Source organism: Vipera ursinii, assembly GCF_947247035.1.
Source record: "Vipera ursinii genome assembly, chromosome: 2".
NCBI lineage: Eukaryota > Metazoa > Chordata > Lepidosauria > Squamata > Viperidae > Vipera > Vipera ursinii.
The window spans coordinates 28,516,736-28,782,528 of record NC_139513.1 but is presented as its reverse complement, the minus strand read 5'-3'; the positions used below and the strand labels follow the sequence as shown (position 1 = coordinate 28,782,528).

The 265,793-nt window shown below is 44.0% G+C and overlaps 9 protein-coding genes across 12 annotated transcripts; all 9 read left to right on the top strand.

The window, feature by feature from the left end:
- Positions 1 to 9,735: 9,735 nt before the first annotated feature.
- On the top strand, positions 9,736 to 23,817 carry LOC310636292 (uncharacterized protein). Of its 4 annotated transcripts, none has more exons than XM_083355998.1 (4): positions 9,736 to 9,933; positions 11,715 to 12,306; positions 12,909 to 13,038; positions 22,382 to 23,817. In XM_083355998.1, the coding sequence occupies exons 2-4, from the start codon at positions 11,890 to 11,892 to the stop codon at positions 23,782 to 23,784; spliced, it is 1,950 nt and encodes a 649-aa protein (XP_083212124.1). In that variant the 5' UTR covers positions 9,736 to 9,933; positions 11,715 to 11,889; the 3' UTR covers positions 23,785 to 23,817. The 4 variants fall into 4 exon arrangements, with proteins under 4 accessions (XP_083212124.1, XP_083212125.1, XP_083212126.1 ...); XM_083355999.1 differs by lacking the exon at positions 22,382 to 23,817 and adding an exon at positions 13,257 to 15,230; XM_083356000.1 differs by lacking the exon at positions 9,736 to 9,933 and adding an exon at positions 12,581 to 12,672 and having other exon boundaries at positions 12,076 to 12,306; positions 12,800 to 13,038.
- An 11,021-nt stretch (positions 23,818 to 34,838) lies between these two features.
- On the top strand, positions 34,839 to 40,378 carry LOC310634802 (uncharacterized protein; the record flags this gene model as incomplete). The annotated part of the gene is made up of 6 exons (XM_083353338.1): positions 34,839 to 34,858; positions 36,003 to 36,114; positions 36,242 to 36,309; positions 37,493 to 37,622; positions 37,838 to 39,442; positions 40,305 to 40,378. The coding sequence occupies exons 2-6, from the start codon at positions 36,009 to 36,011 to the stop codon at positions 40,376 to 40,378; spliced, it is 1,983 nt and encodes a 660-aa protein (XP_083209464.1). The 5' UTR covers positions 34,839 to 34,858; positions 36,003 to 36,008.
- A 25,557-nt stretch (positions 40,379 to 65,935) lies between these two features.
- On the top strand, positions 65,936 to 72,244 carry LOC310636291 (uncharacterized protein). The gene is made up of 6 exons (XM_083355997.1): positions 65,936 to 65,942; positions 66,991 to 67,192; positions 67,475 to 67,586; positions 67,667 to 67,734; positions 68,891 to 69,020; positions 69,236 to 72,244. Exons 2-6 carry the CDS (start codon positions 67,028 to 67,030, stop codon positions 70,756 to 70,758), a joined length of 1,998 nt encoding a protein of 665 aa, XP_083212123.1. The 5' UTR covers positions 65,936 to 65,942; positions 66,991 to 67,027; the 3' UTR covers positions 70,759 to 72,244.
- A 6,252-nt stretch (positions 72,245 to 78,496) lies between these two features.
- On the top strand, positions 78,497 to 85,364 carry LOC310634137 (uncharacterized protein). Its single transcript, XM_083352218.1, has 6 exons — positions 78,497 to 78,518; positions 79,916 to 80,029; positions 80,304 to 80,418; positions 80,542 to 80,609; positions 82,547 to 82,676; positions 83,535 to 85,364. The coding sequence occupies exons 2-6, from the start codon at positions 79,916 to 79,918 to the stop codon at positions 84,770 to 84,772; spliced, it is 1,665 nt and encodes a 554-aa protein (XP_083208344.1). The 5' UTR covers positions 78,497 to 78,518; the 3' UTR covers positions 84,773 to 85,364.
- A 10,765-nt stretch (positions 85,365 to 96,129) lies between these two features.
- On the top strand, positions 96,130 to 104,825 carry LOC310634001 (uncharacterized protein). The gene is made up of 5 exons (XM_083352039.1): positions 96,130 to 96,248; positions 97,935 to 98,002; positions 99,570 to 99,699; positions 101,989 to 104,146; positions 104,363 to 104,825. The coding sequence occupies exons 1-4, from the start codon at positions 96,143 to 96,145 to the stop codon at positions 104,112 to 104,114; spliced, it is 2,430 nt and encodes an 809-aa protein (XP_083208165.1). The 5' UTR covers positions 96,130 to 96,142; the 3' UTR covers positions 104,115 to 104,146; positions 104,363 to 104,825.
- A 28,299-nt stretch (positions 104,826 to 133,124) lies between these two features.
- LOC310636285 (uncharacterized protein) lies at positions 133,125 to 141,326 on the top strand. The gene is made up of 6 exons (XM_083355982.1): positions 133,125 to 133,143; positions 133,607 to 134,035; positions 135,133 to 135,247; positions 135,362 to 135,429; positions 137,012 to 137,141; positions 139,084 to 141,326. The coding sequence occupies exons 2-6, from the start codon at positions 133,619 to 133,621 to the stop codon at positions 140,706 to 140,708; spliced, it is 2,355 nt and encodes a 784-aa protein (XP_083212108.1). The 5' UTR covers positions 133,125 to 133,143; positions 133,607 to 133,618; the 3' UTR covers positions 140,709 to 141,326.
- An 8,571-nt stretch (positions 141,327 to 149,897) lies between these two features.
- Positions 149,898 to 194,793, top strand: LOC310634801 (uncharacterized protein; the record flags this gene model as incomplete). The annotated part of the gene is made up of 10 exons (XM_083353337.1): positions 149,898 to 149,944; positions 153,758 to 154,186; positions 155,290 to 155,404; positions 155,519 to 155,586; positions 182,393 to 182,821; positions 183,904 to 184,018; positions 184,128 to 184,195; positions 185,757 to 185,886; positions 188,739 to 189,853; positions 194,776 to 194,793. Exons 2-10 carry the CDS (start codon positions 153,770 to 153,772, stop codon positions 194,791 to 194,793), a joined length of 2,475 nt encoding a protein of 824 aa, XP_083209463.1. The 5' UTR covers positions 149,898 to 149,944; positions 153,758 to 153,769.
- Positions 194,794 to 202,141: 7,348 nt separating this feature from the next.
- LOC310634800 (uncharacterized protein) lies at positions 202,142 to 207,511 on the top strand (the record flags this gene model as incomplete). The annotated part of the gene is made up of 4 exons (XM_083353336.1): positions 202,142 to 202,247; positions 202,362 to 202,429; positions 203,761 to 203,890; positions 205,830 to 207,511. 4 exons carry the CDS (start codon positions 202,142 to 202,144, stop codon positions 207,509 to 207,511), a joined length of 1,986 nt encoding a protein of 661 aa, XP_083209462.1.
- A 17,883-nt stretch (positions 207,512 to 225,394) lies between these two features.
- LOC310634799 (uncharacterized protein) lies at positions 225,395 to 264,431 on the top strand (the record flags this gene model as incomplete). The annotated part of the gene is made up of 6 exons (XM_083353335.1): positions 225,395 to 225,465; positions 228,492 to 228,920; positions 230,024 to 230,138; positions 230,253 to 230,320; positions 262,715 to 263,143; positions 264,408 to 264,431. The coding sequence occupies exons 1-6, from the start codon at positions 225,433 to 225,435 to the stop codon at positions 264,429 to 264,431; spliced, it is 1,098 nt and encodes a 365-aa protein (XP_083209461.1). The 5' UTR covers positions 225,395 to 225,432.
- Between the last annotated feature and the right edge of the window lie 1,362 nt (positions 264,432 to 265,793).

Genomic DNA, 265,793 nt, shown 5'->3' with positions numbered 1-265,793 from the left:
TTCGTAGCTGCGCGGATGGAGGCAGCGACGGACTTCTTTATGGCTGGTTGTTCTGTTTCCGGCCTTTGCTACGAGACTAGTAGCATCTGAATCCTGTGACTTCATACCAGTGTTTTCTTCGGGAATAAATCTCCCCAAATCTCAAAAGGATTTGTGAGTCCCAGTGAAAATGTACACTACATGCTACAACTCTGGGTCTTCGCTGAAATCGTTACTACCGTAATTGGATTCACGCTTTGTACCGAATTATTAACAAGCTCGTCACCTTTTTGTCCTGTGTGGTTGTGTGAAGTAAGCTCCTTTGGTTAGTTTGTGGTTTACTGTGTCATTGGAACCTAATGGATTGCAGTGGGGTGGGGTAGCATAAACTGATTTTGGCAGTGTGTTAATTTAGACACTCAACAGTGCAAAATATAAATTATTTTCCAGATATTTAAAACAATTGCAAAAAATTAGTCATTTTTTATTTAAAAAGGGTCAATTTTCAAGCTTCAAATATAAAACGATTTGTTTTGTATTACAATCTAAGCACATTGATTTGTGCTTAGATTGTAAGCCGCCCTGAGTCTTTGGAGAAGGGCGGGATATAAATGGGATTTTTTAAAAAAATAGTTCAAATGTCCTGAAGGGAGGGCAGGACTCAACTCATATCAATTATATGTGGAGGCCCCTATTCTCCCCCTATCATTCATCTTCCTCCACCATTGATCCTGACCTCCAACCATGTAACTAGGCAAGAGGCAGTCATGGTTAGAGCACGCCATGCCAAAGCTGAGTTAATGGGAGAAGCAACAGGAAAAGGCTGGACATTGGATGGGGCAAAGTGCCTCAATTTGGAGTTAGGGCAATGTTATGCGCTCCTGGCCACTTTCCTTCATGACCAGAGACAAGCTGGCCTGACCAATAACCTCCCAAGACAGAGTGAAGGCCTTTTGTTTCGTTTATTGCAATAAGCAGGGATAGAAGCTATCAAAACTTGGTTCTCTCCAAAGTTTCAACCCAAAATATTCCCATTTTTATAGATCCCTGGCCCCAGACACACATCCCTCCTCTTTCCCCATTGGCTGAGGTACTATGAGGTTACACTCTTTCTGACTGCCTCCTACATATTTCCTGCTACACACTAAATCATACATCCCATGTACATTAAAATTAAGAGATAATTTATGCAAGGTGTGTCAGTTAATATTAATCAACTAATTGCACATGTGCAGTTGCTTGAGTTCTAGCCCCCTTTTTATGATCTTTTAGAAGAAAAATAGGTTCTTTCCTGTTTTGCTAGTTATCTTCTCTTACAGATGTTTTTATAGTTTGTCTTCTTCCTTTCCCACTCTTAAGACCTAGCTAATTTTTGCCTACGTGTTTCACTTACATCCTTTCTTTGTGCTCTCCTTTTCTGGTTCTCATCTTCTCCATTCACCTAGTAAATTTCCACTGCAGCATATTCAGTTTTAAATTTCTCTTTCAGGCAAGAAAACGAGCACAAAGCTAGATGCCATCAACAATTTCCTGAGTGCTGAACAACTTAACAGAGCACAAGACCTCCCACATTTTTTGAGCTTGTAACTAATGCCTTCCTAAACACCACACAAATGTTCTTCATGACATTAGTTTCATCACAGTTGAACCTTTTGAGTTTGCGCCACGATTTCACCAAGTGCTTCTGCCTGTGAAGAGGACAACTCTTGTGAGAGAGATTCATTGATACCAGAGCTGCTGCTTCTTCACTGGCTGTGCACCCTGGAGAAACCAATTTTAATAATAATAATAACTGGGGAGGGGGGAAATGATTGGATTTTAAACCTGTTCATTAACAGGATCGGTCCATTGTCTTTATTTGCCTAATGACATTGTAAACATAAGAATTACCCCTTCCAAGCAAATAAAATAATTCTGACGGGTAGAAGGATGCACAGGAAAGAACAGTTACAAATGTCTAAATCTGTCTTTCTTAAAACTTTTTGCTTTCAGGACCCATTCCCTTTTTTAAAAAGCCCCAAATAATTTTTATTTTGTATATTTATCAAAGTTTACCATTTAAAAATTAAACCTGATGCATTTGTAGATTTACTCGTGTGAAAACAGTACAAGAATCTGCTTCATGTTAAATAATCTCTTCTCCTGCCTAATATTTTATTTCAAGACCTTCATGGTAGAGATCAGGAGGAAGGAAGGAATCCATCACATCTCCCCCAGGAGTTGTTTTTCAGGAGGATCTTTCAGCAAGATCCAAATCAGGACACCTCAGGAGGTAATACAAGGTCTTCCCATTTCCCATAATGTTTCATCTTCCACAGAATGGTTCCTTCTATTTTATTAATTATGCATTTTAAAATTCCGTCTCACAGGGAAGAATAGAAGGAAGGTGATTCCTCCTAATGGTGGAGCTGAAACAGTTCTTGAACCTCGAATTCAAAAATAAGTAAACACAGTGGCACAGTGTCATTTACCAACCATATTACTTGATTACTGACCGGTGATAAGCACATCAAATTAAAAGATAATGCAAAGTCCAATGAAAATAGCCAGGTAGAAAAGTGTCTCAGTTAAAAAAATGTTCTGAAAGAGCATATGATCAAGGCATTTATGTCTTACACAATTATTTCTAATCTGATTGTTCCTGGATTTGAAAACCAAACAATCCAATGTTGCAAAAGCTGAGAAATGTCCTTGCCAGGAAAGCGTCTCCATATTTTATCTCCAGTGAATGGTTTGGACTAAGAGCAGCTTCTTTGAACTTTGAGGAGAAGCAGAAACTGAGTTACATGTCTCTTGAGTATTGATGGCACCTCATACAAATCCCCGGTTGAGCTTTCCCAGCACTTTCATGAAGATGTTGACAACACTGGTCATTCTGGGGACACCACAAACTTATTTCCTGAAATGCTAGAAAGAATTTCCCCCTTCTCCTTCTGCAAAAATAGGATGGATTGGAATCACTGATAGGTGGGGTTTCCAAGGCCCATCTGCCAGTTACTTTTCTCAAGATGCTGAGTCTTTTTATATTGACTGGAATTACCTTCCCTGAATGGCACGGAAAGTCCTGCTGAATCAACCGACTTAGTAAAACCTGCCTGAAATATTTCTGCAGTCAAAACTTTTTGTCTCTTTCCACTTTCTCATCTAAACTTTGAAATCATACTAAGCATAGCCTGTTAAATCAGTCCATAATTTTCCTTTGGGAATTTGTAAATAATATGATAGATCTTACAAATCCTACTAGATTTGTTATGGATAATTTTTTATTATTGTTTTCAGGAGGGTCTTGTGTCGTTTGAAGAAGTGGCTGTATATTTCTCAGAGGAGGAGTGGTTTTAGGCATATGGTGATAGCCTACATAGTTGGGTTGGAAATATATAAACCGTGATGTGACTTTAAGATGTTAATTGGCCAATGGGTGTGTAAGTGTTCTCATGGCCATAAGAGGGAGCTAGGAACGTAGTTTCTCTCTGAATTCTCTGCTCTCTCTACTATTGCTGTTTTGTTAGCAATAAATGGTTTGTTTGTTCTCACTGGTAACTCAGTATGGCTAATGCTAACTCTATATGTGAGAACAAGAAGCCGCATGATGAGTGCATAAATTTACTGCATAGGCGGTTAGGGCATGTGAATTTTAACTCACTATGTAGAACAGTTGAGTTAGTACAAGGCATAAAACTGAAGCCATGTAAGAAATACCTGAATTGCAATGCATGTAATCAGGAAAAGAGTAAGGCAACTCCTGCAAACAGGTTAAACAGTTTCAAGACCACTGTCCCTTTGGAAGTTATATTTGCAGATCTAATTGGACCCATGAAGCCTAGTTTAGGAGGATCATGTTATATTTTAAGTATCCTTGACCATTACTCTTGTTATGGTTTTTGTTATCTGCTTAAGTCAAAGACAGACACTTTCCAACAATTCTCAAACTGGCTTAAGTTTGTTGAAAGGAAAACAAAGCAAAAAATTCAGTGCATAATAACTGATAATGGCACTGAATTCACAAACAAGCGGTTTGTAGATATGCTAGAATCAGCAGGCATTGAGCATAAACGTTCAGCCCCTTATAGGCCTCAACATGGGCAAACGTTACAAGCCATGATGAGAACCATGTTAAAAGATTCTGGTTTAACAGATAGACTGTGGGGGGGGGAGGCAGCAAAATGTGCAAACCATGTTCTAAATGTAGTGGTGAATTCTTCTACTGGTAAAATACCATATACGCTATGGCATGGTAGAAAACCAAACCTTGATTACCTGCACACGTTTGGCACCCTAGCATGGGTCCACATTCCTGCACAACTCAGGAGTAAAGGCCAACATAGGGCAAGGCAATTATACTTTGTGGGTTATGAAGCTAATCATAGATCCTATCGTTTCTGGGAACAAGGCACCACCAATGTACATTGTAGAGCAGGTGCCAAATTCCTTGAGCACGTTGGTTGGGATAGATTAGAACAAGAAACTGTTAATACTGATCCTCTTGTATTTGAGGACTCCTCTGATAACATAACCAGAAGTGATAAGACATCTTCTGTACCTGTAAAAGATGAAGATGCAATAGGGGAGATAAACAGAGGAAATAACAATACAAAGCCCTGTACTACCTAGGTGTTCAATGCGCAAAAGACGGCCACCAGATCGCTATGAAGCCAGTGTAATATGCCAAGTTGGCTTAGAGCCTTCTAACTATGATGAAATCAGGATGTATCCTGAAAAAAAACAGCATGGAAAGCTGCAATGAATAGGGAGTTAAAGTCTTTGCAGGATCTTAAGGTCTACGAAAAAGCAAAACTGCTACCTGGTGAGCAAGCTATAGGTTGCAAGTGGGTATACAAAATAAAGAAGGGTGTAGATGGGACTGTAACCTATAAGGCACGTTTGGTTACACAAGGTTTTGTCCAAACTACCAAGGATTATGATGAGGTGTTTGCACCCAGTCTGAGGGCAACTACTTTTAAGAGCAGCTTTAGTGTGGGCAGCTAAAAACCAATATATAGTAAACCATGTGGATGTGGAAACTGCATAACTACATGCTCCATTGCAACACACTTTATTTAAGAATACCAACAGGAGTGACCATTGATAGAGACCATGATTGTTGGAAATTAAGGAAAAGCCTTTATGGATTAAAACAATCTGGTTATGAGTGAAATAAATGTATAGTCAACGAGTTGAGTGTGATAGGTTTTGTAGCCAGTGATGCTGATCCATGTTTGTTTAGGAGAGAACACAATGGAGTTTTATCTTTACTTCTACTTTTTACAGATGATATTGCAATCATAACAAAAACTGAGCTAGAAGCACAGAACATTATTTCAAGGTTGCAAAACAAATTTACAATTAGGAACCTTGGGGAAATAAGCCACTATCTGGGGTTAGATATTGTAAAAACAAATGGAAGTTTTAAGGTTTCGCAAGCCAGTAAAATATCTCAGTTATTAAAGAGATATAACATGGAGCTTTGTAAACCAGCAAAAACTCCGATGGCTGTGGATTTTAAGGACACTAATGTTGAGAGTCCTGTATTTGATAAGACTACCAATCTTTAATAGGTAGTCTTATGTATCTGAGTAATTAGACTAGACCTGACATTTCTTATAGTGTCAACCAATTAGCCAGATACAATAATGAACCAACTGTTAGACACTGGCAAGTGGCTAAAAGGGTATTGAGATATTTGAAGCAGTCTATTCACTACTCATTATATTTAGAGCCAAATCATGAGTTAATTCTTACAGCATATGCAGATGCAAGTTTTGCCTCTGAGACAAGCACTCGTAAATCAACTTCAGGGTTGGCTATAATGTTGGATGATTCTTTAATTGGATGGAAGTCCATCAGACAAAAGCACATAAGCCTGTCTACAATGGAGGCTGAATTTTCATGTCTATCAGTGTTATGTACAGAACTGCTAGTGTACAAACAGTTATTGTTGGATATGGGTTTAACTGTAAAGGATCCATTTATTGTATATGAGGACAATCAAGCTGCGATAAAGATGGCAAACAATGCTGCAGTCAGAACAAGATCCAAACATACAGATCTTTGTTACTTGAATGTAAGACAATGTGTCAAAGACAAATTAATACAACTGGAATATTGTTCATCTGATGTGAATATCGCAGACCATTTCACTAAAGTCCAAAGTGCTGTGAAACACAAGGCTAGTTGTGAAAAGATTGGACTAAGATTATAAGAGGTTATATATTATCCTACCCAAAGGGGAGAATGTTAGGCATATGGTGATAGCCTACATAGTTGGGTTGGAAATATATAAACCATGATGTTGTGACTTTAAGATGTTAATTGGCCAATGGGTGTGTAAGTGTTCTCATGGCCATAAGAGGGAGCTAGGAACGTAGCTTCTCTCTCTCTGAATTCTCTGCTCTCTCTACTATTGCTGTTTTGCTGTACTGTTGGTTTACTACTGTGATAAACCTGAACAACTGTGTTTTTGACCTCTGGACCAGTAAGAAGACTTTGTATTTGGAATAGTCCTTGGACTGTTACTATAGTGTATGACCTGGACTGTTTATTTTTGACCGTGCATTTTTTTGTTTTTTACACCACCTCAAAAGTAAAATACTTTCTGTTTTCACAACTCAGTGTACTCTTGTGGTTACTGTGTGACTCTTACTGCCCTCAGTACCCTTCCTTGTCTGTGCAACTCCTTGGTAGCACAAGGAGACCTCTGCACAACAATTCCTAACAGTGGTTTCAGCGGGATCCTCCCCGAAAAGCTCTGCATTAGGAAGTCATGGAAGAAAATTATAGGAACGTGGCCTTTCTGGGTAAAGTTTTCCTATTCTCCAATCTGAGAGTTTAGGGTGGTATTTTGTAGTTACATGTGATCAGATAATTTTAATTATAATTTTATTAAATACATTTTATCAGAGTAAAAATAATGCAACTTAAAGAGGGAAATAAAGAAGAGAGTAAAAGAGTAACTGAATAAGGAAAAAAATATAAAGAAAGAAGTAAAGAATGAGGAGAAAATGAGAAAAAGTAATAAAGTAGCTTCCAATTCATAACAGCAGTTATGAATGCAATTTTAGCCATTTTTGTCTAAGGTTAGAGCATAGTTTACTTCTTTTCCTTAATTTATGTAATTATGGAAGATTAATTTTCTAATCTAGACACCCATAGATTGCAAATTATTTTCTTTTTTCAGCAAAAATAAATGATAAAGGATTTCCAGTCGATAATAAATGTAGACCTTTATTGGTTTATTAAACCAATTTGTACAGATGCATATCTCCCAAACAAGCAAATTTGGGCACCTTATAGCAGAGTTAAAACAATCAATAAATACATTTAAAAGTATAAAACCAAACTAAAATAAAGAATACTAGATGTTAAAAATAACAGAGCCACCTCATTCACCCCATCCCCTGTTGTTACAACAGAAATAATCTACCATGGTTTTTTTTTTTTAGCTTTCTATCCATTAGTACAAACGTCTCTAGCCCAAGAAGGATGAAAAGAGCACTGGAAACCTCCTTTGATGATAGAATATCATGTATGTATGTATGTATGTATATGTATGTGTATGTATGTATGTATGTATATGTATGTGTATATGTATATGTGTGTGTATATATATATATATATATATATATATATGTGTGTGTGTGTGTGTGTGTGTGTGTGTGTGTGTGTGTATGTATTCCATTGGAGTTCCTAGGGGAGTGCCAGATGAATACAAAGCAAGAAACCAGATGCTAGCTGGTTTTGAGTCATTTTTGTTTTGGTGGGTAACTATAAATAAGAATGTGGATTGCATTAATTACATTTATTATAACCAACAAAGATTCATAAGCTATACTAGAGAGGCAGTTAAGGGCATAGCTGAACAACTGGATGCCACAAGTTGAATGGCCTGGGAGAACCGATTAGCATTAGACATGCTGTTGGCAGAAAAAGGAAGGGTGTGTGTAATGTTGGCAGAAAAAGGATGCTGTACTTTCATTCCCAATAACACAGCTCCTGATGGAACCATAACTAGGGCTTTACAAGGGTTAACTACTTTATCAGAAGAATTGGCTACCAGTTCTGGAGTGGACACTTCAATAACAGGAATATTGGAATTATGGTTTGGGAAATGGAAGAATATACTGGTGCCACTTATCACTTCTTTTATTGCAGTTTTTGGAGTTTTAGTAGCTTTGGGCTGCTGCATAATCCCTTGTATCAGAGTGGTGCAGAGATTAATAGAAACTGCCATTACTAAAAGAATGCCTTTAAGAGAACCCCCACCATATGAGGAAATGATGTGTTTGAAGGATAACGAGGAGAAAGAACAACATTCCAGAGAAGTAGAACAAGAACTACCAGAATGGATGTGAATTTTTTTAATAACCAGGATCATTATAGCTTAAACTTGCTTGCTAACATATAAGTATATAACGTAGCTCATATATGCAAAGTGTATTTTTGTTTGTTTATAAATTTCTGAAAGGATAAAGGAAAGAAAGGGTGGATTGAAAGGAATAAAAGTATTATTCAGAAATTTCTAATGTCTAAAGGTTGAAGCAGAAGCCAACTGAAGAGCAGAAATAATATTTTATCTAAGTATTGACAAGTACAAATACAAAAAGCAGAAGTTACAAATTGTAAGGGGCAGCCTGTGGTAACAGAAAATCAGATGGTGAAAGATAGGCTATGGACAAAGGGGCTTCCTGGAACATGGGAGGGACAGCGGTTTTAGGCGGTCTTGAAAGTTTATCGGATGATTAGGGAAGGGGTGTTGAGTGCGATAGGGGAGGTGGAATAGGGGATAGGATACAAAAATGTGTTAAACAGCTCTGTAAGGTGTGGCTGAACTCGTGTGTGTGTGTGTTTCAGTCCACCAACCCTTTGCAAACACTTCTTTTGAAATAAAACTTTGTTGCTGGAATTCCAAGTGAGTTTATTTGTTTTGGATCTTGAGCCACGTTCCAAACAACTTAGGGGCTCATCCTGAGATATCCAAACAGTCCTTGGATCACCGGGAGTGGCCACCCCTAAGGGGACAGGCGCCACGTCTATTTTGACAGTTTCCTGAAAGGTGACCACCCCCAGCCCAGTACCCGTGAAGAACCGGACGCTAAATAGTGGATCCCAAGAACAAAGGAAGTTAGGTCAAAAAAATTTTTGGATGTCCTGACGGTCTGAAGGACTGACAAGGCAAGGAGGTGGGTTAAGTACCAACTGCCGGGAAACTCTGTGCGCAGACCCAGGTAAGAAAATCAGGGCATTACCTGGGTGGCTGGGTGGGTAGGATCTTGAGCCACGTTCCAAACAGGTGCACATGAGAGTAATTTTTATTTTATTTATTTTAATTCCATTTATATCCCGCCCTTCTCCAAAGACTCAGGGTGGCTTTACAAACTTAGCAGTAGCCTTCATTCTATGTATATGCCTGCTTATTAGGGCTTTCACACACCCCAAGAGGCATTATTACAAAGTCAGCTTATTGCCCCCAACAATCTGGGTCCTCATTTTACCTACCTCGGAAGGATGGAAGGCTGAGTCAACCTTGAGCCTGGTGGGATGCGAACCTGCACTAATTGCAGGCAGCTGGTGTTACTTAAGGAGGCATTAGCCCACTGCTCCACCAAGGCTCTAAGAAGCGATTGGATAAAGAAGGATTATTGACCAGGGAGGAAACAACAGCCTCCTTCCTCTTGGGCCCTAATGGAAAATGCACCGTTTCACCTTTTACATGAGGACCTTCCTTGCACACCAGAATCCACCACGTGACTCCCTAAAAAAAAAGAGAACACGAAACCTTGAGATTCACCATTCGGCCACTGGAGGGCGAACGCCAGAGGTAAGAGAATGGGAAGGAAGTGACATTACTAGGTACTGGCCGTGTAGGACGCAGCACTCTGTCTTCTTCTTGCCCTTTTAGCTTCGCAGGAGGTTTAAGTGCGTGCAGAAAGAACTTGAAGAGATCCAGAGGTGGGCGGGGTAAGTGGCAAGTGTGTGTGGGGTTCTTCGCATGCAGGGGGTGGGGCAGAGAAGGAAGGGACCGATGCCAGGTCCCCACGCAGGTTCAATCTTCTGAGTCCTGGGAGAGCCCGGATCCCATGTTCCCCTGCCGCCCATCTGCACGCAGGCGGCAGGAAGAGGGAAACGGGGCTCAGGACCAGCCACGTTGCCCCAGGGACAAATCCCCAGAAAGGAGGAAGCGTCCTGGGGGGATCCTTCCCGCCCCGCATCCTGGAGAAAGCCCCGAAGTCATAGATGGGGAGAGCTTGGATGGCAAATCTCATGCAGGAAATAAGCAAATAGCTGCAAGGGAGGAACTGCAGAAGGTTGTGCCAGATTCTCCTTATGTGCTGGACGACGGTAAAACGGGGTTGGATCCTCAGCAGTTCAATTTGTCTTAGGCGGTTAAGTGAACCAGGACATCGCCACCCCTTGCGTTCTGTGTGAATTCAGCCCCTGCAGCTGCGTAACCTGTTTGTGTTTAGGGTATGTTTTGGGAACTCACCTGTGTGTAATTATGTGATTTAGCTTTTTAAAAGGAAATCCTGAAGAAAGGGAAGTAGAATTTCCAAAGCAGGTCATTTTAGGCTTTTCATTTTTTAAAAAAACAAACACCTGAACTTTCATTGTTTGTTAACCTGTTAGAGTTTGGAAAGTTGTGTAAACCCTGCTTGTAGGTAAATGCAAATCTAGGATATATATGTGTGTGTGTGTGTGTGTGTGTGTGTGTGTGTTTAAGTATTTGTCAAGGTTTTTTGAATGGACCTTGCTAATTAACTCTTTCATTCCTGTTTTGGCCCGGCTCAGGGCTTATCCACAGGAACTAGTCAACTTATGACAGCTCATTATTTGTGCAAATTATTCAAATTGCTAATAAAGAATTTGGGAGGCTAAGATGATCATTTCGAACTATTTATGTTCTCATCAGTTAGTCATACCCTTTATCTGAGATTCGAACCCGGGCTGATTATATATATCAGGCAGTGTTTTAACCTCCTGAGCCACGGGTTCCTTCTCTCTTATATTAGCTGGAAGGCAAGGCAAATGTATGTTTAAGTATTTGTCAAGGTTTTTTGAATGGACCTTGCTAATTAACTCTTTCATTCCTGTTTTGGCCCGGCTCAGGGCTTATCCACAGGAACTAGTCAACTTATGACAGCTCATTATTTGTGCAAATTATTCAAATTGCTAATAAAGAATTTGGGAGGCTAAGATGATCATTTCGAACTATTTATGTTCTCATCAGTTAGTCATACCCTTTATCTGAGATTCGAACCCGGGCTGATTATATATATCAGGCAGTGTTTTAACCTCCTGAGCCACGGGTTCCTTCTCTCTTATATTAGCTGGAAGGCAAGGCAAATGTATGTTTAAGTATTTGTCAAGGTTTTTTGAATGGACCTTGCTAATTAACTCTTTCATTCCTGTTTTGGCCCGGCTCAAATATATATATATATATAATTTTATTTTAATTCCATTTATATCCCGCCCTTCTCCGAAGATTCAGGGCAGCTTACAAGCTTAGCAGTAGCCTTCATTCTATGTATATGCCTGCTTATTAGGGCTTTCATACACCCCCCCAAGCGGCATTATTACAAAGTCAGCTTAATTGCCCCCAACAATATATATATATATATATTTATATATATATATATATATATATATATATATATATATATATATATATATATATATATATAAAGCAAGCCCGACTCTATGAGAAGAAGAAATTGAAATTGATCCAAAATGCATTTTTTCAGTGTTTCAAGTGTTCCATTTGTACACCCTCTTCTGGAGGCAAAAAAATTGGACAAAGATGGTTGAAAGACTTGCCTGACCTGTTGCTACCAGAATGGTACTATGAATAGAAAGGTGGTTGGAGATCCACAAGATTCCCTGGACCCATTAGGAGTTGCGATACAAGACTGAGAAAGTATGAAAAGCCAATGTTTAGCAAGTGAGGAAATTGGAAAAGGCCCTTCTGGTGTTCGGTTTGGGAGCTGTGGAGAGATCTGTGCAAGAACTGGGCAGAAGATCCTGGAGGAGAAAACCATCCTTTCAGAAACTGAGCCCTCACACTTCAGGAACTTCCAATACAAAGAGGATGAAGGTCCCCGAGGCCTTTGCAGCCGACTCTATTACTTTTGTAGTAGATGGTTGAGACCAGAAAAGCACACAAAAGCTCAGATGATGGACCTGGTTGTTCTGGAGCAGTTCCTGGCGTTTCTGCCCTTGAAGATGGAGAGCTGGGTGCGGGAGTGTGGAGTAGAGACCAGCTCCCAGGCCGTGGCCCTGGTGGAAGGCTTCCTCCTGAGCCAGGCAGAGGAGCAGAAGGAGAGGACTGGCTGGCAGGTGAGAGATTTTCATTTCGGAACTCTGAAGTGGTTAGATCTGATCAACAGTGTGTTTGAATTCTTAACCCTTGCCTACCAGAGTCTTTGGCATTTATTATATGTGGAGATACTCTGATAATTCTTATAGGACTTTGTTTTGTTATTTGTGATAGTTGTTTCTTTCCTGCTTTCCAACCTCACTGATGGATTTCTGGGGCTTTGAGGTTCTTGATGTGTATTGTCCATTCATTCTTCTTCTTGTTTCCTGTCTATTTTTTCATGATGGAGATCAGAGATCCTGGGAGGAGGCATCCATCAAATTCACCTCCAGAAATGTTTTTCAGGAGGATCTCTCAGGATGATCCAAATCAAGACATGACCAGAGGTAATATAAGGCTCTCCCATTCTCCAGAGTGATCTCAACTATCTCATCTTCTGTACATCTTCTCTTCTACAGAATACCACCTCCTAGATTACTAATTATGCAGTTTAAAATTCTCTCTCCCTCACAGGAAAGAATAGAAGGAAATTGGCACGGCTTTGTTTTGGAAATTTATAAACAATAGGACTGTTTTTTTACAATTTCTCCTGGGCCTTTTGTGTACTTTTTTCCTCTGTCAGGAGGGCCTTGTCTCCTTCGAGGAGGTGGCTGTGTATTTCTCCGAGGAGGAATGGTCTCTGCTGGATCCTCACCAAAAAGTGCTGCATTGGGAAGTCATGCTGGAAAATTACAGCCACGTGGCCTCTCTTGGTAAGGGTTTCCTATTCTCCAGTCAATTCAGGAAGACATTTTGTAGTTATCGGCTGTTCATGCATATAGAAATTGTTATTTATGCCATGCCGTTGTAAGCATGTAAAGGTTTAATATATTGGAATCTGGCAAATATCAGAAATCAATTATTATGACTTCCAATTGTTTGATCTTTTTCTTTAACCTTGCTATCATATTTATTTTCTTTCCCCTTGAAGGTGATAATGGGCAGGACGATAAAGAGTCTAAGGAATCATTCCAGGTGTTCAGAAATGGATATGCAATGAAGAAGAATGTAATTCAAATGAAATTCCAAAGGCAGGAGAGAAATCAGTCAAATAATTGGAATAAGGAAAGCTCATCTTCCATTGATGCTCACATGAAGGAGTTTCTGGACCAACAAGGAAAAATCCAGAAAAGATATATGTGGAAAGGTATAAGACTATCCAAAGGCACACTAGATATACATGGACACTATCCAACCCAAGCAAAAGGACAAAGTTATATACATAAAGACAATGGGAAAAAATCCACACTTTCTCAAGAAAATAGGTCTCTTACATCACATAAAAGTCTTCACATGGGAGAGAAGCCAAATAAATCCCTCGAGCATGGAAAGAGCTTCTGTGAAAACAAGACTCTTACTGTTGATCAAAGGAACCACACAGAGGAAAAGCCATTTCAATGCATGGAATGTGGAAAGGGCTTCAATAAACCAAGTAGTCTTACTTCCCATAACAGGATCCACACTGGGGAGAAGCCATTTAAATGCATGGAGTGTGGAAAGACTTTTAGTTGCAGCAGTAATCTTAGTTCCCATAAAAGGATCCACACAGGGGAGAAGCCATTTAAATGCGTGGAGTGTGGAAAGGGCTTCAGTGTACTCAGTAATCTTACATCCCACAAAAGGGTCCACACAGGGGAGAAGCCATTTAAATGTGTGGAATGTGGAAAGGGCTTCAGTGTACTCAGTAATCTTACATCCCACAAAAGGGTCCACACAGGGGAGAAGCCCTATAAATGCACAGTGTGTGGAAAGGGCTTCAGCCAACACAGTAATCTTACTTCCCATAAAAGGATCCACACAGGGGAAAAGCCATATAAATGCATGGAGTGTGGAAAGGGCTTCAGCCAACCCTGTAATCTTACTTCCCATAAAAGGATCCACAAAGGGGAGAAGCCATATAAATGCATGGAGTGTGGAAAGGGCTTCAGCCGACACAGTCATCTTACATTCCATAAAAGGGTCCACACCAGGGAGAAACCATACAAATGCATGGAGTGTGGAAAGGGCTTCCTCATAAACAGTAAACTTACTACTCATAAAATGATCCACACAGGGGAGAAGCCATACAAATGCATGTAGTGTGGAAAGGGCTTCAAGAAACTTAGTGGTCTTACTTCCTATGGAAGGATCCACACAGGAGAGAAGCTACATAAATGCACAGTGTGTGGAAAGTCTTTTAGTAGGAGCCATCACCTTACTTGCCATGAAAGGATCCACACAAGGGAGAAGCCAATATAAATGTATGGATTTTGGAGAGAGTTTTAGGAGGAGCAATGACCTAATTTCCCATACGGAGATACACTTTGGTGGGAACGTATATAAATTCTAGAAAGTTAAATTTCTGTGCTTCTAGGAATATTAACGCCATCTGTTTTCTTGGTTGAAGTTCATAATATTCCAAAATGTCTAAATTCATTCTTAAGTTATTTTTTATTTGCCTCTTAGGTAGAAATCCATTTTGATCTGTATGTATACTGTAAATTCAATCAAAAATTTCTTTAGTTTTTCTGCTATTGAAGCAAAAATTTTATAGTCCACATTTAATAAAGATATTGGTCTATAATTTATTTGCGTCAAGTCTGAGTCTTTAAGTATTAAAGTAATATTAGCTTCTGTCTATGTATTTGGTATTTTAGCCTCTAAAAGTATTTCATTGCATAGTTCTTTCTTTATAGGACTTAAAATATCTTGTAGAGATTAGTAAAAATCTGCAGGTAGTCCATCTGGGCCTGGAGTCTTATCATTTTTTTGTCTTGATAGCTTCTGTCAGCTCCATCATTGATATTTTTTCATTTAAAATATTTTATATATTCTCTTGAATTTTTGGTAAATCCGCTTTTTTAACATAGTGCTTTATTTTTTCTTGTGAAGTTTCCTCTGTATTATAAAGTATCCTGTAAAAGTCTTTGATTATTTTTTTAATTGTATCGTTTTGAAACTAAGTCTCTTTTTGATTTATCACTTTTTTCTCTTTCTTTTTTCAATTTATATGTTCGCAATCTCCCTGGTTTATTAGCATTTTCAAAATTCTGTTTGGCTCTTTTACTTTGTTGTGCCATTTTTTCAGCCTCTGCTAAATTTATTTTATGTTTTATTAGTTCCATTTGTTTTTTAAGTATTTTCTTTTGTGGGTCTGCTTGTAGTTCTGATTCTAATTTTTTAAGTTCTTCCTGTAGTTTTAACTGCAGTTTTTTTTCTTTATATTAAACCAATGGCAGACATGACCTTCTAATTCTAACACTTGAGGGTGGGGGTCACCAAAATGAAAAGATTATTTTGCCATATGTCCACCAATCCAGCTTCACTACCATTTACTTTAACTTTATCATACCATAAATAACCATGGCCTCCAAACCTTAATTTATGGCCTTCCAGCCTCTTGTTCTGGAGGTTCACCAACTCTTTTAGCCAAACCAAACAACATGCATCAAAATACAATTTCAAATATGGGAAACCCAAACCCCCTCTTTCCTTAGCATCTTGCAATAACTTATATCTAATGATTGGTTTCTTTCCTTGCAATATAAACTTGGAAATACCCCTCTGCTATTGTTTAAATGGAGTATCTGTTGCAAATATTGGTGTTGTCTGAAACAGAAAGAGCATCTTTGGTAAAACATTCATCTTAATTACAGAAATTCTACCCAGTAATGATAAATGTAATTTGTCCCATCTTTGTAGATCCTTTTTAATATCATTCCAAAGAGGTACATAATTATTATAAAACAATTTTGTCAACATACCCCCAAATATTGCACCTTTTTCTCAACCTTAAAACCAGACTTTTTAATCAATATATCACAATCCTGATATTGTTGTTATTGTTTTCTGTTTGTTTATTTTAAAACCTGCTAGAGCTCCAAACTCATTTAATTTCCTCATCAAATATTATATCTTATTTATTGGGGAATATAAGCAACTCATCAGCAAATGCCCTCAATTTATAAACTTTTTTCTTATACTTATACGCATTAATCTTTCATCTTGCCTAATATCTCTGTTCAAAACTTCCAGCTCCAAAATAAACAACAGAGGAGACAAGGGGCATCCTTATCTTGTACCTTTTTGAATTTCACATGAATTAGTTAATTCATTAATAAGAACCTTTGCTTGCTGTGTCATATAAATAGCTACATGCCTCTACATTTCAACTTGCCTTTAGAGTCAAGGTGTGGAGGTGTTATTTTCAAGTGGGTTAGATGGAGAAATGGAATTTCTACGATTCCACTGAAGACCTTGAGAGCCTGAAACATTTTCAAGGACACCATAACAGGTGTGGATTTGAAACAGACAGTTCCCAGAACAAAATGAACTGCGTATATAAACTACGCAAGACATTGGGGGTTTGGCTGGGAAAATTATTGCTTTAAGCCTATGAATTTGTGTAGGAACTTCAGAGTTAGTTTTGCTCCAACATTACCATGCAGTAAGGGAACGGTGCCGTCATTGTGTACAGGCTTCTTAAAAACCAATCCTTTTCCTCCACCTTAATTATCCTTTTAATTTTAGTCCTTGTAATTTAATGAGTTTACCTGCATGCAAAGCCAGTGAAGAAGAAAAGGCTCCATTGTTAATGAATCTTAATCTCATAAGAATACATCTACATGGAGGGAAGCATATACATATATCTACATGTATATTACATCTAAGTGTATATATATTAACAATTTAGATTTTTGCTTTCTGTGCGTGCTCCAATGTAATCTAAATTCTGCTGACCAAAGAAAAAGAAAAAAAGTTTCTGCTACTTTAAAAATGTTACTGCTATAGCTTGCAGTATATAGTAGCGTTCTTCCACCTCCCCTTTTTCTCCCCTTTGCTTCTCCCTTCTCTGCCTAGTTGCCTGCAGAGTAGCAAGTGAAAGTTTCTAGGCTAGTTGACAGCTATTGAACTATTGTGCATTCAGAAGTTTAAGATACAGGATTGCAAGAAACTTGATAGATAAGGAAATTCAAACAAAAGAAGAAATCTTTAGATGCGCAGAAACCTTGCAATGTTAAGGAAAAATGTGTTAGTTATAAAAGGAAGAACCTTTTTGATTAAGGTGCACCTTCTCTCCTCTGTCTCACATTGTGTGTTTGTGTGTGCGTGTGAGTGTGTGTGTGTATGTGTGTGTGACGAGTTTGGGACACACAGCTATTTCTTTGATCAAAGGAATAAAACTTGTGTTCTTTAGTAGCCTCGTCTTCAGAATCTTTTTGGATTTATTGAATTTCTGAGCTGAAAAACCTTACAATAAATAATATATGAAATCTTATCAAAGAGAGATCCAGCCTAGAACTAAGGAGATGTTTCCTGACAGAGCAATTCCTGGGTGTCCAGTTAACAAGTAAGCTGCCTTGGTCGCTCAACAGCGAGACATTGGTGAAGCAGGCACAACAGTGCCTGCATTTTTTGCATCGCATGAGAAAAGCACATCTTCCTTCCTCTGTCCTTACCACTTTCTACAGAGGGACGATCGAGAGCATCCTGTCATACAGCATCACAGTCTGGTTTAGAAGCATCACTGCTTCAGACAGGAAGGCAGTGCAGAGAGTGGTGAGGAGGGCTGAAAAGATTATTGGCAGTTCCCTACCTTCCATCCAGGACATAGCACAGAAGTGTTGCTTGAGCAGAGTCCGCAAGATTGTCTTGGACACTACACACCCTCTTCAAGACCTGTTTTCCTTGTTACTGCGGGGCGGAGGCTCTGTGGTATCGGAAGTACAACATCCAGATTCAGTCAGAGCTTTGTTCTATACAGTATTAACCTTGTGAACTCTGAAGCTTCCTCCTTCCGTTATGTATTCAAGATGGACAGTGAACTTATATGTAGGGGTGTAGATCTATACATATGTTGTATATAGTATGTTTTAAATGGGTGTTATGTATGTGTACACTTTGAGAGGGAGCAACAAAATTTCATTTTTAATGAGTGCCATTGAGCCCACAGGAAAAAATGACAATAAAGGTTATCTGATTGTAATTCTAACTAGAGGAACAGAAGTTGTGTGTGCTCCATCACTGCAGCTTTTCAGGAAGACATTGGACAGGCATTTGTTTGGGATAGTACAGGCTTTCCTCCTTGAGCAGGGGATTGAACGACACAACCTACAAGGACCCTTCCAACTATGTTACTCTGTGTTCTGCTTTTGAATCTCCTTGCGGAAGAAAACAGCATGCCATGAGATTCATCATTTGGCCATTGGTGGGCGAATGCCAGAGGTGATTTATCATAGGGCACGGATAGGCAACCTTGGCTCTTTTATGAATCGTGGACTGCAAATCCCAGAATTCCTGAGCCAGGCAGGAGTCATAAAAGAGCCAAGGTTGCCTACTCCTGTCATAGGGGAGTGGGAAGGAAGTGACATCATTAGAGGGCTTTTCGTCTAGGACACAGCACTCTGTCTCTCGGTCTTTGAGCTTCGCAGGATTTTTAAATGGGTGCAGAAAAGTCTTGAAGAGATCCAGAGCTGGGCGGGGTAAGCGGCAGTTTGGGGGGGTACTTCGCGTGCGGGGGGGCGCAAAGAGGGTGCTCGTGCTAGAGAAGGAAGGTCCCCATGTAGGTTCAGTCTTCTGAGTCCTGGGAGAGCCCTGATAACCATGTTCCCCTGCCGCCCTTCTCCACGCAGGCAACAGGCAGAAGGAAACAGGGCTCAGGACCGGCCACGTTGCCCCAGGGACAAATCCCCAGAGAGGAGGAAGCGTCCTGGGGGGATCCTTCCCGCCCCGCATCCTGGAGAAAGCCCCGAAGTCATAGATGGGGAAAGCTTGGAGGGCAAATCTCATGCAGGAAATAAGCAAATAGCTGCAAGGGAGGAACTGCAGAAGGTTGTGCCTGATTCTCCTTATGTGCTGGAGGACGCTAAAACGGGGTTGGATCCTCAGCAGTTCAATTGGTCTTAGGTGGTTAAGTGAACCAGCACATCACCATCCCCTGTGTTTAGTGTGAATTCAGCCCCTACAGTTGCGTAGCCTGTTTGTGTTTAGGGTATGTTTTGGGAACCTACCTGTGTGTAATTGTGTGATTTAGCTCTTAAAAAGGAAATCCTGAAGAAAGGGAAGTAGAATATCCAAAGCAGGTCATTTTAGGCTTTTCATTTTTTAAAAAAAAAAAAGCCCTGAACTTTCATTGTTTGTTAACCTGTTAGAGTTTGGAAAGTTGTGTAAACCCTGCTTGTAGGTAAATGCAAATCTAGGGGTTTTTATATATATATATATATAAACCAAGCCCTAATCTGTGAAAAAAATGAAATTGAAATTGATCCAAAATGCATTTTTTTCAGTGTTCCAAATCCTTGGTGGAAGTCAGTCCCAAGGTTTCTACAAACACACGTTCATGCACAGGGACTACCTTCTCAGTGCCACTGTAATCCTGTACTAGCTCAGAAAAATACTTCTTTCCATTTTCTAATTAATCTCAGATACAGAAATTGGAAGCCATTTGTACACCCTCTTCTGGAGGCAAAAAAATTGGACAAAGATGGTTGAAAGACTTGCCTGACCTGTTGCTACCAGAATGGTACTATGAATAGAAAGGTGGTTGGAGATCCACAAGATTCCCTGGACCCATTAGGAGTTGCGATACAGGACTGAGAAAGTATGAAAAGCCAATGTTTAGCAAGTGAGGAAATTGGAAAAGGCCCTTCTGGTGTTCGGTTTGGGAGCTGTGGAGAGATCTGGGCAAGAACTGGGCAGAAGATCCTGGAGGAGAAAACCATCCTTTCAGAAACTGAGCCCTCAAACTTCAGGAACTTCCAATACAAAGAGGATGAAGGTCCCCGAGGCCTTTGCAGCCGACTCTATTACTTTTGTAGTAGATGGTTGAGACCAGAAAAGCACACAAAAGCTCAGATGATGGACCTGGTTGTTCTGGAGCAGTTCCTGGCGTTTCTGCCCCTGCAGATAGAGACCTGGGTGCGGGAGTGTGGAGTAGAGAGCAGCTCCCAGGCGGTGGCCCTGGTGGAAGGCTTCCTCCTGAGCCAGGCGGAGGAGCAGAAGGAGAGGACTGGCTGGCAGGTGAGAGATTTTCATTTGGGAACTCTGAAGTGGTTAGATCTGATCAACAGTGTGTTTGAATTCTTAACCCTTGCCTACCAGAGTCTGTGGCATTTATCATATCTGGAGATACTCTGATAATTCTTACAGGACTTTGTTCTGTTATTTGTGATAGTTGTTTCTTTCCTGCTTTCCAACCTCACTGATGGATTTCTGGGGCTTTGAGGTTCTTGATGTGTATTGTCCATTCATTCTTCTTGTTTCCTGTCTATTTTTTCATGATGGAGATCAGAGATCCTGGGAAGAGGCATCCATCAAATTCACCTCCAGAAATGTTTTTCAGGAGGATCTCTCAGGATGATCCAAATCAAGACATGACCAGAGGTAATACAAGGCTCTGCCATTCCCCAGAGTGATCTCAACTATCTCATCTTCTGTACGTCTTCTCTTCTACAGAATACCACCTCCTACATTACTAATTACGGTATGCAGTTTAAAATTCTCTCTCCCTCACAGGAAAGAATAGAAGGAAATTGGCCCTTCCTGATGGCGGAGCTGAAACAGTGGTTGATACTCCAGTTCAAGTAAGAAGAGGAAATTTATTTATTAAGAGTTGTATTCTCCTTTTCCTTCAGAAATTCAAGCTGGTTTATACATAGTACTGCCTCCTTCCATTTTCCCCTGTTGTTTGTGTTGGCATATTTTTGTGTTCCTAAGCAAGACGAAAATTTCAAGTGAAATTTTTATTAGGAGAATCTTTTTTAAGACCAGTGTTTTAAATAAGTGCTAATTGTTGCCAATTATTATAATAATTTTAATTATCAAATAATCCTTCATGATGCCCATTTTTTTTTAATTCTTTGAGTTGGATTTGTGCAACGATGCTAAAAAATAACTATCCACACTGGCAAATTATCAGTCTTTTAAAAGCTTTGTTGACAATCAATGATAAGAAAACTAAGTGGATCAGATTAAATGATAAGCCTATTCAGTTAATAAAAAATTGCCAAAGTAAAACCTGTTCTGAAAGACACACAATCAAGGCACTTTTGGCTTGCAAATTAAATTCTAATACCTTGATTTGTGCCTGAATTTGGACGCCAAACAATTCAGCTTTGCTAGGGCTAAGAAATGTCCTTCTTGGGAAATTTCCTCCTCTTATCTTCCATTCAGCTGATGTCTCAGACTACAAGCAGCTTCCTTACAATTTGAGAAGCAGAAGCAAATTCCTGGCTGAGCATTCCCAGCACTTTCATGAAGGTGTGGAGGATAGACAGGATTGCTGCTTCTTGGTATACAATGAGCCTTTTACTAAATGCTGCAAAATAATCCACACCCACAGAGATTCCCACATTTCCATCTGTGAAAATAAGAAGGATTGGGAGTCATTGATATGTGGGGTTTCAAAGCCCCAACTGCCAGTTGATTCTCCAGAAGTCTTTTAATGGTGGACAGATAAATGGTAGGTCAATCGATCCAAAGGATATTTGGGTTATTTTCACTGAAAGGCTCCGATAGTCCTGGAGAATCAATACAATTGATAAAACCTACCCAAAACATTTCTTCAATGAAAAGGTTTTACTCTGTCCATTTTCTCACATAAATGCTGGAATACAAGCAAGCTCAGCCGTTTACCTTAGTGCACGGCTTTGTTTTCAAAATTTATAAACAATAGGACTGTTTTTTTACAATTTCTCCTGGGCCTTTTGTGTACTTTTTTCCCCTGTCAGGAGGGCCTTGTCTCCTTCGAGGATGTGGCTGTGTATTTCGCCGAGGAGGAATGGTCTCTGCTGGATCCTCACCAAAAAGTGCTGCATTGGGAAGTCATGCTGGAAAATTACAGCCACGTGGCCTCACTTGGTAAGGGTTTCCTATTCTCCAGTCAATTCAGGAAGACATTTTGTAGTTGTGGGCTGTTCATGCATATAGAAATTCTTATTTATGCCATGGCATTGTAAGCATGTAAAGGTTTAATATATTGGAATCTGGCAAATATCAGAAAGCAATTATTATTACTTCCAATTGTTTGATCTTTTTCTTTAACCGTGCTATCATATTTATTTTTCTTTCCTCTTGAAGGTGATAATGGGCAGGACGATAAAGAATCTAAGGAATCATTCCAGGTGTTCAGAAATGGAGATGCAATGAAGAGGAATGTAATTCAAATGAAATTCCAAAGGCAGGAGAGAAATCAGTCGCATAATTGGAATAAGGAAAGCTCCTCTTCCATTGATGCTCACATGCAGGAGTTTATTGACCAACGAGGAAAAATACAGAAAAGATATATGTGGAAAGGTATAAGACTATCCAAAGACACACTAGATATACATGGACAATATCCAACCCAAGCCAACGGACAAGGTTATATATGTAAAGGCAATAGAAAAAATTATAATTGGAGTTCCACACTTTCTCAAGAAAATAGGTCTCTTACATCACATAAAAGTCTTCACATGGGAGAGAAGCCAAATAAATCCCTCGAGCATGGAAAGAGCTTCTGTGAAAACAAGACTCTTACTGTTCATCAAAGGAGCCACACAGGGGAGAAGCCATTTAAATGCATGGAATGTGGAAAGGGCTTCAGTAAACCAAGTAGTCTTACTTCCCATAAAAGGATCCACACTGGGGAGAAGTCATTTAAATGCATGGAGTGTGGAAAGACCTTTAGACGCAGCAGTGATCTTACTTCCCATAAAAGGATCCACACAGGGGAGAAGCCATATAAATGCATGGAGTGTGGAAAGACCTTTAGATACAGCACTAATCTTACTTCCCATAAAAGGATCCACACTGGGGAGAAGCCATATAATTGCATGGAGTGTGGAAAAGGCTTCAGTGAACTCAGTCTTCTTAAATCACATAAAAGGATCCACACAGGGGAGAAGCCATTTAAATGCATGGAGTGTGGAAAGGGCTTCAGTGTACTCAGTAATCTTACATCCCACAAAAGGGTCCACACAGGGGAGAAGCCATTTAAATGCGTGGAGTGTGGAAAGGGCTTCAGTGTACTCAGTAATCTTACATCCCACAAAAGGGTCCACACAGGGGAAAAGCCATATAAATGCATGGAGTGTGGAAAGGGCTTCAGCCAACCCTGTAATCTTACTTCCCATAAAAGGATCCACACAGGGGAGAAGCCATATAAATGCATGGAGTGTGGAAAGGGCTTCAGCCGACACAGTCATCTTACATTCCATAAAAGGGTCCACACCAGGGAGAAACCATACAAATGCATGGAGTGTGGAAAGGGCTTCCTCATAAACAGTAAACTTACTACTCATAAAATGATCCACACAGGGGAGAAGCCATACAAATGCATGGAGTGTGGAAAGGGCTTCAAGAAACTTAGTGGTCTTACTTCCCATGGAAGGATCCACACAGGAGAGAAGCTACATAAATGCACAGTGTGTGGAAAGTCTTTTAGTAGGAGCCATCACCTTACTTGCCATGAAAGGATCCACACAAGGGAGAAGCCAATATAAATGTATGGATTTTGGAGAGAGTTTTAGGAGGAGCAATGAGTCTAAAAGTCTTTAGATTTGTGTCTATTTGAATAAAAAGTATATTGTAGTTTTTTTAAATTTTTCTCTCTCCATATATCCTGAATACAAATTTCTTCTGCCATTTTAAAAAACATTTTAGGGAGTATATTTTTCCCTTTTCCCCCTATTTTTGCTATAGTCCAGTGTTCCATCTGGCCTCCTCAGGGTGCCACCGATCAGAGAATGTCGATTGGTGGCCCCCAGGGGGAGGTCCTTCTCTGTGGGCGCCCCGGAGCTATGGAACTGGTTGCCGGTTGAGCTCCGGATGGCACCCGATCTCCGCTCCTTCCGTCGCGATCTGAAGACATTCTTATTTGAACAAGCCGGCCTGGCCTGATGGGGGATGGTTTGGGTTTTTTATTCTGATTTTATTATATGTATTTATTGTTTTTAACTGGGCACTTGTTTAATTCTTTTTTTAACTTTTGTATTTTTGTATTTTTATCTATCTGCTCTGTTCACCGCCCTGAGTCCTTCGGGAGAAGGGCGGTATATAAATAAAATTATTATTATTATTATTATTATATTATTATTGCATTAACATCTCCCATTAAACAGATATTTTGGTACTCCAGTTCTACTATTTTGTATGCAAGAACTCTTCTTGTTTTTTATTAGGTGCATATATTGCTACTATCAATATCTGTTTTTGGTTTATCATTATTTCCACCATCAATATTCTTCCCTCTTCATCTACGTAGATTTTTTAGGATTCATTATTTCTTTAATATATAGAGCTATTCCTCTTTTCTTTTGTTGAGCTAATGCGTAATGTAGTTTCCCAATTTTTGGTTGCTCCAACAGTTTGTAGTGTCGTTTCTTAATATGTGTTTCTTGGAGACAAATTATATCCGTTTTTAATCTTTGTAGTAAAAAAATGTCCTTTTTATAGGGGAGTTCAATCCATTTACATTTATTGTAAGAATCCCATTTTCCTTCTCCATCTCTTTCAATTATATATAGGTCTTTTGAACTTCTAGTTATTCTTATCTGTCTCTGTTCTGTTGGTCTTACCACTTCTTCTGTCTTTGTATTCTCAGTTTCTTCTTCTTCCCTTGGCTTGACGGCTCCTTCGTATTGTCATTTCTTTCTGTCTCTTTGTTTCTTTCTCTGGACGGGATTCTGAACTTTTCCCTTCCATGAAAGCTCTGTGATTGTCATAGAACTAACTCCATCGTCTTATGTGGTGTGTCTATAACCTGTATCTTTTCCCATTCCCAATTAATTAAAATCCCTTCTGGAATCAGCCATATGAAATTCACTCCTTTTTCAGTTATTTTTCTAGTCAGGAATTGATATTCTCTTCGTATCTCTCTTATTCTCCTTGGGATCTGTTTCAGGACTACGATTTCCTTTATATCACAACGGGCCATCTCTCACTTCTCAAAATCTTATCCCTTATGGATCTCTTGACAAATCTAACATGTACACCTCTAGGGACTTTATTTCTTCTCGCATAGTTTGAATTGACTCGGAATATTTGATCTAACTCTTCTTTCATTTCTTGTTTCCCGATTTCCAGTGCTTCAGCCAATAGCTCTGTTATCAAGTCCGCAAGAACCTCTTCTTTGTCCTCTTTTATATTTTGAAATCTTAGGAAGTAAGATGCCCTTTCCATTTCCATAATTGCAATTGACTCTTCCATTTCTCTATTTATCTGCATCAGCTTTTGATTCCCATCTATCAGTTCTGCCAACTTTTGGTCAGTCTCTAATGGAAACATGTCAAACTCGCGACATCACGGGATGTCATGCAACGTATCAGAGCTTTTTTTTCCCATTGCCGGCAATGGGGTGGGCACAGTTTCCTGATGACGCATCCGGCCTGCAGGCTGGCAGTTTGACACCCCTACTCTAGTGACTTATCTTCTACTCTTTGGATTCTTTGTTCATTTTTTGTAACCATCTGTTTGAAGATTTCTAGTTGAGAGTCTATGTTTTTAATTTTTGGGTTCATTTTGTCAAGATTGTCTTTTGTCTCCTCATGGTTTTTTCTTGTATCTTCCTTATGTGAGGAAATTATTTCTTGAATAGCTTGTACTGTCGCTTGCATCTTCTGGACACTACTAGCTTTTTCTTGTTGGAGCATTGTTTTAATTGATCTCTGGTACGGCTTGCTGAGGCAGAGGATGGGGCTAAAGGTGCTTTCTTACCAGTTTTATTTAGATTCGGAACACTCAATTTGTTTCTATCCCCCAAACTCCTTTTTCAAGCTCTAAGGCAGACATGTCAAACTTGCGACGTCACATGACGTCGCACGATGTATCGGAGCTTTTTCCCCATTGCTGGAAATGAGGTGGGCGCGGTTTTGTTGTGGCGCATCTGGCCTGCGGGCCGGCAGTTTGACACCCCTGCTCTAAGGCTTTTCCCCCACACCTGCTTTCAACCAAGCCATTAACATATTCAACACAGTATATCTTACAAGATTACTTAAACAATTCTTATAACCCTTATCTATAGTCTCAAAATCTATAAGTCCTCTCAGAAAAAAAGGTGAGAAAAAACAAAAGAGAGAGAGAGAGAGGAAAAAAAATTATAGTTCACTTCTGAAGAGTCCATTTCCAAAAACCATTAGGGCAGATTAAGTTGATAGTCGATAAACATTCTCCAAACTGTTTCTCCATTATTTCAATTTCCACTGTCCATAGGTACTTCGCGTCCGCAGATAATTGCCCGGCCGCCCTGTTTAGGGTGACCCGTTCCCTCCTTAATCAGGAGGTGAGGGAGGAGCCCTTACAGGGGCGGGCCGAGGAGTTTAGTCAGCATCTGGCGGACAAAATTGCTCAGATTTGGACCGGGTTGGACTCTGACTGGGCAGAGTCTGATGAGGAATCGAGTGGACTTGAGAGTAGTATTATCTGGGCTGTGTTCGATCCTGTGACTCCTGATGAGGTGGACAGGATTATGGGGAGGGTGAGCTCTACCACCTGTTTATTGGACCCATGCCCCTCCTGGCTGGTTTAGTCAGCTCGGGAAGAGACACGAGGCTGGTTCCAGGCAGTGATATCTGCTTCTTTGAGTGAGGGTGTTTTCCCTGCTGCCTTGAGGCGGTGGTGAGACCCCTTCTCAAGAAGCCTGCCCTGGATCCGGCTATTCTGAATAACTATCGTCTGGTCTCCAAACTTTGCTTTTTGGCAAAGGTTGTTGAGAGTGTGGTAGCACATCAGCTCCCTCTGTTCCTGGAGGAAACTGATTATCTTGACCCATACCAATCGGGTTTCAGGCCCGGGTACAGCATGGAGACGGCATTGGTCGTGCTGAAGAATGATTTCTGGCAGGCTCGGGACAGGGGTTGCTCATCTGTCCTAGTCCTATTAGACCTCTCAGTGGCTTTTGATACCATCGACCATGGTATCCTACTGCGACGTCTCAGGGGGTTAGGAGTGGGGGGCACTCTTTTACGGTGGTTCTCCTACCTCCTGGGCCGTTCACAGTCAGTGTTGACGAGAGGGCAGAGTTCCGCCCCGAGGCCTCTCGTTTGTGGAGTGCCTCAGGTCGGTCCTCTCTCCCCTCCTGTTCAACATCTATATGAAGCCACTGGGTGAAATCATTCGTGGTTTTGGGGTGGGGTATCATCAGTACGCTGATGATACCCAACTTTTTCTTTCCACCCCGAACCAACTCAGTGATGCCCTCGACGTGATGTCCCATTGCCTGGAGGCGGTTCGGGTTTGGATGGGGAGAAACAGGCTCCGATTCAATCCTGCTAAGACTGAGTGGCTGTGCATACTGACATCTCGAGTGAACCATTTTTCTCCATCATAAACAATGGGGGGTGAGGTGTTACCCCCCCGTCGATAGGGCTCGTAACTTGGACGTCCTCCTGGATTCACGGCTCACTTTGGAAGATTACATAGGAGCCGTGACCAGGGGGGCTTTCGCCCAGGTTCGCCTGGTGCACCAGTTGAGGCCCTATCTGGACCGAGATGCCCTACGCACAGTCACTCATGCGCTTGTAACCTCCCGGTTAGACTACTGCAACGCTCTCTACATGGGGCTGCCCTTGAGGACCACTCGGAGGCTTCAGCTGGTGCAGAATGCAGCCGCGCAAGTAGTAATGGGAGTTTCCTGATACTCTCATGTAACACCTCTTCTCCGCGAGCTGCATTGGCTTCCAGTTGCCCTCTGGGTGAGATTCAAGGTGCTGGTGATGACCTATAAAGCCCTAAATGGCATGGGTCCGGATTACCTTAGGGAGCACCTGCTGCCAGCATCAGCTTCCCATCGTCCTGTGCGTGCCCACAGGGAGGGCCTCCTTAGGGTTCCGCCGGTTAGGGATTGCCGGCGGGTGATTCCCAGGAGGAGGGCGTTCTCTGTGGGTGCGCCTGCCCTTTGGAACGAACTGCCGATGGAACTTCGGACTGCCCCCGACCTTCGCTCGTTTCGCTGGGACTTAAAAACCTGGTTGTTTGAACTGTCTGGCCTGGACTGAGGGATTTTAAATTAAATTAATTTTAAATTTAAATTTTAACTTTATCTTAATCTTGTGGGCTTGTATTAATTTAATTCTATTTTATTCTTCCTTTTTGTATTGTTTTAACTCGCCCTGTGAACTGCCCTGAGTCCTTCGGGAATAGGGCGGTATATAAATTCAACTAATAAATAAATAAATAAATAAATAAATAAATAAATAAATAAATAAATAAATAAAATACAAACCAATGTTTATAATCCACTGGACTTTCCCAAACCAACAGGAGAGATGGAAAATGAAGAGGGAAGTGAAAAAGAAAAGAAAAAAACATCCCAAGGTCCAACTTTGCTCCTGTGCCAAAAATTAGTCCAAAGTATCTTGATAGCAGAAAGTTCTTTGCTCAGTCTATCCTTAAGTAGCTGTAATAATCACAATTCAAACAATATTTATAATCCAAAGTGAGGGGACTCACTTCCAAAGACAATTGTTCTATATCCAAAGTTGACCCTCAGTCAAAATTTATAATCCAACAAGACCTACTATTCGAATTAGTGATGAATTAGGCCTTCTTCAAGAGGTTTTTCACTATTTCAGTATCCACTGTCCATAAATAGTTCTCCAGTCCAACATTAAAAATTTATAATCCACACTTGCTCTGTCTTTAAGAAGATGTACAGATGCAGTTCTAGCAGTACTTATAATCCAAAGAAAAGACCAGATGGTTTTAAGGTAGTTCATATCTTTTAGTTATAATCTGTCCTTCAAAACCAAAGAGAGAGAGAGAGAGAGAGAAACAGCCCAAAGAAAGCCTTCTCTTTTCAGTTGTAATCCACAGTACTATGAAAGTCAGGAACATCAAACATCAAAGGGTTTAAACTTCAAATTATGTCCTGGCAACTAGCCAACTTTTACTTTTCTAGACAAAATATAGGTAAGTTCAGTAAATATTTTAATGTAGTTCTTTGCTCTTGCCACTAGATGCCCTCCAATGCCCACTTTGTAATTTTCCAGTTTAAACCAAATTTAGTCCAATAATCTCCAAAAATGATACAAAATAATATTAAAAGAGGGAAAAAGTTAAAAAATCCCAAAGTTTTCTTTTTTCTGTTTCTCTTTCTTATATTGACAATGACGTTGTAGACTTCTCTGTTTCCTCCAGACGGTTAAACCACCGCCTTTTCTGGAGAGATGATAAACCCCCCCCTCAACTCTGGGAAATTGCTTCGGATGTTTCCCCCCCCCCCCATAAACAGGTTTCAAATTGTAGGGGGAAAAGGAAAATAGTCTCACTCCAGTCCAAAATGTTGCTTACGCTTGTAGTAAATCGTTTTTCCTCCCGGCAGTCAGCAGCTTCTGACTGGCTATGTGGATGGAGCCAGTCTTTCTCCTGCTGTTCCAGAGGGCTCCTTGGATCAAGTGGGTTGGCTACCACCTTTCCATGATCTACAAGGGTCGCTCTTGGTCAGTCACCGCTACGGGGTGACTTTCGGTCCTTTATGGACCCACAGCAGGCCGAAATCAAGTGTGGGAACTGGAGCTTTGGTTCCCTCTGCCCACCTCGCCACCTAAAACCGGTTTATTGCATCTGGCAATTGTACTTTTTAAAAAAAATCTCATTGTCAACCAATATAATTCATTTAATTTGAAATCAAAATTGATTTAAATTGTTTTATTAATACAAATTAATGGCAATTCTTTTATAAGAAGTTGCCTCAAACAAAATGAGTTTGACATGCCTGCTCTAGATAGCTGAATGCTCCAAAATAAATTCTAGACCAGGCCTGTACGTGCAGCCTACCAAGCACCCTTGGACAGAGCACAGACTTTTTTAAAAAAAAAATCACCACCACTGCCCCGAAAGTCATGTTGCCTAGTGCCTCCATGGCTTACCATGACCATGAGCTCCAACACTGCAGATGCTCCTCTAGTCACCAAATCATTGATTAGCCCACCACCATTCTTTTGCAGACCACAAAGATTTTTAATTTATCAGTGTGGGCCTTTCCCTTCTACAAGTTGCACAGATCTCTTCTAGATTTTCCTCTTGCCTTTCCGAGTTAACTCCTTGGTCTGTCATTGAGCAAGAATTGACTTTGTAGGGAAGCATATTATCATTTGATGTATATTTAACATATGTTCTACCTTTATTTACCGATTATATAATATTTGTATGTAATCCACCTGGTGAGGTTTGGGACAACTTACAATAGAAAAAAATATATTTTTAAAATCAGAAGATTAAAACATAAAAGCAGGGCTTTTTTTCTCATAGAACGCTCAGGAATTGCTGCTGAGCACGCCAAAAGACCTGGCCGGCAAACGTTGCACCGGCAAGTTGTCTGCAGCGAAGGCGAGTTGGCAGGAACTTTGCATCCCTCCCTGCTGCCCAACTACACCATCTCAACTAGGTAAGTAAGAGAGGACGAGTGGGAGGTGGATTCTGTGGAGTCCATGTGCACTCCTTCCTTGTGCTCACCCAAGTCAGCTAGGCTGGTGGCCTACCCGGTGCTGGACCTGTGCAACCATCGCCTCACCCTGCATGCCTAAGTGGCCGCCCTGCATTGTCTGGCCTGCACCGCCTCTGCCGCACGCCCCGTGCAACCCCACCATATAGAGCGGGCCCTGCTGCTCCCACAGCACCAGCCGCGCCGGCTCCGGCCCCGGGGGAAAGCCCGCCACCAACACCCCTTGCACCCATGACTGCAGCAGCGCCACCCCCCCGCCCCCCTGCCTCCTGCACCAGCCAAGATGAGAGTTCCGGCACCTTTTTTTTTTAGAAAAAAAGTCCTGATTATACCTAGAGCAGACATGTCAAACACAAGGCCCGGGGGCCGGATCCGGCCCGTGAAGTGGGTTCATGCGGCCCGCGAAGCCATCCTGGAAACAGTGAGGGAACGGCTCCCACTGCCTTGGCCCTGGCCCAGAGACCCTCCTCCTGCCAGAGACCCTCAGATCTGTCACACTCCTGCCCAGGCCCCCATAGGCACCCTTGATGCGAACGATGTAGAGCTGGCCACGCCCACCCAGTAGGCCATATGCACTCTAGCCACGCCCACCCGGTAGGCCACGCCCACCCTGGCCACACCCACCTGGCCCCCTGAGGGTAACTGCAATGCTGATGCGGCCCTCAATGAAATTGAGTTTGACACCCCTGACCTAGAGGGATATGACCTACTACTTGGATGGCATGCCTTTTTATGGTAGGGAAAAATAAAATTCACAGATACCTTCAACAACACTACATAAGAAACGGACTTCTGCAAGAATGGGAGATAATAAAACCGAAAATCTATATGAAAATACCTGGATGGCTTTCAATAATTGAAGCGTTTGCACACCCAAATTTAATAAACTATGACAAAATTGTGACTTATCAAGACATTTTGGATAAAGAAGGAAAATTAAAACATAGACAAGAACTAGAAGAACAGGGTATTGACTTATCATGGTGGCCATATTTGCAAATTAAAATACCTGGGTTCTATAAAGAACAGACAGAATTTGATAAGATATTACTGACATCGGAATAAAAATTGATTAAGAAACTTTATAAATATATGCTAAGCTTAAAGATGGAAGAGGAACAAGTTAAAGAAAATGATAATACGGGGAAAGAACTTTGGACATAACATAGAACAAGAAAAATGGCAAAATGTTTGGGAAAGAAATTTGAAAATAACATGCAGTATCATACAAAGGAAATAATATATAAAATGTTTTATAGATGGCATTTAACACCTGTGAGATTGTCAAAAATGTTTAAAGATGTATTGAACAATTGTTGGAAATGTAAACAAAAATCAGGTACTTATTACCACCTTTGGTGGACATGCTCTAAAGTGAAAAGATTTTGGTTAAGAATACATACATGCTTAGAGAAAATGATGAAAAAACAGAGTTTAAGTCAGAATTATTTTTGTTAGGTATAATTGTAGGTGATTATGAGCACCTACATAATCAGGATTTCAGAGGCTCATGTTGGCTTGAATTTGTTTATTTAAGGTTTTGCTCATTTTTGAGGCCTCCTTGAATCTCTGGAGATCCTTCAAAGTAGCAGTTTTGAGGAAAGTGAGTTTTGATCCTCTACAGAAACATTCTTAATATTCACAAGATCAAAAATGATTCCTACACATTAGTAAGTGGAATATCTAGAAACTTCAATTGTCAGGGATAAAAGCTTGGCAGCTGTGTGCCTCTGCGTTTCAACTTGCCTGTAGAAGTAAGCAGGGGAGGTGTTATTTTCAAGTGGGTTAAATGGAGAAACGAAACGTCTATGATTCTGCTGAAGACTATGACAGCCTGAAACCTTATTTTTACTATGATTTTTATTTAGTTATAGCATAAAATACAAAGGTACAAAAGTAAATAATAGGGAACAAAAGAAGGGGAAGGGGTGTGCTGGTCCAGTATATAGCCAGCTTAGGATTTAGGAAACTGTGTGTAGAACAAGTAGCATTTTAAGGGTTAAAGTGCTGCCCCCTTAAGGGTAGCCTTCTGGGAAATGTAGTTTAGTTGTTACATGGTTATATCTGTGTTGTAATTGGCCACTGGGAGCGTCTTTGTGTCTTTTATTATGGGACATCCTGTGTACGTGCCCAGTTTATTTTCTCTCTCCATGCATCCTAGACACCAGGCTGGGAACTCCATTGAATGGGAAAATGTTCTTTGTCTAAGTTCAACCAGCAGCATGTAGGTTTTCTGAAGATGGAAGAAAATTATTCTCTTTTTACCTGTGTGAGTGGAAAGAATATAAATCATGTGACAGATATATCTACATAACTGTGTGTTAATGCTTAGGATTCCTGATCAATAAATATTCTGCATGTTACCATTTCGTGGAGTTACTCTATCTGGATAGTGGCTAGAGCAACCACCTACATTCCAGAATAGTAAAAAAAGAATATAATTTCTCTTCCAAGAAAAGAACCAGCATTCCTGCTTGCCAGTTTCATCTGTCTGCCTTAGTAAAAGGATACTGTGTGTTTCTTCGTTTAAAGTAAAAAAGAATCAATCCTCTTCTGCCTGCCTAAAAGAAAAAGGATTGAAATATTTTCTTGCGTTTATCTATCTCTGGTCTATGCCTGCATGCCTTTCTCTGCCTGCCAGAGAGTTAGGGTTATTCTATCTGGATAGTGGCTAGAGCTGTGGTGGCGAACCTATGGCACATGTTCCACAGGTGGCATGCAGAGCCCTCAACGTGGGGATGCGCGCTGTCGCCCCAGTCCTAGGCCTTCAGCTAGGTTTTATAAAATCTTTTTGCTTTAGGCCTCCGCCGCCATGTGCAAAAAAAAAAAAGTTCAATAGATTAATTTCAACTTCTCGTGGGGAAAAAAAAGATCTCGCAACATTGGAATTGATTGATTGGACTTTTTAGTCCCACCCAGTCTGCCATTACCACCGCAGCCATGCCCACCCAGTGGGCCACGCCCACCCGGCACCCAATGATACATAAGTGGGTTTTGGGTTGCATTTTGGGCACTGGGTCTCTAAAAGGTTCGCCATCACTGGGCTAGAGCAACCGCCTACATTCCAGAATAAGGGTAAAAGAGAAGTGTGGAAGAGAGGGGAGAAAGAAAACGTTGACTTCTGACTTCCTATGTTGCATTAAATTGAGGCATTAACATTGAACCTCAACTTTTTGCATTTCTATAGTAGTATGAACTGGCCATTTCTATGTCAACAAATCAATCTAATGAGTAAAACCCAAAATCATAGTACTTTTATAATTTTTTTCCACCTCAAGGACAAAGTCCAGAAGCAATTTCAAAGTACAAACAAAAGTTCTTATATTCTTTTCTTTTATCAATCCGGTCAATTTAGCCATCTCTGCTAATTCCTAATAGTAGCCATTTGTCCATGATGGGAATCGAAACATCCTTCAATTTTTTTGTGTAGAGCAGTCTTGCTGCCGTCAACACATATAAAATCAGAGTTCCAAATTTTTTTCCAAGTCTTTTTCTGTTAGACCCAGAAGGAAAGTTTCTGCTTTAATCTTTATATTCATGTTAAGAATTTTCTGCATTAAAATATGAAGACTGCTCCAATATATCTTTGCTTTATCACGTGTCCACCATAAATGATAAAAAGTCCCTTCTTTACATTTACATTTCCAACATTCATTTGAAATACCTTTATGCATTCTAGATAACTTATCTGGAGTTAAATAACAGTGATACATCATCATCTTATAATAGTTTTCTTTTAAGTTATAATTTAATGTGAATTTTAAGCCTTTTGTCCACATATTCTCCGATTGTTCAACCATCATATTATACCCAAAGTTCTTTGCCCACTGAATCATACAGTATTTTACATGTTCATTTTCCAAATTCAATTTTAATAAAGTTTTGTAGACCTTGGCAACCTACAAAGTCCCTTCCAACTATGTTACTCTGTGTTCTTTGGAATCTCCTTGAGGAAGAAAACAGCATACCATGAAATTCATCATTTGGCCACTGGAGGGCGAATGCCAGAGGTGATTTATTATAGGAGAAGGGGAAGGAAATGACATCACTAGAGGGGGCTTTCTCTCACTCTTTGAGCTTCGCAGGATTTTTAAAAGGGTGCAGAAAAGTCTTGAAGAGATCCAGAGGTGGGCGGGGTAAGCGGCAGTGGGGGGGGGGGGTACTTCGCGTGCGGGGGGACGGAAAGAGGGTGCTCGTGCTAGAGAAGGAAGGTCCCCATGTAGGTTCAATCTTCTGAGTCCTGGGAGAGCCCTGATCCCATGTTCCCCTGCCGCCCTTCTCCACGCAGGCAACAGGCAGAGGGAAACAGGGCTCAGGACCAGCCACGTTGCCCCAGGGACAAATCCCCAGAGAGGAGGAAGCGTCCTGGGGGGATCCTTCCCGCCCCGCATCCTGGAGAAAGCCCCGAAGTCGGAGATGGGGAGAGCTTGGATGGCAAATCTCAAGCAGGAAATAAGCAAATAGCGGCAAGGGAGGAACTGCAGAAGGTTGTGCCTGATTCTCCTTATGTGCTGGATGACGCTAAAATGGGGCTGGATCCTCAGCAGTTCAATTGGTCTTAGGAGGTTAAGTGAACCAGCACATCACCATCCCCTGTGTTTTAGTGTGAATTCAGCCCCTGAAATTGCGTAGCCTGTTTGTGTTTGGGGTATGTTTTGGGAACCTACCTGTGTGTAATAGTGTGATTTAGCTCTTAAATAGGAAATCCTGAAGAAAGGGAAGTAGAACATCCAAAGCAGGTCATTTTAGGCTTTTCATTATTATTATTTTTTTAAAAAGCCCTGAACTTTCATTGTTTGTTAACCCGTTAGAGTTTGGAAAGTTGTGTAAACCCTGCTTGTAGGTAAATGCAGACCTGGGCTTTTTTATATATATAAAGCAAGCCCTAATCTATGAGAAAAAGAAATTGAAATTGATCCAAAATGCATTTTTTCAGTGTTCCAAGTCCTTGGTGGAAGTCAGTCCCAGGGTTTGTACAAACACATATTTCATGGTTGAAAGACTTGCCTGTCTTGTTGCTAACAGAATGGTACTATGAATAGAAAGGTGGTTGGAGATCCACAAGATTCCCTGGACCCATTAGGAATTGCAATATAGGACTGAGAAAGAATGAAAAGCCAATGTTTAGCAAGTGAGGAAATTGGAAAAGGCCCTTCTGGTGTTCAATTTGGGAGCTGTGGAGAGATCTGGGCAAGAACTGGGAGTTATGTTCACAGAACAATCCACTTCTTGATGTGTATTGTCCATTCATTCTTCTTGTTTCTTGTCTACTTTATCAAGTCCTTCATGATGGAGATCAGAGATCCTGGGAGGAGGCATCCATCAAATTCACCTCCAGAAATGTTTTTCAGGAGGATCTCTCAGGATGATCCCAATCAAGACACGACCAGAGGTATTACAAGGCTCTGCCATTCCCCAGAGTGATCTCAACTATCTCATCTTCTGTATGTCTTCTCTTCTGCAGAATACCACCTCCTACATTACTAATTATGCAGTTTAAAAATCTCTCTCCCTCACAGGAAAGAATAGAAGGAAATTGACCCTTCCTGATGGCGGAGCTGAAACAGTGGTTGAAACTCCAGTTCAAGTAAGAAGAGGAAATTTATTTATTAATAGTTGTATTCTCCTTTTCCTTCAGAAATTCAAGCTGGTATACATAGTACTGCCTCCTTCCATTTTCCCCTCTTGTTTGAGTTGGCTTATTTTTGTGTTCCTAAGCAAGATGAAAAGTTCAAGTGAAATTCTTATTGGGAGAATCTTTTTTAAGACCAGTGTTTTAAATAAGTGCTAATTGTTGCCAATTATTATAATAATTTTAATTATGCCAATTACTGCCCAGTTTTCAAATAATCCTTCATGATGCCCATTCTTTTTTTAATTCTTTGATTTGGATTTGTGCAAGGATGCTCAAAAATAACTATCCACACTGGCAAATTATCATTCTTTTAAAAGCTTTATTTACAATCAATGATAAGAAAACTAAGTGGATCAGATTAAATGATAAGCCTATTAAAATAGAATGCAAGTTAATAAAAAATTGCCAAAGTAAAACTTGTTCTGAAAGAGCATATAATCAAGGCACTTTTGGCTTGCAAATTAAATTCTAATACCTTAATTTGTGCCAGAATTTGGACACCAAACAATCTAGGTTTGCAAGAGCTAAAAAATGTCTTTCTTGGGAAATTTCCTCCTCTTATCTTCCATTCAGCTGATGTCTCAGATTACAAGCAGCTTCCTTAAAATTTGAGAAGCAGAAGCAAATTCCTGGCTGAGCATTCCCAGCACTTTCATGAAGGTGTGGAGGATAGACAGGATTGCTGCTTCTTGGTATACAATGAGCCTTTTACTAAATGCTGCAAAATAATACACACCCACAGAGATTCCCACATTACCATCTAAGAAAATAAGAAGGATTGGAAGTCATTGATATGTGGGGTTTCTAAGCCCCATCTGCCAGTTGATTCTCCAGAAGTCTTTTAATGGTGGACAGATGAATGGTAGGTCAATCGATCCAAAGGAAATTGGGATTATTTTCACTGAAAGGCTCCGATAGTCCTGGAGAATCAATACAATTGATAAAAGCTACTCAAAACATTTCTTCAATGAAAAGCTTTTACTCTGTCCATTTTCTCACATAAATCCTGGAATACAAACAAGGATAGCCGTTTACCTTAGTGCACGGCTTTGTTTTGGGAATTTATAAACAATAGGACTGTTGTTTTTTTTAACAATTTCTCCTGGGCCTTTTGTGCACTTTTTCCCCCTGTCAGGAGGGCCTTGTCTCCTTCGAGGAGGTGGCTGTGTATTTCTCCGAGGAGGAATGGTCTCTGCTGGATCCTCACCAAAAAGTGCTGCATTGGGAAGTCATGCTGGAAAATTACAGCAATGTGGCCTCTCTTGGTAAGGGTTTCCTATTCTCCAGTCAATTCAGGAATACATTTTGTAGTTGTGGGCTGTTCATGCATATAGAAGTTCTTATTTATGCCATGCCATTGTAAGCATGTAAAGGTTTAATATATTGGAATTTGGCAAATATCAGAAAGCAATTATGACTTCCAATTGTTTGATCTTTTTCTTTAACCTTGCTATCATATTTATTTTCTTTCCCCTTGAAGGTGATAATGGGCAGGACCATAAAGAATCTAAGGAATCATTCCAGGTGTTCAGACATGGAGATGCAATGGAGAAGCCTGCAATTCAAATGAAATTCCAAAGGCGGGAGAGAAATCAGCCGCATAATTGGAATAAGGAAAGCTCCTCTTCCATTGATGCTCACATGCAGGAGTTTCTTGACCAACAAGGAAACATACAGAAAAGATATATTGTCAAAGGTATAAGACTATCCAAAGGCACACTAGATATACATGGACACTATCCAACCCAAGCCAAAGGACAAGGTTATATATGTAAAGACAATAGAAAAAATTATAATTGGAGTTCCACACTTTCTCAAGAAAATAGGTCTCTTACATCACATAAAAGTCTTCACATGGAAGAGAAGCCAAATAAATCCCTCGAGAATTTAAAGAGCTTCTGTGAAAACAAGACCCTTATTGTTCATCAAAGGAGCCACACAGAGGAAAAGCCATTTAAATGCATGGAATGTGGAAAGGGCTTCAGTAAACCAAGTAGTCTTACTTCCCATAAAAGGATCCACACTGGGGAGAAGTCATTTAAATGCATGGAGTGTGGAAAGACCTTTAGACGCAGCAGTGATCTTACTTCCCATAAAAGGATCCACACAGGGGAGAAGCCATATAAATGCATGGAGTGTGGAAAGACCTTTAGATACAGCACTAATCTTACTTCCCATAAAAGGATCCATACGGGGGAAAAGCCATATAAATGCATGGAGTGTGGAAACACATTTAGACGCAGCAGTCATCTTACTTCCCATAAAACGATCCACACTGCGGAGAAGCCATATAAATGCATAGAGTGTGGAAAGTGCTTCAGAAGACATAGTGATCTTATAAGCCATAAAAGGATCCACACAGGGGAGAAACCTTACAAATGCATTGCATGTGGAAACTCTTTTAATTATAGCAGTCAACTTGCTTCCCATAAATGGATCCATAGAGGGGAGAAGCCATATAAATGCATGGAGTGTGGAAAGGGCTTCAGCCAACACAGTAATCTTACATCCCATAAAAAGATCCACACAGGGGAGAAGCCATATAAATGCATGGAGTGTGGAAAGGGCTTCAGCCAACAAAGTAGTCTTATTTCCCATAAAAGGATCCACAAAGCAGGGAAGCCACATGAATGCATGGAGAGTGGAAAGGGGTTCCTTATCAGTTCCTCTCTTTTGAAACATAAGAAGATTCATAAAGGGGATAAACCATATAAATGCATGGAGTGTGGAAAGGGCTTCAGTAAACACGGTAATCTTATATCCCATAAAAGGGTCCACACAGGGGAGAAGCCATATAAATGCGTGGAGTGTGGAAAAGTCTTCACTGGACTCAGTGTTCTTAAATCCCATAAAAGAATCCACACTGGAGAGAAACCATTTAAATGCATGGAGTGTGGAAAGAGCTTCAGAATACATAGTGATCTTATAAAACATAAAAGGATCCACACAGGAGAGAGGCCTTACAAATGCTTGGAATGTGGAAAGACCTTTAGTTGCAACAATACTCTTAATTCCCATAAAAGGATCCATACGGGGGAAAAGCCATATAAATGCATAGAGTGTGGGAACACATTTAGACGCAGCAGTCATCTTACTTCCCATAAAAGGATCCACACAGGGGAGAAGCCATATAAATGCATGGAGTGTGGAAAGACCTTTAGATACAGCACTAATCTTACTTCCCATAAAAGGATCCATATGGGGGAAAAGCCATATAAATGCATGGAGTGTGGAAACACATTTAGACGCAGCAGTCATCTTACTTCCCATAAAAGGATCCACACAGGGGAGAAGCCATATAAATGCATAGAGTGTGGAAAGTGCTTCAGAAGACATAGTGATCTTATAAGCCATAAAAGGATCCACACAGGGGAGAAGCCTTACAAATGCTTGGAATGTGGAAACTCTTTTAATTATAGCAGTCAACTTGCTTCCCATAAATGGATCCATAGAGGGGAAAAGGCATATAAATGCATGGAGTGTGGAAAGGGCTTCAGCCAACACAGTAATCTTATATCCCATAAAAGGATCCACACAGGAGAGAAGCCATATAGATGCATGGAGTGTGGAAAGGGTTTCACCCAACAGAGTCATCTTACAACCCATAAAAGGATCCACACAGGGGAGAAGCCATATAAATGCATGGAATGTGGAAAGTGCTTCAGCCAACAGAGTAGTCTTACTTCCCATAAAAGGATCCACACAGGAGGGAAGCCACATAAATGCATGGAGTGTGGAAAGGGCTTCAGCCAACCGAGTAGTCTTATTTCCCATAAAAGGATCCACACAGCAGGGAAGCCACATGAATGCATGGAGAGTGGAAAGGGGTTCCTTATCAGTTCCTCCCTTTTGAAACATAAGAAGATTCATACAGGGGATAAACCATATAAATGCATGGAGTGTGGAAAGGGCTTCAGTAAACACGGTAATCTTATTTCCCATAAAAGGATCCACACAGGAGGGAAGCCACATAAATGCATGGAGTGTGGAAAGGGATTCCATATCAGTTCATCCCTTCTGAAACATAAGAAGATTCATACAGGGGATAAACCATATAAATGCATGGAGTGTGGAAAGGGCTTCAGTAAACACGATAATCTTATATCCCATAAAAGGGTCCACACAGGGGAGAAGCCATATAAATGCGTGGAGTGTGGAAAAGTCTTCACTGGACTCAGTGTTCTTAAATCCCATAAAAGAATCCACACTGGAGAGAAACCATTTAAATGCATGGAGTGTGGAAAAAGCTTCAGAATACATAGTGATCTTATAAAACATAAAAGGATCCACACAGGGGAGAGGCCTTACAAATGCTTGGAATGTGGAAAGGCCTTTAGTTGCAACAATACTCTTAATTCCCATAAAAGGATCCATACGGGGGAAAAGCCATATAAATGCATAGAGTGTGGAAAGACCTTTAGACGCAGCAGTCATCTTACTTCCCATAAAACAATCCACACTGCGGAGAAGCCATATAAATGCATAGAGTGTGGAAAGTGCTTCAGAAGACATAGTGATCTTATAAGCCATAAAAGGATCCACACAGGGGAGAAGCCTTACAAATGCTTGGAATGTGGAAACTCTTTTAATTATAGCAGTCAACTTGCTTCCCATAAATGGATCCATAGAGGGGAAAAGGCATATAAATGCATGGAGTGTGGAAAGGGCTTCAGCCAACACAGTAATCTTATATCCCATAAAAGGATCCACACAGGAGAGAAGCCATATAGATGCATGGAGTGTGGAAAGGGTTTCACCCAACAGAGTCATCTTACAACCCATAAAAGGATCCACACAGGGGAGAAGCCATATAAATGCATGGAATGTGGAAAGGGCTTCAGCCAACAGAGTAGTCTTACTTCCCATAAAAGGATCCACACAGGAGGGAAGCCATATAAATGCATGGAGAGTGGAAAGGGGTTCCTTATCAGTTCCTCCCTTCTGAAACATAAGAAGATTCATACAGGGAATAAACCATATAAATGAATGGAGTGTGGAAAGTGCTTCAGCCAACACAGTAATCTTATATCCCATAAAAGGGTCCACACAGGGGAGAAGCCATATAAATGCATGGTGTGTGGAAAAGTCTTCAGTGGGCTCAGTGTTCTTAAATCCCATAAAAGAATCCACACTGGAGAGAAACCATACAAATGCATGGAGTGTGGAAAAGGCGTTAGCCAACATAGTAATCTTACTTCCCATAAAAGAATCCACACAGGAGAGAAGCCATTTAAATGCATGGAATGTGGGAAACAGTTCAGCCAACATGGTACTCTTATTTACCATAAAAGAATCCACACATGGGAGAAGCCATTTAAATGTATGAAATGTGGAAAGGGCTTTTGAATTAATTCATCCCTTATGAGACATAAAAGGATCCACACCAGGGAGAAACCATACAAATGCATGGAGTGTGGAAAAGGCTTAAGCCAACATGGTACTCTTGCTTCCCATAAAAAAATCCACACGGGAGAAGCCCTATAAATGCATGGAGTGTGGAAAGGGCTTCAGCAAACTCAGTGGTCTTACTTCCCATAAAAGGATCCACACAGGAGAGAAGCCATATAAATGCACAGAGTGTGGAAAGGGCTTCAGGCAACAGAGTCATCTTACATCCCATAAAAGAATCCACACAGGGGAGAAGCCCTATAAATGCATGCAGTGTGGAAAGGGCTTCAGTCAACACAGTCATGTTACATCCCATAAAAGGATCCACACGGGAGAAGCTATATAAATACATGGAGTGTGGAGAAGGTTTCAGTGGACTCAATGTTCTTTAATCCCATAAAAGAATCCACACGAGAGAAACCATATAAGTGCATAGAGTGTGGAAAAGACTTCAGCCAACATAGTAATCTTTCTTCCCATAAAAGAATCCACACATGGTAGAAGCTATTTAAATGCATGGAATGTGGAAAGGGCTTTTGTGATAATGCATCTCTTATGAGACATAAAAGTATCCACACCAGCAACAAACCATACAAATGCATGGAGTGTGAAAAGGGTTTCCTCATAAACAGTAAACTTACTATTCAGAAAATGATCCACACAGGAGAGAAGCCACATAAATGCACAGAGTGTGGAAAGTCTTTTAGTAGGAGCCATCACCTTACTTGCCATGAAAGGATCCATGCAAGGAAGAAGCCAATATAAATGTATGGATTTTGGAGAGAGTTTTAGGAGGAGCAATGACCTAATTTCCCATACAGAGATACACTTGGGTGGGAACATAGTAAATTCTAGAAAGTTAGTTAAATTTTTGTGCTTCTACAAATATTAACACTGTCTGTTTTCTTGGCTGAAGTTCATAATATTCCAAAATTTCTAAATTCATTCTTAAGTTATTTCTACAAATATTAACACTGTCTGTTTTCTTGGCTGAAGTTCATAATATTCCAAAATTTCTAAATTCATTCTTAAGTTATTTTTTATTTGCCTTTTAGATAGAAATCCATTTTGATCTGTATGTATAAATTCAATCAAAAATTTCTTTAGTCTTTCTGCTATTATTGAAGCAAAAAATTACATTTAATAAAGATGTTAGTCTATAATTCTTTATTGGCGTCAAGTCTGGGTCTTCTTTAGGTATTAAAGTAATATTAGCTTCTGTCTATGTATTTGGTATTTTAGCCTCAAAGTATTTCATTGCATAGTTCTTTCATTATAGGACTTAAAATATCTTGTAGAGATTTGTAAAACTGCAGTTAGTCCATCTGGGCCTGGAGTCTTATCATTTTTTTTTTTGTCTTTTGATAGCTTCTGTCAGCTCCATCATTGATATTTTTTCATTTAAAATATTTTGTATATATATAGTGCTTTATTTTTTCTTGTGAAGTTTCCTCTGTACTATAAAGTATCTCGTACTATAAAGTATCTCTGGAAGATCATATAGTGGCCGTGACTAGGGGGGCTTTCGCCCAGGTTCGCCTGGTGCGCCAGTTGCGGCCCTATCTGAACCGGGATGCCCTGTGTACGGTCACTCATGCGCTCGTGACCTCTCGCCTTGACTACTGTAATGCTCTCTACATGGGGCTTCCCTTGAAGACCACTCGGAGGCTCCAACTGGTACAGAATGCGGCCGCGAGAGTTGTCTTGGGAGTTTCCCGGTACTCCCATGTTACACCTTTACTCCGCGAGCTGCATTGGTTACCAGTTGTCTTTTGGGTGAGGTTCAAGGTTTTGGTTACGATCTTTAAGTCCTTACATGGCATGGGTCCGGGATACCTCAGGGACCACCTGCTGCCGGCATCAATTCCCCTCCGCCCTGTGCGTTCCCACAGAGAGGGCCTCCTCAGGGTGCCGCCAGTCAAGGAATGCCGACTGGCCCCCAGGGGGAGGGCCTTCTCTGTGGGCGCTCCGGCATTATGGAACCAACTGCCGGTGGAGCTCCGGACGGCATCAGACCTCCGAACTTTCCGTCATGGCCTGAAGACCCACCTATTTGAAATGGCTGGTCTGGCTTGACGGGGGATTATGGGTTTTAATTTGTCATTTTAGATTTGTATTACGGTTTTTAACTGGGCATGGGTTTAATCTTTTTTAATTTTTGTATTGTCTTTTTTATATATGCCCTGTGAACCGCCCTGAGTCCCTACAAAGGAGAAGGGCGGTATACAAATTAAATAAAACTTGAAACTTGAAACTTGAAAAGTCTTTGGTTATTTTTTAAATTGCATTGTTTTGAAACTGTAAGTCTCCTTACAGAATGACTTCCAGAGCTTGGGGCAGGAACTTAGCAGAATAGGCTTTAAACTTACTTTTTCAGAGGTTTTACCAGTGTATAAGGAGCAAATTGGAAAAGGCCAGCGTATAGCAGAATTTAATATGTGGCTAAATGAGTGGTATAAAGGAGAAGGCTTTGGTTATATTAGTCACGATGTCTGTAGCTGGTTCAATGAAAAAATGTATAAAAGAGATGGTCTGCATACATCCAAGAAAGGGACTGAGTTACTTAGCAATAAAATCACAGCTTTTTTGGAGGAACATTTAAACTAAATAATGGGGATAGTGAGTTAATTGATACAGAACATCACTGTCCCCGGCAATCTAAGAAAATAGGGGAAGCGAGGCACCACACAAGTTATGCAGCAAGTAAACACAGGGTCAGTCATAAAGGACTCAAATGTCTATACACTAATGCACAGAGTATGAACAGTAAGCAGGGTGAACTAGAAATTCAGGTAAATGAGGGCAGATATATTGTTGCTATTACGGAAACATGGTGGGACGAAACCTACAAATGGAACACACAGCTAGAGGGATTTAAACTATTTAAAAGAAACAGACTAAACAAAAGAGGAGGTGGAGTTGCTCTCTATATAAGAAATAACTTTATCTCTACAGAAATAGAGCACAACAATGACGAAAACTGTAAACTTGAATGCATTTAGCTCAATATAAAAGGGCGGGGGAAATGACATTGCCATAGGTGTATACTATAGGCCGCCCAACCAAGCAGAGGAAATAGATGAACTTTTTGCTAGTCAGCTAACTAAGGTATGTAAGAAGCACATCACAATAGTAATGGGGGACTTTAATTACCCTGATATCAACTGGGAGACAAACTCTGCACCAAGTGGAAGATCAAACAGATTCCTGTCAAACCTAGCAGACAACTTTCTCTCCCAAAAAGTAGAGAAGGGAACTAGGGGATTAGCCATATTGGATTTAATTCTCACTAACAGAGATGAAATGATAGAAGGTGTCGAAGCCACAGGAACCTTGGGGGGAAGTGATCATGCAATATTGGAATTCAACATTCTGGAGGCAGAAGCAATAGAACACAGCCAAACTAGAGTCTTGGACTCTAAAAGAGCTAATTTCAATAAACTTAGAGAGACCATGGGAAGAATTCCATGGATGAGAATCCTAAAGGGGAAAACAACTCAAGAAGCTTGGGAAATTTTGAAAAGTGAGATAATAAAGGCCCAGTCTAGCACAATACCAACAAAGAAGAAAAATAACAGCTTTCAAAAGAAACCAGCATGGCTGCATAAAGAACTCTCTGATAAATTGAAAGATAAAAAGGACAAGTATAAGAATTGGAAAGAGGGGCACATAACTAAGTCAGAATATCAGCAAATAGCCCGTGCCTGCAAAGATGAAGTGAGGAAAGCTAAGGCTCAAAATGAACTAAGGCTTGCGACCAAAGTCAAAAATAACAAAAAATGCTTCCTTCAACTTATAAAAAACAAGAAAAAAATTAAGGAAATGATTGGTCCATTAGTGGGGGAAAGTGGCAAGAAGGTGACAAGCAACAGGGAGAAAGCAGAACTATTTAACTCGTTTTTTGCATGTGTCTTTACACAAAGGGAAAAAAACAGTCCAACCTACCAAAACTAGTGCCATAAAAAACAGAATAGAAATGCAAGTTAACATAGGAAAAAAAATGGTAAGTGAACACCTGTCCAGCCTAGACGAGTTCAAATCACCAGGACCAGATGGATTACACCCCAAAGTTCTCAAGGAACTGGCAGACATGATCTAGGAACCACTGAGCTATATTTTTCATAGATCCTGGAGCACTGGGGAACTACCAGAGGACTGGAAGAGAGCTGATGTAGTTCTCATATTCAAAAAAGGGAAAAAAATAGATCCAGGAAACTACAGACCTATCGGCCTGACCTCAATACCTGGGAAGATTCTGGAAAAGATAATCAAACAACAAATCAGCGAACACCTTGATGCAAACAAAGTCATCACTAAAAGTCAACATGGGTTTGTCAAAAACAGATCATGCCAGACAAATCTTATTACATTCTTTGACCAAGTGACAAAATTAGTGGACCAGAGGAATGCTGTAGATATAATTTACTTGGACTTCAGTAAGGCATTTGATAAAGTAGATCACAACCTACTATTTATTTATTATTATTTATTAATTTTATTTGTATACCGCCCTTCTCCCGAAGGACTCAGGGCGGTGAACAGGGCAATACATATTAAAAAACAAGATACAAAAATTAAAAACGATTAAACAAATGCCCATGAATAAGTTAACACACATTAAAAATAGATTAAAACAGATTAATAAAACCCAACCCCATCCCATCAGGCCAGGCCAACTTGTTCGAAAAGGTAGGTTTTGAGATCGCGCTGGAAGGAGCGAAGGTCAGGCGCCATCCGGAGCTTGACTGGAAGATGGTTCCATAAATCCGGTGCGCCCACAGAGAACGCCCTCCCCCTGGGGGCCACCAGTCGACATTCTTTGACCAGTGGCACCCTTAGGAGGCCCTCTCTGTGGGAGCGTACTGGGGGGAGGGAAGTTGACGCCGGCCGCAGGTGCTCCCCAAGGTATTCCGGACCCATGCCATGTAGGGCTTTGTAGGTCATTACCAACACCTTGAATCTCACCCGGAAGACAACTGGAAGCCAATGCAGCTCGCGGAGCAGAGGTGTAACATGGGAGTGTCGGGAAACTCCCAACACAACTCTCGCGGCTGCATTCTGTACCAGCTGGAGCCTCCGAGTGGTCTTCAAGGGTAGCCCCATGTAGAGAGCGTTGCAGTAGTCCAGACAAGAGGTCACAAGGGTGTGAGTGACTGTATGTAAGGCATCCCGGTCTAGATAGGGCCGCAACTGGCGCACCAGGCGAACCTGGGCGAAGGCCCCCCTAGTCACAGCTACTATATGTTCTTCTAGCGAAAGCTGTGAATCTAGGAGGACTCCCAAGTTGCGAGCCCTATCTACGGGGGGTAATAACTCACCCCCCATAGAGAGAGATGGGATATCCTGAATATCCCGAGATGCCGGTATGCACAGCCACTCGGTCTTGTCAGGGTTGAGTTGAAGCCTGTTCCTCCCCATCCAGACCCGAACCGCCTCCAGGCAGCAGGACATCACGTCGAGGGCATCACTGGGGTGGTTTGGGGTCAAAATGAAAAGCTGGGTATCATCAGCATACTGATGATACCCAACTCCAAACCCACGAATGATCTCACCCAGTGGTTTCATGTAGATGTTGAACAGGAGAGGCGAGAGGACCGACCCCTGAGGGACTCCACAAGCGAGAGGCCTCGAGGTCGACCTCTGCCCCCCTGCCAACACCGACTGCGAGCGTCCCAGGAGATAGGAGGAGAACCACTGAAGGACCGTGCCTCCCACTTCCAATCCCCTGAGACGCCGCAGCAAGATACCATGGTCGATGGTATCGAAAGCCGCTGAGAGGTCTAATAGGACTAGGACAGAGGAATATCTCCTGTCCTGAGCCCTCCAGAGATCATTCACCAGAGCGACCAATGCCGTCTCCGTGCTGTACCCGGGCCTGAAGCCTGATTGGTACGGGTCTAGATAATCCGCTTCATCCAGAACCAGAGGGAGCTGATGCGCCACCACACTCTCAACAACCTTCGCAAGAAAGCGAAGGTTGGAGACCGGATGAAAGTTATTTAACACAGCTGGGTCCAGGACAGGCTTCTTGAGGAGAGGTCTCACCACCTCCTCCTTCAAGGCGGCAGGAAAACTACCCTCACTCATAAGAGGCGGATATAACCGCCTGGAACCAGCCTCGTGTCCCCTCCCGGGCTGCATAAACCAGCCAGGAAGGGCACGGGTCCAATAAACATGTGGTGGAGCTCAGCCTCCCCATAATCCTGTCCACTTCCTCCGGAGTTACAGGATCGAACTCCTCCCAGATCACATTGACAAGATCACCCGTGTCCTGATCATCTGACTCTGCCCAGTCGGAGTCCAAATCGGACCGAATCCGAGCGATTTTATCCAACAGATGTTGACTAAACTCCTCGGCACGCCCCTGCAAGGGTTCCTCACTCACCTCCTGATTGAGGAGGGAGCGGGTCACCCTAAGCAGGGCGACCAGGCGATTATCTGCGGACGCGATAAGGGTAGCGAAGTAATTAGACCTCGCCACCCTTATCGCTGCGAGATAAGACCTAATATGGGTTCTTAGTCGCAATCGGTCGGATTCAGATTGGCTAGACCTCCAACCGCTCTCTAGGCCCCGTCTCCGATGCTTCATCTCCGGGAGCTCTGCGGAGAACCATGGAGCCCACTGGGATCTGCGCCGGGTCAGGGGCCGCAAGGGTACAACTTGGTCAAGTGCCTCCGTGGCCGCCCTTTCCCAGGCTTCCACTAAGGCATCTGCCGAGCTGTGAGCAGAGGAGGCAGGTGGGGACCCCAGCGCTGCCTGGAATCTCTCAGGGTCCATTAAGCACCTGGGGCGGAACCATCTAATTGGTTCAACACACCCACGGCGAGGAGCAGCAAAGCGGAAGACCAACCGCAGGAGATGATGATCGGTCCATGACAGGGGCATAACAATTGGAGAGCCCCCACCAAGATCATCTAACCACCGTCCGGATAGAAAAACCAAATCAAGGGTGTGGCCTCCCACATGAGTCGGTCCATGAATTACTTGCATCAGGTCCATGGCCGTCATGGAAGCCATGAACTCCTGAGCTAACTCAGAAGATCCTCCCAGGGATGGTAGATTGAAGTCTCCCAAGACCATGAGTTTGGGAAACTCAACCACCAGTCCCGAGAGGATATCGAGAAGCTCAGGCAGGGCTGCCGCTGTGCGACTAGGCGAAAGGTACACCAGCAGCAAGCCCAACTGAGCCCTAGGGCCGCATCTCAGGAGGAGAGACTCACACCCGACTATCTGAAGAACGGTGGCCTCCTACGGACATAAGGTCTCCCTCATAACTACCACCACTCCCCCGCCCCTACCCTGAGCCCGAGGCTGGTGCAGCACCCGGAAACCTGGTGGGCAAAGATCAACCAGGGGGATACCACCCTCTGGGCCCAACCAAGTCTCCGTGATGCAAGCCAGGTCCGCATGCTCCCCCTCAACCAAATCCCGGATGAGAGGAGCCTTGTTAGCAACGGACCTGGCGTTCAAGTACACCAGCCGGAGCTCAGGTGGCTGCACATCCCCGCTCCTGGGACCTCGGGTCGAAAACAGAGGGTCGAAGCGCCTCACCGCTTGTAAATAGCGGAGATGCCCTCCCGAAGGTCGGTACGGCCTCTGATCTTACACCTGCTGCCATTCCCTACCGTCGTGGGAATAGGCAATCCCACGACCCGCTCCGGAGCTCCGGAGGTGGCCAACCCTGGCTCCCCCCTTACGCGATCTATCCTGGACCTGGCCTGAACAAAAGTTGGTGGATTACCCCCCATCTCCAACCAACCACAACCCTCCCCCTCCCTAACCCCACAAAAAAATTGGCTAAAAAAGTAACCAGTGGCCTCTTATTAAATTTATACCTGAGGCCCCTGTTCCTGCCCAGCCATCTCTCAGGGTCCCGCCAATCGGGCCCTTCAAGAGGCAGAGTAGAAGATAAGGCGGGTCGCACTCAGGATGGGGGGGCACCCCTGAGGGCGAACAAAACTGTGCTGGGGTAACTAAGGCCCATGATAATAATTAGATAATCCAGCAAAAAAGCAGACCCAGATCAAAATCAAAATGGGAGGATCTTAAAGTGGAAGGAGAGTATCCAGACTGCAAACCCAGCTCCGCTGCCACTAGAGCTGGGTAACCCCGGAACAATCCCCATCCTCTCACGACGGTCAGGACCGGGGAGCAGCCTGGAATATACAGCCGGGGAAAGAGATACCGCCTAGAGCTCTCACCTCTAGGACGGTAACAGGTGGAAACTCTTAACTCTTAACCACTCTCCCACAGTGGTTATACACCCGGAACCTTCCAGAACCCTAGGGGAAAGGAAAAAAGGGGGGGACGATAGGGCAAACAAGTCAGCGAGATGAATTAGGGCTAAAAAACCCATGGAGTCACAGAATGGTAAGAGAAGCTCCGGTTCCAAGTTCCTTTTCGCGTCATGGAAAGGACCAGATGATAATCGGCCGATAGGAAGGAAACCAGGGCCCCATAGTACTTCAGTAGGGCCCAAAAGACATGGTCCAGTCGATTAAAGTAATTTATGCCTCCAAATGTCCAGGCATAAACGTCCACACTCCACCACCCGGCCATGGTCACCATACCAAAGCGGCCATGGTACTCCAACTCCCCTCACCGCCAGCCGTCCCAGATGCCAACCAGGACCATCTCCACCACTCCAGCACTTCAAACGCTGACGCTGCTCCAAGCCGTGGTTCATAATAACAATCATAAATCGACCAGCATCCAGCTCCTCAAGCAGCTGGAAGGCTCTCCCCAGAGCCGCCAAGCTCCGTTGAGTTGTCCCGGGCTCCGCAAGACTCCACCAGACTCCCGCAACAGCATAGCAGCAACCACGGTCAGCTGTTTGGCGGGGCGCAGGGTGAGGGTCTCCCAAGTTCTTCCAGGACCTCCAGCAAACTCCTCCAGACTTCGCTGGGCTCCCGCCTGCATTTTCTGCGTCGCATGAGAAAAGCACATCTTCCTTCCCCTGTCCTTACCATTTTCTACAGAGGGACGATCGAGAGCATCCTGTCATACAGCATCACAGTCTGGTATGGAAGCATCACTGCTTCAGACAGGAAGCCAGTGCAGAGAGATGTGAGGATGGCTGAAAACATCATTGGCATTTCTCTCCCTTCCATCCAGGATATAGCACATAACTGTTGCTTCAACAGAGTCCGCAAGATTGTCTGGGACACTACACACCCTCTTCACGACCTGTTTTCCTTGTTACTGAGGGGCGGAGTCTCTGTGGTATCGGAAGCACAACATCCAGATTCAATCACAGCTTTGTTCCATACAATATTAACATTGTGAAAGTTTCCTACTTCCGTTATGTATTCAAGATGGACAGTGAATAATATTTATATGTTACTTATATGTAAGGGTGTAGGTCTATCATATGTTGTATATAGTATGTCTTAAATGTGAGCTATGTATGTGTACACTTTGAAAGGAAGCAACTAAATTTCATTTTTAATGTTTGCCATTGTGCCCACAGGAAAAAAAATGACAATAAAGGTTATCTAATTCTATTTCTAACTAATGGAACAGCTGGTCTCCAGAACTTGTGTGTGCTCTGTTATGAATTAAAGTCCTAACCTGGTTTGGGTGAAATACATATAATATGGTTGTGTACCTTTAAGAAGAGAAATGGCCTAAGGGTGTGACTAATTCTATTCAGCATAAATGAATTTCAGATGTTAGCCTTATGGTCGCTCTCTCTAGTGTTTTTTCTCTGACTAACTTGTTACTGTGTATATTGATATTTGACTTTTAACTGGTAAGGATTTTTGACTTTGACTTTGTTTACTCCTAAACTGTCAACGGTGATTCTTCTTTACTGACCTTGGATTGAAAACTGGACTATATGTAATTGTGTTTTTTGTTTTTTTGTGTGTGTTATATTGTCTGAGTAAAAATATTGTTATGATACAACTCAAGCTAGTTTGCCATATATATATATATATATATATATATATATATATATATATATATATATATATATATGTAGATCTAGAGTCTCGGGTTTCTTCCCGCGTTCCCTTCATCTTCAGAAAGTTGTGGCGACGTTTCGACGAAATCCCATCCGTCATCATCAGGCCGGAGTGTTCCTCCTGCTGCTTCCAGGAGCAATGCGTCTGGCTGTTCCTTTCCTTCCAACTGCCGGTGGGGCTGTGTTCTGACTGGGTAGAGGCGTGGCTGCTTTCTGATTGGGTGGGGGTGTCCTCCGACTGGGTGGAGGCGTGGTTGTCTTCTGATTGAGTGGAGGCGTGGCTATCTTCTTTTTTTTTTATTGAAAAGTTTTAACATACAATTTTTCTTTAAAACCCCCCTCCCTCTCCCTTCTCCCCCCCACCTCTCCCCCCTCCCCCCCTCCCCCCCGACTTCCCAGAGCTAAATACAAGGTATATATATAAAAAGCAATCATAAACAATCATATACTAACAACTATAAACTCTAAAATCCATCACTCTCTAGCTTATATAGAATAAAACAAGCCTTAGTAATATTAAATATATATAAAGAAACTAAAATAAAAAAAGAATAAAAAGAAAGAAGACTTATTCAAATGCTACATAAAACTTCTTAACCCTATACTTGTTCTGGATAAACTCAATCCATTTTCTCCATTCCATAATATAGCGTTCTTGCGAGTGATCTTTCAAATAGGCCGAAATCTTTGCCATCTCTGCCAGGTCGGAAACCTTTAAAGTCCATTCTTCTATGGTCGGCAGTTCCTCTTTCTTCCAATACTGACCTATTAAGAGTCTTGCTGCCGTAATTAAATTCAACATCAACTTAGTGTCCACAACCGTAGCATCTGTAATTATTCCCAACAAAAAAAGTTGCGGACAAAACTTTATCCTTTGCTTGAAAATCTTCTGCATATTCCACCAAATTTTTATCCAGAAGGCCTTAACCTTTTTGCAAGTCCACCATACGTGAAAATATGTTGCATCTTCATCACCACACCTCCAACATTTTGGCTGATAATTCGGATACATACTTGCAAGCTTTTTAGGATCTAGATGCCATCTATAAAACATTTTATAAAAGTTCTCTCTTAAATTTTGAGCTTGTGTAAATTTTACGTTCCTCACCCAAATCTTTTCCTACGTATCCATTGTAATAACTTCTTGAATGTTTTGGGCCCATTTTATCATACAGTCCTTAACAAGTTCTGTTTCTGAGTCAATTTCTATCAATGCAAGATATATCCGTTTAATATGTGCTGGTCCCTGATTTCTAATTTGCTTTATCAGATTTTCATCAGTCATTGTAAAACCAATTTTCTGGTCTTCTTTCCACCTGGCCCGTAGCTGAATATATTGAAACCAAGTTTGAACAATCTTCTCATCTCGCAAGAGGCTATATGGTTTCAGACACCAGACATTTCTTTCCAAGCTTAAAATCTCTTTATACGTAGTCACATCATGTTTAAAACCAACATTTATATTTTCTATTGCGTGTTTTGGAATTGCCCACAATGGTATCTTGCAATCTAACTTATGTCTATACTTCTTCCAAACTCTCAGCAATGCCTGTCTTAAAATATGCACTCTAAACACATTGTCTACCTTCTTGTCATACAACAAATATGCATGCCAGCCAAACAACAAATCATGGCCCTCAAGATTTAATAATCTCTCTTGTGTCAAATTAATCCAATCACTTATTCCTACTAATGCAGCAGCTTCATAATATAGTTTAAAATTGGGCATTTTAAGGCCACCTCTCTCACGAGTATCCTGCATAATCTTAAATTTAACTCGTGGCTTTTTCCCTGCCCACACAAATTTATTGATACCTCGCTGCCATTCCTCCAAATTAGAATCTTTCTTAAGAATAGGTATCATTTGAAATAAAAATAAAAATTTAGGCAGGACATTCATTTTCACTGCTGCAATCCGTCCCAACAAAGACAATTGCAATTTTTCCCAACTCTCCAATTCTTTTTGAATTTTCCCCCATAGTTTTTCATAATTATTTTTATATAACTTTGTATTAGAGGGCGACAAAAGCACCCCCAAATATTTAACCCTTTTAACAATCTCAAATCCAGTTAATCCTTCTAAGAGAGCCTTTTGCGAAACTGTCATATTTCTGGCCAAAATTTTGGTTTTCTGTATATTAACTTTAAATCCAGAAACCTTCCCATATTGTGTTATTATCTCCATCAGGTCCACAACAGAGTTCTCTGGCTGGGTCACTGTAACAACCAGATCATCTGCGAATGCTCTCAATCTATAATCCTGATCTCTAATTTGTATCCCCTTAATTTTTTCCGAATTCCGTATTTTAACCAATAATATCTCTAATGTTAACACAAATAACAAGGGCGATAACGGACACCCTTGCCTTGTGCCCTTCTCAATATTACATGCCTCTGTCAGGCTATTATTAACTATAATTCGGGCAGTTTGTTTTTGATATAATGCCCTAATCGGTTGCAAAAATTTTTCCCCAAAATCCATTTTGTCTAAAACTTTCAACAAAAATTGCCAATTCAATTGATCAAAATCTTTTTCAGCATCTAAAAAAATTAGCGCCGCAGAGATCTGGTTGTTCCTTTCCAAAAACTCTAACACATCAACTATATGCCTCACATTATTTTTCATTTGCCTACCACTAATAAACCCCGTTTGGTCCCCATGAATCACCTGTTGCAAAACCCTCATCAATCTATTAGCCAAAACCTTAGCAAATATCTTGTAATCTGTATTTAAAAGCGATATCGGTCTGTAATTTTTAACTTGAGTAGCATCTTGGTCTTCCTTCGGAATCAAGGAAATAAAAGCTGTTCTCCAAGACGGTGGCACCTTTTCCCCCCCTCTGGATTGTCTGGAACAGTTCCTTTAACGGTTTTATCATCTCTAATTGCAAATTTTTGTAATAGGCCGCAGTCAAACCATCCGTACCTGGTGCTTTATCCACCTTCAGTTCCTTAATTGCTGTAAAAATTTCTTCTTCTGTAATCAATTGATTAATCCCCTCTTTTTGTACTTGCGTAAGAACCGGGATGCTAGCATTCTCCAAATATATATCAATGTCTTTTTCATTAATTTTCTCCTTAGCATATAGTTTAGAATAAAAATCCACAAATGCGTCCTTGATAAGGTCCTGTTGAAACACAACCCTTCCTTTATGCTCAATCTTATCAATATTAGAAGCCCTTTGTTTTTTCCTCAATCTATAAGCTAACCATCTACCTGGTTTATTAGCGTTGCAAAAAGTATTATGCCTGGCAAACCGCAGATTGGTTGCCACTTGGTCAGCCATTAATTTATCAAATTGTCCTCTTAACAATTTAATAGCCTCCTTAATCTTCACATCCTCTGAGTTCAAAATCAAAGCCTTTTCTTTTTCCTTTATTTCATTCTCCAGTTCTTTCCTTCTAGCTTCCACAGCACGTCTATGTTTATTATTCATATATATCAACACCCCTCTCATGTAGGCCTTGCTAGCATCCCAAACCATATCCATAGAGGTACCCTTGTTCATATTAATTTCAAAAAAATCCTTCATCCGCTGTTTGCATTCTTCCACATTTCTCTGAATTCTAAACAAGTTCTCATTTACGCGCCACGAGCGCCTGTCCCTTTTCTCCTTATCAATCTCTAACCAAACTGGACTATGATCAGAGATAGTTCTTGCGCAAATCTTCACCTTTTTAGTCCTCAAAAAAAAATCATTAGTCAACAAAATAAAATCAATCCTCGAAAAAGATTGATGTCTATCAGAATAAAAAGTGTAATCCTTTTCCTGCAGATGTCTCTCACGCCAAATATCTCGCAGTTCCAAGTCATCCTTCATTTCAAAAAAAGATTTAGGCAGTCTAGCATGACTTGGAATGCGCTTAAAAGCTCCAGCCTTGTCCATCTGTACATCCAAAACACCATTCCAATCCCCTATAAAAATAAAAGATTTATAATCCAACTGGGTAAGCTTTGTGTGAAGTAAACTAAAAAAGTCAGCTTGTTGTTGATTAGGTGCATATAATCCAACTAAAAGCGTCTTTTTACCTTCTAGCAGCAGCTCTATCATAACGTATCTTCCATGCTTATCTGCTTCAATTAAGTCTGCTGTTAAGGCACTTTTAACATAAACAACCACTCCATTTTTCTTATTCATTGCAGAAGCAACAAATTGCGTACCCAACCTTGAGTTCAATAAATACTTTTGATCCAAGACTCTAATATGCGTTTCTTGCAAGCATATAACATCTATCTTAAATTGTTTTAAATATTGAAAAACTTTCTTCCTCTTCTGTGGTGAGTTTAGTCCATTAACGTTCCAAGTTAAAAATTTAGTTGCCATGCATATCCTCCCAAAGCTCTTGGAGCACTGCTTTGATAGGACTATCTTCTTTAGGCCGTGCTCCTCCCACTGCTTGGCTGTAACTACGTTGTGGAGATTCCAAAGACTTTTGCTGGTCTTGTTCTTTTATTTTCTTTGCTTGTTTTAAAGCAGCACACGTTACCCTCTGCTCTCTAGGATCATCCAAAGAAGTTATAGCTTGATCTCCTCCAGCACCATTTTCCTCTACTTCAACCTCTTGATGTTCCCCTTCTCCAGATCCCTTTGCAGCTTCCAGAAGTGTTAATGGGGTTGCTTTTAAAACGTTATTGTAGAAATCACGCGCTTGCTTCACAGTAATCAGCCGGTATCTTTTACCTTCATGCATCACCATCAACCCATCTGGAATCTCCCATCTGAACCTTATATCTCGTTGCTTGAGCTCTTGCACAAGAAATGTAAAGTCTTTCCTTCTCCTTAAAATCTTTGGAGGAATTTCTTTTAAAACCAAGACTTCTTGATCGGCAATCATAACTTTAGCATCATAGGCAGCTTGTATAACTTCATCTCTAATTTCTCTTTTTGCAAAGTAGACCACCACATCTCTAGGCAACTTTCTCTGTCTAGCAATCCATGAATTCACACGGAACACTTTATCCATAGCTTCTCTTATTTCAGATGCAGGCTGGCTATCTTCTGATTGGGTGGATGCGTGGTTGTCTTCTGATTGGTTGGAGGCGTGGCTGTCTTCTGATTGGGAGGGGTGTGTTCTGAATGGGTGGGGTTTTTTGTTGTGTTGTGATATCCTGAGTGTTGTGATTTGGTGTCCTGAGGAGTGGGCTGTGTAGTGGCCTCCAGAGCTTTGGTTTGGCTCCGAGGAAAGGAACAGCCAGACCACGCATTGCTCCTGGAAGCAGCAGGAGGAACACTCTGGTCTGATGATGAAGGATGGGATTTCGTCGAAACGTCGCCACAACTTTCTGAAGATGAAGGGAACGCGGGAAGAAACCCGAGACTCTAGATCTACACATACAGACACCCGCGAGAATCTACGAAACATATATATATATATGGGTGTCCTCCTAGACTCGCAGCTCTCCCTGGAAGACCACATAGGAGCTGTGACCAAGGGGGCCTTCTCCCGGGTTCGACTAGTTCGCCAACTACGGCCTTATCTGGACCTGGATTCCTTACGTACAGTCACCCATGCCCTTGTGACCTCTCGCCTAGACTATTGTAACGCTCTCTACATGGGGCTGCCCTTGAGATCCACTCGGAAGCTTCAACTGGTGCAAAGTGCGGCGGCACGGACACTCTTGGGAGCCTCCCGATACTCCCATATCACACCTCTCCTCCGTGCGCTGCACTGGCTTCCGGTTGCCTTCCGTGTGAAGTTCAAGGTGCTAACAATGGCATACAAAGCCCTACATGGCATGGGTCCGGACTACCTACGGGAGCACCTTCTGCCAATGTCAGCACCCCACCGTCCTGTGCGCTCCCACAGAGAGGGCCTCCTCAGGGTGCCACCGCTCAAGGAATGTCGGCTGGTGGCCCCCAGGGGGAGGGCATTCTCAGTGGGTGCGCCAGCCCTCTGGAACAGCTTACCAACCGAAATCCGGATGGCCCCTGACCTCCGTACCTTCCGTCGCGACTTAAAAACTTTCCTGTTCCAGCAGTCCGGCCTGGCATGATAGCGTTAATTGGGGTCCCAGTTTGTTTTCATTAGTGTTTCTTATTATTTTTATTGTTCAATCTGTATACATTCCTTCCTCTGTACACCGCCCCGAGTCCCTCGGGAGAAGGGCGGTTTATAAAAACTAATAAATAAATAAATATATATATATATATATATATATATATATATATATATATATATATATATATATATATATATATATATATATATATATATATATATATATATTACTAACTGAGTTTACCAGACAATGGCACAAGGGATATTTAATCTGTTTTGTATAACTCGGCTTAATGGGTCAAACTACGTATCCTGGTCTACACAATGTAGTTTGCTGTTGCAAAGAGAAGGTCTATTGGGCGTAGTTAACAATCCACCTGATGTGACTGCCTTGAATCCAGATGACGAGGATGACGAGAAGAAAATTGCAGCTTTTAATAGAGACAATGAAAAAGCTTTGTGCTTAATTGGGCTAACGCTAGGTGACCAACAGCTTGTCCATTTACGTGGAGAAGAGTCTGCTGCTCGTTGTTGGACCACATTGCAGAAGCTGTATGTTTGTGACAGTGTGGGTGCACACATACATCTCACAAGGAAGCTGTTTAGGGCTCGTCTGGAAAAGAATGGAGACATGCTAGCTCACCTAGACTTTATGAAGTCAACCCTTTTGGAGCTACATGAGAAGGAGCTCATTTTTTCTGAGTTACATCAGGTCTACATCATTTTGTTGTCTTTGGATGACAGTTACAACGCGTTTGTTTCGTCGCTTGAAGTTCTGTCTAAAGATGAACTAACTTTATCTTCAATAATTGGAAGACTACTGGAGGAGTACAGAAGACATATTGAAAGAGATCAGCTGAGAGACCCGCTACCACAGGAAAAGGAGCATACTACAGCTGCTTACATGGCAAAGAAGTGCTATAACTGTGGGGCGAAAGGACATATAGCAAAGTTCTGTAAGAAAGGAAACAAGCAGAGGAACAAAAGCCATAGGAAGGGAAAGAAAGTGGTTAATGTAGCTGTGTCTGATGCAGCAACAACCAGTAATCACAATTTATGGGTAATTGATAGTGGGGCTACCCCAGCAACCTGAAACAGCAAAAGAGCCACTCGGAACCGGTTCCGTCATACACACAAAAAAATGGGAGCCGCGAAATGTGCGCGCGCATGTGGGCACACATGTGCTTGCACAGAACAAGCAAAAACATACACCACCCCGATGCCCATGCCGCATCCTGAGCCACACGCACCTGTTGCTGCCCAGTGCCACCAGCTTACGGGGGGGAGGGGGAGGGACGGACTCGTAGGCCGAGACGACCGCGGAGGGCCGTGCGAAGACGAGGAAGGAAATGCCAGAGCCACCCGAGCGCCCTGCCCCTCTACCACGACCTCCAAACCTCTGCGTTTGATGAACGCAGCAGTTCTGCAAACGGGGAGGCGGAGGTTTGGAGAGCTGAGCAGCATTTGAAAGAAACACGGACAAATGCGGCAGACCTCCAAATGGGACGGTGGAGGTTTGGAGAGTTGCGCACGCACCTCTCCAAACCTCTACTGTCCTGTTTGTACAGCTGCCACATTCGTTCATGTTTGACGAACACGGCAGATCTCCAAAAGGGCGGCGGCTGTTTGGAGAGGTGCGCTCACACTCTCCAAACCGCCACCGTCCCGTTTGCACAGCTTCCGCGTTCTTCCGCGTTTGACGAACTTGGCAGATCTCCAAACGGGACGGTGGAGGTTTGGAGAGGTGCGCACGCACCTCTCCAAACCTCCACCATCCCGTTTGTACTGCTGCCGCATTCATTCATGTTTGACGAACGCAGCAGACCTCCAAACGGGCGGCAGCAGTTTGGAGAGCTGCGCAGCTCTCCAAACCGCCGCTGCCCCATTTGCAGAGCTGCTGCATTCCTCCGCGTTTGAAAGAAACATGGATGAACGCAGCAGCTGTGCAAACGGGACGGTGATGGTTTGGAGAGTGCGCACGCACATCTCCAAATCTCCACCGTCCCGTTTGGAGGTCTGTCGCGTTCGTCAAACATGGACGAATGCGGCAGCTGTGCGAACGGGACAGCGGCGGTTTGGAGAGTGCACGCGCACCTCTCCAAACCACCAGCCCGTTTGGAGGTTTGCCGCATTCATCAAACATGGACGAACGCGGCAGCTGTGCGAACGGGACGGCGGCAGTTTGGAGAGTGCGCGCGCACCTCTCCAAACCTCCACCGTCACGTTTGGAGGTCTGCCGCATTTGTCAAACATGGATGAACACGGCAGATGTGCAAACAGGACGGTGAAGGTTTGGAGAGGTGCGTGCGCACCTCTCCAAACCGCCCCCACCTGTTTGGAGAGCTGCTGCCTTCGTCAAACATGGACGAAGGCAGCATCTCTGCAAACGGGGCAGTGGAGGTTTGGAGAGCTGCGTGCGCAGCTCCCCAAACCTCCGCCGGCAGAGGAGGACTGGGAGCCGCTGGGGACGGCTTAAAGAGCATTGGGCTACCCAATGCATCCCTAATTCAAAAGAACGTTTTGAAAAGATAGCTTATAGTAACAGGTACGTAACTATGGCTAATGGATGGAAAATAAAAGCCTCTGGTGAGGGTAAGGTTTATTGTTCTTTTATTAAGCAAAATTTAGATATGTTTTTTGTTCCAAAAATTAATGATAATTTGCTATCTGTTAAAGCTTTAGTTAAAGCAGGGTTCAAAGTGACTTTCCTAGGAATGTCTTATTGAAAAGAATGATGTGAAGGCTGTAGCTAAGTTGAAAGATGGTTTGTTCGTTCTACACTGCAATCCTATAATGATGGCCAATACATGTGTTAACCAAAAAGCACATGATAACTGCATTCATTTATTGCATCGAAGGTTGGATCATATAAACTATAATGCTCTTAGGAAAACAATAGAATTATCTACAGGAATAAAAGTGAAAGCTTGTCAAAAATATCTACGATGCAACGTTTGCAGTAGAGAAAAGAGCAAGGCAACACCAGCCAATAGGCTAGGTGGCTTTAAGACTAATGCTCCATTAGAATTGGTTTTTGCTGATATAATTGGTCCAATGAAACCGAGTTTAGGGGGGGCTTGTTACATATTAAGCATACTAGATCATTATAGCAGATATGGTTTTTGTTACCTCCTAAAATCTAAAGCAGAAACTGTACAAAAATTTTCTAATTGGCTTAGGTTCGCTGAAAGAAAGACACAATTAAAAGTGAAATGTATTATCACAGATAATGGAACTGAGTTTACTAACAAAGAATTCACTCATTTGTTAGTGTCTGTAGGGATAGAGCAGGGGTGTCAAACTCAATTTCATTGAGGGCTGCATCAGCATTGAGGTTGCCCTCAGGGGGCCAGGTGGGTATGGCCAGGGTGGCCGTGGCCTACTGGGTGGGTGTGGCTAGAGTGCATATGGCCTACTGGGTGGGCGTGGCCAGCTCTACATTGTTCGCATCAAGGGTGCCTATGGGGGCCTGGGCAGGAGTGTGACAGATCTGAGGGTCTCTGGCAGGAGGAGGGTCTCTGGGCCAGGGCCAAGGCAGTGGGGGCCGTTCCCTCACTGTTTCCAGGATGGCTTCGCAGTCCGCATGAAACCACTTCGCGGGCCGGATCTGGCCCCCGGGCCTTGTGTTTGACATGTCTGGCCTAGTGGGTGGGTGTAGCCAGCTCTACATAGTTTGTATCAAGAGTGCCTATGGGGGCCTGGGCAGGACTGGGACAGATCTGAGGGTCTCTGGCAGAAGGAGGGTCTCTGGGCCAGGGCCAAGGCAGTGGGGGCCATACCCTCACTGTTTCCAGGATGGCTTCGCGGGCCACATGAAACCACTTTGCGGGCCGGATCTGGTCCCTGGGCCTTGTGTTTGACATGTCTGTCCTAGCAGCTCACTAAGAATCAACCAAGAAAAAGATCACTATCCATTTTAGAGAAAAGAGAACTATGTAGAATCAAAGGAAATGAATTACAAAGTAAATCAATAAATGCAGTATCAAGAGACGGGATTTCCATTTCAAACGCAAGACCATCTAAAAGCTGCTGCAGCAGCAAAGCCCCCGGGCCACCTTCCCGGAGGCACAGGTCTCTTTAGCCAATAGGTTTGCCTTGCTGGCAGAGGGCAGATGAGAGGAGCAGGGCCGAATCTTTGGGGGCAGGGGGGTCCAAAGCAGGGGTTGCCTTCGGGCAGAGTCCGGCATGGAGATGGGGCGCAAAGCTGACAAGGAGGTCCTTCTAAGACAGTTTCCCAGACACATGGACTTCAAGTCCCAGAATTCCCACTAGCCACATGCTGGCTGAGGAATTCCAGGAGCTGAAGTGTGCTCTTAAAGTTGCCACGGTTGGGAACTGCTGAGAGCGACCAGTTGTAGCTGTGCTGGGATCTCTTTGGCCCCACCAGGAGGGCGAGTGGCATCCAGTGGGTGGAGATGCGCTTTCACCTTCACGCATTTGACAACGTTTAGACAAGGGGTGTCAAACTCAATTTCATTGAGGGCTGCATCAGCATTGCAGTTGCCCTCAAGGGTCGGGTGGGCGTGGCCTACTGGGTGGGCGTGGCTAGAGTGTGTATGGCCTACTGGGTGGGCATGGCCAGCTCTACATTGTTCGCATGAAGGGTGCCTATGGGGGCCTTGGCAGGAGTGGGACAGATCTGAGGGTCTCTGGCAGGAGGAGGGTCTCTGGGCCAGGGCCAAGGCAGTGGCGGCCGCTCCTTCACTGTTTCCAGGATGGCTTCGCGGGCCACATGAAACCACTTCGCGGGCCGGATCCGGCCCCAGGGCCTTGTGTTTGACATGGCTGGGATAGAGCACAGACGTTCAGCTCCCTACAGGCCACAACATAATTCTTTTGTAGAGAGGCGTGGCCAAACACTGCAAGCTATGGTTACAGCTATGCTAGAAGATTCTGGTTTACCGAATGGTTTGTGGGGGGAAGCAGCTATTTGTGCTAATCATGTATTAAATAATGTGGTTAGTTCAGCTACTGGTAAAATTCGTTTTGCATTATGGCATGGTTGGAAACCTGACCTCAGTTATTTGCATACATTTGGTACTCTTGCATGGGTACATATTACTGCCCCATTAAGAAAGAAGGGAGAACATAGAGCGAGACAGTTAATCTTTGTTGGCTATGAATCAAATCATAAATCTTTCCGTTTCTGGGAAAAAGGAACCAAGAATGTATATTGTAGTTCAAGTGCTATTTTTCAAGAACAGTCAGGTTGGGATAGGTTAGAAAATGCTGTGTGCATTCCTCCACCAGATTCAACTGATTTCTTAGAAGATTCCAATAGAGAAGAGGAAAAATCTGCCATTAATGTTAAACGAGAGTCATTGTTAGAGGAGGTTGGGGAGGAGGAGAGAAAGGTGATTGTACCCACTAGCCCGGTTCTGCCCAGAAGGTCTACTAGAGAGAGACGACCACCGGAATGTTATGAGGCAGGGTTGATCTGTCAGGTAGATGTGGAGCCTTCTACTTTTGAAGAGATAGAAATGTATCCTGAGGAGGAAAGGCAGAAATGGAATGTAGCTATAGGTAAAGAGCTTAAGTCTTTACAAGATCTAGGTGTTTACCAAGAAGTAAAGATTCCTCAAAATGAAAGTCTACTAGGATGTAAGTGGGTTTTCAAAATAAAGGAAAGCTCTGAGGGAGCAGCTATTTACAAAGCACGATTAGTAGCACAGGGGTTTGCACAGAGGAATTGTGACTACGATGAAGTTTTTTCACCAATGCTAAGAGCTTCTACTCTTAGAGCAGTGTTGGTGTGGGCAGCTAGTAAGGATTATACTGTAACTCATATTGATATTGAAACAGCTTATTTACATGCTGATTTAAGTCATGATATCTATGTAAGAATTCCACCTGGAGTAACTGTAAAGCAACAAGGTTATTGTTGGAAACTAAGAAAGAGTTTGTATGGGTTGAAACAGGCTGGATATGGATGGAATAAGTGTTTGGTAAAAGAATTAAATACACTGGGATTTAAAGCAAGTATTGCAGATCCTTGTTTGTTTGTTAGAAAGCAAAATAATAATTTAACATTGTTGTTACTGTTTACAGATGATATTGCTATTTTTTTTTAATTTTAATTCCATTTATATCCCGCCCTTCTCCGAAGACTCAGGGCGGCTTACAAGCTTAGCAGTAGCCTTCATTCTATGTATATGCCTGCTTATTAGGGCTTTCACCCCCCCCCCAAGCAGCATTATTACAAAGTCAGCTTAATTGCCCCCAACAATCTGGGTCCTCATTTTACCTACCTCGGAAGGATGGAAGGCTGAGTCAACCTTGAGCCTGGTGGGATGCGAACCTGCACTAATTGCAGGCAGCTGGTGTTACTTAAGGAGGCATTAGCCCACTGCTCCACCAAGGCTCTTTATAGCAAAAGATAACAAGGAAACTGAAAGGATTGTTTCAGATTTGGAAGGCAAATTTAGAATTAGAAACCTAGGGGCTATTAGCCATTATCTAGGACTGGATATTGCCAGGACAAATAAGGGATTTAAACTAACTCAAGCAAAGAAAATCAATCGTTTGTTGAAACGTTACAATATGAAAAATTGTAAACCTGCCAAGACTCCTATGTCTCAGGGTTTCGAGAGTTCAGCAGATAATAGCAAACTGTTTGATAAAAACATATACCAATCGTTAATTGGGAGTTTGATGTACCTATGTAACTGGTCAAGACCTGATATAGCTTTTACTGTAAATCACCTGGCAAGATATTGCGAAAATCCAACAGTAAAATGCTGGCAAGGTGCTAAAAGAGTTTTATGGTATTTAAAGCACACCATACATTATTATTTGTATTTAGAGCCAACAAGGGAAATGGAACTGAAAGCGTTTGCAGATGCCAGCTTTGCATCTGATACTGTTACCAGAAAGTCCACCTCAGGTCTGGTTATATTATTGGGAAACACTTTGATAGGATGGAAATCAAACAGACAGAAACATGTTAGCTTGTCTACAACTGAATCTGAATTCTCCTCTCTATCGTTATTGTGCACTGAGCTACTGGTTTGGAAAGAGTTAATGTCTGATATGGGGTTGGAATGTAAGAAACCAATAACTGTGTTTGAAGACCATCAAGCAGCTATTAAGTTGGCAACAAGCCCCCGTTATCTCAATGTCAGACAATGCATTAAAGATAATTTAATAAAATTGGAATTGTAAGCCGCCCTGAGTCTTCAGAGAAGGGTGGGACATAAATGGGATTAAAATAAATAAAAAAATAAAAATATTGTGCTACAGAAGATAATATTGCTGACCAGTTTACTAAGGCACAGGGTGCTGTGAAACATAAAACTGTATGTAATGAATATAATTTAAGATTGTAAAAGTGTAAAAGTGTATGTCACCCAAAAGGGGAGATTGTTAGGAATTAAAGTCCTAACCTGGTTTGGGTGAAATACATATAATATGGTTGTGTACCTTTAAGAAGAGAAATAGCCTAAGGGTGTGACTAATTCTATTCAGCATAAATGAATTTCAGATGTTAGCCTTATGGTCGCTCTCTCTAGTGTTTTTTCTCTGACTGACTTTTAACTGGTAAGGATTTTTGACTTTGACTTTGTTTACTCCTGAACTGTTACTGACCTTGGATTGAAAACTGGACTATATGTAATTGTGTTTTGTTTTGTTTTGTGTTATATTGTCTGAGTAAAAATATTGTTATGATACAACTCAAAGTTAGTTTGCCTTTTACTGTTTGCTTCTTAAAGGTCCCAGTACACTTTCCTTTGTGCATTGCAAGCCTTGTATAAGGCATTCTGCACATTCTAATTTTGTTTCTTATTAACATGCTCCATCACTGCAGCTTTTCAGGAAGACATTGGACAGGCATTTGTTTGGGATAGTACAGGCTTTCCTCCTTGAGCAGGGGATTGGACGACCCTTCCAACTATGTTACTCTGTGTTCTGCTTTTGAATCTCCTTGCGGAAGAAAACAGCATGCCATGAGATTCATCATTTGGCCACTGGTGGGCGAATGCCAGAGGTGATTTATCATAGGGCACGGATAGGCAACCTTGGCTCTTTTATGAATCGTGGACTGCAAATCCCAGAATTCCTGAGCCAGGCATGAGTCATAAAAGAGCCAAGGTTGCCTACTCCTGTCATAGGGGAGTGGGAAGGAAGTGACATCATTAGAGGGCTTTTCGTCTAGGACACAGCACTCGGTCTCTCGGTCTTTGAGCTTCGCAGGATTTTTAAATGGGTGCAGAAAAGTCTTGAAGAGATCCAGAGGTGGGCGGGGTAAGCGGCAGTGTGTGTGTGTGTGTGGGGGGGTACTTCGCGTGCAAGGGAGGGGCAGAGGGTGCTCGTGCTAGAGAAGGAAGGTCCCCATGTAGGTTCAATCTTCTGAGTCCTGGGAGAGCCCTGATCCCATGTTCCCCTGCCGCCCTTCTCCACGCAGGCAACAGGCAGAAGGAAACAGGGCTCAGGACCGGCCACGTTGCCCGAGGGACAAATCCCCAGAGAGGAGGAAGCGTCCTGGGGGGATCCTTCCCGCCCCGCATCCTGGAGAAAGCCCCGAAGTCATAGATGGGGAGAGCTTGGATGGCAAATCTCAAGCAGGAAATAAGCAAATAGCTGCAAGGGAGGAACTGCAGAAGGTTGTGCCTGATTCTCCTTATGTGCTGGATGACGCTAAAACGGGGTTGGATCCTCAGCAGTTCAATTTGTCTTAGGTGGTTAAGTGAACCAGGACATCACCACCCCTTGTGTTTCCTGTGAATTCAGCCCCTGCAGTTGGTAGCCTGTTTGGTTTTAGGGTATGTTTTGGGAACCTACCTGTGTGTAATAGTGTGATTTTAAAAAAACTGAACTTTCATTGTTTGTTAACCTGTTAGAGTTTGGAAAGTTGTGTAAGCTGTAAGTTGTGTGTGTATGTATGTATGTATGTATGTATGTAGATATGTATATATATATGTATATATAAAGCAAAAAAATTGGACAAAGATGGTTGAAAGACTTGCCTGACCTGTTGCTACCAGAATGGTACTATGAATAGAAAGGTGGTTGGAGATACACAAGATTCCCTGGACCCATTAGGAGTTACGATACAGGACTGAGAAAGAATGAAAAGCCAATGTTTAGCAAGTGAGGAAATTGGAAAAGGCCCTTCTGGTGTTCAGTTTGGGAGCTGTGGAGAGATCTGGGCAAGAACTGGGCAGAAGATCCTGGAGGAGAAAACCATCCTTTCAGAAACTGAGCCCTCAAACTTCAGGAACTTCCAATACAAAGAGGATGAAGGTCCCCGAGGCCTTTGCAGCCGACTCTATTACTTTTGTAGCCAATGGTTGAGACCAGAAAAGCACACAAAAGCGCAGATGCTGGACCTGGTTGTTCTGGAGCACTTCCTGGCCCTTCTGCCCCTGCAGATGGAGACCTGGGTGCGGGAGTGTGGAGCAGAGACCAGCTCCCAGGCGGTGGCCCTGGTGGAAGGCTTCCTCCTGAGCCAGGCGGAGGAGCAGAAGGAGAGGACTGGCTGGCAGGTGAGAGATTTTCATTTGGGAACTCTGAAGTGGTTAGATCTGATCAACAGTGTGTTTGAATTCTTAACCCTTGCCTACCAGAGTCTGTGGCATTTATCATATCTGGAGATACTCAGATAATTCTTATAGGACTTTGTTCTGTTATTTGTGATAGTTGTTCCTTTCGTGCTTTCCAACCTCAGTGATGGATTTCTGGGGCTTTAAAGTGGTGTTCACAGAAAAATCCACTTCTTGATGTGTATTGTCCATTCATTCTTCTTGTTTCCTGTCTACTTTTTCAAGTCCTTCATGATGGAGATCAGAGATCCTGGGAGGAGGCATCCATCAAATTCACCTCTAGAAATGTTTTTCAGGAGGATCTCTCAGGATGATCCCAATCAAGACACGACCAGAGGTAATACAAGGCTCTGCCATTCCCCAGAGTGATCTCAACTATCAACTATTATGCAGTTTAAAATTCTCTGTCTCACACAGGGAAGAATAGAAGGAAATTGGCCCTTCCTGATAGCGGAGCTGAAACAGTGGTTGAAACTCCAATTCAAGTAAGAAGAGGAAATTTATTTATTAAGAGTTGTATTCTCCTTTTCCTTCAGAAATTCAAGCTGGTATACATAGTACTGCCTCCTTCCATTTTCCCCTCTTGTTTGGGTTGGCTTATTTTTGTGTTCCTAAGCAAGACGAAAATTTCAAGTGAAATTTTTATTAGGAGAATCTTTTTTAAGACCAATGTTTTAAATAAGTGCTAATTGTTGCCAATTACAATAATTTTAATTATGCCAATTGCTCCGCAGTTTTCAAATAATCCTTCATGATGCCCATTCTTTTTGTAATTCTTTGAGTTGAATTTGTGCAAGGATGCTCAAAAATAACTATCCCCACTGGCAAATTATCATTCTTTTAAAAGCTTTGTTTACAATCAACGATAAGAAAACTAAATGGATGAGATTAAATGTTAAGCCTATGAAAATACAATGCGAGTTGATAAAAAATTGACAAAGTAAAACTTGTTCTGAAAGAGCATATAATCAAGGCATTTTTGGCTTGCAAATTAAATTCTAATACCTTGATTTGTGCCTGAATTTGGATGCCAAACAATCCAGGTTTGCAAGAGCTAAAAAATGTCCTTCTTGGGAAATTTCCTCCTCTTATCTTCCATTCAGCTGATGTCTCAGACTACAAGCAGCTTCCTTAAAATTTGAGAAGCAAAAGCAAATTCCTGGCTGAGCATTCCCAGCACTTTCATGAAGGTGTGGAGGATAGACAGGATTGCTGCTTCTTGGTATACAATGAGCCTTTTACTAAATGCTGCAAAATAATACACACCCACAGAGATTCCCACATTTCCATCTGCAAAAATAAGGATTGGGAGTCATTGATATGTGGGGTTTCTAAGCCCCATCTGTCAGTTGATTCTTCAGAAGTCTTTTAATGGTGGACAGATGAATGGTAGGTCAATCGATCCAAAGGAAATTGGGGTTATTTTCACTGAAAGGCTCCGATAGTCCTGGAGAATCAATAAAATTGATAAAACCTACCCAAAACATTTCTTCAATGAAAAGCTTTTACTCTCTGGAATACAAACAAGGATAGCCGTTTACCTTAGTGCACGGCTTTGTTTTGGGAATTTATAAACAATAGGACTGTTGTTTTTTTTAACAATTTCTCCTGGGCCTTTTGTGCACTTTTCCCCCCTGTCAGGAGGGCCTTGTCTCCTTCGAGGAGGTGGCTGTGTATTTCTCCGAGGAGGAATGGTCTCTGCTGGATCCTCACCAAAAAGTGCTGCATTGGGAAGTCATGCTGGAAAATTACAGCAATGTGGCCTCTCTTGGTAAGGGTTTCCTATTCTCCAGTCAATTCAGGAAGACATTTTGTAGTTGTGGGCTGTTCATGCATATAGAAATTGTTATTTATGCCATGCCGTTGTAAGCATGTAAAGGTTTAATATATTGGAATCTGGCAAATATCAGAAAGCAATTATGACTTCCAATTGTTTGATCTTTTTCTTTAACCTTGCTATCATATTTATTTTCTTTCCCCTTGAAGGTGATAATGGGCAGGACCATAAAGAGTCTAAGGAATCATTCCAGGTGTTCAGACATGGAGATGCAATGAAGAAGAATGTAATTCAAATGAAATTCCAAAGGCAGGAGAGAAATCAGTTGCATAATTGGAATAAGGAAAGCTCCTCTTCCATTGACGGTCACATGCAAGAGTTTCTTGACCAACGAGGAAAAATACAGAAAAAATATACTGGGAAAGGTATAAGACTATCCAAAAACACACTAGATATACACGAGCACTATCCAACCCAAGCCAAAGGACAAGGTTATATATGTAAAGACAATAGAAAAAATTATGATTGGAGTTCTACACTTTCTCAAGAAAATAGGTCTCTTACATCACATAAAAGTCTTCACATGGGAGAGAAGCCAAATAAATCCCTCGAGCATGGAAAGAGCTTCTGTGAAAACAAGACTTTTACTGTTCATCAAAGGAGCCACACAGAGGAAAAACCATTTAAATGCATGGAATGTGGAAAGGGCTTCAGTAAACCAAGTAGTCTTACTTCCCATAACAGGATCCACACTGGGGAGAAGCCATTTAAATGCATGGAGTGTGGAAAGACCTTTAGTTGCAGCAGTAATCTTACTTCCCATAAAAGGATCCACACAGGGGAGAAGCCATATAAATGCATAGAGTGTGGAAAGAGCTTCAGAGTACATAGTGATCTTACTTCCCATAAAAGGATCCACACAGGGGAGAAGCCATATAAATGCATAGTGTGTGGAAAGGGCTTCAGAGTACATAGTGATCTTACAACCCATAAAAGGATTCACACAGGCGAGAGGCCTTACAAATGCATGGAATGTGGAAAGACCTTTACGCATAACAGTCAACTTGCTTCCCATAAAGCAATCCACACCGGGGAAAGGCCTTACAAATGCATGGAATGTGGGAAGTCTTTTACTCATAGTAGTCAACTTGCTTCCCATAAATGGATACATAGAGGGGAGAAGCCATATAAATGCATGGAGTGTGGAAAGGGGTTCCATATCAATTCATCCCTTCTGAGACATAAGAGGATTCATACTGGGGATAAACCATATAAATGTGTGGAGTGTGGGAAAGGCTTCAGTGAGCTCGGTAATCTTACTTCCCATAAAAGGATCCACACAGGGGAGAGGCCATATAAATGCATGGAGTGTGGAAAGGGCTTCAGCGAACACAGTAATCTTATTTCCCATAAAAGGACTCACACAGGAGAGAAGCCATTTAAATGCATGGACTGTGGAAGGGTTTTCAGTCAACACAGTAGTCTTACTTCCCATAAAAGGATCCACACAGGGGAGAAGCCATATAAATGCATGGAGTGTGGAAGGTCCTTCAGTGAACACAGTAATCTTATTTCCCATAAAAGGACACACACAGGGGAGAAGCCGTATAAATGCATGGAGTGTGGAAAGTGCTTCAGCCGACCAGGTATTCTTACTTCCCATAAGAGGGTCCATAGAAACATGGGTCCAATTTCCGAAATGGAGATAGATTTGGATGAGAATCTATGCTAATTTAGTGGGTTCAATCCATGGATTTTCCTTTTTAATCAACTGAACTCAGAAAGGCAAGGTTATTTTGAGTGACCCAACTGGCAGCCCCAGAGAGGGATGAATATATTAGTTAAAATGAAAACAATGCATGTTTTCATTTTAATTTATGAACAATGAATTTTTGAAGGTGTGTGTATCTATTAAATTTTTTTTAGAAATAAACTTCTGCTCCCCATCAGCAACCACTGCACATTTTTAGAGGTGCTCCTCCTGCTATTAATTTTTAAATTTCACATGGTTTTCCCCCCCTTTTTATTTTGCTTTTTGGTTTGGATGAATGGATTACATGTGAATTGCCTGGTTGAATGCTGTTAAGTCCAATGCACTCCCTTGATAAACTATAATTAAAGATTTTTATTGCCTTCAGGATGAGACTTCATCTGATTTATCACATGGATCAGCAGTGGCAAACTTCAGTCTTTTGTCATCTTGTGATGTGATTTTAGCCATTTAGGGTTTTTGATTATTTATTGAAAAGGCTACATTATTGTAATTATTGCAATTATTTATTGAAAATGTTATATATATTTTAAAGAACTTTAGTATTTTATTCCCTTTTCCTTATACATACTTTTTCTTAATTCAAGAAAGGGAAAATTTCCTCTTTTTTTTCTTTCCTCATTATGGGAACAGCAATTTTGATCTAAGAAACAGTATTGTTTGGAAACACTTTTGATCTTGAACATTGCTTAAAGATTATTTATTTGGTATGCTGTATATTGGCCATGAAAGCTCACTGAAGTTTATTAAGAAACCGAGAACTCTAATTAGGTATTTTTAGAACTATATATCAAGGAATCAAGCAAAGTACTGAGATAAAGAGAGGAGAGAGAGATAAAAGAGAAAAGAGAATTTTAATGTCCAACTTTTTATGGAGAGTTTTGAGTAGAAAATGTTCTTGAATTTACAAAGTACAAAAAATGTCTGAAAAATTTGATGCAATGGATAAAAATTTAAATGGAAGGCTGGACCAAAATCCTGAAAAATTTGCAATAGGGTTAAACGAAATGAAGGAAGATATTAAAAATACTCATATCAACAAAGAAAAGTTAAATATGCAAATGGGAGCAATGGAAGCCAATTTATTACTATTGGATTTGAAGGAGTAAGAATTTTATCTGAGAAACAAGTTTGCCAAAAATGTGGAAAAAGGCACTAGCATAAAATAATTATAATATGAGCACTTGATTTCTTAAGTTTATAAAATACTATGTAGGATGAGCTTGGAAGATGAACATGTTAAGGACAGTATGGTAAAATGGGAGAAAATCCTTGGTTATAATATAATGTTAGATCAATAGAAAAATATGTGGATTAAAAAGTTTAAAGTTTACTTTGAATTATGGTTTGAAAAAAAACTTCTGTATGATGTATTGATGGTTGTTGTTAGTTGCGAAGTCGTGTCCGACCCATTGCGACCCCATGGACCACATTCCTCCAGGCCTTCCTGTCCTCTACCATCTTCTGGAGTCCATTTAAGCTCACGCCTACTCTTCAGTGACTCCATCCAGCCACCTCATTCTTTGTCATCCCCTTCTTCTCTTTCCCTCAATCTTTCCCAGCATTAGGCTCTTCTCCAGTGAGTCCTTCTTTCTCATTAGGTGGCCAAAGTATTTGAGTTTCAACTTCAGGATCTGGCCTTCTAAAGAGCAGTCAGGGTTGATCTCCTCTAGGACTGACCGGTTTGATCGCCTTGCAGTCCAAGAGACTCGCAGGAGTCTTCTCCAGCACCATAGTTCAAAGGCCTCAATTCTTTGGCATTCAGCCTTTCTTATAGTCCAACTTTCACTTTTACATTGCAACTGGGAAAACCATAGCCTTGACTATACACACTTTTGTTGGCAGGGTGATGTCTCTGCTTTTTAGTATGCTGTCTAGATTTGCCATGGCTTTCCTCCCCAGGAGCAAGCATCTTTTAATTTCTTGGCTGCAGTCCCCGTCTGCGGTGATCTTGGAGCCCAGGAAAATAAAATCTATCACTACCTCCATTTCTTCCCCATCTATTTGCCAGGAGGGCCGGATGCCATGATCTTGGTTTTCTTAATGTTGAGTTTCAAACCCACTTTTGTACTCCCCTTCTTCACCCGCATCAACAGACTCTTTAGTTTCTCTTCACTTTCTGCCATTAGAGTGGTGTCATCTGCATATCTTAGGTTGTTGATATTTCTCCTGGCAATCTTAATTCCAACTTTTGATTCATCTAGCCCTGCCTTTCTCATCATGTGCTCTATGTATAAGTTAAATAGGCAGGGTGACAGTATAAAGCCTTGCCGGATTCCTTTCCCAATTTTGAACCAGTATTGGTGGTATTTGACTCCAGATAGATTGGCAAGAATATGTAACAGAACAAATGCTGGAAATGTAATTAAACTCCAGGTACATTTTATCTCATGAGGTGTTCTTATAAACATGCTAAATCATATTGGATAAATATAATAATGGTTATGCAGAAAATGCCTAAATCGCAAATATTAATGAAACTTGAAGCCTCGTCACCATCTCAAATGAGACCAATGACCACTGTATCATCTGCAAATTTCAGAACTTTTAACTGAGGGTTCCCCCTGAGGTGCAGTTATTGGTACAGAAAGGGAGAACAACAATGGAGAGAGCACACAGTCCTAAGGGGCGCCCGTGATAATTGCTCGGGTACTAGATGTAATTTTCCCCGAGCTACACCTGATGCTTCCTATTTATGAAAAAGCTGATTATTCACTTACAAGTATGAACAGGCACAGTGAGCTGAACCTGTGTAGAGTGAAGAATTTCGGGAGTGATGGTATTATACACTGAAAAGTCCACAAAAAGGGCCCATGCGTAGGTCCCCAGGGATTCAAGATGTTGCAGGATGTAATGCAATGTCATATTGACAGCATCATCTGCCGATCTATTTGCTCAGTAGACTAACTGCAAGGAGTCTAACGGTGGATCTGTGATGACTTTCAGGTGAGCCAGCAGAGTAACTGGCGTGTAGTCATTCAGCACCTTGATGAAGGATTACTTAGGAACATGAGGTTGGTAGAGTGTTTAAAGCAAGAAGGGACATTACATCTCCAGTGATTTATTAAAAACCTGTGTGAAGACAGGGATCACTTGTTCAACATAACCTTTCAAGCAAGAGGGAGTCACTCTGTACTTTTCCGATCTTTTGTCTATGAAATAGACCTCGCTCATCTTTTTCTGAGATCACCAGAGGTGGGAGCCCCGAGAACGGAGATAGGTGTAGGGAAATTAGCTACTTTTGTTGTATCTGGGTTGAAGTAGGTAACGGTAGAAAACAATGACCTCTCAAAGCTACAGTAGGACACATTCAGGTTGTCTGCCAGTTGATGGTTCATTTGTGGAGAACTGTTTTTCAGCTTTTCAGAGTAGCTTCTCTTTGCTACCCTAATCTCCCTTGTGAATAGTTCCTGGCCTGATTATATGAGATCCTATCTCCTTTCCTGTAGGCCTCCTCTTTGGCATGAAGCTGCTTGAGCTTTTCCAAAAACCACAGCTTATTGTTGTTATATGTGCACAAGCTCTTGGTAGGCTCACACCTGTCCTTACAAAAGCTAATACATGATGTCACAATATCTGTAAATTCATCCAAGTCTGTTGAAGCAGCTTCAGAAATGCTCCAGCCTCTGCATTCGAAGCAAGCCTGTAGCTTGCTTGTCCATCTTTTCATTATTCTTACTATAGGCTTTGCAGTTTTGAATTTCTGCCTATAGCTGCACAAGGGAGAGAGCAGTAATCACCTTTTAATGTGGAGCACCAGTGATCCAATATGTTGCTTCTAACGAAACAACTAACATGCTTTATATATCTGGACAACTCATGAATGAGGTGGCTCTGTTAAAATCTGCTAAGACAATAAATAGGGAGTTTTTATATTTCTGTTCTGTACAAAGTATCTGGTCAGCTAGAGTCTATAGTACGCTGCTTATGCAAACCTGGATTGGTATATAAACCCCAACCAGGATAAATGAGGAAAACTGTTGCAGAGCATACAAAAATTTACAACTGATGATTAGTGTTAATAATTATTAGTAATCTGGCTAATATCAACTTAGAACAGCAGTATAAAACACAACAATTATACATACATGCACATAGATAAATACACACATGTAGAACGTATATATTTCCTAAGAAAACAAGAAGATTATCCAAAAAGGATTTAAGAATTACTAATTTCCCTTACAGACCCATGTCAATCCCGAGGAGAGTACAGTTCAATAGCTGGTATGGCATGTACATCCTAAAGCCATTGGTTAATGCTGAGCCGTAGCCATTTCTGGTTATGCATACTCAGGCAGATTCAATTGCTCTTGATTAATCTTCTTTGCCTGATTTTGCATGCTTCCACATAAAACCTGGAAATCTTGTGAGTTACTTCACAGTTGATGTCAGAAAGTAGAAAATGCTTACACTGCTCATTATTGTATCCTGTTTTGCTAGTCAGAAATGGAGTAATCAGAGCAGCGGTGTCAAACTCGCAACGTCACGTGACATCGTGACATATTGTGACTTTTTTGCCATTGCCGGCAATGGGGTGGACATGATTTTGCCCTGATGCATCCAGCCCACGGGCCAGCAGTTTGACATCCCTGAATTAGAGCATTTCCAGGTTCTGTATCAAACTTGCAATGCAGAAGGGTATTATTGATTGCCTCTACCTCTCCTGAATCACAAGGACATACATGTAATAAGTATGGGATATTTTTGAATCTTCCAGTCAGAAGTGCTGAAGGGAGAGCATTATGTTGGACTAAGATAAAAGATAGGATAGGACAGGACAGGACAGGACAGGCTAGGACAGGGCAGGACAGGACAGGACAGGACAGGACAGGACAGGACATAAGATAAAAGCCCTTCTCTGATTTGGGATGTGTATAATAGGTTGCTGGTACCTGTGTATGTCCTGCTGTCTGCCATGGGAAGCTGAGTGTTATTACCCATTTGGTAGTCTATTTTAAACATACATTACTTAAGTGTAACTTTGCTTGCTCATCACCAAAAGATAAATTTAGGGAGAAAGAGTTTCTTGTAAATTGTTTTCACCCATTTTGAAATTTGTCTTCTCATGTCAGTAGAGCTATAGGAATCTATAGGAATAGTAATTGAGCCAAGAGCTTGACCTCAAACAGCTTAGTTGCTACAGGTACTGTATATAGTGACCTCCTGTGGAATAAAGAAATGTTAAGATACTTAATTTAGATGTGGGGATAAAAGGGAACTCATCAAATTTGTTCTACAACACTCTAGGGGAATGGCCAATATTTTAGAACAGAATTCCCCAAACTCTGAAATGAAATGAACCTTTATTGTCAAAGTACAACTATGTGTACATTGAGATTAGCTGAGCCTCCCTTTGTGCTCCCACCCCCAACAAAAAAAAACACACACACACAAAACGGCCTGTTGGGAACCTGGCTGCACAAGCAGTGGGCGAACAATTAAAGCTTTATTTGGCATGCATGGGATCTTTCCAGTCTGTGGAAAAATTGTTTTCCACAAAACTGGTCCCTGGTTCCAGAAAGATTGGGGACTGCTGCTTTAGAAGATAGGCTCAAGAGCCAAAAGGATCTTGACAGACCTAAACACTGGGCCCTATCCAACAAATTGCAGTGTATTTCTGACAAAAGTAAGGTTTTACATTTAGACAAGAAAAAACAAATGCACTAGTACAGAATCAGTGATATTTGGCTCAATAACAGTAACCTTGAGACAGATCTAGGAGTCCTAGTGGGCAATTACTTAACTATGAGCCAGCAGTGTTATGCAACTGCCAAAAAGCCAATACAGTCATAGGATAGGATAGGATTGTCACTTTGAATATACACCAATTGGGGTACATCAAAATGAAATTTTGTTGCATACAGCTCTCAGAGGGTCACCACCTCTGATATACACTCCTTGTTCATGACCAGCTCAAGTTTCAGAACGTCCATTTTAGTCTCTAGGGAGCGAACAATGACAAACAGGACAGATGGAAACGGAGCTCAGTGTGGATTAGCTTGTATTCCTGCATGACAACCCCACCTCCTTTCCTTTTTCTGATCCTGTCTCTTCCACTTTTACCTTAAAGGCGCGCCTTGCTCCTTTTTTTGCCCCTAGAGCACACTGCTGCCGCCTCCAATTCCTCCAAAAGTCTCTCTCCCTTCTTCTGGGCCTGCCTTCGCTCCATAAACCCTGGGACCTCTCCTCCTCTGCCTCCATCGGAAACAGCCCTGATTTTCAATAGAATCTGTTGCTGTGCCAGCAGTCAGATCTTGCTGCTGGCAGAACAATTTCAAACAGTGCAAATGACTTAACGGTTTCACCAACAGTTCCGAAACAGCTAAAAACTCGCCTTACCAGCAAAGACTGTTGGTTGTATATTAGCTTAGTCCCACTACATTGCTCAAAACATCAAAACCTTCCTAATCATGTGGCCTTCATCCCTTATCTCCCTCCCAAACCTTTTCATCTTCAAGAGCCAATGCAGCCACAGCCAATCCAGGCGCCGCCATCTTAACTCATCAACTCTGCATCTAGTTTTGGTCACCATGATACAGAAACCCATGTTGAAACCCCAGAAAGAGTGCAACAAAGATGATTAGTGAACAGGAGGCTAAAACATATGAAGGGTTGCAGGAACTGGGCAGGTCTAGTCTAATGAAGAGAAGGACTAGGGATGATGTAACAGGAGGCTTCCAATACAACATGAGGGGCTGTCACAGAGAAGATGAGGTCAACCTATTCTCCAAAGCAGCTATGACAGAGTAAGCTATCAAAGAGTTATCCAGCTTAAAAAATTTCGACAGAACAATTAACCAGTGGGACAACTTGCTTCCTGAAGTGGGTGCTCCATCACTGTAGGTTTTCAAGAAGAGATTGGACAGGCATTTTGTCCGTTGTGGTATAAAGTTTCCTGCTTGAGCATCACTTGGATTATAAGACCTCCTTGGTCCCTTCCAGGTACATTACTCTTGGGTTAGGACGCTGAACTTGTCGATCGGAAGGTCGGCAGTTTGGTGGGTCGAATCCAGAGTGCCGCGTAACAGAGTGAGCGCCTGTTACTCGTCCCAGCTTCTGCCCACCTAGCAGTTCGAAAGCATGTAAAAATGCAAGTAGAAAAATAGGGACCACTACGGTGGGAAGGTAACAGCGTTCCGTGCGCCTTTGGTGTCTAGTCATGCCGGCCACATGACCACGGAGACGTCCTCGGACAGGGGCTGGCTCTTCGGCTTTGAAACGGACATGAGCACCGGCCCCTAGAGTCGGAAACGACTAGCACGCATGTGCGGGGGAACCTTTACCTTTACCTTTTAAGAAGGCTGAATTATATTTCTTGTCTGTTCCTTGGTCCTCTCTATGAAGGGATGAAGCTTTCTATAGAATCGTTCTTAAAAATGGAAGGGTGCACATGGGTCAATGCTGTCAAAAGCGATTGGATGAAGAAGGATTATTGATCAGGCAGGAAATAACAGCCTCCCAGAAAGGGCACCGTTTCTCCCAGTTGCATCGGAACCTTCCGTGTGCACAGAATCCCTCCAGAGAACACACCACCATGCGCTTCACCGTTCGGTCACTGGAGGGCGAATGCCAGAGGTGATTTATCATAGATAGAAGGGGAAGGAAGTGACATCACTGAGTTTTGTCTCTCTAGGACGCAGCATTCTGTCTCTTTCTCACCCTTTGAGCTTCGCAGGAGGTTTAAATGATTCGAAGGGAAGAGAACCAGAGGTGGGCGGGTAAGTGGCGTTTAGGGTGGGGATGTCTTCGCGTTCAGGTGGGGGCTGGGGCAGAGGCTGCTCGCGCTAGAGAAGGAAGGTCCCCATGTAGGTTCAATTTTCTGAGTCCTGGGAGTGGGAGAGCCCGGATCCCATGTTCCCCTGCCGCCCCTTTCCATGCAGGCGATAGACAGAGGGAAACAGGACCAGCCACGTTGCGCCAGGAACAAATCCCCAGAGAGGAGGAAGCGTCCTGGGGGGGATCCTTCCCCCCCATATCCTGGAGAAAGCTCCCAGGTCGGAGATGGGGAAACCTTGGATGGCAAATCTCAAGCAGGAAATAAGAAAATAGCTGCAAGGGAGGAACTGCAGAAGGTTGTGCCTGATTCTCCTTATGTGCTGGATGACGCTAAAAGGGGGCTGGATCCTCAGCAGTTCAATTTGTCTTAGGGCGGTTAAGTGAATCAGGACATCGCCAACCCCTGTGTTTCATGGGAACTCAGCCCTTGCAGTTGCGTAGCCTGTTTGGTTTTACGGTATGTTTTGGCTGCATGTAATTGTGTGATTTGGCTCTTAAAAAAGAAACCCTGAAGAAAGGGAAATAGAACTTCCAAAAGAGGTCATTTCAGGCATTTCTTCTTTAAAAACTGAACTTGTCATAGTTTGGTCTGTTAAGAGTTTGTAAAGTTCTGTAAAACCTGATCTAGGTTTTTATAAAGCAAGCCCTACTTTGTGAGGAAAAAATGAAATTGGAAATGATCCAAAACACATTTATTCAATGTTCCAAGTAGTTGATGGAAGTCAGTCCCAAAGTTTGTACTAAACAAACATTCATGCACAGAGACTACCTGCTCAGTGCCACTGTAATCCTGTACTAGGTCAGAAAAATACTTTATATTGGAATGGGTGTTCTCCAGCAGCTAAATCCTTTCTAATATAATCTATTATACAGAAATTGGAAGCCATATGTGCTCTCTCTCTTGGAGGCAAAAAATGGAGAAAGACGGCTGAAACTCTTGCCTGATCTGTAACTACAGGAATGGTACCGAGACTGGAAAGGTGTTTGGAAATCCATAAGGTTTCCTGGATCCATTTGAAGTTGCAGGACAGGAAGAATGAAAAGACAATCTTTAGCAAGTGTGGGAAGTAGAAAAGACCCTTCTGTTGTTCAGTCTGATAGCCATGGGGAGATCTGGGCAAGAACTGGACAGAAGATCCTGGAAGAGAAAACCATACTTTCAGAGGTTCAGTCCTGGAACTTCAGGAAATTCCAACACCAGGAGGATGGCAGTCCCCGTAGACTTTGCAGCCGACTCCATTCCTTTTGTAATAAATGGTTGAGATCAGAAAAGCACACAAAAGCGCAGATGCTGGACCTGGTTGTTCTGGAGCACTTCCTGGCCCTTCTGCCCCTGCAGATGGAGACCTGGGTGCGGGAGTGTGGAGCAGAGACCAGCTCCCAGGCGGTGGCCCTGGTAGAAGGCTTCCTACTGAGCCAGATGATGGAGCAGAAGGAGAGGACTGATTGGCAGGTGAGAGACTTTCATTTGGGAGCTCAGAATTGATTAAATCTAATAAATACAGTGTGTTTGAATTCTTAACCCTTGTTTACAAGGGTTCTGTGGCATTCATTTTATGTGGAGATACTCTGATAATTCTTGTAGGACATTGTTCTAGTTCCTTTCCTACTTTCCATCCTAACTGATGGTGTTCTGGGATTCCAAAGTGGTGTTCTTGGAAGAATCCACTTCTTGAGAAGTATTGTCTATTCATTCTTCTTTTTTTTCCCCTGCCTGCTATTTCAAGTCCTTCATGGTGAAGATCAGGGATCCTGAGAGACTGAGGGATCCATCAAGTTCATCTCCGGAAATATTTTTCAGGATGTTCTCTCAGAATGATCCAAATCAAGACACGACCAGAGGTAATACAAGGCTCTACCATTCTCCAGAGCGATCACATCTATCTCATCTTCTGTATGTCTTCTCTTCTGTAGAATATCACCCCCTACATTATTAATTATGCAGTTTAAAATTCTCCCTCACAGGGAGGAATAGAAGGACATTGGCCCTCCCTGATGTTGAAGCTGAAACAATGGTTGAAGCTCCAATTCAAGTAAGAAGTGGAAACTTATTTACTAGATTTATATTCTGTTTCCTTCAGAAAGTCAAGCTGGTGTACATAGTACAATCTCCTTTCACCTTTCCCTCTTGTTAATGTTGGCTTATTTTTGTATTCCTGAGCAAAATGATGTTATTAGGACATTTTATTTTAAGACCAGTATTTTAAAGCTAGTTGTTGCCAATTATTATTATAATAATTGTAACTATGTTAATTACACTACCCAATTTTCAAATAATTCTTCATGATGCCTATTCTTGTTGTAATTCTTTGACTTGCAATTGTGTAAGGATGCTTAAAATAACTAAATATACACACTGGCAAATCACCTTTTTTTTAAAAAATAGCTTTGTTTACAATCTGCGATAAGGAAAGAAAATGGACACATTAAAAGATTAGACTATTAAACTCCAATGCAACAATAGAAAATTCTTGAAGTAAAAATCATTCTGAAAGCACACATAAGGCATATTTGGTTCGCAAAGTAAATTTAATAGCTTGATTTGTGCCTGAATTTGGAGGCCAAAGAATCCAGTTTTGCAAAAGCTAAGAAATGGAATGGGACAACTTGCCACGATCAACTCACCATGTCCAACTTGAGATAGGACATCTTGCTGCACGTCAATTGAGCAATTCAATTTAATTATTTAAAATTATATAAAAATATTTTAATTTTTGGCATTCAGATTTTATTTTTTCCCTTCCTTTGGCATCCTTTTAATGATTCTATTCCACTATTTTTTCAATATTAGTATAAATCTTGTCCTGCCACAATTTGTCCTGTGGCGAGTTGGCCATGGCAAATTGACCATAGCGAGTTGGCCATGGCAAGTTGGCTGTGGTGAATTTTTATAGACCTCTAAGAAATGTTCTTCTCAGGAAATTTCTTCCGCTTTGTTATTTTCTATTCAGTCGATGTCTCAAGACAACAAGCACCTTCCTTACAATCTGAGGACCAGAAACAAATTCCTGGCAGGATTGGTCCTTCTTGAGATACCATGAGCCATTTCCTAAAATGCTGCAAAGAATCCCACTGTAAGGATCTGTCTTAACTAGGTCTCCCAAGAAACTAGAACTCTTGAAGCAGTCTTTGTCACAAAAGGAACTTTTATTGGGAGTTATTGATAGCAAGGAAGCAAAGCAAGGTCTGAGGAAATAGCCCATAAAAGCAGTATATCAAAAGCAGTATTCGTTACACCTCCCCCCATAGTTCCACTGTCCGTTTGAATCTTGGCCAATCCACAGGTGGTATATTTTTTGGTAACGCTGCTTTGTCACCCTTGTCAAGGTTTCTCCGTTTCATTTGCCTCCAGCTCCAAGCACAATCCACCTTCTAGATAAGGGTGTTGGCATTTGAGCGCATTCCTTCCCCTGGAGGAAGGACAGTGTGGCACAGGCAAAGCAAAGCATATTGTATATCCTCTTATCAGAATCTCCCCTCCCAACAGAATGGCAGGCCCCCAAAAAGGGTCATAAAAGCATATAACAGTAATACATTTCTTTGGGGATCTGACACTGCCTCTCCCCCCCCCCCCAAATGCAGGAACTATTGGCGTCACTGATACCATAGGTGCAGTTTTGGAACCCCAGATACCAATTGATTCCAGACATCTTTGATGGTGCTGGTGGGTGGGTGGGTGGGTGGATGGATGGATGGATGGATGGATGGTAGTCCAATTGACTCAGAAGGAAACTGGTGTAACATTAACTGAATGACACTGAAAGTCCTGCAGAATCAATCAAATTGATAATACCTGCTCAAAGTATTGCTTCAGTCAAAAGCTTTTTGCTCTATTTTTTCATATAAACCCTGGAATCCTAGCAAGTAGAGCCATTTACACAGGCTTGCTTGCTTGTGGAATTTATAAACAATAGGACCATTTTTACAATTCCTGTTGGGCCTTTTGTGTACTTTTTTTTTCCCCTGTCAGGAGGGCCTTGTCTCCTTCGAGGAGGTGGCTGTGTATTTCTCTGAGGAGGAATGGTCTGTGCTGGATCCTCACCAAAAAGCATTGCATTGGGAAGTCATGCTGGAAAATTACAGGAACGTTACCTCTCTTGGTAAGGGTTTCCTATTCTCCAATCAGGAAGACATTTTGTAATTGGATACCATTGGCTGTTTCTTACTTTTAAAAAATCTCAAATAGATGTCATCTCTTGAGAGGAAGCAGGTAGAAATTTGAAGTTCTACTGCTCCGAGGGAGGAAATAGATCAGTGGCGTTCTGCTTAGATGCATCCTGTGCCATTTCACATCTGGTGATTTTTATATTGCATTTAAACGTGTCAGTGACAAAGTAATTCCTTGGCTTGATGTAATGCATCACAAATTTCAGCTTTTTTGACTCAAATAATTCCGTATCAGTCCTATGAAGCCTTGTCGTTCAGGAATGTGGGTTAACTACTTCTGTTTGATTTCTGTCCTGAGCCTTGGAATTAGGAGTGAAATGGTACTGTTTATCCATTGCAAACATACAGCTTAAGGGTAAATGAAGAACACTAATTTCTTTTCTCTTCAACCATGTGATTTTTGACAAAAAACAAAATGCAAATGGAATATAGTTTGTGTAACAAAAAAAAGATGAGTTTCAGTTCTCACAGGTCTCTGTTGGAATTGGCACCCCTTCCAATAAATGCTAGGTTTTTTCCTAATAAGTCCCTGGATGCTATCCCTGTTTTTTCTTTAATTCAGAACTGACTCTTATTGAGATTTCAATATGTATGGATAATTATAAACAAAAAGCATATTTGACTATTTTAAATCTTTTATGCTTCCTGAATATCATTTATGCCATGCCATTGTAAGCAATGAAACAAGCTATACCTTAGAATTTGAAAAGTTTCAGAAGGCAATTATTATGACTTCCAACTGATTGATCTTTTTCTTTAACCTTGTTATCTATTTCTCTTTCCCCTTGAAGGTGATAATGTGCAGGACCATAAAGACTCAAGCAAATTACTACAAGACATTCCAAGACGTGGAGACACCATGGAGAAACCTGCAATTCAAATGGATTTCCAAAGGCAGGAGAGAAACCCATCAAATAATTGGAATAAAGAAAGCTGTTCTTGCATTGATGCTCACATGCAGGAGTTTCTTGACCAACGAGGAAAAATACAAAAAAAATATATCGCGGAAGGTGTAAAACTATCCAAAGACACATTAGACATAAATGAACACTATCCACCCAAAGCCAAACGACAAGATTATATATGCAGAGACAATGGAAAAAATTACAATTGGACGTTCCCATTTCCTCAGGAAAATGGGTGTCTTACATCTCGTAAAAATCTTCACATCAGAGAGAATCCAGATAAATGCATGGAGAATGGAGTGAATTTCTGTGAAAATAAGACTTTTACTGTTCAGATAAGGAACCACACAGAGGAGAAGCCATATAAATGCATGGAGTGTGGAACGGGATTCCATAAAATTTCATCCCTTGTGAGACATAAGAGAAGTCACACAGGTGATGCTCCGTATAAATGCATAGAGTGTGGAAAGAGCTTCGACAAAGAGAGTAAACTTACATCCCATAAAACAATTCACACAGGGGAGAAGCCATTTAAATGCATGGAGTGTGGAAAAGGCTTCAGAGTACTCAGTAATCTTACATCCCATAAAAGAATCCACACAGGGGAGAAGCCATTTAAATGCATGGAATGTGGAAAGACTTTTACTTATAGGAAACAACTTAGTTCCCATCACTTTACCCACACAGGGGAGAAACCATACAAATGCATGGAGTGTGGAAAGGGCTTCAGCCAACACAGTAAACTTACTACTCATAAAAGGATACACACAGGGGAGAAACCATACAAGTGCATGGAGTGTGGAAAGAGCTTCCGCCACCATAGTGGTCTAACTTGCCATAAAAGGATCCACACAGGGGAGAAACCATTTAAATGCATGGAGTGTGGAAAGGGCTTCAGTGCAAACTGCAATCTTACTTCCCATAAATGGATCCACACAGGAGAGAAGCCATTTAAATGCACGGAGTGTGGAAAGACTTTTAGTCAAAGCAGCGCCCTTACTCTCCATAAAAGGATCCACACAGGGGAGAAGCCATTTAAATGCATGGAATGTGGAAAGTCTTTTAGTCAGAACCATCACCTTACTCGCCATAAAAGGATCCACACAAGGGAGAAGCCAATATAAATGCATGGACTTTGGAGAGAGCTTTAAGAGGAGCAATGACCTCACTTCCCATACAGAGATATACTTGGGTGAGAATGTATGTTAATTCTAGAAAGTTAATTAAATTTATAAATTTTTCTGTTGGACTGAGCTTGCAAAGGTTCTTTTTTTTTTTAGTTTGACCCTCCCAATTGGCAGACTGAGGGAAATGAGTTTACTAATAAAAATGAAAACAATTGGGCAGGTGCCATTATGAATTAGGATTTTTGTAGGTATCTATATTTCAGTACAATTTATTTTCTTTCAAAATTGAGATTCCTACACCACAATTGTTTTTTTCTTCCTACCTAATCACACTCAAAAGTGTTTAAACTTTCTTTCTGTTTCCTAATTTTACAATTCTTTCCCCTTCCTTTCTTATCCTTAATACCCACTTACGGTAGTTTATTGTTCTCTGTCCTCAGAAATGTTGGAAATGGTTCAGCAGAGAGATATTAGGCTGTGAAAAAATACTATAAAGAGAATTCAAGTTCCATCTAAGAGTGAGGTGGAATGTCATATTGAAGTGCCCCATTGAGTAACTGTGATATTACATTAAAAGTGACAAATAAGAGTTTTCCTACTTTGAGTTTTTCATGCTTCCCCCTTCCTCTCTTTTGTCCCAAGTTAGGGATACTCCCTAAAATAATAGTGAAAGAGTTGAAACTTTAATGGGTTGGCGACACCACTGGATTTCTTGTGCAGGTAATAAATTAAAACTTTTTTTGCTACTTCTGTTGGAACTTTTCAAATTATTTTATTGCATTGGTTGTGCAGCCCAAAAATCTGACATGAATAGCTGTGTTTTTCTCATGCATTGGGTGAGCCTGGAACCAAGTGGGTCATCTTGGTGATGGTTGTAACACAATGTGAGGTGAGAAGGTCAGTGATGAAGTCCATGGATATACTCCCCCAGGGTGTATATCCGGCATGAGCAACAGCTGCAACAGCTCCGGTGGTGGTCCCAACACATTCTTCATCTGGCAGCAGTCTGGGCGGGATACCACATAAGACTCCATAACACATGCCCCACCAAGTAGAGCATTTTAAACAGGCCAAAATGTCCCGCCGTTGGATTATTCTGGCCCCGACAGAGTCCAATTATGCATTCCAAACTGTGACAAAAGGATCCTGCTGCTGCTTTGCCCGGATCTGTTCTTTTAAGTCGATGGGTACCTGGGTGGCTGCGAATGTCTCCACCGGAATCACCAACCCAAGTGGCACCTTGTTCTTGACTTGTGTGTATTTTGGCTTCTGTGACAGGGCAATAGTTCACTAGTTCCAACCCCCAGGGCTATAAGTCAACCAAAAGTCAAATTGAGGGAAAAAGAGGAAACAACAGATCTGGCACTGGTTGAACTTCCTGGCCATCTTCAAGTGGTCCAGATTCCAATAGTTCATTCATACTTCGATCTGGTGCCTCCAAACGCCACCTTGACCACCAGCAATACTTTGTCCCAGATTGGGTAGTTATGCTCAGAAGTGTTGAGCTTGCGCAAGTAGTATGTGCAAGGAAACGCTTGTTTGGAGTTCCCGGGTGCTTGCAGCAACACCAACACTACCGCAATGTCCGTCACATTGGTTTGGACTATGAGTGGCCGAAATGGGTTAGGGCGGAGGAAAATGGGGTCTGCAGTGAAGGCCATCTTCAGGATCTCAAAGGCGCATTGCTTGATTGATCTGATATGCAGGTTCTGAGGTTTTGCTGGTAAAAAATACAGGAAACCAGAAGTTGCCTTCAAGCTTTACATTTCTATTCAGCTGAACAAAAGATGGGGTCTTCTAAATGAGAGCAGCACCGAAAGACAATCCTTGAATTTATTCTTTCTGGTTACATAAGCAAGCCATATGATAAAGATTTCACCCAGTAAGTCTGGCATACTGTAGATAAGAGAGCAGAAGTAACAAACATTCCATTTTGGGTGTTTCCCTAAAGATATCGTATGTTCTCGGGTGGGTTAGGACATTGGGTGTTTTCCTTGCTGGCCTTCCATGACCTTGCATCCAGGACTTTGCAAGAGCCCAAAGACAGTAGGGCCATCTGCGCATTCACAATTGATGTTTCCTATACTGTCCCCTAATTCCAGGTCAACAGGTCCCTAACATGAATCTCACCCATTTCCACAGCAAGTGGGTGAAGGAGGCAGTGATCATAGCAAATTGAGGGATGCAAGTCCAGTTAATAATTGCCAAACCCAGGAGCCACTGGACATCCTTCACTCAGTGTGAGCATTGCCAAAACTATAAGGCCTCATTTTTTTCTGGGTCCATGTTGATGCTGTCAGCCGAAATCCAATGTCCCAAAAAGTCAACTGGTCTGTGTGAACTGGCACTTTTGCACTTCACAAAAAATAATTCCCTCGCAAACACTGTAGTACTATTTGTATGTGAGTCCAATGGTCCTTGAGCAACAATGAATATACCAAGATGTCCAATGTATATCATCATGAAGCTGTCCAAGAGTTCCCGGAATATCTCATGCATAAGACGCATGAACACCATGGGTCCTTGGGTAACTCCAAATGATATTACTATATATACAAAATGTCCATACCGAATAAGGAAGCTATTTTCCATTCATCCCCTTTGCAGATTATCATGAGATTATATGCCCCCCACAAGTCCAGCTTCATTTTCACCTTAACTGCTCCATGAGTTTTGGAATGAGTAGGAGCGGGTACTGATTCTTGATGGTGATGACATTTAATTTGCAGTAGTCAGAGCAGCACCTCAACTCCCATGACCTCTTCACGAAGGGAACAGGTGCCGCCAAAGGGGACAACAAAAGATGGATTAAGCCCTTCCACAAGTTTTCATCAATTAAGTCCTTGAGGGTCTTAAACTTGGGCTTGAACAGTGAATAAATCTTCCTCTTGGTAACTTGTAATTCAGAATCGAATCTATAGGGCAATCGTATAAAAGGTGAGGAGGAATTAGCTCTGCTTCCCTCTCACTGAACACATCGGCATAAACCTCTGGTGGTAGATCCAGGGATGGGGTGGGAGGCCTCTCAGCGGTGCAGCCCTGCAGCCTTGGGGAGTGTCACTTTGGGCTGTGGACAACGATCATCCCCCCCAATCATATGATCCTCGGGTCATGTGCCTGGAACCATTCCAGCGCTAGCACGACAGGAAAATGAGGAGCAGCCTCCAAGTAGAACTCCAGTTGCTCCACATGACTGTCCATGTGCATCTGGAGTGGAATGGTGACTGTTGTCACGGGTCCTGATCAGAGAGGTCAGCCACCTATAGTCTCCACCAAAATGGCAGGGGCAACCTCATGCTGTGGGATCGTCCATTTCCGAAAAACGCTAGATACCTAAAGTTGGCCCCTGAATCCATCATAGCTTGTGTTTGCACCTTTGCCCTATCAGGTCATGTCAAAATCACTGCTACAGCCATATGCTGCTTTGGTGTGACTCATGGTTGCTGTGTTGGGCCCATAAACATGCTCATCCAACCTCACAAGCCTGCTAGGTCGGGTCCCTGAGAGTTTCCTGCCAGCACCTGACTTTTCTTAGCCGGGCACATAGGGGCCAGATGCCCAGCCCACCCCCCCACAGTAGAGGCATAGTCCCTCCCCATACAGGTGGTCCCTCTCAGCGACAGTGAACCATGGTTGGGGACCATTTGCATAGATTCCTTGAGGAAATGGTTCCTCAGGGGGCTTCACTGGTGGGTGTGTTTCTGCCTTCTGTCTCCGTATTCTCCGTTGCCGAAGCCATCTGTCTATACAGTATATGCACACAGAAGTGCATGAGGGCCTCTAACCTGCTGGAACAGTCCGTCCGGGTCAGCTCATTCAGAAGCTTCAATGACTGACCCTTCTAGAACTGATTGATGAGGGGCTCTTCTTTCCATCTCAGGTCCTGGCTTATCAGTCAGAAGTCGCTGATATACCCTGTTACTGACCATCACCCTTGCTTCAGCTCAGCAAGCACTTGTTTGCCATCTGAGCCTTCACAGGGTCCTCAAACATAGCCTTCAATTGGGTACAGAACCACTCATGGTTATCCAAAAGCAGGCTGGATGCCATCTGGTCTCAAGCTCATAAAGAGCTGACATTGCCCCAAAATGCAGGGAACTGCTCCAAAGTCCCATCAAATTTGTCTGACAAATTTGTCTGGGCATTTCCTATGGGGATGTGCCTGGGCTGCCACTTGCATCTGGGCCAACGGCAAGGAAAGCAAGGCTACTTACTGGGCTTGTCTGCAAGCAACTGCTCCATCCTTTCGAAGAGTAGGTTTGCTGGGAAGGGTGAATGTGTGGCTGGGTACAAAGTTTCCTATCCTGCTCATTCATACACACATGTAACAGTAGTTTAGTGGGTTTATTAATATTCCCCAGCAATTGACTTCACTAGAAACCCAGAACTCTCCCAATTATGTCCAGCCAAAACCAGACAAGATGCTAGTCCTTAGAGCAATGGCCAATGGGTCCACAAGGTACTTGAAAGTTTTCCAATTAAGATAAACCCAGTCAAATCCCACTCAGACAGCTGCTTGGAGCCAACAATGAACTCTCCTCCAGACGTGCCCAGAAGTAGTTCATCCTTCTCCGAGCTGACATCTGGACAGCTATCTGGGGAAGCGTCCAGAACAGTCATCACATAATGTACATCTATATGTACATTACATCTTTGATATAGATGTACATTACAGTTACATCTATATGGAGGGAAGCAAGCAGTGGGGTACCCAAAGGTTCTGCCTTAGACATAGTACTCTTCAACATCTTCATTAACAATTTAGATGAGGGGATAGAAGGGAACTCTTCAAATTTCTGGACAATACCAAGCTAAAGGGAATAGCCAACAGCTTATAAATCAAAGATCCAGAAAGATCTTGACAGATTTGAACACAGGAACTTATCCAAAATGCAATTTATTGGTGAGAAAAGTAAGGTTTTACAATTAGGCAAGAAAAAAAATGCACTAGTATGTTAGAGATGGTATCTAGCTCAACAGCAGTACAGAGAAGAACAAGAAAAATGATTAGGAGACAGGAAACTAAAACAAATAGAACAGTTGCAGGAACTGAGTAGGTCTAATCCAACGAAGAGATGATGTAAAAGGAGACTTCCAATACCTGAGGGCTGTCACAGATAAGATGAGGTCAACCTATTCTCCAAAGAACCAATGGCAGCATAAGAAGTAATGGAACAAAACTTCTTAAAGAGAGATCCAATCTAGAACTAAGGAGAAATTTCCTGACAGAACAATTAACTAGTGGAACAATTTGTCTCCAGAGGTTTTGGCTGCTCTATCAGTGCATGTTTGCAAGAAGACATTGGGCAGGACTTTGTCAGTCATGGTACAGGGTTTCTGCTTGAGCAGGGGAGTGGACTACAAAACCTGCAAGTTCCCTTCCAACTATGTTACTCTGTAATCTGTATTTTGAATCTCGTTGAGTAAAAAGAAGGCTGAATTGTATATCTTCTCTGTCCTTTCGCTCCGTATATAAAAGGCTATAGCTTCTTACAGAACCTTTCTGTCAGGACCCACCCCAATCCACATCTTAGGAAAATAAAGAACTCTTGGAACCAGGTCTTGTCCAAAAGGAGGTTTTACTAGGACATGATCGGTTGTGGAAATACAAGACAGGATCTGGCATTGTATTACACTTTGATACTTTATAAAGAGTTTCCCGGTTCAACCCCCTCCCCTCAAACCCATTTGGTCAGACCCACATCAATTAAACTTAGGTGTCAAACCCTTTCGTGGGACAGAGGAATCTACCTGTGCCTTTATGACTATTGCCTCCTTCCTTTTCAGATTCAAATGGAGATACAAACCAGATCTCCTTCCCTCTTCTCTCCCTTTGTTGTCCTCAGTTCAAAAGGTTTTTCCTGGTCTTTGAAGACAGCCTACAGGCAGGCTGAATAACCATCTTCTCTTCTCCCCTCGGGAAAATGGCAGAATCCAGGGAGGGGTATAATATTTTAGACATACATTTATGAATGGGATATAAATGGATTCTGACACTTTCTTAAAAGTGAAAAAGTACACATGGATGTAACACTGCCAAAAGCAATTGGACTATTGATCACAGGAAAAACAAAAGTCTCCTTCTTCCTGGGCCCTGAAGGGAAAATGCACCGTTTTTACCATTTGCCTAAGTATTTACCTTGCTCCTTGACTTCTTCAGAAAAGAGAACAGGACACCATGAGCTTCACCATTCGGCCACCAGAGGTCAAACACCAGAGGTGATTTATCATTACAGACTGTGTATTGCTACATTTTTTAAAACTTTGTTGCTGCTGTTTCCCCCACACCTTCTTCAGACCATGGGTCCAATAATTAAAGGAACAAAAGGAAGTTTTGTTTATAACAAGACTACATATTCCACTTGTAAAGTGGGGCATAGGGTCACCTGTTATGGTCCTGTCAATACAGTAAAGCCCTATCAACAACTTCAAATCTGGACATATGGAGGGATGCGCAGACATTACCTCTTGGAAAGAATAACACGAGACTTATGGATAGTGCCAGAGTCTTTTTGGATGCATGTTAAGCTATTGACTATAATCTAGCTAAATAGACTAAGCGGGGAAACAGGCCTACTTATTTCACACAAAATATGTTTATACATCCTACCCAACCTGGCACAATTGAAGGAAATTCAATGTGATTAAAGGAGTCAGCACTTCCCAGTGCAATGCTGATTCTTGCAACCCAATGTGCTTCGAGATAAACAGATCAGCAGATTTCTCAGCATCATTTGGACTATCGATGGAACCGGACACAGATATGGCTTCAACTTGATCCTATTATACCACCATCCCAGAAACATTTTTGAGTTTTTCATTCTTTTTACGATGAACTGGAAGTCACAGTTGACATTCCCTCAGTACTAAAGAAACTTTTTATTGATCTGGCCAAAAGAATTGTTTCATCTCTAAGTGTGACTAATTGTTTGTTGTTGTTAGTTGCGAAGTCGTGTCTGACCCATCGCGACCCTATGGACAATGTTCCTCCAGGCCTTCCTGTCCTCTACCATCTTCTGGAGTCCATTTAAACTCACGCCTACTGCTTCAGTGACTCCATCCAGCCACCTCATTCTCTGTCGTCCCCTTCTTCTATTGCCCTCAATCTTTCCCAGCATTAGGCTCTTCTCCAGTGAGTCCTTCCTTCTCATTAGATGGCCAAAGTATTTGAGTTTTAGCTTCAGGATCTGGCCTTCTAAAGAGCAGTTAGGGTTGATCTCCTCTAGGACTGACCGGTTTGATCGCCTTGCAGTCCAAGGGACTTGCAGGAGCCTTCTCCAGCACCATAGTTCAAAGGCTTCAATTCTTTGACTAATTGTTACATGCGTGGGAATACTAACATCGGTGAACAATAATCTTGGAAAGCACATGAAATAAATATTACTGCCCTGACTAGTCAAAATCTCACTTGAAAAGCCACCAATAGACCCAATGTGTGGACTCTGACCACTTCCATTGCTGGAAACCTCTGTTTTAAAAACAGAAAGTTTTGGTAAAGACCTTGGGGAGATTTAGGTGTGAGCATCTCTTGTAAGTGAGCACCTCAGCATCCTTTTGGTGAATTACCACCAACTCAGCCCAACCCCCAAATCCCCTGGCAAACATTCCCCAACTGTTTACCTTATGGACCAATTTAACAGATGCCACTCTCACTCTCTACGGAAGTGTAACATTGCCTAAAGCACGTTGAGGCGGCTTCCTGATCAAGGGAAAAGTGAGCGCCCCCTCCTGCCCCCGCATGGGAAATGCTCCGTCTCTCCTTGTTCCAGGAGCGCTTTCCATTCACAGGAAGTCCACCAGAGGGCGGCCTCTGCAAAGAGAAAGGGACTCCACGCACTTCAGCGTTGGGCCGCTGTGGCCGGTTGGGAAGGAAGTGACGTCAGTAAGCCTTGCCTTTCTAGGATGCTGGACTCTCCCTCTTTAACCCTTTGAACTTCGCAGGCGGTTAAAAAGGCTGCAAGGAAGTCTTGAAGGAAAGAGGCACAGGTGACAAAGGGGTTGTCTGTCTGTCTCTCTGTGTGTGGCGGGGGGGGGAGGGGGTTTCTTCCCATACAAGCAGAGGCAGAGAGTTCTTGCACTAGAGAAGGAAGTGGCATATGCCAAGTCCTCAACCAGGTTCAATCTTAGGAGTGGGAGACTCCCAGATGCCATATTTTCCTGCTGCCCTTTCCCATGATTTTAACAGGCAGGGAACAAAGCAGAACAAGTCTAGACCACGCATGTTGCCCTCAGGAAGAAATCCAGATAGTGGGAGAGCTTGCATGGCAAATCTCAAGGAGGAAATAAGAAAAGGTTTGAAAATGCAAAAGATTATGCCTACGTTCTCACTCTGTGCTGGATGACAGTAAAGTAGGTTTGACTCCTCTGCAGCTCAATTTGTTTTAGGAGGGTAAACAGATGATTATGTTAAGCTTTGTGCATTTAAGCCTTTGTGTTTCATGGGAACTGAGCCCCTGGATCTGATTGACCTTTTTGTGCTTAGGACACATTGTGTGAACCTGCCTTCCTGTGTGAAGGAAGAGAAATGAAGCATCCTAAGCCAGGGTCAATTGAATGGCATTACATTTTTTGTGAACTGAATTTTCATGCTTTGTTAACCAGTTCTGAGTTTTTGTATGCTGTGTGAACCCTGCTTATAGGTAAATGTAGATCTATATTTTTAAAAAGCAAGTCTTGTGAGTAAAAACAATATAGAAATGATCCAAAATGCCAAATATACTGAATCTTCTTGACTGATGTCATCAGTTTTCCAGGCCAGAAAAATACTTCCTTCTATGGGGAGGAGTATAGATGAACAATCCAATCCACTACTTTCTAGTTGTTGGAATTTATTTTCTATCAGAGAGTTGCAAAAGGAGGTCATTTCTTCATCTTCTTTAGAGACAAAGTTATCTCTTTGGCAAAGAGGGTTAATGGCTTGTACTGATTCCTGTGGCTAGATGAACATTGCTATGAATGAAAAAGAATTTGGTTTCCTTGAACTCATTTGGATTTGTGTTACAGGATGGAGAAAGAATGGCAAGCCTTCCTTTAGCAAGTGGGGGAACTGGAAAAGGCCCTTCCAGTGTTCAGTCTGGAATCGGTGAGGAGATCTGGGCAAGAACTGGCCAGAAGATCCTGGACGATGGAACCATCCTTTCCCCACTTCAGTCCTGGAATTTTAGGAGCATCCGGTATCAGGAGGATGAGGGTCCCCGAGGACTTTGCAGCCGACTGTACTACTTTTGTAGCCAATGGTTGAGACCAGAAAAGCACACAAAAGCGCAGATGCTGGACCTGTTTGTTCTGGAGCGGTTCCTGGCGCTTCTGCCCCTGCAGATGGAGAGCTGGGTGCGGGAATGTGGAGCAGAGAGCAGCTCCCAGGCGGTGGCCCTGGTGGAAGGCTTCCTCCTGAGCCAGGCGGAGGAGAAGAAGGAGCAGGCTGAGTTGCAGGTGAGAGGACTTCCTCTTGGGAGCCCAGAAAGACTTGAATATAATAATATGTTCAAATTTTTGTTTCCTTTTAAAAATATTATTAAGCTTAAGGTAAAGGTAAAGGTTCCCCCGCACATGTGTGCTAGTCGTTTCCAACTCTAGGGGCCGGTGCTCACCTCTGTTTCAAAGCCGAAGAGCCAGCACTTGTCCGAGGATGTCTCCGTGGTCATGTGGTTGGTATGACTGGACACCAAAGGCACACGGAATGCTGTTACCTTCCCACCGTAGTGGTCCCTATTTTTCTACTTGCATTTTTACGTGCTTTCGAACTGCTAGGTTGGCAGCTTATCAAGATATAAAACACAAAAAATGAAAATAGTAGGAACTGGTGGGAATTGAAGAGAAAGAGGTATAGGGGAAAGGGGGAAAAGGAAAATGATTGACTTCTGACTCTTTAGTGCAGTTGAATAAAATGGTAACATTACAGCCTCGGCCTTCTACTTTTACATCCTTTTTATGTACTAGAACTAGCCATTCTATAATAAGAAACTCTAAATTTCATTTTTTTTTTATCCCAAGAAAAATATCCAGAAGTGATTTCCAAGTAGAAACAAGGTTGGATGTGTTCTTTTCTTTAACTAAATCAATTAATTTTGCCGTCTCTGCTAGGTCCGTCAGTTTTTCTAGCAAAGTCTCCATTATGTAGTATCCTTTCGTTTTTGTGCAAAAATGTGAACGAACCTTTATTATCCAAGTACAACATGTATACAATGAGGTTAGCTGAGCCTCCCTTCATGCCCCCCCTTGCAACTCACAGTGACAACCCATCATCTTGTTATACCATGTGACCTAATTGCGCAACGCGCCGGCCTCGCAAGTCTATCCTGCATAAGGTTATTTCCCATTCAGGAGCCTGACAGCCCATGGATAGAAACTATTCTTCAGCCAGTTGGTGCGGCCTGCTATACTTCTATATCTCCTACCCGATGGTAGGAGAATAAAGAGGTACTGACCAGGGTGTGAGTCGTCCCTGAGAATTTTCCACACTTTTCCAAGGCAGCGGGCCCTGGCGATGTCAGCCAGTGGTGTCAGGGCACAGCCCATGGTATTTTGTGCTGTGCTCATCACCCTCTGTAATATTTTCCTATCTGCGGCTGTCAAGCCAGCATATGAAACCACAATACAGTGCTAGAGGACGCTTTCTACGGTAGACTGGTAAAAGAGGGTCATTAGTCGTTGTTCTACCCTGTTCATCTGCAAGACCCTGAGGAGGTGGGATCTCTGTTGGGCCTTTCTGGCCACCTGGGTTGTATTGATTTTCCAGCATTCTTAATGCTCTCAACATATATAACAGCAAAGACTGAGATTGTTTCTCAATCTCTTTGTCTATTAAAGTCCCTGGTTTTGTTTTTATACCCACTTTGAGAATCTTCTGCAGTAAAATATAAATCTTACACCAGTATTTCTTTGCTTTGTCACAAGTCTAGCAAATATGGTAAAAAGATTCTTGTTTACATTTACATTTTGAACATGTATTTGAATTTCCTTTATACATCTTTGGCCGGTTATCACGCATTAAATAGAATGATACATCATTTTATAACAAATTTCTTTTAAATTATAATTTAATATAAATTTTAAAGCTTCCATCCAAATATCTTCCTGTTGTTTAGGCACTATATTATAATCAAAATTCTTTGCCATTGGATCAACATATTCAAATTCTTAATACCTACTTACCAGAGTTCCCTGGCAATCATACTATGTGGAGATGCTTTACTAATCTTTCTATATTTGCTTATCCTTTCTAGAAGAAAGATTTTTGCAGAGCCATTTACTTCTTACTTCCCAGCCTAATTAAATGATACTGAGTGCTTTGCAGTAAAAAACCACTTCATGATGTTTGATGACCATTAATGCTTTTCTCCTTCATACTATGACAAGTCCTTTACAATGGACATCAGAGATCCTGAAAGAATGAGGCATCCTTCAAATGTCCCTCAAGAACTGTTTTTCAGGAGGATCTCTCAGGAAGATCCAAATCAGGACACCTCAAGAGGTAATAATAAGGTCCTTCCACTCCTCCTATAAACCCTAAATTTCTTATCTTCTGTGTTTTCTATAGCATACCTCCTCCCATTTCATTACAGGGAGTGCAGAATTATTAGGCAAGTTGTATTTTTGAGGATTAATTTTATTATTGAACAACAACCATGTTCTCAATGAACCCAAAAAACTCATTAATATCAAAGCTGAATATTTTTGGAAGTAGTTTTTAGTTTGTTTTTAGTTATAGCTATTTTAGGGGGATATCTGTGTGTGCAGGTGACTATTACTGTGCATAATTATTAGGCAACTTAACAAAAAACAAATATATACCCATTTCAATTATTTATTTTTACCAGTGAAACCAATATAACACCTCAACATTCACAAATATACATTTCTGACATTCAAAAACATAACAAAAACAAATCAGTGACCAATATAGCCACCTTTCTTTGCAAGGACACTCAAAAGCCTGCCATGCATGGATTCTGTCAGTGTTTTGATCTGTTCACCATCAACATTGCGTGCAGCAGCAACCACAGCCTCCCAGACACTGTTCAGAGAGGTGTACTGTTTTCCCTCCTTGTAAATCTCACATTTGATGATGGACCACAGGTTCTCAATGGGGTTCAGATCAGGTGAACAAGGAGGCCATGTCATTAGATTTCCTTCTTTTATACCCTTTCTTGCCAGCCACGCTGTGGAGTACTTGGACGCGTGTGATGGAGCATTGTCCTGCATGAAAATCATGTTTTTCTTGAAGGATGCAGACTTCTTCCTGTACCACTGCTTGAAGAAGGTGTCTTCCAGAAACTGGCAGTAGGACTGGGAGTTGAGCTTGACTCCATCCTCAACCCGAAAAGGCCCCACAAGCTCATCTTTGATGATACCAGCCCAAACCAGTACTCCACCTCCACCTTGCTGGCGTCTGAGTCGGACTGGAGCTCTCTGCCCTTTACCAATCCAGCCACGGGCCCATCCATCTGGCCCATCAAGACTCACTCTCATTTCATCAGTCCATAAAACCTTAGAAAAATCAGTCTTGAGATATTTCTTGGCACAGTCTTGACGTTTCAGCTTGTGTGTCTTGTTCAGTGGTGGTCGTCTTTCAGCCTTTCTTACCTTGGCCATGTCTCTGAGTATTGCACACCTTGTGCTTTTGGGCACTCCAGTGATGTTGCAGCTCTGAAATATGGCCAAACTGGTGGCAAGTGGCATCTTGGCAGCTGCACGCTTGACTTTTCTCAGTTCATGGGCAGTTATTTTGCGCCTTGGTTTCTCCACACGCTTCTTGCGACCCTGTTGACTATTTTGAATGAAACGCTTGATTGTTCGATGATCACGCTTCAGAAGCTTTGCAATTTTAAGAGTGCTGCATCCCTCTGCAAGATATCTCACTATTTTTGACTTTTCTGAGCCTGTCAAGTCCTTCTTTTGACCCATTTTGCCAAAGGAAAGGAAGTTGCCTAATAATTATGCACACCTGATACAGGGTGTTGATGTCATTAGACCACACCCCTTCTCATTACAGAGATGCACATCACCTAATATGCTTAATTGGTAGTAGGCTTTCGAGCCTATACAGCTTGGAGTAAGACAACATGCATAAAGAGGATGATGTGGTCAAAATACTCATTTGCCTAATAATTCTGCACTCCCTGTAATTATGCTTTTTGAAATTCTGTCTTCCTCACAGGGAAGAATAGAAGGAAGTTGACTCTTTGTTTTGGAGGAGCGGAAACCGTGACTGAACCTCCAGGTCAGGTAACAGAAGAATATTAATTTACTAGATTTGTGTTTTCCCTTTCCTTCAGGAAATCAGCAGCTGTACATAGTATAGGTAATTCTTGACTTATGACCACAGCTGAGCCCTAAATTTTTGTTGCTAAACGACATATTTATTAAGTGAACTTTGCACCATTTTACAACTTTTTTTGCCACAGGTATAAAGTCAATGACTGCAGTTGTTAAGTTAGTAACATGGTGCTTAAGTGAATCTGGCTTCCTTAATGACTTTACTTGTCAGAGGTTCACAAGTAAAGCCAGGACCTTGGAACCATCATAAATACGAGTCAGTTGCCAAGCATCCGAATTTTGATCATGTGGGCATGGGAATGCTGCAACATTTGTAGGTGTGAAAACTGGGCATAAGCTGTTTTTTTGGTGCTGTTGTAACTTTGAACAGTCATTAAAAACTGTTGTAAGTTGAGGACTATTTCTACTGACTTTTTCCATTGTCCCTCTGATTTTGGTTGGTGATTTTTTAAGGATTTTTTTTAAGACTACTACCTTAAAAACAAAAATCGTTTTGCTAACTTTTTTCCCAACTTTTCAATGAAGAATGTTTTACAGATATTTTCACAGCCCCCATTCTTTCTGAAATTCTTTGAGTTGCATTTGTGCAAAGATCCTCAAAAATATTCAAATATTCACACTGGGAAATTACATTTTTAAAAGCTTCATTTACAATCATTGATAAGAAAATAAGTAAGAAGAAAGATTTTTAAAATCCCAGGACAATGGCCATATAGAAATGCCTCCAAATAAAAATTGTTCTGAAAGAGCATATAATCAAGGCCCTATTGGCTTGCAAAATACCTTTTAATCCCCTGAGTCCTGCCTGGATTTGGAGGCCAAACAATCCATCTTTGCAAAGGCTAAGAAATGCCTTCCTCAAAAAATGTTCTCCATTTTCTTATTTGCTGTCGAGTCAATGGCTCAGACTACTAGCAGTTTCCTTGCAATCTGAGGAGGGGCAGAGTCTCTGGATATTGATGGCACACAACACAGATCCACGGTTGATCTCTCCCAGCTCTTTCATGAAGGTGTTGAGGATTAATAGGATGGCTCCTTCTTAGCCGCTTCATAAAATTCTACAAAGAATCCCTTCCTCTACAGAGACATTTATGCCTTTAAACCCAGGACAGGTTGGTGTCACTGATTGGTGGGTTTTCCAAGGGCCACCTGCTAATTGATTCTCTCTGACACTGAGTGCCTTTTGATTGAGGATGGATGAATTGATCCTGGCTGGCCGGCTGGATACTGTATTTGGTAAATCCAGAAGGATCCTGAGGTTGATCCAGAAGGAAATTGGGGTTACTTAACTGAATGGCACTGAAAGTCCTACAAAATCATTCAAGTTGATGAAACCTGTCTAAAACATTTCTTCAATCAAAAGCTTTTTCTTCTGTCCACTTTCTCACCTAAACTATGGAATCCTACTAAACATAGCCATTTACCTTAGTTCATAGCTTTGCTTAGGGAATTTCTAAACAATAGGATAGATCCTATAGTCCCTCCTCAATCTGTTCTGTACTTTTTTGCCTTTCAGGAGGGTCTTCTGCCTTTTGAGGAGGTGGCTGTGTATTTCTCAGAGGAGGAGTGGTCTATGCTGGATCCTCACCAAAAAACGCTGCATTGGGAAGTCATGCTGGACAATTATAAGAACGTGGCCTCTCTTGGTAAGGGTTTCCTATTCTGCAGTCAGAGAGTTCAGGAAGACACTTTGTACTCAGATGCCATGGATTACTTCTTATGAAATCATCTCCAAATAGATGATTAGATATATTCTATCCCATTTGTTTTTCTATTTCTATTTAAACATATTAGTGACAAAGTAATTCCTTGGTTTGCAGTAATACTAAACTTCATCAAACAGTTTTCAACTATTTTGGCCCAGATGCTTCCGTATCAGTCCTATCAAGAATTGCCACTCAGGTTTTTTTGACTTAATGCCTTTATTCTGGAACCGTGAACCGAGATGCATTATAGTTCTGATCCAGACAGCATAAACTCCATGAAAATGGTTTTAAACAAATATTTATTGTCCAGGAATTCTAAGCAGCGACTTACTTTGCAGTAGATACATCCACTCATAGTCATATCTGTCCATTCTCGTAGGTAAAAAGGAATAATTCTCCATCCCAGCTAGGCATGGTTACAAATGCCAATCAATGCTTGCATGATGCTTGATTAGACAAGGGCTTTAACCACCCTGGCACGTAGCCAGTACATTCTGTAATAAACTTTGAAGCTCCTCCCACTGACTAGATAAGATATAGGACTGACTAACAAGTAAACTACATTTTCCAGAGGCCATCTCTTAAGGAGGCAGTGTTTAACCCTTTAAATCAGGGGTGTCAAACTCAATTTCATTGAGGGCCGCATCAGCATTGCGGTTGCCCTCAAGGGGCCAGGCGGGTGTGGCCTGGGTGGGCGTGGCCTACTGGGTGGGCATGGCTAGAATGCGTATGGCCTACTGGGTGGGCGTGGCCAGCTCTACATTGTTCGCATCAAGGGTGCCTATGGGGGCCTGGGCAGGAGTGGGACAGATCTGAGGGTCTCTGGCAGAAGGAGGGTCTCTGGGCCAGGGCCAAGGCAGTGGGGGCCGTTCCCTCACTGTTTCCAGCATGGCTTCGCGGGCCACATGAAACCACTTCACGGGCCAGATCCGGCCCCCGGGCCTTGTGTTTGACATGTCTGCTTTAAATGCTAAATGCTCTAACACAGTTCTTAATTCCTAAGCTAGCTATATAATAGACCAGAATTACATACTGGTCCAGCACTGCCTTTTCCAAGTTTTTATGCCTCATGAATAGTGACATTATCATTTCTATACCAAGCCGTTATACAAATATACAATATACAATATATTGGAATCTGGCAAAATACCTGAAGGCAATTACAGGTAGTCCTCGTGTTACGAATATAATGGACACTGCCCATTCGTAACTCAAAAATTCATGGGAATAAATCTTGCACCTTGAAGATCACCCCCTGCTTTCACCCACATATTTGCTAATTGAATGCATGGGCAGATAGGCGGTTCATTATTTGCACATGAGGTATCTCGGTGGGGAAGGCCATGGAGGGCCTAGTGATGGAACAGGCCTCTAAAGCCTCCATGATTTACAAAGATACCTCATGCTTCCCCCTTCATTTCTGCCGTGCCAGATTGACTTACCTTGAAAAGTTCCATCACCCCTCTGCCTGGTTCCTGCTTTTTAGGTATAGGAGAGTCAATGGAAGCTCCTGTGTGCTGTAATATCGTGCGAGTTCAGGCACCCATCCTCTTCTGCAGAGAATGGGTGCCTGAACTCTCACGATGCTTGTGGTGCCTATCTCCTGCTACCCCCACCCTAACTCTGGAGCCAAACAGCTGCTGCCCTTAGCTTCTGTTCTGCCGGCGGACGCCTGTAGATCAGGCTTGTGAAGGCCCACAGAAGCATCCTTTCTGGGCAGCAGTGGCATGGTAAAGGCCTCCGATGCCTGATTTGGGCCTCCAGAGGCAATCAGAAGCCTCCCCCAGGTTCTGTTCCATTCTCTGTTGCAGAGAAAGAGGCCTAAACTACCATGAGATCACTCAAAATCAATATTGTGAGATCTCGCATCACTGATCTCACGTGATCTTGCATTACTTTAGGCTTCTCTGCGAATGCACTGAAGGCCTAGAACAGCCAAGAAAGCAAAGGATCTCTTGATTTTCACAAAGTGAGTACCCACAGGCCTAGTGTCTAGGGAGACTGGGGTGTGGGGGAGGGAGGAAAAAGCTAGGGTGAATGTTGCAGTGCTACTGTCATTTGTAAGGGTGAAGGACTTTTTCATAAACACTACTGGGTTATTATCGCGTAACTTTGAATGTTTGCTAAGGGAAGGTATGTAACTTGGGCAATATCTGTAATATGACTTCCGACAGGGTGATCCTTTTCCCCTAACCTTTCTGTCACTTTCATTTCTCTTTTCCTTTGAAGGTGATAATGAGAATGACAATACGGTTGATAAAGAATTAATGAAAGTGTTCAAACAAAGAGACATAATGGAGAAGCCTGTAATTCGAACAGGATTCCAAAGGCAGGAAAGAAACCCTTCAGATAATTGGAATAAAGAAAGCTCATCTTCCATTGATGCACAGATGCAGGACTTTATTGATCAACAAGGAAAAATAAAGAAAAAATACATTGGGAAAAGTGTAAGACTATTCAAAGACACCATAGATGTAAATGAGCACTATCAATCCCATGTCAAAGGACAAGATTATACATCCAAAGAAAAAGGAAAAAATTACAATTGGACTTTCACACTTTCTCAAGAAAATGGAACTGTTATGTCACAGAAAAGTTTTCACATGGGGGAGAAGCCAAATAAATGCACTGAGGATGGAAATAAGACTGTTTATAAAAGGATAAACACAAGGGAGAAACTATATAAATGCGGGGAGTGTGGAAAGGGCTTTAGCAAACCAAGTCATCTTACATCCCATCAAAGGATCCACACAGGAGAGAAGCCATATGAATGCATGGAGTGTGCAAAGGATTTCAGAACAAGCAGTGAACTTTCATCCCATCAAAGGATCCACACAGAAGAGAAGCCATATGAATGCATGGAGTGTGGAAAGGGCTTCAGCAAACATAGTCATCTTACATCTCATCAAAGGATCCACACAGGGGAGAAGCCCTATAAATGCATGGAGTGTGGAAAGGGCTTTACCCAACATGGTCATCTTGTTTCCCATAAAAGAATCCACACAGGAGAGAAGCCATATAAATGCATGGAATGTGGAAAGGGCTTCAGCAAACACAGTCATCTTATATCCCATCAATGGATCCACACAGGAGAGAAGCCCTATAAATGTATAGAGTGTGGAAAGGGTTTCACCCAACATTGTCATCTTATTTCCCATAAACGAATCCACACAGGAGAGAAGCCATATAAATGCATGGAGTGTGGAAAGGGTTTTAGAGCACATGGAGATCTTACATCACATAAAAGGATCCACACAGGGGAAAAGCCATATAAATGCATGGAGTGTGAAAAGGGCTTCACAACACGCAGAGATCTTACATCCCATAAAAGGATCCACACAGGGGAGAAGCCATATAAATGCATGGATTGTGGAAAGGGCTTCAACAACCATAGTAATCTTACATGCCATCGAAGGATCCACACAGGGGAGAAGCCGTATAAATGCATGGAGTGTGGAAAGGGCTTCAGAACAAGCAGTGATGTTACATCCCATCAAAGGATACATACAGAGGAGAAGCCATATAAATGCATTGAGTGTGGAAAGGGCTTCAGTAAACACAGTAATCTTACATCCCATCAAAGGATCCACACAGGGGAGAAGCCATATAAATGCATGGAGTGTGGAAAGGGCTTCAGCCAACATAGTAAACTTACATCTCATCAAAGGATCCATACAGGAGAGAAGCCATATAAATGCATGGAGTGTGGAAAGGACTTCACCCAACTTAGTCACCTTACTTCCCATAAAAGGATCCACACTGGAGAGAAGCCATATAAATGCATAGAGTGTGGAAAGGGCTTCACCCAACATTATCATCTTATTTCCCACAAAAGAATCCATACAGGAGAGAAGCCATATAAATGCATGGAGTGTGGAAAGGGCTTCAGAGCACAACGAGATCTTACATCCCATAAAAGTACCCACACAGGGGAGAAACCATATAAATGCATGGAGTGTGGAAAGGGCTTCAGCCAACACAGTAAACTTACATCCCATCAATGGATCCACACAGGGGAGAAGCCATATAAATGCATGGCATGTGGAAAGGGCTTCAGATCACGCACTGATCTTACATCTCATCAAAGAATGCACACAGGGGAAAAGCCATATAAATGCATGGAGTGTGGAAAGGATTTTAGCAAACACAGTCATCTTACATCCCATCAAAGGATCCACACAGGAGAGAAGCCATATAAATGCATGGAGTGTGGAAAGGGCTTCACCCAACATGGTCATCTTGTTTCCCATAAAAGAATCCACACAGGAGAGAGGCCATATAAATGCATGAAGTGTGGAAAGTGCTTCAGCCGACACCATACTCTTACTTCCCATAATATGATTCATAATATGTGAGAAGTCAATTCCCAAAGCAAAGACAAGTTTGGGTGAGAATGAATGCTAATTATTGATTTGGTGGTTCTTAGTCTATGTATTTCGAATTTACAGCGACAGAACACTGAAAAGAAGGGTTTTTTATGTTTCTCATTCCTATGAGCCCTAGAGAGATGAAATTGGTAATAAAACAATGTGCATGTGCCATTATAATTATGATCTGTATGTTTGAATGTATCTGTTTATGGTTTCATTTTTTTATTATTTAGAAATGAGCTTCCTGCTGCCCAACTGTCATCATTCTCCCACTTCGTCATAGTTCTCCCACATAAAGCAATGTGAAGACATTTAACAGGTGCTGCTTTCCCAAGCACAAAGGGGGAAAAATCAAATGTTCATCCTTAGTGTAGAATTGGGACACCCCAAAAGTAATCAAATGTGCATCTTCCGTGTACAACTGAAACCTGAGTCAACTGTTATCTATACAGAAACAGAACATTATTCAGTCAAAGGCTTCATGATATGAGGGAATTGTCACATGCACATCAATATATAGCGTCTGTGAAGAGCTGAAAGGATGCAGAATTCTTGTGTCACAAAAGGAACCAGAATGACTAGAAGCTCCCCAAGTGCTTGTGCAATTTTTTTTTCAAGTATATTATGACCATGTTTTGCTCTTTGTGATGAGGGCTAAGAAGTCTAAGTTTGATTTAAATAAAATGAAATATTGGTGTGGTTATGTTCTTGTCATATATTATACCCATATAATATAGTTGATTTAAAAATACATTAACACACGAAAATTTTGGAATGATTTGGAGGGGGCATATATCAGGATTTCAGAAACTCATGTTGGTTTATTTGACTTACTCAATTACAGTAATTGTCAGTAGTAGTTCATTGAGCTATAGGACTGGGCAGGTTTCAAATCAGCTGATTCCCCCCCCCTCCCAGCTCAGTCCTTTTGCTATTCCACAATCAACATTCATAAAGAGATTTAAAAAACCTTATTTTTCAGTGCAGCTTCACAAAAGAAACTTAATGAGTTATTCTGAATTAATGTACTGAAAATATGTGTGTGTGTTTGTGTATGCAAAGACTGAAATTAGAGCATCAGACGTTTTGAAAACATTTACAAATCTAAGCAAAACAATTCAGAATTATTTTCCTAAGGTTCTTCCTTTTATAATACATTTAGCTTTAACAGAAGGGAGAGCTCAGTTGTCATTGGTTACATTATCAGGTTAGGTCAGTTACACTGCTTTTGTTTTGCACACACACAATCGTTGGCAACAAGCCTCAAAACGTTGAACAGAACTAAAGCCTCAACAGAGAAAGGGGAGGTGAGGAAAGGGATGTTACAGATTCTGCATTTCTAAGCTCGGAACACAAACTGCAGCAGGGAAACAAAATGATAAATTTGCGACAAGGAGAAGCCATGCTAAACAAGTTATATTTGTTCTTTGTCCCTGAGCAAAGTTAGAAGAGAAGCCAAACAAACCCACAAACAAACAAAACTACAATCTCAGACTTCAACCCCCCCTTCCTCCTTTCCCTCCGCCTTCCAGGTCAGAGTTAAACAGAGAGAAAAAAAAGTTTTAAAATTATCAAAGCAAACCTCTCTCTTCAGATTCTCATCCGACAGATGTTGACCAAACTCCTCAGCACGGCCCTACAAGGGTTCCTCCCTCGCCTCCTGATTAAGGAGGGAGCAGGTCACCCTAAACAGGGCGGCCGGGCGATTATCTGCGGACGCGATGAGGGCAGAGAAGTAATTACACCTCGCTGCCCTCATCGCTGCGAGATAAGACCTAATAAAGGTTCTTAGTCGCAACCGGTCAGATTCGGATCGGCTGGACCTCCAACAGCTCTCTAGGCCCCGTTTCCGACGCTTCATCTCCCGGAGCTCCGTAGAGAACCATGGAGCTCGTTGGGATCTGCACCAGGTCAGGGGCCGCAAGGGTACAACTCGGTCAAGTGCCTCAGTGGCCGCCCTTTCCCAGGCTTCCACTAGGGCATCCGCCGAGTTGTGAGCAACGGAGGCAGGTGGGGACCCCAGCGCTGCCTGGAACCTGTCAGGATCCATTAAGCGCCTGGGGCGGTACCATCTGGTTGGCTCCGTACCCCCACGGCGGCCACAGGAGGTAATGATCGGTCCATGACGGGCATAATAAATGGAGAGCCCCCACCAAGATCATCAAACCACCGTCCAGATAAGAAAACCAGGTCAAGGGTGTGGCCTCCCTCATGAGTTGGTTCAGAAATTACTTGCGTCAGGTCCATGGCCGTCATGGAAGCCATGAACTCCCAAGCTAACTCAGATGAACCTCCTAGGGATGGTAGATTGAAGTCACCCAAAACTATGAGTTTGGGGAACTCAATCACCAACCCAGAGAGGACATCGAGTAGCTCAGGCAGGGCTGCCGCTGCGCGACTAGGCAAAAAGTACACCAGCAGCAAGCCCAACTGCGCCCCTGGACCAAATCTCAAAAAGAGAGACTCACACCCGACTATCTCAGGAACGGTGGTCTCCCACGGACATAAGGTCTCCCTGATAGCTACCACCACTCCCCCGCCCCTACCTTGAGCCCGGGGCTGGTGTAGCACCTGGAAACCTGGTGGGCAGAGATCGACCAAAGGGACCCCACCCTCTGGACCCAACCAAGTCTCCGTGATGCAAGCCAGGTCCGCATGCTCACCCTCAACTAAATCCCGAACAAGGGGAGCTTTATTAACCACGGATCTGGTATTCAGGTACACCAGCCGGAGCTCAGGAGGCTGCGCATCCTCGCTCCCGGGACCTCGGGGAAGAAACAGAGGGTCGGAGCGCCTCACCGCTTGTAAGTAGTGGAGACGACCCCCCCGGTAACGATACGGCCCTCTGTTCATGCACCTGCTGCCATTCCCCAACGTCGTGGGAATCGGTAGTCCCACGACCCGCTCCTGAGCCCCGGAGGCAACCATACCCCGCTCTCCCCCCGCGTGATCAGAACCAGGCCTGGCCTGAGCCACGGTTGATTGACCACCCCCCATAGCCAAACAACCACCACCCACTCCCACCCCTCTCCCTAACCCCATAAAAATTTTTACTAAAAAGTTAACCAGGGGCCTCCTATTAAATTTATATTGAAGGCCCCTGCCCCTGCCCGGCCATCTCTCAGGGTCCCAGTAATCGGGCCCTTCATCGAGATTGGAGGTGTTAAAAAAGGCGGGTCGCAACCAGGAGAGGGGGGCACCCCTGAGGGCGAACAAGTCCGTGCTAGTATATCGATACATATAAGTCCAGGAGAGTCCAGGAAAGGCGGTCCCATAATTGATAAGTTCAATAGGAGGATCGAGACATAGGAAGTGAGTATCTGGACCCTCACCCAACTTCACTGCCACTCAGTTGGGTACCCCCAGAAACAGGCCACCCCCCGTCCTCTCACGACGGGTTGCAACTCTATCCCCGGGGGTGGTCCAGGATATGCACCCTGGGTAGGGCATACCCCGTAGAGCTCCCACCTCTATGGGGCTGCAGATGTAAACCCAAGCCACTCTCCTTCCGTGGCTTGTACCCAGGTCCGTCCAAGTCCAAAGGGGAAAGGGAGGCAGGCAGAAAGTTGGTAAGTGGGTAGATATATAACCAGGGCAGAGGGGCTACCCAGGCCAAGGTGGTGAAAACGGCCCGAAGACGCCGTTGCTGCTGCCAAAAGCGGCCCGAAAACGGTACAGGAGACACATGCCGCCGTCGCCGCCACCGAGATGACCTGCGGTCGTCCTCTCCGACGCTAAAACGGCTCGAAGACGCCATTGCCGCCGAAAGCGGCCCGAAAACGGCACAGGAAACATCGCCGCCGCCGAGATGACCTGCGGTCGTCCTCTCGCCGCAGAAATGGCCCGAAGACGGCGGCGGCGCCGAGAGCGGCCCGAGGCGACCCGAAGCAACATGAAAACGCTGCCACCGGCGAAACGGGCCAAAAGGCTGGGAAAACGCCACCGCCGACCGCCGACCACCGAAAATGGCCCGAGCAAGGCCCAAGGACGACGCCACCGAAATCGGCCCAAAAACGGGTTAGATGGCACCGCCGGCGAAACGGGCCAAAAGGCCCAGAGAACACCGCCAACCGCCGACTGCTGAAAACGGCCCGAACACGGCCTGAGGACGCCGCCGCTGCCGCCGCCGAATGCGGCCCGAAAACACCGCTGTCACCGATGCCGAAGCCAATGCCGACGCTGCCAACACCGCCACCAAGATAAACTCGCGGGCATCCCCTCCGCCGACCGAAAACGGCTTGAGGACGACGACGCCGAAAGCGGCCCGAAACGGCCCAGCACAGCAAAAAAACGCCGGCGCCGGCTGCAAACGGCCCGGGAAAGGCAAGATGCGAGCGGACAGAAGACAGCAGAGCCAGCAGACGGGTAGACCAGCAGGTAAGAACCTTACTGCTTACCTCGTCGCCTGCCTCGTTGCCTCGCTGCCTGTCAACACTAATCCCCAACACGGAGGGCCCGAAGGCCCCCTGAGGGGCTCCTAAGGGACGCCTAACAGCTGGAGCTCGCGGAACACAGCTGAGCACATCCGCCATCTTGGGCATGCATGAGGTTGAGCTGATCCCTCACTGCCGATTGAGCTCCGGACGGCACCGGACCTTCGCTCCTTCCGGCGCAGTCTGAAGACCCATTTATTTGAACAAGCTGGCCTGGCCTAATGGGGGACGTTAGGGTTTTTAATGGGTTTTTATACTGCTACTGTTTTTATCAGAAGGTCGGCAGGTTGGCGGGTCAAATCCCGAGTGCCACGTAACAGAGTGAGCGCCTGTTACTCGTCCCAGCTTCTGCCAACCTAGCAGTTCGAAAGCACGTAAAAATGCAAGTAGAAAAATAGGAACCACTATGGTGGGAAGGTAACAGCGTTCCGTGCGCCTTTGGCGTCTAGTTATGCCGGCCACATGACCACGGAGACATCCTCGGACAAGCGCTGGCTCTTTGGCTTTGAAACGGAGATGAGCACCAGCCCCTAGAGTCAGAAATGACTAGCACGCATGTGCGGGGGAACCTTTACCTTTACCTTTACTGTTTTTATTTGGGCAATTGTTTAATTTTCTTTTAATTTTTGTATTTTCTATTTATTTATGCCCTGTTCACCGCTCTGAGTCCTTCGGGAGAAGGGCGGTATACAAATTTAATAAAATAAATAAATAAATAAATAAATAAATAGTGACTGTTCTGGAAACCTCTTCCTAAGTTGGTCGATGTGTCTTCTGACCAGTCACCCTTCCTCCAACCCCACTTCGTAAGATAGGGGTCTGGATGCTTTGGTCACCTGACCAGGAACCCACAATTTTCCAGGCCCATAGTTTCTGGCCCAAACCCAATCACCCATTTGCAGCCCCCTTGGGGGCTTTGGTCTAGAGGCTTCGGATGCCACTCTGTCTGGATGCAACCTGTCCAGTTTAGTAATTAAACGCTTCTCCAATGAAGCTCAGCAGGACTTTTACCTGTAGCCGTGCAGGGTGTAGAATGCTGACAGAGCAAAAAATCTGCCAGTCTATGATGCCAGTCACCTGTGATAATGTGCTTGAGTGCCTCCTTTGTTGTCCTCACCATGTGTTCGGCTTGTCCATTCGAAGAAGGGTGAAATGGTGCAGACGTAGCATGTCTGATGAGGTTAGCTCTAAGAAAAGCCTGAAACTCAGCAGCAGTGAATTGAGCCCCATTATCAGAAACCAAAACATCAGGCAACCCATGTGTTGCAAAGAGTTTTCTCAGGACCTGGATGGTCCTAGCAGTAGTCACATTAGGGACTGGAACTTCTTCCATCCATTTTGAGTGGCTATCCACTACTACCATGAAAAGCTGTCCTTGAAAAGGCCCAGCATAGTCTATGTGAACCCTGGACCAGGGAGTATGTGTTTCTTCCCACCTGTGAACTGGGGCCTGAGGCATTTCAGGCCTAGATTGCTGGCAAGTATAGCAACCATGAACTTAATCCTCCACAGCCTTATCCAGGCCAGGCCACCAAAGGTAGCTTTTAGCTAAGGCTTTCATCCATACAATGCCTGGATGGCCTTCATGTAAGGATTGTAAGACTCTGTCCTTCAATGATGTGGGGATAATGACTCTGTTGCCCCATAATATGCAGCCCTTATGTGCGGACGATTCATGTCTCCTGACAAAATAACTTTGGAAATCAGGGCCTGGACTTTTTTCCAACCAACCCGTGTACACCCATGACAGTACTCTGCTCAGAATTTTATCTGTGGCAGTTTCAGCAGCAATATCCCCTGCGTGGAGGGGAAACTCAGGTAAGTCCTGAATGGACAATATTTTAGCAGCAGGAGCTGGTTCAGGATCCATTAGTGGCAATGGTAGTCTGCTGAGGCCATCTGCATGGCCCATTTCCTTCCCAGGTTTGTGAATTAACTTAAAATTGTAAGCAGACAAAAATATAGACCATCTCAGCATTCTTGGAGATAGTATGTGGGGAGTTTGCTTATCTGTTGTGAATAACCCCAAAAGGGGTTTGTGGTTAGTGTAGACCAGGGGTCAGCAACCTGAAACAGTGAAAGAGCCACTCGGAACCGGTTCCCTCACAAAAGGAAAAACTGGGAGCCGCAAAAAATGTGTGCATATGCGTGTACATGCGTGCATGCGCAGAACAGGGTTTGACTGAAGAGTGGAGCCAAGGCGAGATATGCACCTACCCTGCATATTTGAATTGATTGGTTGAACTTTTTTAGTCCCACTTTTTTTTTTTGGACTGCACATGGCAGAGGACTGGGAGCTGCAGGAGACGGCTGAAAGAGCCGCATGCGGCTCCAGAGCCGCGGGTTGCAGACCTGCGGACTAGGGGGTCCTCTAACACAAACACCAAATCGTCGGCGAAAGCCTGAAGTTTATATTCTTCTCCTCTAATTTTGAGGCCCCTAATAGACTCATCTTGTCTAACTGAATCAAGAAATGGTTCCAGAGCCAAAACAAACAATAATGGGGAAAGAGGACAAACTTGTCTGGTGCCCTTGAAAATTCCAAATTCTCAGGACATCGCTCCATTAAAAAGCAGCCTAGCCGACTGTTCAGAATATATTGTTTGAATTGCATTCATAAATTTAGGGCCAAATTCCATTACTTTTAATTGATGCATAATAAATTTCCAATTAACTCTGTCGCGGGTTGCAGACCTGTGGTGTAGACAGTGAAATCCCTGCCATATAAATAATTATGAAATTTCTTAACTCCAGCCACTATGGCCAAGGTTTCTTTATCAATTTGCGCATAATTACGCTCAGCAGAAGATAAAGTCCTAGAATAAAACGCAATAGGAACCTGTTTCCCATTCTTCTCTATGTGGCTTAAGACTGCCCCCACCCCATAGGGAGATGCATCACATGCAAGACATACAGTACAGGTTTAGACTCAATGTAATGAGTTACAGTGGACTTTTCTGAAAGAAGGGCTTTGAGATCCTGGAAACTTTTTAAATGTTAGTCCATTTCCAAGGGGCTTTTTTATCAAGTAGCCTGTGGAGGGTCTCTGCAATTGCAGCCTTATGAGGTAGAAATGTGTGATAAAAATTCAGGAGGCCCAAAAATGCTTGCAGCTCTGCTTTTGATTTTGGCCTAGGAGCCATTTTGATGGCCTTTACTTTTGAATCAGCAGGGTGAATCCCACTAGTATCGATACGGAACCCCAAGAATTCCATTGATGAGATGCCAATACTACATTTGTTTTTCTTTAACTTGAGGCCCACATCGTGGAGTCTTTGCAAAACAGCCTTGAGCCTATTGGCCAATACTTCTGGGGATTCCCTGGCAATGAGAACATCATCAAAATAGGGGCAAACACCCTGAATACCCTTAAGTGTGCGTTCCATAATCCCTTGGAAAATACCCGGTGCAACACTGACTTCAAACTGCAAGCGTTTGACTTTGAATGTCCCTCTGTGAGTTACTATTGTTTGAGCCGCGGCTGTGGCCTCGTCAACTGGAAATTGCTGATACGCCTGCACTAAATCAAGTTTAGCAAAAATGGTTCCCCCTTGCAAGGAGGCTAGAATATGGTTGACTACAGGGACCAGGTATGCGTGTTGATTGAGGGCCTTATTTAATGTGCATTTATAGTTCGCACAAATGCGAACTTCCCCATTGGACTTTAGTGGGGTGACAATAGGAGTTTACTACTTCCCCCCATCAACAGGCTGTAATACGCCCTGTTCTACCAACTTATCGATTTCGGAATCAATTTTGTGTTTTAGGGCAAAGGGGGACCCTGCAAGGCTTAATCCTAATCGGTACAACGTTAGGATCTAATTTAAAAGAGATTGGCGAGCCAGTATAAGTTCCCAGTTTTGACTCAAAAACATCCGCGTATTCCTCACAAACAGTCATGAGGTCTGATGTCTGTGTCCGGTTAATGCCTGTAATTTGAATGCCCAAGGCCTCAAACCAATCAAGTCCAATAAGACTTGTTCTTTGGCCCTCTACTACTATGACATCCAGGTGCCCCCAAAACCCTTTAAATTTTACCAATAAGTTGGCTTCACCCTTAACTTTAATGTGAGGCTTCTGAAAATCTGTTAAAATAATATCTGAGGGCCTTAGTTTACCCCAATGGTTACTGCGTCTGCACACGAAGTTGAATGTGTCATGCGAGATGATCAATATCGCTGAACCAGAGTCCAACTCCATCTTATATGGAATTCCTTGTAGCTCTACTGAGAGCTTGAGTTTAGGCTTAAGGGGGCGATGAGCCCCAGTGCAGCAAATGCTTCTCTGGCTTCTGAAGAACCCCACACTAACTGGACCCTGGGCCCCAGTACCTCTCCTAGTCGGTTCCTCCGACTGGTGTTTGGGTGGCCTGTCTCTCTGGCAGGCGCTGCACACGACTGTGATGTGGCCAGTCCTTCCACAAGCTCTACACATGGCTTAACAAAATCTGCAGTTGGCGCAGAAATGGTTGCCTCCGCACCCCTTACATCTAGATAAGAGAACTGCCTTGTAATTGTTCTCTCTTTGGTGGTTGCCGTGGTTTTGCGCATTTGGCTTCCTTTGGAGCTTGTTTATTTCCAGTTCATCTTCTGACGATTCTCCAATGAATTTGGTGACCTCAAGATGGGCAGAATCTTCTATTTTTGAAGATTTGGTGGGCTGCACTGTTTGCACTGCACCTCCGGCTGGTTCGTCAGCCATGACCTCGTCCTGTGCCTCGGCAAATTTGAGATTCGGTCTGGCAAACAGTCTCTGCTGGAGGGTTCTGTCTTGAAGGCCACAGATGAGTCAGTGTCTCAGTCATTCCTCTAAATTCGAGAACTTACAAAGGCCTTCCTCTACAATCTGGTTTGCTCGTAGATAGTTCTCCACTTACGAGAGGTAAGACGGCCATTCTTTCCTCGATTCCTGCATTCTTGGATCCTGCTTCTTGGGCTCAGGGAATGCGTCCACTGAGCACATGGCCACTAGTGTAGCTTTACTAGCCGGCCTAGAGAGAGAGGGGGGGAAGATGCCTCTTCCTTCCAGTGTGTAGTGCCGACACCTCGTGAACCTCAGCCCTTTAGGCGGTGAAGCAGGATACCACCTTCGTCGCCACTGTTAAGTTGTGGGCTCTGGTGAGCAGGAATGAAGACACACAGCTGAGTACAGAGAAACTCATTCTTTTTATTTAACTGGAACTGTACTAGGACTTGGGGCACTCCTCACCACAATATATAGCCAAACCCTATGGTAGCAACCAATCAGATTAAACCCATGCTTGCAGTCCAAGGTTGACCAATTGCAGGACCTGAGATGTCCTGTCTGGGTTGCTGGAGAGCTGTTAGCTCTCCAGCAGCGCACGTGGTGTGGTACCAAAAGCCCAATACATAACACATGTGATTTTAGTTTTTTGGGGCACTGGTACAATGATTGCAGTCTTAAAATATGATGGAACCACAGCCTGATGCAACAAGAGATTGAAGATGTCTGACAGCCTCCTTCCTCCTGGCCTCTCATGGAAAACGCATCCTTTCTCCCGTCTTGCCTGAGCACCTGCCCTACACACAGAATCCACCAGGGGCTCCTCTACACAGAGAAGGCAACACTACGAACGTCAGCATTGAGCCACTGGAGGGCAAAACGCCACACATTGCTTTCTAGAGGATGGATTGGAAACTTATTGACATCACTGGGTCTTGAGTTTGTAGGATGCTGTATTCATTCTCTTTAACTATTTGAGCTGTGCTTGAAAGGAAGAGATCCAGAAATGGCCAGGAGAAGTCAGACGGTCCTTCCAGTGCAAAGGAGGTTTGTTGCACTGGAGAAAGAAGAGACCCATTCCAAGTCTACCTAGTCCTTGAAACATGGCAGCTGTCGGCTTCTGTCTCTCTAGCTGATCCCAGCTAGCATTAGTTGAGAAGGACTTAGGTAAGCGTGGATGAGTGTGTACATGTGTGCACACATGAGAAAGAACAAATATATATGTTATAACCAGTAAATATCTGTTATTTTAAATCCCTATATTCTAAAGAACCATTTCTGCCTGACTGATTGAAAGTGATTTGAGTGGGCTCTTTTCCAGGGCTGTGAGTGCACGAGTGAGTGACCATAAGCTGAACCTGGGAGCATATCTAAGCGATATTTCATTGTTCTGTTATTTGTGAGAGTTGCTTCTTTCTTATTTTGCAGCCACACTGATGGACATTGGGTGATTTCAAGTAGTGTTCACAGAACAAGAATACACTAATTGATATATGATGTTCATTAACTTTTCTTCTTCTTTTGTCTACCTGTGAGCTCCTTCACTGTGGAGACCAGTAGTATTCAAATTCTTAATACATCCTTACCAGAGTTTCCTGGAATTCCTACTGTCTGGAGATGATTCACTAATCTTTGTATAATTCCCTGATCGATTGCACAGCCATTTCTTTCTTACTTCCCAGCCTAATTGATCAACACTGAGTGCTTTGAAGTGGGGTTAACAGGAAAATAAACCACTTCATGATATGTGAAGTCCATTAATTCTTTTCTCCTGCATATTATTTCAAGGCTTTTGCAGTGGAGTTCAGAGATTCTGAGAGAAAAAGTCATCCATCATTTTTTTTCTCAAGATCTTTTTTTCAGGAGGATCTCTCAGGAAGATCCAGATCCTGACATCTCAAGTTTTCTTGACAGAGAAGAGTACAAAGAAGTTGACTCTTCCTTATGGTGGAGCTGAAATAGGAGTTAAAATTCTAAATGACCTAAGAGGAAGACATTTATTAGATTTATATTCTTCCTTTCCTTCAGAAAGTCAAGCTGGTGCACATAGTATGGTCACCTTTACTTTTTTCTTCTTCTTTGGGTTGATTTATTGTTTTGCTCCTAACCAACAAATTTGAATGGGATTCTTCTTAGGAAATGTTTTTTATATATACCAGTACTTTAAAAACAATGCTCTTTAGTAAAATATAACATTGCCAAAAGCAGTTGGATTGAGAAGGCTTCCTGATCAAGGAGCCCCCTCTTGGACCCCATGGGAAATGCACCATTTCTCCGCTCTGCACGAGCACCTTCCTGTCACAGAAAATCCACCAGGGGCTGCACTTCAGCTTCGGGCCCCTATTACAAGTTGGGAAGGAAGTGATGTTAGATACTGGGTTCGTTGCTTCAATGACGAGACGAGTGAGTTCAGCAAAGATCATTGTTTATTGCTTGCAGGAAGTGACCTGAGAACAAGGCTGTGAATGCAGCAATTTATACCCTGGCCTCTAGGCAGCAGCTAATAGGTATAAAGCAACCTATTGCTGCCCTAGAGGCAACCAATGGCAGCGCTGGAGACAGGTTGTCTGAGGAGCTGGGAGCCATTAGCCAGCTTCCCTGCTTAAGCAACTTACTAGCAATTTACCCACCTGATGTTCCCTTAACAAGACAAAGCCCAATATATTACACTCCTCCCCCCTAGAATGTACAAACATTATAAAAACAAAAGGAGAATAATTACAGCAATACAAGTTTACAGAGGTACAACAGTAATGTGCAATATACACGTTTTTCCATACTGGCTAATACAGAGGGTCTCTTAGCTAGCAGCACAATAATGATACAGACAACATCATAGCTCAGTTATTTCAGAACAAAATCTTGTAAATATGCAGGAGGTTTGCGAACCCTCGTGGAATGCCTGGGAGACTCAGGCACTTCCTGGCCTATCAGCTTGCCCGCCAGGCTGGGTAGACCAGTGTCCATAAGTTCAAGTGAGTCGAGTTGACTCAGAATTCTCTGGCTAGCCCTTCCAGGTTGGCCCACCCCAGAGTCCAATCGCTCCGCAGTTAGCACAGTGGCTGTAGTGTTGCATGTTGCACTCCTGAGCTTTCTTCCCCTACTGCCATCTCCCTGTTGCTCTGACTGCTTGGAACCTCAGAGCCTATGGATTGATCAGCCTGACTGCCGGTTTGCAGTTCGTGGATGGGACCTGGGATGAAGTCCTCGCTTTGTGGCCATTCTGGAAAATGCTTTCTAAGCTGATCGATATGGCGATGGACGACTCGCCCACCCTCTAGGCCCACTTAGTATGAGGGAGGGCCCAACATTTTGGTGATCTTCCCTGGCATCCACAAGTTCCCATGCCCATAGTTCCTGGCCCACACCCCGTCTCCACTTGCAGCCCCCTCGGGGGTTTTGGGCGAGAGGCCTCAGCTGCCACCCGGTGTGGGTGCAACCTGTCCAGTTTCATGATTAAGCGCCTCCCCCAGCGCAGCTCTGCTGGGCTTTTACTCATTGCCTTGCATGGCGTGGGATGTTGGAAGAGCAAAAAGTCGGCCAGTATGTGGCGTCAGTCCCCAGTCACTATATGCCTCAATGACTCTTTCATGGTGTGTACCATACATTCAGCTTGACCATTACCAGATGGGTGAAATGGAGCCGATGTCGCATGCCTAATGAGGTTTGCCCTCAGGAACGCCTGAAATTCTGCTGCAGTAAATTGGGCCCCGTTATTGGACACTACAATGTCTGGCAACCTGTGCATTGCAAAGAGTTTCCTAAGCACCTGGACGGTCCTAGCAGTAGTCATGTTTGTGATTGGTATGACATCTAGCCATTTAGAGTGGCTGTCGACCACTATAAGGAAGAGCTGTCCCTGAAAGGGCCTAGCAAAGTCTATATGAATCCTCGACCAGGGTGTGTGTTTCTCCTTCTACCTGTGAATGGGAGTGTGTGGCATTTCAGGCCTTGATTGTTAGCAAGTATAACACTCATGCACTTGAGCCTCAATGGCTTTATCTAATCCTGGCCACCATAAATAGCTTCTTGCTAAAGCTTTCTTGCGAACAATAACCCGATGACCTTCATGAAGTGATTGCAATACCCTGTCCCTTAAAGATGTAGGAATTATGACCATGTTACCCGAAAGAATACAACCCTTATGAGCTGACAGCTCATGTCTCCTTGTGAAATAGCTCTGAAACTCAGGACCTGAGCTTTTATCAAGCCATCCCATGTTTACCCAAGATAGCAGTCTGCTTAGAGTCTTGTCTGCTGCCGTTTCTGCAGCTATGTCCCCTGTGTGGAGGGGAAACTCTGGCAAGTCGTGAATGAACAAAACGCAGGCTGCTAAGGGTGGATCTGGTTCAATTTGAGGCAATGGAAGCCTGCTCAGGCCATCTGCATGGCCTATATCAGAGGTCTTCAAACTCGGCCCTTTTATGACTCATGGACTTCAACTCCCAGAATTTCTCAGCCAGGTATGCTGGCTGAGGAATTCTGGGAGTTGAAGTCCATGAGTCATAAAAGGGCCGAGTTTGAACACCCCTGGCCTATATCCTTGCCAGGTTTGTGAATTAGCTTAAAACTGTAAGCCGATAAAAAATGGACCATCTTAGCATCCTAGGGGATAAGATGTGGGGTGCTTGTCTGACTGTAGTGAATAACCCCAATAGTGGTTTACAGTCTGTAAAGACCGTGAAGTCCCTGCCATATAAATAGTTGTGGAATTTTTTTACTCCAGCTACTATGGCCAGTGCCTCTTTGTCAATTTGAGTGTAATTACGCTCAGCGGAGGACAGTGTCCTCGAATAAAAAGCAATTGGAACTTGTTCCATCACTAAGTGACTCAGGACAGCCCGCACCCTGTATGGGGACACGTCACAGTTATGCATATCAGCATCGATTCCTTAAAGTGCGTGATCATGGAACTGACTGACAGAAGTGCCTTCCATTCTTGAAAGCTTCTTTCGTGAACACTAGTCCACTTCCATGCAGCATTTTTGTCCAAGAGCCAGTGTAACAGCTCTGCCACTGTGGCCTTGTTAGGAAGGAACGTGTGGTAAAAATTTAGGAGGCCTAGGAATGCCTGCAGCTCTCCCTTCATTTTGGGGCTGGGTGCCATCTGAATAGCCTTTACTTTAGACTCAGCAGGGTAGATGCCGTCAGCATCTATACGGAAATCCAAGAACTCAGTTGAAGGGACTTCAATACTGCACTTATTCTTTTTAAGCTTCAGGCCTGCTTTGCGCAGCATTTGAAGGACGGCTCTGAGCCTCCTTGCTAGCACCTCAGTGGATTCACTGGCAATTAGCACATCATCAAAATAAGTGCAAACTCCTGGAATGCCCTTGAGCATCCATTCCACAATGCCCTGAACAATGCAACACTGACTCCAAATTGCAGGCGCTTTACTTTAAATGCCCCCCTGTGCATTACAATTGTCTATGCTGTGGCTGTGGCCTCATCAATAGAGAGCTGTTGGTAGGCCTGAGCCAAATCTAATTTTGCAAAAATGGTGCCACCTTGTAAGGATGCCAGAATGTGGCTTACTACTGGGACTGAGTATGCATGCTGTTTGAGTGCACAGTTAATTGTGCATTTATAATCGGCACATATTCTGACCTTCCCGTTGGCTTTTAGTGGCGTTACGATTGGGGTCTCCCATTCACCCCCATCTACTGGCTGCAGAATGCCCTGTTCAACAAGTTTATCTAACGTAGCATCTGTCTTGTGTTTAAGAGCAAATGGCACCCTACAAGGTTTACTCCTAACTGGCACTACAGTAGGAACTAGTTTAAATGTTATTGGCGGGCCTGTGTATGTCCCCAGAGCTGAATTAAACACATCTGCAAATTCCTCACATACTATCGCTAGACTCGCGACTTGCATCCTGTCGATTCCGGTTACTTGGATGCCTAGTGTATCAAACCAATAGAGCCCGATCAGGCTCGTTCACTGACCCCCTACTACGACAACGTCCAGGTGCCCAGAAAACCCCTTAAATTTAACGGCTAGTATGGCCTCACCCTTTACTGTGGCTTTCTGGAAATCAGTTAGTATAATGTCGGAAGGCCTCATCTTGGCCCATCTCTTTCTGTGATTACAGACAAAATTAAATGTCTCAAGTGAAATAATAGAAACGGTAGAGCACGTGTACAGTTCCATCTTGCAAGGGACCCCTTGCAGCTCCACCTGAAGTCTACATTTTGGCTTAATCAGGTGGCAAGCTCCTGTGCGGCAAATGCTTCTGTGGCTGGAGCAAAATCCCATGCTATACTGACCCAGGACCCCATACCTCTCCAGGTCGGAATGTCCGACTGGTGATTCAATGGCTGGTCCCTCTGGCAATCTCTGCAGATGGACACAATGTGGCCAGTCTTTCCATAGGCCTGGCACGTGGCTGTCCGGAACCTACAGTCTAAGTGTTGGTGGCGGCCGCCACACCCTGGGCACTTAAAGAAGGGATCTGCCTTGTAAATCTTCCATTGTTGCTTGTCGCTGTAACGCTGTTGGTTGTTGTGTCTTTGTAGCTTGTCGACTTCTGTGTCATCTTCAGGGTCTTCTGTCTGTTCGGCATCTTCATGGTGGACGGCTTCCTTGTGTTGTGCAGTTTTGGCAGGCCACATGGCTCATACAGCCCCACCGGCGGCTTCGTCCACCGTGATTTCCTTCAGCGAGTCTGGGAACAACAGAGTCTCTTTGGCGAAGAGTTTTTACTGTAGCTCCCAATTCCGGAGACTGCAGACAAGCCAGTCTTGTCTCTTCGATGTTGGAGAACTGGCACAGGCATGCGGCCTGCCTCAAGCCCATGATGAATTCACACGCAGTTTTACCTGGTTGCTGAATGCATGGTGCCAAGCAATTACCAACAGCTTGGGTTGAAAGTGGTCTCCGAGCTTCTTCAAGTCCGTGAATGTTACGGACTGCAATGGTGTTGGCGTGAACAGGTTCTCTGCAATGTCGAACGTGGCTGGGCCGCACAGACACAGGAATGTGGTGGCCTTCAGGCTGTCCTCGGCAACTTGATTCATGCAAAGATAGTTCTCAACCCTGGATAGGTATGAGGACCATCTTTCTGGGTGAGTTATGTCGAATTTTTCTAGCTTTCTGACCTTGGCCATTTCTGCTGGTTTTCACGGCTGGGGCTCATTGTCTTTGCATCCTGCTCATCTGTTGTTTGTTTGTTTGTTTATGTTTTATTTAATTTATATACCGCCCTTCTCCCTGGGGACTCAGGGCGGTTCACAGGGCATATAAATAAAAATACAATACTATACAAAAGTTAAAACAAAGATTAAATCAATGCCCAATTAAAAAACAATAATACAATCTAAAATGACAATTTAAAACCCAACTCCCCCATCAGGCCAGACCGGCCAATTCAAACAAATGGGTCTTCAGACCACGACGGAAAGTTCGGAGGTCCGATGCTGTCCGGAGCTCCACCGGCAGTTGGTTCCACAAAGCCGGGGCACCCACAGAGAAGGCTCTCCCCCTGGGGGCCGCCAGTCGGCATTCCCTGACCGGAGGCACCCTGAGGAGGCCCTCTCTGTGGGAACGCACAGGGCGGAGGGGAGTTGAAGCCGGCAGCAGGTGGTCCCCGAGGTACCCCGGACCCATGCCATGTAGGGACTTAAAGATCATAACTAAGACCTTGAACCTCACCCGGAAGACAACTGGTAACCAATGCAGCTCGCGGAGCAAAGGTGTAACATGGGAGTACCGGGAAACTCCCAAGACAACTCTCGCGGCCGCATTCTGTACCAGTTGGAGCCTCCGAGTGGTCTTCAAGGGAAGCCCCATGTAGAGAGCATTACAGTAGTCAAGGCGAGAGGTCACGAGCGCATGAGTGACCGTGCACAGGGCATCCCGGTCCAGATAGGGCCGCAACTGGCGCACCAGGCGAACCTGGGCAAAAGCCCCCCTAGTCACGGCCACTACATGATCTTCTAGGGTAAGCCATGAATCTAGGAGGACTCCCAAGTTGCGAGCCCTATCCACGGGGGGTAAGAGCTCACCCCCCATAGAAAGAGATGGAACATTTTGAATGTCCCGGGATGCCGGAATGCACAGCCACTCAGTCTTGTCAGGGTTGAGCTGAAGTCTGTTCCTCCCCATCCAGACCCGAACCGCCTCCAGGCAACGGGACATCACAGCGAGGGCATCACTGGGGTGGTTTGGGGTCGAAAAGAAAAGTTGGGTATCATCGGCATATTGATGATACCCAACTCCAAAACCACGAATGATCTCACCCAGCGGTTTCATGTAGATGTTGAACAGGAGAGGCGAGAGAACCGACCCCTGAGGAACTCCACAAACGAGAGACCTCGGGGTCGATCTCTGCCCCCCTGCCAACACCGACTGCGAACGTCCCAGGAGATAGGAGGAGAACCACCGAAGAACCGTGCCTCCCACTCCCAATCCCCTGAGACGCCGCAGCAAGATACCATGGTCGATGGTATCGAAAGCCGCCGAGAGGTCTAATAGGACTAGGACAGAGGAATATCCCCTGTCCCGAGCCCTCCAGAGATCATTCACCAGAGCGACCAATGCCGTCTCCGTGCTGTACCCGGGCCTGAAACCCGATTGGTAGGGGTCCAGATAATCCGCTTCATCCAGGACCAGAGGGAGCTGAGGCGCCACCACACTCTCAACAACCTTCGCAAGAAAGCGAAGGTTGGAGACCGGACGAAAGTTGTTCAATACAGCTGGGTCCAAGGCAGGCTTCTTGAGGAGAGGTCTCACCACCGCCTCCTTCAAGACGGTGGGGAAATAACCCTCACTCAAAGAAGCAGATATAACCGCCTGGAGCCAGCCTCGTGTCCTCTCCCTAGCTGCATAAACCAGCCAGGAAGGGCACGGGTCCAACAAACACGTGGAGGAGCTCAGCCTCCCCATAATCCTGTCCACTTCATCAGGGGTCACAGAATCAAACTCTTCCCAGATAACATTGACAAGACCGTCCGTGTCCTGATCGCCTGACTCTGCCCAGCTGGAGTCCAAACCGGTCCGAATCCGAGCGATTTTATCCGACAGATGTTGACTAAATTCCTCGGCACGACCCTGCAAGGGATCCTCCCTCACCTCCTGATTAAGAAGTGAGCGAGTCACCCTAAACAGGGTGGCCGGGCGATTATCTGCGGACGCAATGAGGGTAGAGAAGTAATTACACCTCGCCACCCTCATCGCTGCGAGATAAGACCTAATATAGGTTCTTAACCGCAACCGGTCGGGTTCGGATCGGCTCGACCTCCAACAGCTCTCTAGGCCCCGTTTCCGATGCTTCATCTCCCGGAGCTCCGTGGAGAACCATGGAGCTCGCTGGGATCTGCGCCGGGTCAGGGGCCGCAAGGGTACAACCCGGTCAAGTGCCTCAGTGGCTGCCCTTTCCCAGGTTTCCACTAAGGCATCCGCCGAGCTGTGAGCAATGGAGGCAGGTGGGGACCCCAGCGCCGCTTGGAATCTATCAAGATCCATTAAGCATCTGGGGCGGTACCATCTAATTGGTTCCGTATCCCCACGGCGGGGGGTGGCAAAACGGAAGACCATCCGCAGGAGATGATGATCGGTCCATGACAGGGGCATAATAAATGGAGAGCCCCCACCAAGATCATCCAACCACCGTCTAGATAAAAAAATCAGGTCAAGAGTGTGGCCTCCCTCATGAGTTGGTTCAGAAATTACTTGCGTCAGGTCCATGGCCGTCATGGAAGCCATGAACTCCCGAGCTAGCTCAGATGAGCCTCCCAGGGATGGTAGATTGAAGTCTCCCAAAACTATAAGTTTGGGAAACTCAACCACCAACCCTGAGAGGATATCAAGCAGCTCGGGCAGGGCTGCCGCTGTACGACTAGGCGAGATGTACGTCAGCAGCAAACCCAACTGCGCCCCAGAACCAAATCTCACAAAGAGAGACTCACACCCGACTATCTGAGAAACGGTGGTCTCCCGCGGACATAAGGTCTCCCTAATAATAACTGCCACTCCCCCACCCCTACCTTGAGCTCTAGGCCGGTGCAGCACCCGGAAGCCTGGTGGGCAGATGTCAACCAAAGGGACCCCACCCTCTGGGCCCAACCAGGTCTCCGTGATGCAGGCCAGGTCCGCATGCTCACCCTCAACTAAATCCCTAACGAGGGGAGCTTTGTTAACCACGGACCTGGCATTCAGATACACCAGCCGGAGCTCAGGAGGCTGCACATCCTCGCTCCCGGAACCTCGGGGAAGAAGCAGAGGGTCGGAGCGCCTCACCGCTTGCAAGTAGCGGAGATGTTGCCCAGGGACCGTTCCTTTGGGCATGTGGTCATTAGCGTGGCTATGCTAGGCCGACTGTAGGGTGGGGGAAATTGCTTTTTCCCGCCAGGCATGCTCGGCCTCTCCCCTAGTGACTCTTCAGCTCAGTTGGAGGAGCAGGATCCCACCTTCGTCGCCAGTGTTAGATACTGGGTTCATTGCTTCAATGACGAGAAGAGGATAGTGAGTTCAGCAAAGATCATTGTTTATTGTTTGCAGGAACTGAACTGAGAACAGGGCTGCGAATGCAGCAATTTATACTCTGCCCTCTAGGCGGTGGCCAATAGGTTTAAAGCAACCTATTGCCACCGTAGAGGAAGCCAATGGCGGCGCTGGAGATGGGTTGTCTGAGGAGCTGGCAGCCGTTAGCTACAACAACAACAACATCAACAACAAGTTGGAAGGGACCTTGGAAGTCATCTAGTCCAACACCCTGCTCAGGCAGGAAACCCTATACCATTTCAATTCCTTGAAGGATCTCTGCAATTGGAGGATACCAGCCCCTTCAGGCAAGCAAGGCCAAGAATTGGGCACCACAAAGCCTATTGGGGCTCTATGATATTGTTGTAAGATATAATAACAGAATGTTGAAAGCCTGTCAAGAGTTTCCCACTGATCTCTTTTATGGGATGCAGAACCAAGAGAGCATTATTGTGACCCTCTTGAGTACAAGGAACACTATATTCCATTTTGTGTCTGTTCCTTTGATCCCCATTACCTTTATACAGGGGTGTGGTTTCTACAGAATTGTGCTTAAATATAGACGTTTGGGTCTTGCCTCTTTAGCATGCTGTATTCACTCTCTAAAGCATTTGAGCTGCGCAGAACTCTTGAAGGAAAGAGATCCAGAAAGGGCCAGGATAAGTGTCCAGATTCTTCCAGTGCAAAGGGAGGGCTCTTGAACTGAAGAAGGAAGAGATGCGTTCTAAGTTCTCATCTTAGCAATAGGTAAGAAGGAACTAAGTCACTACCCCTTCATGACTTACTGCCTTGTGGCGAAGGGGCTTGTGTAATTCAATGAAGCTATGAGCTATGCCATGCAGGGCCACCCAAGACGGACAGGTCATAGCAGAGAGTTCTGACAAAACGTGATCCACTGGAGAAGGAAATGGCAACCCACTCCAGTGTCTTTGCCATGAAAACCCTATGGACAATACCAAAGGGCAAAATGCTATGATGCTGGAAGATGAGCCCCCTCAGGTCGGAAGGCGTCCAATATGCTACTGGGGAAGAGCAGAGGGCTAGTACTAGTAGCGCCAGAAAGAATGAAGCAACTGGGCCAAAGCTGAAAGGATGTTCAGCTGTGGATGTATCTGGTGTGAAAGGAAAGTCCGATGCTGTAAAGATTTTTTCTCCATAGAAACCTGGAATGTAAGATCCATGAATCAAGGGAAGCTGGACATGGTCAAATAAAAGATGACAAGACTGAACATCAACATCTTAGGTATCAGCGAACTAAAATGGACAGGAATGTGTGAATTTAATTCAGATGACCATCAGGTATACTACTGTGGGCAAGAATCCCTCAGAAGAAATGGAGTAGCCTTCATAGTCAATAAAAGAGTACGAAAAGCAATACTGGGATAGAATACTCAAAATGACAGAATGATCTCAGTTCAAATCCAAGGCAAACCATTCAATATCACAGTAGTCCAAGTCTATGCCCCAACCACCAGTGCTGAAGAGGATGAAATTGACCGGTTCTATGAAGCCCTACAGCACCTTCATTTCATTTCATTTATTAAATTTGTATACCGCCCTTCTCCCGAAGGACTCAGGGCGGTGAACAGGGCATATATAAATAGAAACTACAAAAATTAAAAGAGAATTAAATAATTGCCCAGATAAAACAGTAACAATATAAAAGCCCATTAAAAACCCTAACATCCCCCATCAGGCCAGGCCATCTTGTTCAAATAAATGGGTCTTCAGACCGTGCCGGAAGGAGTGAAGGTCCGGTGCCTTATAGAACTAACACCAAAAAATGATGCTTTTATCATCATGGGGAATTGGAATGCTAAAGTAGGAAGCCAAAAGATAACTGGAATAACAGGCAAGTTTGGTGTTGGAGTACAAAATGAAGCAGGGCACAGGCTGATAGAATTTTGTCAAGAGAATACGATGGTCATAGCAAACACTCTTTTCCAACAACCCAAGAGACGGCTCTACACATGGACATCACCAGACGGTCAACACAAAAATCAGATTGACTATGTGCTCTGCAGCCAAAGATGGAGAAGCTCTATACAGTCAGTAAAAACAAGACCAGGAGCTGACTGTGGCTCAGACCATGAGTTTCTCGTTGCAAACTTTAGACTTAAACTGAAGAAAGTAGGGAAAAGCACTAGGCCACTCAGCTATGAATTAAATCATATCCCTGTTGAATATACAGTAGAGGTGACAAATAGATTTAAGGAATTAGATCTGATAGACAGAGTGCCTAAAGAACTATGGACAGAGGTTCGCAACATTGTACAAGAGGTAGCAACCAAAACCATCCCAAAGAAAAAGAAATGTAAAAAAGCAAAATGGCTATCTGAGGAAGCTTTGCAAATAGCTGAAGAAAGGAGGGAAGCGAAAGACAAGGGAGAAAAAGAAAGATACGCCCAAATGAATGCAGAATTCCAGAGAATAGCTAGAAGAGATAAGAATGCCTTCTTAAATGAACAGTGCAAAGAAATAGAAGAAAACAATAGAATTTAATTTATTTTTAATTTATTGAGATTTTTATACCGCCCTTCTCCCAAAGGGACTCAGGGCGGTTCACAGGGCATAAATATAAACACCAATACAAACATTAAAAAATAATTAAATTAATGCCCAAGTTAAAACCAGAATACTAAAACAAACCAATAAAAACCCAAGTACCCCCATCAGGCCAGACCCGCTAGTTCAAATAAATGGGTCTTCAACCCGCGACGGAAGGATCGGAGGTCTGATGCCATCCGGAGCTCGACCGGCAGTTGATTCCATAACGCCGGAGCACCCACAGAGAAGGCCCTCCCCCTGGGGGCCACCAGTCGACATTCCTTGACAGGAGGCACCCTGAGGAGGCCCTCTCTGTGGGCGCGCACAGGGCGGAGGGGAGTCGACGCCGGCAGCAGGTGGTCCTCGAGGTATCGCGGACCCATGCCATGTAGGGACTTAAAGATCATAACCAAAACCTTGAACCTTACCCGGAAGACAACTGGCAACCAATGCAGCTCACGGAGCAAAGGTGTAACATGGGAGTACCGGGAAACTCCCAAGACAACTCTCGCGGCCGCATTCTGTACCAGTTGGAGCCTCCGAGTAGTCTTCAAGGGAAGTCCCATGTAGAGAGCGTTACAGTAGTCTAGGCGAGAGGTCACGAGCGCATGAGTGACCGTACACAAGGCCTCCCGATCCAGATAGGGCCGCAACTGGCGCACCAGGCGAACCTGGGCAAAAGCCCCCCTAGTCACGGCCACTATGTGATCCTCCAAAGTGAGTCGTGAATCTAGGAGGACTCCCAAGTTGCGAGCCCTATCCACAGGGGGTAAAAGCTCACCCCCCATAGAAAGAGGTGGAACATCCCAGGTGTCTCGGGAAGCCGGAATGTACAGCCACTCAGTCTTGTCAGGGTTGAGTTGAAGCCTGTTCCTCCCCATCCAGACCCGAACCGCCTCCAGGCAACGGGACATCACAGCGAGGGCATCACTGGGGTGGTTTGGGGTCGAAATAAAAAGTTGGGTATCATCAGCATATTGATGATACCCAACTCCAAAACCACGAATGATCTCACCCAGCGGCTTCATATAGATGTTGAACAGGAGAGGCGAGTGGACCGACCCCTGAGGAACTCCACAAGCGAGAGTCCTAGGGGTCGACCTCTCCCCCCCTGCCAACACCGACTGCGAGCGTCCCAGGAGATAGGAGGAGAACCACTGAAAAACCGTGCCTCCCACTCCCAATCCCCTGAGACGCTGCAGCAGGATACCATGGTCGATGGTATCAAAAGCCGCCGAGAGGTCTAATAGGACTAGGACAGAGGAATACCCCCTATCCCGAGCCCTCCAGAGATCATTCACCAGAGCGACCAATGCCGTCTCCGTGCTGTGCCCGGGCCTGAAACCCGATTGGTAAGGGTCCAGATAATCCGCTTCATCCAGGACCAGAGGGAGCTGATGCGCCACCACACTCTCAACAACCTTCGCAAGAAAGCGAAGGTTGGAGACTGGACGGAAGTTGTTCAATACAGCTGGGTCCAAGGCAGGCTTCTTGAGGAGAGGTCTCACCACCGCCTCCTTCAAGACGGTGGGGAAATAACCCTCACTCAAAGAAGCAGATATAACCGCCTGGAGCCAGCCTCGTGTCCTCTCCCTAGCTGCGTAAACCAGCCAAGAAGGGCACGGGTCCAATAAGCATGTGGTGGAACTCAGCTTCCCCATAATCCTGTCCACTTCATCAGGGGTCACAGAATCGAACTCCTCCCAGATAACATTGACAAGACCGCCCGTGTCCTGATCGTCAGACTCTGCCCAGCTGGAGTCCAAACCGGTCCGAATCCGAGCGATTTTATCCAACAGATGTTGACCAAACTCCTCGGCACGACCCTGCAAGGGATCCTCCCTCACCTCCTGATTAAGAAGGGAGCGAGTCACCCTAAACAAGGCGGCCGGGCGATTGTCTGCGGACGCGATGAGGGTAGAGAAGTAATTACACCTCGCCTCCCTCATCGCAGCGAGATAAGACCTAATGTAGGTTCTTAACCGCAATCGGTCGGGTTCAGATCGGCTGGACCTCCAGCAGCTCTCTAGGCCCCGTTTCCGCCGCTTCATCTCCCGGAGCTCCGCGGAGAACCATGGAGCTCGCTGGGATCTGCGCCGGGTCAGGGGCCGCAAGGGTACAACCCGGTCGAGTGCCTCAGTGGCTGCCCTTTCCCAGGCTTCCACTAAGGCATCCGCCGAGCTGTGAGCAATGGAGGCAGGTGGAGACCCCAGCGCCGCTTGGAATCTCTCAGGATCCATTAGGCGTCTGGGGCGGTACCATCTAGTTGGCTCCGTACCTCCACGGCGAGGGGTGGCAAAATGGAAGACCAGGACTAGGAGGACTAGGGATCTCTTCAAGAAAATTGGAGAGATGAAGGGAACATTTCATGCAAAAATGGGCATGATAAAGGACCAAAATGGCAGGGACCTAACAGAGGCAGAAGAAATTAAGAAGAGGTGGCAAAACTACACAGAGGAACTATACAAGAATGAGCTTAACCTGCCTGATAACCACGAGGTGGTCACTGACCTCGAGCCAGACATCCTAGAATGTGAAGTGAAGTGGGCCTTAGAAAAGCTGAGCAACAACAAAGCTAGTGGAGGTGACAGTATTCCAGCTGAGCTATTCAAAATCTTCAAAGACGATGCAGTAAAAGTGCTACACTCAATTTCCCAGCAAATTTGGAAAACTCAACAGTGGCCACAGGATTGGAAAAGATCAGTTTACATTCCAATTCCAAAGAAAGACAGTGCCAAAGAATGTTCAAACTATCGCACCATTGCACTCATTTTTCATGCTAGTAAAGTTATGCTTAAAATCCCACAAGCTAGACTCCAGAAGTATGTGGATCAAGAACTACCAGAAGTACAGGCAGGATTTCAAATAGGTAGAGGAACTAGTGTTGTGGCCCCGACCCCCGAGCCTGTCCTACCTGAGGAAGAGGACTCTGAGGATGATTGGGAGGAACTGGCAAGGCCTCGCTCTCCGGGACCCTCCCCTCTGGCAAGGCCTCCATCTACATCTGAAGGCCAACAGGAGCAGCCTGTGAATAGCCAGGCTGGGAGTGAGCCCGAGCAGCTGCAGCAAATGGGGAGTGGTGAAGATGAATCATGGCTGGATCCCTGAGAAAGATGCAGAGCCAAGTGTTTACAGCAGTGTAAGAAGAGTAGGAGGGCCACACCCCACAAGGTACAAAAGGGGGTGTGGCTGCTCTCAGGACTTTGTGAATAACAATCATTCAAACAACTTCTGGTCACGTCTTCGGAACTCTGTCGGATTTTCTACTTGTGTGAAACCCTGGTCTGGATTCTTGACAACATTTCTGTATTTCTGTTTTTTGGACTGTTTGTTTGGACGTTATCTCATTTCAGCGGACACTTGAGGTAACAAGATTATTTTGGCAGACTGCTTGTATTTTGCTGCCAAGGCTTTATCGGATGGCAATTACTACAGCCAAAGACATTAACCCTTGCTAGTCATGCCTGCTTGTCTGTCTGTTTGTATCTCGGCGGGGGAGGGGGGAAACAGAACAACTAGAGATCAAATTGCCAACATACGCTGCATGATGGAGAAAGCTAGAGAGTTCCAGAAAAAACATCTACATCTGCTTTATTGACTATGCTAAAGCCTTTGATTGTGTGGATCATAACAAACTGTGGCAAGCTCTTAAAGAGATGGGCGTACCAGACCATCTTATTTGTCTCTTGAGAAACCTATATGTGGGCCAAGAAGCAACAGTGAGAACTGGACACGGAACCACTGATTGGTTAAAAATTGGGAAAGGAGTCCAGCAAGGCTGTATACTGCCACCCTGCCTATTTAACTTATATGCAGAGCACATCATGAAAAAGGCAGGGCTAGATGAATGAAAAGTTGGAATTAAGATTGCCGGTAGAAATATCAACAACCTAAGATATGCAGATGATACCACTCTAATGGCAGAAAGTGAAGAACTAAAGAGCCTCTTGTTGTGGGTGAAGAAGGAGAGTGCAAAAGTTGGATTGAAACTTAACGTTAAGAAAACCAAGATCATGGCATCCGGCCCTCTCAATTCCTGGCAAATAAATGGGGAAGAAATGGAGGTAGTGACAGATTTTATTTTCCTGGGCTCCAAAATCACTACAGATGGGGACTGTAGCCAAGAAATTAAAATATGCTTTCTAAAGAGCAGTCAGGGATGATCTCTTGATGTTCAGTCTTGCCATCTCTTGTTTGACCACGTCCAGCTTTCCTTGATTCATGGATCTTACATTCCAGGTTCCTATGGAGAAAAAATCTTTACAGCATCGGACTTTCCTTTCACCACCAGACATATCCACAGCTGAACATCCTTTCAGCTTTGGCCCAGTTGCTTCATTCTTTCTGGCGCTACTAGTACTAGCCCTCTGCTCTTCCCCAGTAGCATATTGGATGCCTTCCGACCTGAGGGGGCTCATCTTCCAGCGTCATATCGTTTTGCCTTTTGGTACTGTCCATAGGGTTTTCATGGCAAAGATACTGGAGTGGGTTGCCATTTCCTTCTCCAGTGGATCACGTTTTGTCAGAACTCTCGGCTATGACCTGTCCGTCTTGGGTGGCCCTGCACGGCATAGCTCATAGCTTCATTGAATTACGCAAGCCCCTTCGCCACGACAAGGCAGTAATCCATGAAGGGGGGGGGTGTTATGTATGGGGTTTAATAACATAACAAGCAATGGCTCTACCAATATCACCAGGTGGCGCTGGGCCGAAACTGCTGCGGCTGGGAGTAGCATTTTGGTGGGAAAGCCAGGTTTAAATCTATTGGCTGGAAATGTACCTGGACTCTCGGTGGGAAAGCCAGGTTTAAATATATTGGCTGGAAGTGTACCTGGTCTCTCAGTGGGAAAGCCAGGTGTTAGGAAATAAAGTCCTAACCTGGTTTGGGTGAAATACATAATATGGTTGTGTACCTTTAAGAAATGAAATGGCCTAAGGATGTGACTAATTCTATTCAGCATAAATGAATTTCAGATGTTAGACTTACTCTCTCTCTAGTGTTTTTTCTCTGACTGACTTGTTACTGTGTGTATTGATATTTGACTTTTAACTGGTGAGGATTTTTTGACTTTGATTTTGTTTACTTCTGAACTGTTATTCAACGGTGATTCTTCGTTACTGACCTTGGATTGAAAACTGGACTATATTTAATTGTGTTTTTGTTTTGTGTTATATTGTCTGAGTAAAAATATAGTTATGATACAAGTCAAGTTAGTTTGCCTTTTACTGTTTGCTTCTTAAAGGTCCCAGTACACTTTCCTTTGTGCATTGCCACCTTTGTATAAGGCATTCTGCACATTCTAATTTTTGTTTCGATTTAACACCAGGTTTAAATCTATTGGCTGGAAGTGTACCTGGACAGGTACAAATAGGGCACAGGTAACCCCTATCCTTCAGTACAGTTTCTACCACCAATAAAGAGCTGCTATGCTGTACTCCTCTGCCTGGCATCTTTCCTGCATTCCAGAACCCACTACACAATAGTAGAGGACAGGAAGGCCTGGAGGAATGTTGTCCATAGGGTCGTGATGGGTCGGACACGACTTCGCAGCTAACAACAACAACATAGTCACTAAGGAAAAAAAGTAAAATGTCACTCAATCCAGACAAAAGAAATTGGACAAGAGCTGATATGAAAGCTTTCTCCAAATCCCATCAACAGCTACCAGGCTTGAAAATCAACAAGAATAACTGTCATCTGATGAATCAGCAAAAAGAAAGGATTTTTTTGGAGGGAAAGGATCCTGAAGTACACAAAATTTTTGAATTCCTCTTCATCTAGAGTTGGCAGCTGGCAGCTTCTGTCCTTCTGGCTAGTGCCAGCCAGCCTAGTCGAGGGCTTAGGTCAGTATGGATGAGCGTGTACATGTGAAGGAGAACAAATATATATGTTGTACCAGTAAACGTCTGTTATTTTAAATTCACTGAGTCTCCCTGTATTTTAAAGAACCATTTGTGCCTCAGAGTGTGGGTGAAAGTGTGGCTATTTCTCAGGGCTGTGAGAGTGTGAGTGACCATAAACATTAAATACAACACTCTTCTGAAGTGTAACATTGCCTATAGCACGTTGAGGCGGCTTCCTGATCAAGGGAAACGTGAGCGCCCCCTCCTGCCCCCGCATGGGAAATGCTCCGTCTCTCCTTGTTCCAGGAGCGCTTTCCATTCACAGAAAGTCCACCAGAGGGCGGCCTCTGCAAAGAGAAAGGGACTCCACGCACTTCAGCGTTGGGCCGCTGTGGCCGGTTGGGAAGGAAGTGACGTTAGTAAGCCTTGCCTTTCTAGGATGCTGGACTCGCAGTTTGAACTTCGCAGGCGGTTAAAGAGGCTGCAAGAAAGTCTTGAAGGAAAGAGGCACAGGTGACAAAGGGGGTTGTTTGTCTGTGTTTGTGTGTATGTTTCTCTCTGTGTGTGCTAGTCTAGACCACGTACGTTGCCCTCAGGAAGAAATCCAGATGCCAGAAAGGAAAGGAGGGGACCTAGATCGTCCTTCAGCCCCATTTCTTGGGAAAGCTCCTGAGTAGAGGGAGAGCTTGCATGGCAAAACTCAAGGAGGAAATAAGGTTTGAAAATGCAAAAGATTATGCCTACGTTCTCACTCTGTGCTGGATGACAGTAAACTAGGTTTGACTCCTCTGCAGCTCAGTTTGTCTTAGGGGGGTAAACAGATCATTATGTTAAGCTTTGTGCATTTAAGCCTTTGTGGTTCATGTGAATTGAGTCCCTGGATCTGATTGACCTTTTTGTGCTTAGGACATATTGTGTGAACCTGCCTTCCTGTGTGAAGGAAGAGAAATGGAGCATCCTATGCCAGGGTCAATTGAATGGCATTACATTTTTTGTGAATTGAATGTTCATGCTTTGTTAACCTGTTCTGAGTTTTTGTATGCTGCCTGAACCCTGCTTATAGGTAAATGTAGATCTATATTTTTAAAAAGCAAGTCTTTCCTTGTGAGTAAAAAAAATAGAAATGATCCAAAATGCCAAATACACTGAATGTTCTTATTGAAGTTATCAGTTTACCAGGTCAGAAAAATACTTCCTTCTGTATGGGGTTGAGTATCGATGAACGATCCAATCCACTACTTTCTAGTTGTTGGAATTTATTTTCTATCAGAGAGATGCAAAAGGAGGTCATTCCTTCATCTTCTTTAGAGACAAAGTTATCTCTTTGGCAAAGAGGGTTAATGGCTTGTTCTGATTCCCATGGCTAGATGAACATTGCTATGAATGAAAAAGAATTTGGTTTCCTTGAACTCATTTGGATTTGTGTTACAGGACGGAGAAAGAATGGCGAGCCTTCCTTTAGCAAATGGGGGAACTGGAAAAGGCCCTTCCAGTGTTCAGTCTAGAATCGGTGAGGAGATCTGGGCAAGAACTGGCCAGAAGATCCTGGACGATGGAACCATCCTTTCCCCACTTCAGTCCTGGAATTTTAGGAGCATCCGGTATCAGGAGGATGAGGGTCCCCGAGGACTTTGCAGCCGACTGCACTACTTTTGCAGCCAATGGTTGAGACCAGAAAAGCACACAAAAGCGCAGATGCTGGACCTGGTTGTTCTGGAGCAGTTCCTGGCCATTCTGCCCCTGCAGATGGAGAGCTGGGTGCGGGAGTGTGGAGCAGAGAGCAGCTCCCAGGCGGTGGCCCTGGTGGAAGGCTTCCTCCTGAGCCAGGCAGAGGAGAAGAAGGAGCAGGCTGAGTTGCAGGTAAGAGGACTTCCTCTTGGGATCCCAGAAGGACTTGGATATAATCATATGTTCAAATTTTTGTTTCCTTTTAAAAATATCATTAAGCTTATCAAGATATAAAACACAAAAAACTGAAAATAGTAGGAACTGGGGGGAATTGAAGAGAAAGACGTATAGGGTAAAGGGGAAAAGGAAAATAATTGACTTTGACTCTTTAAGGTAAAGGTAAAGGTTCCCCCGCAGTCAAATAAAAGCCTCCGACTTCTACTTTTACATCCTTAATATGTACTAGAACTAGCCATTCTATAACAAGAAACTCTAAATTTCATTTTTTTTATCCCAAGAAAAAGATCCAGAAGTGATTTCCAAGTAGAAACAAGGTTGGATGTGTTCTTTTCTTTAACTAAAGCAGTTAATTTTGCCGTCTCTGCTAGGTCTGTCAGTTTTTCCAGCAACTTCTCCATTATGGCAATTAATGTATCCTTCCGTTTTTGTGCAAAAAGCATTCTTAATGCTCTCAACATATATAACAGCAAAGTTTGAGATTATGTTTCAATCTCTGTCTATTAAAGTCCCTGGTTTTGTTTTTATACCCACTTTGAGAATCTTCTGCAGTAAAATATAAATCTTACACCAGTATTTCTTTGGTTTGTCCACCAAAATGGAATAAGGTTTCTTGTTTACATTTATATTTTGATCATGTATTTGAATTTCCTTTATACATCTTTGGCCGGTTATCATGCATTAAATAGAATTGATACATCATTTTATAAAAAAAATTGTTCCAAATTATAATTTAATAGAAATTTTAAAGTTTTCACCCAAATATCTTCCTGTTGTTCAGGCATTATATTATACACAAAATTCTTTGCCATTGGATCAATGTATTCAAATTCTTAATACCTCCTTACCAGAGTTCTCTGGCATTTATACTATGTGGAGATGCTTCACTAATCTTTCTATAGTTGCTTATCCTTTCTAGAAGAAAAGATTTTGCAGAGCTATTTATTTCTTACTTCTCAGCCTAATTGATCGATACTGAGTGCTTTGCAGTAAAAAACCACTTCATGATGTTTGATGACCATTAATGCTTTTCTCCTTCATACTATGTCAAGTGCTTTACAATGGACATCAGAGATCCTGAAAGAATGAGGCATCCTTCAAATCTCCCTCAAGAACTGTTTTTCAGGAGGATCTCTCAGGAAGATCCAAATCAGGACACCTCAAGAGGTAACAATAAGGTCCTTCCACTCCTCTGATAAATCCTAACTTTCTTACCTTCTGTGTTTTCCCTTCTATAGCATTTCATTAATTATGCTTCTTGAAATTCTATCTCCCTCACAGGGAAGAATAGAAGGAAGTTGACGTTTTCTTTTGGGGGAACGGAAACCGTGATTGAACCTCCAGCTCAGGTAAGAGAAGAACATTCATTTACTAGATTTGTATTTTCCTTTTCCCTCGGGAAATCAGCTGATGTACATAGTACAGGTAGTCCTTGATTTATGACCACAATTGAAACCCAAATTTTTGTTGCTAAACAACACGTTTGTTAAGTGACCTTTGCTCCATTTTACGACCTTTCTTGCCACATGTGTTAAGTCAATGACTGCAGTTAAGTTTGTAATATGGTTGTTAAGTGAATCTGGCTTCCCTATTGACTTTGCTCTGAGAACTTCACAAAAGGTGATCACATGACCCAAGGTCCCTGGAACCGTCATAAATATGAGTCAGTTGTCAAGCACCCGAATTTTGGTCATGTGGCCACGGGGATGCTGTAGCAGTCGTGGGTGTGAAAACTGGGCATAAGCCATTTTTCCCGGTGCCGTTGTAACTTTGAACAATCACTAAAAACTGTTGTAAGTTGAAGACTATCTCTACTGTCTTCTTCCATTGTCCCCTCAGCTTTTGATTGGGGATTTTTTTAGGATTTTTTTTTAAGACTACTACTTTAAAAACAAAACTCTTTCCCCTAATTATTCTCCCAACTTTTCAGTAAATAATGTTTTACAGATATTTTCATGGCACCCATTATTTGTGTAATTCTTTGAGTTGCATTTGTGCAAGGATCCTCAAAAGTATTTAAATATTCACACCAGGATATTAACATTTTTAAAAGCTTTATTTACAATCATTGATAAGAAAATACGTGATTAAGAAGAAAGATTTTTAAAATCCCAGGACAGTGGCCATATAAAAATGCCTCCAAATAAAAATTGTTCTGAAAGAGCATATAATCAAGGCCCTATTGGCTTGCAAAATACCTTTTAATCCCCTGATTTGTGCCTGGATTTGGAGGCCAAACTATCCAGCTTTGCAAAGGCTAAGAAATGCCTTCCTCAAAAAATGTTCTCCATTTTCTTATTTACTGTCGAGTCAATGGCTCAGACTACTAGCAGTTTCCTTGCAATCGAAGGAGGGGCAGAGTCTCTGGATATTGATGGCACACAACACAGATCCATGGCTGATCTCTCCCAGCTCTTTCATGAAGGCGTTGAGGATGAATAGGATGGCTCCTTCTTAGCCACTTCATAAAATTCTACAAAGAATCCCTTCCTCTACAGAGACATTTATGCCTTTAAACCCAGGTTAAACAAGTTAATGTCACTGATTGGTGGGTTTTCCAAGGGCCACCTGCTAATTGATTGTCTCCTGACACTGAGTGCCTTTTGATTGAGGATGGATGAATTGACCCTGGCTGGCTGGCTGGTTATTTGGTAAATCCAGAAGGATCTTGAGGTTGATCCAGAAGGAAATTGGGGTTACTTAACTGAATTGCACTGAAAATCCTACAAAATCATTCAAGTTGATGAAACCTGTCTAAAACATATCTTCAATCAAAAGTTTTTTCTTCTGTCCACTTTCTCACCTAAACTATGGAATCCTACTAAGCATAGCCATTTACCTTAGTTCATAGCTTTGCTTTGGGAATTTCTAAACAATAGGATAGATCCTATAGTCCCTCCTCAATCTGTTCTGTACTTTTTTTCCTTTCAGGAGGGTCTTCTGCCCTTTGAGGAGGTGGCTTTGTATTTCTCAGAGGAGGAGTGGTCTCTGCTGGATCCTCACCAAAAAATGCTGCATTGGGAAGTCATGCTGGATAATTATAAGAACGTGGCCTCTCTTGGTAAGGGTTTCCTATTCTGCAGTCAGGCAGTTCAGGAAGACACTTTGTAGTCAGATGCCACGGATTACTTCTTATGAAATCATCTCCAAATAGATATCCTCTCCTCAGAGGGAGAAGGAAAAGTCATGCTGTTTGACTGCTCCTATTAAGGAAATAGGTCAATGGCAATCTTTATTTGTTTTTCTATTTCTATTTAAACATATTAGTAACAAAGTAATTCCTTGGTTTGCAGTAATACTAAACTTTACCAAACAGTTTTCAAATATTTTGGCCCAGATGCATCTGTATCAGTCCTATCAAGAATTGCCATTCACGTTTTTGACTTAATGGCTTTATTCTGGAACCGTGAACCGAGATGCATTATAGTTCTGATCCAGACAGCATAAACTCCATGAAAATGGTTTTAAACAAATATTTATTGTCCAGGAATTCTAAGCAGGGACTTACTTTGCAGTAGATACATCCGGTCATAGTCATATCTGTCCATTCTCGTAGGTAAAAAGGAATAATTCCCCATCTCAGCTAGGCATGGTTACGGATGCCAATAGATGCTTGCATGATGCTTGATTAGACACCGTGGCACATATGCAGGACAGCCTGTAATAAACTTTGAAGCTCCTCCCACTGACTAGATATAGGACTAACAACTAGACTACATTTCCCAGAGGCCATCTCTTAAGGAGACAGCGTTTAACTTTTTAAATGCTAAATGCTCTAACACAGTTCTTAATTCCTAATCTAGCTACATAATGTACCAGAGTTACATACTGGTCCAGCACAGCCTTTTACAAGTTTTATGCCTCACGAATAGTGATATTATCATTTCTATACCAAACCATTATACAAATATACAATATATTGGAATCTGGCAAAATACCTGAAGGCAATTACAGGTAATCCTCGTGTTACGAATATAATGGAGACTGCCCATTCGTAACTCAAAAATTCATGGGAATAAATCTTGTACCTCGAAGAATATCACCTTCTTTCACCCACATATTTGCTAATTGAATGCATGGGCAAATAGGCGGTTCATTATTTGCACATGAAGTATCTCAGGGAGGGGAAGGCCATGGGGGGCCTAGTGATGGAACAGGCCCCCAAGGCCTCCACGATTCACAAAGATATCTCATGCTTCCACTTCCATTTCTGCCGTGGCAGGTTGACTTACGTTGAAAGATCCATCTCCTCTCTGCCGGGTTCCTGCTTTACAAGGATAGGAGAGTCAATGGAAGCTCCTGTGTGCTGTAATATCTTGCGAGTTCAGGCACCCATCCTCTTTTCCAGAGAATGGGTGCCCGACTTCTCACAATGCTTGTGGTGCCTATCTCCTGCTCTCCCCCACCCTGAACTCGAGCCACATGGCCACTGCCCCTGGTTTTCTGTTCTGCCGGTGGACTCCTGTAGATCCCCTGGCCTCCTTTTTGGGCAGCAGCCTGGAAAAGGCCTCTGATGCCAAGATTGGGCCTCCAGAGGCAATCAGAACCTTCCATTCTCTGTTGAAGAGAAAGAGGCCTAAACTACTGTGAGATCATTCAAAATCAGTAGTGTGAGATCTCACATTACTGATCGCACGTGATCTTGCGTTACTTTAGGCTTCCATTTTCTATGAAAGCACCAAAGGCCTAGATCAGCCAAGAAAGCAAAGGTGCATATCCAAAGGCCTAGTGTCTAGGGAGACTGGGGTGGGTGGGTGGAGGAAATAGCTATGGTGAATTGTGCAGTGCTACTGCGGTCATTCGTAAGGGTGAATACTGCCGTAGTGTGGAAACATTTGTAATTTCAGGAGTTTTTCGTAAACACTACTGGGTGATTATTACATAAATTCGAACGTTTGCTAACGGAAGGTTTGTAACTCAGGGATTATCTGTAATATGATTTCTGACAGGGTGATCTTTTTCCCTAACATTTCTATCACTTTCATTTCTCTTTTCCTTTGAAGGTGATAATGAGAATGACAATAAAGTCGCTGGAGAATTAATGAAAGTGTTCAAAGAAAGAGACGTAATGGAGAAGCCTGCAATTCAGACAGGATTCCAAAGGCAGGAAGGAAACACTTCAGATAAATGGAATAAGGATAGCTCATCTTCCATTGATGCTATCCTTGATCAACGAGGAAAAATAAAGAAAAAATACATTGGGAAAGGTTTAAGACAATTCAAATACATAACAGATATAAATGAGCACTATCTATCCCAAGGCAAAGGACAAGATTATATATCCAAAGACAATGGAAAAAATTACAATTGGACTTTCACACTTTCTCAAGAAAAGTGTTCAGTTATGTCACAGAAAAGATTTCACATGGGAGAGAAGCCAAATAAATGCACTGAGGATGGAAATAAGTCTGTTTATAAAAGGATAAGCACAAGGGAAAAGCTATATAAATGCAGGAAGTGTGGAAAGGACTTCAGGAAACCAGGTCATCTTACATCCCATGAAAGGATCCACCTAGGAGAGAAGCCATATAAATGCATGGAGTGTGGAAAGGATTTCAGAACAAGCTGGGAAGTTACATCCCATCAAAGGATCCACACAGGGGAGAAGCCGTACAAATGCATGGAGTGTGGAAAGGGGTTCAGAAAAAGCTGTAATCTTATATCTCATCAAAGTGTCCACACAGGGGAGAAGCCCTATAAATGCATGGAGTGTGGAAAAGGCTTCACCCAACATGGTAATCTAGTATCCCATGAGAGAATCCACACAGGAGAGAAGCCATTTAAGTGCATAGAATGTGGAAAAGGCTTCAGGAAACACTGTCATCTTACATCCCATCAATTGACTCATAAAGCAGAGAAGCCATATAAATGCATGGAGTGTGGAAAGGGCTATACCCAACATGGTAATCTAGTATGCCATGAGAGAATCCACACAGGAGAGAAGCCATTTAAGTGCATAGAATGTGGAAAAGGCTTCAGGAAACACTGTCATCTTACATCCCATCAATTGACTCATAAAGCAGAGAAGCCATATAAATCCATAGAGTGTGGAAAGGGCTTCACCCAACATAATGTTCTTATTTCCCATAAAAGACTCCAAACAGGGGAAAAGCCATATAAGTGCATGGAGTGTGGAAAGGGCTTCAGAACAAACAGTCATCTTACAGTCCATCAAAGGATCCACACAGGAGAGAAGCCCTATAAATGCATGGAGTGTGGAAAGGGCTTCACCCGACATAATGTTCTTATTTCCCACAAAGGAATCCACACAGGAGAGAAGCCCTATAAATGCATGGAATGTGGAAAGGGCTTCAGTCAACACAATAAACTTACATCCCATCAAATGATACACACAGGGGAGAAGCCCTATAAATGCATGGAGTGTGGAAAGGGCTTCAGGACAAACGGTGAACTTACATGCCATCAAAGGATTCACACAGGGGAGAAGCCCTATAAATGCATGGAGTGTGGAAAAGGCTTCAGGACAAGCGGTGACCGTACATGCCATCAAAGGATTCACACAGGGGAGAAGCCCTATAAATGCATGGAGTGTGGGAAGGGCTTCACCCGACAGGGTCATCTTATTTCCCATAAAAGAATCCACACGGGAGAGAGGCCATATAAATGAATGAAGTGTGGAAAGGGCTTCGGCCGACACCATACTCTTACTTGTGAGAAGTCAATTCCCAAAACAAACATACATTTGGGTGAGAATGTATGCTAATTATAGAGCTCAGTCTACGGATTTCCAATTTACACAGACTGAATTCTGAAAAGAGGGTTGGGGTTTTTTGTCTGTTTCATCCTTCTAACTTAGAAGCCTAGAGAGATGAATTTAGTAACGAAAATAAAAACAATGGGCATGTGCCATTATAATTATTATCTATAAGTTTTTGAATTTATGTGTGTATAGGTTCATTTTATTTTATTTTTTAGATATGCGCTTCCTGCTCCCCAATTGTCATGTTTTGTTGACCTGAGTCATCCAGTATCTATGGAGAAAGAGGGAACATTATTCATTCCAAGGCCTGAAGATGTATGAGGGAATTGTTACATGCCCATCAATGTTTAGCGTCTGGGAAGAGCTGGAACGATGAAGAATTCCTCTCTCAAAAACGAAGCCAGAATGACCAGAAGCCCCACAAGTGATTGTGCAATCTTTTTTCAAGCATTTTGCTATTCTATAGTGTGATCAGGGCTGAGAAGAAGTCTAAATTTGATTTAAATAAAATTAAATATCAATGCTGTGGTTATGTTCGAGTCATGTATTATACTCATGAATTAAACTCTTTAGTTGCTTTAAAAATGTATTAACGTGAAAGTTTTTGGAAGGATTTGAGAAGCTCATGTTTGAAGCTTTTTATTTAATTGTCAGTTCTGTGTTAAACTGGACAGTAAGACTGAAAAGAGCAGAGAGGTAAACAATTCTTTTTAAACCCTTTTTTCTCTCCATCTACATTCTTTCTTTCACTAATTATAGCTAAATCTCTCTTTTCCCCCCTCTTGCATTGTCACCTACAAATCCAGAATAATCTCTTCAAACCATTGGAATCTTCAGGTCTTGCGGTTAAAGGAGAATTAGTACTTTAGTTTTTCTCTGTTCATTCCTATGGATTGATGGGTCCCAGTATCATTGCTGTGGCTAGTCCAGATTCTTGCCTCTGAATGACAATTTTTGGGTCATAGAGGTAAGCCAGAAGAGATAAGGCCTGTCACAAGCCAGAACTTTTATTACAGGAGCTGCTAATGTGTCGCCATCTTGTCTCTTCCCTGCAAGCACATCTTCCTGAGGTGTATTCCCTATGTAATAAACAATAAACTAGAAAAAGGATTAAGAGGGATGAATGAAACAAGGATGAATGAAGAAAGAAATGAAATGCAAGGCAAGGGAAAAAGTGGATAAGAAAAATGAGATAACATGATAGTCAATGGAAGGACTAATTTAATTAAACAATAAAAGAAATTGAATATTTGGCAACTAAATGATCTCCCTTATTTCAAATAATATGTATAATAATAGAGGGAGATCTATTTGATTATCTAAAAGCATTGACATGGGAGGCTAGTTGGCAAAGAAAGAAAGTCAGAACGAGGCTGAAGAAAATTGGGGTTTTGATTTATTAGAGGGGATTTCATATTACTAATTAGAGGGTTAAAGTGAGAAGTTGAGATAAGGGGAATTTGGGTCATTAAATTTAAAATTGGAAATTAGTTGAAAGTAAGGATTTGTTTACTATTAAAAAATTAGACCCAAAAGAAAAAAATATGAATACGTTTGCTTTATTGATTAACCCAGACAATATATATAATGGTATTGATGGTACTGGGGATACTGTATTATTAATGGTACTGGGGATACTGTATTATTAATGGTGCTGGGGATACTGTATTATTAATGAGATGATTTAATGTGGGAAATAGATAGAAGGCATCCTGGAGCAGTACCTGCGCTGTTTCATGAACCAGCAGCAGGACAACTGGGCCGATTACCTCTCCCTAGCGGAGTTTGCCTTTAACAACTCCCAACACACCTCCACCCAGACCACCCCGTTTCATGCCAACGTGGGGTACCATCCTCGGCTCTTCCCTCTGGCTCCCTCAGATTCCTTGGTTCCTGAGACCCAGGACTTCCTGTCTGAGTTGCATTCAGCCCAACAATTGGTACGGCGCCAATTGATCCAGGCCAAGGAGGACTATAAATGGTTCTCCGACCGCTCCCGACGGGCAACCCCACCACTGGCAGTCGAAGATAGAGTGTAGTTGTCCACGAGGCATCTCCCAACCGACTGACCGGTAAAGAAACTGGACCATCGATACATCGGCCCGTTCCCGATCGAAGCGGTCATCAACCCTGTGGCTTACTGGTTGACCCTCCCGTGCTCCATGCGGATCCACCCAGTCTTCCACCAATCCCTGTTGGTCCCCGAAGCCACTCGTGTTCCCTCCGACGCCTGATGGTTCCTGCTCCACCGCCTACACCCAGCCAGGATGGCTCAGCAGAGTATGAGGTGGCCAGTATTCGGGACTCCCGGTGGCTTAAGGGGCATTTCCAATATTTCGTCAAGTGGAAGGGGTACGGGCCTGAAGACTTCTCCTGGGTCGACGCTTCCGCAGTTCGCGCCCCTGACCTCGTGCGGGTGTTCCATGAACAATTCCCATCTCGACCGCATCCCAACCATCAGACCCTGCGGTGGGGGATAGCTTTGTGGCCCCAATCCCCGCGCCTGTCCTAACCGAGGACGAGGACTCTGAAGATGATGGGGAGGAACTGGCAAGGCCTCCCTCTCAGGGGCCCTCCTCACTGGCAAGGCCTCCATCTCCATCGGGAACCCGAGAAGAGCAGCCAGTGCTCAAACAGCTGCAGAAGTCTAGCGAAGATGAGTCATGGCTAGACCCTCGAGAAAGACGAAGGGCCAAGCGTCTGCAGCAACGTAGGTTGGGTAGGAGGGCCAGGGAGTAGCTGAGTCATTGAGCCACACCCCATAAGGTATAAAGGGGGTGTGGCTGCTCTCAGAACTTTGTGACGAACAATAGTTTAAACAGCTTCTGGTCACGTCTTTGGAACTCTGCTTCTTCTTTGAAACCTTGGTCTGAATTCTTGGGAACGGTTCTGTACATCTGCTGATTGGACTGTTTGCTTGGACGTTATCTCATTCCAGCTGAAGTTTGAGGTAACGAGCCTATTTTCTGCCAAGGCCTTATCAGTAGGCAATTAATTAAAGTCTGTAGCATTAACTCTTGCGAGTCGTGCCTGCTTGTCTGTCTGTGCTCCGGGAGGGGGGAACAGAACAAGGGGTTTCTGGCTTTCCTTTTACACACTGCTGCCTGCATGCTGAGGAAATACACCCAGCTTCTTCAGAAACCTGGACAGATGCCTTGGACGCAAGCTGGCTTGGAGAGATCTTTGGTGATTGGCAAAGTTCTGGTTGTGTTAGCTTTTTGAGGTCTTCTGGTTTTGCCATGTTTGATTCCTGTTATCCAAAGAACAGTTGCTTCTACCATCTCAGGGATGATGGTCATAGCATCCTCTGTAAGTAGTGATAAACCCCATAAGCCAGCCAATGTTCTGACTATAACAAAGGAATATATGTCATTGGTCACCAAGTAACAGAACACATTCTTTTACAAAATTAAAAAGGGAGGAATGAAGGGTCCTGTAACTGGAACAAAAAGAAATTGTTTAGCCTAATTACTTCTATCTCGCTTCTATAATCAGCATTTGTGTCAGGGACAAATTTCACACATGTGTGGGAAACATGTACATGGATGGGATGTACTGAAGGAAGGAATAAGGGAGTATACACGAATGATTGATATCTTCTTTATGAAAGGAATAGCTTATTATTCAGAAATTTCTAATGAGTCTAAAGATCGATAGAAGAAGCCACCTGAAAGTCATAAATTCTGACAAGTAGTTGTAGCTAACCTAAACCACAAGCAGAGGAAATACAGAAATAACTATAGGAGCCGAGCTTTGTTAATAGAAAATTAGATGGTGATAGATATGTGTACAAAGGAGCTTCCTGGAACATGAGAGGGACAGTGGTTTTAGGCGGTTTGGATAATTTATTGGATGATTAGGGAAGGGGCGTTGAGTGTGATAGGGGAGGGGGGAATCTGCATCGGGAGCAGGATATAAAACTGTATCAAACAGCTGTTTAAGGTGTGACTGAACTCCTGTGTGTGTGTTTCAGTTCACCAAGCCTTTGCAAATGCTTCTTTTTAAATAAAACTTTGTTGCTGGAATTCCAAGTGACTTTGTTTGTTTTGGGATCTTGAGCCACGTTCCAAACACTTATCATGTAATGGCTCTGTTGTCTGATTTTCATTGGCTAACAAAGTTTATAAAGCAATGCTACTAACTTTCTAAGGTGTGGCACTTCTGGATGTAAGTCTGCCAGGGTTCCAAATTGTTTGCAACTCAGCTGTTTGCTTTGATCAATTAAAGCACTGTTTCCTCAAGAAGCCTCAGTTTGAGTTGCCTGAATAAACTTTGAATGGTATCTCAAATTTAAGTAAGGGCCAGTGAACTTACAATAGTTAAAGATGCAGAGGTTAAATATTAACAATCAACCAATAATAATTATATATAATCCGAAGGGCCAAGAGGCAGCCAGAACAGAAAAGAAAAGTAGTTTGTGCTGAGACTGAGACTGAGGGGCCCTCCTCTTGAAACTTAGAGTACATCAAGCTATGCAACTGTTGCTGATATGCAGTCTGAGGTTGCCTCCTGGGATGGTTGTGCCCACTAGAGACAAAGGTCCTTTGTTGTTGTTAGCTGCGAAGTTGTGTCCGACCCATCACAACCCTATGGACAACGTTCCTCCAGGCCTTCCTGTCCTCTACCATCTTCTGGAGTCCATTTAAACTCACCTACTGCTTCAGTGACTCCATCTAGCCACCTCATTCTCTGTCGTCCTAGCATGCTTAAATCTAGAAAATCCAAGAAGGGTCTCGAATTCTGAAGCAATGGTCAGTCTGCAGAAAGTGAAGGGAATAAGCGATCAAATGGAAAAAAAGAATTATGTCTAGTATGGATGAATGAAGGAGGTGAAAGAGAATGCAAGAGAGAAAGTGAATAAGAGAAACGACTCTGACGGTTGTTTAACGATGAGACCTTGCTGAGACCCCTGTGCCTGGCCTGTATAAGTGGATACTATCACTGCTAATAGCCTTTGCCAGATAGCAGAACTCATGAAATTACCTTTTTATCATCCACAAGGACCTTTATTTGTATGCAGAGAAGATTACAGCAGACAAGATGTAGTAGATGATGAAATGGACGGTATTTCAAGGTCAAAGACAGTAATGGTCCTACCATGAGAGGAGACCACATGTGAATGGTGCCCCAGAAGTGATAGAACATTCAGGGTTAAGAAGAAACAGGAAGCACGTCACAAATGGGAGGAGTTGGCTGAACAAATTAACATAAATGTTGTAGTTCCCAAACACCCACATGGTGGCAGCACAATATGCACTGCATAATACTTTATGGCTGATGTAACAGCACACTCCCCGTCTGGTATTGTAAAATACCACTATATAATCCTATGATAGTTATTCAAATGCAAATAAATATTTTGTGATTTGCTTGTTGTCTTCAAGACCTGAAAGACATAAAAGAGGAACATGCATATATTGCAACAATAACAACTGCAATTTCAGGCCTCAAATAGTCTAGATTAAAGTTCAAATCACTTTTCTTCTTGAACTCAGGATCCAACAAGGAAAGGCGACGAGTTCAATCTTCAAGGGGCAAAAGCAAGACAAGTTCTGTGATGGGTCTGACCAAAGTTTATGGTGCCTTGCCTTGCAACCTTTACCTCCACTTTACGTATGTTCCCATCATCACTGGGAATGGCTTTCACAATGAGTCCCTTGGGCCATTCAATTCTTTCAGCTTGTTGGTCCTTGAGCAGAACAAGGTCTCCAACTTGGAGATTGGGGTTCTGATGTTGCCATTTTCTGCGTCCTTGCAAAAGAGAAAGACACTCCATCTTCCATCGATTCCAGAGGCAGTTGTCTTTTGCAGAGAGAGGTTTTTGGCAGAAGTGCCAGCCTTGACATTCAGTGTCACTAGATTTGGTGTGATAGCATTGTGCAATATGGACTAACCTTGCAATAATGCGTACAAGCTTTGTCCAGTTGGAGAACTGTTCAAAGCATTGACAGTCAATGATGGCTCTCTGCTCAGATCTGGTGAGAAGGGTCTTGATGTCAGGACAAATCTCTGGATCGTTGTCAGGATCTTGAAGATTGAAGACCTCAGCTGTGCTTTCTCCTGAGGCATGAAGAGGTAATGGTGCAACCCAGCTGTTAGACATATTTGGAGAATTCAGTGTCCATTATGTTGATGAATTCTCTGTCTTCAACTGACATGGCTATTTTGTTGTCATCATGTGTGGCATAAAACACTGTGCTGCCTAAGTTATCATCACATGTGATGGGGATATCATCAGATGCCTGGATGATGTCAAGAGGCTTCTCCTTTACTTCATGGTGGTGAGGGTATTGTCTGAAGTGAGATGCACTCCCAGAAATTACCTTTTTATCATCCACAAGGACCTTTATTTGCTTGCAGAGAAGATTACAGGAGACAGGATGTAGTAGATGATGAAATGGATAGTATTTCAAGGTCAAAGACAGTAATTGTCCTACCATGAGAGAAGACAGCATGTGAATGGTGCCCCAGAAGGGATAGAACATTCAGGCTTAAGAAGAAAGAGGAGGTACATCACAAATGGGAGGGGTTGGCTGAACAAATTAACATAAATGTTGTAGTTCCCAAACAACCACATGGTGGCAGCACAATATGCACTGCATAATACTTTATGGCTGATGTAACAGCACAAAACGAGATCACAACATATCCATGGGAGGACTGTTATTTAATTAAACAAGAACCAAAGAAATTTAATAGTTGAAGGTTGAAGTCAATTATACTGAGAAAGTTACTCGGATTGCAACTAATTTTAAACCCTGTTATGCAGATTGTTCTTCTTGCCTAATTTTTTTTTTGTCCTGCTGTGTAGTTTATGTCTCATCCAGGTTCCTTTGCCTACATCTCCGAGGGCCGTCACTTCTGATGGATTTTCTCATCTTTGTGCAACCTAACTTCTATTAAAAACCATATTGCAATTAGCTAAAAATTGATGAACAGGACCACCCAGTGAGTCTAGGAGGTAGAACTCTAAATTCTGAATTGATACATCAAACCCAAAGATGAAATTTCCCTGGAATCATGAGCCCTATAAACTCAAAACTACTCCATCTTACAGAGATCACCCTTCTGTTGCTTCCCATCTAATCTCTAGGTCAGCAATTCCACCACATCACCAGTTTTCCCTAGAGACGTGTTTATTAACTGGGTACAGGAGGCCCTGTGGATTTCACTCTGGTAGGTGGGCGGTGCTCATCAGCGTTTTCAAGCCCATCGAGCCAGTACTGTCCAAAGACATTTCTGCGGTCAAGTGGCCAGCATGGTGTCACAGAGCACCATTATGCTCTCACCTGACAAGCCTAATGTCTTAACCATTGAGCCACCATCCTGCTCTATAACTAGGTATGATAATATGTAAGTCAGAGCTGAAGAAGCTTCTTGGAAGAGAAGCAAAATGTCTCCAAAGAAAAAGAAGAAAGTCCAGCTGCCTCTTGAAAAAGCACCTTTGTGACATCCACGGAGCACACACAGAATAGATATCTCTCTCGACAGATATTTCCATAATGATGCATAAGTGCAACTACTGCAATGTCTACATTGCAACCTGGCCAGAAAGTGATTGCCAAGGAGCTCAACAGTTTGCTTCCTTGAAGGATCTCTTCAATGGGAGGGTACCAGCCCTTTCAGGCAAGCAAGGCCAAGAATTGGGCACCACAAAGCCTATTGGAGCTCTATGATATTGTTGTGAGATATAATAACAGAATGTTGAAAGCCTGTCAAGTTTCCCACTGATCTCTTTTATGGGATGCAGAACAAAGAGAGCATTATTGTGACCCTCTTGAGTACAAGGAACACTATATTCCATTTTGTGTCTGTTCCTTTGATCCCCCCGTTACCTTTATTCAGGGGTGTGGTTTCTACAGAATCGTTCTTAAAAATAGATATTTGGAGAGGAGTCTTATATTGTCAAAAGCACATGGATTCACAAGGCTTCTTGCTCAGGGCGGACATCAGCCTCCTTCCTCCTCGCTTCTCATGGGAAATGTACCTTTTCTTCCCGCTTTACATGAGCACCTGCCTTGCACGGAGAATCCACCAGGGGCTCCTCTGCAAAGAGAAGGCAACACAATGGCCTTCCATCATTGAGCCACTGGAGGGCGAACGCCACACGGTGCTTTCCAGAGGGGAGATTGAAAGGCATTGACATCAACGGGTCTTGCGTCTTTAGGATGCTGTATTCACTCTCTTGAGCATTTGAGCTGCGCAGAACTCTTAAAGGAGAGAGATCCAGAAAGGGCCAGGATAAGTGGCCAGATTCTTCCAGTGTGAAGGGAGGGCTCTTGAACTTAAGAAGGAAGAGATGCATCCCAAGTTCTCATCTTAGCAACAGATAAGAAGGAACTAAGTCACTAAGGAAAGAAAGTAAAAATATCACTCAATCCAGACAAAAGAAATTGGACAAGAGCTGAGATGAAAGCTCTCTCCAAATCCCACCAATAGCTACCAGGCTTGAAAATCAACAAGAATAACTGTCATCTGATGAATCAGGAAAAAGCAAGGAATTTTTTGGAGGGAAAAGATCCTGAAGTACAAACACTTTTTGAATTCCTCTTCATCTAGAGTTGGCAGCTGGCAGCTTCTGTCCCTCTGGCTAGTGACAGCCAGCCTACTCGAGAAGGACTTAGGTCAGTATGGATGAGCATGGATGTGTGTGTGTACTTGTGAAAAAGAACAAATATATATGTTGTACCAGTAAACGTCTGTTATTTTAAATTCAGTCTCCCTGTATTTTAAAGAACGATTTGTCCCTCAGTGTGTGGGTGAAACTGCCTATTTCCCAGGGCTGTGAGAGTGTGAGTGACCATAAGCTTTAAATACAACACTCTTCGGAAGTGTAACATTGCCTAAAGCAGGTTGAGGCGGCTTCCTGATCAAGGGAAACGTGAGCGCCCCCTCCTGCCCCCGCATGGGAAATGCTCCGTCTCTCCTTGTTCCAGGAGCGCTTTCCATTCACAGAAAATCCACCAGAGGGCGGCCTCTGCAAAGAGAAAGGGACTCCACGCACTTCAGTGTTGGGCCGCTGTGGCCGGTTGGGAAGGAAGTGACGTCAGTAAGCCTTGCCTTTCTAGGATGCTGGACTCGCAGTTTGAACTTCGCAGGCGGTTAAAGAGGCTGCAAGAAAGTCTTGAAGGAAAGAGGCACAGGTGACAAAGGGGGTTGTTTGTCTGTGTTTGTGTGTATGTTTCTCTCTGTGTGTGCTAGTCTAGACCACGTACGTTGCCCTCAGGAAGAAATCCAGATGCCAGAAAGGAAAGGGGGGGAGCCTGAATAGTCCTACACGCCCTATTTCCTGGGTAGTGGGAGAGCTTGCATGGCAAATCTCAAGGAGGAAATAAGAAAAGGTTTGAAAATGCAAAAGATTATGCCTACGTTCTCACTCTGTGCTGGATGACAGTAAACTAGGTTCGACTCCTCTGCAGCTCAATTTGTTTTAGGAGGGTAAACAGATGATTATGTTAAGCTTTGTGCATTTAAGCCTTTGTGTTTCATGTGAACTGAGCCCCTGGATCTGATTGACCTTTTTGTGCTTAGGACACATTGTGTGAACCTGCCTTCCTGTGTGAAGGAAGAGAAATGGAGCATCCTAATCCAGGTGCAATTGAATGGCATTACATTTTTTGTGAACTGAATGTTCATGCTTTGTTAACCAGTTCTGAGTTTTTGTATGCTGCGTGAACCCTGCTTATAGGTAAATGTAGATCTATATTTTTAAAAAGCAAGTCTTTCCTTGTGAGTAAAAGCAATATAGAAATGATCCAAAATGCCAAATATACTGAATCTTCTTGATTAATGTCATCAGTTTACCAGGCCAGAAAAATACTTCCTTCTATGGGGAGGAGTATCGATGAACGATCCAATCCACTACTTTCTAGTTGTTGGAATTTATTTTCTATCAGAGAGATGCAATCTTCTTTAGAGAGAAAGTAATGTAGGAAGAAAAGTCTCTATCATGGTTCCTCCAAGCGGGGAATAAACATGGCAACTGCTTTGGAAAGAAGGTTGTAGTTTATTGCAGAGGAAAGGCAGACAGAAAAATGGATCCAACAGGAAAAGAAGGGGTGAGCACATGTGGGTAGTGGGTTTTTACACCCCCTGGACTCTATTGTCTGGAGTTATTTCCTGTCTCAAGCTTTGTATTCTGTCCTGAGCCTAGGTGTGCCACTCTAGGATTCTTGCTGGTTGTCTGTCCCAGCCCACCTCCCTGGGGCAGGGGTATGTAGATTTTAGAAGTCTTAGTTTCAACCTCCCTGAATGGTTTATATCTGCATTTCTATAGAGTTGGTTTCTGCTTGGGGGAGGGAGACTTGGGGCTATTAAGAAAAACTGGGCATGCTTTTCTGCCTTTTTAAGATCCTTTTAGGAAATATATTTTCCTGCCCTTTTAATATTTCCTTCTCTGGGGAGCTGACTTCCCACAACCCCCCCCCCCCCTTTGTGCCCTAAGTGTGTGAATGACACACTTACTGGCACAAGATTAAAATTGGTCTGATCAGGGATACTCGGTAAGCAAACTTTAAATTGTTAATGCAAAAAGAAAAACACTAATGGAGGTAGCAGAAAAAAGATTCCTGCCCATAAAGTTCTAAAAAGTCAGGGCAAAAATTAGGTGGAAAAGAAATTTATAGTTACCAATATTCTGTGCCAATTATTTTCAAATGTTGGATGTCACCTTTAGCTTCCAGTCAGATTTGCACATTGCTCCCAAAAATCTTCACAGCCATGGTTTGCCTCTGTACCTAACCACTGGCTGCCCATTTTCAAGAGTTGTTTCCTGCCTTAGCTCTTAATTCAGTGCATCCAGGTTTGTAATTTGTAACGTCCAATTAATGTTAGCCAGTATCCAAGTAAGGCTGTTCCATCCTGGAGCACTAGGGAACTACCAGAGGACTGGAAAAGAGCTGATGTAGTTCCCTTTTTTTTCCTCTTAAAAAGAAGAAACGAAAGAAAAAATAGATCCAGGAAACTACAGACCTATCAGCCTGACCTCACCTGGGCAGATTCTGGAAAAGACAATCAGACAACAAATCAACGAATACCTAGAGGCAAACAAAGTCATTACTTAAAGCCAACATGGGTTTGTCAAAAACAGATCATGCTAAACACATCTTATCATCGCATTCTTTGACCAAGTGACAAAATTAGTGGACCAGAGGAATGCTGTTGATACAGTTTACTTGGGCTTCAGTAAGGCATTTGATAAAGTTGGCATAGGGTTTCCTGCCTGAGCAGAGGGTTGGACTACATGACCTCCAAGGTCCCTTCCAACTTTATCATTCTTATTAAATGCAAGAGTGAAACTTTTCCAGCAGATGAACTTAAAAACATTCCCTCCTGCTAACTTTGGGCTGTTCTTAAGAGTACATAGAGAGAAAGAGAAGAAAAACAAACAAACAAACACATTTTTCTTCACTGTCTGTTGGCCAGACAGACAGAGTGAGGGTATTTTCATTTTGGTAGCTTATTTTAAGAAGAATTTCTAGCAGAAGTTTAACATTCTTTTCTCTTTGGATTAGAGACAGTCACATTTACCTCACACACAAAGACTTTGACACACATATACACACAAAGACAAGAGAACAGAAAACGAAACAGAAGTCTTAATTTTACACATCCTAGTCATTCCCACCATAAATCTCAGATAAATTAGGGAAGGCACATATTTTAAACATACCACGTGGTTGCATAGAGAGAGAGAGAGGCACTATTTCTTATTTTCCCTTTGAGTACCTTTATTTAGCCAATTGGTTTCCCAGCAAAGCCCTAGCAAAGTCCATTTTCTTTATATATATAATTTCTCTACCTATCTCTTTTTCATACCTGCCTAAACGGGTAGCTGATTCCCATCCCAGGCCTCAAGCAAGCTTTACCGGGAAGCCTATCTCGACCCTGTAACTAGAATCCCCCCTTGGTTCTATCGGGTTTGGCGCACTGAAGCCTCCTTGTGAGACTTCCGCCTACCTCCACAGTTTTTGGGTCAAAAAGGGACCCAAAGAGCACTCTGGATCCCTCACAGAGTACTGGGACGCTCCTTTAGGCATCTACCACCATGGTTTCAGACCAAAAAGGGGTCTGTCGAGGACCTTCTGCTCCCCTGCAGAAGGTACGAGACATTCTTACCGGCTTTACCTTCACTTTTCACCACCACTGTTTGCAGACTTCAAATGTCTGGGAGGACCTCTGCTTGCTTTCCAGAGGTAAGGGACGCTCCTTGCCCGGGGCTTAATTTCCTAACTTTGCTTTGCTTTGCTTACAGGGTTTAACCAGCTAGTTGCCCAAATCCAATTCTCTCATTCCATTCCATTTTCCACACAATCTCTCCCTTTTCCTTAACAAAAGGTCCTGCGCTCTGGGCAAACCCCCATACTTTCCAGGGTTTGCAACTCGAACAGATCCTTTCTGCGGCTAGGAAAGGCCAAAGGGAGCAAAATCCAACTGTGATTGGAAAAAGGGTCTTCTCACTCACACACACAGAAACATACATTTCTTTTACCCCCCTGGGCTTTAAAGTTAAAATTTAGAGGTACTCACCTTCACCTTCTTTCCAAAGCAGCCCTTGAGCTCAAACCCAAAACTCCATTTACTACCGTGACTCCACATGGGCAGGGCCTGGAAAATCCATCCACAAACACAAAGGGGTCTGCTGCCGGCAGGATGGGCTTACCAGTCTCAGTCTATTGGAGAGGTTAGCTTGGAGTCCCATCTTGGGGTGCCAAATTGTAGGAAGAAAAGTCTCTATCATGGTTCCTCCAAGCGGGGAATAAACTAGAACCTTCTTCCCAAAGCAGTTGCCATGTTTATTCCCCGCTTGGAGGAACCACGATAGAGACTTTTCTTCCTACAGTTTTCTCTTTGGCAAAGAGGGTTAATGGCATGTTCTGATTCCCATGGCTAGATGAACATTGCTATGAATGAAAAAGAATTTGGTTTCCTTGAACTCATTTGGATTTGTGTTACAGGACGGAGAAAGAATGGCGTGCCTTCCTTTAGCAAGTGGGGGAACTGGAAAAGGCCCTTCCAGTGTTCAGTCTGGAATCGGTGAGGAGATCTGGGCAAGAACTGGCCAGAAGATCCTGGACGATGGAACAATCCTTTCCCCACTTCAGTCCTGGAATTTTAGGAGCATCCGGTATCAGGAGGATGAGGGTCCCCGAGGACTTTGCAGCCGACTGCACTACTTTTGCAGCCAATGGTTGAGACCAGAAAAGCACACAAAAGCGCAGATGCTGGACCTGGTTGTTCTGGAGCAGTTCCTGGCCATTCTGCCCCTGCAGATGGAGAGCTGGGTGCGGGAGTGTGGAGCAGAGAGCAGCTCCCAGGCGGTGGCCCTGGTGGAAGGCTTCCTCCTGAGCCAGGCAGAGGAGAAGAAGGAGCAGGCTGAGTTGCAGGTGAGAGCCCAGAAGGACTTGAATATAATAATAAGTTCAAATTTTTGTTTCCTTTTAAAAATATCATTAAGCTTATCAAGATATAAAACCAAAAAAAGAAAATAGTAGGAACTGGGGGGAATTGAAGAGAAAGACGTATAGGGGAAAGGGGAAAAGGAAAATAATTGACTTTGACTCTTTAAGGTAAAGGTAAAGTTTCCCCCGCAGTCAAATAAAATGGTAACATTACAGCCTCCGACGTCTACTTTTCCATCCTTAATATGTACTGGAACTAGTCATTCTATAACAAGAAACACTAAATTTCATTTTTTTTATCCCAAGATAAAAATCCAGAAGTGATTTCCAAGTAGAAACAAGGTTGGATGTGTTTTTTTCTTTAACTAAAGCAGTTAATTTTGCCGTCTCTGCTAGTTCCGTCAGTTTTTCCAGCAACCTCTCCATTATGGCAATTAACGTATCCTTCCGTTTTTGTGCAAAAAGCATTCTTAATGCTCTCAACATACTGTATAAAACAGCAAAGTTTGAGATTATGTTTCAATCTCTGTCTATTAAAGTCCCTGGTTTTGTTTTTATACCCAGTTTGAGAATCTTCTGCAGTAAAATATAAATCTTACACCAGTATTTCTTTGGTTTGTCCACCAAAATGGAAAAAGGTTTCTTGTTTACATTTATATTTTGATCATGTATTTGAATTTCCTTTATACATCTTTGGCCAGTTATCACGCATTAAATAGAATTGATACATCATTTTATAAAAAATGTGTTCCAAATTATAATTTAATAGAAATTTTAAATTTTAAAGTTTTCACCCAAATATCTTCCTGTTGTTCAGGCATTATATTATACACAAAATTCTTTGCCATTGGATCAATATATTCAAATTCTTAATACCTCCTTACCAGAGTTCCCTGGCATTCATACTATGTGGAGATGCTTTACTAATCTTTCTATAGTTGCTTATCCTTTCTAGAAGAAAGATTTTTGCAGAGCCATTTATTTCTTACTTCCCAGCCTAATTAAATGATACTGAGTGCTTTGCAGTAAAAAACCACTTCATGATGTTTGATGACCATTAATGCTTTTCTCCTTCATACTATGTCAAGTCCTTTACAATGGACATCAGAGATCCTGAAAGAATGAGGCATCCTTCAAATGTCCCTCAAGAACTGTTTTTCAGGAGGATCTCTCAGGAAGATCCAAATCAGGACACCTCAAGAGGTAATAATAAGGTCCTTCCACTCCTCTGATAAATCCTAACTTTCTTACCTTCTGTGTTTTCCCTTCTATAGCATTTCATTAATTATGCTTCTTGAAATTCTATCTCCCTCACAGGGAAGAATAGAAGGAAGTTGACTCTTTGTTTTGGGGGAACGGAAACCGTGATTGAACCTCCAGGTCAGGTAACAGAAGAATATTAATTTACTAGATTTGTATTTTCCTTTTCCCTCGGGAAATCAGCTGATGTACATAGTACAGGTAGTCCTTGATTTATGACCACAATTGAAACCCAAATTTTTGTTGCTAAACAACACGACCTTTCTTGCCACATGTGTTAAGTCAATGACTGCAGTTATGTTTGTAATATGGTTGTTAAGTGAATCTGGCTTCCCTATTGACTTTGCTCTGAGAACTTCACAAAAGGTGATCACATGACCCAAGGACCCTGGAACCGTCATAAATATGAGTCAGTTGTCAAGCACCCAAATTTTGGTCATGTGGCCACGGGGATGCTGCAGCAGTCGTGGGTGTGAAAACTGGGCATAAGCCATTTTTCCTGGTGCCGTTGTAACTTTGAACAATCACTAAAAACTGTTGTAAGTTGAGGACTATCTCTACTGTCTTCTTCCATTGTCTCCTCAGCTTTTGGTTGGGGATTTTTTTAGGATTTTTTTTTAAGACTACTACTTTAAAAACAAAACTCTTTCCCCTAATTATTCTCCCAACGTTTCAGTAAATAATGTTTTACAGATATTTTCATGGCACCCATTATTTGTGTAATTCTTTGAGTTGCATTTGTGCAAGGATCCTCAAAAGTATTTAAATATTCACACCAGGATATTAACATTTTTAAAAGCTTTATTTACAATCATTGATAAGAAAATACGTGATTAAGAAGAAAGATTTTTAAAATCCCAGGACAGTGGCCATATAAAAATGCCTCCAAATAAAAATTGTTCTGAAAGAGCATATAATCAAGGCCCTATTGGCTTGCAAAATACCTTTTAATCCCCTGATTTGTGCCTGGATTTGGAGGCCAAACTATCCAGCTTTGCAAAGGCTAAGAAATGCCTTCCTCAAAAAATGTTCTCCATTTTCTTATTTACTGTCGAGTCAATGGCTCAGACTACTAGCAGTTTCCTTGCAATCGAAGGAGGGGCAGAGTCTCTGGATATTGATGGCACACAACACAGATCCATGGCTGATCTCTCCCAGCTCTTTCATGAAGGCGTTGAGGATGAATAGGATGGCTCCTTCTTAGCCACTTCATAAAATTCTACAAAGAATCCTGGGACTTCCGGTGGCTCCGCGGCGACGGAGGCAGCCTTCCCGGGCTGCCCGCGGCTCAGCTGTTGTTTTTTCGCCCGAAACAGCGCCGATCAGCTGTTCGGGCGAATCCGAAGCCCCCTCCTCGGGAGAAGAGGAGGGGGCGAGCTCCCAGGTAGGGGTAGAGTTCTCCAGGGCCGCCTGAGCTTATGGCTTGGGCGGCTGAAGGATTGAACTCCCCCGTAGCCTGGGCTGCTCCCAGCTGGCCGTCGCCTCTGCTCCTGACTTCTTGGAGCAGAGCCAGCCGTCTGCGACCACCCCTGCCTGAAGGAATGACTATGGTTTAAAGGAGCAGGCAGAGCGATACAAGAGGAAATGGTAAAGAGGATTACTATGTTTTACTCTCCAGCTTGATGGACTTTTTTGGATTACAAATCTGAAGTGAAAGTGCGTCATATTTGGTAAAAGATGGCGGCTAAACCACCCCCTAAAACTCTTCGGAGTGCTGGAACTTCTCCCGTGCAACAATCATTATTGCAGGCGCTGCATCCTCCTGATGTATTGACATCAAAGGACTTACAAGATGCTCTTGAAAAACATACCCAGGTAATTTTGGAATCAATTAATGTTAGATTTGCACAGATGGAGGAGAAATTGGAGAAATTGGAGGAGAGAATGGAGGAGAGGATGGAACAGAAGCTCAAAGCGATGAGGGTAGACATCTTGACTTCAGTGTGTAAAGTGGCTCGGTGTGTGGAAGAATTGGAGGAAAAGCTAGAAGACTTGACTCAAACGAATGCTATATTAGAAGCAAAAGTATTGGAGAATGAAAATAAAATGGAAAAGGAACTGAGTCTTGCTCAATATTTCCAGATGCAGTTTGCCATTAGAATTAGAGGCTTAAAGGAGAATACTAAGGAAGATCTAAAGCAGCTGGTTTCTGAGGCTTTTGAAATAGTGTTGAAACAGCCAGCATCTGAAATAAAAGGAGGCATGGACAAAGTGTTTCGTGTGAATTCATGGATTGCCAGACAGAGAAAGTTGCCTAGAGATGTGGTGGTATATTTTGCAAAAAGGGAAACTAGAGATGAAGTTATACAAGCTGCTTATGATACTAAAGTTATGATTGCTAATCAAGAAGTTTTGGTCTTAAAAGAAATTCCTCCAAAGATTCTAAGGAGAAGGAAGGATTTTACATTTCTTGTGCAAGAGCTCAAGCAGCGAGATATAAGGTTCAGATGGGAGATCCCAGTGGGGTTGATGGTGACGCACGAAGGTAAAAAGTACCGTTTGGTTACTGTGATGCAAGCGCGTGATTTCTACAATAATGTTTTAAATGCAACGCCATTAACACTTTTGGAAGCTGGAAAGGGATCTGGAGAAGGAGTCCATCAAGAGGCCGAAGATGGTCAGATAGAAGACAACGGTGTTGGAGGAGATCAAGATACAACCTCGTCGGATGAATCTATAAAACAGAGGGTGACGCGTGCTGCTGCAAAACGATCTAAGAAGAGAAAGTAGCAGGATTTGCAGAAGTCTATGGAACTTTTACGATATAGTCAAGTAGTCAAGTAGGGGAGGTGGGAAAAGATTTGGGTGTAGACGCAATATATTTTTATATTTGGTGGTTCTGTGGAAAGGGTGAGCTTTTTTGGATTAAAGTTTGGGGGAATATACAGAAGATTCTCAAATGGAGGTTCAAGTTTTGTTTGCAATCTTTTTTCTTTTTTTTTGTGTTTGGAATAATTATAGATGTGGTACTGGAAGAGGAACGGCCGATTACAGAAGAGTTGACTTTAAAGTTTTTTGATTTGGGATCCTTGGTTAATTTGGAAAATTATTTGTAAGAATGTTATATCATGGAATGGATAAAATGGATGGAGTTTATTTAGGATAAGTATAGGGTTGAGAAGGGGTTTTTTTTTCTTTTTCCTTTTTTTTTGTCTTTAATATATATTTAATACTATTAAGGTTTGTTCCATTCTATATAAGCTAGAGAGTGTCCTTTTCTTATTCTAGTTTTTTTTATATATATTTAATATTGTTAAGGTTTGTTTTATCCTATATAAGCTAGAGAGTGATGGATTTTAGAATTTATAGTTGTTAGTATATGGTTGCTTAGGTTTGCTTTTTTTTATATATATACCTTGTATTCAGCTCTGGGAAGTAGGGGGGGAGGGGGGGAGGTAGGGGGGGGGAGGAGGGAGGGGGGAGGAGGGGAGGTAGGGGGGGAGGAGGGAGGGGGAAGGGGGGTTTTTTAAAGGAAAATTGTATTTTAAAACTTTTCAATAAAAAAAAAATTCTACAAAGAATCCCTGCCTCTATAGTTATGCCTTTAAACCCATGTTAAACAAGTTAGTGTCACTGATTGGTGGGTTTTCCAAGGGCCACCTGCTAATTGATTGTCTCCTGACACTGAGTGCTTTTTGATTGAGGATGGATGAATTGATCCTGGCTGGCTGGCTGGATATTTGGTAAATCCAGAAGGATTCTGAGGTTGATCCAAAAGGAAATTGGGGTTACGTAACTGAATTGCACTGAAAATCCTACAAAATCATTCAAGTTGATGAAACCTGTCTAAAACATATCTTCAATCAAAAGTTTTTTCTTCTGTCCACTTTCTCACCTAAACTATGGAATCCTACTAAGCATAGCCATTTACCTTAGTTCATAGCTTTGCTTAGGGAATTTCTAAACAATAGGATAGATCCTATAGTCCCTCCTCAATCTGTTCTGTACTTTTTTTCCTTTCAGGAGGGTCTTCTGCCCTTTGAGGAGGTGGCTTTGTATTTCTCAGAGGAGGAGTGGTCTCTGTTGGATCCTCACCAAAAAACGCTGCATTGGGAAGTCATGCTGGATAATTATAAGAACGTGGCCTCTCTTGGTAAGGGTTTCCTATTCTGCAGTCAGGCAGTTCAGGAAGACACTTTGTAGTCAGATGCCACGGATTACTTCTTATGAAATCATCTCCAAATAGATATCCTCTCTTCAGAGGGAGAAGGAAGAGTCATGCTGTTCCACTGCTCCTGCGAAGGAAATAGGTCAATGGCAATCTTTATTTGTTTTTCTATTTCTATTTAAACATATTAGTAACAAAGTAATTCCTTGGTTTGCAGTAATACTAAACTTTACCAAACATTTTTGAAATATTTTGGCCCAGATGCATCTGTATCAGTCCTATCAAGAATTGCCATTCACGTTTTTTGACTTAATGGCTTTATTCTGGAACCGTGAACCGAGATGCATTATAGTTCTGATCCAGACAGCATAAACTCCACAAAAATGGTTTTAAACAAATATTTATTGTCCAGGAATTCTAAGCAGGGACTTACTTTGCAGTAGATACATCCGGTCATAGTCATATCTGTCCATTCTTGTAGGTAAAAAAGGAATAATTCCCCATCTCAGCTAGGCATGGTTACGGATGCCAATAGATGCTTGCATGATGCTTGATTAGACACCGTGGCACATATGCAGGACATCCTGTAATAAACTTTGAAGCTCCTCCCACTGACTAGATATAGGACTAACAACTAGACTACATTTCCCAGAGGCCATCTCTTAAGGAGACAGCGTTTAACTTTTTAAATGCTAAATGCTCTAACACAGTTCTTAATTCCTAATCTAGCTACATAATGGACCAGAGTTACATACTGGTCCAGCACAGCCTTTTACAAGTTTTTATGCCTCACGAATAGTGATATTATCATTTCTATACCAAACCATTATACAAATATACAATATATTGGAATCTGGCAAAATACCTGAAGGCAATTACAGGTAGTCCTCGTGTTACAAATATAATGGAGACTGCCCATTCGTAACTCAAAAATTCATGGGAATAAATCTTGTACCTCGAAGAATATCACCTTCTTTCACCCACATATTTGCTAATTGAATGCATGGGCAAATAGGCGGTTCATTATTTGCACATGAAGTATCTCAGGGAGGGGAAGGCCATGGAGGGCCTAGTGATGGAACAGGCCCCCAAGGCCTCCATGATTCACAAAGATATCTCATGCTTCCACTTCCATTTCTGCCGTGGCAGGTTGACTTACGTTGAAAGATCCATCTCCTCTCTGCCGGGTTCCTGCTTTACAAGGATAGGAGAGTCAATGGAAGCTCCTGTGTGCTGTAATATCTTGCGAGTTCAGGCACCCATCCTCTTTTGCAGAGAATGGGTGCCCGACTTCTCACAATGCTTGTGGTGCCTATCTCCTGCTCTCCCCCACCCTGAACTCGAGCCACATGGCCACTGCCCCTGGCTTCTGTTCTGCCGGTGGACTCCTGTAGATCCCCTGGCCTCCTTTTTGGGCAGCAGCAGCCTGGAAAAGGCCTCTGATGCCAAGATTCGGCCTCCAGAGGCAATCAGAACCTTCCATTCTCTGTTGAAGAGAAAGAGGCCTAAACTACTGTGAGATCATTCGAAATCAGTAGTGTGAGATCTCACATTACTGACCGCACGTGATCTTGCGTTACTTTAGGCTTCCATTTTCTATGAAAGCACCAAAGGCCTAGATCAGCCAAGAAAGCAAAGGTGCATATCCAAAGGCCTAGTGTCTAGGGAGAGTGGGGTGGGTGGGTGGAGGAAATAGCTAGGGTGAATGTTGCAGTGCTACTGCATTCATTCGTAAGGGTGAATGACTGCCGTAGTGGAAACATTCGTAATTTCAGGAGTTTTTCGTAAACACTACTGGGTGATTATTGCATAAATTCGAATGTTCGCTAACGGAAGGTTTGTAACTCAGGGATTATCTGTAATATGATTTCTGACAGGGTGATCTTTTTCCCTAACATTTCTATCACTTTCATTTCTCTTTTCCTTTGAAGGTGATAATGAGAATGACAATAAAGTCGCTGGAGAATTAATGAAAGTGTTCAAACAAAGAGACGTAATGGAGAAGCCTGCAATTCAGACGGGATTCCAAAGGCAGGAAGGAAACACTTCAAATAATTGGAATAAAGAAAGCTCATCTTCCATTGATGCTCAGATGCAGGACTTTATTGATCAACGAGGAAAAATAAAGAAAAAATACATTGGGAAAGGTTTAAGACTATTCAAAGACATAACAGATATAAATGAGCACTATCTATCCCAAGGCAAAGGACAAGATTATATATCAAAAGACAATGGAAAAAATTACAATTGGACTTTCACACTTTCTCAAGAAAATTGTTCAGTTATGTCACAGAAAAGATTTCACATGGGAGAGAAGCCAAATAAATGCACTGAGGATGGAAATAAGACTGTTTATAAAAGGATAAGCACAAGGGAAAAGCTGTATAAATGCAGGAAGTGTGGAAAGGACTTCAGGAAACCAGGTCATCTTACATCCCATGAAAGGATCCACGTAGGAGAGAAGCCATATAAATGCATGGAGTGTGGAAAGGATTTCAGAACAAGCTGGGAAGTTACATCCCATCAAAGGATCCACACAGGGGAGAAGCCCTATAAATGCATGGAGTGTGGAAAGGGCTTTACCCAACATGGTAATCTAGTATCCCATGAGAGAATCCACACAGGAGAGAAGCCATTTAAGTGCATAGAATGTGGAAAAGGCTTCAGGAAACACTGTCATCTTACATCCCATCAATTGACTCATAAAGCAGAGAAGCCATATAAATGCATGGAGTGTGGAAAGGGCTTCACCCAACACAATGTTCTTATTTCCCATAAAAGACTCTATACAGGGGAAAAGCCATATAAGTGCATGGAGTGTGGAAAAGGCTTCAGAACAAACAGTCATCTTACAGTCCATCAAAGGATCCACTCAGGGGAGAAGCCCTATAAATGCATAGAGTGTGGAAAGGGCTTCACCAACCAGAGTCATCTTACATCCCATCAAAGGATCCACACAGGAGAGAAGCCCTATAAATGCATGGAGTGTGGAAAGGGCTTCACCAAGCATAGTCATCTTACATCCCATCAAAGGATCCACACAGGAGAGAAGCCATATAAATGCATGGAGTGTGGAAAGGGCTTCACCAAGCAGAGTCATCTTACATCCCATCAAAGGATCCACACAGGAGAGAAGCCCTATAAATGCATGGAATGTGGAAAGGGCTTCAGTCAACACAATAAACTTACATCCCATCAAATGATACACACAGGGGAGAAGCCCTGTAAATGCATGGAGTGTGGAAAGGGCTTCAGGACAAACGGTGAACTTACATGCCATCAAAGGATTCACACAGGAGAGAAGCCCTATAAATGCATGGAATGTGGAAAGGGCTTCAAGACAAACAGTGAACTTACATCCCATCAAAGGATCCACACAGGAGAGAAGCCATATAAATGCATGGAGTGTGGAAAGGGCTTCACCAAGCAGAGTCATCTTACATCCCATCAAAGGATCCACACAGGAGAGAAGCCCTATAAATGCATGGAATGTGGAAAGGGCTTCAGTCAACACAATAAACTTACATCCCATCAAATGATACACACAGGGGAGAAGCCCTGTAAATGCATGAAGTGTGGAAAGGGCTTCAGGACAAACGGTGAACTTACATCCCATCAAAGGATCCACACAGGAGAGAAGCCCTATAAATGCATGGAGTGTGGAAAGGGCTTCAGGACAAACAGTGAACTTACATGCCATCAAAGGATTCACACAGGGGAGAAGCCCTATAAATGCATGGAGTGTGGGAAGGGCTTCACCCGACAGGGTCATCTTATTTCCCATAAAAGAATCCACACAGGAGAGAAGCCCTATAAATGCATGGAGTGTGGGAAGGGCTTCACCCGACAGGGTCATCTTATTTCCCACAAAGGAATCCACACAGGGGAGAAGCCCTATAAATGCATGGATTGTGGAAAGGGCTTCAGGACAAGCGGTGGCCGTACATGCCATCAAAGGATTCACACAGGGGAGAAGCCCTATAAATGCATGGAGTGTGGGAAGGCCTTCACCCGACAGGGTCATCTTATTTCCCATAAAAGAATCCACACGAGAGAGAGGCCATATAAATGAATGAAGTGTGGAAAGGGCTTCGGCCAACACCATACTCTTACTTCCCATAACATGATGCGCAGATGTGAGAAGTCAATTCCCAAAACAAACATAAAATAAAATTAAATATCAATGCTGTGGTTATGTTCGAGTCATGTATTATACTCATGTATTAAACTCTTTAGTTGCTTTAAAAATGTATTAACACATGAAAGTTTTTGGAAGGATTTGAGAAGCTCATGTTTGAAGCTTTTTATTTAATTGTCAGTTCTGTGTCAAACTGGACAGTAAGACTGAAAAGAGCAGAGAGGTAAACTGAATTCTTTTTAAACCCTTTTTTCTCTCCATCTACATTCTTTCTTTCACTAATTGTAGCTAAATCTCTCTTTTTCCCCCTCTTGCATTGTCACCTACAAATCCAGAAGAATCTCTTCAAACCATTGGAATCTTCAGGTCTTGCAGTTAAAGGAGAATTAGTACTTTAGTTTTTCTCTGTTCATTCCTGATCTATGGATTGATGGGTCCTAGTATCATTGCTGTGGCTAGTCCAGATTCTTGCCTCTGAATGACAATTTTTGGGTCATAGAGGTAAGCCAGAAGAGATAAGGCCTGTCACAAGCCAGAACTTTTATTACAGGAGCTGCTAATGTGTCGCCATCTTGTCTCCTCCCTGCAAGCACATCTTCCTGAGGTGTATTCCCTATGTAATAAACAATAAACTAGAAAAAGAAGGATTAAGAGGGATGAATGAAACAAGGATGAATGAAGAAAGAAATGAAACGCAAGGCAAGGGAAAAAGTGGATAAGAAAAATGAGATGACATGATAGTCAATCGAAGGACTAATTTAATTAAACAATAAAAGAAATTGAATATTTGGCAACTAAATGATCTCCCTTATTTCAAATAATATGTATAATAATAGAGGGAGATCTATTTGATTATCTAAAAGCATTGACATGGGAGGCTAGTTGGCAAAGAAAGAAAGCCAGAACGAGGCTGAAGAAAATTGGGGTTTTGATTTATTAGAGGGGATTTCATATTACCAATTAGAGGGTTAAAGTGAGAAGTTGAGATAAGGGGAATTTGGGTCATTAAATTTAAAATTGGAAATTAGTTGAAAGTAAGGATTTGTTTACTATTAAAAAATTAAACCCAAAAGAAAAAAATATGAATATGTTTGCTTTATTGATTAACCCAGACAATATATATAATGGTATTGATTTATTAAAGGGGATACTGTATTATTAATGAGATGATTTAATGTGGGAAATAGATAGCTTTTAGGAAATAGAACAAGACTATATTCAAAAAGATAAGATGTTTATTTTGAATATTAGATTCTGTTATGAATTGAGATGAGGGAAACTGGTTACCTAAAGCCTGGGAATTGAAAATATCAAATGTTAAATTTGAATATTGATGGAAAACTAAAAATTGGGAAAAATCAATAACAGGACATTGATAGTCTATAAAGAGTGAATGTAAAAGTAATTAAGATATGTATAAGGTAAAGATTTATTGATAAATGTAATAATGATGTTTTCAGTTAGTTGATATAATAAGAACTGTAGTAGCTTAAATACGAGATAGTAGATATTAAGGGAAAAAGAGGAAATATTTAATGTTATAACTTGAAGTTTGTACTAAAGATTTTTGTATGTTATTGAACTATTGATTAACCTACCCACCACGTTGCTTTTTAAATACTTAAATGTAAAATTAGAAAATTAATAAAATACTATCTAAAAAAAAGAAAGTTTTGTGAAAACAAGGGGTGTCTGGCTTTCCTTTTACACACTGCTGCCTGCATGCTGAGGAAAGGATTTGAGAAGCTCATGTTTGAAGCTTTTTATTTAATTGTCAATTCTGTGTCAAACTGGACAGTAAGACTGAAAAGAGCAGAGAGGTTAACTGAATTCTTTTTAACCCCTTTTTTCGGGCTGACAAATGCCCCAGCAGTCTTTCAACATATGATGAACGATGTTTTTCAGGACATGTTGGACAGGTTTTTGGTGGTATACCTGGATAACATCTTGATATACTCCCGGTCCAGGAAAAGCCATCTGCAGCACGTCCGCCTCGTGTTGCAGCGCCTTCAGGAGCATCAACTCTATGCGAAGCTGGAGAAATGTCTCTTCTTCCAGACTTCCATAGAGTTCCTTGGCCACATCATCTTTTCCGAAGGCATCGCCATGGACCTGCATAAGGTGGAGGCCTTATGTAGTTGGGAACCCCCCGTCAAGTGAAGGATATTCAGCGCCTTCTGGGGTTCGCCAACTACTACCGGACCTTCATCCCGGGTTTCGCTACGCTGACAGTTCTGCTAACCCAGCTCCTGAAGAAGAAGGTCTCATTCCAGTGGGGTCCCCCGCAGAAACAGGCGTTCGAGGCCCTCAAGAAGGCCTTTATCACGGAACCCGTCCTGAGGCACCCCGATCCGAACCGTCCCTTCGTCGTGGAGATGGACGCATCCAACGTGGCTCTTGGGGTGGTCTTGTTGCAGGCCCCGGTGGATGGCGGCACTCTTTTTCCCTGCGCTTACTATTCACGGAAACTCAATCCTTCCAAGCGCAATTACACCATCTGGGAAAAAGAGTTCTTGGCTATCAAGGCCGCGTTCGAGGCTTGGCAGCATCATCTCGAGGGGGCCCGACACCAGGTGGATGTCCGGATGGACCATTGGAACCTAGAATACCTGAAGATGGCCAGGAAGTTGAACCAGCGGCAGATCCAGTGGTCTTTGTTTTTCGCCCGGTTCAACTTCGTGTGACCTACATCCCCAGCGGTCACAACCAGAGGGCAGATGCCCTGTCCCACAAGCCGGAGTACCTCTGCACCAAGGACCCACTGCCCGCACGGATGGTGCTGCCCGCGGAATCCTTGGCTGCAGTCCATGAGCCGGCGGACTTGCGGGCTCAGGTGCGGGAGGCACAGTGCCTGAATGTTTGGTCGCAGAAGAGAAAGGCCGAGGTTGGTCCCGTGTCCCCTTGGACTTTGGAGGAGGGCTTGCTGAGACATCGGGGGTGACTCTATGTACCACGGGGCCGCTTTGAACCCTTGTGATGACACAGTGTCATGACAACCCTGCAGCGGGGCACTTTGGGTTTTTCAAAACCCTCAATTTGGTGACGTGGACCTTTTGGTGGCCTTGGGTATGGCACAATGTACATGCGTACGTGACGCCCTGCGTGCCGTGCCGACAAGCAAAGACCACCACGGGCGCACCTCCTGGCTTCCTCCAACCCCTGCCAATGCCAGAGAGACCATGGGGAGCAATCTCCATGGACTTCTTAACAGACTTGCTGCCATCCTCAGGGTTTACCACCGTCCTAGTGGTGGTTGACATGTTAATGAAAATGGCGCAGTTTTTGCCATGTCGTGGGCTGCCAATGGCCCGGATGACTGTCCAGTTGTTCCTGCAGCACGTCTTCCGTCTCCATGGTTTGCCAGACAGGGTAGTGTCGGATCGCGGCGTGCAATTCACGGCACAATTTTGGAAGAGCCTGATGGAGGTGCAGGTGTGCTTGTCGTCGGCACACCATCCCAAGACCAATGGGGGGACGGAGAAGGTAATAGGCATCCTGGAGCAGTACCTGCGCTGTTTCGTGAACCAGCAGCAGGACAACTGGGCCGATTACCTCTCCCTAGCGGAGTTTGCCTTTAACAACTCCCAACACACCTCCACCCAGACCACCCCGTTTCATGCCAATGTGGGGTACCATCCTCGGCTCATCCCTCTGGCTCCCTCATTCCTTGGTTCCTGAGACCCAGGACTTCCTGTCTGAGTTGCATGCAGCCCAACAATTGGTACGGCGCCAATTGATCCAGGCCAAGGAGGACTATAAATGGTTCTCCGACCGCTCCCGACGGGCAACGCCACCGCTGGCAGTTGAAGATCGAGTGTAGTTGTCCACGAGGCATCTCCCGACCGACTGACCGGTAAAGAAACTGGACCATCGATACATCAGCCCGTTCCTGATTGAAGCGGTCATCAACCCTGTGGCCTAGTGGTTGACCCTCCCGTGCTCCATGCGGATCTACCCAGTCTTCCACCAATCCCTGTTGGTCCCCGAAGCCACTCGTGTTCCCTCCGATGCCTGATGGTTCCTGCTCCACCACCTACACCCGGCCAGGACGGCTCAGCAGAGTATGAGGTGGCCAGTATTCGGGACTCCCGGTGGCTTAAGGGGCATTTCCAATATTTTGTCGAGTGGAAGGGGTATGGGCCTGAAGACTTCTCCTGGGTCGACGCTTCCGCAGTTCGTGCCCCTGACCTCGGGCGGGTGTTCCACGAACAATTCCCATCTCGACCGAATCCCGACCATCAGACCCTGCGGTGGGGGATAGCGTTGTGGCCCCGATCCCCGCGCCTGTCCTAACCGAGGACGAGGACTCTGAGGATGATGGGGAGGAACTGGCAAGGCCTCCCTCTCTGGGGCCCTCCTCTCGAACAGACGTTATCTCATTCCAGCTGAAGTTTGAGGTAACGAGCCTATTTTCTGCCAAGGCCTTATCAGTAGGCAATTAATTAAAGTCTGTAGCATTAACTCTTGCGAGTCGTGCCTGCTTGTCTGTCTGTGCTCCGGGAGGGGGGAACAGAACAAGGGGTTTCTGGCTTTCCTTTTACACACTGCTGCCTGCATGCTGAGGAAATACACCCAGCTTCTTCAGAAACCTGGACAGATGCCTTGGACGCAAGCTGGCTTGGAGAGATCTTTGGTGATTGGCAAAGTTCTGGTTGTGTTAGCTTTTTGAGGTCTTCTGGTTTTGCCATGTTTGATTCCTGTTATCCAAAGAACAGTTGCTTCTACCATCTCAGGGATGATGGTCATAGCATCCTCTGTAAGTAGTGATAAACCCCATAAGCCAGCCAATGTTCTGACTATAACAAAGGAATATAAGTCATTGGTCACCAAGTAACAGAATGCATTCTGTTACAAAATTAAAAAGGGAGGAATGAAGGGTCCTGTAACTGGAACAAAAAGAAATTGTTTAGCCTAATTACTTCTATCTCGCTTCTATAATCAGCATTTGTGTCAGGGACAAATTTCACACAAGTGTGGGAAACATCTACATGTATGGGATGTACTGAAGGAAGGAATAAGGGAGTGTACACAAATGATTGATATCTTCTTTATGAAAGGAATAGATTATTCAGAAATTTCTAATGAGTCTAAAGATCGATAGAAGAAGCCACCTGAAAGTCATAAATTCTGACAAGTAGTTGTAGCTAACCTAAACCACAAGCAGAGGAAATACAGAAATAACTATAGGAGCCGAGCTTTGTTAATAGAAAATTAGATGGTGATAGATATGATGTGTACAAAGGAGCTTCCTGGAACATGAGAGGGACAGTGGTTTTAGGCGGTTTGGATAATTTATTGGATGATTAGGGAAGGGGCGTTGAGTGTGATAGGGGAGGGGGGAATCTGCATCGGGAGCAGGATATAAAACTGTATCAAACAGCTGTTTAAGGTGTGACTGAACTCCTGTGTGTGTGTTTCAGTTCACCAAGCCTTTGCAAATGCTTCTTTTTAAATAAAACTTTGTTGCTGGAATTCCAAGTGACTTTGTTTGTTTTGGGATCTTGAGCCACATTCTAAACACTTATCATGTAATGGCTCTGTTGTCTGATTTTCATTGGCTAACAAAGTTTATAAAGCAATGCAACTAACTTTCTAAGGTGTGGCACTTCTGGATGTAAGTCTGACAGGGTTCCAAATTGTTTGTAACTCAGCTGTTTGCTTTGATCAATTAAAGCACTGTTTCCTCAAGAATCCTCAGTTTGAGTTGCCTGAATAAACTTTGAATGGTATCTCAAATTTAAGTAAGGGCCAGTGAACTTACAATAGTTAAAGATGCAGAGGTTAAATATTAACAATCAACCAATAATAATTATATATAATCCGAAGGGCCAAGAGGCAGCCAGAACAGAAAAGAAAAGTAGTTTGTGCTGGGACTGAGAAAGTAATATAGGGGCCCTCCTCTTGAAACTTGGAGTACATCAAGCTATGCAACTGTTGCTGATATGCAGTCTGAGGTTGCCTCCTGGGATGGTTGTGCCCACTAGAGACAAAGGTCCTTTGTTGTTAGCTGCGAAGTTGTGTCCGACCCATCACAACCCTATGGACAACATTCCTCCAGGCCTTCCTGTCCTCTACCATCTTCTGGAGTCCATTTAAACTCACGCCTACTGCTTCAGTGACTCCATCCAGCCACCTCATTCTCTGTCGTCCTAGCATGCTTAAATCTAGAAAATCCAAGAAGGGTCTCGAATTCTGAAGCAATGGTCAGTCTGCAGAAAGTGAAGGGAATAAGCGATCAAATGGAAAAAAAGAATTATGTCTAGTATGGATGAATGAAGGAGGTAAAAGAGAATGCAAGAGAGAAAGTGAATAAGAGAAACGACATCCACAACGACCTTTATTTGTATGCACAGAAGATTACAGCAGACAAGATGTAGTAGATGATGAAATGGACGGTATTTCAAGGTCAAAGACAGTAATGGTGCTACCATGAGAGGAGACCACATGTGAATGGTGCCCCAGAAGTGATAGAACATTCAGGGTTAAGAAGAAACAGGAAGTACGTCACAAATGGGAGGAGTTGGCTAAACAAATTAACATAAATGTTGTAGTTCCCAAACAACCACATGGTGGCAGCACAATATGCACTGCATAATACTTTATGGCTGATGTAACAGCACACTCCCCGTCTGGTATTGTAAAATACCACTATATAATCCTATGATAGTTATTCAAATGCAAATAAATATTTTGTGATTTGCTTGTTGTCTTCAAGACCTGAAAGACATAAAAGAGGAACATGCATATATTGCAACAATAACAACTGCAATTTCAGGCCTCAAATAGTCTAGATTAAAGTTCAAATCACTTTTCTTCTTGAACTCAGGATCCAACAAGGAAAGGCGACGAGTTCAATCTTCAAGGGGCAAAAGCAAGACAAGTTCTGTGATGGGTCTGACCAAAGTTTATGGTGCCTTGCCTTGCAACCTTTACCTCCACTTTACGTATGTTCCCATCATCACTGGGAATAGCTTTCACAATGAGTCCCTTGGGCCATTCAATCCTTTCAGCTTGTTGGTCCTTGAGCAGAACAAGGTCTCCAACTTGGAGATTGGGGTTCTGATGTTGCCATTTTCTGCATCCTTGCAAAAGAGAAAGACACTCCATCTTCCATCGATTCCAGAGGCAGTTGTCTTTTGCAGAGAGAGGTTTTTGGCAGAAGTGCCAGCCTTGACATTCAGTGTCACTAGATTTGGTGTGATAGCATTGTGCAATATGGACTAACCTTGCAATAATGCGTACAAGCTTTGTCCAGTTGGAGAACTGTTCAAAGCATTGACAGTCAATGATGGCTCTCTGCTCAGATCTGGTGAGAAGGGTCTTGATGTCAGGACAAATCTCTGGATCGTTGTCAGGATCTTGAAGATTGAAGACCTCAGCTGTGCTTTCTCCTGAGGCATGAAGAGGTAATGGTGCAACCCAGCTGTTAGACATATTTGGAGAATTCAGTGTCCATTATGTTGATGAATTCTCTGTCTTCAACTGACATGGCTATTTTGTTGTCATCATGTGTGGCATAAAACACTGTGCTGCCTACGTTATCATCACATGTGATGGGGATATCATCAGATGCCTGGATGATGTCAAGAGGCTTCTCCTTTACTTCATGGTGGTGAGGGTATTGTCTGAAGTGAGATGCACTCCCAGAAATTACCTTTTTATCATCCACAAGGACCTTTATTTGCATGCAGAGAAGATTACAGGAGACAGGATGTAGTAGATGATGAAATGGACGGTATTTCAAGGTCAAAGACAGTAATTGTCCTACCATGAGAGAAGACCGCATGTGAATGGTGCCCCAGAAGGGATAGAACATTCAGGCTTAAGAAGAAAGAGGAGGTACGTCACAAATGGGAGGGGTTGGCTGAACAAATTAACATAAATGTTGTAGTTCCCAAACAACCACATGGTGGCAGCACAATATGCACTGCATAATACTTTATGGCTGATGTAACAGCACAAAACGAGATCACAACATATCCATGGGAGGACTGTTATTTAATTAAACAAGAACCAAAGAAATTTAATAGTTGAAGGTTGAAGTCAATTATACTGAGAAAGTTACTCGGATTGCAACTAATTTTAAACCCTGTTCTGCAGATTGTTCTTCTTGCCTAATTTTTTTTTGTCCTGCTGTGTAGTTTATGTCTCATCCAGGTTCCTTTGCCTACATCTCCGAGGGCCGTCACTTCTGATGGATTTTCTCATTTTTGTGCAACCTAACTTCTATTAAAAACCATATTGCAATTAGCTAAAAATTGATGAACAGGACCACCCAGTGAGTCTAGGAGGTAGAACTCTAAATTCTGAATCATGCATTGATACATCAAACCCAAAGATGAAATTTCCCTGGAATCATGAGCCCTATAAACTCAAAACTACTCCATCTTACAGAGATCACCCTTCTGTTGCTAACCATCTAATCTCTAGGTCAGCAATTCCACCACATCACCAGTTTTCCCTAGAGACGTGTTTATTAACTGGGTACAGGAGGCCCTGTGGATTTCACTCTGGTAGGTGGGCGGTGCTCATCAGCGTTTTCAAGCCCATCGAGCCAGTACTGTCCAAAGACATTTCTGCGGTCAAGTGGCCAGCATGGTGTCACAGAGCACCATTATGCTCTCACCTGACAAGCCTAATGTCTTAACCACTGAGCCACCATCCTGCTCTATAACTAGGTATGATAATATGTAAGTCAGAGCTGAAGAAGCTTCTTGGAAGAGAAGCAAAATGTCTCCAAAGAAAAAGAAGAAAGTCCAGCTGCCTCTTGAAAAAGCACCTTTGTGACATCCACGGAGCACACACAGAATAGATATCTCTCTCGACAGATATTTCCATAATGATGCATAAGTGCAACTACTGCAATGTCTACATTGCAACCTGGCCAGAAAGTGATTGCCAAGGAGCTCAACAGTTTGCTTCCTTGAAGGATCTCTTCAATGGGAGGGTACCAGCCCTTTCAGGCAAGCAAGGCCAAGAATTGGGCACCACAAAGCCTATTGGAGCTCTATGATATTGTTGTGAGATATAATAACAGAATGTTGAAAGCCTGTCAAGTTTCCCACTGATCTCTTTTATGGGATGCAGAACAAAGAGAGCATTATTGTGACCCTCTTGAGTACAAGGAACACTATATTCCATTTTGTGTCTGTTCCTTTGATGCCCCCGTTACCTTTATTCAGGGGTGTGGTTTCTACAGAATCGTTCTTAAAAATAGATATTTGGAGAGGAGTCTTATATTGTCAAAAGCACATGGATTCACAAGGCTTCTTGCTCAGGGCGGACATCAGCCTCCTTCGTCCTCGCTTCTCATGGGAAATGTACCTTTTCTTCCCGCTTTACATGAGCACCTGCCTTGCACGGAGAATCCACCAGGGGCTCCTCTGCAAAGAGAAGGCAACACAATGGCCTTCCATCATTGAGCCACTGGAGGGCGAACGCCACACGGTGCTTTCCAGAGGGGAGATTGAAAGGCATTGACATCAACGGGTCTTGCGTCTTTAGGATGCTGTATTCACTCTCTTGAGCATTTGAGCTGCGCAGAACTCTTGAAGGAGAGAGATCCAGAAAGGGCCAGGATAAGTGGCCAGATTCTTCCAGTGTGAAGGGAGGGCTCTTGAACTTAAGAAGGAAGAGATGCATCCCAAGTTCTCATCTTAGCAACAGATAAGAAGGAACTAAGTCACTAAGGAAAGAAAGTAAAAATATCACTCAATCCAGACAAAAGAAATTGGACAAGAGCTGAGATGAAAGCTCTCTCCAAATCCCACCAATAGCTACCAGGCTTGAAAATCAACAAGAATAACTGTCATCTGATGAATCAGCAAAAAGCAAGGAATTTTTTGGAGGGAAAAGATCCTGAAGTACAAACACTTTTTGAATTCCTCTTCATCTAGAGTTGGCAGCTGGCAGCTTCTGTCCCTATGGATAGTGACAGCCAGCCTACTCGAGAAGGACTTAGGTCAGTATGGATGAGCATGGATGTGTGTGTGTACTTGTGAAAAAGAACAAATATATATGTTGTACCAGTAAACGTCTGTTATTTTAAATTCAGTCTCCCTGTATTTTAAAGAACGATTTGTCCCTCAGTGTGTGGCTGAAACTGCCTATTTCCCAGGGCTGTGAGAGTGTGAGTGACCATAAGCTTTAAATACAACACTCTTCGGAAGTGTAACATTGCCTAAAGCAGGTTGAGGCGGCTTCCTGATCAAGGGAAACGCATGGGAAATGCTCCGTCTCTCCTTGTTCCAGGAGCGCTTTCCATTCACAGAAAATCCACCAGAGGGCGGCCTCTGCAAAGAGAAAGGGACTCCACGCACTTCAGCGTTGGGCCGCTGTGGCCGGTTGGGAAGGAAGTGACGTCAGTAAGCCTTGCCTTTCTAGGATGCTGGACTCGCCCTCTTTAACCCTTTGAACTTCGCAGGCGGTTAAAAAGGCTGCAAGGAAGTCTTGAAGGAAAGAGGCACAGGTGACAAAGGGGGTTGTTTGTCTGTGTTTGTGTGTATGTTTCTCTCTGTGTGTGCTAGTCTAGACCACGTACGTTGCCCTCAGGAAGAAATCCAGATGCCAGAAAGGAAAGGGGGGGCTGAATAGTCCTACACGCCCTATTTCCTGGGTAGAGGGAGAGCTTGCATGGCAAATCTCAAGGAGGAAATAAGAAAAGGTTTGAAAATGCAAAAGATTATGCCTACGTTCTCACTCTGTGCTGGATGACAGTAAACTAGGTTTGACTCCTCTGCAGCTCAGTTTGTCTTAGGAGGGTAAACAGATGATTATGTTAAGCTTTGTGCATTTAAGCCTTTGTGTTTCATGTGAACTGAGCCCCTGGATCTGATTGACCTTTTTGTGCTTAGGACACATTGTGTGAACCTGCCTTCCTGTGTGAAGGAAGAGAAATGGAGCATCCTAATCCAGGTGCAATTGAATGGTATTACATTTTTTGTGAACTGAATGTTCATGCTTTGTTAACCTGTTCTGAGTTTTTGTATGCTGCGTGAACCCTGCTTATAGGTAAATGTAGATCTATATTTTTAAAAAGCAAGTCTTTCCTTGTGAGTAAAAGCAATATAGAAATGATCCAAAATGCCAAATATACTGAATCTTCTTGATTAATGTCATCAGTTTACCAGGCCAGAAAAATACTTCCTTCTATGGGGAGGAGTATCGATGAACGATCCAATCCACTACTTTCTAGTTGTTGGAATTTATTTTCTATCAGAGAGATGCAATCTTCTTTAGAGAGAAAGTAATGTAGGAAGAAAAGTCTCTATCATGGTTCCTCCAAGCGGGGAATAAACATGGCAACTGCTTTGGAAAGAAGGTTGTAGTTTATTGCAGAGGAAAGGCAGACAGAAAAATGGATCCAACAGGAAAAGAAGGGGTGAGCACATGTGGGTAGAGGGTTTTTACACCCCCTGGACTTTATTGTCTGGAGTTATTTCCTGTCTCAAGCTTTGTATTCTGTCCTGAGCCTAGGTGTGCCACTCTAGGATTCTTGCTGGTTGTCTGTCCCAGCCCACCTCCCTGGGGCAGGGGTATGTAGATTTTAGAAGTCGTCTTAGTTTCAACCTCCCTGAATGGTTTATATCTGCATTTCTATAGAGTTGGTTTCTGCTTGGGGGAGGGAGACTTTTGGCTATTAAGAAAAACTGGGCATGCTTTTCTGCCTTTTTAAGATCCTTTTAGGAAATATATTTTCCTGCCCTTTTAATATTTCCTTCTCTGGGGAGCTGACTTCCCACAACCCCCCCCCCCCTTGTGCCCTAAGTGTGTGAATGACACACTTACTGGCACAAGATTAAAATTGGTCTGATCAGGGATACTCGGTAAGCAAACTTTAAATTGTTAATGCAAAACGAAAAACACTAATGGGGGCAGCAGAAAAAAGATTCCTGCCCATAAAGTTCTAAAAAGTCAGGGCAAAAATTAGGTGGAAAAGAAATTTATAGTTACCAATATTCTGTGCCAATTATTTTCAAATGTTAGATGTCACCTTTAGCTTCCAGTCAGATTTGCACATTGCTCCCAAAAATCTTCACAGCCATGGTTTGCCTCTGTACTCTGCAACCACTGGCTGCCCATTTTCAAGAGTTGTTTCCTGCCTTAGCTCTTAATTCAGTGCATCCAGGTTTGTAATTTGTAACGTCCAATTAATGTTAGCCAGTATCCAAGTAAGGCTGTTCCATCCTGGAGCACTAGGGAACTACCAGAGGACTGGAAAAGAGCTGATGTAGTTCCCTTTTTTTCCTCTTAAAAAGAAGAAACGAAAGAAAAAATAGATCCAGGAAACTACAGACCTATCAGCCTGACCTCACCTGGGCAGATTCTGGAAAAGACAATCAGACAACAAATCAACGAATACCTAGAGGCAAACAAAGTCATTACTTAAAGCCAACATGGGTTTGTCAAAAACAGATCATGCTAAACACATCTTATCATCGCATTCTTTGACCAAGTGACAAAATTAGTGGACCAGAGGAATGCTGTTGATACAGTTTACTTGGGCTTCAGTAAGGCATTTGATAAAGTTGGCATAGGGTTTCCTGCCCGAGCAGAGAGTTGGACTACATGACCTCCAAGGTCCCTTCCAACTTTATCATTCTTATTAAATGCAAGAGTGAAACTTTTCCAGCAGATGAACTTAAAAACATTCCCTCCTGCTAACTTTGGGCTGTTCTTAAGAGTACATAGAGAGAAAGAGAAGAAAAACAAACAAACAAACACATTTTTCTTCACTCTGTTGGCCAGACAGACAGAGTGAGGGTATTTTCATTTTGGTAGCTTATTTTAAGAAGAATTTCTAGCAGAAGTTTAACATTCTTTTCTCTTTGGATTAGAGACAGTTAACAGTCAGTCACATTTACCTCACACACAAAGACTTTGACACACATATACACACAAAGACAAGAGAACAGAAAACGAAACAGAAGTCTTAATTTTACACATCCTAGTCATTCCCACCATAAATCTCAGATAAATTAGGGAAGGCACATATTTTAAACATACCACGTGGTTGCATAGAGAGAGAGAGAGGCACTATTTCTTATTTTCCCTTTGAGTACCTTTATTTAGCCAATTGGTTTCCCAGCAAAGCCCTAGCAAAGTCCATTTTCTTTATATATATAATTTCTCTACCTACCTCTTTTTCATACCTGCCTAAACGGGTAGCTGATTCCCGTCCCAGGCCTCAAGCAAGCTTTACCGGGAAGCCTATCTTGACCCTTTAACTAGAATCCCCCTTTGGTTCTATCGGGTTTGGCGCACTGAAGCCTCCTTGTGAGACTTCCGCCTCCCTCCACAGTTTTTGGGTCAAAAAGGGACCCAAAGAGCACTCTGGATCCCTCACAGAGTACTGGGACGCTCCTTTAGGCATCTACCACCATGGTTTCAGACCAAAAAGGGGTCTGTCGAGGACCTTCTGCTCCCCTGCAGAAGGTACGGGACATTCTTACCGGCTTTACCTTCACTTTTCACCACCACTGTTTGCAGACTTCAAATGTCTGGGAGGACCTCTGCTTGCTTTCCAGAGGTAAGGGATGCTCCTTGCCCGGGGCTTAATTTCCTAACTTTGCTTTGCTTTGCTTACAGGGCTTAACCAGCTAGTTGCCCAAATCCAATTCTCTCATTCCATTCCATTTTCCACACAGTCTCTCCCTTTTCCTTAACAAAAGGTCCTACGCTCTGGCCAAACCCCCATACTTTCCAGGGTCTGCAACTCGAACAGATCCTTTCTGCGGCTAGGAAAGGCCAGAGGGAGCAAAATCCAACTGTGATTGGAAAAAGGGTCTTCTCACTCACACACACAAAAACATACACACATTTCTTTTACCCCCCTGGGCTTCCAGAGGGCGCTTGGGCCTATACCTATCACCCTTACCCACAGCCCAGTCGATGCTCTGGTGGAGGCCTGGGAAACGGCTGCCACCAGGGCACTTGACTGCGTTGTACCCATGCGACCTCTGACCCGGCGTAGATCCCGTTGGGCCCCATGGTTCTCTGTGGAGTTCCGGGAGAACTCCACAGAAGCGTCGGAGACGAGGTCTAGAGAGCGGTTGGAGATCCAGCCGATCCGAATCCGACCGATTGCAGTTAAGAACCTTTATAAGGTCTTATCTTGCAGCGATAAGGACGGCGAAGTCTAACTACTTTGCCGCCCTTTGTCGGGCCGGGCATGCCCGACATTCAGACGGGCCGCGGGGAGACTCACCCGACCGTCAGGCTCCTGCCGAGCGCCCCGTCAGGCCCCGAAGCCTCTCGCCAGCGCCCATCGCCTTCCAGAGGGCCAGGACAGCGTACGGCCCTCCCCAGCCGCCCGAAGCCTCCTGCCGGCGCTCATCGACTCCCGGAGGACTGGCTCGGCATACGGCCCCTCCCAACATCCCCGTGACCCCCCGAGGCAACGTACCGGGCCGCAGGGACGTTCGCCGGCATCCTCGTCTCCTTGCCATGCTGCCGGGCTCCGGGAACGGCTGGCCACGCCCCCACCACCCCGACGGGCCGGGAAATGGGACATTTGAGCGAACGGCGCAGCGGCGGGCCGCCTGTCAGCTGGGGAGGCCGCGAGCCAGCCAGCCGGCTCCCAGAAGCTGCTTACAGGCCGGGAAGGAGCTGTGCGATGGGCTGGGCGATGGCTGCCCTGCGCCTGAGCTGCAGGACAAGAATGGGTGCCCGGTCACGAGTTCGTTCCCTTCAGTGAGTGTCCCCAGGACGACGGATCTCCGAGCTCACCGCCTGACTGGATGCATCAGATCACGGCTGCTTGGGGGGCAGCGAAAGAAGCGTTGGATCGGTCTGCCGTGGCATCCAAAGCACGGGCGGACAAGAAACGAAAACCCTTTGCTACACCGCGGGTGGGGGACCTGGTTTACTTGTCCACCAAGTATTTACGGTTACAGGTTCCGTGCCGTAAGCTAGGACCCAAATACCTCGGGCCGTTCCGGGTGGTGCAGGTGATAAACCCGGTGACGGTACGGCTGCGGTTGCCTAAGTTTTTGGGTAACGTCCACCCGGTGTTCCATAGTAGCTTGCTGAAACCTGCTCCAGCGGCTACCGCGGCAGCAGGGGAGGGGGGTCCCGGACCGGTTCACGCTGACCAGTATGAGGTGCAGGAGGTCTTAGACTCCAGGGTGCAGAGGGGTGCTCTACAGTATCTCCTTCGGTGGAAAGGGTACCCGGTGGAGGAGGCGACGTGGGTGTCACGGGAAGATGTCCATGCCCCACGTTTGATCCGGGCGTTCCACCAAGCCCACCCTGGCAGGCCGGGGGGTGGGGGACATGGGGGTGTGCGCATAGTGAATGATGCTAAACCCTTGTTTTCTACGTCTGCAGGAGGACCCTTGGTAGGGGGGGCGGCATGTCGGGCCGGGCATGCCCGACATTCAGACGGGCCGCGGGGAGACTCACCCGACCGTCAGGCTCCTGCCGAGCGCCCCGTCAGGCCCCGAAGCCTCTCGCCAGCGCCCATCGCCTTCCAGAGGGCCAGGACAGCGTACGGCCCTCCCCAGCCGCCCGAAGCCTCCTGCCGGCGCTCATCGACTCCCGGAGGACTGGCTCGGCATACGGCCCCTCCCAACATCCCCGTGACCGCCCGAGGCAACGTACCGGGCCGCAGGGACGTTCGCCGGCATCCTCGTCTCCTTGCCATGCTGCCGGGCTCCGGGAACGGCTGGCCACGCCCCCACCACCCCGACGGGCCGGGAAATGGGACATTTGAGCGAACGGCGCAGCGGCGGGCCGCCTGTCAGCTGGGGAGGCCGCGAGCCAGCCAGCCGGCTCCCAGAAGCTGCTTACAGGCCGGGAAGGAGCTGTGCGATGGGCTGGGCGATGGCTGCCCTGCGCCTGAGCTGCAGGACAAGAATGGGTGCCCGAGTGGGTCAGGGGGTGACGGGGACGACCGGTGGGCCGGGGAGGGGTTTAGAGCGCAGATTGCAGCGGTCTGGGGTGGCGAGGGGACAAAGGAGCCTAGGCAGGGTTCTGGGGGGACGGAGGGAGGTTTAAGCTGGGGGGTAACTTACCGGCTGAAATGGTGGTGGGATGGGAGCCAAAAGGAGGGGGTCTTGGGAGGCGGTGGTTAAGTAGGGTGGGGGCGTGGTGGTGTGATTGAGGGTGTGGTGGTGGGAGTCGGCTCTGCCGGATATTTAACAGCGTTGACTGTGCTGTGAAGTCAACGCTGACTTCATTTGTCTTTAAGCAACTGTTTATGCGGAAAATAAACACGGCTAGAAGAACCAGCTCCCGTTCCGGTTTCATTCTTTCGGTGACTCGTCGGACGGGGTCTGATACCCTTATCGCGTCCGCAGATAATTGCCCGGCCGCCCTGTTTAGGGTGACTCGCTCCCTCCTTAACCAGGAGGTGAGGGAGGATCCCTTACAGGGACGAGCCGAGGAGTTTAGTCATCATCTGGTGGACAAAATCGCTCGGATCCGGACCGGCCTGGACTCTGACTGGGCAGAGTCTGATGTGGAGGAATCAGGCGGTCTTGAGCACGTTATCTGGACTGAGTTCGACCCTGTTTCCCCTGATGATGTGGACAGGATCATGGGGAGACTGAGCACCACCACCTGTTTGCTGGATCCGTGCCCCTCCTGGCTAGCTTATGCGGCTCGGGAGGGAACACGAGGCTGGTTCCATGCAGTAATAACTGCTTCTCTGAATGAGGGTGTCTTCCCTGCCGCCTTGAAGGAGGCGGTGGTGAGACCCCTTCTCAAGAAGCCTGCTTTGGACCCGGCTGTTTTAGACAACTACCGTCCAGTCTCCAACCTTCGCTTTCTGGCGAAGGTTGTTGAGAGTGTGGTGGCGCATCAGCTCCCTCTGTTCCTGGAGGAAACTGATTATCTGGACCCGTACCAATCGGGTTTCAGGCCCGGACACAGCACAGAGACGGCATTGGTCGCGCTGGTGAATGATCTCTGGAGGGCAAGGGACAGGGGTTGCTCCTCTGTCCTGGTCCTATTAGATCTCTCAGCGGCTTTCGATACCATCGACCATGGTATCCTGCTGCGGCGTCTCAGGGGGTTGGGAGTGGGAGGCACCGTTTTACGGTGGTTCTCCTCCTACCTCCAGGGCCGCTCGCAGTCGGTGTTGACGGGAGGGCAGAGATCCGCCCCGAGGCCTCTCATTTGTGGAGTCCCTCAGGGGTCGGTTCTCTCGCCTCTCCTGTTCAACATCTATATGAAGCCGCTGGGCGAGATCATTCGTGGCTTCGGGGTGGGGTATCACCAGTACGCTGATGATACCCAACTTTTTCTTTCCACCCCGAACCAACCCAGCGATGCCCTCTCCGTGATGTCCCGGTGCCTGGAGGCGGTTCAGGTCTGGATGGGGAGAAACAGGCTTCGTCTCAATCCTGCCAAGACTGAGTGGCTGTGCATATCGGCATATCGGGTTAACCAGGTTATTCCACCTCTAACGATGGGGGGTGAGGTGTTACCCCCCGTTGATAGGGCTCGCAACTTGGGCGTCCTCCTGGACTCACGGCTCAATTTTGAAGATCACATAGGAGCCGTGACTAGGGGGGCTTTTGCACAGGTTCGCCTGGTGCGCCAGTTGCGTCCCTATCTGGACTGAGATGCCCTACGCACAGTTACTCATGCGTTTGTGACCTCCCGTTTGGACTACTGTAACGCTCTCTACATGGGGCTGCCCTTGAAGACCACTCGGAGGCTTCAACTGGTGCAGAATGCGGCCGCGCGAGTTGTAATGGGGGTCTCCCGATACTCCCATGTAACACCGCGAGCTGCATTGGCTTCCGGTTGCCCTCCGGGTGAAATTCAAGGTGCTGGTTATCACCTATAAAGCCCTACATGGCCTGGGTCCGGGGTATTTGAGGGAACACCTGCTGCCGGCATCAAATGCCCTTCGCCCAGTGCGCTCCCACAGGGAGGGTCTGCTCAGGGTCCCGCCGGTAAGAGACTGCCGGCGGGTGACACCCAGGGATAGGGCCTTCTCAGTGGGGGTGCCTGCCCTCTGGAACCAGCTGCCGGTGGAGCTGAGGACTGCTCCCGACCTCCGATCATTCCGCCGGGGCCTGAAGACCTGGCTCTTTGAGCTCTCGGGCCCAGGCTGAGGAGACATTCATTTTAATTGGGTTTTTTAATAGTACAGGGTCGATTTAATTTTTTTTTAAATTGGGTTTTAACTTTTGTATGGTTGATTTTAACTCCCTGTAAATCGCCCTGAGTCCTCAGGGAAAGGGCGGTATATAAGTGCAATAAATAAAAATAAAAAATAAATAAAGTTAAAATTTGGAGGTACTCACCTTCACCTTCTTTCCAAAGCAGCCCTTGAGCTCAAACCCAAAACTCCATTTACTACCCTGACTCCACATGGGCAGGGCCTGGAAAATCCATCCACAGACACAAAGGGGTCTGCTGCCGGCAGGATGGGCTTACCAGTCTCAGTCTATTGGAGAGGTTAGCTTGGAGTCCCATCTTGGGGTGCCAAATTGTAGGAAGAAAAGTCTCTATCATGGTTCCTCCAAGCGGGGAATAAACTAGAACCTTCTTCCCAAAGCAGTTGCCATGTTTATTCCCCGCTTGTAGGAACCACGATAGAGACTTTTCTTCCTACAGTTTTCTCTTTGGCAAAGAGGGTTAATGGCATGTTCTGATTCCCATGGCTAGATGAACATTGCTATGAATGAAAAAGAATTTGGTTTCCTTGAACTCATTTGGATTTGTGTTACAGGACGGAGAAAGAATGGCGAGCCTTCCTTTAGCAAGTGGGGGAACTGGAAAAGGCCCTTCCAGTGTTCAGTCTGGAATCGGTGAGGAGATCTGGGCAAGAACTGGCCAGAAGATCCTGGACGATGGAATCATCCTTTCCCCACTTCAGTCCTGGAATTTTAGGAGCATCCGGTATCAGGAGGATGAGGGTCCCCGAGGACTTTGCAGCCGACTGCACTACTTTTGCAGCCAATGGTTGAGACCAGAAAAGCACACAAAAGCGCAGATGCTGGACCTGGTTGTTCTGGAGCAGTTCCTGGCCATTCTGCCCCTGCAGATGGAGAGCTGGGTGCGGGAGTGTGGAGCAGAGAGCAGCTCCCAGGCGGTGGCCCTGGTGGAAGGCTTCCTCCTGAGCCAGGCAGAGGAGAAGAAGGAGCAGGCTGAGTTGCAGGTGAGAGGACTTCCTCTTGGGAGCCCAGAAGGACTTGAATATAACAATAAGTTCAAATTTTTGTTTCCTTTTAAAAATATCATTAAGCTTATCAAAATATAAAACACAAAAAACTGAAAATAGTAGGAACTGGTGGGAATTGAAGAGAAAGACGTATAGGGTAAAGGGGAAAAGGAAAAAGATTGACTTTGACTCTTTAAGGTAAAGGTAAAGGTTCCCCCGCAGTCAAATAAAATGGTAACATGACAGCCTCTGACTTCTACTTTTCCATCCTTAATATAGCCATTCTATAACTTTTTTTTTATCCCAAGATAAAAATCCAGAAGTGATTTCCAAGTAGAAACAAGGTTGGATGTGTTCTTTTCTTTAACTAAAGCAGTTAATTTTGCCGTCTCTGCTAGGTCCGTCAGTTTTTCCAGCAACTTCTCCATTATGGCAATTAATGTATCCTTCCGTTTTTGTGCAAAAAGCATTCTTAATGCTCTCAACATATAAAACAGCAAAGTTTGAGATTGTTTTTCAATCTCTTTGTCTATTAAAGTCCCTGGTTTTGTTTTTATACCCACTTTGAGAATCTTCTGCAGTAAAATATAAATCTTACACCAGTATTTCTTTGGTTTGTCCACCAAAATGGAAAAAGGTTTCTTGTTTACATTTATATTTTGATCATGTATTTGAATTTCCTTTATACATCTTTGGCCGGTTATCATGCATTAAATAGAATTGATACATAATTTTTAAAAAAAATTGTTCCAAATTATAATTTAATAGAAATTTTAAAGTTTTCACCCAAATATCTTCCTGTTGTTCAGGCATTATATTATACACATAATTCTTTGCCATTGGATCAACATATTCAAATTCTTAATACATCCATACCAGAGTTCCCTGGCATTCATACTATGTGGACATGCTTCACTAATCTTTCTATAGTTGCTTATCCTTTCTAGAAGAAAGATCTTGCAGAGCCATTTATTTCTTACTTCTCAGCCTAATTGATCGATACTGAGTGCTTTGCAGTAAAAAACCACTTCATGATGTTTGATGACCATTAATTCTTTTCTCCTTCATACTATGTCAAGTCCTTTACAATGGACATCAGAGATCCTGAAAGAATGAGGCATCCTTCAAATCTCCCTCAAGAACTGTTTTTCAGGAGGATCTCTCAGGAAGATCCAAATCAGGACACCTCAAGAGGTAATAATAAGATCCTTCCATTCCTCTGATAAATCCTAACTTTCTTATCTTCTGTGTTTTCTATAGCATTTCATTAATCATGCTTCTTGAAATTCTATCTCCCTCACAGGGCAGAATAGAAGGAAGTTGACGTTTTGTTTTGGGGGAACGGAAACCATGATTGAACCTCCAGCTCAGGTAAAAGTAAACATTCATTTACTAGATTTGTATTTTCCTTTTCCCTCAGGAAATCAGCTGATGTACATAGTAGAGGTAGTCCTTGATTTATGACCACAATTGAAACCCAAATTTTTGTTGCTAAACAACACATTTGTTAACTGACCTTTGCTCCATTTTACGACCTTTCTTGCCACATGTGTTAAGTCAATGACTGCAGTTGTTAAGTTTGTAATATGGTTGTTAAGTGAATCTGGCTCCCCTATTGACTTTGCTCTGAGAACTTCACAAAAGGTGATCACATGACCCAAGGACCCTGGAACCGTCATAAATATGAGTCAGTTGCCAAGCATCCGAATTTTGGTCATGTGGCCACGGGGAAGCTGCAGCAGTCGTGGGTGTGTAAACTGGGCATAAGCGATTTTTCCCAGTGCCGTTGTAACTTTGAACAATCACTGTTGTAAGTAGAGGACTACTGTCTACTGTCTACTGTCTTCTTCCATTGTCCCCTCAGCTTTTGATTGGGGATTTTTTTAGGATTTTTTTAAGACTACTACTTTAAAAACAAAACACTTTCCCGTAATTATTCTCCCAACTTTTCAGTAAATAATGTTTTACAGATATTTTCATGGCACCCATTCTTTCTGTAATTCTTTGAATTGCATTTGTGCAAGGATCCTCAAAAGTATTTAAATATTCACACCAGGATATTAACATTTTTAAAAGCTTTATTTACAATCATTGATAAGAAAATAAGTGATTAAGAAGAAAGATTTTATAATCCCAGGACATTCCTCCAAATAAAAATTGTTCTGAAAGTGCACATAATCAAGGCACTGTTGGCTTGCAAAATACCTTTTAATCCCCTGAGTCCTGCCTGGATTTGGAGGCCAAACTATCCAGCTTTGCAAAGGCTAAGAAATGCCTTCCTCAAAAAAATGTTCTCCATTTTCTTATTTACTCAATGGCTCAGACTACTAGCAGTTTCCTTGCAATCGGAGGAGGGGCAGAGTCTCTGGATATTGATGGCACACAACACAGATCCATGGCTGATCTCTCCCAGCTCTTTCATGAAGGTCTTCAGGATGAACAGGATTGCTCCTTCTTAGCCACTTCATAAAATTCTACAAAGAATCCCTTCCTCTACAGAGACATTTATGCCTTTAAACCCAGGTTAAACAAGTTAGTGTCACTGATTGGTGGGTTTTCCAAGGGCCACCTGCTAATTGATTGTCTCCTGACACTGAGTCCCTTTTGATTGAGGATGGATGAATTGATCCTGGCTGGCTGGCTGGATATTTGGTAAATCCAGAAGGATCTTGAGGTTGATCCAGAAGGAAATTGGGGTTACTTAACTGAATTGCACTGAAAGTCCTACAAAATCATTCAAGTTGATGAAACCTGTCTAAAACATATCTTCAATCAAAAGTTTTTTCTTCTGTCCACTTTCTCACCTAAACTATGGAATCCCACTAAACATAGCCATTTACCTTAGTTCATAGCTTTGCTTTGGGAATTTCTAAACAATAGGATAGATCCTATAGTTCCTCCTCAATCTGTTCTGTACTTTTTTGCCTTTCAGGAGGGTCTTCTGCCCTTTGAGGAGGTGGCTTTGTATTTCTCAGAGGAGGAGTGGTCTCTGCTGGATCCTCACCAAAAAACGCTGCATTGGGAAGTCATGCTGGACAATTATAAGAACGTGGCCTCTCTTGGTAAGGGTTTCCTATTCTGCAGTCAGGCAGTTCAGGAAGACACTTTGTAGTCAGATGCCACGGATTACTTCTTATGAAATCATCTCCAAATCCTCTCCTCAGAGGGAGAAGGAAAAGTCATGCTGTTCCACTGCTCCTATTAAGGAAATAGGTCAATGGCAATCTGTATTTGTTTTTTGTATTTCTATTTAAACATATTAGTAACAAAGTAATTCCTTGGTTTGCAGTAATACCAAACTTCATCAAACAGTTTTCAAATATTTTGGCCCAGATGCTTCCGTATCAGTCCTATCAAGAATTGCCACTCATGTTTTTTGACTTAATGCCTTTATTCTGGAACCGTGAACCGAGATGCATTATAGTTCTGATCCAGACAGAATAAACTCAAATGAAAATGGTTTTAAACAAATATTTATTGTCCAGGAATTCTAAGCAGGGACTTACTTTGCAGTAGATACATCCAGTCATAGTCATATCTGTCCATTCTCGTAGGTAAAAAGGAATAATTCCCCATCTCAGCTAGGCATGGTTACGGATGTCAATAGATGCTTGCATGATGCTTGATTAGACAAGGGCTTTAACCACCCTGGCACGTAGCCAGTACATCCTGTAATAAACTTTGAAGCTCCTCCCACTGACTAGATAAGATATAGGACTCACTAACAAGTAGACTACATTTCCCAGAGTCCATCTCTTAAAGAGACAGCGTTTAACCCTTTAAAATGCTAAATGCTCTAACACAGTTCTTAATTCCTAATCTAGCTATATAATGGACCAGAGTTACATATTGGTCCAGCACAGCCTTTTACAAGTTTTTATGCTTTATGAATAGTGGTATTATCATTTCTATACCAAACCGTAATAATTATACAAACATACAATATATTGGAATCTGGCAAAATACCTGAAGGCAATTACAGGTAGTCCTCAAGTTACGAATATAATGGAGCCTGCCCATTTCATTTGTAACTCAAAAATTCATGGGAATAAATCTTGTACCTCAAAGAAGATCACCTCCTGCTTTCATCCACATATTTGCTAATTGAATGCATGGGGAAATAAGCGGTTCATTATTTGCACATGAGGTATCTCGGTGGGGAAGGCCATGGAAGGCCTAGTGATGGAACAGGCCCCCAAGGCCTCCACGATTCACAAAGATATCTTATGCTTCCCCCTCCATTTCTGCCATGGCAGATTGACTTACCTTGAAAAGATCCATCTCTTCTCTGCCGGGTTCCTGGATTTGAGGCATAGGAGGGTCAACGGAAGCTCCTATGTGCTGTAATATCTTGCGAGTTCAGGTACCCATCCTCTTTTGCAGAGAATGACTGCCTGAACTCTCACGATGCTTGTGGTGCCTATCTCCTCAAACATGGACGAAGCCGGCAGATCTCCAAATGGGGGGAGGAGGTTTGGAGAACTGCGCAGCTCTCCAAACCTCCGCGGCCCCGTTTGGAGAACTGCTGCCTTCGTCTGCTTTTTTAAGAAACGGCGCCCCGTTTGGAGAGTTGCTGCCTTCGTGTTTGAAAGAAACGCGGAAGAAGGCAGCTCTCCAAACCTCCGCGGCCCCGTTTGGAGAGCTGCCTTTGTGTTTTGGAGACCTGCGCAGCTCTCCATACCTCTGGTGCCCCATTTGGAGAGCTGCTGCCTTCTTCCGCGTTTCTTTCAAACATGAAGGCAGCAACTCTCCAAACGGGGCGCCGGAGGATTGGAAAGCTGCTGTCTTCATCCGTATTTCTTTCAAATGCGGATGAAGACAGCAGCTCTCCAAACAGGGCCACGGAGGTTTGGAGACCTGCGCAGCTCTCTAAACCTCCACAGCCCCATTTGGAGAGCTGTCTTCGCGTTTTGGAGAGTTGCGCAGCTCTCCATACCTCCGGTGCCCCGTTTGGAGAGCTGCTGCCTTCTTCCATGTTTCTTTCAAATGCGGACGAAGGCAGCAGCTCTCCAAACGGGGCGGTGGAGGTTTGGAGACCTGCGCAACTCTCCAAACCTCCAGCGCCCCGTTTGGAGAGCTGCTCCCTTCCGCGTTTCTTTCAAATGCGGATAAAGGAAGCACCTCTCCAAACAGGGCGGTGGAGGTTTGGAGAACTGCATAGCTCTCCAAACCTCCGGCGCCCCATCTGGAGAGTTGCTGCCTTCCTCCGCCTTTGAAAGAAACGCGGAAGAAGGCAGCAGCTCTCCAAACGGGGTGCCGGGGGTTTAGAGAGCTGCGCAGGTCTCCAAAACGCGAAGGCAGCAGCTCTCCAAACGGGGCCGCAGAGGTTTGGAGACCTGCACAACTCTCCAAACCTCCTCCGCCCCATTTGGACAGCTGCTGCCTTTGCTTATGAAAGAAATGCGGACGAAGGCAGCAACTCTCCAAACCTCTGCTGCCCTGTTTGGAGAGTTGCTGCCTTCGTGTTTGAAAGAAATGGGGGCAGAGCTGGTGCTTGTTTTACGCATATGTATGCATGCATGCATGCACACGCACATTTTTCGGCTCCCACTTTTTTGTGTGTGTGACGGAACCGGTTCCGAATGACTCTTTCACTGTTTCAGGTTGCCAGCCTCTGGTTTAGGGAGACTGGGGTGCGGGGGGAGGAAATAGCTAGGGTGAATGCTGCAGTGCTACTGTGCTCATTCCTAATAGTGAATGACTGCCGTAGTGTGGAAACATTCGTAATTTCACAAGTTTTTCGTAAACACTACTGGGAGATTATCGTGTAAATTGGAACATTCGCTAAGAGAAGGTTCATAACTCAGGGATTATCTGATTTCTGACAGAGTGATCTTTTCCCCTATCTGATTTCTGACAGAGTGATCTTTTCCCCTAACATTTCTATCACTTTCATTTCTCTTTCCCTTTCAAGGTGATAATGAGAATGACAATAAAGTCGCTGGAGAATTAATGAAAGTGTTCAAACAAAGAGACGTAATGGAGAAGCCTGCAATTCAGACGGGATTCCAAAGGCAGGAAAGAAACACTTCAAATAATTGGAATAAAGAAAGCTCATCTTCCATTGATGCACAGATGCAGGACTTTATTGATCAACAAGGAAAAATAAAGAAAAAATACATTGGGAAAAGTTTAAGACTATTCAAAGATACAATAGATGTAAATGAGCACTATCAATCCCAAGTCAAAGGACAAGATTATATATCCAAAGACAAAGGAAAAAATTACAATTGGACTTTCACACTTTCTCAAGAAATTAGGTCTCTTATGTCACAGAAAAGTTTTCACATGGGAGAGAAGCCAAATAAATGCACTGAGGATGGAAATAAGACTGTTTATAAAAGAATAAGCACAAGGGAAAAGCTATATAAATGCAGGAAGTGTGGAAAGGGCTTCAGCAAACCAAGTCATCTTACATCCCATCAAAGGATCCACGTAGGAGAGAAGCCATATAAATGCATGGAGTGTGGAAAGGATTTCAGAACAAGAGGTGAACTTACATCCCATCAAATGATACACACAGGGGAGAAGCCCTATAAATGCACAGAGTGTGGAAAGGGCTTCAGAACAAACAGTCAACTTACAATCCATCAAAGGTTCCACACAGGAGAGAAGCCCTATAAATGCATGGAGTGTGGAAAGGTCTTCACAACAAACAGTCAACTTACAATCCATCAAAGGTTCCACACAGGAGAGAAGCCATATAAATGCATGCAGTGTGGAAAGGATTTCAGAACAAGAGGTGAACGTACATGCCATCAAAGGATACACACAGGGGAGATGCCTTATAAATGCATAGATTGTGGGAAGGATTTCAGAACAAGCAGTGAACTTATATCCCATCAAAGGATCCACACAGGGGAAAAGCCATATAAATGCATGCAGTGTGGGAAGGATTTCAGAACAAAGACTAATCTTACATCCCATCAAAGGATCCACACAGGAGAGAAGCCCTATAAATGCATGGAGTGTGGAAAGGACTTCAGGACAAGCAGTGAACTTACATCCCATCAAAGGATACACACAGGGGTGAGGCCATATAAATGCATAGATTGTGAGAAGGATTTCAGAACAAGTAGTGAACTTATATCCCATCAAAGGATCCACACAGGGGAAAAGCCATATAAATGCATGGAGTGTGGAAAGGACTTCAGGACAAGCAGTGAACTTACATCCCATCAAAGGATACACACAGGGGTGAGGCCATATAAATGCATAGATTGTGAGAAGGATTTCAGAACAAGTAGTGAACTTATATCCCATCAAAGGATCCACACAGGGGAAAAGCCATATAAATGCATGCAGTGTGGAAAGGATTTCAGAACAAGAGGTGAACGTACATGCCATCAAAGGATACACACAGGGGAGATGCCTTATAAATGCATAGATTGTGGGAAGGATTTCAGAACAAGCAGTGAACTTATATCCCATCAAAGGATCCACACAGGAGAGAAGCCCTATAAATGCATGGAGTGTGGAAAGGACTTCAAGACAAGCAGGGAACGTACATGCCATCAAAGGATCCACACAGAGGAAAAGCCATATAGATGCACAGAGTGTGGAAAGGGCTTCAGAACAAACGGTCATCTTACATCCCATCAAAGGATCCACATAGCAGAGAAGCCCTATAAATGCATGGAGTGTGGAAAGGACTTCAGGACAAGCAGTGAACTTACATCCCATCAAAGGATACACACAGGGGTGAGGCCATATAAATGCATAGATTGTGAGAAGGATTTCAGAACAAGTAGTGAACTTATATCCCATCAAAGGATCCACACAGGGGAAAAGCCATATAAATGCATGCAGTGTGGAAAGGATTTCAGAACAAGAGGTGAACGTACATGCCATCAAAGGATACACACAGGGGAGATGCCTTATAAATGCATAGATTGTGAGAAGGATTTCAGAACAAGTAGTGAACTTATATCCCATCAAAGGATCCACACAGGGGAAAAGCCATATAAATGCATGCAGTGTGGAAAGGATTTCAGAACAAGAGGTGAACGTACATGCCATCAAAGGATACACACAGGGGAGATGCCTTATAAATGCATAGATTGTGGGAAGGATTTCAGAACAAGCAGTGAACTTATATCCCATCAAAGGATCCACACAGGGGAAAAGCCATATAAATGCATGCAGTGTGGGAAGGATTTCAGAACAAAGACTAATCTTACATCCCATCAAAGGATCCACACAGGAGAGAAGCCCTATAAATGCATGGAGTGTGGAAAGGGCTTCAAGACAAGCAGGGAACGTACATGCCATCAAAGGATCCACACAGGGGAAAAGCCATATAGATGCATAGAGTGTGGAAAGGGCTTCAGAACAAACGGTCATCTTACATCCCATCAAAGGATCCACATAGCAGAGAAGCCCTATAAATGCATGGAGTGTGGAAAGGACTTCAGGACAAGCAGTGAACTTACATCCCATCAAAGGATACACACAGGGGTGAGGCCATATAAATGCATAGATTGTGGGAAGGATTTCAGAACAAGCAGTGAACTTATATCCCATCAAAGGATCCACACAGGGGAAAAGCCATATAAATGCATGCAGTGTGGAAAGGCTTTCAGAACAAGAGGTGAACGTACATGCCATCAAAGGATACACACAGGGGAGATGCCTTATAAATGCACGGAGTGTGGGAAGGATTTCAGAACAAAGACTAATCTTACATCCCATCAAAGGATCCACACAGGAGAGAAGCCCTATAAATGCATGGAGTGTGGAAAGGGCTTCAAGACAAGCAGGGAACGTACATGCCATCAAAGGATCCACACAGGGGAAAAGCCATATAGATGCACAGAGTGTGGAAAGGGCTTCAGAACAAACGGTCATCTTACATCCCATCAAAGGATCCACATAGGAGAGAAGCCCTATAAATGCATGGAGTGTGGAAAGGACTTCAGGACAAGCAGTGAACTTACATCCCATCAAAGGATTCACACAGGGGTGAGGCCATATAAATGCATAGATTGTGGGAAGGATTTCAGAACAAGCAGTGAACTTATATCCCATCAAAGGATCCACACAGGGGAAAAGCCATATAAATGCACGGAGTGTGGAAAGCGCTTCAGAACAAACACTCATCTTACACTCCATCAAAGGATCCACACAGGAGAGAAGCCCTATAAGTGCATGGAGTGTGGAAAGGACTTCAAGACAAGTAGTGAACTTACATACCATCAAAGGATACACACAGGGGAGAAGCCCTATAAAGTGTGGAAAGGGCTTCGGCCGACACCATACTGTTACTTCCCATAACATGATGTGTTGACGTGAGAAGTCAATCCCCAAAACAAACATACATTTGGGTGAGAATGTATGCTAATTATAGACTTAGTGAGCTTAGTCTGTGGATATCCAATGTACACAGACTGAATTCTGAAACAAGGGTTGGTTTTTTTTGTCTGTTTCATCCTTCTAACTTAAAGGCCTAGACAGAGAGATGAATTTAGTAACGAAAATAAAAACAATGGGCATGTGCCATTATAATTATTATCTATAGGTTTTTGAATTTATGTTTATACAGGTTCATTTTATTTTATTTTTTTAGTAATGTGCTTCCTGCTCCCCAATTGTCATGTTTTTCCCACTTGGTCATAGCTCTGAAAAGGATGTGAAGACATTCAAAAGGTGCTGCTTCCCCAAGCGCAAATGAAAAAATAAAAGAAAAATCAAATGTATACCCTTGGTGTAGAACTGGGGCACCCCAAAAGTAATCAAATTTGCATTCTCAGTGTACAACTGAGACCTGAGTCAACCAGTAACTATGGAGAAAGAGGGAACATTATTCATTCCAAGGCCTGAAGATGTATGAGGGAATTGTCACATGCCCATCAATGTTTAGCATCTGGGAAGAGCTGAAACGATGAAGAATTCCTCTCTCAAAAACGAAGCCAGAATGACCAGAAGCCCCACAAGTGATTGTGCAATCTTTTTTCAAGCATTTTGCTATTCTATAGTGTGATGAGGGCTGAGAAGAAGTAAATTTGATTTAAATAAAATTAAATATCAATGCTTTGGTTATGTTCAAGTCATGTATTATACTCATGTATTAAACTTTTTAGTTGCTTTAAAAATGTATTAACACATGAAAGTTTTTGGAAGGATTTGAGAAGCTCATGTTTGAAGCTTTTTATTTAATTGTCAGTTCTGTGTCAAACTGGACAGTAAGACTGAAAAGAGCAGAGAGGTTAACTGAATTCTTTATAAACCCTTTTTTCTCTCCATCTATATTCTTTCACTAATTGTAGCTAAATCTCTCTTTTTTCCCCTCTTGCATTGTCACCTACAAATCCAGAAGAATCTCTTCAAACCATTGGAATCTTCAGGTCTTGCAGTTAAATTTGTACTTTAGTTTTTCTCTGTTCATTCCTGATCTATGGATTGATGGGTCCCAGTATCATTGCTGTGGCTAGTCCAGATTCTTGCCTCTGAATGACAATTTTTGGGTCATACAGGTCTTTGTGCATATGGGGCATCATAAGGTCTATTGCAGACATGTCAAACACAAGGCCCGGGGGCCGGATCCAGCCCGCAAAGTGGTTTCATGTGGCCCGCGAAGCCATCCTGGAAACAGTGAGGGAACGGCCCCCACTGCCTTGGCCCTGGCCCAGAGACCCTCCTTCTGCCAGAGACCCTCAGATCTGTCCTACTCCTGCCCAGGCCCCCATAGGCACCCTTGATGCCAACGATGTAGAGCTGGCCATGCCCACCCAGTAGGCCATATGCACTCTAGCCACACCCACCCAGTAGGCCACACCCACCCTGGCGATACCCACCCGGCCCCTTGAGGGCAACCACAATGCTGATGCGGCCCTCAATGAAATTGAGTTTGACACCCCTGGTCTATTGCAATGCTGGCATACTTTATGAACTCTAAGAATGTCTCTTCCCAGCAAGACTAAGATGTCAGCATCCATGTCCATTGGAAGAATCTCAGTAGCCAGGTGCCTTAAGTGGGGATGATGATATGCAGCTTCTAGAGTGGGAATCTCTTCCCTGTTGTCTGGTATTTGGTCACACTCCACCAATGATGGCAATGGTATGCCATTCTTTGTTTTGATATGAGAGATCATGAACCCTTCAGCTCTTCTGCCAGAGGTCTCTACATGACCAAAACAGGTGTTAAGAGTATATGGTGTTGCATGTCCCTGTATGCCAAAGACATCAAAGAATTTGAGTTTGACCAGGGATCTTTTGCTCTGCTCATCTATTATGGCATACATCCTGGTAGCTTTTTCAGGTTGACTCTCTGGATATATCTTGACTAGTCATATCTTGGCACAGCATTTGTGACTAAACCTTTCCCACACACTTCAGTACATGAAGATGAAACATTTATTGTGACTGGAGCATGACTTTGTTGCTCCCTGCCATGATTTGAAGCAGAGTTGGATGCAGGTGGTTGCTGTGGATTGCCTGGAAGTGGAGTAGGATGCATAGCTGTAACGTGCTTGTCACTACTGTATTCTGTGCACTTGACAAAGGCTTTACAGTCTTTAACAAAATGATCATAAGAAGCACAGCACCTGTAGCATATTCCAAGTTTTTGGAGAACCTCTTTCCGCTCTTGTATAGTCTTTGCTCTAAGCTCACGACATTTCCTAAGAGGGTGAGGTTTTTTGTGAATAGGGCACCGACGATTAGGATCTATCTCCATCACCTGAACCACTCTGTTGGGCAGATGGTACAGGAGGTGAGATGTCCGTCTTTTTTGTAAACACAGCTCCACATAAGTCTCTGTGGTTAGCTGCTGTGTTGTCATACCTTGATGATGGTGGTGGAGCAGGCACACTGGATTAACTGAAGTTGAAGCTGGGATCATTTCTTGTCCAGACATGTTCGCTGATGAACCTGTAAAAATATGAGAATGGAGGGAAAGATACATTATAGTGTCTTTTATATTTTGAGCCTTGTTGTGTCCATTTCTCCTGCAGGTTGTATGGCAGTTTTAACATCTCTGGATTGACACCATGGGAGGTGTCCAGGTAGATTAGACCAGGTAGACGTGGGTCTGTTTTTGTCAATTCTATCTCCATGAGGATATCACTTAGTTCTTGAAGCTTGTGATTATCTTTGTTGCCTATCTTTGGAAACTTTTGCAGTCGTTTGAATGGAGCATTCTCTATTGCTTCCAAGCTTCCGTAGGTTTGTTCAAGTCTTGCCCATGCAGCAGCAAGACCTGCATCTGGAGAGCCAACAGGTACTGTTCTCAGTCTTTTAACACGATCTGCAGATTCTGGCCCCAGCCACTTTATGAGTAGATCAAGTTCCTCCTTGGTGGTATGGTTGAGATCAGCAATAGCAACTTTGAAGGTTGATCTCCAGGATCTGTAGTTATCTGGACAGTCATCAAACCTTGAGAGGCTAGTGTTGATGAGCTCTTGGAGAATCATGTATCTGGCAAAGTCAGAGAGATCTGATCTCTCACTCCTTGGTGCCAAAGAAACTTGTGGGACCCCTTGGGTGTGAAAGTTCTCTGGTGAATAAGGGTGAGGTGTACCAGGATTGAATGACATTCCAAGACGATTCAGCTGTGGTTTAGTCTCTAAGGCTTGTGCTGGCTGTTGATTAAACCATTGCTTGTTGCTGGAAGTCACCTTGTCATAGGCAGGAGGTGGTGCGGTTTGAAGTGTTGATGCACTTGTGTTGTGGAGTTGAAGAGGCTCAGGCTTTTGCAGGTTTGAGGTCTCTGTGTTGAGAGTCAGAACAGTGTTGTTCATAGGAGGTACAGAAGATGGCTCTGTATCATTGCAAATGTTATGCTTTAGCACATATTTACTTGTGCGTTCAACTGGATCTTCCATTTCTGTTGGGATAGAACAATCTGAATCAGTGCTTTCCTTCATTACTTGTTCAAAGACCTTTTGCCTTGCTAGGGCAGCTGCTTCTTCCCTTTCTATTCGAAGAATCTTTATTTGGGATTCCGCCTCTGCTTGGCGGGCCTCGCTCTGAGCTTCCACCTCTGCTTTGCGGGTCTTGCTCTGAGCTTCTATTTCAGCTTCCTTTCTGGCAAAGGAAACTTGCACTTTCTTTACTTCTAGACATGCACGGGCTTCTACCAGCTTGTCACTTAATGTTGAAGTCCTGGAGCGAGAGGATCTAGAAGAACGTGCTGTGTGTTTAGTTGATGTGGATCTATGAGATCTGGTCTCCTGCAGTTGAGCAATACAGAGTTCTGCCTTATCCTTTGCATCTAGCACTAGGAGACCTCTTAGGTGGTTTAGTGCATCAGTCTTGGTTAGTTCTGCTGAGGAGTCATCTATATTAGAGTCCTTTAAGAAGGCTGTGTATTTTGCAGACAGCCGCTGGTAACGTTCATAGGCGGCAGATAGGCGATCTATAGTCCTTAATTCAGCAGGATTATCATTAAAGCATGGGAAAACTGACATGAAGTGTGCAGTTCTGTCGCATAGGTCTGACAGATTACTGGAGAATTCATCTCTAATTGTCTCATAGTTTTCTCTGATTTTCTGTGTTGGTCTCATTGTGCGTTTGGGTTTTACACTCTGCTCAGCAGAATCAGCTCCTTGTACATCTGTGTGGTCAGAAGCATGATGCATCTGCGTTGATTCAGCGATAAAAGAGTGTTCAGAGCCTTGTCTAGACATTTTTAACATTTTGCATTAAGCTTGTGCGACCATGTGCTTTCACAAGATGGCAGATTGCACTGAGCTTGCTTGTAGATATGACACACACATATGGATTGCAGGCTGTAGGAATTCTACTGTCTTTGACTATTCTGACTCTGACTGTTGTTTAATGATGTACCCCCTTGCTGAGACCCCTGTGCCTAGCCTGTATAAGTGGATACTATCACTGTTAACAGCCTTTGCCAGATAGCAGAACTCATGAAATTACCATTTTATCATCCACGAGGACCTTTATTTGCATGCAGAGAAGATTACAGCAGACAAGATGTAGTAGATGATGAAATGGACGGTATTTCAAGGTCAAAGACAGTAATGGTCCTACCATGAGAGGAGACTGCATGTGAATGGTGCTCTGGAAGTGATAGAACATTCAGGGTAAAGAAGAAACAGGAGGTACGTCACAAATGGAAGGGGTTGGCTGAACAAATTAACATAAATATTGTAGTTCACAAACAACACATGGTGGCAGCACAATATGCACTGCATAATACTTTATGGCTGATGTAACAGCACAAAATGAGATTACAACATATCTATGGGAGGACTGTTATTTAATTAAACAATAACCACAGAAATGTAATAGTTGAAGGTTGCAATTATACTGAGAAAGTTACTCGGATTCCAATCAATTTTAAACCCTGTTCTGCAGCTTGTTCTTCTTGCCTATTTTTTATTTTTATTTTTTGTGCTGCTGTGTAGTTTATGTCTCATCCAGGTTCCTTTGCCTACATCTCCGAAGGCCGTCATTTCTGATGGATTTCCTCATCTTTGTGCAACCTAACTTCTATTAAAAACCATATTGCAATTAGCTAAAAATTGATGAGCAGGACTACCCAGTGAGTCGAGGAGGGAGAACTCTAAATTTTGAATCATGCATTGATACATCAAACCCAAAGATGAAATTTCCCTGGAATCATGAGCCCTATAAACTCAAATCTATTCCATCTTACAGAGATCACCCTTCTGTTGCTTCCCATCTAATCTGTAGGTTAGCAATTCCACCACATTACCAGTTTTCCCTAGAGACGTCTATATTAAGTGGGTACAGGAGGTCCTGTGGATTTTACTCTGGTAGGTGGGCGGTGCTCATCAGCGTTTCAACCCCATTGAGCCAGTACTGTCCAAAGACATTTCTGAGGTCAAGTGGCCAGCATGGCATCACAGAGCCCTGTCACGCTCTCACTGAAGTGGTACTTAATTTATCTATTGGCATTTGCATGCTTTCAAACTGCTATGTTGGCAGGAGCTGACGCAAGGACAGGAGCTCATCACATCGCAGGGCAACTGGGTCTTGAATCTGGGCTGACAGTTTTCCACCTGACAAGCCTAACATCTTAACCACTGAGCCACCATCCTGCTCTATAACTAGGTATGATAATATGTAAGTCAGAGCTGAAGAAGCTTCTTGGAAGAGAAGCAAAATGTCTCCAAAGAAAAACAAGAAAGTCCAGCTGCCTCTTGAAAAAGCACCTTTGTGACATCCACGGAGCACACACAGAATAGATATCTCTCTCGACAGATATTTCCATAATGATCCATAAGTGCAACTACTGCAATGTCTACATTGCAACCTGGGCAGAAAGTGATTGCCAAGGAGCTCAACAGTTTGCTTCCTTGAAGGATCTCTCCAATGGGAGGGTACCAGCCCTTTCAGGCAAGCAAGGCCAAGAATTGGGCACCACAAAGCCTATTGGAGCTCTATGATATTGTTGTGAGATATAATAGAATGTTGAAAGCCTGTCAAGTTTCCCACTGATCTCTTTTATGGGATGCAGAAGGAAGAGAGCATTATTGTGACCCTCTTGAGTACAAGGAACACTATATTCCATTTTGTGTCTGTTCCTTTGATCCCCGTTACCTTTATTCAGGGGTGTGGTTTCTACAGAATCGTTCTTAAAAATAGATGTTTGGAGAGGAGTCTTATATTGTCAAAAGCACATGGATTCATAAGGCTTCTTGCTCAGGGCGGACATAACAGCCTCCTTCCTCCTCGCTTCTCATGGGAAATGTACCTTTTCTCCCTGCTTTGTATGAGCACCTGTCTTGCACGGAGAGTCCACCAGGGGCTCCTCTGCAAAGAGAAGGCAACCCAATGGCCTTCCATCATTGAGCCACTGGAGGGCGAACGCCACACAGTGCTTTCCAGAGGGGAGATTGAAAGGCATTGACATCAACCGGTCTTGCCTCTTTAGGATGCTGTATTCACTCTCTTGAGCATTTGAGCTGTGCAGAATTCTTGAAGGAAAGAGATCCAGAAAGGGCCAGGATAAGTGGCCAGATTCTTCCAGTGTGAAGGGAGGGCTCTTGAACTTAAGAAGGAAGAGATGCATCCCAAGTTCTCATCTTAGCAACAGATAAGAAGGAACTAAGTCACTAAGGAAAGAAAGTAAAAATATCACTCAATCCAGACAAAAGAAATTGGACAAGAGCTGATGTGAAAGCTCTCTCCAAATCCCATCAATAGCTACCAGGCTTGAAAATCAACAAGAATAACTGTCATCTGATGAATCAGCAAAAAGCAAGGATTTTTTTGGAGGAAAAGGATCCTGAAGTACACACACTTTTTGAATTGCTCTTCATCTAGAGTTGGCAGCTGGCAGTTTCTGTCCCTCTGGCTAGTGACAGCCAGCCTAGTCGAGAAGGACTTAGGTAAGTATGGATGAGCGTGGATGTGCATGTACACGTGAAAAAGAACAAATATATACCGTATGTTGTACCAGTAAACGTCTGTTATTTTAAATTCACTGACTCTCCCTGTATTTTAAAGAACCATTTGTGCCTCAGAGTGTGGGTGAAAGTGTAGCTATTTCCCAGGGCTGTGAGGCTGTGAGTGATCATAAGCTTTAAATACAACACTTTTCGGAAGTGTAACATTGCCTAAAGCAGGTTGAGGCGGCTTCCTGATCAAGGGAAACGTGAGCGCCCCCTCCTGCCCCCGCATGGGAAATGCTCCGTCTCTCCTTGTTCCAGGAGCGCTTTCCATTCACAGAAAATCGACCAGAGGGCGGCCTCTGCAAAGAGAAAGGGATTCCACGCACTTCAGCGTTGGGCCGCTGTGGCCGGTTGGGAAGGAAGTGACGTCAGTAAGCCTTGCCTTTCTAGGATGCTGGACTCGCCCTCTTTAACCCTTTGAACTTCGCAGGCGGTTAAAAAGGCTGCAAGGAAGTCTTGAAGGAAAGAGGCACAGGTGACAAAGGGGGTTGTTTGTCTGTGTTTGTGTGTATGTTTCTCTCTGTGTGTGCTAGTCTAGACCACGTACGTTGCCCTCAGGAAGAAATCCAGATGCCAGAAAGGAAAGGAGGGGACCTAGATCGTCCTTCACGCCCCATTTCTTGGGAAAGCTCCTGGGTAGTGGGAGAGCTTGCATGGCAAATCTCAAGGAGGAAATAAGAAAAGGTTTGAAAATGCAAAAGATTATGCCTACGTTCTCACTCTGTGCTGGATGACAGTAAACTAGGTTCGACTCCTCTCAGCTCAATTTGTTTTAGGAGGATAAACAGATGATTATGTTAAGCTTTGTGCATTTAAGCCTTTGTGTTTCATGTGAACTGAGCCCCTGGATCTGATTGACCTTTTTGTGCTTAGGACACATTGTGTGAACCTGCCTTCCTGTGTGAAGGAAGAGAAATGGAACATCCTAAGCCAGGGTCAATTGAATGGCATTCGGTTTTTTGTGAACTGAATTTTCATGCTTTGTTAAACTATTCTGAGTTTTTGTATGCTGCCTGAACCCTGCTTATAGGTAAATGTAGATCTATATTTTTAAAAAGCAAGTCATTCCTTGTGAGTAAAAAAAATAGAAATAATCCAAAATGCCAAATACACTGAATCTTCTTATTGAAGTTATCAGTTTACCAGGCCAGAAAAATACTTTCTTCTATGGGGATGAGTATCGATGAACAATCCAATCCACTACTTTCTATTTGTTGGAATTTGTTTTCTATCAGAGAGTTGCAAAAGGAGGTCATTTCTTCATCTTCTTTAGAGACAAAGTTATCTCTTTGGCAAAGAGGGTTAATGGCTTGTTCTGATTCCCATGGCTAGATGAACATTGCTATGAATGAAAAAGAATTTGGGTTCCTTGAACTCATTTGGATTTGTGTTACAGGACGAAGAAAGAATGGCGAGCCTTCCTTTAGCAAGTGGGGGAACTGGAAAAGGTCCTTCCAGTGTTCAGTCTGGAATCGGTGAGGAGATCTGGGCAAGAACTGGCCAGAAGATCCTGGACGATGGAACCATCCTTTCACCACTTCAGTCCTGGAATTTTAGGAGCATCCGGTATCAGGAGGATGAGGGTCTCCGAGGACTTTGCAGCCGACTGCACTACTTTTGTAGCCAATGGTTGAGACCAGAAAAGCACACAAAAGCGCAGATGCTGGACTTAGTTGTTCTGGAGCAGTTCCTGGCCATTCTGCCCCTGCAGATGGAGAGCTGGGTGCGGGAGTGTGGAGCAGAGAGCAGCTCCCAGGCGGTGGCCCTGGTGGAAGGCTTCCTCCTGAGCCAGGCACAGGAGAACAAGGAGCAGGCTGAGTTGCAGGTGAGAGGACTTCCTCTTGGGAGCCCAGAAGGACTTGGATATAATAATATGTTCAAATTTTTGTTTCCTCTTAAAAATATTATTAAGCTTATCAAAATATAAAAAACAAAGAATTGAAAATAGTAGGAACTGGTGGGAATTGAAGAGAAAGACGTATAGGGTAAAGGGGAAAAGGAAAATGATTGACTTTGACTCTTTAAGGTAAAGGTAAAGGTTCCCCCGCAGTCAAATAAAATGGTAACATTACAGCCTCCGACTTCTACTTTTACATCCTTAATATGTACTAGAACTAGCCATTCTATAACAAGAAACTCTAAATTTCATTATTTTTTTATCCCAAGAAAAAGATCCAGAAGTGATTTCCAAGTAGAAACCAGGTTGGATGTGTTCTTTTCTTTAACTAAAGCAGTTAATTTTGCTGTCTCTGCTAGGTCTGTCAGTTTTTCCAGCAACTTCTCCATTATGGCAATTAATGTATCCTTCCGTTTTTGTGCAAAAAGCATTCTTAATGCTCTCAACATATAAAACAGCAAAGTTTGAGATTGTTTTTCAATCTCTTTGTCTATTAAAGTCCCTGGTTTAGTTTTTATACCCACTTTGAGAATCTTCTGCAGTAAAATATAAATCTTACACCAGTATTTCTTCGGTTTGTCCACCGAAATGGGTTTCTTGTTTACATTTATATTTTGAACATGTATTTGAATTTCCTTTATACATCTTTGGCCGGTTATCATGCATTAAATAGAATTGATACATCATTTTATAAAACGTGTTCCAAATCATAATTTAATAGAAATTTTAAAGTTTTCACCCAAATATCTTCCTGTTGTTCAGGCATTATATTATACACAAAATTCTTTGCCATTGGATCAATGTATTCAAATTCTTAATACCTCCTTACCAGAGTTCTCTGGCATTCATACTATGTGGAGATGCTTCACTAATCTTTCTATAGTTGCTTATCCTTTCTAGAAGAAAGATTTTGCAGAGCCATTTATTTCTTACTTCTCAGCCTAATTGATCGATACTGAGTGCTTTGCAGTAAAAAACCACTTCATGATGTTTGATGACCATTAATGCTTTTCTCCTTCATACTATGTCAAGTCCTTTACAATGGACATCAGAGATCCTGAAAGAATGAGGCATCCTTCAAATCTCCCTCAAGAACTGTTTTTCAGGAGGATCTCTCAGGAAGATCCAAATCAGGACACCTCAAGAGGTAACAATAAGGTCTTTCCACTCCTCTGATAAATCCTAACTTTCTTACCTTCTGTGTTTTCCCTTCTATAGCATTTCATTAATTATGCTTCTTGAAATTCTATCTCCCTCACAGGGAAGAATAGAAGGAAGTTGACGTTTTCTTTTGGGGGAACGGAAACCGTGATTGAACCTCCAGCTCAGGTAAGAGAAGAACATTCATTTACTAGATTTGTATTTTCCTTTTCCCTCAGGAAATCAGCTGATGTACATAGTAGAGGTAGTCCTTGATTTATGACCACAATTGAAACCCAAATTTTTGTTGCTAAACAACACATTTGTTAACTGACCTTTGCTCCATTTTACGACCTTTCTTGCCACATGTGTTAAGTCAATGACTGCAGTTGTTAAGTTTGTAATATGGTTGTTAAGTGAATCTGGCTCCCCTATTGACTTTGCTCTGAGAACGTCACAAAAGGTGATCACATGACCCAAGGACCCTGGAACCGTCATAAATATGAGTCAGTTGCCAAGCATCCGAATTTTGGTCATGTGGCCACGGGGATGCTGCAGCAGTCGTGGGTGTGAAAACTGGGCATAAGCGATTTTTCCCAGTGCTGTTGTAACTTTGAACAATCACTGTTGTAAGTTGAGGACTATCTCTACTGTCTTCTTCCATTGTCCCCTCAGCTTTTTTATTTTTTTATTTTTATTGAAAAGTTTTAACATACAATTTTCCTTTAAAACCCCCCTCCCCCTCCCTTCACCCCCCCCTACCTCTCCCCCTCCCCCCTCCCCCTCCCTTCACCCCCCCAACCCATTCTTTCTGTAATTCTTTGAGTTGCATTTGTGCAAGGATCCTCAAAAGTATTTAATATTCACACCGGGATATTAACATTTTTAAAAGTTTTATTTACCATCATTGATAAGAAAATAAGTGATTAAGAAGAAAGATTTTAGAAATCCCAGGACATTCCTCCAAATAAAAATTGTTCTGAAAGTGCACATAATCAAGGCCCTGTTGGCTTGCAAAATACCTTTTAATCCCCTGATTTGTGCCTGGATTTGGAGGCCAAACTATCCAGCTTTGCAAAGGCTAAGAAATGCCTTCCTCAAAAAATGTTCTCCATTTTCTTATTTACTGTCGAGTCAATGGCTCAGACTACTACCAGTTTCCTTGCAATCGGAGGAGGGGCAGAGTCTATGGATATTGATGGCACAAAACACAGATCCATGGCTGATCTCTCCCAGCTCTTTCATGAAGGTCTTCAGGATGAACAGGATTGCTCCTTCTTAGCCACTTCATAAAATTCTACAAAGAATCCCTTCCTTTACAGAGACATTTATGCCTTTAAACCCAGGTTAAACAAGTGAGTGTCAAGTTTTTTTTCTTCTGTCCACTTTCTCACCTAAACTATGGAATCCTACTAAACATAACCATTTACCTTAGTTCATAGCTTTGCTTTGGGAATTTCTAAACAATAGGATAGATCCTATAGTCCCTCCTCAATCTGTTCTGAACTGTTGCCTTTCAGGAGGGTCTTCTGCCCTTTGAGGAGGTGGCTGTGTATTTCTCAGAGGAGGAGTGGTCTCTACTGGATCCTCACCAAAAAACGCTGCATTGGGAAGTCATGCTGGACAATTATAAGAACGTGGCCTCTCTTGGTAAGGGTTTCCTATTCTGCAGTCAGGCAGTTCAGGAAGACACTTTGTAGTCAGATGCCACGGATTGCTTCTTATGAAATCATCTCCAAATAGATATCCTCTCCTCAGAGGGAGAAGGAAAAGTCATGCTGTTCCACTGCTCCTATTAAGGAAATAGGTCAATGGCAATCTGTATTTGTTTTTTGTATTTCTATTTAAACATATTAGTAACAAAGTAATTCCTTGGTTTGCAGTAATACCAAACTTCATCAAACAGTTTTCAAATATTTTGGCCCAGGTGCTTCCGTATCAATCCTATCAAGAATTGCCACTCATGTTTTTTGACTTAATGCCTTTATTCTGGAACCGGGAACCGAGATGCATTATAGTTCTGATCCAGACAGCATAAACTCCACGAAAATGGTTTTAAACAAATATTTATTGTCCAGAAATTCTAAGCAGGGACTTACTTTGCAGTAGATACATCCAGTCATAGTCATATCTGTCCATTCTTGTAGGTAAAAAAGGAATAATTCCCCATCTCAGCTAGGCATGGTTATGGATGTCAATAGATGCTTGCATGATGCTTGATTAGACACTGTGGCACATATCCAGGACATCCTGTAATAATCTTCAAAGCTCCTCCCACTGACTAGATAAGATATAGGACTGACTAACAACTAGACTACATTTCCCAGAGGCCATCTCTTAAGGAGGCAGCGTTTAACCCTTTAAATGCTAAATGCTCTAACACAGTTCTTAATTCCTAATCTAGCTATATAATGGACCAGAGTTACATACTGGTCCAGCATAGCCTTTTACAAGTTTTTATGCTTTTTGAATAGCGATATTATCATTTCTATACCAAACCATAATAATTATACAAATATACAATATATTGGAATCTGGCAAAATACCTGAAGGCAATTACAGGTAGTCCTCAAGTTACGAATATAATGGAGCCTGCCCATTTCATTCGTAACTCAAAAATTCATGGGAATAAATCTTGTACCTCAAAGAAGATCACCTCCTGCTTTCATCCACATATTTGCTAATTGAATGCATGGGGAAATAGGCGGTTCATTATTTGCACATGAGGTATCTCTGTGGGGAAGGCCATGGAAGGCCTAGTGATGGAACAGGCCCCCAAGGTCTCCACGATTCACAAAGATATCTCATGCTTCCCCCTCCATTTCTGCCGTGGCATATTGACTTACCTTGAAAAGACCCATCTCTTCTGTGCCGGCCTGCTTTTGAGGCATAGGAGGGTCAACGGAAGCTCCTATGTGCTGTAATATCTTGTGAGTTCAGGTACCCATCCTCTTTTGCAGAGAATGAGTGCCTGAACTCTCACAACGCTTGTGGTGCCTATCTCCTGCTCACCCCCACCCCGAACTCGAGCCACATGGCCACCGCCCTTGGCTTCTGTTCTGCCGAATTGGGCCTCCGGAGGCAATCGGAAGCCTCCCCCAGCTTCCGTTCAATTCTCTGTTGCAGAAAAAGAGGTCTAAACTACTGTGAGATCATTCGAAATCAGTAGTGTGAGATCTCACATCACTGATCTCACATGATCTTGCGTTACTTTAGGCTTCCATTTTCTATGAAAGCACCAAAGGCCTAGAACAGCCAAGAAAGCAAAGGTGCATACCCACAGTCCTAGTGACTCTAGGGAGACTGGGGTGCGTGGGGAGGAAATAGCTAGGGTGAATGTTGCAGTGCTACTGTGGTTATTCCTAATGGTGAATGACTGCCGTAGTGTGGAAACATTCGTAATTTCACGGGTTTTTCGTAAACACTACTGGGAGATTATCGTGTAAATTCGAACATTCGCTAAGGGAAGGTTCATAACTCAGGGATTATCTGATTTCTGACATAGTGATCTTTTCCCCTATTTGATTTCTGACAGAGTGTTCATTTCCCCTAACATTTCTATCACTTTCATTTCTCTTTTCCTTTGAAGGTAATAATGAGAATGACAATAAAGTCGCTAGAGAACTAATGAAAGTGTTCAAACAAAGAGACGTAATGGAGAAGCCTGCAATTCGGACGGGATTCCAAAGGCAGGAAAGAAACACTTCAAATAATTGGAATAAAGAAAGCTCATCTTCCATTGATGCACAGATGCAGGACTTTATTGATCAACAAGGAAAAATAAAGAAAAAATACATTGGGAAAGGTTTAAGACTATTCAAAGATACAATAGATGTAAATGAGCACTATCTATCCCAAGTCAAAGGACAAGATTATATATCCAAAGACAAAGGAAAAAATTACAATTGGACTTTCATACTTTCTCAAGAAATTGGGTCTCTTATGTCACAGAAAGGTTTTCACATGGGAGAGAAGCCAAATAAATGCACTGAGGATGGAAATAAGACTGTTTATAAAAGAATAAGCACAAGGGAAAAGCTATATAAATGCAGGAAGTGTGGAAAGGGCTTCAGCAAACCAAGTCATCTTACATCCCATCAAAGGATCCACGTAGGAGAGAAGCCATATAAATGCATGGAGTGTGGAAAGGATTTCAGAACAAGAGGTGAACTTACATCCCATCAAATGATACACACAGGGGAGAAGCCCTATAAATGCACGGAGTGTGGAAAGGACTTCAGAACAAACAGTCAACTTACAATCCATCAAAGGTTCCACACAGGAGAGAAGCCCTATAAATGCACGGAGTGTGGAAAGGTCTTCACAACAAACAGTCAACTTACAATCCATCAAAGGTTCCACACAGGAGAGAAGACATATAAATGCATGGAGTGTGGAAAGGGCTTCAAGACAAGTAGGGAACGTACATGCCATCAAAGTATCCACACAGGGGAAAAGCCATATAGATGCACGGAGTGTGGAAAGGCCTTCAGAACAAACGGTCATCTTACATCCCATCAAAGGATCCACATAGGAGAGAAGCCCTATAAATGCATGGAGTGTGGAAAGGACTTCAGGACAAGCAGTGAACTTACATCCCATCAAAGGATACACACAGGGGAGAGGCCATATAAATGCATGGAGTGTGGGAAGGATTTCAGAACAAGCTGTGAACGTACATCCCATCAAAGGATCCACACAGGGGAAAAGCCATATAAATGCACGGAGTGTGGAAAGGGCTTCAGAACAAACACTCATCTTACACTCCATCAAAGGATCCACACAGGAGAGAAGCCCTATAAATGCATGGAGTGTGGAAAGGACTTCAGGACAAGCAGTGAACTTACATCCCATCAAAGGATACACACAGGTGAGATGCCATATAAATGCATGGAGTGTGGAAAGGGCTTCAGAACAAGCAGTGAACTTACATCCCATCAAAGGATACATACAGGGGAGAGGCCATATAAATGTATGGAGTGTGGGAAGGATTTCAGAACAAGCTGTGAACGTACATACCATCAAAGGATCCACACAGGGGAAAAGCCATATAAATGCACAGAGTGTGGAAAGGGCTTTAGAACAAAGAGTCAACTTACAATCCATCAAAGGAACCACACAGGAGGGAAGCCCTATAAATTGATGGAGTGTGGAAAGGGCTTCAGAAGAAGCGGTGACCGTACTTGCCATCAAAAGATACACACAGGGGAGAAGCCCTATAAATGCATGGAGTGTGGAAAGGGCTTCATCAGCCATTATCATCTTAGGTAAAGGTAAAGGTAAAGGTTCCCCCGCACATGTGTGCTAGTCGTTTCCAACTCTAGGGGCCGGTGCTCATCTCCGTTTCAAAGCCGAAGAGCCAGCGCTTGTCCGAGGACGTCTCCGTGGTCATGTGGCCGGCATGACTAGACGCCAAAGCGCACGGAACGCTGTTACCTTCCCACCGTAGTGGTCCCTATTTTTCTACTTGCATTTTTACGTGCTTTCGAACTGCTAGGTTGGCAGAAGCTGGGACGAGTAACAGGAGCTCACTCTGTTATGCGGCACTCGGGATTCGACCCGCCAAACTGCCGACCTTCTGATCGACAAGCTCAGCATCCTAACCCACTGAGCCACCGCATCCCTGTATTATCATCTTACAACCCATCAAAGGATACACACAGGGGAGAGGCCATAGAAATGCATGGAGTGTAGAAAGGTCTTCAGGAGAAGCAGTGACCATACACACAGGGGAGGAGCCCTATAAATGCATGGAGTGTGGGAAGGGCTTCACCCGAAATACTCATCTTATTTCCCATAAAAGAATCCACACGGGAGAGAGGCCATATAAATGCATGGAGCGTGGAAAGGGCTTCGCCGAACATAAGTGAAGGTGTCCACACAAGAGAAAAGCCATATAAATGCATGGAATGTGGAAAGGCCTTCAGTCAATACAATAAACTTACATCCCATCAAAGGATACACACAGGAGAAGCCCTATAAAGTGTGGAAAGGGCTTCGGCCGACACCATACTGTTACTTCCCATAACATGATGCGTAGATGTGAGAAATTCCAACTTTTAATTCATCTAGCCCTGCCTTTCTCATGATGTGCTCTGCATATAAGTTAAATAGGCAGGGCAACAGTATACAGCCTTGCCGGACTCCTTTCCCAATTTTGAACCAATCAGTGGTTCCGTGTCCAGTTCTCACTGTTGCTTCTTGACCCGCATATAGGTTTCTTAGGAGACAAATAAGATGGTCTGGTACTCCCATCTCTTTAAGAACTTGCCACAGTTTGTTATGATCCACACAATCAAAGGCTTTAGCATAGTCAATGAAGCAGAAGTAGATGTTTTTCTGGAACTCTCTAGCTTTCTCCATGATCCAGCGTATGTTGGCAATTTGATCTCTAGTTCCTCTGCCTCTTCGAAATCCTGCCTGTACTTCTGGTAGTTCTCGATCCACATACTGCTGAAGTCTAGCTTGTAGGATTTTAAGCATGACTTTACTAGCATGAGAAATGAGTGCAATGGTGCGATAGTTTGAACATTCTTTGGCACTGCCTTTCTTTGGAATTGGAATGTAAACTGATCTTTTCCAATCCTGTGGCCACTGTTGAGTTTTCCAAATTTGCTGGCAAATTGAGTGTAGCACTTTTACTGCACTGTCTTTTAAGATTTTGAATAGCTCAGCTGAAATACTGTCACCTCCACTAGCTTTGTTGTTGCTCAGCTTTTCTAAGGCCCACTTCACTTCACATTCTAGGATGTCTGGCTCGAGGTCAGTGACCACCTCATTGTGATTATCTGGGACGTTAAGCTCATTCTTGTATAGTTCTTCTGTGTAATTTTTCCACCTCTTCTTAATCTCTTCTGCCTCTGTTAGGTCCCTGCCATTTGGTCCTTTATCATGCCCATTTTTGCATTAAACTTTCCCTTCTGACGTTTTTCGGAGGCCCTCTGCGGAGTCGGGAGGAATCGCGGCTTGTAGGGCTCTGAACAGCTGATTTCGGAGCCATTAGAGTCGCAGCCTAGAGTGACCTCCGGAACGCCGGAAGACTGTGAAATGGAGGATGCAATGGCGTTGATGTGGAGCGGCAGGCAGAGAGGCGAGTTGATGTGTTGTGACTGCTCGGTGGCTGTTTTACGGCCGTTTCGACAAGAGGCCCCATGGCTTGGCGTTGAAGTGTTGGCGGTGCATATTATTGGCCGTCGGACGGCACAGGTTATCTCACGTCGCCCATGTTTTATGGGGCCAGCTGGACTCGAGCTGCTGAACTTTGCCAGCTGGCCTTGGTCCCATTTATTATCCAACCTTCCTCGCTTTGGAGAAGAACCTCTGCAACCGGAACATTTGTTATCTCCAGGTTTTTTATGCCTGGCAATTGCTGCTGAAACCCCTCTTTCCCCCACGACCCTACCGGACTCAGAAGGTCCCGGAGATGAGTCACTGTGAGAGGGTGGCTCAGTTATACCATCTGCTGCCTCCCTAGAGGTGAGAGATCTAGGGAGGTATGCTTCCTCCGGGTTTCTATCCTGTTCCGCTGCCGGATTGGCCTGGGACCGCTGTGAGAGGGCGGTCCCCGATCTGTTTCGGCAGTTACCCAGAAGGTACCCAGCTCAAGTGGCAGAGGAGCTGGTGGACTGGATATTGCTGACCTTCTGTTTTAGATCCTCCTGACTGTCTATGGGACTGCCTTGCTGGACCTATCGGGACATGCCTTATATTCTCTATACCAGCACGGACTTGCTCGCCCTCAGGGGTGCCCCCCCCTCCTGGGTGCGACCCGCCTTTTTGGCCAACTATAATCTCGATGAAGGGCCCGATTGCTGGGACCCTGAGAGATGGCCGGGCAGGGGCAGGGGCCTCCGACATAAATTTAATAAATAAAATAATAAAATAAATTTAATAAGAGGCCCCTGGTTAGTTTTTTGGTTAAGTTTTTTAGGAGGTTAGGGGGGGTGGGAACTTCTTTTGGTTGTTCGGATATGGGGGGCAGTCCAGCAACCACTGTTCAGGCCAGGGCTGGGATTGATCGCGGAGGGGAGGAGCGGGGGTCGGTCGCCCCCGGGGCTCCAGGGCAAGTCGTGGGAATGCCTATTCCCACGACGTTAGGGAATGGCAGCGGGTGCAGGAACAGAGGGCCGTATCGATCTCAGGGAAGGCCTCTCCGCTACTTGCAAGCGGTGAGGCGTTCCGACCCTCTTGTTCTACCCCGAGGTCCCGGGAGTGAGGATGTGCAGCCGCCTGAGCTCCGGCTGGTGTACCTGAATGCCAGGTCTGTCGTTAATAAAGCTCCTCTCGTCCGTGACTTGGTCGAGGGTGAGCAGGCGGACCTGGCATGCATCACGGAGACTTGGTTGGGCCCAGAGGGCGGTATTCCTCTGGCTGATCTTTGCCCACCAGGTTTCCGGGTGCTACACCGGCCTCGGGCTCAGGGCAGGGGTGGGGGAGTGGCTGTTGTTATGAGGGAGACCTTAGCTCCGCGGGAGGCCACCGTTCCGCAGATAGTCGGGTGTGAGTCTCTCTTTTTGAGATGCGGCCCTGGTGCGCAGTTGGGCTTGCTGCTGGTGTACCTTTCGCCTAGTCACGCAGCAGCAGCCCTACCTGAGCTTCTTGATGTCCTCTCTGGGTTGGTGGTTGAGTTCCCGAAACTTATAGTTTTGGGGGACTTCAATCTACCGTCTCTGGGAGGATCATCTGAGTTGGCTCGGGAGTTCATGGCTTCCATGACGGCCATGGACCTGACGCAAGTAATCTCAGGACCGACTCATGAGGGAGGCCACACCCTTGACCTAGTTTTCTTATCTGGTCGGTGGTTAGATGATCTTGGTGGGGGCTCTCCAATTATTATGCCCCTGTCATGGACCGATCATCATCTCCTGCGGCTGGTCTTCCATTTTGCCACCCCCCGCCGTGGGTGTGTGGAACCAGTTAGATGGTACCGCCCCAGACGCTTAATGGATTTTGCGAGATTCCAGGCAGCGCTGGGGTCCCCACCTGCCTCCCCCACTCACAGCTCGGCAGATGCCTTAGTGGAAGCTTGGGAAAGGGCAGCCACTGAGGCTCTTGACCGAGTTGTACCCTTGCGGCCCCTGACCCGATGCAGATCCCGTCGAGCTCCATGGTTCTCCGCGGAACTCCGGGAGATAAAGCGCCGGAGACGGGGCCTAGAGAGCGGTTGGAGGTCCAGCCGATCCGAATCCGACCGATTGCGACTAAGAACCCATATTAGGTCTTATCTCACTGCGATAAGGGTGGCGAGGTCTAATCACTTCGCTACCCTTATCGCGTCCGCAGATAATCGCCCGGCCGCTCTGTTTAGGGTGACTCGCTCCCTCCTTAATCAGGAGGTCAGGGAGGAACCCTTGCAGGGTCGTGCCGAGGAGTTTAACAACTATCTGTCGGACAAAATCACTCGGATTCGGACCGGTCTGGACTCTGACTGGGCAGAGTCTCGCGATCTGGACGCGGGTGGTCTTGTCGATATTACTTGGGAGGAGTTTGATTCTGTAACTCCGGAGGAAGTGGACAGGATTATGGGGAGACTGAGCTCCACCACATGCTTATTGGACCCGTGCTCTTCCTGGCTGGTTTATGCAGCCCGGGAGAGGACACGCAGCTGGTTCCAGGCAGTTATATCAGCTTCTTTGAGTGAGGGTAGCTTCCCTGCCATCTTGAAAGAGGCGGTGGTGAGGCCCCTCCTCAAGAAGCCTGCCTTGGACCCAGCTGTATTGAACAACTTCCGTCCTGTCTCCAACCTTCGCTTTCTTGCGAAGGTTGTTGAGAGTGTGGTGGCGCATCAGCTCCCTTTGGTCCTGGATGAAGCAGATTATCTAGACCCGTACCAATCGGGTTTCAGGCCCGGGCACAGCACGGAGACGGCATTGGTCGCGCTGGTGAATGATCTCTGGAGGGCTCGGGACAGGGGTCATTCCTCTGTTCTAGTCCTATTAGACCTCTCAGCGGCTTTCGATACCATCGACCATGGTATCCTGCTGCGGCGTCTCAGGGGATTGGGAGTGAGAGGCACGGTTTTACAGTGGTTCTCCTATCTCCAGGGACGCTCGCAGTCGGTGTTGACAGGAGGGCAGAGGTCGACCGCGAGGTCTCTCGTTTGTGGAGTTCCTCAGGGGTCGGTCCTCTCGCCTCTCCTGTTCAACATCTATATGAAACCGCTGGGTGAGATCATTCGTGGCTTTGGAGTTGGGTATCATCAGTACGCTGATGATACCCAGCTTTTTCTTTCTACCCCAAACCACCCCAGTGATGCCCTCAACGTGATGTCCCGTTGCCTGGAGGCGGTTCGGGTCTGGATGGGGAGGAACAGACTTCAGCTCAACCCCGACAAGACCGAGTGGCTTTGCATACCTTCATCCCCGGTCTATTCGGATATTCCATCTCTTTCTATGGGGGGTGAATTATTACCCCCCATAGATAGGGCTCGCAACTTGGGAGTCCTCCTAGATTCGCGGCTTACCTTGGAAGATCATATGGTGGCTGTGACTAGGGGGGCTTTTGCCCAGGTTCGCCTGGTGCGCCAGTTGCGGCCCTACCTAAGCCGGGATGATTTATGCACGGTCACTCACGCGCTCGTGACCTCTCGTCTAGACTACTGCAACGCTCTCTACATGGGGCTGCCCTTGAGGACCACCCGGAGGCTCCAACTGGTACAGAATGCAGCCGCGAGAGTTGTGTTGGGAGTCTCCCGATACTCCCATGTGACACCTCTGCTCCGTGAGCTGCATTGGTTGCCAGTTGTCTTCCGGGTGAGATTCAAGGTGCTAGTAATGGTGTTCAAAGCCCTCCATGGCATGGGGCCGGAGTACCTCAGGGAACATCTGCTGCCGGCATCAAGCTCCCTGCGCCCTGTGCGTTCCCACAGAGAGGGCCTCCTCAGGGTGCCACCGGTCAGAGAATGTCGATTGGTGGCCCCCAGGGGGAGATCCTTCTGTGTGGGCGCCCCGGAGCTATGGAACCAGTTACCGGTTGAGCTCCGGACGGCGCCCGATCTGCGCTCCTTTCGCCGCGATCTGAAAACATACTTGTTCGAACAAGCCGGCCTGGCCTGAGGGGGGATTGGTGGGGGTTTTTATCATTTTTATTGGGGTTTTTTTTACTATGTATCAATTGTATTTTAATCGGGCATGTATTTAATTATCTTTTAGTTTTTGTAAATTTCTGTGTTTTATTCTTGCCCTGTACACCGCCCTGAGTCCCCCGGGAGAAGGGCGGTATAGAAATATTAATAAATTAAATTAAATTAAATTCATCTCTCCAATTTTCTTGAAAAGATCTCTGGTCCTCCCTATTCTATTGTTTTCTTCTATTTCTTTGCACTGTTCATTTAAGAAGGCATTCTTATCTCTTCTAGCTATTCTCTGGAATTCTGCATTCAATTGGGCATATATATGTTTTTCTCCCTTGCCTTTCGCTTCCCTCCTTTCCTCAGCTATTTGCAAAGCTTCCTCAGACAGCCATTTTGCTTTCTTGCATTTCTTTTTCTTTGGGATGGTTTTGGTTGCTACCTGTTGTACAATGTCGCGAACCTCTGTCCATAGTTCTTCAGGCACTCTGTCTATCAGATCTAATTCCTTAAATCTATTTGTCACCTCTACTGTATATTCAACGGATATGATTTAATTCATATCTGAGTGGCCTAGTGCTTTTCCCTACTTTCTTCAGTTTAAGCCTAAACTTTGCAACAAGAAGCTCATGGTCTGAGCCACAGTCAGCTCCTGGTCTTGTTTTTACTGACTGTATAGAGCTTCTCCATCTTTGGCTGCAGAGCATATAGTCAATCTGATTTCTGTGTTGACCGTCTGGTGATGTCCATGTGTAGAGCCGTCTCTTGGGTTGTTGGAAAAGAGTGTTTGCTATGACCATCGTATTCTCTTGACAAAATTCTATCAGCCTGTGCCCTGCTTCATTTTGTACTCCAAGGCCAAACTTGCCTGTTATTCCAGTTATCTTTTGGCTTCCTACTTTAGCATTCCAATCCCCCATGATGATAAGGACATCATTTTTTGGTGTTAGTTCTATAAGGTGCTGTAGGGCTTCATAGAACCGGTCAATTTCATCCTCTTCAGCACTGGTGGTTGGGGCATAGACTTGGACTACTGTGATATTGAATGGTTTGCCTTGGATTCGAACTGAGATCATTCTGTCATTTTGGGGATTGTATCCCAGTATTGCTTTTCCTACTCTTTTATTGACTATGAAGGCTACTCCATTTCTTCTGAGGGATTCTTGTCCGCAGTAGTATACCTGATGGTATACCTGATGTCCATTTTAGTTCGCTGATACCTAAGATGTCGATGTTCAGTCTTGTCATCTCTTGTTTGACCACGTCCAGCTTTCCTTGATTCATGGATCTTACATTCCAGGTTCCTATGGAGAAAAAATCTTTACAGCATCGGACTTTCCTTTCACCACCAGACACATCCACAGCTGAGCGTCCTTTCGGCTTTGGCCCAGTCGCTTCATTCTTTCTGGCGCTACTAGTACTAGCCCTCTGCTCTTCCCCAGTAGCATATTGGACGCCTTCCGACCTGAGGGGCTCATCTTCCAGCATCATATCGTTTTGCCTTTTGGTACTGTCCATAGGGTTTTCATGGCAAAGATACTGGAGTGGGTTGCCATTTCCTTCTCCAGTGGATCACGTTTTGTCAGAACTCTCGGCTATGACCTGTCCGTCTTGGGTGGCCCTGCACGGCATAGCTCATAGCTTCATTGAATTACGCAAGCCCCTTCGCCACGACAAGGCAGTAATCCATGAAGGGGTTAGTGAGCTTAGTCTGTGGATTTCCAATGTACACAGACTGAATTCTGGAAAGAGGGTTGGTTTTTTTTGTCTGTTTAATCCTTCTAACTTAGAGGCCTAGAGAGATGAATTTAGTAACGAAAATAAAAACAATGGGCATGTGCCATTATAATTATTATCTATAGGTTTTTGAATTTGTTTGTATAGGTTCATTTTATTTTATTTTTTTTAGTAATGCGCTTCCTGCTCCCCAACTGTCATGTTTCTCCCACTTGGTCATAGCTCTGAAAAGGATGTGAAGACATTCAAAAGGTGCTGCTTTCCCAAGCACAAATGAAAAAATAAAAGAAAAATCAAATGTATACCCTTGGTGTAGAACTGGGGCATCCCAAATGTAATCAAATTTGCATTCTCAGTGTACAACTGAGACCTGAGTCAACCAGTATCTATGGAGAAAGAGGGAACATTATTCATTCCAAGGCCTGAAGATGTATGAGGGAATTGTCACATGCCCATCAATGTTTAGCGTCTGGGAAGAGCTGAAACAATGAAGAAGGCAAGGGAAAAAGTGGATAAGAAAAACAAGATAACATGATAGAATGGAAGGACTAATTTAATTAAACAACAAAAGAAATTGAATAGTTGGCAACTAAATGATCTCCCTTATTTCAAATAATATGATTTATTAAAGGGGATACTGTATTGTTATAGAATAGATGATTTAATGTGGTGGGAAATAGATAGCTTTTAGGAAATTGAACAAGACTATATTCAAATAGATAAGATGTGATTCTGTTATGAATTGAGATGAGGGAAACTATTACCTAAAGCCTGGGAATTACAAATATCAAATGTTAAGTTTGAATATTGATGGGAAACTAAAAATTGGGAAAAATCAATAACAGGACATTGATAGTCTTTAAAGATTGAATGTAAAAGTAATTAAGATATGTATAAGCTAAAAATTTATTGATAAATGTAATAATGATGTTTTCACTTAGTTGATATAATAAGAACTGTAGTAGCTTAAATACGAGATAGTAGATATTAAGGGAAAAAGAGGAAATATTTAATGTTATAACTTGAAGTTTGTACTAAAGATTTTTGTATGTTATTGAACTATTGATTAACCCAGCCACCACGTTGCTTTTTAAATACTTAAATGTAAAATTAGAAAATTAATAAAATACTATTTAAAAAAGAAAGAAAAAAAGTTTTGTGAAAACAAGGGGTGTCTGGCTTTCCTTTTACACACTGCTGCCTGCATGTTGAGGAAATACACCCAGCTTCTTCGGAAACCTGGACAGATGCCCTGGACGCAAGCTGGCTTGGAGAGATATTGGGTGATTGGCGAAGGGAAATTTTTCTGGTTGTGTTAGCTTTTTGAGGTCTTCTGGTTTTGCCATGTTTGATTCCTGTTATCCAAAGAACAGTTGCTTCTACCATCTCAGGGATGATGGTCATAGCATCCTCTGATAAACCCCATAAGCCAGCCAAGTTCCTGACTATCACCGCAACAACAAAGGAATATATATCATTGGTCGCCAAGTAACAGAATGCATTCTGTTACAAAATTAAAAAGGGAGGAATGAAGGGTCCTGTAACTGGAACAAAAAGAAATTGTTTAGCCTAACTAGTTCTGTCTCGCTTCTATAATCAGCATTTGTGTCAGGGACAAATTTCACACAAGTGTGGGAAACATGTACATGGATGGGATGTACAGAAGGAGGGAATAAGGGAGTGTACAAGAATGATTGATGTCTTCCTTATGAAAGGAATAGATTATTATTCAGAAATTTCTAATGAGTCTAAAGATCGATAGAAGAAGCCAGCTGAAAGTCATAAATTCTGACAAGTAGTTGTAGCTAACCTAAACGACAAGCAGAGGAAATACAGAAATAACTATAGGAGCCGAGCTTTGTTAATGGAAAACTAGATGGTGATAGATATGATGTGTACAAAGGAGCTTCCTGGAACATGAGAGGGACAGTGGTTTTAGGCGGTTTGGATAATTTATTGGATGATTAGGGAAGGGGCGTTGAGTGTGATAGGGGAGGGGGAAATCTGCATCAGGAGCAGGATATAAAACTGTATCAAACAGCTGTTTAAGGTGTGACTGAACTCCTGTGTGTGTGTTTCAGTTCACCAAGCCTTTGCAGATGCTTCTTTTTAAATAAAACTTTGTTGCTGGAATTCCAAGTGACTTTGTTTGTTTTGGGATCTTGAGCCACGTTCCAAACACTTATCATGTAATGGCTCTGTTGTCTGATTTTCATTGGCTAGCAAAGTTTATAAAGCAATGCAACTAACTTTCTAAGGTGTGGCACTTCTGGATGTAAGTCTGACAGGGTTCCAAATTGTTTGTAACTCAGCTGTTTGCTTTGATCAATTAAAGCACTGTTTCCTCAAGAATCCTCAGTTTGAGTTGCCTGAATAAAGTTTTAATGGTATCTCAATTTTAAGTAAGGGCCAGTGAACTTACAATAGTTAAAGATGCAGAAGCTCATTATTAACAATCAACCAATAATAATTATCAATAATCTAAAGGGCCAAGAGGCAGCCAGAACAGAAAAGAAAAGTACCGTAGTTTGTGCTGGGGCTGAGAAAGTAATATAGGGGCCCTCCTCTTGAAACTTGGAGTACATCAACCTATGCAACTATTGCTGATATGCGGTCTGAGGTCGCCTCCTGTGATGGTTCTGCCCACTGGAGACAAAGGTCCTAACATGCTTAAATCTAGAAAATCCAAGAAGGATTTTGGAGATCGGGGTTCTGATGTTGCCATTTTCTGCGTCCTTGTAAAAGAGAAAGATACTCCATCTTCCATCGATTCCAGAGGCAGTTGTCTTTTGCAGAGAGAGGTTTTTGGCAGAAGTGCCAGCCTTGACATTCAGTGTCACTAGATTTGGTGTGATAGCATTGTGCAATATGGACTAACCTTGCAATAATGCGTACAAGCTTTGTCCAGTTGGAGAACTGTTCAAAGCATTGACAGTCAATGATGGCTCTCTGCTCAGATCTGGTGAGAAGGGTCTTGATGTCAGGACAAATCTCTGGATCGTTGTCAGGATCTTGAAGATTGAAGACCTCAGCTGTGCTTTCTCCTGAGGCATGAAGAGGTAATGGTGCAACCCAGCTGTTAGACATATTTGGAGAATTCAGTGTCCATTATGTTGATGAATTCTCTGTCTTCAACTGACATGGCTATTTTGTTGTCATCATGTGTGGCATAAAACACTGTGCTGCCTAAGTTATCATCACATGTGATGGGGATAACATCAGATGCCTGGATGATGTCAAGAGGCTTCTCCTTTACTTCATGGTGGTAAGGGTATTGTCTGAAGTGAGATGCACTCCCAGAAATTACCTTTTTATCATCCACAAGGACCTTTATTTGCATGCAGAGAAGATTACAGGAGACAGGATGTAGTAGATGATGAAATGGACGGTATTTCAAGGTCAAAGACAGTAATTGTCCTACCATGAGAGAAGACCGCATGTGAATGGTGCCCCAGAAGGGATAGAACATTCAGGCTTAAGAAGAAAGAGGAGGTACGTCAGAAATGGGAGGGGTTGGCTGAACAAATTAACATAAATGTTGTAGTTCCCAAACAACCACATGGTGGCAGCACAATATGCACTGCATAATACTTTATGGCTGATGTAACAGCACAAAACGAGATTACAACATATCCATGGGAGGACTGTTATTTAATTAAACAAGAACCAAAGAATTTTAATAGTTGAAGGTTGCAATTATACTGAGACAGTTACTCGGATTGCAACTAATTTTAAACCCTGTTCTGCAGATTGTTCTTCTTGCCTAATTTTTTTTTGTCCTGCTGTGTAGTTTATGTCTCATCCAGGTTCCTTTGCCTACATCTCCGAGGGCCGTCACTTCTGATGGATTTTCTCATTTTTGTGCAACCTAACTTCTATTAAAAACCATATTGCAATTAGCTAAAAATTGATGAACAGGACCACCCAGTGAGTCTAGGAGGTAGAACTCTAAATTCTGAATCATGCATTGATACATCAAACCCAAAGATGAAATTTCCCTGGAATCATGAGCCCTATAAACTCAAAACTACTCCATCTTACAGAGATCACCCTTCTGTTGCTTCCCACCTAATTGTCAGCAATTCCACCACATCACCAGTTTTCCCTAGAGACGTGTTTATTAACTGGGTACAGGAGGCCCTGTGGATTTCACTCTGGTAGGTGGGCGGTGCTCATCAGCGTTTTCAAGCCCATCGAGCCAGTACTGTCCAAAGACATTTCTGCGGTCAAGTGGCCAGCATGGTGTCACAGAGCACTATTATGCTCTCACCTGACAAGCCTAATGTCTTAAGCACTGAGCCACCATTCTGCTCTACAACTAGGTATGATAATATGTAAGTCAGAGCTGAAGAAGCTTCTTGGAAGAGAAGCAAAATGTCTCCAAAGAAAAACAAGAAAGTCCAGCTGCCTCTTGAAAAAGCACCTTTGTGACATCCACGGAGCACACACAGAATAGATATCTCTCTCGACAGATATTTCCATAATGATCCATAAGTGCAACTACTGCAATGTCTACATTGCAACCTGGCCAGAAAGTGATTGCCAAGGAGCTCAACAGTTTGCTTCCTTGAAGGATCTCTCCTATGGGAAGGTACCAGCCCTTTCAGGCAAGCAAGGCCAAGAATTGAGCACCACAAAGCCTATTGAGGCTCTATGCTATTGTTGTGAGATATAATAACAGAATGTTGAAAGCCTGTCAAGTTTCCCACTGATCTCTTTTATGGGATGCAGAAGGAAGAGAGCATTATTGTGACCCTCTTGAGTACAAGGAACACTATATTCCATTTTGTGTCTGTTCCTTTGAGTCCCCCGTTACCTTTATTCAGGGGTGTGGTTTCTACAGAATCGTTCTTAAAAATAGATATTTGGAGAGGAGTCTTATATTGTCAAAAGCACATGGATTCACAAGGCTTCTTGCTCAGGGCGGACATCAGCCTCCTTCCTCCTCGCTTCTCATGGGAAATGTACCTTTTCTTGGCGCTTTACATGAGCACCTGCCTTGCACGGAGAATCCACCAGGGGCTCCTCTGCAAAGAGAAGGCAACACAATGGCCTTCCATCATTGAGCCACTGGAGGGCGAACGCCACACGGTGCTTTCCAGAGGGGAGATTGAAAGGCATTGACATCAACGGGTCTTGCATCTTTAGGATGCTGTATTCACTCTCTTGAGCATTTGAGCTGCGCAGAACTCTTGAAGGAGAGAGATCCAGAAAGGGCCAGGATAAGTGGCCAGATTCTTCCAGTGTGAATAATAATAATAAACCTTTATTGTCAAAGTACAACATGTGTACATTGAGATTAGCTGAGCCTCCCCCTGTGCTCTCTCCCCCCAACACACAGTGACAACAAACCCTCCATCCCACCACACTATGTGAACCAACTACACCACACACCGGCCTCCCAAGTCAACTCTGCATAAGATTACATCCCATTCAAAAGCCTAACAGCCCACGGATAAAAGCTGTTCTTCAGCCTGTTGGTACGGCTGGCTATATTCCTATATCTCCTACCGGATGGTAGGAGAGTAAAAAGATACCGTCCAGGGTGTGAGTCATCCCTGAGAATCTTCCTCACTCTTCCAAGGCAACGAGCCCTGGCGATGTCATCCAGTGGTGTCAGGGAACAGCCCACAATGTCTTGTGCTGTGCTCACTACCCTCTGTAATACTTTCCTATCCGCGGCTGTCAGACCGGCATACCAAACCACAATACCATACGAGAGGACGCTCTCTATGGTAGACCGGTAAAAGAGGGTCATTAGCTGTTGCTCTACCCTGTTCTTCCGCAAGATCCTAAGAAAGTGAAGCCTCTGTTGGGCCTTTCTTGCCACCTGGGTTGTGTTAACTTTCCAGGTCAGATCTTCACAGAGGTAGACTCCCAGAAATTTAAAGGAGGGAACTCTCTCTACACAGTCCTCCCCGATGTAAAGTGGGGCAGGTTCCTCTTTTTTTCTCCGGAAGTCTAACACCATCTCTTTCGTCTTGCTGATGTTTAGGTGCAAGTTGTTGTTACTACACCATATGGATAGTTTTTGTACCTCCGCCCTATATGCTGTCTCATCCCCACCTGTAATAAGACCCACCACAGTTGTATCATCTGCGAACTTGATTATCGCAGTGGATGGGTCAGATGATACACAATCATAAGTGTATAAAGAGTACAGGTAGGGGCTAAGCACACAGCCCTGTGGCGTGCCGGTGCAAAGCTTCAGGGGGGTGGACAAAGCAGACCCGACCCTCACTGTTTGTACCCGATCCCTAAGAAAGTCTTGAATCCAATCGCAGATAGCGGGGGAGAATTTCAAGTCAGTCAGCTTCTCGATGAGAATGCTCGGCAAAATGGTGTTAAAAGCCGAGCTGTAGTCAACAAAAAGCATCCTGACGTAGCTTCCAGGTTTCTCGAGATGACTTGCTACAGAGTGTAAAGCAGTAGCTATGGCATCGTCTGTCGACCTATTTCCCCTGTAGGGAAATAGGAGGGCTCTTGATCTTAAGAAGGAAGAGATGCATCCCAAGTTCTCATCTTAGCAACAGATAAGAAGGAACTAAGTCACTAAGGAAAGAAAGTAAAAATATCACTCAATCCAGACAAAAGAAATTGGACAAGAGCTGAGATGAAAGCTCTCTCCAAATCCCACCAATAGCTACCAGGCTTGAAAATCAACAAGAATAACTGTCGTCTGATGAATCAGGAAAAAGCAAGGAATTTTTTGGAGGGAAAAGATCCTGAAGTACAAACACTTTTTGAATTCCTCTTCATCTAGAGTTGGCAGCTGGCAGCTTCTGTCCCTATGGATAGTGACAGCCAGCCTACTCGAGAAGGACTTAGGTCAGTATGGATGAGCATGGATGTGAGTGTGTACTTGTGAAAAAGAACAAATATATATGTTGTACCAGTAAACGCCTGTTATTTTAAATTGACTGTGTCTCCCTGTATTTTAAAGAACTATTTGTGCCTCAGAGTGTGGGTGAAACTGTAGCTATTTCCCAGGGCTGTGAGAGTGTGAGTGACCATAAGCTTTAAATACAACACTCTTCGGAAGTGTAACATTGCCTAAAGCAGGTTGAGGCGGCTTCCTGATCAAGGGAAACGTGAGCGCCCCCTCCTGCCCCCGCATGGGAAATGCTCCGTCTCTCCTTGTTCCAGGAGCGCTTTCCATTCACAGAAAGTCCACCAGAGGGCGGCCTCTGCAAAGAGAAAGGGACTCCACGCACTTCAGCGTTGGGCCGCTGTGGCCGGTTGGGAAGGAAGTGACGTCAGTAAGCCTTTCCTTTCTAGGATGCTGGACTCGCCCGCTTTAACCCTTTGATCTTCGCAGGCGGTTAAAAAGGCTGCAAGAAAGTCTTGAAGGAAAGAGCCACAGGTGACAAAGGGGGTTGTTTGTCTGTGTTTGTGTGTATGTTTCTCTCTGTGTGTGCTAGTCTAGACCACGTACGTTGCCCTCAGGAAGAAATCCAGATGCCAGAAAGGAAAGGGGGGGCTGAATAGTCCTACACGCCCTATTTCCTGGGTAGTGGGAGAGCTTGCATGGCAAATCTCAAGGAGGAAATAAGAAAAGGTTTGAAAATGCAAAAGATTATGCCTACGTTCTCACTCTGTGCTGGATGACAGTAAACTAGGTTCGACTCCTCTGCAGCTCAATTTGTTTTAGGAGGGTAAACAGATGATTATGTTAAGCTTTGTGCATTTAAGCCTTTGTGTTTCATGTGAACTGAGCCCCTGGATCTGATTGACCTTTTTGTGCTTAGGACACATTGTGTGAACCTGCCTTCCTGTGTGAAGGAAGAGAAATGGAGCATCCTAATCCAGCTGCAATTGAATGGCATTACATTTTTTGTGAACTGAATGTTCATGCTTTGTTAACCAGTTCTGAGTTTTTGTATGCTGCGTGAACCCTGCTTATAGGTAAATGTAGATCTATATTTTTAAAAAGCAAGTCTTTCCTTGTGAGTAAAAGCAATATAGAAATGATCCAAAATGCCAAATATACTGAATCTTCTTGATTAATGTCATCAGTTTACCAGGCCAGAAAAATACTTCCTTCTATGGGGAGGAGTATCGATGAACGATCCAATCCACTACTTTCTAGTTGTTGGAATTTATTTTCTATCAGAGAGATGCAATCTTCTTTAGAGAGAAAGTAATGTAGGAAGAAAAGTCTCTATCATGGTTCCTCCAAGCGGGGAATAAACATGGCAACTGCTTTGGGAAGAAGGTTGTAGTTTATTGCAGAGGAAAGGCAGACAGAAAAATGGATCCAACAGGAAAAGAAGGGGTGAGCACATGTGGGTAGAGGGGTTTTACACCCCCTGGACTCTATTGTCTGGAGTTATTTCCTGTCTCAAGCTTTGTATTCTGTCCTGAGCCTAGGTGTGCCACTCTAGGATTCTTGCTGGTTGTCTGTCCCAGCCCACCTCCCTGGGGCAGGGGTATGTAGATTTTAGAAGTCTTAGTTTCAACCTCCCTGAATGGTTTATATCTGCATTTCTATAGAGTTGGTTTCTGCTTGGGGGAGGGAGACTTGGGGCTATTAAGAAAAACTGGGCATGCTTTTCTGCCTTTTTAAGATCCTTTTAGGAAATATATTTTCCTGCCCTTTTAATATTTCCTTCTCTGGGGAGCTGACTTCCCACAATGGGGGATTGTGCCCTAAGTGTGTGAATGACACACTTACTGGCACAAGATTAAAATTGGTCTGATCAGGGATACTCGGTAAGCAAACTTTAAATTGTTAATGCAAAAAGAAAAACACTAATGGAGGCAGCAGAAAAAAGATTCCTGCCCATAAACTTCTAAAAAGTCAGGGCAAAAATTAGGTGGAAAAGAAATTTATAGTTACCAATATTCTGTGCCAATTATTTTCAAATGTTGGATGTCACCTTTAGCTTCCAGTCAGATTTGCACATTGCTCCCAAAAATCTTCACAGCCATGGTTTGCCTCTGTACCTAACCACTGGCTGCCCATTTTCAAGAGTTGTTTCCTGCCTTAGCTCTTAAATTCAGTGCATCCAGGTTTGTAATTTGTAACATCCAATTAATGTTAGCCAGTATCCAAGTAAGGCTGTTCCATCCTGGAGCACTAGGGAACTACCAGAGGACTGGAAAAGAGCTGATGTAGTTCCCTTTTTTTTCCTCTTAAAAAGAAGAAACGAAAGAAAAAATAGATCCAGGAAACTACAGACCTATCAGCCTGACCTCACCTGGGCAGATTCTGGAAAAGACAATCAGACAACAAATCAACGAATACCTAGAGGCAAACAAAGTCATTACTTAAAGCCAACATGGGTTTGTCAAAAACAGATCATGCTAAACACATCTTATCATTGCATTCTTTGACCAAGTGACAAAATTAGTGGACCAGAGGAATGCTGTTGATACAGTTTACTTGGGCTTCAGTAAGGCATTTGATAAAGTTGGCATAGGGTTTCCTGCCCGAGCAGAGGGTTGGACTACATGACCTCCAAGGTCCCTTCCAACTTTATCATTCTTATTAAATGCAAGAGTGAAACTTTTCCAGCAGATGAACTTAAAAACATTCCCTCCTGCTAACTTTGGGCTGTTCTTAAGAGTACATAGAGAGAAAGAGAAGAAAAACAAACAAACAAACACATTTTTCTTCACTCTGTCTGTTGGCCAGACAGACAGAGTGAGGGTATTTTCATTTTGGTAGCTTATTTTAAGAAGAATTTCTAGCAGAAGTTTAACATTCTTTTCTCTTTGGATTAGAGACAGTTAACAGTCAGTCACATTTACCTCACACACAAAGACTTTGACACACATATACACACAAAGACAAGAGAACAGAAAACGAAACAGAAGTCTTAATTTTACACATCCTAGTCATTCCCACCATAAATCTCAGATAAATTAGGGAAGGCACATATTTTAAACATACCACGTGGTTGCATAGAGAGAGAGAGGGGGGCACTATTTCTTATTTTCCCTTTGAGTACCTTTATTTAGCCAATTGGTTTCCCAGCAAAGCCCTAGCAAAGTCCATTTTCTTTATATATATAATTTCTGTACCTACCTCTTTTTCATACCTGCCTAAATGGGTAGCTGATTCCCGTCCCAGGCCTCAAGCAAGCTTTACCGGGAAGCCTATCTCAACCCTTTAACTAGAATCCCCCCTTGGTTCTATCGGGTTTGGCGCACTGAAGCCTCCTTGTGAGACTTCCGCCTACCTCCACAGTTTTTGGGTCAAAAAGGGACCCAAAGAGCACTCTGGATCCCTCACAGAGTACTGGGACGCTCCTTTAGGCATCTACCACCATGGTTTCAGACCAAAAAGGGGTCTGTCGAGGACCTTCTGCTCCCCTGCAGAAGGTACGGGACATTCTTACCGGCTTTACCTTCACTTTTCACCACCACTGTTTGCAGACTTCAAATGTCTGGGAGGACCTCTGCTTGCTTTCCAGAGGTAAGGGACGCTCCTTGCCCGGGGCTTAATTTCCTAACTTTGCTTTGCTTTGCTTACAGGGCTTAACCAGCTAGTTGCCCAAATCCAATTCTCTCATTCCATTCCATTTTCCACACAGTCTCTCCCTTTTCCTTAACAAAAGGTCCTACGCTCTGGCCAAACCCCCATACTTTCCAGGGTCTGCAACTCGAACAGATCCTTTCTGCGGCTAGGAAAGGCCAGAGGGAGCAAAATCCAACTGTGATTGGAAAAAGGGTCTTCTCACTCACACACACAAAAACATACACACATTTCTTTTACCCCCCTGGGCTTCCAGAGGGCGCTTGGGCCTATACCTATCACCCTTACCCACAGCCCAGTCGATGCTCTGGTGGAGGCCTGGGAAACGGCTGCCACCAGGGCACTTGACTGCGTTGTACCCATGCGACCTCTGACCCGGCGCAGATCCCGTTGGGCCCCATGGTTCTCTGTGGAGTTCCGGGAGATGAAGCGTCGGAGACGAGGTCTAGAGAGCGGTTGGAGATCCAGCCGATCCGAATCTGACCGATTGCAGTTAAGAACCTTTATAAGGTCTTATCTTGCAGCGATAAGGACGGCGAAGTCTAACTACTTTGCCGCCCTTATCGCGTCCGCAGATAATCGCCCGGCCGCCCTGTTTAGGGTGACTCACTCCCTCCTTAACCAGGAGGTGAGGGAGGATCCCTTACAGGGACGAGCCGAGGAGTTTAGTCATCATCTGGTGGACAAAATCGCTCGGATCCGGACCGGCCTGGACTCTGACTGGGCAGAGTCTGATGTGGAGAAATCAGGCGGTCTTGAGCACGTTATCTGGACTGAGTTCGACCCTGTTTCCCCTGATGATGTGGACAGGATCATGGGGAAACTGAGCACCACCACCTGTTTGCTGGATCCGTGCCCCTCCTGGCTAGCTTATGCGGCTCGGGAGGGAACACGAGGCTGGTTCCATGCAGTAATAACTGCTTCTCTGAATGAGGGTGTCTTCCCTGCCGCCTTGAAGGAGGCGGTGGTGAGACCCCTTCTCAAGAAGCCTGCTTTGGACCCGGCTGTTTTAGACAACTACCGTCCAGTCTCCAACCTTCGCTTTCTGGTGAAGGTTGTTGAGAGTGTGGTGGCGCATCAGCTCCCTCTGTTCCTGGAGGAAACTGATTATCTGGACCCGTACCAATCGGGTTTCAGGCCCGGACACAGCACAGAGACGGCATTGGTCGCGCTGGTGAATGATCTCTGGAGGGCAAGGGACAGGGGTTGCTCCTCTGTCCTGGTCCTATTAGATCTCTCAACGGCCTTCGATACCATCGACCATGGTATCCTGCTGCGGCGTCTCAGGGGGTTGGGAGTGGGAGGCACCGTTTTACGGTGGTTCTCCTCCTACCTCCAGGGCCGCTCGCAGTCGGTGTTGACGGGAGGGCAGAGATCCGCCCCGAGGCCTCTCATTTGTGGAGTCCCTCAGGGGTCGGTTCTCTCGCCTCTCCTGTTCAACATCTATATGAAGCCGCTGGGCGAGATCATTCGTGGCTTCGGGGTGGGGTATCACCAGTACGCTGATGATACCCAACTTTTTCTTTCCACCCCGAACCAACCCAGCGATGCCCTCTCCATGATGTCCCGGTGCCTGGAGGCGGTTCAGGTCTGGATGGGGAGAAACAGGCTTCGTCTCAATCCTGCCAAGACTGAGTGGCTGTGCATATCGGCATATCGGGTTAACCAAGTTATTCCACCTCTAACGATGGGGGGTGAGGTGTTACCCCCCGTTGATAGGGCTCGCAACTTGGGCGTCCTCCTGGACTCACGGCTCAATTTTGAAGATCACATAGGAGCCGTGACTAGGGGGGCTTTTGCACAGGTTCGCCTGGTGCGCCAGTTGCGTCCCTATCTGGACTGAGACGCCCTACGCACAGTTACTCATGCGCTTGTGACCTCCCGTTTGGACTACTGTAACGCTCTCTACATGGGGCTGCCCTTGAAGACCACTCGGAGGCTTCAACTGGTGCAGAATGCGGCCGCGCGAGTTGTAATGGGGGTCTCCCGATACTCCCATGTAACACCTCTACTCCGCGAGCTGCATTGGCTTCCGGTTGCCCTCCGGGTGAAATTCAAGGTGCTGGTTATCACCTATAAAGCCCTACATGGCCTGGGTCCGGGGTATTTGAGGGAACACCTGCTGCCGGCATCAAATGCCCTTCGCCCAGTGCGCTCCCACAGGGAGGGTCTGCTCAGTGTCCCGCCGGTAAGAGACGGCGGGTGACACCCAGGGATAGGGCCTTCTCAGTGGGGGTGCCTGCCCTCTGGAACCAGCTGCCGGTGGAGCTGAGGACTGCTCCCGACCTCCGATCATTCCACCGGGGCCTGAAGACCTGGCTCTTTGAGCTCTCGGGCCCAGGCTGAGGAGACATTCATTTTAATTGGGGTTTTTAATAGTACAGGGTCGATTTAATTTTTTTTTAAATTGGGTTTTAACTTTTGTATGGTTGATTTTAACTCCCTGTAAATCGCCCTGAGTCCTCAGGGAAAGGGCGGTATATAAGTGCAATAAATAAAAATAAAAAATAAATAAAGTTAAAATTTGGAGGTACTCACCTTCACCTTCTTTCCAAAGCAGCCATTGAGCTCAAACCCAAAACTCCATTTACTACCCTGACTCCACATGGGCAGGGCCTGGAAAATCCATCCACAGACACAAAGGGGTCTGCTGCCGGCAGGATGGGCTTACCAGTCTCAGTCTATTGGAGAGGTTAGCTTGGAGTCCCATCTTGGGGTGCCAAATTGTAGGAAGAAAAGTCTCTATCATGGTTCCTCCAAGCGGGGAATAAACTAGAACCTTCTTCCCAAAGCAGTTGCCATGTTTATTCCCCGCTTGGAGGAACCACGATAGAGACTTTTCTTCCTACAGTTTTCTCTTTGGCAAAGAGGGTTAATAGCATGTTCTGATTCCCATGGCTAGATGAACATTGCTATGAATGAAAAAGAATTTGGTTTCCTTGAACTCATTTGGATTTGTGTTACAGGACGGAGAAAGAATGGCGAGCCTTCCTTTAGCAAGTGGGGGAACTGGAAAAGGCCCTTCCAGTGTTCAGTCTGGAATCGGTGAGGAGATCTGGGCAAGAACTGGCCAGAAGATCCTGGACGATGGAACAATCCTTTCCCCACTTCAGTCCTGGAATTTTAGGAGCATCCGGTATCAGGAGGATGAGGGTCCCCGAGGACTTTGCAGCCGACTGCACTACTTTTGCAGCCAATGGTTGAGACCAGAAAAGCACACAAAAGCGCAGATGCTGGACCTGGTTGTTCTGGAGCAGTTCCTGGCCATTCTGCCCCTGCAGATGGAGAGCTGGGTGCGGGAGTGTGGAGCAGAGAGCAGCTCCCAGGCGGTGGCCCTGGTGGAAGGCTTCCTCCTGAGCCAGGCGGAGGAGAAGAAGGAGCAGGCTGAGTTGCAGGTGAGAGCCCAGAAGGACTTGAATATAATAATAAGTTCAAATTTTTGTTTCCTTTTAAAAATATCATTAAGCTTATCAAGATATAAAACCAAAAAAAAGAAAATAGTAGGAACTGGGGGGAATTGAAGAGAAAGACGTATAGGGGAAAGGGGAAAAGGAAAATAATTGACTTTGACTCTTTAAGGTAAAGGTAAAGTTTCCCCCGCAGTCAAATAAAATGGTAACATTACAGCCTCCGACGTCTACTTTTCCATCCTTAATATGTACTGGAACTAGTCATTCTATAACAAGAAACACTAAATTTCATTTTTTTATCCCAAGATAAAAATCCAGAAGTGATTTCCAAGTAGAAACAAGGTTGGATGTGTTTTTTTCTTTAACTAAAGCAGTTAATTTTGCCGTCTCTGCTAGGTCCGTCAGTTTTTCCAGCAACCTCTCCATTATGGCAATTAACGTATCCTTCCGTTTTTGTGCAAAAAGCATTCTTAATGCTCTCAACATACTGTATAAAACAGCAAAGTTTGAGATTATGTTTCAATCTCTGTCTATTAAAGTCCCTGGTTTTGTTTTTATACCCAGTTTGAGAATCTTCTGCAGTAAAATATAAATCTTACACCAGTATTTCTTTGGTTTGTCCACCAAAATGGAAAAAGGTTTCTTGTTTACATTTATATTTTGATCATGTATTTGAATTTCCTTTATACATCTTTGGCCAGTTATCACGCATTAAATAGAATTGATACCTCATTTTATAAAAAATGTGTTCCAAATTATAATTTAATAGAAATTTTAAATTTTAAAGTTTTCACCCAAATATCTTCCTGTTGTTCAGGCATTATATTATACACAAAATTCTTTGCCATTGGATCAATATATTCAAATTCTTAATACCTCCTTACCAGAGTTCCCTGGCATTCATACTATGTGGAGATGCTTTACTAATCTTTCTATAGTTGCTTATCCTTTCTAGAAGAAAGATTTTTGCAGAGCCATTTATTTCTTACTTCCCAGCCTAATTAAATGATACTGAGTGCTTTGCAGTAAAAAACCACTTCATGATGTTTGATGACCATTAATGCTTTTCTCCTTCATACTATGTCAAGTCCTTTACAATGGACATCAGAGATCCTGAAAGAATGAGGCATCCTTCAAATGTCCCTCAAGAACTGTTTTTCAGGAGGATCTCTCAGGAAGATCCAAATCAGGACACCTCAAGAGGTAATAATAAGGTCCTTCCATTCCTCTGATAAATCCTAACTTTCTTATCTTCTGTGTTTTCCCTTCTATAGCATTTCATTAATTATGCTTCTTGAAATTCTATCTCCCTCACAGGGAAGAATAGAAGGAAGTTGACTCTTTGTTTTGGGGGAACGGAAACCGTGATTGAACCTCCAGGTCAGGTAACAGAAGAATATTAATTTACTACATTTGTATTTTCCTTTTCCCTCGGGAAATCAGCTGATGTACATAGTACAGGTAGTCCTTGATTTATGACCACAATTGAAACCCAAATTTTTGTTGCTAAACAACACGACCTTTCTTGCCACATGTGTTAAGTCAAGGACTGCAGTTATGTTTGTAATATGGTTGTTAAGTGAATCTGGCTTCCCTATTGACTTTGCTCTGAGAACTTCACAAAAGGTGATCACATGACCCAAGGACCCTGGAACCGTCATAAATATGAGTCAGTTGTCAAGCACCCAAATTTTGGTCATGTGGCCACGGGGATGCTGCAGCAGTCGTGGGTGTGAAAACTGGGCATAAGCCATTTTTCCTGGTGCCGTTGTAACTTTGAACAATCACTAAAAACTGTTGTAAGTTGAGGACTATCTCTACTGTCTTCTTCCATTGTCCCCTCAGCTTTTGGTTGGGGATTTTTTTAGGATTTTTTTTTAAGACTACTACTTTAAAAACAAAACTCTTTCCCCTAATTATTCTCCCAACGTTTCAGTAAATAATGTTTTACAGATATTTTCATGGCACCCATTATTTGTGTAATTCTTTGAGTTGCATTTGTGCAAGGATCCTCAAAAGTATTTAAATATTCACACCAGGATATTAACATTTTTAAAAGCTTTATTTACAATCATTGATAAGAAAATACGTGATTAAGAAGAAAGATTTTTAAAATCCCAGGACAGTGGCCATATAAAAATGCCTCCAAATAAAAATTGTTCTGAAAGAGCATATAATCAAGGCCCTATTGGCTTGCAAAATACCTTTTAATCCCCTGATTTGTGCCTGGATTTGGAGGCCAAACTATCCAGCTTTGCAAAGGCTAAGAAATGCCTTCCTCAAAAAATGTTCTCCATTTTCTTATTTACTGTCGAGTCAATGGCTCAGACTACTAGCAGTTTCCTTGCAATCGAAGGAGGGGCAGAGTCTCTGGATATTGATGGCACACAACACAGATCCATGGCTGATCTCTCCCAGCTCTTTCATGAAGGCGTTGAGGATGAATAGGATGGCTCCTTCTTAGCCACTTCATAAAATTCTACAAAGAATCCCTTCCTCTATAGTTATGCCTTTAAACCCATGTTAAACAAGTTAGTGTCACTGATTGGTGGGTTTTCCAAGGGCCACCTGCTAATTGATTGTCTCCTGACACTGAGTGCTTTTTGATTGAGGATGGATGAATTGATCCTAGCTGGCTGGCTGGATATTTGGTAAATCCAGAAGGATTCTGAGGTTGATCCAAAAGGAAATTGGGGTTACGTAACTGAATTGCACTGAAAATCCTACAAAATCATTCAAGTTGATGAAACCTGTCTAAAACATATCTTCAATCAAAAGTTTTTTCTTCTGTCCACTTTCTCACCTAAACTATGGAATCCTACTAAGCATAGCCATTTACCTTAGTTCATAGCTTTGCTTTGGGAATTTCTAAACAATAGGATAGATCCTATAGTCCCTCCTCAATCTGTTCTGTACTTTTTTTCCTTTCAGGAGGGTCTTCTGCCCTTTGAGGAGGTGGCTTTGTATTTCTCAGAGGAGGAGTGGTCTCTGCTGCATCCTCACCAAAAAACACTGCATTGGGAAGTCATGCTGGATAATTATAAGAACGTGGCCTCTCTTGGTAAGGGTTTCCTATTCTGCAGTCAGGCAGTTCAGGAAGACACTTTGTAGTCAGATGCCACGGATTACTTCTTATGAAATCATCTCCAAATAGATATCCTCTCTTCAGAGGGAGAAGGAAGAGTCATGCTGTTCCACTGCTCCTGCGAAGGAAATAGGTCAATGGCAATCTTTATTTGTTTTTCTATTTCTATTTAAACATATTAGTAACAAAGTAATTCCTTGGTTTGCAGTAATACTAAACTTTACCAAACATTTTTGAAATATTTTGGCCCAGATGCATCTGTATCAGTCCTATCAAGAATTGCCATTCACGTTTTTTGACTTAATGGCTTTATTCTGGAACCGTGAACCGAGATGCATTATAGTTCTGATCCAGACAGCATAAACTCCACAAAAATGGTTTTAAACAAATATTTATTGTCCAGGAATTCTAAGCAGGGACTTACTTTGCAGTAGATACATCCGGTCATAGTCATATCTGTCCATTCTTGTAGGTAAAAAAGGAATAATTCCCCATCTCAGCTAGGCATGGTTACGGATGCCAATAGATGCTTGCATGATGCTTGATTAGGCACCGTGGCACATATGCAGGACATCCTGTAATAAACTTTGAAGCTCCTCCCACTGACTAGATATAGGACTAACAACTAGACTACATTTCCCAGAGGCCATCTCTTAAGGAGACAGCGTTTAACTTTTTAAATGCTAAATGCTCTAACACAGTTCTTAATTCCTAATCTAGCTACATAATGGACCAGAGTTACATACTGGTCCAGCACAGCCTTTTACAAGTTTTTATGCCTCACGAATAGTGATATTATCATTTCTATACCAAACCATTATACAAATATACAATATATTGGAATCTGGCAAAATACCTGAAGGCAATTACAGGTAGTCCTCGTGTTACAAATATAATGGAGACTGCCCATTTGTAACTCAAAAATTCATGGGAATAAATCTTGTACCTCGAAGAATATCACCTTCTTTCACCCACATATTTGCTAATTGAATGCATGGGCAAATAGGTGGTTCATTATTTGCACATGAAGCATCTCAGGGAGGGGAAGGCCATGGAGGGCCTAGTGATGGAACAGGCCCCCAAGGCCTCCACGATTCACAAAGATATCTCATGCTTCCACTTCCATTTCTGCCGTGGCAGGTTGACTTACGTTGAAAGATCCATCTCCTCTCTGCCGGGTTCCTGCTTTACAAGGATAGGAGAGTCAATGGAAGCTCCTGTGTGCTGTAATATCTTGCGAGTTCAGGCACCCATCCTCTTTTCCAGAGAATGGGTGCCCGACTTCTCACAATGCTTGTGGTGCCTATCTCCTGCTCTCCCCCACCCTGAACTCGAGCCACATGGCCACTGCCCCTGGCTTCTGTTCTGCCGGTGGACTCCTGTAGATCCCCTGGCCTCCTTTTTGGGCAGCAGCCTGGAAAAGGCCTCTGATGCCAAGATTGGGACTCCAGAGGCAATCAGAACCTTCCATTCTCTGTTGAAGAGAAAGAGGCCTAAACTACTGTGAGATCATTCGAAATCAGTAGTGTGAGATCTCACATTACTGACCGCACGTGATCTTGCGTTACTTTAGGCTTCCATTTTCTATGAAAGCACCAAAGGCCTAGATCAGCCAAGAAAGCAAAGGTGCATATCCAAAGGCCTAGTGTCTAGGGAGAGTGGGGTGGGTGGGTGGAGGAAATAGCTAGGGTGAATTGTGCAGTGCTACTGCGGTCATTCGTAAGGGTGAATACTGCCGTAGTGTGGAAACATTTGTAATTTCAGGAGTTTTTCGTAAACACTACTGGGTGATTATTGCATAAATTCGAATGTTCGCTAACGGAAGGTTTGTAACTCAGGGATTATCTGTAATATGATTTCTGACAGGGTGATCTTTTTCCCTAACATTTCTATCACTTTCATTTCTCTTTTCCTTTGAAGGTGATAATGAGAATGACAATAAAGTCGCTGGAGAATTAATGAAAGTGTTCAAACAAAGAGACGTAATGGAGAAGCCTGCAATTCAGACGGGATTCCAAAGGCAGGAAGGAAACACTTCAGATAAATGGAATAAGGATAGCTCATCTTCCATTGATGCTCAGATGCAGGACTTTATTGATCAACGAGGAAAAATAAAGAAAAAATACATTGGGAAAGGTTTAAGACTATTCAAAGACATAACAGATATAAATGAGCACTATCTATCCCAAGGCAAAGGACAAGATTATATATCAAAAGACAATGGAAAAAATTACAATTGGACTTTCACACTTTCTCAAGAAAAGTGTTCAGTTATGTCACAGAAAAGATTTCACATGGGAGAGAAGCCAAATAAATGCACTGAGGATGGAAATAAGACTGTTTATAAAAGGATAAGCACAAGGGAAAAGCTGTATAAATGCAGGAAGTGTGGAAAGGACTTCAGGAAACCAGGTCATCTTACATCCCATGAAAGGATCCACCTAGGAGAGAAGCCATATAAATGCATGGAGTGTGGAAAGGATTTCAGAACAAGCTGGGAAGTTACATCCCATCAAAGGATCCACACAGGGGAGAAGCCGTACAAATGCATGGAGTGTGGAAAGGGATTTAGAACAAACAGTTATCTTATATCCCATCGAAGTGTCCACACAGGGGAGAAGCCCTATAAATGCATGGAGTGTGGAAAGGGGTTCAGAAAAAGCAGTTATCTTATATCTCATCGAAGTGTGCACACAGGGGAGAAGCCCTATAAATGCATGGAGTGTGGAAAGGGCTTTACCCAACATGGTAATCTAGTATCCCATGAGAGAATCCACAAAGGAGAGAAGCCATTTAAGTGCATAGAATGTGGAAAAGGCTTCAGGAAACACTGTCATCTTACATCCCATCAATTGACTCATAAAGCAGAGAAGCCATATAAATGCATGGAGTGTGGAAAGGGCTATACCCAACACTGTCATATTATTTCCCATAAAAAAATTCACACGGGGGGAAAGCCCTATAAATCCATAGAGTGTGGAAAGGGCTTCACCCAACACAATGTTCTTATTTCCCATAAAAGACTCTATACAGGGGAGAAGCCCTATAAATGCATAGAGTGTGGAAAGGGCTTCACCAACCAGAGTCATCTTACATCCCATCAAAGGATCCACACAGGAGAGAAGCCCTATAAATGCATGGAGTGTGGAAAGGGCTTCACCAAGCAGAGTCATCTTACATCCCATCAAAGGATCCACACAGGAGAGAAGCCCTATAAATGCATGGAGTGTGGAAAGGGCTTCACCAAGCAGAGTCATCTTACATCCCATCAAAGGATCCACACAGGAGAGAAGCCCTATAAATGCATGGAGTGTGGAAAGGGCTTCACCAAGCAGAGTCATCTTACATCCCATCAAAGGATCCACACAGGAGAGAAGCCATATAAATGCATGGAGTGTGGAAAGGGCTTCACCAAGCAGAGTCATCTTACATCCCATCAAATGATACACACAGGGGAGAAGCCCTGTAAATGCATGGAGTGTGGAAAGGGCTTCAGGACAAACGGTGAACTTACATCCCATCAAAGGATCCACACAGGAGAGAAGCCCTATAAATGCATGGAATGTGGAAAGGGCTTCAAGACAAACAGTGAACTTACATCCCATCAAAGGATCCACACAGGAGAGAAGCCCTATAAATGCATGGAATGTGGAAAGGGCTTCAGTCAACACAATAAACTTAGATCCCATCAAATGATACACACAGGGGAGAAGCCCTGTAAATGCATGGAGTGTGGAAAGGGCTTCAGGACAAACGGTGAACTTACATGCCATCAAAGGATTCACACAGGAGAGAAGCCCTATAAATGCATGGAATGTGGAAAGGGCTTCAAGACAAACAGTGAACTTACATCCCATCAAAGGATTCACACAGGGGAGAAGCCCTATAAATGCATGGAGTGTGGGAAGGGCTTCACCCAACAGGGTCATCTTATTTCCCATAAAAGAATCCACACAGGAGAGAAGCCCTATAAATGCATGGAGTGTGGGAAGGGCTTCAGAACAAACAGTCATCTTACAATCCATCAAAGGATCCACACAGGGGAGAAGCCCTATAAATGCATAGAGTGTGGAAAGGGCTTCACCAACCAGAGTCATCTTACATCCCATCAAAGGATCCACACAGGAGAGAAGCCCTATAAATGCATGGAGTGTGGAAAGGGCTTCACCAAGCAGAGTCATCTTACATCCCATCAAAGGATCCACACAGGAGAGAAGCCCTATAAATGCATGGAGTGTGGAAAGGGCTTCACCAAGCAGAGTCATCTTACATCCCATCAAAGGATCCACACAGGAGAGAAGCCCTATAAATGCATGGAGTGTGGAAAGGGCTTCACCAAGCAGAGTCATCTTACATCCCATCAAAGGATCCACACAGGAGAGAAGCCCTATAAATGCATGGAGTGTGGAAAGGGCTTCACCAAGCAGAGTCATCTTACATCCCATCAAAGGATCCACACAGGAGAGAAGCCATATAAATGCATGGAGTGTGGAAAGGGCTTCACCAAGCAGAGTCATCTTACATCCCATCAAATGATACACACAGGGGAGAAGCCCTGTAAATGCATGGAGTGTGGAAAGGGCTTCAGGACAAACGGTGAACTTACATCCCATCAAAGGATCCACACAGGAGAGAAGCCCTATAAATGCATGGAATGTGGAAAGGGCTTCAAGACAAACAGTGAACTTACATCCCATCAAAGGATCCACACAGGAGAGAAGCCCTATAAATGCATGGAATGTGGAAAGGGCTTCAGTCAACACAATAAACTTAGATCCCATCAAATGATACACACAGGGGAGAAGCCCTGTAAATGCATGGAGTGTGGAAAGGGCTTCAGGACAAACGGTGAACTTACATGCCATCAAAGGATTCACACAGGAGAGAAGCCCTATAATTGCATGGAATGTGGAAAGGGCTTCAAGACAAACAGTGAACTTACATCCCATCAAAGGATTCACACAGGGGAGAAGCCCTATAAATGCATGGAGTGTGGGAAGGGCTTCACCCAACAGGGTCATCTTATTTCCCATAAAAGAATCCACACAGGAGAGAAGCCCTATAAATGCATGGAGTGTGGGAAGGGCTTCACCCGACAGGGTCATCTTATTTCCCACAAAGGAATCCACACAGGGGAGAAGCCCTATAAATGCATGGAGTGTGGAAAGGGCTTCAGGACAAACAGTGAACTTACATGCCATCAAAGGATTCACACAGGGGAGAAGCCCTATAAATGCATGGAGTGTGGGAAGGGCTTCACCCGACAGGGTCATCTTATTTCCCACAAAGGAATCCACACAGGGGAGAAGCCCTATAAATGCATGGAGTGTGGAAAGGGCTTCAGGACAAACAGTGAACTTACATGCCATCAAAGGATTCACACGGGAGAAGCCCTATAAATGCATGGAGTGTGGGAAGGGCTTCACCCGACAGGGTCATCTTATTTCCCATAAAAGAATCCACACAGGAGAGAAGCCCTATAAATGCATGGAGAGTGGGAAGGGCTTCACCCGACAGGGTCATCTTATTTCCCACAAAGGAATCCACACAGGGGAGAAGCCCTATAAATTCATGGATTGTGGAAAGGGCTTCAGGACAAGCGGTGGCCGTACATGCCATCAAAGGATTCACACAGGGGAGAAGCCCTATAAATGCATGGAGTGTGGGAAGGGCTTCACCCGACAGGGTCATCTTATTTCCCATAAAAGAATCCACACGAGAGAGAGGCCATATAAATGAATGAAGTGTGGAAAGGGCTTCGGCCGACACCATACTCTTACTTCCCATAACATGATGCGTAGATGTGAGAAGTCAATTCCCAAAACAAACATAAAATAAAATTAAATATCAATGCTGTGGTTATGTTCGAGTCATGTATTATACTCATGTATTAAACTCTTTAGTTGCTTTAAAAATGTATTAACACATGAAAGTTTTTGGAATGATTTGAGAAGCTCATGTTTGAAGCTTTTTATTTAATTGTCAGTTCTGTGTTAAACTGGACAGTAAGACTGAAAAGAGCAGAGAGGTAAACTGAATTCTTTTTAAACCCTTTTTTCTCTCCATCTACATTCTTTCTTTCACTAATTATAGCTAAATCTCTCTTTTTCCCCCTCTTGCATTGTCACCTACAAATCCAGAAGACTCTTCAAACCATTGGAATCTTCAGGTCTTGCAGTTAAAGGAGAATTAGTACTTTAGTTTTTCTCTGTTCATTCCTGATCTATGGATTGATGGGTCCCAGTATCATTGCTGTGGCTAGTCCAGATTCTTGCCTCTGAATGACAATTTTTTGGGTCATAGAGGTAAGCCAGAAGAGATAAGGCCTGTCACAAGCCAGAACTTTTATTACAGGAGCTGCTAATGTGTCGCCATCTTGTCTCCTCCCTGCAAGCACATCTTCCTGAGGTGTATTCCCTATGTAATAAACAATAAACTAGAAAAAGAAGGATTAAGAGGGATGAATGAAACAAGGATGAATGAAGAAAGAAATGAAACGCAAGGCAAGGGAAAAAGTGGATAAGAAAAATGAGATGACATGATAGTCAATCGAAGGACTAATTTATTTAAACAATAAAAGAAATTGAATATTTGGCAACTAAATGATCTCCCTTATTTCAAATAATATGTATAATAATAGAGGGAGATCTATTTGATTATCTAAAAGCATTGACATGGGAGGCTAGTTGGCAAAGAAAGCCAGAATGAGGCTGAAGAAAATTGGGGTTTTGATTTATTAGAGGGGATTTCATATTATCAATTAGAGGGTTAAAGTGAGAAGTTGAGATAAGGGGAATTTGGGTCATTAAATTTAAAATTGGAAATTAGTTGAAAGTAAGGATTTGTTTACTATTAAAAAATTAGACCCAAAAGAAAAAAAATATGAATATGTTTGGTTTATTGATTAACCCAGACAATATATATAATGGTATTGATTTATTAAAGGGGATACCGTATTATTAATGAGATGATTTAATGTGGGAAATAGATAGCTTTTAGGAAATAGAACAAGACTATATTCAAAAAGATAAGATGTTTATTTTGAATATTAGATTCTGTTATGAATTGAGATGAGGGAAACTGGTTACCTAAAGCCTGGGAATTAAAAATATCAAATGTTAAATTTGAATATTGATGGAAAACTAAAAATTGGGAAAAATCAATAACAGGACATTGATAGTCTATAAAGAGTGAATGTAAAAGCAATTAAGATATGTATAAGGTAAAAATTTATTGATAAATGTAATAATGATGTTTTCAGTTAGTTGATATAAGAACTGTAGTAGCTTAAATACGAGATAGTAGATATTAAGGGAAAAAGAGGAAATATTTAATGTTATAACTTGAAGTTTGTACTAAAGATTTTTGTATGTTATTGAACTATTGATTAACCTACCCACCACGTTGCTTTTTAAATACTTAAATGTAAAATTAGAAAATTAATAAAATACTATCTAAAAAAAAGAAAGTTTTGTGAAAACAAGGGGTGTCTGGCTTTCCTTTTACACACTGCTGCCTGCATGCTGAGGAAAGGATTTGAGAAGCTCATGTTTGAAGCTTTTTATTTAATTGTCAATTCTGTGTCAAACTGGACAGTAAGACTGAAAAGAGCAGAGAGGTTAACTGAATTCTTTTTAACCCCTTTTTTCGGGCTGACAAATGCCCCCGCAGTCTTTCAACATATGATGAACGATGTTTTTCAGGACATGTTGGACAGGTTTTTGGTGGTATACCTGGATAACATCTTGATATACTCCCGGTCCAGGAAAAGCCATCTGCAGCACGTCCGCCTCGTGTTGCAGCGCCTTCAGGAGCATCAACTCTATGCGAAGCTGGAGAAATGTCTCTTCTTCCAGACTTCCATAGAGTTCCTTGGCCACATCATCTTTTCCGAAGGCATCACCATGGACCTGCATAAGGTGGAGGCCTTATGTAGTTGGGAACCCCCCGTCAAGTGAAGGATATTCAGCGCCTTCTGGGGTTCGCCAACTACTACCGGACCTTCATCCCAGGTTTCGCTACGCTGACAGTTCTGCTAACCCAGCTCCTGAAGAAGAAGGTCTCATTCCAGTGGGGTCCCCCGCAGAAACAGGCGTTCGAGGCCCTCAAGAAGGCCTTTATCACGGAACCTGTCCTGAGGCACCCTGATCCGAACCGTCCCTTCGTCGTGGAGATGGACGCATCCAACGTGGCTCTTGGGGTTGTCTTGTTGCAGGCCCCGGTGGATGGCGGCACTCTTTTTCCCTGCGCTTACTATTCACGGAAACTCAATCCTTCCAAGCGCAATTACACCATCTGGGAAAAAGAGTTCTTGGCTATCAAGGCCGCGTTCGAGGCTTGGCGGCATCATCTCGAGGGGGCCCGACACCAGGTGGATGTCCGGATGGACCATCGGAACCTAGAATACCTGAAGATGGCAAGGAAGTTGAACCAGCGGCAGATCCAGTGGTCTTTGTTTTTCGCCCGGTTCAACTTCGTGTGACCTACATCCCCAGCGGTCACAACCAGAGGGCAGATGCCCTGTCCCACAAGCCGGAGTACCTCTGCACCAAGGACCCACTGCCCGCACGGATGGTGCTGCCCGCGGAATCCTTGGCTGCAGTCCATGAGCCGGCGGACTTGCGGGCTCAGGTGCGGGAGGCACAGTGCCTGAATGTTTGGTCGCAGAAGAGAAAGGCCGAGGTTGGTCCCGTGTCCCCTTGGACTTTGGAGGAGGGCTTGCTGAGACATCGGGGGTGACTCTATGTACCCACGGGGCCGCTTTGAACCCTTGTGATGACACAGTGTCATGACAACCCTGCAGCGGGGCACTTTGGGTTTTTCAAAACCCTCAATTTGGTGACGTGGACCTTTTGGTGGCCTCGGGTACGGCACGATGTACATGCGTACGTGACGCCCTGCGTGCCGTGCCGACAAGCAAAGACCACCACGGGCGCACCTCCTGGCTTCCTCCAACCCCTGCCAATGCCAGAGAGACCATGGGGAGCAATCTCCATGGACTTCTTAACAGACTTGCCGCCATCCTCAGGGTTTACCACCGTCCTAGTGGTGGTTGACATGTTAATGAAAATGGCGCAGTTTTTGCCATGTCGTGGGCTGCCAATGGCCCGGATGACTGTCCGGTTGTTCCTGCAGCACGTCTGTTGTGACTCAGGGCCAGCCTGTGGGTCCGGCAGCCGGCTCAGATGTCTCGGATGACTCAGATGAGGGGGAGGAGGAGGGTGTGGAAGACGAACTGGTTGATGATGGCTTGGAGGCTTCGCAGAGCCCCCAGCCGGGGCCCTCTTCTCAGCTGCGTGAGCCCGATAGTGCGGAGGATGATGACCCACAGCTGGCCCTGTTCAAGGACGCCCGACGCAGGAGGCAGTCGAGCAGGAACAAACAGAGAAAGGCTGTGGGACTCCTCGGGAGGAGGCACAGGGAGGCCACGCCCTGAACTCTAAATAAAAGGAGTGTTTGGGGAAGGGCTGGTTGCTGAAAGCAACCCTTCCGTTTGAGGATTCAAGTTCCAGTGTTTTTGTTTCTTGTTTGTGTAATAAATCTTGGCAGACGCTTTGCAGCCTCAGACGCTCTCCAGTCTCTACTGTTTGAACAGGGGTTTGCCTTATTGCAAGGCCGGTAGCAGGCTGGTTCAGAACAACGTCTTCCGTCTCCATGGTTTGCCAGACAGGGTAGTGTCGGATCGCGGCGTGCAATTCACGGCACAATTTTGGAAGAGCCTGATGGAGGTGCAGGTGTGCTTGTCGTCGGCACACCATCCCAAGACCAATGGGGGGACGGAGAAGGTAATAGGCATCCTGGAGCAGTACCTGTGCTGTTTCGTGAACCAGCAGCAGGACAACTGGGCCGATTACCTCTCCCTAGCGGAGTTTGCCTTTAACAACTCCCAACACACCTCCACCCAGACCACCCCGTTTCATGCCAATGTGGGGTACCATCCTCGGCTCATCCCTCTGGCTCCCTCATTCCTTGGTTCCTGAGACCCAGGACTTCCTGTCTGAGTTGCATGCAGCCCAACAATTGGTACGGCGCCAATTGATCCAGGCCAAGGAGGACTATAAATGGTTCTCCGACTGGTCCCGACGGGCAACGCCACCGCTGGCAGTCGAAGATCGAGTGTGGTTGTCCACGAGGCATCTCCCGACCGACTGACCGGTAAAGAAACTGGACCATCGATACATCAGCCCGTTCCTGATTGAAGCGGTCATCAACCCTGTGGCCTAGTGGTTGACCCTCCCGTGCTCCATGCGGATCTACCCAGTCTTCCACCAATCCCTGTTGGTCCCCGAAGCCACTCGTGTTCCCTCCGATGCCTGATGGTTCCTGCTCCACCACCTATACCCGGCCAGGACGGCTCAGCAGAGTATGAGGTGGCCAGTATTCGGGACTCCCGGTGGCTTAAGGGGCATTTCCAATATTTTGTCGATTGGAAGGGGTATGGGCCTGAAGACTTCTCCTGGGTCGACGCTTCCGCAGTTCGTGCCCCTGACCTCGGGCGGGTGTTCCACGAACAATTCCCATCTCGACCGAATCCCGACCGAATCCCGTTGTGGCCCCGATCCCCGCGCCTGTCCTAACCGAGGACGAGGACTCTGAGGATGATGGGGAGGAACTGGCAAGGCCTCCCTCTCTGGGGCCCTCCTCTCGAACAGACGTTATCTCATTCCAGCTGAAGTTTGAGGTAACGAGCCTATTTTCTGCCAAGGCCTTATCAGTAGGCAATTAATTAAAGTCTGTAGCATTAACTCTTGCGAGTCGTGCCTGCTTGTCTGTCTGTGCTCCGGGAGGGGGGAACAGAACAAGGGGTTTCTGGCTTTCCTTTTACACACTGCTGCCTGCATGCTGAGGAAATACACCCAGCTTCTTCAGAAACCTGGACAGATGCCCTGGACGCAAGCTGGCTTGGAGAGATCTTTGGTGATTGGCAAAGTTCTGGTTGTGTTAGCTTTTTGAGGTCTTCTGGTTTTGCCATGTTTGATTCCTGTTATCCAAAGAACAGTTGCTTCTACCATCTCAGGGATGATGGTCATAGCATCCTCTGTAAGTAGTGATAAACCCCATAAGCCAGCCAATGTTCTGACTATAACAAAGGAATATAAGTCATTGGTCACCAAGTAACAGAATGCATTCTGTTACAAAATTAAAAAGGGAGGAATGAAGGGTCCTGTAACTGGAACAAAAAGAAATTGTTTAGCCTAATTACTTCTATCTCGCTTCTATAATCAGCATTTGTGTCAGGGACAAATTTCACACAAGTGTGGGAAACATCTACATGTATGGGATGTACTGAAGGAAGGAATAAGGGAGTGTACACAAATGATTGATATCTTCTTTATGAAAGGAATAGATTATTCAGAAATTTCTAATGAGTCTAAAGATCGATAGAAGAAGCCACCTGAAAGTCATAAATTCTGACAAGTAGTTGTAGCTAACCTAAACCACAAGCAGAGGAAATACAGAAATAACTATAGGAGCCGAGCTTTGTTAATAGGAAATTAGATGGTGATAGATATGATGTGTACAAAGGAGCTTCCTGGAACATGAGAGGGACAGTGGTTTTAGGCGGTTTGGATAATTTATTGGATGATTAGGGAAGGGGCGTTGAGTGTGATAGGGGAGGGGGGAATCTGCATTGGGAGCAGGATATAAAACTGTATCAAACAGCTGTTTAAGGTGTGACTGAACGCCTGTGTGTGTGTTTCAGTTCACCAAGCCTTTGCAAATGCTTCTTTTTAAATAAAACTTTGTTGCTGGAACTCCAAGTGACTTTGTTTGTTTTGGGATCTTGAGCCACATTCTAAACACTTATCATGTAATGGCTCTGTTGTCTGATTTTCATTGGCTAACAAAGTTTATAAAGCAATGCAACTAACTTTCTAAGGTGTGGCACTTCTGGATGTAAGTCTGACAGGGTTCCAAATTGTTTGTAACTCAGCTGTTTGCTTTGATCAATTAAAGCACTGTTTCCTCAAGAATCCTCAGTTTGAGTTGCCTGAATAAACTTTGAATGGTATCTCAAATTTAAGTAAGGGCCAGTGAACTTACAATAGTTAAAGATGCAGAGGTTAAATATTAACAATCAACCAATAATAATTATATATAATCCGAAGGGCCAAGAGGCAGCCAGAACAGAAAAGAAAAGTAGTTTGTGCTGGGACTGAGAAAGTAATATAGGGGCCCTCCTCTTGAAACTTGGAGTACATCAAGCTATGCAACTGTTGCTGATATGCCGTCTGAGGTTGCCTCCTGGGATGGTTGTGCCCACTAGAGACAAAGGTCCTTTGTTGTTAGCTGCGAAGTTGTGTCCGACCCATCACAACCCTATGGACAACATTCCTCCAGGCTTTCCTGTCCTCTACCATCTTCTGGAGTCCATTTAAACTCACGCCTACTGCTTCAGTGACTCCATCCAGCCACCTCATTCTCTGTCGTCCTAGCATGCTTAAATCTAGAAAATCCAAGAAGGGTCTCGAATTCTGAAGCAATGGTCAGTCTGCAGAAAGTGAAGGGAATAAGCGATCAAATGGAAAAAAAGAATTATGTCTAGTATGGATGAATGAAGGAGGTAAAAGAGAATGCAAGAGAGAAAGTGAATAAGAGAAACGACATCCACAAGGACCTTTATTTGTATGCAGAGAAGATTACAGCAGACAAGATGTAGTAGATGATGAAATGGACGGTATTTCAAGGTCAAAGACAGTAATGGTGCTACCATGAGAGGAGACCACATGTGAATGGTGCCCCAGAAGTGATAGAACATTCAGGGTTAAGAAGAAACAGGAAGTACGTCACAAATGGGAGGAGTTGGCTAAACAAATTAACATAAATGTTGTAGTTCCCAAACAACCACATGGTGGCAGCACAATATGCACTGCATAATACTTTATGGCTGATGTAACAGCACACTCCCCGTCTGGTATTGTAAAATACCACTATATAATCCTATGATAGTTATTCAAATGCAAATAAATATTTTGTGATTTGCTTGTTGTCTTCAAGACCTGAAAGACATAAAAGAGGAACATGCATATATTGCAACAATAACAACTGCAATTTCAGGCCTCAAATAGTCTAGATTAAAGTTCAAATCACTTTTCTTCTTGAACTCAGGATCCAACAAGGAAAGGCGACGAGTTCAATCTTCAAGGGGCAAAAGCAAGACAAGTTCTGTGATGGGTCTGACCAAAGTTTATGGTGCCTTGCCTTGCAACCTTTACCTCCACTTTACGTATGTTCCCATCATCACTGGGAATGGCTTTCACAATGAGTCCCTTGGGCCATTCAATTCTTTCAGCTTGTTGGTCCTTGAGCAGAACAAGGTCTCCAACTTGGAGATTGGGGTTCTGATGTTGCCATTTTCTGCGTCTTTGCAAAAGAGAAAGACACTCCATCTTCCATCGATTCCAGAGGCAGTTGTCTTTTGCAGAGAGAGGTTTTTGGCAGAAGTGCCAGCCTTGACATTCAGTGTCAATAGATTTGGTGTGATAGCATTGTGCAATATGGACTAACCTTGCAATAATGCGTACAAGCTTTGTCCAGTTGGAGAACTGTTCAAAGCATTGACAGTCAATGATGGCTCTCTGGTCAGATCTGGTGAGAAGGGTCTTGATGTCAGGACAAATCTCTGGATCGTTGTCAGGATCTTGAAGATTGAAGACCTCAGCTGTGCTTTCTCCTGAGGCATGAAGAGGTAATGGTGCAACCCAGCTGTTAGACATATTTGGAGAATTCAGTGTCCATTATGTTGATGAATTCTCTGTCTTCAACTGACATGGCTATTTTGTTGTCATCATGTGTGGCATAAAACACTGTGCTGCCTAAGTTATCATCACATGTGATGGGGATATCATCAGATGCCTGGATGATGTCAAGAGGCTTCTCCTTTACTTCATGGTGGTGAGGGTATTGTCTGAAGTGAGATGCACTCCCAGAAATTACCTTTTTATCATCCACAAGGACCTTTATTTGCATGCAGAGAAGATTACAGGAGACAGGATATAGTAGATGATGAAATGGACGGTATTTCAAGGTCAAAGACAGTAATTGTCCTACCATGAGAGAAGACCGCATGTGAATGGTGCCCCAGAAGGGATAGAACATTCAGGCTTAAGAAGAAAGAGGAGGTACATCACAAATGGGAGGGGTTGGCTGAACAAATTAACATAAATGTTGTAGTTCCCAAACAACCACATGGTGGCAGCACAATATGCACTGCATAATACTTTATGGCTGATGTAACAGCACAAAACGAGATCACAACATATCCATGGGAGGACTGTTATTTAATTAAACAAGAACCAAAGAAATTTAATAGTTGAAGGTTGAAGTCAATTATACTGAGAAAGTTACTCGGATTGCAACTAATTTTAAACCCTGTTCTGCAGATTGTTCTTCTTGCCTAATTTTTTTTGTCCTGCTGTGTAGTTTATGTCTCATCCAGGTTCCTTTGCCTACATCTCTGAGGGCCGTCACTTCTGATGGATTTTCTCATTTTTGTGCAACCTAACTTCTATTAAAAACCATATTGCAATTAGCTAAAAATTGATGAACAGGACCACCCAGTGAGTCTAGGAGGTAGAACTCTAAATTCTGAATCATGTATTGATACATCAAACCCAAAGATGAAATTTCCCTGGAATCATGAGCCCTATAAACTCAAAACTACTCCATCTTACAGAGATCACCCTTCTGTTGCTTCCCATCTAATCTCTAGGTCAGCAATTCCACCACATCACCAGTTTTCCCTAGAGACGTGTTTATTAACTGGGTACAGGAGGCCCTGTGGATTTCACTCTGGTAGGTGGGCGGTGCTCATCAGCGTTTTCAAGCCCATCGAGCCAGTACTGTCCAAAGACATTTCTGAGGTCAAGTGGCCAGCATGGTGTCACAGAGCACCATTATGCTCTCACCTGAGAAGCCTAATGTCTTAACCATTGAGCCACCATCCTGCTCTATAACTAGGTATGATAATATGTAAGTCAGAGCTGAAGAAGCTTCTTGGAAGAGAAGCAAAATGTCTCCAAAGAAAAAGAAGAAAGTCCAGCTGCCTCTTGAAAAAGCACCTTTGTGACATCTGTTGTGTCTGTAAATAGTTGCAAACATGTAAAATAGCAGGTTGCAAAAGTAGGTTCTTGAAGCGGGAGATTCTGGTGCAACCATTGGTTAAAGTAGCAAAGAAGCGGGAAAGATGCGATTGATGATTGGTTACAGTTTAAACAGTTCTACTATAAAAGCTTGAAACATTTGACAGTTGACAGTTGACTTATGTGTATTGAATAAACTCTTTCATTGTGAACCACTCTGAGTCATTGTCTACCTGAACCAAACAATTGGCGATGAAGGTGGGATAGACGGCAGACCAGAGAAGGTTCGGCGGAACAGCTGCGCAAAGGCGGCAAATTTGAAAAGAAGTCACAGTCAACCAAGCGGCCACGGCGGAATCAACAATCCTCCGAATGGCGCAAATCGGGTCCTTAAAAGAATTCAACCCAAGCTTCCCAGAGGACCGGGAAGAATATGTAGGACAGGTCGAAGGATTCCTGCTTGTAAACGGGATAACGGACGACCGAAAAAAGGCGGCAGCGTTACTGACAATTTGCGGCACACCAGTATATCGGATCGCTGTAGGACTTTGTCAACCACAGCCGGTCTCAAGTGTTCCGTATGCTGATCTGTTAGCTAAACTAAAAGTACATTTCACGCCAAGGAGATCCGAACTCTTTTGGCGTCGTATCTTCGAAAAAAGAAACCAAAGGCTGGGAGAATCAATTCAAAAATTCGTGGCTGCAGTAAGAGAAGCCGCAGTACAATGCAAGTATGACAACTTGGAAATCAGAATTCGGGACTGAGTGGTACTGGGCTTGCGGGACGAGCATCTACAAAATAGAATAATCGCCAAGCCCACCGGCGATTTGCAAGAAGTACTGGACGAACTGCTAACGTATGAATCCACCGGGTATCGCGACCCCCCCCCGTAGTAGCATGGCTGCGTCTGCCGAAATCAATCAAGAAGGCCTTGTGGACTGCGGGGAGGTGGACCAACAATGGGAAGATGACATCGCCGAGGTCACCAGACGATTTGGGAAAATGGCGCCAAAACCATCCCGAAGCGACGGGCCTGAACCGAACCGCCGATTCCAAACCGCAACACCGCAACGACAAGTGACAGCGACCCAACGACCATGGAGAGACACCGCAACGAGACCGCGCGACAACGACAACCGGTGTGGCAGCTGCGGGGGCAACCATCCCCGCGCCACTTGCAGATTCCGTACCGCCAGATGTAGATCATGTGGGAAGACCGGCCACATCCAAGCCATCTGCAGGGGTCGTGCACGCGACAATCGCCTACATGAAGTCGACGTTTGGCCCGAAGGTAAGGTAACCCCTTACTATAGTGGCAAAGAGACCCCTAGACCGTGGGCTAAATTTCTGAACCGTGGGGAGGTGGCGCGAGTCAATCATAGTAGGAAGGGAAAAATTAATAATTTTCCGGAAGGAAAATTAAAAATCATAGTCCAATTGCAAGGGGTTCCTTGCAAAATGGAAATAGATTCAGGGGCCTCAGTGTCCATAATATCCAGTGAAACCCTGAAAATGATTGAACAAATAAGTGGCAGAAAAATTCCACTTAGTTCAACCAAAATCCAATTAACCGATTTCCAAAAAACCCCAATAAAAATTAAAGGGAAAATTACCCTCAGTGTTAAATTTAAGGGGTTTAAGGGAGCTTTAGATTTAATAGTTACTGAGGGCCAGAGGACTAGTCTAATTGGCCTTAACTGGTTTCCTGCCCTGGGCATTTGGATAGGGGGAATAAACACAGTTATTAAAAATAAGACCCTCGAATCAGTCTGCAATGAATTCGCAGACGTATTCGATGGGTCTTTAGGTAAATACAAAGGGCCCCCAATTAAATTTAATCTAGACCCGTCGGTTAAGCCCATCAGGCTTAAGGCCCGAAGGGTGCCTTTCGCCCTGAAGCAAAAAATCGAGGCCGAGCTCGATAAGCTTGTAGGCCAAGGCGTCTTAGAACCAGTCGAGGGTGGTTTGTGGGAAACGCCGATCGTCACACCCCTTAAACCTAATGGGGATGTGAGGATCTGCGCTGACTACAAAGCCACCCTGAACCTTGGAATGAAAAAACACGCTTACCCGGTCCCGACGGTGAAGCAGGTCCTCGCCACGATACAGGACGGCGCCATATTTGCCAAGTTAGACTTGGCGCAGGCGTACTTGCAATTAACTGTTTCTGAAGAGGCTGCAGAAGCTCAGACGATAGTTACCCACAAGGGGGCGTTCCGAGTCCACAGACTGCAATTTGGTATTGCAGCAGCTCCAGGCATCTTTCAAGAAGTGATGGAGAGGACCTTAAAGGGCATACCTGGTGTATGCCCTTATTTTGATGATGTCTTGATAGCTGGAAGAAATGAAGAAATATTAGCAGAGCGTCTGGAACAGGTATTGGAAAGGTTTAGGAGGGCTGGATTGAAATTAAAAAAGGAAAAATGTTGCATTGGGGTTAAGTCCACTGAATTTCTAGGATTTAGGATAGACAAAAATGGAATTCATCCTACCCCTGATAAAATCAAGGCAATTAAATTGGCACCAGAACCAAAAAACAAGGCTGAATTACAAGCCTTCCTTGGCTTAGTTAATTTTTACCACACATTTGTGCCACACAAAGCTGCCATAGCAGAACCTCTTCATAGACTTTTAGATAAAAAGACCCCGTGGCAGTGGCTTAACAAACATAGAGTTAGTTTCCAAACATTAAAAGACATTCTTTCTAGCCAATCAACAGTAACCCATTTTATTGAAAATAAACCAATTTATTTAGCTTGCGATGCTTCACCTTATGGTGTGGGGGCTGTTATCAGCCACTTGGACAGTCATAGTGTTCAAAAGCCAATCGCATATTATTCCAGGACGCTTACTAAAGCAGAGCGGAATTATGCACAGATTGATAGGGAAGCATTAGCAATCGTGGCAGGAGTAAAAAAGTTCCATGATTACCTTTATGGTAGGAACTTTACCATACTCACTGACCATAAACCATTATTGGGACTATTTACCACTGATAAACAGACACCCCAAATAATGTCGCCCAGAATGCTGAGGTGGTCAATTTTCCTCTCAGCATACTCATTCTCCCTTCAACACAGACCGGGCAAGGAAATGGGACATGCAGACGCCCTTAGCAGACTGCCATTAAATATCACTGAGGAAGACCATGCCCCTGTGGGACAAATAATGTCTTTACAGGACATTCCTGAGTGGCCCTTAACCGCTAAAGATATAGCTGTGGCAACAAATAATGACCATATCCTAAAAAGAATTATGGCCTGGGTCCTTAGTGGGTGGCCCAGTACTAACCCGGATGCCAAGTACATTCCTTATTTTAGAAGAAAGGATGAACTGTCATCCCATTTGGGATGTGTTCTGTGGGGAAACCGTGTTGTCATTCCCGAAATCCACAGACCTACAATTTTAGTAGAACTACACGAAGGGCACCCTGGAATAGTACGTATGAAGGCATTGGCTAGGAGTCACTTATGGTGGCCAGGACTTGACAAGGACATTGAAGAATGTGTTTCTAATTGCTATTTGTGTCAACGTTCTAGGCCTGAGCTGCAACACACACGTACTCATAAGTGGGAGTTAGCCAGGAATCCTTGGTCCAGGATTCATATTGATTTTGCTGGACCTTTCCAGGGGTTAACCTTTCTAGTAGTAGTGGACAGTTTCTCTAGATGGCTAGAGGTAGTACCCGTCAGTTCAATGACTTCTGGTAAAACAATACAAGTTTTAAGGGGCCTCTTTGCCACTCACGGGTTACCTGATGTAATTGTGTCAGATAATGGGCCCCAATTCACCTCTGTTGAATTCCAGGATTTCCTCAGGGCCAACTTGATTAAACACACGACATCAGCACCCTTCCACCCGTCCACCAACGGCTTGGCTGAACGAAATGTGAGGACCACTAAAGATGCATTAAAGAGAATCATCCGTGGCGATTGGCACCAAAGACTGGCAGAATTCTTGCTGACCCAACATACGACCCCGTGCACGGCTACCGGAAAAAGCCCAGCAGAGATGAGGTGGGGAAAAAGATTAACCACCAAACTAGACAGGTTACATCCTGACAGACTACCATCAAGTGCGGAACCGGACATTCCAAATAGATCATTCAAAATTGGGGACCTAGTCTGGGCCAGGAATTATGCACAAGGGGACAAATGGGTCCCAGGGGTGGTCACTGAGATATTGGGACCTTTGTCTTACACTATTGAGGGGGAAGGGAACAGGGTTAGCAAAAGACATATAGATCAGCTAAGGAAGAGAACTATTGGTTGTATGCCAGTTGAGGGGGATCAAAGTATACACGGGGGGAACATTGCATCAGGGCTTATGGATAACAACCTGCCAATCAGTGGGGAAGCAGAAATGCAAACCAGCCCGTCCACAGCTAACCAACAACAACAGAGTCAATTTGACTGGGAGCTCCCCCCTTTGAGCAGGCCAGCAATAGCTGAGCATCAAACACAACAACAACCACAACTTGTTAGCAGAGAAGCATCTGAGCCAATTAGCCAAGAGTCCAGGTCCACCAGTGTAAGCCAGCCAAGCAGACATTCTGATAGAAATGACTTAGGTATCCAAAGCAATAGATATCCTTCAAGGGTCCATAGGCCACCCAAATACTTAAGAGACTATGTCAATAAATAACAACAACTGGGGGGTAAGGGGTGTTGTGTCTGTAAATAGTTGCAAACATGTAAAATAGCAGGTTGCAAAAGTAGGTTCTTGAAGCGGGAGATTCTGGTGCAACCATTGGTTAAAGTAGCAAAGAAGCGGGAAAGATGCGATTGATGATTGGTTACAGTTTAAACAGTTCTACTATAAAAGCTTGAAACATTTGACAGTTGACAGTTGACTTACGTGTATTGAATAAACTCTTTCATTGTGAACCACTCTGAGTCATTGTCTACCTGAACCAAACAACATCCACGGAGCACACACAGAATAGATATCTCTCTCGACAGATATTTCCATAATGATGCATAAGTGCAACTACTGCAATGTCTACATTGCAACCTGGCCAGAAAGTGATTGCCAAGGAGCTCAACAGTTTGCTTCCTTGAAGGATCTCTTCAATGGGAGGGTACCAGCCCTTTCAGGCAAGCAAGGCCAAGAATTGGGCACCACAAAGCCTATTGGAGCTCTATGATATTGTTGTGAGATATAATAACAGAATGTTGAAAGCCTGTCAAGTTTCCCACTGATCTCTTTTATGGGATGCAGAACAAAGAGAGCATTATTGTGACCCTCTTGAGTACAAGGAACACTATATTCCATTTTGTGTCTGTTCCTTTGATCCCCCCGTTACCTTTATTCAGGGGTGTGGTTTCTACAGAATCGTTCTTAAAAATAGATATTTGGAGTCTTATATTGTCAAAAGCACATGGATTCACAAGGCTTCTTGCTCAGGGCGGACATCAGCCTCCTTCGTCCTCGCTTCTCATGGGAAATGTACCTTTTCTTCCCGCTTTACATGAGCACCTGCCTTGCACGGAGAATCCACCAGGGGCTCCTCTGCAAAGAGAAGGCAACACAATGGCCTTCCATCATTGAGCCACTGGAGGGCGAACGCCACACGGTGCTTTCCAGAGGGGAGATTGAAAGGCATTGACATCAACGGGTCTTGCGTCTTTAGGATGCTGTATTCACTCTCTTGAGCATTTGAGCTGCGCAGAACTCTTGAAGGAGAGAGATCCAGAAAGGGCCAGGATAAGTGGCCAGATTCTTCCAGTGTGAAGGGAGGGCTCTTGAACTTAAGAAGGAAGAGATGCATCCCAAGTTCTCATCTTAGCAACAGATAAGAAGGAACTAAGTCACTAAGGAAAGAAAGTAAAAATATCACTCAATCCAGACAAAAGAAATTGGACAAGAGCTGAGATGAAAGCTCTCTCCAAATCCCACCAATAGCTACCAGGCTTGAAAATCAACAAGAATAACTGTCATCTGATGAATCAGGAAAAAGCAAGAAATTTTTGGGAGGGAAAAGATCCTGAAGTACAAACACTTTTTGAATTCCTCTTCATCTAGAGTTGGCAGCTGGCAGCTTCTGTCCCTATGGATAGTGACAGCCAGCCTACTCGAGAAGGACTTAGGTCAGTATGGATGAGCATGGATGTGTGTGTGTACTTGTGAAAAAGAACAAATATATATGTTGTACCAGTAAACGTCTGTTATTTTAAATTCAGTCTCCCTGTATTTTAAAGAACGATTTGTCCCTCAGTGTGTGGGTGAAACTGGCTATTTCCAGGGCTGTGAGAGTGTGAGTGACCATAAGCTTTAAATACAACACTCTTCGGAAGTGTAACATTGCCTAAAGCACGTTGAGGCGGCTTCCTGATCAAGGGAAACGTGAGCGCCCCCTCCTGCCCCCGCATGGGAAATGCTCCGTCTCTCCTTATTCCAGGAGCGCTTTCCATTCACATAAAATCCACCAGAGGGCGGCCTCTGCAAAGAGAAAGGGACTCCACGCACGTTGGCCCGCTGTGGCCGGTTGGGAAGGAAGTGACGTCAGTAAGCCTTTCCTTTCTACGATGCTGGACTCTCCCTCTTTAACCCTTTGAACTTCGCAGGCGGTTAAAAAGGCTGCAAGGAAGTCTTGAAGGAAAGAGGCACAGGTGACAAAGGGGGTTATTTGTCTCTGTTTGTGTGTATGTTTCTCTCTGTGTGTGCTAGTGTAGACCACGTACGTTGCCCTCAGGAAGAAATCCAGATGCCAGAAAGGAAAGGGGGGGCTGAATAGTCCTACACGCCCTATTTCCTGGGTAGTGGGAGAGCTTGCATGGCAAATCTCAAGGAGGAAATAAGAAAAGGTTTGAAAATGCAAAAGATTATGCCTACGTTCTCACTCTGTGCTGGATGACAGTAAACTAGGTTCGACTCCTCTGCAGCTCAATTTGTTTTAGGAGGGTAAACATATGATTATGTTAAGCTTTGTGCATTTAAGCCTTTGTGTTTCATGTGGACTGAGCCCCTGGATCTGATTGACCTTTTTGTGCTTAGGACACATTGTGTGAACCTGCCTTCCTGTGTGAAGGAACAGAAATGGAACATCCTAATCCAGGGTCAATTGAGTGGCATTCGGTTTTTTGTGAACTGAATGTTCATGCTTTGTTAACCTGTTCTGAGTTTTTGTATGCTGCGTGAACCCTGCTTATAGGTAAATGTAGATCTATATTTTTAAAAAGCAAGTCTTTCCTTGTGAGTAAAAGCAATATAGAAATGATCCAAAATGCCAAATATACTGAATCTTCTTGATTGATGTCATCAGTTTACCAGGCCAGAAAAATACTTCCTTCTATGGGGAGGAGTATCGATGAACGATCCAATCCACTACTTTCTAGTTGTTGGAATTTATTTTCTATCAGAGAGATGCAATCTTCTTTAGAGAGAAAGTAATGTAGGAAGAAAAGTCTCTATCATGGTTCCTCCAAGCGGGGAATAAACATGGCAACTGCTTTGGAAAGAAGGTTGTAGTTTATTGCAGAGGAAAGGCAGACAGAAAAATGGATCCAACAGGAAAAGAAGGGGTGAGCACATGTGGGTAGAGGGTTTTTACACCCCCTGGACTCTATTGTCTGGAGTTATTTCCTGTCTCAAGCTTTGTATTCTGTCCTGAGCCTAGGTGTGCCACTCTAGGATTCTTGCTGGTTGTCTGTCCCAGCCCACCTCCCTGGGGCAGGGGTATGTAGATTTTAGAAGTCTTAGTTTCAACCTCCCTGAATGGTTTATATCTGCATTTCTATAGAGTTGGTTTCTGCTTGGGGGAGGGAGACTTGGGGCTATTAAGAAAAACTGGGCATGCTTTTCTGCCTTTTTAAGATCCTTTTAGGAAATATATTTTCCTGCCCTTTTAATATTTCCTTCTCTGGGGAGCTGACTTCCCACAATCCCCCCCCTTTGTGCCCTAAGTGTGTGAATGACACACTTACTGGCACAAGATTAAAATTGGTCTGATCAGGGATAATTTAATTTAATTTAATTTAATTTAATAACACTTATATACCGCCCTTCTCCCTGAGGACTCAGGGCGGTTCACAGGGCAGAATAAAATAGCGAATACAAACATTAAAACAGGATTAAACAATAGCCCTAATTAAGAACAATATAAATACAACGCTAAGAACCCCCAGAAAAATTAAAAAGCGAGAGATAAAACAACCCCAACACTCCCCCTCAGGCTAGGCCGGCTTGTACAAACAGAAATGTCTTAAGATCGCGACGAAAGGAGCGAAGATCGGGCGCCGTCCGGAGCTCTACCGGTAGCTGATTCCACAGCTCCGGAGCGCCCACAGAGAAGGATCTCCCCCTGGGGGCCACCAATCAACATTCTCTGATCGGTGGCACCCTGAGGAGGCCCTCTCTGTGGGAACGCACAGGGCGCAGGGAGCTTGATGCCGGCAGCAGATGTTCCCTGAGGTACTCCGGCCCCATGCCATGGAGTGCTTTGAATACCGTTACCAGTACCTTGATACTCGGTAAGCAAACTTTAAATTGTTAATGCAAAAAGAAAAACACTAATGGAGGCAGCAGAAAAAAGATTCCTGCCCATAAAGTTCTAAAAAGTCAGGGCAAAAATTAGGTGGAAAAGAAATTTATAGTTACCAATATTCTGTGCCAATTATTTTCAAATGTTGGATGTCACCTTTAGCTTCCAGTCAGATTTGCACATTGCTCCCAAAAATCTTCACAGCCATGGTTTGCCTCTGTACCTAACCACTGGCTGCCCATTTTCAAGAGTTGTTTCCTGCCTTAGCTCTTAATTCAGTGCATCCAGGTTTGTAATTTGTAACGTCCAATTAATGTTAGCCAGTATCCAAGTAAGGCTGTTCCATCCTGGAGCACTAGGGAACTACCAGAGGACTGGAAAAGAGCTGATGTAGTTCCCTTTTTTTTCCTCTTAAAAAGAAGAAACGAAAGAAAAAATAGATCCAGGAAACTACAGACCTATCAGCCTGACCTCACCTGGGCAGATTCTGGAAAAGACAATCAGACAACAAATCAACGAATACCTAGAGGCAAACAAAGTCATTACTTAAAGCCAACATGGGTTTGTCAAAAACAGATCATGCTAAACACATCTTATCATTGCATTCTTTGACCAAGTGACAAAATTAGTGGACCAGAGGAATGCTGTTGATACAGTTTACTTGGGCTTCAGTAAGGCATTTGATAAAGTTGGCATAGGGTTTCCTGCCCGAGCAGAGGGTTGGACTACATGACCTCCAAGGTCCCTTCCAACTTTATCATTCTTATTAAATGCAAGAGTAAAACTTTTCCAGCAGATGAACTTAAAAACATTCCCTCCTGCTAACTTTGGGCTGTTCTTAAGAGTACATAGAGAGAAAGAGAAGAAAAACAAACAAACAAACACATTTTTCTTCACTCTGTCTGTTGGCCAGACAGACAGAGTGAGGGTATTTTCATTTTGGTAGCTTATTTTAAGAAGAATTTCTAGCAGAAGTTTAACATTCTTTTCTCTTTGGATTAGAGACAGTTAACAGTCAGTCACATTTACCTCACACACAAAGACTTTGACACACATATACACACAAAGACAAGAGAACAGAAAACGAAACAGAAGTCTTAATTTTACACATCCTAGTCATTCCCACCATAAATCTCAGATAAATTAGGGAAGGCACATATTTTAAACATACCACGTGGTTGCATAGAGAGAGAGAGAGGCACTATTTCTTATTTTCCCTTTGAGTACCTTTATTTAGCCAATTGGTTTCCCAGCAAAGCCCTAGCAAAGTCCATTTTCTTTATATATATAATTTCTCTACCTACCTCTTTTTCATACCTGCCTAAATGGGTAGCTGATTCCCGTCCCAGGCCTCAAGCAAGCTTTACCGGGAAGCCTATCTCGACCCTTTAACTAGAATCCCCCCTTGGTTCTATCGGGTTTGGCGCACTGAAGCCTCCTTGTGAGACTTCCGCCTACCTCCACAGTTTTTGGGTCAAAAAGGGACCCAAAGAGCACTCTGGATCCCTCACAGAGTACTGGGACGCTCCTTTAGGCATCTACCACCATGGTTTCAGACCAAAAAGGGGTCTGTCGAGGACCTTCTGCTCCCCTGCAGAAGGTACGGGACATTCTTACCGGCTTTACCTTCACTTTTCACCACCACTGTTTGCAGACTTCAAATGTCTGGGAGGACCTCTGCTTGCTTTCCAGAGGTAAGGGACGCTCCTTGCCCGGGGCTTAATTTCCTAACTTTGCTTTGCTTTGCTTACAGGGCTTAACCAGCTAGTTGCCCAAATCCAATTCTCTCATTCCATTCCATTTTCCACACAGTCTCTCCCTTTTCCTTAACAAAAGGTCCTACGCTCTGGCCAAACCCCCATACTTTCCAGGGTCTGCAACTCGAACAGATCCTTTCTGCGGCTAGGAAAGGCCAGAGGGAGCAAAATCCAACTGTGATTGGAAAAAGGGTCTTCTCACTCACACACACAAAAACATACACACATTTCTTTTACCCCCCTGGGCTTCCAGAGGGCGCTTGGGCCTATACCACAGGTCGGCAACCTGCGGCTCCGGAGCCTCCTCCCTCTTGAAAAAAAAAATGGTACTAAAAAAACTTAATCAATTTAAACTTCTCACAAAAAACTTGAAAAGTTTAAATTGATTGGTTGGTTTGTGGGACCGCCCACAAACCGTTTGTGGGCTACCCACAAACCTTTGTTTTTTTACTGCACTTGGCAGAGTGGAGGAAGAGAGGAAGAAGTAAAACGTAAGTAGATCTGCTTCTTTCCCCCCCCCCCCCCGTTCCCTCTCGTCGCCGGGGCTAGCAGCCCCGACGAGCAAGAAGGCGCGCTTCGCCCGCCCACCCACCCCCCGTTGGCTCCTCTCGTCGCCGGGGCTGAGAGCCCCGCCGAGCGAAAGCCGCGCTTTGCCCGCCCGCCCCCCCCGTTGGCTCCTCTCGTCGCCGGGGCTGAGAGCCCCGCCGAGCGAAAGCCGCGCTTTGCCCGCCCGCCCCCCGTTGCCTCCTCGTCGCCGGGGCTGAGAGCCCCGGCAAGCGAAAGGCGCCCGCCCGCCCCCCGTTGCTTCCTCATCGCCGGGGCTGAGAGCCCCGGCAAGCGAAAGGCGCCCGCCAGCCCCGCCGAGCGAAAGGCGCCCGCCCGCCCCCCGTTGCCTCCTCGTCGCCGGGGCTGAGAGCCCCGCCAAGCGAAAGCCGCACTTCGCCCACCCGCCCCCTCCCCGTTGGCTCCTCTCGTCGCCGGGGCTGAGAGCCCCGCCGAGCGAAAGCCGCGCTTTGCCCGCCCGCCCCCCGTTGCCTCCTCGTCGCCGGGGCTGAGAGCCCCGGCAAGCGAAAGGCGCCTGCCCGCCCCCCGTTGCTTCCTCATCGCCGGGGCTGAGAGCCCCGGCAAGCGAAAGGCGCCCGCCAGCCCCCCGTTGCTTCCTCATCGCCGGGGCTGAGAGCCCCGGCAAGCGAAAGGCGCCCGCCAGCCCCGGCAAGCGAAAGGCGCCCGCCCGCCCCCCGTTGCCTCCTCGTCGCCGGGGCTGAGAGCCCCGGCAAGCGAAAGGCGCCTGCCCGCCCCCCGTTGCTTCCTCATCGCCGGGGCTGAGAGCCCCGGCAAGCGAAAGGCGCCCGCCAGCCCCCCGTTGCTTCCTCATCGCCGGGGCTGAGAGCCCCGGCAAGCGAAAGGCGCCCGCCAGCCCCGCCGAGCGAAAGGCGCCCGCCCGCCCCCCGTTGCCTCCTCGTCGCCGGGGCTGAGAGCCCCGCCAAGCGAAAGCCGCACTTCGCCCACCCGCCCCCTCCCCGTTGGCTCTTCTCGTCGCCGGGGCTGAGAGCCCCGCCGAGCGAAAGCCGCGCTTTGCCCGCCCGCCCCCCGTTGCCTCCTCGTCGCCGGGGCTGAGAGCCCCGGCAAGCGAAAGGCGCCTGCCCGCCCCCCGTTGCTTCCTCATCGCCGGGGCTGAGAGCCCCGGCAAGCGAAAGGCGCCCGCCAGCCCCCCGTTGCTTCCTCATCGCCGGGGCTGAGAGCCCCGGCAAGCGAAAGGCGCCCGCCAGCCCCGGCAAGCGAAAGGCGCCCGCCCGCCCCCCGTTGCCTCCTCGTCGCCGGGGCTGAGAGCCCCGGCAAGCGAAAGGCGCCTGCCCGCCCCCCGTTGCTTCCTCATCGCCGGGGCTGAGAGCCCCGGCAAGCGAAAGGCGCCCGCCAGCCCCCCGTTGCTTCCTCATCGCCGGGGCTGAGAGCCCCGGCAAGCGAAAGGCGCCCGCCAGCCCCGGCAAGCGAAAGGCGCCCGCCCGCCCCCCGTTGCCTCCTCGTCGCCGGGGCTGAGAGCCCCGGCAAGTGAAAGGCGCCCGCCCGCCCCCCGTTGCTTCCTCGTCGCCGGGGCTGAGAGCCCCGGCAAGCGAAAGGCGCCCGCCAGCCCCGCCGAGCGAAAGGCGCCCGCCCGCCCCCCGTTGCCTCCTCGTCGCCGGGGCTGAGAGCCCTACTTCGGCAGCTTCCTCAAAGAGCGGCGCCGCTGCCCCTTCGCACGGAGGTACGCGCGCACCTCCCGTTGTTCGGAGAGGTGCGCGCGCACCTCTCGGAATGGGCAGGGGCGCCGCTCTTTGCGGAAGCTGCCGCGGCCCGTCTGCTAAGCTGCCGCTTTCGGCAGCTTCACAGACGGGCCGCGGCGGGCTTCCTGAAAGAGCGGCACCGCTGCCCATTCGCGCGGAGGTACGCGCGCACCTCCGGTCGTTCGGAGAGGTGCGCGCGCACCTCTCGGAATGGGCAGGGGCGCCGCTCTTTGAGGAAGCTGCCATCGGGCAACCGGGAACCGGTTCCATCTCATTTTTAAAAAAATGGCAGCCGCGTGCGTCCGCGCATGCGCAAAAAACCTTTTTGCGCATGCGCGTGCATGGACACACGCACGCGGCTCCCTCTTTTTTTAATTTGTGATGGAACCGGTTCCCAGTGGCTCTTTTTCTTTTTTAGGTTGCCGACCCCTGGCCTATACCTATCACCCTTACCCACAGCCCAGTCAATGCTCTGGTGGAGGCCTGGGAAACGGCTGCCACCAGGGCACTTGACTGCGTTGTACCCATGCGACCTCTGACCCGGCGCAGATCCCGTTGGGCCCCATGGTTCTCTGTGGAGTTCCGGGAGATGAAGCGTCGGAGACGAGGTCTAGAGAGCGGTTGGAGATCCAGCCGATCCGAATCCGACCGATTGCAGTTAAGAACCTTTATAAGGTCTTATCTTGCAGCGATAAGGACGGCGAAGTCTAACTACTTTGCCGCCCTTATCGCGTCCACAGATAATCGCCCGGCCGCCCTTAACCAGGAGGTGAGGGAGGATCCCTTACAGGGACGAGCCGAGGAGTTTAGTCATCATCTGGTGGACAAAATTGCTCGGATCCGGACCGGCCTGGACTCTGACTGGGCAGAGTCTGATGTGGAGGAATCAGGCGGTCTTGAGCACGTTATCTGGACTGAGTTCGACCCTGTTTCCCCTGATGATGTGGACAGGATCATGGGGAGACTGAGCACCACCACCTGTTTGCTGGATCCGTGCCCCTCCTGGCTAGCTTATGCGGCTCGGGAGGGAACACGAGGCTGGTTCCATGCAGTAATAACTGCTCCTCTGAATGAGGGTGTCTTCCCTGCCGCCTTGAAGGAGGCGGTGGTGAGACCCCTTCTCAAGAAGCCTGCTTTGGACCCGGCTGTTTTAGACAACTACCGTCCAGTCTCCAACCTTCGCTTTCTGGCGAAGGTTGTTGAGAGTGTGGTGGCGCATCAGCTCCCTCTGTTCCTGGAGGAAACTGATTATCTGGACCCGTACCAATCGGGTTTCAGGCCCGGACACAGCACAGAGACGGCATTGGTCGCGCTGGTGAATGATCTCTGGAGGGCAAGGGACAGGGGTTGCTCCTCTGTCCTGGTCCTATTAGATCTCTCAGCGGCTTTCGATACCATCGACCATGGTATCCTGCTGCGGCGTCTCAGGGGGTTGGGAGTGGGAGGCACCGTTTTACGGTGGTTCTCCTCCTACCTCCAGGGCCGCTCGCAGTCGGTGTTGACGGGAGGGCAGAGATCCGCCCCGAGGCCTCTCATTTGTGGAGTCCCTCAGGGGTCGGTTCTCTCGCCTCTCCTGTTCAACATCTATATGAAGCCGCTGGGCGAGATCATTCGTGGCTTCGGGGTGGGGTATCACCAGTACGCTGATGATACCCAACTTTTTCTTTCCACCCCGAACCAACCCAGCGATGCCCTCTCCATGATGTCCCGGTGCCTGGAGGCGGTTCGGGTCTGGATGGGGAGAAACAGGCTTCGTCTCAATCCTGCCAAGACTGAGTGGCTGTGCATATCGGCATATCGGGTTAACCAAGTTATTCCACCTCTAACGATGGGGGGTGAGGTGTTACCCCCCGTTGATAGGGCTCGCAACTTGGGCGTCCTCCTGGACTCACGGCTCAATTTTGAAGATCACATAGGAGCCGTGACTAGGGGGGCTTTTGCACAGGTTCGCCTGGTGCGCCAGTTGCGTCCCTATCTGGACTGAGACGCCCTACGCACAGTTACTCATGCGCTTGTGACCTCCCGTTTGGACTACTGTAACGCTCTCTACATGGGGCTGCCCTTGAAGACCACTCGGAGGCTTCAACTGGTGCAGAATGCGGCCGCGCGAGTTGTAATGGGGGTCTCCCGATACTCCCATGTAACACCTCTACTCCGCGAGCTGCATTGGCTTCCGGTTGCCCTCCGGGTGAAATTCAAGGTGCTGGTTATCACCTATAAAGCCCTACATGGCCTGGGTCCGGGGTATTTGAGGGAACACCTGCTGCCGGCATCAAATGCCCTTCGCCCAGTGCGCTCCCACAGGGAGGGTCTGCTCAGGGTCCCGCCGGTAAGAGACTGCCGGCGGGTGACACCCAGGGATAGGGCCTTCTCAGTGGGGGCGCCTGCCCTCTGGAACCAGCTGCCGGTGGAGCTGAGGACTGCTCCCGACCTCCGATCATTCCGCCGGGGCCTGAAGACCTGGCTCTTTGAGCTCTCGGGCCCAGGCTGAGGAGACATTCATTTTAATTGGGGTTTTTAATAGTACAGGGTCGATTTAATTTTTTTTAAATTGGGTTTTAACTTTTGTATGGTTGATTTTAACTCCCTGTAAATCGCCCTGAGTCCTCAGGGAAAGGGCGGTATATAAGTGCAATAAATAAAAATAAAAAATAAATAAAGTTAAAATTTGGAGGTACTCACCTTCACCTTCTTTCCAAAGCAGCCCTTGAGCTCAAACCCAAAACTCCATTTACTACCCTGACTCCACATGGGCAGGGCCTGGAAAATCCATCCACAGACACAAAGGGGTCTGCTGCCGGCAGGATGGGCTTACCAGTCTCAGTCTATTGGAGAGGTTAGCTTGGAGTCCCATCTTGGGGTGCCAAATTGTAGGAAGAAAAGTCTCTATCATGGTTCCTCCAAGCGGGGAATAAACTAGAACCTTCTTCCCAAAGCAGTTGCCATGTTTATTCCCCGCTTGGAGGAACCACGATAGAGACTTTTCTTCCTACAGTTTTCTCTTTGGCAAAGAGGGTTAATGGCATGTTCTGATTCCCATGGCTAGATGAACATTGCTATGAATGAAAAAGAATTTGGTTTCCTTGAACTCATTTGGATTTGTGTTACAGGACGGAGAAAGAATGGCGAGCCTTCCTTTAGCAAGTGGGGGAACTGGAAAAGGCCCTTCCAGTGTTCAGTCTGGAATCGGTGAGGAGATCTGGGCAAGAACTGGCCAGAAGATCCTGGACGATGGAATCATCCTTTCCCCACTTCAGTCCTGGAATTTTAGGAGCATCCGGTATCAGGAGGATGAGGGTCCCCGAGGACTTTGCAGCCGACTGCACTACTTTTGCAGCCAATGGTTGAGACCAGAAAAGCACACAAAAGCGCAGATGCTGGACCTGGTTGTTCTGGAGCAGTTCCTGGCCATTCTGCCCCTGCAGATGGAGAGCTGGGTGCGGGAGTGTGGAGCAGAGAGCAGCTCCCAGGCGGTGGCCCTGGTGGAAGGCTTCCTTCTGAGCCAGGCAGAGGAGAAGAAGGAGCAGGCTGAGTTGCAGGTGAGAGGACTTCCTCTTGGGAGCCCAGAAGGACTTGAATATAACAATAAGTTCAAATTTTTGTTTCCTTTTAAAAATATCATTAAGCTTATCAAAATATAAAACACAAAAAACTGAAAATAGTAGGAACTGGTGGGAATTGAAGAGAAAGATGTATAGGGTAAAGGGGAAAAGGAAAAAGATTGACTTTGACTCTTTAAGGTAAAGGTAAAGGTTCCCCCGCAGTCAAATAAAATGGTAACATGACAGCCTCTGACTTCTACTTTTCCATCCTTAATATAGCCATTCTATAACTTTTTTTTTTATCCCAAGATAAAAATCCAGAAGTGATTTCCAAGTAGAAACAAGGTTGGATGTGTTCTTTTCTTTAACTAAAGCAGTTAATTTTGCCGTCTCTGCTAGGTCCGTCAGTTTTTCCAGCAACTTCTCCATTATGGCAATTAATGTATCCTTCCGTTTTTGTGCAAAAAGCATTCTTAATGCTCTCAACATATAAAACAGCAAAGTTTGAGATTGTTTTTCAATCTCTTTGTCTATTAAAGTCCCTGGTTTTGTTTTTATACCCACTTTGAGAACCTTCTGCAGTAAAATATAAATCTTACACCAGTATTTCTTTGGTTTGTCCACCAAAATGGAAAAAGGTTTCTTGTTTACATTTATATTTTGATCATGTATTTGAATTTCCTTTATACATCTTTGGCCGGTTATCATGCATTAAATAGAATTGATACATAATTTTTTAAAAAAATTGTTCCAAATTATAATTTAATAGAAATTTTAAAGTTTTCACCCAAATATCTTCCTGTTGTTCAGGCATTATATTATACACAAAATTCTTTGCCATTGGATCAACATATTCAAATTCTTAATACCTCCTTACCAGAGTTCCCTGGCATTCATACTATGTGGACATGCTTCACTAATCTTTCTATAGTTGCTTATCCTTTCTAGAAGAAAGATCTTGCAGAGCCATTTATTTCTTACTTCTCAGCCTAATTGATCGATACTGAGTGCTTTGCAGTAAAAAACCACTTCATGATGTTTGATGACCATTAATTCTTTTCTCCTTCATACTATGTCAAGTCCTTTACAATGGACATCAGAGATCCTGAAAGAATGAGGCATCCTTCAAATCTCCCTCAAGAACTGTTTTTCAGGAGGATCTCTCAGGAAGATCCAAATCAGGACACCTCAAGAGGTAATAATAAGATCCTTCCATTCCTCTGATAAATCCTAAATTTCTTATGTTCTGTGTTTTCTATAGCATTTCATTAATCATGCTTCTTGAAATTCTATCTCCCTCACAGGGCAGAATAGAAGGAAGTTGATGTTTTGTTTTGGGGGAACGGAAACCATGATTGAACCTCCAGCTCAGGTAAGAGTAAACATTCATTTACTAGATTTGTATTTTCCTTTTCCCTCAGGAAATCAGCTGATGTACATAGTAGAGGTAGTCCTTGATTTATGACCACAATTGAAACCCAAATTTTTGTTGCTAAACAACACATTTGTTAACTGACCTTTGCTCCATTTTACGACCTTTCTTGCCACATGTGTTAAGTCAATGACTGCAGTTGTTAAGTTTGTAATATGGTTGTTAAGTGAATCTGGCTCCCCTATTGACTTTGCTCTGAGAACTTCACAAAAGGTGATCACATGACCCAAGGACCCTGGAACCGTCATAAATATGAGTCAGTTGCCAAGCATCCGAATTTTGGTCATGTGGCCACGGGGAAGCTGCAGCAGTCGTGGGTGTGTAAACTGGGCATAAGCGATTTTTCCCAGTGCCGTTGTAACTTTGAACAATCACTGTTGTAAGTAGAGGACTACTGTCTACTGTCTACTGTCTTCTTCCATTGTCCCCTCAGCTTTTGATTGGGGATTTTTTTAGGATTTTTTTAAGACTACTACTTTAAAAACAAAACACTTTCCCGTAATTATTCTCCCAACTTTTCAGTAAATAATGTTTTACAGATATTTTCATGGCACCCATTCTTTCTGTAATTCTTTGAATTGCATTTGTGCAAGGATCCTCAAAAGTATTTAATATTCACACCGGGATATTAACATTTTTAAAAGTTTTATTTACCATCATTGATAAGAAAATAAGTGATTAAGAAGAAAGATTTTATAATCCCAGGACATTCCTCCAAATAAAAATTGTTCTGAAAGTGCACATAATCAAGGCACTGTTGGCTTGCAAAATACCTTTTAATCCCCTGAGTCCTGCCTGGATTTGGAGGCCAAACTATCCAGCTTTGCAAAGGCTAAGAAATGCCTTCCTCAAAAAAATGTTCTCCATTTTCTTATTTACTCAATGGCTCAGACTACTAGCAGTTTCCTTGCAATCGGAGGAGGGGCAGAGTCTCTGGATATTGATGGCACACAACACAGATCCATGGCTGATCTCTCCCAGCTCTTTCATGAAGGTCTTCAGGATGAACAGGATTGCTCCTTCTTAGCCACTTCATAAAATTCTACAAAGAATCCCTTCCTCTACAGAGACATTTATGCCTTTAAACCCAGGTTAAACAAGTTAGTGTCACTGATTGGTGGGTTTTCCAAGGGCCACCTGCTAATTGATTGTCTCCTGACACTGAGTCCCTTTTGATTGAGGATGGATGAATTGATCCTGGCTGGCTGGCTGGAT

Bases quoted from the DNA above. Each gene is read 5' to 3' on its own strand.
- LOC310636292 (XM_083355998.1), top strand. From the start codon at position 11,890: ATGAAAAGCCAATGTTTAGCAAGTGAGGAAATTGGAAAAGGCCCTTCT. The intron at 12,307-12,908 runs GTGAGAGATTTT...TTCCTCTGTCAG, and splicing joins AGGAGAGGACTGGCTGGCAG to GAGGGCCTTGTCTCCTTCGA. The intron at 13,039-22,381 runs GTAAGGGTTTCC...TTCCTCTTGAAG, and splicing joins CAGCCACGTGGCCTCTCTTG to GTGATAATGGGCAGGACGAT.
- LOC310636291 (XM_083355997.1), top strand. From the start codon at position 67,028: ATGCTGGACCTGGTTGTTCTGGAGCACTTCCTGGCCCTTCTGCCCCTG. The intron at 67,735-68,890 runs GTAAGAAGAGGA...CCCCCCTGTCAG, and splicing joins TGGTTGAAACTCCAATTCAA to GAGGGCCTTGTCTCCTTCGA. The intron at 69,021-69,235 runs GTAAGGGTTTCC...TTCCCCTTGAAG, and splicing joins CAGCAATGTGGCCTCTCTTG to GTGATAATGGGCAGGACCAT.
- LOC310634137 (XM_083352218.1), top strand. From the start codon at position 79,916: ATGGAGACCTGGGTGCGGGAGTGTGGAGCAGAGACCAGCTCCCAGGCG. The intron at 80,030-80,303 runs GTGAGAGACTTT...TGCTATTTCAAG, and splicing joins AGGAGAGGACTGATTGGCAG to TCCTTCATGGTGAAGATCAG. The intron at 80,419-80,541 runs GTAATACAAGGC...TCTCCCTCACAG, and splicing joins AAATCAAGACACGACCAGAG to GGAGGAATAGAAGGACATTG.
- LOC310634001 (XM_083352039.1), top strand. From the start codon at position 96,143: ATGGACATCAGAGATCCTGAAAGAATGAGGCATCCTTCAAATGTCCCT. The intron at 96,249-97,934 runs GTAATAATAAGG...TCTTCCTCACAG, and splicing joins AAATCAGGACACCTCAAGAG to GGAAGAATAGAAGGAAGTTG. The intron at 99,700-101,988 runs GTAAGGGTTTCC...TTTCCTTTGAAG, and splicing joins TAAGAACGTGGCCTCTCTTG to GTGATAATGAGAATGACAAT.
- LOC310636285 (XM_083355982.1), top strand. From the start codon at position 133,619: ATGGCGAGCCTTCCTTTAGCAAATGGGGGAACTGGAAAAGGCCCTTCC. The intron at 134,036-135,132 runs GTAAGAGGACTT...TACTATGTCAAG, and splicing joins AGGAGCAGGCTGAGTTGCAG to TGCTTTACAATGGACATCAG. The intron at 135,248-135,361 runs GTAACAATAAGG...TCTCCCTCACAG, and splicing joins AAATCAGGACACCTCAAGAG to GGAAGAATAGAAGGAAGTTG.